The 288,358-nt window shown below is 40.7% G+C and overlaps 2 protein-coding genes and 1 pseudogene across 10 annotated transcripts; 1 reads left to right on the top strand and 2 right to left on the bottom strand.

Moving 5' to 3' along the window:
• Positions 1-59,408: 59,408 nt before the first annotated feature.
• IGF2BP2 (insulin like growth factor 2 mRNA binding protein 2) lies at positions 59,409-230,350 on the top strand. Of its 7 annotated transcripts, none has more exons than XM_059063727.2 (16): positions 59,409-59,682; positions 61,263-61,323; positions 184,436-184,484; positions 185,472-185,523; positions 189,437-189,500; positions 191,496-191,768; positions 193,800-193,934; positions 200,678-200,800; positions 201,147-201,282; positions 204,064-204,192; positions 214,263-214,331; positions 215,203-215,319; positions 219,331-219,405; positions 224,130-224,261; positions 224,631-224,744; positions 226,135-230,350. In XM_059063727.2, exons 1-16 carry the CDS (start codon positions 59,505-59,507, stop codon positions 226,225-226,227), a joined length of 1,800 nt encoding a protein of 599 aa, XP_058919710.1. In that variant the 5' UTR covers positions 59,409-59,504; the 3' UTR covers positions 226,228-230,350. The 7 variants fall into 7 exon arrangements, with proteins under 7 accessions (XP_058919710.1, XP_058919711.1, XP_066890269.1 ...); XM_067034166.1 differs by lacking the exon at positions 59,409-59,682 and adding an exon at positions 61,084-61,138; XM_067034167.1 differs by lacking the exon at positions 59,409-59,682 and adding an exon at positions 61,160-61,189.
• An 11,082-nt stretch (positions 230,351-241,432) lies between these two features.
• On the bottom strand, positions 241,433-275,643 carry SENP2 (SUMO specific peptidase 2). Of its 3 annotated transcripts, none has more exons than XM_059063724.2 (17): positions 275,344-275,634; positions 273,083-273,138; positions 269,637-269,770; positions 268,918-268,984; positions 266,937-267,027; positions 263,525-263,693; positions 261,310-261,413; positions 259,288-259,382; positions 258,656-258,707; positions 257,909-257,972; positions 256,176-256,352; positions 254,503-254,634; positions 252,517-252,720; positions 251,413-251,492; positions 249,239-249,323; positions 246,901-246,996; positions 241,433-245,399 (listed from the first exon to the last, which is right to left on the bottom strand). In XM_059063724.2, exons 1-17 carry the CDS (start codon positions 275,442-275,444, stop codon positions 245,337-245,339), a joined length of 1,770 nt encoding a protein of 589 aa, XP_058919707.1. In that variant the 5' UTR covers positions 275,445-275,634; the 3' UTR covers positions 241,433-245,336. The 3 variants fall into 3 exon arrangements, with proteins under 3 accessions (XP_058919707.1, XP_066890266.1, XP_066890265.1); XM_067034165.1 differs by having other exon boundaries at positions 244,439-245,399; positions 275,447-275,643; XM_067034164.1 differs by having other exon boundaries at positions 244,439-245,399; positions 275,213-275,542.
• Positions 275,644-281,886: 6,243 nt separating this feature from the next.
• Positions 281,887-282,060, bottom strand: LOC131756710 (DNA-directed RNA polymerases I, II, and III subunit RPABC4 pseudogene; annotated as a pseudogene).
• Between the last annotated feature and the right edge of the window lie 6,298 nt (positions 282,061-288,358).

The raw sequence follows: 288,358 nt of genomic DNA, 5'->3' as shown, positions 1-288,358 counted from the left end.
AACAATGGAAATATCCAATAACAGAGGAATGAGTTAAACAAATTCTAGGACATTCATGATGGATGATTATGCAGCCATTCAAAAGGAATTTTTTTTTTTTTTTGGGTCCTGTTACTCGGGCCTCACCCTGTTGTGGCCTCTCCCGTTGCGGAGCACAGGCTCGGGACACGCAGGCTCAGCGGCCATGGCTCACGGGCCCAGCCGCTCCGCGGCATGTGGGATCTTCCCAGACCGGGGCACGAACCCGCGTCCCCTGCATCGGCAGGCGGACTCTCAACCACTGCGCCACCAGGGAAGCCCCAAAAGGAATTTTTTGAAGAATGTTAGAAATGTTTATAATATAATGTTAAGTGAAAAATTCAGGATATCAAGTCATAAATAGAATATGCCTGAGGTTTCTGCAACTGATTGTGGTTTTGCCAAAATTTTACAGTCCTGACCACCTAGAACCAACTTCCAAGAGGAGAGATATCGGGACTTCCCTGGTAGTCCAGTGGTTAGGACTCCACGCTCCCACTGCAGGGGCAAGGGTTCAATCCCTGGTCTGGGAACTAAAATCCCACATGCTGTGTGGTGCAGACAAAAAATTAAAAAAATAAACAAGAGGAATGATATCTAAGATTCATTACAGTGTTTTAGGAACTAAAACAAACAAAATCAATTCACTTCCACGTGGATCTTTGGCCACGAAAGCCCAAACAAGCTTCCTTAAGATAAACTGATACTTTCAACACTGATGTTTATCTTGAATAAAAGGGTCCCAGCCCAGGCACCTCACTCATGTGTTTCTTCTCAGGTGTAGCTGAAGTCAACTTGCCGCAAGAGGACTTACTATCAAGGCAGCCTCACAGATGTGGAAAGACAATATTAGGGAGCCCAGTACTGTCTGGCCTGGACAGTGGATATTGTTGTCCAGAGCAGATGGGATAAACTTGGAGGTTTCGGCTTGACAGCCTAAGTGGGCCCTCTTTTTTAAGACGTTTGCTTCCACACCCTCCACACATCAGTCAGCAAATATCCTTAGTACTGCCATCTTCAGAGATCTATGTATGTTAGGGTGCTGGGCAGCAAATCCTGCTCAGGAATTTTATAGCCATCTTTCTTCAGCTGTGGCCTTCAGGACAACCAAGAAAGTGCAACCAGCAGACATGTAGATGGAGGTACATCTGCTAAAGTCCAGAGCTGCCTGGTGTCTGCTCCTAAGGTGCCAAAAGCAGGTAGCCTGTTCCAGTGGAACAGTTGCTTGTGGTCTTCTCAGGTAAGCTCACCCTGATGCTGGGTTCTGCAATGGCATTACTCAAGTAGACACTTCAGACCTTCCAAATCCTAATTGTGGACATGGTGACATACGTTGGACACACATTCAACACTACACTTTCAAAAAAAACAAGAATCGCAGCACTCGCCAGCACCTGAAAGTTCACTCACTCTACCTGCTCCACCCCCCACACACCTTCCTAATACAAAATCATGATAGACTCCATCAGTTCTGTCTTCTTCCCATTGCCACAGCTCAACTTAGTCTAGAATGGCACTTCTAATAGTATTTTCTGCCTAGAATGTTTTACTGTTATAGATTTCTTTAAATTTTTAAAAACTGGGGTATAAAATACTACCTACAGTAGTGTACAAGTACACTTATCTTTAGTGTGTACACTTCAGTGAATTTGTGCCTATCTATACACTCATGTGACTTCCACCCAGATCAACATGGAACATTTATAGCACTCCAGAAGACTCTTCTATACTCTCCAGTCAACACAGATGTTACTGCTCCTCTGACTCTCATCACTATAGTCTTCCTGTTTTGTATGCCAGATTTGGCTTCTGCTGCTCCATTTATTGATGAGATTCAGCTATGTTGCTGCATGTACAGTAGTTCATTCTTTTTTGTTACTGTGTAGTATTCCATTTTGTGTATATACTACAATTTATTTGCCCATTCATCTTTTGATGAATATGTGGGCTGTTACCAGTTTGAAGCTACTATGAATGGGAATGCTATGAAGATTCTTGAATACGAATATACTTGCTTGGTGAACATTTGTGCTTATTTCACTTGGAGCAAAATTACTGGGTTATAAGATATACATGTACTTAGCTTTAGTGGATCTTGCGAAACAGTTTTCCAAAGTAGCTGAATCAATGTAAACTCTTACTAGCAATATATGAGTTCCAGTTGCTCCATATATTTGGTATTATGATGGGTGTATGGTGGTACACCATTGTGGTTTTAGTTTGTATTTCCCCTAATGCTGATTGGTCATTTGGATATCTTATGAGAGTGCCTATTTCAGTGTTTCATTATTATTATTTTTTTGTGTGTGTGTGGTACGCGGGCCTCTCACTGTTGTGGCCTCTCCCGTTGCGGAGCACAGGCTCCGGACGCGCAGGCTCAGTGGCCATGGCTCACGGGCCCAGACGCTCCACAGCACGTGGGATCTTCCCGGACCGGGGCACGAACCCGTGTCCCCTGCATCGGCAGGCGGATTCTCAACCACTGCGCCACCAGGGAAGCCCCTCATTAATTTTTAAACTGTGTTGTATTGCAGTTTTCTTATTGATTTTTTTGGAGTCCTTTATATATTCAGACTATGAATCTATGTTAGATTGTGCTATTGTCAAGTTGGTTAAACTAGGAACTATGATTCTTAGAATCCTCTTCCCTGTATGGTTCCAAGTTAGAACTGTCCCATAGAAGAAACTCCACAATATTTGGAAGATGGAGATGAATCAGCAGCCACTTATCAGTGATGAGACACAGGGATTAGGGACAAAGAAGGACATATGCAGGGGTCCTTGAAGGTGCCTGTTTGTCCTCACTCTTCTTTGTTCCATGAACAACTCGTCTTCCCAAACGCTGCCCTGCTGACCAACAATGGCCCCAGACCTATCACTGGATACTTAGCTGCAGACCCACAGATGCAGTAGCAACAATAGGTATTCACAGAACTCTCACCTCCAAGGTCCCATTTCAATGGCTGGACATGCTTGGCTTCTTGGATTTCCTGACAAGCTCCAACTTGTCCACTTGAGCAAGTGTTTTAGGAAGATCAATCAGTGACTATTTCTCTGATCTTCCAACAGAGTTAGACCTCTTCCTACAAAGGAATTCTTGTTTCAGCTACAAAGATAAGTTTATCTCCACAGCATTATATTTTTTTTCCAAAACTGCATATACGTGTTAAAGAAAAAAATTTAAATTTAGAGAAGCAAAGGGAGAAAATAAAGAATCATTCTTAATCCCACCACTCAGAGTCACCCATAATCAATATTTTGGTATATTTTCTCCTAGTCGCTTTACTGTGTATTTTGCATGCATTTACATATACTGTGCATATTTTTTCCCTTTAAAAAATAAAACATGGGATCTACATATTTAGTAAACTCAGATACATTGAGTATTGATACTGCTAATTGTTTGTGCACATATATTTCCTTAGAATAAGTTTTTTGACTCGGAATTCCAGAACTAAAAGATAAGTACATTGTTAAGGCTTTTAATACTGACCTCCAAAAAAGACTATATCAATACACATGTCCAGGGCTTCCCTGGTGGCGCAGTGGTTAAGAATCCCCCAGCCAATGCAGGGGACACGGGTTCGAGCCCTGGTCTGGAAAGATCCCACATGCCACAGAGCAACTAAGCCCGTGCGCCACAACTACTGAGCCTGTACTCTAGAGCCCGCGAGCCATAATTACTGAAGCCCGCGTGCCACAACTACTGAAGCCCGTGCACCTAGAGCCCGTGCTCTGCAACAAGAGAAGCCACTGCAATGAGAAGCCCGCGCACCTCAACGAAGAGTAACCCCTGCTCGCCGCAACTGGAGAAAGCCCGTGTGCAGCAACGAACACCCAGTGCAGCCAAAAATAAAATAAATAAAATAAAAATAAATTTAAAAATATATATACATGTTCACCAGTGTCTGCTTTCCTTAATCCTCACCAAAGACTTTTAAAATCTTTACTAATTGGTTAGGGGACAAATGATAGCTCTTTTGTATTTTAAATTGCATTTTTTATTACTAGTGCTCTTATACATTTTTCATCTATACTTGTTAGCCATAGGACCAGCAAGTTTTGATAGGAAGAGTACAAGACAATATCCCAGCTCTAAAAAAGAGGACAGGTTTGAGTGGAGGCCATGGCTACTTGACCTTGGGCATGTCATTTAAACTCTCTGAGTCTGTTAAAACACGTAAGTGTTGGGATTAAATGAGACCATGTATGTAAAGAACATTGCCTCACACCCAGCAGATAGTAAGCCACCAAGAAGTGGGAGGATTACCTCACAGTTATATAGTGGTTGGGTCAGGATTCAAACTGAGGACTGCCCTACTTCAAAGTATGGAGTATGGGAAGTGGGGCAAGGCTGAGCATGCAAGTAGGGGCTGATTTGTTGAAAGCTGTGAGGTAGGTAAGATGGAGATGGGGAACTAGAGTAACTGTGTCCTTTATAGGAGAAAGGAAACTCTAAAAGAGGCCACAGGCTATGGGCCAAGGTCAGAAGTTGGGCAGGAAAAGATCTGTTACCAAAGCCAGGATTATGGAGTAACACAGCCAGGCAGGACTGGCAAGAACAATTTAACACTCAGCAATTCTATTCTTAGGTATATATCCAAAAGAATTTAAAATATGCATCATCATAAAATCTTATACACTTAAGTTTGTAACAGCGTTATTCTTTTTTTTTTTTTTTTTTTTTGTGGTACGCAGGCCTCTCACTGTTGTGGCCTCTCGCGTTGCGGAGCACAGGCTCCGGACGCGCAGGCTCAGCGGCCATGGCTCACAGGCCCAGGCGCTCCACGGCACGTGGGATCCTCCCAGACCGAGGCACGAACCCGTGTCCCCTGCATCGGCAGGCAGACTCTCAACCACTGCGCCACCAGGGAAGCCCTCAGCGTTATTCTTAATAGCTCCCCAAATCGAAACAATCCTGTCCATCAACTGAGGAATGGATAAATAAAATGTGATATATCCATATGATGGAATATTGTTTATCAATAAAAAGGAATGAAGGGGCTTCCCTGGTGGCGCAGTGGTTGAGAGTCCGCCTGCCGACGCAGGGGACACGGGTTCGTGCCTCGGTCTGGGAGGATCCCACGTGCCGTGGAGTGCCTGGGCCTGTGAGTCATGGCCGCTGAGTCTGCGCGTCCGGAGCCTGTGCTCCGCAACGCGAGAGGCCACAACAGTGAGAGGCCCGTGTACCCCCCCCCCCCAAAAAAAAAAAAAAAGGGAATGAAGTACTGATGCGTTATAATACATGGATGAGCCTTGAAAACATTATTCTAGGTGAAAGAAGTTGGACAAAAATCACCATACATTATATGGTTCCAAATGTATAAAATAACCAAATCTGTCAAGACAGAAAGATTTGCAGTTGCTTAGGGATGGAGGAGAATGGAAGAATTAGGAGTTAAGGATAAAAGGGGTGGGATTGGGACTTCCCTGGTGGCACAGTGGCTAAGAATCCGCCTGCCAATGCAGGAGACATGGGTTCAAGCCCTGGTCCAGGGAGATCCCACATGCCGCGGAGCAACTAAGCCCGTGCACCACTACTGAGCCTGTGCTCTAAAGCTTGTGAGCCACAACTACTGAAGCCCACACACCTACAGCCCGTGCTTCGCAACGAGAAGCCCTTGCAATGAGAAGCCTGCGCACCGTGTGCAGCAACGAAGCCCCAGTGCAGCCAAAAATAAATAAATAAATAAATCCACCATATTAAAAAAAAAAAAAGGTGTGGTCTTTCTTTCTGGGATGATGGAAATATTCTCAAATTGACTGTGATTGGTTAATACTCTAGTTGCAACTAACCAAAACCCAACTCCAGTTACCTTAACCAAGTGTATAGGAGTTTATTATAACTCTATAGGGACATCTCACATAACCCAGGGACATTTAGAAATAAGCCACCGTTTTGATCATTTATGGAAGTCTTATTCTGAATTTTCTCTTAAATTATTCTCAAAGAGGTTATTTTTTACCTTTTTAAAGAATTTTTATTGGAGTATAGCTGATTTACAATGTTGTGTTAGTTTCAGGTGTTATTTTTCATCTTTTGAGTTAGATTTGAACTTTGGAAATGACCAAAACTAGAGAGTCCAGTCTGAGCCAAGGTGAATGAATGGTGTAGGAGTTAACTTTCTGTTTAAAACAAGATAAAGGAATGACACTGGAGTTGATTTCTGGAGAGGCATGAAGAAGAGAATCCTCTCAGCCATGATGTACTGGGAGTGAAGGTGTTGTCCTAACTTGGGTCTGGCCCATTTACAGTGGAACAGGAAAGACTAGAAAAGACAGGGCACACTTGATTGCCTGAAGGATTTCTTTTTTTTTTTCTTTCAGTTATATATATTCAAAGCAATACAGCATGGTAGTCTCTACTTCTTTAAAAGGCAAAATGAATCATCTTGTAACAACAATCCTTCGCACACTTTTCCAAAAAAATTGAACTGGGGGAACACTTCCAAACTTATCAGGCCAGAATTATCCTGATACCAAAGCCAGAGAAAGACCCTGCAAGAAAAAAACTACAGACCAAAGACCCTATGAGAAAAAAACTACAGACCTTAGAGCATTAATGCAAAAACCCTCAACAAAGTACTACCAAACTGAATCCAGCAGCATAGTAAAAGGATTATACTTCACAACCAAGTGGTATTTATTCTTGGAATACAAGGATGGTTCAACATGTGAAATGGACCAATGTAATATACCACATTAATAGTGAAGGGAAAAACCATATGATCATCTTAATTGATGCAGAAAAAGCATTTGAGAAAATTCAACACAATGAATACTCAATGATAAAAACACTCAAGGAGCTATTACTAGAAGGAAATTACCTCAACATAATAAAAGCCATATATGAAAAATACAAAGCAGATGTCATACTCAATGGTGAAAAGCTGAAAACAAAATTATTGTTGGGGCTTCTCTGGTGGCACAGTGGTTGAGAGTCCGCCTGGTGATGCAGGGGACACGGGTTCGTGCCCTGGTCCGGGAAGATCCCACGTGCCGCGGAGCAGCTGGGCCCGTGAGCCACGGCCGCTGAGCCTGCACGTCCGGAGCCTGTGCTCCACAACAGGAGAGGCCACAACAGTGAGAGGTCCACGTACCGCAAAAAAAAAGTCATTGAATTACCCTTATAATGGTTGAACTCTACGGTTGTAAATTGTACTTCCACAAAGCTGTTTTTTATTTTTTATTTTATTTTATATTTTTTTTGTGGTATGTGGGCCTCTCCCTGTTGTGGCCTTTCCCGTTGCGGAGCACAGGCTCCAGACGCGCAGGCTCAGCGGCCATGGCTCACGGGCCCAGCCGCTCCGCAGCACGTGGGATCTTCCCGGACTGGGGCACGAACCCACGTCCCCTGCATCAGCAGGCGGATTCTCAACCACTGCGCCACCAGGGAAGCCCAAAGCTGTTTTTTAAAAACAAAAACAACAAAACACAGATACCTAATTATGTTAGGGTTTTAATCAAGAAAGGACGCTGAATTGTAATCAGTGCTAGCTAGCATGGCAGAAATCCCCATTTAGTCAGAGGATATGGCTTTTTAGAGAGAGAAGCAGTTGTCCCCAGAGTAATCTATTCAGGAAATTCTGAGCCACCTTGTTAAAAAGGAATGTTCGACTATATATCTTATTGATGCCAACTGTGTCTTTGGAAGCAATTCTGGCTGTTAACTCCATTTATCCATTCAGCAAAAGTCATAGAATGCTTACTTATTTGCCAAGTATTATTTGTCAAGCTGGAGGGGGATAATAAAAAATGAAAAGGCATGGCTTGGCCTTTAACCTGCCAGCATTTCAAAACTTGCGGCTCCGTTAGGCGTTTGGCCCTTCTTCCTTTTCTAGCTACTATCCTCTCTCTTTGACTTCAGAGCCAAGATCCTTACTGTTTCCCCTTTCTCATCTCCCTAATTCATTATTTTTTCTTTTTAGCAAAATTTCAAGCATAGAGAAAAGTATAATAAATATTCGTGTGCCTGGTTAGCGCTTAATCTTTCAGATTTTTAGGTTTTTTTCTCACTGTTGTGGCCTCTCCCGTTGCGGAGCACAGGCTCCGGATGCGCAGGCTCAGCGGCCATGGCTCACGGGCCCAGCCGCTCCGTGGCATGCAGGATTCTCCCGGACCAGGGCACGAACCCATATCCCCTGTATCAGCAGGCAGACTCCCAACCACTGCGCCACCAGGGAAGCCCCAGAATTTTAGGTTTTAATCTTAGGTCTTTAAACAAAATAAAATATTACAGATGCATTTGAAGCCCCTTGTGTTCACTTCTTTTTTCACAGAGGTAACTGGTATCCTGAAATTGGTATCCATCATTTCCACACATATCTATATACTATTATTTGATGTGTATATATATTCATAAACAATGCAATTTAAAAACTTTAAATAAATGTGATACTTTATATTTTCCTTACAATTTGTGTTCTTCATGCAACATGTTTTCTGAGGTTGATTCATATTTTAACTTCAATTTAGTGTTCCATTATATGAATAAAGCACAAATTATTTACCTGTTCTCCTACTGTTGGACATTTAGGTTGTTCCCATTTTTTTTTTCTCTATTGCAAACAGTGTTACAAAAACTCTCTTATACCTGTTTCCTTATGCAAATATCCAAGGTTTTATGGGCTCTACACGTAGAAGGGGAATTGCTAGACCATGGAGTACGTACTCATTTTCAGCTTTGGTATACATTTCCAAATTTCTCTTCAACAACTGTTCAAAGTCTACATCTTTGCCAACATATGGTTTTATCACATTCAATTTTGTCTATATGAAAGAATAGAATGGTATCTCACTGTGGTCTTAATTTGCTTGTTCTGATTATCAGGGAGGTGAACATGTTTTTATATGTTTGATGGTACTTTAAATTTCCTCCTCTGTAAGTTATCTGTTATTCTTTGACCATTTTCCTATTGGATTGTTTTTCTTTTTCTTATTGATTTGGGGTGTGTGTGTGTGTGTGTGTTTTGTTTTTTTGGCCGTGCCATGCAGCATGCAGGATCCTGGTTCCCCAACCAGGGATCAAACCCGTGTCCCCTGCATTGGGAGCACAGAGTCTAACCATTGGACCACCAGGGAAGTTCCCTTGTTGTGGCCCTTTAATCTTTGTCTATTACACGTGTTTAACATTTTTCAGTCTATTTTTTCCCTTCCTTGTGATGATCTTTGTTAAGCAGAATTTTTAAATCTTAAATGTTAAAAAACAAAAACTTGCTCTCTGTGATTTGTGCTTTTTTATATGTTAAGAAATCCTTCCTTAAATTATTTTTAATTTTGTTAGGTGTGCTAATAGTTTTATGTTAATTAGAAAAAGGTCCTTACCAAGTAGAATACTGGATTATTTACAAGTGAAACTAAATTATATCTAGAATTTTCTTTAAATTGGTTCATTAATAAATGGTGGAGAATTGCAGATGAAACAACATTGGCAAAATGTTGACAATTATTTAAGTTGTAATAGGTACACGGAGGTTCATTATTCTACTCTCACTTTATTATTGGTTTGTAATTTTCTATAATGGTAAATGTAGAAAGAGAGAGGGAGTGAAAAATTCCCTGCGAATTTTAAGGCATAAGGGTATTCTAAATCATTTGCTTTTTAACCTGCGGCAAACTGTCTTCTGTCCTCACTATTCCATTGAAACTGTTCTGAAAAAGCCACCACTGACACCAATGACCACAATGAATGGAATCTTCTTAGTTTACATCTTGAGTTCTCTGTGGAATTTTAGAATGTTGCAATTCCTTTTTCTTCTTTTAGCTTTTTATTTATGGGAAATTTTAAAAACTATATAAATGGAGACACAATAGTATGATGAACTCCCAAGAGTTCATTATTGTCTTTAACAATAATTAACTCATAGCCATGCTTATGTCATCTGTTCTTCCTGCTACTTAATCCTTTCCCATATTATTTTAAAGAAAATCCAAAATATTTTATTAATAACTATTTAGTATGCATTACTAAATTTTGAGGACTTAAAAAATTTTTAAACAATGCTATGTTTTTTCAAGTAAAAAGCAAAATGGCTAGGAATATGAACAATAATTCCTTAATTCTATCAAATATTCAATCAGTGTTCAGTTTGCAATCATCTCAAATGTTGTGTGTACGTGTATGCTTTACAATTTGCTTGAATCATGATTAAAAAAAGACCTCTACCTTGTGATTTGTTGATGTACTCAATTCTCTTTTACTCTAGGTGTTCTTCCTCTATCTCTCATTTCTCCTTGAAATTTATTTATTTAAGAAAATGGCTGGGGAATTCCTTGGTGGTCCAGTGGTTAGGATTCCCTGCTTCCACTGCAAGGGAAACAGGTTCGATCTCTGGTCGGGGAACTAAGATCCTGCATGCTGCATGGTGCAGCCAAAAATAAAGGGGCTCATTTGTCCACAATCTGTATTTTGCTGATGATATTCCCATGGTGCCATTTAACATGTTTCTCTATCCTCTGATTTTTTTTTTCCCCTGTAAATTAGTAATTGGATATAGAGGCCTGATCACGTTCAACTTAAATTTTTTGGGCAGGACAACTTCATGGGTGGTATTGTGATCTTCCATTAGGAAGTGCAAGATGTCTGGGTGTCTCCATTTGTGATGTTAGCAGCTTTTGAATATCAATAACTAGATCCATTAATTCATTAGGATTTCCAGTTGGTGACATTCAAAGTCTATCATGCCTTTTTCATTCATTAGCTGGACTACTTTTATAAAGAAACCCTCTCTTCTATATTATTTGGCTACCCAATGGTATAGTTCATAAAGGAAAAACAATAATAAATACTGTCTTTTGTTCTCAAAATAATAAATTGTGCACTTAAATCTTCCTGTGGTGACCAATCAGTTTTTAGTATTATCATGAACTGGGGCTGACAAACATATTGATGTGATGCACAAATTACCCCACCTTTGGCCAGTGGGAGGCCTGTTAAGTTGACTTCTAAGCTCTTCTGACAAGAACTTAGCGGTCTTTTTTATTTTTATTTTTTAATTTTATTGGAGCATAGTTGCTTTACAATGTTGTATTTGTTTCTTCTGTACAGCAAAGTGAATCAGCTATACATATACATATATCTCCTCTTTTTTGGATTTCCTTCCCATTTAGGTCACCACAGAACATTGAGTAGAGTTCCCTGTGCTATACAGTAGGTCTTAGTAGTCTTTGCTAACTCTTTTTCTACTTGGAAATAGTATTTTAAGATCACAATCTGGGTATCAGTGTGTTCACTTTTACTTCTTGGTCATTGTTTTTAGGCCTTTAAAATGGAAAGAACTAGAAGAATATTTTTTTTTCGGCTGCACCCCGAGGCTTGCTGGATCCTAGTTCTGTCACAGGGATCAAACCCGCACCCTCAGCAGTCAAAGCATGGAGCCCTAACCACTAGACTACTAGAGAATTCCCCAGAAAATAGTTTTTTCTAAGATAAATTCATCGTGAGTTTATGATATTTCCAATTCAGATTCAGGGTTTTTATCTAACTTCTATCTTAATCTGTATTTTCTTTTTCCCATGCTAAAAATCCTGGTTCTCAGTAACACTGGGAATGATAGTAGACTATCACATAATTACTTTTTTTCTTCACCCCATAATACACATCTAACAGTCTCAGAATAACAATACCAACACTACTACCAACAATATGACTTCCATAAACAGTTTAAAACTCTTGAAGCAGTTCTTTCTGTCCTAAGGGTATAACCCACTGGGATACGCAGTCAAATTACTATGTTTTAAACTCACTTGAAATAGGTCCCCTCTGTGTGTCATCCCCACTATTTGATTTACAGTTAAGTTCATTTGTTTTATTTTTCTTTCAATTTTTATTTTTTATTTTATTTATTTATTTTTTGTGCGGTATGCGGGCCTCTCACTGTTGCAGCCTCTCCCGTTGCGGAGCAGAGGCTCCGGACACGCAGGCTCAGCGGCCATGGCTCACGGACCCAGCTGCTCCGCGGCATGTGGGATCTTCCCGGACCGGGGCACGAACCCGTGTCCCCTGCATCGGCAGGCGGACCCTCAACCACTGCGCCACCAGGGAAGCCCTTCTTTCAATCTTTAAAAGAGATTGTTTTTAAATCTTAATTTTGTTTTATAATTATGTAAGATATTTACATAGTTGCTAAGTCAAATCTACAAACATTACCTTTCACTCCTCTCCTCTCCACTCTATTGCCCCCTCCTTCTACAGATAACCTTTCAAAAACGTTATGGCTTACCCTTCCATATTTAAAAAATATAAGCAGCTCTTTTACATAAATAGTTTTCACTCTGAGATCCATTTTATTTGCTCTCTCCCGTATTCCTCTCAGTGTTTTTATGGTATTCAGGAAAACCACATCCACAACCCACCTTGGATCCCCTTGCAAAGAATGAGGATCTAACTGGGAGAAGAATCAGGTGAAATTCTTGGGACCAATCAGGACCTCCTGCCAGAAAGGATGGGTTTGGGGTCAGCTGTCAGCACCCTGTGTATGGCTGGTGGAAGTGGAAAGGTAGCTAGAGATACTCTTCTTACAAATGGTCCATCTAGACCCCTGCCAGACAATTAACCGGAGGTTCCTCTAGACGGGTTGTGTGTTTTGTTTTGTTTTCCTCTGAAGGTTTGGCTATTTGTAGAAACATAAGATCAGATTTCTGGAGAAACGCAAGAAATCACGTTTTTGGTTTCTTGGTGGGTGGGCGATAAGGGACACTGGGTGTTCCCCTAACCCAACCCACTACTGCCCAGGAACTACTTTGGCTCCTACCTGTTTAATGGTTCCACCTGCCAAGTGGTAGTCTTGGGCGACTCCTCCAGCCTCCATTGTGTACGAGTGGGCCATGCTCGCTACACCCTGTGTTTTTGCTTCTTGCTGGGAGCTGGAGTGGAAAGAAACCTAACTGTGTGGTCTCAGTTCTTGGAGGACCTCAAGGACTACATTATAAATAGACCAGATACTCTAGACTGCCTGCAGGATTATAACCCTGGTTTCTAGCCCTTCACCCCCTGATGCAAAATCACATCAACTTTCAGATTCCTACTGACTCCTCCAGGCATGTCTGCTCCTACCTTGTTCCAGTTCCTGCTCTACCAGGCCCTAGAAGACACCACCTCCTCTCTATACCCAGAAACCAACTCCACTGACCCTAAACAATGGATCTAAGTATTATGCGAGTTAGACACTAGCTTCCTGGTGATGCCATTTCCAGCACGTTTGCTTGTGAGGCGCACAGGCTGGCAGACAGCCATGGGAACTGGACTACTGCCCCAAGCCCTTTGTTATCTCTAGGAACTGGCTAGCCCTGGAAGAAGCAGTCTCTCCAGGGTCAACAAGGCCCTAGATGTCAAAGCACCAGAAATACAGCAAATAAAAAGGCATGATCACTACACCTCACAGGCTAAGAACCAGATAGTTGGATGCAAAGTAACAGATGGTAAAAAGAGAGAGCAATGGTGGATGCTCTATCAGGATCCTCCTGCTCCCTTGTAAATGTGAGGCCCCTCAGGGTTCTGTCCCAGGCCACTTTTCCCTTCTCACTGTACACTCTTTCCTGACACAAGCTTGTGTGTGACCATAGCTCCCTTTGTCATAATAAGCAGATAACTCCCTTCTCTGAATCCTTAACTCCAGGTCCATGTACCCAGGTGGCCACAGGACTTATATTCCTGGATGTCTCCCTGGCATTTAAAACTCAGTGTGCTCAAACTGTATACCAATACAACTTTCTTCCCCAAACTGGCTCCTCCTCCCACATTCTATTTCAGTTTGTGTCAGCCTCATCCTCTCACATGTTTTACCTGGAAACCTGGAGGGCATCCTTCATTCCTGCTCTCCCTCACCTCCCTTTTCCTATCAATCATTTAGCTCTATGATTCCATCTTCTAAATATCCAGGGAATGGGTCTGTTTTACCATCTCCACTGCCAATCCCCTGTACAAACTGCCATCCCCTCTCACTTGGATACAAAGTAACAACCTCCTAATTGGTCTCACTGCCTTCAGCCTTCTTTGCAATACAGACATACTTTCATTTGGGTCATGGAATCTGGGCTTATTATAACCCAGATCAATCTTTAGATTTAAAAATATTAAAAATTTTAGTAGTTTTAGAATCCTAAATTAGCTCTAAATACAGAATAGGATATAGTTGGCTTTTTCTTTGTACACTTCCCTGTTTATTGACTTGTTTCAGTGAGCATATATTCTTATGGTAATTTGAATGGAAGCTCCAATAAGGTATATTACATGGGGGGCACATTTGTATTTAAGTGGCATGAAAAGAAGACTGAGAAAGAATTGCCTGAGAAAAGGAGAATGTTATTATGAAAGCCAAGAGAGAGGTTCAAAGAAGAGGGGTGGTTAACAATGCCAGGAGGTGCCCAAGATGCTGGAGTGGGAAGACCCTCCTCCCATGGGCACAGCAAAATTACAACTATTTACAGAGCAGCTATGGATGAGAAAAACCAGAAGACTAGCAGAAAAGATCTACAGCTAAAGATATAAAGAAGGAACAACAATGAGACGGGTAGGAGGGGTGGAGAATTGCAAAAGGAAAACATGAAAATTGCAAAAGGAAAAATCTCACTGGTTAAGGCAAATATACAGTAAAGGATGTAAATGAGCTAGGTATAAAGTTAGTAGGAAGGTTAGAAGACAAAAGTAGTAAAATCGGGGGGAGGAATAAGTTAGGAATTTGGGAGTAATATATACACACTACTACATATAAAATAGATATAACAACAAGGACCTACTATACAGAACAGGGAATTTTACTCAATATTTTATAATAAGCTGTATGAAAAAGAATCTGAAAAAATATATATATATACATGAATCACTTTGCTGAACACCTAAAACTAACAAAACATTGTAAATCAGCTATACTTCAATTTTTAAAAAAAGGTGAATAATAATCCAACAAGTAGATTGGTATGAATAAAAGCATGTATCTTTAAAAAAAAAGTAGTACAATCATTTATATCTTCAATAAGTAGTTAAGGGATACATAAAACAAAAAGATGTAAAATATGATGTCAAAAACAGTAAATGTGGGCAGGGAGTAATAATGAAAGGTTGTTAAAATTTGTTTGAACTTAAGAGATCAGCATCTTAAAAAAATAAAAGGAGATCAGTATCTTAAAATAATCATCCATACATATATAGCTATATATAGTATGGGGAATATAATCAATAACTATGTAATATCTTTGTATGGTGACATATCATAACTAGACTTACCAAGGTGATCATTTTGAAATGTATAGAAATACCAAATCACTGTGTTGTGTAACAGGAACTAACATAGTGGTGTAGGTCCATTATACTTCAAAAACAAACAAACTCAGAAAAAGAGATCAGATTTGTGGTTACCACAGGTGGTGAGTAGGGGAGAGGGAATTGAATGAAGGCAGTCAAAAAGTACAAATTTCCAATTATAAGTTAAATAAGTAATAGGGATGTAACGTACAGCATGAAAAATATAATTAACACTGCTGTATGTTATGTATGAAAACTGTTAACAGAGTAAATCCTAAGTGTTCTCATTATAAGGAAAAAAAATTTTCTTTTCTTTTTTCTGTGGTTTGGCTGGGAGTTGGCTGATCTAGTCTCGACTCACTTGGGTTTGGTTCCTACTTCAGGTTGAGTCCAGGTCTGCTCTACATGTCTCTCATTCTCCTTGTACCAGCAGGTAGGACCTGGAGCATGTTATCTGAAGCAAAAAGTACTGGAGTAACACGTCTCTGTGTATTTTTAAATTTTTGTTTCTATATGAGATGATGGATGTTCACTAAACTTACTGTGATAATCATTTCATGATGTATGTAAGTCAAATCATTATGCTGTATCCCTTAAACAGTGCTGTATGTCAATTATATCTCAAAAAAACTGGAACAAAAAACTTTTTAAAGATTTTAGGTAAAAATAAATAAATAAAAATTGAAAAATTAAAAACAAACAATGCCATGGACTTCCCTGGTGGCACAGTGGTTAAGAATCTTCCTGCCAATGCAGGGGATACGGGTTCGAGCCCTGGTCCAGGAAGATCCCACATGCCGTGGAGCAACTAAGCCCATGTACCACAACTACTGAGCCTGTGCTCTAGAGCCTGCAAGCCACAACTACCGAGCCCACGTGCCACAACTACTGAAGCCTGCACGCCTAGAGCCCATGCTCCACAACAAGAGAAGCCATCTCAATGAGAAGCCTGTGCACTGCAACAGAGAGTAGCCCCTGCTCGTCACAACTAGAGAAAGCCCGCATGCAACAACAAAAACACAATGCAGCCAAAAATAAAATAAATAAATAAAATTAAACTAAAACCCAAACCCTTTCTTTAAAAATGTAAAAAATACATTAAATGGTGGCAGAGAGAAGATGGCGGAAGAGTAAGACGCAGAGATCACCTTCCTCCCCACAAATACATCAGAAACACATCTACACGTGGAACTGCTCCTATAGAACACCCACCAAACGCTGGCAGAAGACCTCAGACCTCCCAAAAGGCAAGAAACTCCCCACGTACCCGGGTAGAGCAAAAGAAAAAAGAATAAACAAAGACAAAGAATAGGGACGGGACCTACACCAGTGGGAGAGAGCCGTGAAGGAGGAAAGATTCCCACACACTAGAAGCCCCTTCGCGGGCGGAGACTGCGGGTGGCGGAGGGGGAAACTGCGGATGGCGGAGGGGGAAGCTCCGGAGCCTCGGAGGAGAGCGCAGCCACAGGGTGCGGAGGGCAAAGCGGAGAGATTCACGCAGAGGATTGGTGCCGACCGGCACTCACCAGCCTGAGAGGCTTGTCTGCTCCCCCGCCGAAGCGGGCGGGGGTCGGGAGCTGAGGCTCGGGCTTCAGTCGGATCCCAGGGAAAGGTCTGGAGTTGGCAGAGTGAAAACAGCCTGAAGGGGTTAGTGCGCCAAGGCTGGCCGGGAGGGAGTCCGGTTGAAGTCTGGAGCTGCCGAAGAGGCAAGAGACATTTTCTTCCCTCTTTGCTTCCTGGGCGCGAGTAGAGGGGATTAAGCGCGCCGCTTAAAGGAGTCCCAGAAACGGGCGCAGAGCTGCCGAAGAGACAAGAGACTTTTTCTTGCCTCTTTGTTTCCTGGCGTGAGAGGAGAGGGGATTCAGCGCGCTGCGTAAAGGAGCTCCAGAAACGAGCGTGAGCCACGGCTATCAGCGCGGACCCCAGAGACGTGCATGGGACGCTAGGGCTGCTGCTCCCGCCTCCAAGAAGCCTGTGTGCGAGCACAGGTCACTCTCCACACCTCCTCTCTTGGGAGCCTGTGCAGCCCGCCACTGCCAGGGCCCCGGGATCCAGGGACAGCTTCCCCGGGAGAACGCGTGGCGCGCCTTGGGCCGGTTCAGCATCACACTGGCCTCTGCCGCCGCGGACTCGCCCCGCATCCATGCCCCTCCCTCGCCCCCCCACCCGGCCTGAGTGAGCCAGAGCCCCCGAATCAGCTGCTCCTTTAACCCCATTCTGTCTGAGCCAAGAGCAGACGCCCTCGGACGACCTACGTGAAGAGGCGGGGCCAAGTCCAAAGCTGAACACCAGGAGCTGTGCGAACGAAGAGGAGAGGGGAAGGTCTCTCCCAGCAGCCTCAGAAGCAGCAGATTAAAGCTCCACAATCAGCTTCAAGTGCCCTGCATCTGTGGAATACCTGAATAGACAGCAAATCATCCCAAGTTGAGGAGGTGGACTTTGGGAGCAAGATATATTATTATTTTCCCCTTTTTTCTTTTTGTGAGTGTGTATTTGGGTGCTGCTGTGTGAGATTTTGTCTGTATAGCTTTGCTTTCACCATTTGTTCTAGGGTTCTGACTGAAACGTTTTTTTATAAAATTTTTCTTCTTAATAATTATTTTTTACTTTAATAACTTTATTTTATCCTACTTTATTTTATCTTCTTTCTTCCTTTCTTCCTCTTCCTTCCTTCCTTTCGTGCTTTCTTCTTTGCTTCCTTCATTTCTTCCTTCCTTCCTTCCTTTCTTGCTTCCTTCCTTCCTTCCTCCCTTTCTTCCTCTCTTCCTTCCTTCCTTTCTTTCCTTTCTATTTTTTCTCCCTTTTTTTTCTGAGCTGTGTGGATTAAAGGCTCTCAGTGCTCCAGCCAGGCGTCATGGCTGTGTCTCTGAGGTGGGAGAACCAACTTCAGGACACTGGTCCACAAGAGACCTCCCAGCTCCATGTACTATCAAACAGCGAAAATCTCCCAGAGATCTCCATCTCAACACCAAGACCCAGCTTCACTCAACGACCAGCAACCTACAGTGCTGGACACCCTATGCCCAACAAATAGCAAGACAGGACTACAGCCCCATCCATTAGCAGAGAGGCTGCCTAAAATCATAATAAGGCTACCGACATCCTAAGACACACCACCAGACGTGGACCTGCCCACCAGAAAGACAAGATCCAGCCTCATCCACCAGAACATAGGCACTAGTCCCCTCAACCAGAAAACCTACTCAACCCACCGAACCAACCTTAACCACTGGGGACAGACACCAAAAACAACGGGAACTACTAACCTGCAGCCTGCAAAAAGGAGACCCCTAACACAGTAAGCAAAATGAAAAGACAGAAAAACACACAACAGATGAAGAAGCAAGGTAAAAACCCACCAGACCTAACAAATGAAGAGGAAATAGGCAGTCTACCTGAAAAAGAATTCAGAATAATGATAGTAAAGATGATCCAAAATCTTGGAAATAGAATAGACAAATTGCAAGAAACAGTTAACAGGGACCTAGAAGAAATAAAGAGGAAGCAAGCAACGATGAGCAACACAATAAATGAAATGAAAAATACTCTAGATAGGATCAATAGCAGAATAACTGAGGCAGAAGAAAGGATAAGTGACCTGGAAGATAAAATAGTTGAAATAACTACTGCAAAGCAGAATAAAGAAAAAAGAATGAAAAGAACTGAGGACAGTCTCAGAGACCTCTGGGACAACATTAAACTCACCAACATTCGAATTATAGGGGTCCCAGAAGAAGAGAAAAAGAAAGAGACTGAGAAAATATTTGAAGAGATTATAGTTGAAAACTTTCCTAATATGGGAAAGGAAATAGTCAATCAAGTCCGGGAAACACAGAGAGTCCCATACAGGATAAATCTAAGGAAAAACATGCCAAGACACATATTAATCAAACTATCAAAAATTAAATACAAAGAAAACATATTAAAAGCAGCAAGGGAAAAACAACAAATAACACACAAGGGAATCCCCATCAGGTTAACAGCTGATCTTTCAGTGGAAACTCTGCAAGCCAGAAGGGAGTGGCAGGACATATTTAAAGTGATGAAGGAGAAAAACCTACAACCAAGATTACTCTACCCAGCAAGGATCTCATTCAGATTTGATAGAGAAATTAAAACCTTTACAGACAAGCAAAAGCTGAGAGAGTTCAGCACCACCAAACCAGCTTTACAACAAATGCTAAAGGAACTTCTCTAGGCAAGAAACACAAGAGAAGGAAAAGACCTACAAGAACAACCCGAAACAATTAAGTAAATGGTAATAGGAATGCACATATCAATAATTACCTTAAATGTAAATGGATTAAAAGCTCCCACCAAAAGACAGGCTGGCTGAATGGATACAAAATCAAGACCCATATATATGCTGTCTACAAGAGACCCACTTCAGACCTAGGGACACTTACAGACTGAAAGTGAGGGGGTGGAAAAAGATATTCCATGCAAATGGAAATCAGAAGAAAGCTGGAGTAGCAATTCTCATATCAGACAAAATAGACTTTAAAATAAAAACTATTACAAGAGACAAAGACACTACATAATGATCAAGGGATCGATCCATGAAGAAGATATAACAATTGTAAATATTTATGCACCCAACATAGGAGCACCTCAATACATAAGGCAAATACTAACAGCCATAAAAGGGGAAATCAACAGTAACACAATCATAGGAGGGGACTTTAACACCCCACTTTCACCAATGGACAGATCATCCAAAATGAAAATAAATAAGGAAACACAAGCTTTACATGATACATTACAGAAGATGGACTTAATTGATATTTATAGGACATTTCATCCAAAACAACAGAATACACATTTTTCTCAAGTGCTCATGGAACATTCTCCAGGATAGATCATATCTTGGGTCACAAATCTAGTCTTGGTAAATTTAAGAAAATTGAAATCGTATCAAATATCTTTTCTGACCACAACGCTATAAGACTAGATATCAATTACAGGAAAAGATCTGTAAAAAATACAAACACATGGAGGCTAAACAATACACTACTTAATAACGAAGTGATCACTGAAGAAATCAAAGAGAAAATCAAAAAATACTTAGAAACAAATGACAATGGAGACACGATGACCCAAAACCTATGGGATGCAGCAAAAGCAGATCTAAGAGGGAAGTTTATAGCAATACAATCCTACCTTAAGAAACAGGAAACATCTCGAATAAACAACCTAACTTTGCACCTAAAGCAATTAGAAAAAGAAGAACAAAAAACCCCCAAATTTCACAGAAGGAAAGTAATAATAGAGATCAGATCAGAAATAAATGAAAAATAAGTGAAGGAAACAATAGCAAAGATCAATAAAAGTAAAAGCTGGTTCTTTGAGAAGATAAACAAAATTGATAAACCATTAGCCAGACTCATCAAGAGAAAAAGGGAGAAGACACAAATCAATGCAATTAGAAATGAAAAAGGAGACGTAACAACGGACACTGCAGAAATACAAAAGATTATTAGAGATTACTACAAGCAACTGTATGTCAATAAAATGGACAACCTGGAAGAAATGGACAAATTCTTAGAAATGCACAACCTGCTGAGACTGAACCAGGAAGAAGAACATTTTTAAGGGTAGGCGAAGTCAATGGTTTAATGAAGTGTTGTAACCAGAAAGAAAGGGGTGAGACTGTGGGGTCTTACCATCCCTTCAAAAGATTTTAAACCTTGTGGGACAGGGCCTTCCTCTACTTCATCAGCTACAGAGATGACAAGATGAAATGGATGACAAGAGTAGTGATGTCAAGAGGATGCAACAGCCAAGCTATCAGAGCCCAAGGTAGGGAGAAGTGCACGAGACTGGGAGGGCTGACATCAGCACACCCAGCCTGGAGCCAAAGCAGAGGAGAAGATCTCTTGCAGTGTGAAGGCTGGCATCTGTAGCTTCTGAAAAGCTGGGGCTGAGGAATTTTTTTAAAACCCTCAATTATCAGTACTAATATATAATCCATCCTCTTTTGATTACATACCTTTTTTGCCTGTGATTCACAGTAAGAAACACATTTTTATACTGTGATCTAATACAAATGTGTATAAGAAACAAAAATTGCATAAATTCTTGCTATGAATAATAAAGAAAGAGTATCAGTATAACAGTTTATATTAATTATTATTAATATTTAAATATAATATGGAGAAGTGCCAAATAAATAATATAAAATCAAAAATAGGGAAAGACTGGGACTTGAAAAATGTAAATCTTGTTTCTAGGTTCATATAACATGCTTAGTACTTTCCCTGATGACAACCAACAAACTTGGGTATGGGTAGTTCAAATATCTAAACAAAATACTTTTAAAGGTCAGTTATTTAATTCTTTATAATAACAAAAAACTAGAAATAACCCAGATATCCATTAAGAGGGAACTGGTGGAATTAATTAGCATATATACATACAATGGAACACCACGCAAATGTAAAAAGACATAAGGACTACATTTACATATGGCTATGCTGTAACACCCAGGACATATTAATAAACAAAAAAGCAACCAAAAAAAGTGTGCATGGTATTCTAGAGGGAAGGAAAGGAAGGAGGAAGCAGGGATAGAAGCTAAACCTTTCTGACTATATCTTGTTTGATAAATTGGACTATGAGATCATGTAAACATTTTACATAATTAGAAAATATGTAATTTAAAAAAGCAAATCCTAAAAACAAAAGCAAAATGAAATAAATAAACCTAACTGTATATTGAGTTGGTGGTACAACCACACAAATATGAATTGTTTCAAATGAGTTTAAGACGTTGTAATCTGAGTGTATATTCTTAGTGGGATATACCCTTAGGACAAAAAAGAAAAAGAAAAAAAAAACTTAAACTGCTTTCAGTAGTCATAATGTTTGTGTTACTGTCAGTACTGTTATTCTAAGATGGTTGTATGTGTGTTGTGGGATAAAGCAAAAGAGTGATTATGTTGGTTTTTCAGTGTGAGAAAAAGGAGAACTAGATTAAGGTAGACAAGGTTATATAAAAATCCTGTAGTCCTGAATTTGAATTGGAAGTATCACTATAAACTCACGATGTATTTTATCATTTAAAAAATTATCTCTGGGACTTCCCTGGTGGTGCAGTGGTTAACAATCTGCCTGCCAATGCAGGGGACACGGGTTCAAGCCCTGGTCCGGGAAGATCCCACATGCCGCGGAGCAACTAAGCCTGTGTGCCACAACTACTGAGCCTGTGCTCTAGAGCCCGCAAGCCACAACTACTGAAGCCCACCTTCCTAGAACCCGTGCTCCACAACAAGAGAAGCCACTGCAATGAGAAGCCTGCACACTGCAACCAAGAGTAGCCCCTGCTCACCACAACTAGAGAAAACCCGCGAGCAGCAACGAAGACCCACGCAGCCAAAAAAAAAAGTATCTCCTTGGGAATTCCCTGGCAGTGGTTAGGACTCCACGCTTTCACTGCCAAGGCCCAGGTTCAATCCCTGGGTGGGGAACTAAGATCCTGCAAGCCTTGCAGCAAGGCCAAAAAAAAAAAAAGTATCTCCTAGGTATATCCATTGGAAAGGCCTACCTAAAAACAGGCCCAATCAAGCATTAGGGAGCACCCTACCCAGACTGTGGTATCCAAAATCCATTTCATACTTAAAGAAACCAGAGCTCTTTGGAGAAATGATTGATTCCATATCTGGGGCAGGAAATATGTGAATTGAGCCTGAAACCTGTCAGGAAATAAGAAAGCCATCAAAGGCGCCACTGTCCCAAAATGGGACAGTTTCCCAATTGCCCAAATTGTCCATGAGAATAGTAAATGCAATTATTTGAAATACCCCCAATATGTTCATGAGTTCATAATAATCCTTAAAAAAACAAAACAAAACTTGTTGGTCACCTTTGGAAGATGCTAGGGAACCAATTCATTATTTTTAAATCTCGTAATTAAAAACGGAAAAAAGAGAAAGCATTTATCCCTTCTTTTCCTACACAAATTATACCTCAGTGTAAATAAACAGTCGATAAGTTTCTTTATAGATGTACTCCAGCTAATAAATAAAGAAGAATGATATAATATTTCCATTTTGCAAACAATGATATAATGGATCTTGGTATTGATCACCAATGACTGCTAACACCACATGAAGAAAAAAAAACAGCTATTATATACCTCCTGATAGAAATATACAACTGCTATTTACATCTTGCTCCTCCCCTTAAAAAAACTGAACTTTAATCTGATCAAGCCTCCAGACCTACCAATTTACGGGAAATAAAGGGGACAGAGAAACATGGTAAACAACACTACAGAAGGGCACAATCAACAAAATCCAAAATCCAAACGGAGGAAAACTCTGCAGAATAACAATTGCTAGGGAAAAAAAAGAAAAGAAACAGGGGAGGGATATCTGTTAGGGTTCAATCAGAAAATCAAAACCACTTTGTGTGATATAAGGGATTTATTATAGGACTTAGACTTGACATAACTGGAAGGGCTGGTTAAGCACTCTGTGTAAGTCAGTTGCCCCTTCATCTAGTGCTGGGCCTGACATCAGGGAGGCTGATGGTTAGGAAGAGCAAAACCAAGCTGGAACCTTTGTCTATGTCTCCAGGGAACCTGTGTTGGTCTCTCACCCACTCCAAGCCTCCAACTTTGATGATGTGGATGATCTACAGAAAAACTAGTGCAATTCTTAAGAGAGCTGCACATAATCTTGATCCATTGACCATTTTGTCCATCGGTTAAACTTGAATTTGCCTCTATATTTTTCAATTCATCATTTTTTACTATTAATCAATTTTAAAGCATTTTATACAAGTTCAATTAAAATGTTACAATTGTCACAAACTTGAAATATGTTGCATTGATAATGATGCCTTCTTCTGAAAGACACAATTTTTACCTAAAATTCACTAAAAAGTATCAACAATTTTGCCAACAGCAATAAAATTATACTAAACTTTGCTTCAACCATACCTGCAACTATATGTTAATCCTCCCATTATGATGATAGTCAAATTGGCCATTGTATACCATGCAACAAGAGAGCAAACGACCTGGTCCTAACCGGTTCATATATTCGTCACACCCCTCTCTCTATGCCCACTCATTGTAACTGGGCAGAAGACTGGTGCAACATGCACAGTTTTTGCTAAGTGCCCATAAGATGAACTCCGATGTTTTCTATTCCATTATATTCTAGTATATTCTATTTCATTTAAAAATAAAAAGCTGGTTGAGAGCCACTAACTTGATTTCATAACCTACTAATGGATTGTGGCCGGCAATTTGAAAAACACTGCCCTAGGCTGGGTTATATTTACATTATTAAAGTCCCCTCACCCTGCTTCTTAATGTTTAAATTCAGTTAACTCCTGAGTCTCTGTATCTTTGTCTTTATTCTCCATGTCTGTGGTTTTTGATTGCCATGGCCTTACAGTGATTTTTACAGTTCAGGGATAGGATGGAAATTCTGAGTGTGGGTGATTTTGTAGATCATGACACGGTTTTCTTCTTCCTTCAAAGAGAAAAGTCAACATGACTAGGCAATAACACAGTTCTGTTAGATTTCCTCTTATTCAGCATCTCAGGGACAGGTTTTTTTTTTTTTAAAGAATCAATTTTATTTATTTATTTATTTACTTTTGGCTGTGTTGGGTCTTCGTTACTCTGTGCAGGCTTTCCCTAGTTGCGTTGAGTGGGGGCTACTCTTCACTGAGCTACACGGGCTTCTCATTGCAGTGGCTTCTCTTGTTGCTGAGCATGGGCTCTAGGCATGTGAGCTTCAGTAGTTGTGGCACGCAGGCTCAGTAGTTGTTGAGCACGGGCTCTAGAGAGCAGGCTCAGTAGTTGTGACATACAGGCTTAGTTGCTCCGTGGAATGTGGGATCTTCCTAGACCAGGGATTGAACCCGTGTCCCCTGCATTGGCAGGCGGATTCTTAACCACTGCGCCACCAGGGAAGTCCTCAGGGACAGGTCTTAAAGTCATTCTTATCATTTGGTCTCTAAAAGTTATTTCTCCTTTTCTGCTTGCAACTCATAAAACCCTACCTTTTTTTTCCTTTAAACACCTGACAAAGAGATATCTTGAAAAGGTGTGGATGGATATTGTTCTGATTATTCAATTGCTGCATGAAACTGCGATCATTTTATTATGCTTATGGATTCTGTGGGTCAGTAATTCAGAGAGGGCCCAGCAGAGATGGCTTGTCTGCTTCACAATGTCTGGGGCCTCAGTGAGAGGAGACTCACATGGCTGGAAGATGGATCATCTGTGGGTTTCTGCATTCGTATGTCTGGTACCTGGCTGGGATGACTTGGAGCTAGGCTCAATGGGATCTGTCAGCTGGAGTGATAATACATGGCCTCTCCATATAGCATGGGTTCCTCACAGCATAATGACTGGGCTCTGAGAGGGAGCACTCAGAGAGTGAGCATTCTAGGATAACCTCTGTCAGTTTCATGACCAGGCCTTTAAAGTTGCACAGTGTCACTTCTGTCAGACTTTGTGATTGAAGAACTTACAAACCCTCCCCAGATTCAAGAGCATAAATGCTACCTCTTGGGGAAATATTTCAGAACCACCACAGGTGGCTGTCTCTGATGATTTTTGAATGGGATTTTATGTCTTCTCATTATTCATGCTCAGCTTTCTTTTATTCATTCAACAAACTACTGACTGAGCACCAACCTTACATCAAGCACTGTTTTAAGCACTGAAGATATGAGAAACAAGAGAGATACGATTCCTACCCTGATAAAGCTGATTAAAAGGGGAGAGAGAGATTAAACAAATACTCACACAAAGAATGCCACAATATTCATCTATTCAGCTACAATTTCTTACTTATTCCCTGATGATGATTTCTACATTGTTAGCCTTCTCTATTTCCTATAGACTCCATATTGTTTTTACTTAAACCTTTCTAACCTATGTTCTAGGTCTTTTAGTTTTTCTTGCATTGTTTTTGTGTTGTTTCTTTTTCCTTTTTTTTTTTTTTTTTTGCGGTACGAGGGCCTCTCACTGTTGTGGCCTCTCCCGTTGCAGAGCACAGGCTCTGGATGCGCAGGCTCAGCGGCCATGGCTCATGGGCCTAGCCACTCCGTGGCATGTGGGATCTTCCCAGACTGAGGCACGAACCCGTATCCCATGCATCGGCAGGCGGACTCTCAACCACTGCGCCACCAGGGAAGCCCTGTTTCCTTTTTTGGTTTTTTTTTTTTGTGTGTAAATGCACTGAGATAGAGGTTTCTGGGTTGGTCTTCCTTCTTTTTAAAAAAAAAAAAAATTAATTAATTAATTAATTAATTTTTGGCTGTGTTGGGTCTTCGTCGCAGCATGTGGGCGTTCTCTAGTTGTGGCAAATGGGGGCTACTCTTCGTTGCAGTGCATGGGCTTCTCATTGCGGCAGCTTCTCTTGCTGCAGAGCACGGGCCCTAGACATGTGGGCTTCAGTAATTGTGGCATGTGGGCTCAGTAGTTGTGGCTGGCAGGCTTAGTTGCTCCATGGCATGTGGGATCTTCCCAGACCAGGGATCGAACTTGTGTCCCCTGCATTGGCAGGCAGATTTTTAAAAATTAATTAATTACTTAATTATTTTTTGGCTGCCTTGGGTCTTTGTTGCAGCACATGGGCTTTCTCTAGTTGTGGCGAGCAGGGGCTACTCTTGGTTGCAGTGTGTGAGCTTCTCATTGCGGTGGCTTGTCTTGTTGCAGAGCACGGGCCCTAGGCATGCGGGCTTCAGTAATTGTGGCATGTGGGCTCAGTAGTTGTGGCTGGCAGGCTTAGTTGCTCCATGGTATGTGAGATCTTCCCAGACCAGGGATCAAACCTGTGTCCCCTGCATTGGCAGGCAGATTTTTTAAATTAATTAATTAATTAATTAATTATTTTTTGGCTGCCTTGGGTCTTTGTTGCAGCACATGGGCTTTCTCTAGTTGTGGTGAGCAGGGGCTACTCTTGGTTGCAGTGTGTGAGCTTCTCATTGCGGTGGGTTGTCTTGTTGCAGAGCACAGGCTCTAGGCACGCGGGCTTCAGTAGTCGTGGCACACGGGCTCAGCAGTTATGGCATGTGAGCTTAGTTGCTCTGCAGCATGTGGGATCTTCCCAGACCAGGTCTCAGACCTGTGTCCTTTGCATTGGCAGGTGGATTCTTAACCACTGCACCACCAGGGAAGTCCTGGTCTTCTTTCTTGATCACTTATTTGCTCAGTGATGTTTCCATTTGCATTTTTATTACTTTTCTTGATGTCTTTGGCTCATTTGTTCACCCCTTCCCCCCCAAATATGATAGGCCTACTGGTTTCAGGCACTGTTCTGAGCACATGGACATAGAACACAGACACATTTTGCCTCAGACAGGAAATGCACTTTAGTGAAGGAGCATAGGCTCTGCTGTCAGGCACATCACACCTAGAATTGTAGCTTTATCACTTACTAGTTGGAACCTTACTTGATAAATTATATAGCCCCTTGTCTTCTTTTTCCTCCTAAGGATGATAATACTACTCACATAACTAAGACAGTACCTGGAACTTGGTAGAGCCTCAACATGTATTTACTGCCTTTAAATACAGGACTCAGTGGAAAACTAACAGTTAAATCAACACTTTCAATGTAGTGTGAAAGGGTTAATACAAAGGGGGTATATATAAGATACTTTGTGAACAGAGAGGTGCCACCTAGCCTAGGCTGGCATCTTGAAAAATTTCCCATAGAATAGGAATTCCCATCTTGGGGTGGGTAGGAGGAAGGAGTACAGAAGCTGCTGAGGGGAATTTCTGAATTGAAGAGCAAAGTCTGAAAAAACATATTCAATATTATAAGGCTATTTTATATTTAGAAAAGTGAAAAAAACTATTGTTTTCATAATTCAAACTACAAGAAGTAAATATAAAATCACCACAGATGGTAGAGATATTCAGAAGATAGATTATATATTCTGCATATCAGCAACTCTCAAAGGGGAATCATCAGAGTGTCAGGGAAGGCTGGTATGGGATGTTTATAGGATGTTTATATATATCACATAGGGGTATTTTTTTTTTTTTTTTGGCTGCACTGGGTCTTTGTTGTTGAGTGCAGGCTTTCTCTGGTTGCAGCGAGCAGGGGCTACTCTTTGTTGCAGCACGTGGGCTTCTCATTACAGAGGCTTCTCTTGTTGTGGAGCACGGGCTCTAAGCACACAGGCGTGATTGCAGCACACAGGCCCTCAAGCATGCGGGCTTCAGTAGTTGTGGCATGCGGGCTCAGTAGTTGTGGTGCACAGGCTCAGTAGTTATGGTGCACAGACTTAGTTGACCCATGGCACGTGGGATCTTATCAGACCAGGGATTGAACCCATGTGCCCTACATAGGTAGGTGGATTATTAACCAATGGACCACCAGGGAAGTCCAGGGGTATGGTTTTTTAAAAGTTTGAGAAACTTTACTATAAGAGCTAGTGACTGAGCCTTAAATAATGAGTAGGAATTAGCCAGGTAGAAAAGAGAATTCTGGGCTGTAGGAACAGCCCTCATAAATGGTCAGGGTTGTGACAGAGCTGGGCTAGTTTGAGGACTACAAGTGGGTTTACATGGCTGTGAGTGAGCGGTAGAAGTGAGCACAGAGAACTCGGCAGGGCCAAATCTTAAAGCACTTGTATGCTCTAAAAATAAAAAAAAAATAGCACTGGAGAGTTTCCTGGTGGTTCAGTGGTTAGGGCTCCGTGCTCTTACTGCCGAGGGCATGCGTGGGAGACCTAGATCCCATAAGCTGCACAGTTGAGTCCAGGGGAAAAAATAATAATAATAATAATACTGAAGGCAATTGGGAATCACTGAAGGATTCTGAGAGAGGGAGTGACAAAAGCAGATTTGCTTTTCTAATAGCATCTATACATTTCCTTTCATAGTAATGATTTCTTCCTTAATCTCTCAGAAAGCAGTATGTGCAGACTTATTGACAGTGGCCTGAGTCTTAGCTAGTAACAGTGCTCCTACCATTGTAGATGCCCTCTGTCCCATGCTGACTTTCTCTTTCTCTTAGACATTTCAGTACTTACTGATTGCAGAACTGGATCCAGATAGTTGTGCTATTCTGAAGCTGATCTTAGTGAATGGTTACCTTTGAAGTGTCACTATTTTACATTTTTGGTGAGTTTATCTAGGAAGTTTCCAGTGCTGAGTTTACTGGGAGGTAGTGAGAGGATGTGAACAAAATCTTAGGCTTAGAGGTCCAGTACTTGATTCTGTACCTTGCCCTGTATGACTTTAAGCCACAACCTCTCTGATCTTCAGTTTCTTCACCTGAAACATGGAACTAATAATAATCCCCGTGTAAAATTGTTCTGTGGATTAGAGAAAATGTTCTCTAAGTGCCTGAATCATAGTAGGTACTTAATAATAGTCAAATTTGTAAATGTTGTTGTGCCCTACCCGTGTGTCTTCAGCACTCATTGTTCCCATGCAACCAACAGCTTCTCACTGCAAGCACCTGTGACTTTCTACCTGAGGGCTTTCTCTTGCCAACTCTTGCTTGGCTGGAAATGCCAAGAAGTTCATGCCCCCAGAAGCAGGCCTTTCAACCAACGATCAATGGGAGTTGATACATTAAAACTTCTTTCTTGTTCCCTAGGACAAACTGAAGCCTATTTTATATATTCTCCTAGAGGTCCCCCATGGACCGTGACTCAGTTGTTCTCAGTGGTACCTTCTTATTAAAGCACCCTGTACTGGTTTCTTTCCCTTCTTAGTCTCACTTCTCTATGCCCCTCCCAGTGATCACCTCCCATATAAACTACTTGGCACTCAAATCCTTGTCTCATGATCTGCTACTGGGGGACCAAAGTAAAGACAATGGTATAGCTATTATTCATTCATTCATTAGTTATTGAGTGCAATGTGTCAGGCACTGTTTCTTATTACTGCTCCATCCTCCTATAAACTGCTACACCTAGGATTCCTGGTTTTTTGAATTTTTAACAATTATATTATTAAAAAATTAAAGGAAAAATTTAAGGGAAATTATTTCCCATAAACTCACCAGCAGAGCACAAAAGCTCTTTTTATTTCTTCCTATTTGCTTACATTTTTAATATATGTGTACACATTTATTATAGTCGCAATTGTAGGTGCAATCTAGTATTCTGTGTTTCACTTTTTCATTTAGCTTCCTACCATATTCACTTTCTCTAGGCTTCAAAATTTACACTTTAATTGCTGCATTATATTCCACTACCCTATTGTAGGACACTGTGACAGTTAATTTTATGTGTCAACTTCACGGGGCCATAGAGTGCCCAGATACTTGCTCAAATATTATTTTGAGTGTTAATGTGCTTGGATGAGATCAACATTTCAACTGGTCAACGGACTAAAACAGACTGCCCTCTCTAATGTACGTGGGCCTCATCCAATCTGTTGAAGGCCTGAAAAGAACAAAAAGGCCGACCCTACCCTAAGTAAAAGAGTATTCCATCTGCCTGACTGCCTTCGAACTAGGACTTTGCCTTTTTCCTGCCTTCAGACTCAAACTGAAACTTCAGCTCTTCCTGGGTCTACAGCTTGCCAATTCGCTCTGCAGATTTTGGGACGTGTCAGCTTCCATAACTGCATGAGCCAATTCCTTATAATAAATCTCTTTACACACACACACACACACACACACACACACACACACACACACACACACACATTCTCTCTCTCTGTCTCTGCCTCTCCCTCCCCGCCCCCTTTCTCTCTCAGTTCTATTTCTCTGGAGAATTCCAATAGAGGCATGGAGATTCTTCTTTATTTTTTCCAAATGTGGTAGTACTACACATAAAGTCTTTATGCCATATCTATTTTTTGTTTTTGATTTTATGAGCAATACATGAACATTGTACAAACTGAAAAGATTTTCCTTCCTCCACAATGAAACTCACTGTTACAGACTTCTTGTACATTCTTTCAAGAAGTACACTATGCCTATATGACACAAATGACAGCATACTCCCCACATTATTCTGTGCTTTTTCCATTCAATAATACACCTTGGTCTTCTTTCATGCCAGCAAACGCTGCTTCAGTGCTTCTGACAGGCTTGTTCCCTCACCTACCCTTGCTGCAATTTTTCTGTGATAGCATCTCCCCAGCATAGGAACTCTCTCCCTCTCAGTATCTTCCTTCTCTACTCATTCATTCAGTCACTCTTTTAGCCACTTGTCAAATGTTTACTAAGCATTTACTCTGTGCTGGCACTGAGCCAGGCCATGGATAGAATGGTGAGCAAAACAGTCCATGTCCCTGCCCTCATGGAGCTCAGTCTAGGGTAACAGAAGTAATGGACCAAAAATTTCAGAGAAGTTAGGTGAGTGAATTAATGAAGGATGTTTGGGGTGCAAGGGACCACCACACAGGAGGCAGAACCTGGACCAGAAAGGCTTTCTGAAGGAAGTGTCACCTTGCTGAGACCTGAAGAATGAGAAGAAGTTAGCCTAGTGAAGGACTGTGGGAAAGGTATCCCTGGCAGATGACAGAGAGGGAGATGGCAGGAGAGGGAGCAAGAAGGGAAGAGGAGAAAGCTAAATATGGACAATGCTAGCAGGCTGGAGAAATAAGTCTAGCAAAGTTGGCAGGTCCAGACCATGGAGGTCTCATGGATTTTGTGCTGGGGCAAAGGGAAACCAAGGAAGGGTCTACTTTTTGTTAATTCCTTCAGTTTGATGTTTCTCTGTTCCTCCTTTTCTTTTAGATATTTGAATACTTTTAATCCATTGACTTTTTCACTATATTTTCTGCATTATTTATTAGTGCTTGTTCTGGGGATTACTGAAGGCATCCTTAAGTACAGAAGAAGACATAAATAAATGGAAAGATATTCCATTTTCATGAATTAGAGGAATTAATATTGTTAAAATGTTCACACTACCCAAAATAATCTATAGATTAAATGAAATCTCTATCAAAATTCCAATGGCATTTTTTACAGAAATAGAAGAAATAATCCTAATATTTGTATGGAACCACAAAAGACTCTGAACAGTCAAAGCAATCTTGAGAAAGAAGATCAAAGCTGGAGGCATCACAGTCCAGATTTCAAATTATATTACAAAGCTATAGTAATCAAAACAGTATGATGTTGGCATAAAAACAGATCCCACTGATCAATGGAACAGAATAGAGAGCCCAGAAATACATGGTAAATTAATACAACAAAAGAAGTAAAAATACACATTGGAGAAAGGGTAGTTCCTCAACAAATGGTGTTGGGAAAACCAGACAGTCACATGCCAAAGAATAAAACTGAACCCCTATCTTACACCACACCCCAAAATCATCTCAAAATGGATTTAAAAGGTTCTGTACAGTGAAGGAAACCATTAACAAAATGAAAAGGCAACCTATGGAATGGGAGAAAATTTTTGAAAATCATATATCTGATAAAGGGTTAATATCCAAAATACATAAAGAACTCATACAGCTCAATAGCAAAAAGACAATCTGATTTTAAAATGGGCAGAGGAGCTGAAAAGACATTTTTCCAAAGAAGATATACAAATTGCCAACAGGTACATGAAAAGGTGCTCAACATCACTAATCATCAGGAAATGCAAATCAAAACCACATAAGATATCATCTCAGACCTATTAGTATAGCTATTATCAAAAAGACAAGAAATAACAAGTGTTGGCAAGGATGTGAATAAAAGGGAACCCTTGTGCACTGTTGATAAGAATGTAAATTGGTGTAGCCACTATGTAAAACAGTATGCAGGACCCTCAAAATATTAAAAACATAACTGTCATATGATCCAATGAACTACCATATGTTCCAATTCTACTTCTGGGTATTTATCCAAAGGAAACTAAATCACTATCTTGAAAAGCTACCTGCACCCCATTTTCCTTGCAGCATTATTTATAATAGCCAAGACATGGAAACAACCTAAATATCCATTGATGGATGAATGGATAAAGAAAAAGTGGTGTGCATGTACACACACACACACACACACACACACACACACACACACACACACACTCACTCATTCACACACACAAAGAAGAATATTATTCAGCCATAAAAAGAATGCAATCTTGCCATTTGCAACAACATGGATAGACCTTGAGGGCATTATGCTAAATGAAATAGGTCAGACATATTTTTGTCTTTTAAAGATAAAATTTCCCCTTTATCTTTTTTCAGCAGTTTGACTACAATGTTTCTAAGCATGGTTTCCTTTATATCTACTCTATTTCATTTCACTGACTTTCTTTCATCTGTAAATGTATATCTTTCATATAATATAATATATTCCAAATATAAGAATATATTAATACATTAAAAGGATTATATGCAATGATTAATATAGGAATACATTAATACATTAAAAGGATCATACACCATGATCAAGTGGGATTTATCCCAGGGATGCAAGGATTTTTCAATACCTGCAAATCAATAAATGTGATATACCAGATAAACAAATTAAAGAAAAACTGTATGATCATCTCAATAGATGCAGAAAGAGCTTCTGATAAAATTCAACATCCACTTATGATAAAAACTCTCCAGAAAGCAGACATAGAGGGAACATACTTCAACATAAAAAAAGGCCATATATGACAAACCCACAGCTAACATTAGACTCAACGGTGAAAATCTGAAAGCATTTCTTCTAAGATCAGGTAGAAGACAAGGATGCCCACTGTCGCCACTTTTATTCAACATAGTTTTGGAAGTCCTAGCCACAGCAATCAGTGAGGAAAAAAGAAATAAAACGAATCCAAATTAGAAGGGAAGAAGTAAAACTGCCACTGATTGCAGATGACACAATACTATATATACATAGAAAATTTTTAAAATGTCACCAGAAAACTACTAAAGCTCATCAATGAATGTGGTAAAGTTGCAGGATACAAAATTAATATACAGAAACCTGTTGCATTTCTATACACTAAAAACGAAGTATCAGAAAGAGAAATTAAGGAAACAATCCCATTTACCAACACATCAAAAAGAATAAAATACCTAGGAGTAAACCTACCTAAGGAGGCAAAAGACCTGTACTCCAAAAACTATAAGACACTGGTGAAAGAAACTGAAGATGACACAAGCAGATGTAAAGATATATCATGTTCTTGGATTGGAAGAATAAATATTGTTAAGATGACCATACTGCACAAGACAATCTACAAATTGAATGTAATCCCTATCAAATTGCCAATGGCGTTTTTCACAGAACTAAAACAAAAATTTTTTAAATTTGTCTGGAAACACAAAAGACCCTGAATAGCCAAAACAATCTTGTACTTTTTTTTTTTTTTTTTTTTTGGCCATGCTGTATGGCTTGTGGGATCTTAGTTCCCTAACCAGGGATTGAACCTGGGCCCACGGCAGTGAAAGTGTCACGTCCTAACCACTGAACTACCAGGGAATTCCCAACAAAACAATCTTGAGAAAGAAGAACAGAGCTTGAGGGATCATGCTCCCTGATTTCAGACTATACTATAAAGCTACAATAATCAAAAGAGTATGGTACTGGCACAAAAACAGACACATAGATCAATGGAACTGGATAAAGAGCCCAGAATTAAATTGATACATTTATGATCAATTAATCTATGACAAAGGAGGAAAGAATATACAATGGAGCAAAAACAGTCTCTTCAGTAAGTGGTACTGGGAAAATCAGACAGCTACATGTAAAAGAATAAAATTAGAACATTCTCTAATACCATATACAAAAATAAACTCAAAATGGATTAAAGACCTAAATGTAAGGCTGGATACTATAAAACTCCTAGAGAAAAACATAGGTAGAACACTCTGACATAAATCAAAGCAATTTTTTTGGATCCATCTCCTAAAGCAAGAGAAATAAAAACAAAAAGAAACAAATGGGACCTAATTAAATTTAAAAGCTTTTACACAGGGCTTCCCTGGTGGCGCAGTGGTTGAGAGTCCTCCTGCCGATGCAGGGGACGCGGGTTCATGCCCCGGTCCGGGAAGATCCCACATGCAGCGGGGCTGCTGAGCCTGCGCGTCCGGAGCCTGTGCTCCGCAACGGGAGAGGCCACAGTAGTGAGAGGCCCATGTACCGCAAAAAAAAAAAAAAAAAAAAGCTTTTGCACAGCAAAGTAAACCATCAACAAAACAAAAAGTCAACCTATTGAATGGGAGAAAATATTTGCAAATGATATGACCAATAAGGGGTTAAAATCCAACACATATACAACTCATACAAATCAAAAAAACCCAAACAATCCAATTAACAAATGGGCAGAAGAATTGAATAGACTTAAAAAAATAAAATAAAATAAAATAATCAAAAAAAAAAAGAGTGCACTTGATTTTCCAATAAAAACTTGAAATCCTGTGGGGGGAAAAAAAAAAATTGAAGAGACATTTTTCCAAAGAGGAAATACAGATGGCCAACAGGCACGTGAAAAGATACTCAACATGGCTAATCATCAGAAAAATGCAAATCCAGACCACAATGAGGGAGGGACAATATTGCAGTAGCAGATCAAGAGGTACAAACTATTATGTATAAAATAAGCTACCAAAAAAAAAAAAAGACCACAATGGGGTATCACTTCACACCTGTCAGAATGGCATCATCTAAAAGAACACAAGTAACAAAGGTTGGCAACGTTGTGGAAAAAGGGAACCCTCAGACACTGTTGGTAGGAACGTGAGTTGGTGCAGCCACTGTGGAAAACAGTATGGCAGTCTCTCAAAAAACTAAAAATAGAACTACCATATGACCCAGCAATTCCACTTCTGTGTATATGTCCGAAAAAAACCAAAAACACTAATTCGAAAAGATACAGGTACCCCAATGTTAATGGCAGCATCATTCCAAGCATACTATTGCCACTATATGGAAGCAACCTGGGCCTATCCACAGATGAATGGATATAGAAGACATGATATAGGACTTCCCTGGTGGTCCAGTGGTTAAGACTCCGTGCTTCCAATGGAGGGGGCATGGGTTCAATCCCTGGTTGGGGAAGTTATGCATGCCGCATGGCATGGCCAAAAAAATTAAAAGATAAGAAGACGTTTTATATATATATACACACACACACACATACACACACACACACATGCACACACACACACACACACACACACAAAATGTAATACTACTCAGCCATTAAAAAAGAATGAAATTTTGCCATTTGCAGCAACAAGGATGGATTTGGAGGGCATTATGCTAAGTGAAATAAGTCAGACAGAGAAAGACAAACACTGTATGATATCACTATATGTGGAATCCAAAAAATACAACAAAGTAGTGAATAAAACAAAAAAGAAACAGACATACATAGACAACAAATTAGTGGTTAACAGTGGGGAGAGGGAAGGGGGAGGAGCAACATAAGCACAGGGGAGAAAACAAGAGTTATTATGGGAATATATAAAATCATGTGGGTGAAACTTTTGAATGGTAAAGCACTACAGAATTTAAAGAATCTTTCATTCAATAAAAATGAAATGGGCTTCCCTGGTGGTGCAGTGGTTAAGAATCCACCTGCCAATGCAGGGGACATGGTTTCAATCCCTGGTCCAGGAAGATCCCACATGCTATGGAGCACCTAGACCCATACGCCACAACTACTCAGCCTGCACTCTAGAGCCTGTGAGCCACAACTACTGAGCACACATGCCGCAACTACTGAAGCCCACGTGCCTAGAGCCCGTGCTCCGCAACAAGAAGCCACCACAATGAGAAGCCCACGCACATTGCAATGAAGAGTAGCCCCCACTTGCCACAACTAGAGAAAGACGACGCGCAGCAACGAAGACCCAACATAGCCATAAATAAATGAATAAATAATTTTAAAAAAATTATTTTCACTGGATATGGAAAAAATACGTTGTTTACTCATTCTCTCTTCCCTCTGATAACACACACATTGGACTTTTTATATTGTCCCATAAGTCCTTGAAGCTCTTAATTATTTATTTTTCAGTATTTTTTTCTCTTTGTTCTTCAGATTGGATATTCAAGCTCACTGGGTCTTTCCTGTTATCCAAAATTTACTGTCAAATCTACCCAGTGAATTTTTTATTTCAGATATTGTATGTTTCAGTTCTAGAATTTCCATTTAGTTCTTTTTTATAATCCTTATCTTTTTACTCATTGTGAGCATATTTTCTTTACTTCCTTGAACATGATTATAAAAGTTTTGAATCCCTGTATGCTAATTTCAACATTTGCGTCTTCTCACCATTGGTCTCTGTTGATTGTCTTTTCCCTTGAGAATGGATATTCAAACTGTATCCTGGACCTTGTAAATGCTATGTTGTAGAGATTCTGGATTTTGTTATATTTTGAGAGAGAGTGTGTGTGTTTTAATCAGCAACTAATTTGATTGAACTTGAACTGTAAACGCTATCTCTTGAATGGTTGCTCAAATGTCAATTCAATTCTTTTGTTCTTAGCTCAAGTCTGTCCGATGCATATGTATGTGGTTCAGGAGTTGACCAGAGATTTGGCCAGAGTTTGTACACAGAATTAAGAGTACTCCCTCTGTGACCTCTCCTTCCTGAGATGCCACTCTCCCCTCTATAGCACCTGGGGTTTCCTTCAACTTTATCCTGTGGTGCTTTACACCAGAAAGACAGCAAACATTCTCTCTGTTTTAGTTACTCCATGCAGTGCTGACTGAGGCTTCTCTTAATTCAGAAAGCTTTGAAAATGAATAACTTACCCTGATGTCCCTTTTTTTCTTGAGTGTTGACTCCTCTCCAAAATCTCTGTGCTTTTGTATTTTGTCCAGTTTATAGTAATCTGTGGGAAGATTGAGTCTGTTAGGAGTTACTCAACCAAATACCTATGGACTATTCTTATTTTGAATTATATGCTTAAGATAATTATCAGGATTGTGACTTATGAAAAAAAAGCGTAAAATTTTCATGCTTCATGTTTTTCTTGTTCATAAATATTTCTTATTAAATATTAATGAATATTTAGAGAGACTCCTTTAAATTTGTTTCTTTTTTCATTGCTTTGGCTGAAATAGTTTATCTAATATTTTATTTTCTTTGATTTTTCTCTCCTACAATTAATTTACTTTCTGGAAGTTTCATTTAGCATATGCTTGCTTTAAATAAAGATTCATATTAAAAAAAACCCATAGTGTTAACATTTATTTTAAATTGTGGAGGACAGAACATGGGAGAAGATATTTCTATCTGTCTGAATTCTCATCCTAAGTAAGCAGATGCCCTAGGATGCTGGGCCATAGAAAAGAACATTCTATACTTATTAAAAACTAAATTATAGAAGAATATTTAGTGATTTGGAGAACAGTTCATGGTATACTGCAAAATACAGCTGATAAAAAGAAGTATGATCTCATTTCTGTTAAAAAAAAAAAAAAGGTGGGGATGGTATAAATGTGGGATCAGTGGTTGGACTCCACGGGTACAGTCCACAGATTAAGTCATAGTTCCCTAAAGCTCACACAAGGTGCCCATGGTGACTTGGTCTCAGAGCCTTCCAGCTCCATCCTCAAAGGTTGTTGAGTCTAGAAACCTCTACCCTTTACATCCACACACTTGCTGTGGCCTCATGATGGGCAGAATGTGTTTCCATGTCCCCAAAGAAAAGAACTTCCTTCTAAATTCTGGAGACCAGAATTTCTTCTCTTTTCCTCCTTGTTCATCCCTTCTCTGGCTTGGCCCACATCAATTGTTTTTCCTAACCCTAGACTTGAGAGATTTGGGGTTTGTGTTCCTTATTTCCTCAGAATTCCATGCATTTCTATGTGAACTTCTCCCTCCTCATTTGAGACTAGCTCTCATACCAAGTGATGAGGCAGTTTGCATTAAATAAAAGGCCTTTTTATACCCTTTAACCAGGTGGTGAGAACCTGTAGACCCTACATTTGCATCACCAAATTTGGACTTATACTGACATATCAAGAGATTCAGTATTGTTACTTAATACAAACATCTCTGTTTCATATCAATCAGCCATAATAATTCTACATAAAATACAATCCACAATCCAATAACCTAAAACCATAATCATTTATTTTTCACTATGTATTTTCAGATTGGCTGAAATTTAAGCTTTAATCAGAAGGTCCTTGGACCAGAGCTTACTCAAAATATACTATTCACATGGCAAAAGGTAGCAGTACAAAGAGAAAAGGCCCAATTTTACCAGCCCATTTTAAGCCTTCCCTTTGATTATTTTTACCCTCAACCCACTGGCCAAAGCAAGTCATATGCCTAAGCCCAAAATCAAGGTGCTCGGAATACATTCTATCCATCATAAGGCCATAGCAAGAGGTGAATGTAAAATACTCCTACAGGACAGTGAATAATTGGGACCAATAATTCAATCTATCACACTCAGAGTACAATATTTGTGGGTTTTTTACACATGGTTTTCCAATTTAAATAAGAGTCACTAGTTATTAGAGCAGACTTTATGAGCAAATAGCCTTGGGTTTGGATCTTTACTCCAGCACTTTGCTGGCTATGAGAACCTGAGAAAATTACCTCATCTCTCTGAATCATGGTTCCCCATAAATCATCCACAGTTCCATCACCCAGATTTAAACCCTGTAAATATTTTGGTGTGTTAATTTTTTTCTAAGCATATATTAATTTTCCCCACAAATTTGGAATAATATAATGTTTAAAAAATTCTGCTTCAGGGGCTTCCCTGGTGGCGCAGTGGTTGAGAGTCCGCCTGCCGATGCAGGGGATACGGGTTCGTGCCCCGGTCCGGGAAGATCCCACATGCCGCGGAGCGGCTGGGCCCGTGAGCCATGGCCGCTGAGCCTGTGCGTCCGCAGCCTGTGCTCCGCAACGGGAGAGGGCACAACAGTGAGAGGCCCGCGTACCACAAAACAAAAACAAAAACAAAACAAAAAATTCTACTTCAAAATAGCGTTTTGCCAGATCATAAAAATTTTTTTAAAGAACAAATTTTTTCTACTCCCCTCCTCAATTCCTGTCAGAGTTCAGGTCCTGGTGGTGGTAGAGGAAGGGATGTCTCAGACTGTGCTCATGTCAGAACCACATGGAAACCTAGGTAAAAATATGGATTATAAAGTCCCCCAGGCTTGCAAAGACAGAAACCGTGGAGCTGGGCCTCTGGGGTAAGACCTTTCCCCATTCTGGGCTTATTTCCATAGGCAATGGCTGGGGTTAAATTCCTAAAGGGACCCAAGCCATTCTGGCTTTCCATCTTGGAAGTCATGGACACTCAGAATGATTATCCAAATGTTTTAAACTGACTGCCAGTTCAGGAAAAAGCATACTTTTTAAAATGCTGCATAATTTTTATCATATGGATGTCACAATTTATTTTCCTTTTGCTGGGCATTCAGGTTGTTTTCAATCTGTCACTATCTCAAATAAATAATGTTGTAATAAACATGCATAAATCTTTGACCACATTTATGATTATTTCCAGTGGAAAGATTCCTAGAAATGCGATCCCTGAAGCAAAGGGTAGAAACATTTTGAAGGCTCTTGACAACTACTATATTGCCAAATTTCTTGACAGACAGGTTATACTAATTTATTCTCACACTAGCATAATCTTTAGAAAGAGCTAATGCTTTTAAATGAAACTCCAAAGTGATTGTTTTCACTTAGAGTGAGAATGTGAAACTGTCACAGAAGAGAACAAATGTGGAACACTTAAATATAAATTTCTTTTAAAAAGTGAAGTTGGAGGAAGCAACAAAATTTTTGGATATGAAAGATGATCTAATTTTCTTTAAATATGCTAAAAATTGATGTCCTATAGAATAGCGCTCACAGAAAGCAAACCGCAAGGCTAAGGAAACCTTGCAAATAATTTTCAGAGATTTCCAGGTAAAGAAAAATCTGAATGACAAATGGAAGAGAAAACAGGAAATAAACCAGAATTTTTGTCAATTCACTTCTTAGAGCGAAAAAGAAACAAAAAGACAAAATTAGTTCAAGCTAGAAAATAACATAAGAACAATATAGAGGGGTTTAAAAAACATATTGAAGGGAGAAATATTAGGGGGAAATGCCTGTGTTCTAATCAAAATACTGGAGACACACAGAGGTGATCCTACAAGACTTTGAAATCACCCCTTAAACTGACACGGATGTAGAGGGTGAAAACACTGAAGATGAAGCTCGCAGTGGTGCTCAGAGGGCAGTCTATAGACCCCCGCCCCCACTCCCCCAATCAGCTAACCCAAATGTCATCTGGGCTCTGCTAGCCCTGTCATCTCTAGATCAGATGGGCTTAAGCTCCACCGTGCCCAGCCAAGGTCCATAGCTCTACCAAGCCTTCTGCTGTTTTATGAGGGTATATTGTTCAGAGGGCCTTTCTGCCTCCCAGCTCTGGCTGGCTTTTCTAAGACCATCTCTGTTCCCCAATGTGGCCATATGGTTCCTTATTCCTCTTCCAACAAACCTCCACTCATGCAGACCATTAGTGTGCTCAAGTTTTCTAAGACACGTGGGTCTTGGGGAAGTGTCACATTGCCCATTAAGCCACAAAGCACTTAAAATTACATTTTAGGCTTCCTGGTTCATATCCTTTTGATCATTCCTTACTGGAGGTTTCTCACTGGCTTTTACCCCATGCAGGGCCTTTACTCTGGCAATCTAGCCACCCCCCTCCTCTTCTCACTCCTCCACCCAATAAAGAGCACCTCCTCCCTAACCCAGCCCCCAAGAAAAATTAATTTCCTGCTTCTGCAAGTGCAGCCTTTTGGTTCTTCTTGGTTGCCTGAGCCCTAGCCAGCCCTTATGCCCTAGGGGCTTATGATGGTATTTCCTGAAACAAAGACAGCTACTTTCCCAAAAATAATTCTGCTAATAGATCTTACCACTGAAAGACACCCTTACAAGGTGATTAGAACCAGCATTCTGCCTTCAGCAGGTAATTGAGAGTCAGAGATTAAGTGAATTGCCCCAAATTCATTAAAGTGAAGTAGTAAGGAGGACTAGACTCCAGGTTTTCTATTTCTAAAGCTGTGCCTTTTCCACATCAAATTTACGTTAACCCCGCGATGGTGGCCATTCTTTTGTTTCTGATACGAGTTAATAACTTACTTCAGAAAGCCTGCTTTGGTCTCTTATCAAAAGCAGCATCTTTGTCACCGTTCTTTGTGCCTTTTGTTTTGGGCAACAGTTTTTAGGAGTAACTGAGTTGGACAATTCAAAATTCTTTACAGCTGGATTAAGAAAGTCAGAGAACTGTTAGAGTGAATAGTATCATTAACTGGTATATACAGTAACTACCCCCTCAACCATACCTCCTTCCTTTCTCTCAGAAAACACAGACCAGATGAAAAATATTAAATAGAACTGAGTATAATGCTAGTTTTAAAATTGAATCATATTTCCCACTGACTTCCATTATTAATTTGATCTTGTCTTATCACAGAAAAAAGTTTTGCCTGTATGACAAATAACATTTAACGGGCTTCCCTGGTGGCGCAGTGGTTGAGAATCCGCCTGCCGATGCAGGAGATACGGGTTCGTGCCCTGGTCCGGGAAGATCCCACATGCCGCGGAGCAACTAAGCCCGTGAGCCATGGCCGCTGAGCCTGTGCGTCCGGAGCCTGTGCTCCGCAATGGGAGAGGCCACAACAGTGAGAGGCCCGCATACCGCAAAAAAAAAAAAAAAAAAAAAAAAAAAAAAGACAAATAACATTTAAGACAGCAATAAGATTTCATAAACTAGTCTTTTAAAAAATAATTCAAGGGACTTCTCTGGTGGCACAGTGGTTAAGGATCTGCCTGCCAATGAAGGGGATACGGGTTCAAGTCCTGGTCCGGGAAGATCCCACATGCCTCAGAGCAACTAAGCCCTTGTGCCACAACTACTGAGCCTGTGCTCTAGAGCCCGTGAGCCACAACTACTGAGTCTGTGTGCTGCAACTACTGAAGCTCGCATGCCTAGAGCCTGTGCTCCGCAACGAGAACCACCGCAATGAGAAGCCCATGCACCGCAACGAAGAGTAGCAGCCCCGCTCACCGCAGCTAGAGAAAGCCTGTGTGCAGCAACGAAGACCCAATGCAGCCAAAAATAAATAATTAATTAATTAAAAAAATAATTAAACTAACCACAAAGTACAGTTACTTTACTGAACCAAAACCAAACTGGTACTTTACGAAGCTTCACAAACTCTTCCTCTTCAGACTGAAGCACAGTAAAAAAGATGCTCCCTGTCATCCTGCCTGTTCCATTCAGTCATCTGAGTCCAGAATGAGTCCAGGATAAATTCCCCTGGAGACTGTGGCAGGAGTTAGCTATTTATTTCATTGACCTGGTGGAGGCTGCTAATAGCTGTTATTTTTTTTTTAAACAGCAACAAAGATAAAAAAATTTTATAAGCAGCTGCATGTGTTATTTAAAACTGTCCATCTGAATAATGGCAAACTTCTGACAAAAACCACAATTTTTGTTTTGGCATCGTACTTATATAGCTGTTCTTTTTGACAGTAATCCGATAATCAGATCAGCTGCTTCTGAAGACCACTTCTGGTCTTGTGAAAAATGTCTTTCATGTAAAGGAGGGTGATTTTTTTAAAAAAAAAGATGATCCAGGAGGGTATATATCCAATTTGTCTAAAACAGGGAAAAGATTACATAGGTAAATGAAAAAATTAGAGGTGCCTGGGATATAAAAATAGATATCTCCCATTAAAACCAGAATTGAATGTGACCATTATAATATCAGTGGTCACTGGTTTTTTAAGATTTAGAAAAGAAAATCTCAAAAACCAATTACCAGATGTGGTAATGATCCTAAAACAAATTACTGCGGCAAATGGCATCTTGTTCAATATGGTGGTGACTATAGGAATTTCATAAAAACATATAACTTCTCTGGGGATTATTCAGTTGCACAATACAGTAATATTTTCAGCCATGCCTCCTTCCTCTTCTCAGCAATGCTGTAAGAACCAGAGGTAATTTCTCTGGCTTTGAACAAAAGGACTCACCAGTTTTATTTTACCTTGTACTAGGCAGTTATTTATTGTGCCTTCTCTATCAACATTACCAGAAAATACCAACAATGCTGGACTTCTAGAAATTCTGCTTAGGTTTATTTTAAAGTCATGTGATTATTTAATACTTTATTTGGGCAAAACTGCTAATTAACAACTCTGGTTTGGGGATAATAGGTCTATTTCTTCCTTTGACACTCTCCCCTATCTCCACTTCCCCCCTTGCTTTTTGTGTATTTGGTAGAGAAAAGGTTAAAATTAAATCTATATTGGTACAACCACTATGGAGAACAGTATGGAGGTTCCTTAAAAAACTAAAAATAGAAGTACCATATGATTCAGCTATCCAACTCCTGGGCATATACCCAGAGAAGACCATAATTCAAAAAGATTCATGCATCCCAATGTTCATTGCAGCACTATTTACAATAGCCAAGACATGGAAGCAACCTAAATGTCCACCAACAGAGGAATGGATAAAGAAGATGTGGTACATATATACAATGGGATACTACTCAGCCATAAAAAACACCAAAATAATGCCATTTGCAGCAACATGGATGGACCTAGAGATTATCATACCAAGTGAAGTCAAAGACAAATATCATATGATATCACTCATATGTAGAATCTAATTTTAAAATGGTATAAATGAACTGATTTACAAAATAGAAACAGACTCACAGATTTCAAAAACAAACTTATGGTTACCAAAGGGGAAACGTGGCGGGGAAGGATAAATTAGGAGCTTGGGGTTAACATACATACACTACTATATATAAAATAGATAACCAACAAGGACCTAGTGTATAGCACAGGGAACTCTACTCAATATTCTGTAATAACCTATATGGGATAAGAATCTGAAAAAAATGAATATATGTATAACTGAATCACCTTGCTGTACATCTGAAACTAACACATTGTAAATCAACTACACTCCAATAAAATAAAGAATATGAACTTATGTTCTTTGATATAGAAAGATGTCTACAAAATATTAAGAATGCTACAAAAGAAAAAGGATGTTATAAAATAACAGGCATGTATGTTGTACAAAATTGGCTTGTATAAAATTATGTGTGTGTTTCCGATACATTTATGACTTATGTATCCGGTTGGCCAAAAAGTGCCTTTGGCTTTTAAGTAAAAATAAAAGACATTTTTCATTTTCACCAAGAACTTTATCGAACAACGTATTCATCCTTTTGTTCCACTACCTTCTGCCATTTTTCAAGCAACTTCATAATTCAATCTTCCCGAAACATCTTATCTTTTTGAGCAAAGAACTGTTCCAGGTGCCTTTTACAGTCTTCCAGGGAATTGAAATTTTTTTCAATTAAGAGAATTTTGTAAAGACCTAAATAAATGGAAATCCGAAGGTGCAACATCTGGTGAATACGGCGGATGAATCATAACTTCCCAGCCAAGCTGTAACAGTTTTTGCCTGGTTATCAAAGAAACATGCAGGGGCTTCCCCGGTGGCGCAGTGGTTGAGAGTCCGCCTGCCGATGCAGGGGACGTGGGTTCGTGCCCGGTCTGGGAGGATCCCACATGCCGCGGAGCGGCTGGTCCCATGAGCCATGGCCGCTGAGCCTGCGCGTCCGGAGCCTGTGCTCTGCAACGGGAGAGGCCACAACAGTGAGAGGCCCGCGTACCACAAAAAAAAAAAAAAAAGAAAAAAAAAAAAAAAAAGAAACATGCAGTCTTGCATTATCCTGATGGAAGATTATGTGTTTTCTGTTGACTAATTCCGGATGCTTTTTGTCAAGTGCTGCTTTCAGTTGGTCTAACTGGGGGCAGTACTTGTTGGAATTAATCATTTGGTTTTCTGGAAGGAGCTCATAATAGAGGACTCCCTTCCAATCCTACCACATACACAACAACACCTTCTTTGGATAAAGACCAGCCCTTGGTGTGGCTGGTGGTTGTTAACTTCCCTTGCCCCACGACCTCTTCCATCCCACATTATCGTACAGTATCCACTTTTCATTGTCCGTCACAATTTGTTTTAAACACAGAATGTTTTCGTTACATTTAAGTAGAGAACTGCATGCAGAAATACGGTCAAGAAGGTTTTCTTCACTTACTTTATGTGGAACCAAAACATCAAAGCGATGAACATAACCAAGCTAGTGCAAATGATTTTCAGCACTTGACTTGGATATTTTGAGTATGTCAGCTATTTCTGCGTGGTATAACGTTGACTGTTCTCAGTTAATGTCTTGATTTGATCGCTATCAACTTCAACTGGTCTGACTGTGGAGCATCGTCCAGCGGGGAATCTCCAGCATGAAACTTCGCAAACCACTTTTGACATGTTCAATCAGTCACAGCACCTTCTCCATATACTGCACAAATCTTTGTGTGCTTCAGTTGCATTTTTACCTTTCTTGAAATAATAAAGCATAATATGCCAAAAACATTGCATTTTTCTTCCATCTTCAATATTAAAATGGCTACACAAAAAGTCACCCATTTTGATAATTCTTTTTTTTCTGTGGCACGCGGGCCTCTCACTGCTGTGGCCTCTCCCGTTGCGGAGCACAGGCTCTGGACGTGCAGACCCAGCGGCTATGGCTCACGGGCCCAGCTGCTCCGCGGCACATGGGATCCTCCTGGATCGGGGCACGAGCCCGTGTCCCCTGCATCGGCAGGCAGACTCTCAACCACTGCGCCACCGGGGAAGCCTGATAATTCTTTTTTTCAATGCACGCTGATAGGACAGTTGTCACAAAGACTCTTAACAAAATTGTTTTGAATGAAGTTAAAGACAACTAAGTGCTACTAGAGCCATCTTTTGGAAAAAAACAGAGTGAACCTTTTGGCCAACCCAATATACGTGTGTGTATGGATAAAGAGATGCCTAGAAGAATGTTAATCAATATATTTTTTTCTATCATAATGTTAAATAAGTCATTTCCTTCTGATAAAATAAAAAATAAATAAATCAATATTAATATTCCTAAGCACCTTCTTTGGAGCTGGCACAGATGTTTCAGAAGCACACAGGCAAATTTTAAGTGTCCAGTGAAGGGGGCCTAATAGAACTGAGCAACCACAACCAACCTCATTTCTCTAAATGATCTGCCGGTTTTGTCTAAGTCAAGTTCTTGGCCTTTCTAGGTCTAATGGCCATCCCTTGCCCGGGATCTGTCTCATTTCACTCTGCTAGTGAATCAGATTTAGTTCTGGGCAACACACACTTGCGTATGCAATGGTGAGTGGTAAAGGGGGGGGCCTGTTGAATGATTGTGGGAGAGGCTCTGAAAGAACCGGGAGGGCTGCTAGTTGATAACACTGAAGGGCAGGGGAGGAGACGGTTCTGTGTAGCTCCACAAAGCATTACCATGAAGAATAGCGTTGCCTTGCCTCCCTGAGCCTCAGATTCTTCATTCATAATATAAGTTGGTGCGCTTGAAGATTCTGAAGATTTCTTTTAGCTCTAGATTGTTTTGAGTCTCTAGTTAGTGGGGAAAGTGATTTCAGCTCAATTCAAGGAAAAGCTTTCTTCTAATCAACCAATCTTCTGATAACAGGCAGCTTCAGAACTCAATGGTGTTGAGCTCTCTGTTAATGTGGGTAGAGTCAGGGTGGTCATTCACCCTGTGGCAGAATCTCCTGCATTTGCTGGCAAGATAGACCAGATTACTAGTAAGGTCCTTTCCAACTCTGTCCAGAAACTTTTGTTTCAAGTAGCTGCCAGGTGAGCAACTCCCACTGGAGTAACTCTAAAGGGCTCAAAGTCAAGAAACCAGTGGGAAAAGGGAGAGCCTACAGTCTACAATAACATCCTAACCTGCTATCTACTGAGTGACAGGCCTCATGCCAGGTACTTGACATACAGCATCTTTAACTCTCACAGCAATTCCATGAGGTAGGTATTATTCTCATAGGTATTCTTCTTCTTTTGCAAAGTGGAATTGAGGCTCAGAGATGGTAAGTAACTTTATTAAGGTCACACAGCTAGTCAGTGAAAGTTAGGAAATTCAATTCTAGGTCTACTGACTTCCGTATAGCACTTCCCACAATGCTTTCCTGTCTCAGAGGAGCAGGGTGCAATTCAAGGAGGCAAAGAGCATGGAGAAGGGGTATAACATCAAGGAAGCCAAATGCAGTATAAATTAGAAACCATGAACTAAAGACTTCCATTGCCTCTGGGCAGGAAGGGAGTGTTCACTTACAGGATGAGTTTGAGAGGCCACTGTACCAACAGTGGATATTCAACTGTAAAACAAGAGGCTTATGGTGTTTCTGCTGACATGACCGTTTTGAATTGAATGTTTATGTCCCCCTCTAGAGAATCTTCCAGGATTTTTCTTTTTTTTTTTTAAATTTTATTTTTGGCTGCATTCGGTCTTTGTTGCTGTGTGCAGGCTTTCTCTAGTTGTGGTGAGCTGGGGCTACTCTTCATTGCAGTGCATGGGCTTCTCACTGTGGTGTGGCGGATCACAGGCTCTAGGCGTACAGCGCGCAGGCTCAGTAGTTGTGGCACACAGGCTCTAGGGCACGCAGGCTTCAGTAGCTGTGGTGCATGGGCTTAGTTGCTCCGTGGCATGTGGAATCTTCCCAGACCAGGAATCGAACCCGGGTCCCCTGAATTGGCAGGTGGATTCTTAACCACTGCACCATCAGGGAATCCCCTTCCAGGATTCCCTTACTGGGAATATTCTTGATCCCTCTTCAGGCATTTATCACTTTTCAGCCTTTATTATAATTATTTGAATCATGTTCCCTTAGACCATAGATTCATTGACTAATGTTTTTTTATTATTATTTTATTGTTTTATTACATGCCTTTGCCCTCTGCCTTCTGCTTTGGTTCAGCTATTAGAAGGCACTGGGAAGAGAAGGAGAAGAATAAGATGATAATTATTCCCTCCCTGTCATGCTCTCAACCTGTCATGCTGCAGTGAGCAGTAACTGTGTTCAACCCAAGCCCAAGGTTTCTATTGGGCTGTCCTCTCCTACAATTCTCTTGGTTCCTTTAAATTGTCCCTTCCTTCTGTCACACTTTAGGCCAAGCAGTGGTAATGGCTCCCTGTTGCTGCTAGTGGCAGGGTGCTGCACCAGGCCTTGTTTATGTCCTTTTACCTCACCCACACCTCTAAACAGCACTTTTACTAATATTCACAATCACTCTGATTGAGTGTGCCATCTGTTTCCTACCAGGACCCTGACTAATATATGTACTAAAAGCCTCCTTAAAAAAAAAAAAAAATCCTCTCACTCTTGTAGCTCTTTCCCTTGGCATTTATCTATGTATTTCTAACTAATCTGCCTGTACCATTCCTTGCCTTACCGATTTTAGCCCTTATCTATTGACTTCCCATTGAGGTCAATGACCTTTGGCTCTTCCCCATCTCCTCTCTCCAACACAGTTTAGAACCCAGTGGTTTTTAAAATTAAATTAGATTGGTGAGTGAAAAGATAGCCTTTGTTTTGTTCTTAGATAGGATGATTTAACATCATAAAGATGCCTGTTACCTCTAAGTTAATTTATAATGTAATGTGATCTGAATAAAATACCAACAACGTTTTATGGAGCTTGACAAGCTGATACCAAACTTCATTTGGAAAAACAAATAAGAATAGACAGGAAAACAGAAAAAATTTTTAAAAACTAAAAAAAAACAGAAAGAAAGGAAGAAAAAAGCTACAAGGGGGACTAGGCATACCGGACATGAAACATACTATAAAGCCTTTATAATTAAACAGTGGGGTATGGACACATGAATAGATACAGCAGTAGAAAAGAAAGTCCAGAAATAGAACCAAATACATATGAAACTTTAGTGTGTGATAAAGGTGGCGTATCAAAATACCTGGGCTGAAGGACTTTTAAATAAATACTACTGGAAAAACTAGTTAGCTCTTTAGGGGGAAAAAAGGTAAAATTAGACCCATACCTCATACCACACACAAGAATAAATTCCAAATGGATCAGGGATCTAAATTAAAAAATGAAACCACACAAGTCCTATTTAAAAAACAAAAAAAATGAGTGAATTCCTCTTTAACCTGGGTGTAGAGAAAAGCTTTCTAATTATAACTCAAAATCAAATGGAATGAAAGAAAATATTGATAAACTCGATTGCATAAAACTTTTCATGGGAAAAAACATCATAAACAAAGTCAAGACAATTAAAACCTGGGAGAAAATATTTATAACATGTTTCACAGATAAAGGGCTTATATCCCTAATATTTAAGTAACTCATAAAAATTAGGCAAAAAATAGACCGAAATCCAATAGAAGAATGGATAAAAGACATGAGCAGAAAATGTACCAAAAAAGGAAATAAAGATGATCCTTAAACATATGAAAAGAAGTTTCTTCTCATTCATAATAAGAGAAATACAAATTAAAACTACACTGATATATAATCTCTCACCAATCAGGTTGGAAAAAATTAAGAATATAATCACACATCTTGTTGGTAGGCTGTATACACTGCACTCTTATACACTGCTACTGGGAATGCAAATTGGTATAATCTTTATGGAGGAGAATTTCACAAAATATATTTAAAACATATATGTGTATGCACGCATACTCTTTTAACCTAGCAATTCCATTCCTAAGAATTTACCCTGAAGATAAACCTCCAACAGTACAAAAACACACACATAAAAGTTATTCACAGCATCATCGTTTACAAAATTTAAAAATATTGGAAGCCACTGACATGCATATATATGAAACATATGAGTAACATGGTGCTGTTAAAAGAAGAAAAAAAAGAATGAGAAAGATCTCTATGAACTGACATGATTTCCACAATATATTAAGTGAAGATATCAAAGTGCAAAAGAGTATCTGCAGTATGCTATTTTTTTTGTATGAAAAAGAGGGAATAAGAAAACATGTATATGTTCATTTGTGCAAAAGGAAACAAAGGAAAGATAAACTAGAGACTAAAAAGACTGGTTACCCTCAGGGGATGTGTGGGGATGGGTTGGATAGAATACAAGGAAGGGGGAGGGATGGAAAACATTTGACTATACCTTCTGTGTTTTGGAACCATGTTATTGTTTTATATATTCAACAACAACAAAAAGAAAAAGAAAATCAACAAAGATGGAGGGAAAAACTAAAATGTACAAAAACTAACTAACCAAATTTCAAATGAATAAGAGAACCAACACTGAAGTGGGAAATAAAACTCAAGTGACTTTTGAACACTGTATTTGGACTGGATACTCTCAGGCTAAACAGAAAAGAACTCTAAACTAATAATAGAAGCCTAGTTAATAGCCTTCTTTTTTTCTCAGAAGTGTGGGTTAGCAATTCTGTGTATTCTATGACTGATCAAATAAGTAACTACACTGTGGATAATGACAGCCAGATTTCTCACAGTTAAAGGAGAGCTACAAAAAAGAAAAGTGGGAAGGAGGAGAAATGAACCCTGCAGTGTTTCACTGGAATCAGAGGTGTCAGTGTGAACTTGTGATTTTTAATACACATAGTAATAGACAGGTAAAGATAGGTAAATATAGACTGGTATAGATCAGCTTGTGTGTGTATTTACATACATAATCTATTTCCTAGCTCTTTTGGCTGTCAGGGTCTAGAATCAACAATATTCGTGTAGCAATGAGCGCATCTGGCATGTAGATCTTGGTTTCTAAATACTGTTCTTTGCTAAAGGAGTACCAGGGCTCCTTGGTAAGTGGCTGATTACAGGACTGAGCTGATAGAGTACAAACATGGAACAATGTCAGAAGTTTCCATGAGCCAGCTCGAAGAGGCTCTCACTGGTCAAATCTGGGACAGTCTGAGCATCAAAACACTTAATGACAGTAACAGCTTATAACACTTTGAATAAAACAGGAATCCAGTAGTCTACACTGATATAATATATATGGGGAGAGGGGAGAGGAAAGCTCTTCCTTACGGAAGAAGGCCAACTAATAAATATAAAAGGAATCATGAAATTAGAATCACCATTTGGTAACCATAATAATAATCATTAATCTAGTCAAGAAACAATGATATAAAATTTTAAGTAACAGAGTATTTGTACAGTTTCAAGGTATTGTCCAAAGAGATATTAGTAACTTTGCAGCAGAGAAGCCTGGGTGAACATACACCACCTTCAGCAAATGAACAAAGTTAACATCACCAAAGTTAGTAATGGCACAAATCAGCATCATGCACATCTCGATACAATATACAATATCACTCCTGCTGTATTCCTGCAAGAAAACCTATAACTTGAACCTGATCAAGAGGAAACATCGGAAAAACTCAAATTGAGGGGCACCATACAAAATAAGTAGCCTCTTTCTCTACTCTCAATGACCCTCATTGTCATTGACATGACAATGTCAATGTCATGAAAAACAAGGAACAACTGAGGAACTGTTCAGATTAAAGGAGAGTAAAGAGACAAAACAGCCAAATGCAACAAATGATTTGGATTTTCTTTTGCTATAACAAACATCATTGACACAACTGGTGAAATCTGAATCAGGTTTGTAGATAACAGTATTGTTTATTTTTTATCACTACACTGGGGTTATAAACAGACTTTTTTAATTTTTAAAGTAGATATAAGCTGAAGTTATTTAGACACAAAGGGACATCCCATCTGCAGTTTACTCTCAAATAGTTCAGAGAAAGAGAAAAAGATAAAAGAAATATGGTAGAACATCAACATTTGAGGAATCTGCATAAATACTATCTAGAATTACTTTGTACTATTCTTGCAACCTTCCTATCAGTCCATTTTATATATATGTTATATATGTATCTACATATATTTGTATATATGTAGATACATATAAGTATATATATGTATACATATAAACCAGAAAAACTTTTAGTTTTAAAAAATGTAGATCCCTGGGCCCCAGCTTTGAAATTTTCATTCAGGAGTTCGAGGGATGGGTCTTGGGAATCTATATTTTAAAAGTTCTTCTGGTGATTACCATGCTTAATTTAGTTTGAGAATCATTCTGGGCCAGACAGCAACAAAAATTTTGTTACTGAAGAGGTAAAAAAAACCATCCATTTAACTAGCTTTAAAAACAAAAACCAGTTACAATGAAAATTCCATGTGTGCCCCTCCATCTCCTAGTCCCTTTTCTATCCTCCAAGAGGTAATTATTTTTCCAAGTTTGGAGCTTCCCCAGAGATCATCATTATGCCAAATTTGAAGTTTGTCATTCCCATGCATATTTTTATACATTTATACTATACAAATATATCCATATCAGCAATAGAATTGGCTTTGCATGTTTTCAAACTTTAGAAATGGTATCATAAATATTCAATACTTCCTTCTGTAATATAACTTTTCATTCAGCATGATATGAACTGGTTTTTAACTGAAACATGTAGCCTATTTCATTTATTTCATCCAGAAGAGAGGGAAAAACCAATGATTCCAGAGAAAACAAATAATATGCATACCCTTTGACCTGATGTGTAATATTCAATTTATGACTATACCCTGATTTATTTTTAAATCCACTTCCTTACTGGTGGACATTTGGGTTCCAGTTTTTCACTATCCCAGTGCTACTGTGAACCTTGTATGTTTCCTTGTGCATATGTAGCTCTTCTGAGGAGAAATTGCTAGGTCAGAGGATGTGCACATTTGTTCATTTTCTCTGGAGTCATCAGTTTTTCCCTCTTCTGGATCCTGCATAGTCAGTCATCCATAGTAACAGAAGAGAAGGCAGAATCTATGGGCACAGGTGCAGGTATGTGGGCAGACATAGTGGGGATTTGTTGGAGTGCTCTTCTGATTGCTTCTATTTTCTTGGTGAAATAGAAAGCAAGGTTACCTGCTGAGACTGAGACATAGAGTGGATGAAGAGCAACTGGAGAGTGTGAAGAGAGATGATACAAGAAAAGGCCATCTAGGAGAATGACTGCCAGGGAGTGCTAAGGGCCTGTATTTTCAGTTTTACTAGACACTGACATATTGTTATTCAGAGTAACTGTATCAACGTATACTCTTGCCAGCAGTGGATGGTTGTTTCTGATGCTCCTAACCTTCACCAATACCTTGCCTCATCATAATTTTACAACTTTTGTCAATTTGATATTTGTGAATAGTTTTAATTTCCCATTACTCATGAGTTGAGCTTACTGCCCATTTGAGTTTCTTCTGTGAATTAGCCCATTCTCTCCCATTTTCTTAATGGCTGTCTTTTTCTGATTGATTTGTAAGTTCTTTTGCAGTTTGGATAATACATCTGTTTAAATTATGACTGTACAAATATTTTCACTGTTGAGCCTATGACCATTGCTCCTTTCTAGTATGACCATGTGTTTTTCCTAGAGTTAATGATTTCGTTTTTCCATCTGTCTACTTTCCATACACCCGTGATTTTTTCCAAATGCTCCAACATGCCTGCCATTCTATCAGAAATAATTACTATGGACTCATACATGAGTTCCATTCTTTTGTTCCTTGAAGTCCTCACTTTCTAAGCCATATATTCTCTTGTTCCAGCCGGTGCTGATTGCTCTCTGAAACGCTGCATTGCTGGCATTCTGAATCTTCTATTCAGTCTCTTGGGCTGGATTCACTTCCCAAATCCCATCCATGTCTTCTTCTTTCATGGTGTTGCTGGCACTTGTCCTCCAGTAGCTTCCCCCCAAATGGAGGCATGTCTGAATCCTTGCAAGTATTTTTAAATTGATGGTCTAACTAGGTTTAGAATTCTACACTGGAAATCATTTCCATTTGGTTGTGAAGGCATTGCTCTACTGCCTCCTAGAGTCCTTTGTTTTAGAAATACATTTCCATTCTCTTTCCAAATCCTTTTTATGTGACCTCTTTTCTCCCAGATGCTGGGTTTGTTTGGGTCCTAAGTTTTACAGTGTGTTTTTGCTCTGGGTCTTTTGTGTTGAGCCTTCAGTACACCCCTTCAATCTGGAGATCCATGTCTTTAATTCTGGAAGGTTTTTGTTTTTGTTGTTGTTTTTGGCATTATTTTCTGTTCTCTTTTTCTCAATCTTATTCTAAATCCATATTTGGATTTAATTTTAGGTGTGGAGCAGATGCTTTTTTGTGTCTCTGTGCCTTTGCATATGTGATTCTTTCTACCTAGGACACATTTCCTCTCCCATTCCTTCTCCTATCCTAGAAAATCCCTACTTATCTTTCAAAGTACATTTCCAACTTCAGTTCTTCTATGGTGATCCCCTCTCTGATTTTAGGCTGAATAAGACATCCTCTCCTCCTGTATGCTCACAAAGTCTTTTCTGGCGCCTCTAATGCCAAACTATTATCTGTTTATACATCTGCCACCTCCATGATCATAAACTCCTTGAGCAGGATGATGTTTATCCATTTCTGGATCCTCAGTGCCTAAAACTGTGTAATGCCATGAATGAATGAACAAATTCAACAAGAGGTGAAAAATGAACATTTCTTCCTGCTGTATGTCAAGCACCATGCAAGGTACGTACCGTCTCATACATTTTCACTTAATCCTTAGAGCAAACCTCAGATAATAATGGTTTATGCAACAAATATTACCTGGGCTCCTAGTATGTGCCAGGTTTGATATTGGTGAAAGGATAAAAAAGCCAAGCCCTCAAAAAGACTTTTTTTCTCATACAGTTTTTTTAAATTGACATGTAATTCACATATCATAAAATCCATCTGTTCAAAATGTACACCTCAGGGGTATCACCACTAGACAAGATATTTATTTATCTGTATAAAGGAAATGCTGTGTGTATCCTGGGGCCAAGTCAGAAGATAAAAGTTTACCAGGGGAAGAAATGCATTCCAGGGAAAGGGAGCTGTATGTGTTAAGGAGTACAGCTCTGAGATGGCCCAATATTTGGAAAATATGAAAAGTGGAGGGAAGCTGAAGTTTATAGTGAGGAAGTAGGTTGGGCTATTTTACAAATGAGGAATCTGAAGTTCAGAGAGGTGAATTAACTCAACTAAGGTCAAACAATTTCTCTTCTGCCAACTTAGGAAAAAGTATCTAAACAGTTACCCCACCACCAATCATTCCCAACAAGCGGCAGGTGCTGACACCACCAAATACTGTAGTATCAAATACTGAATTGACTCCAAATCCTTCAGCCTTCTAGGAAATAAGCTTCATTTTCTCTCCCAACTCCTTGTATTACCTAGAACCACTGGCCACAATGACCACCATCATTAGTTGAACAAAAACATTTCCACTGTGGTTTTTTTGGACTCCAAAGGTTAAGGCCACCACAGTGATACATCAGAAGGTGCTCTGTCCATGGACAAAATATTTGTCATGAAAGTCAAGATGAAGCCTTAATACTTCATGAGCTCTTTGTTAGGCTAACATGTGTTTGCCAATCATATTTCAAGCCCTCTGTATGACCATGAAAGAAGTCTACTTTTCTGGGCTTGTTTTCCTACTTGCAAAGTGACATTAAGAAATCTTGTCCCAGTCACCTTACCACCATCCTGCCCAAAAGAACCATTGGAAAACCATGAGGATCTGTACTGTTTTGAAATTCCTGAGGAAAAGGTCAATATATGCTTTTAAAAGTAATATGCCTAATATAAGAATTTTCCCAAATTTCTGACCTCAGTACAACATTCATAAAATTTTTGCTTATTAACCTTAAATTCAGCCCGGATGAATCTCTATTTCATCTCTCTGGGAAGGGAGGAGGTATGGGAACTCAGGAGAAAACATGTAGAAAATAAAGTTTTGTCAAGCAGTGGCAATAACTTCTGGATTTCTGTTTTGCATTCGGAGGCTGTTCCATTCTCTGTCATGCGAAAGAGCAACTCTGCCTTCTAAGATAATGAACTGTGGGTGCTACAAATCAAGACCTGTTGTGGAAACACATCCCCCATCAGTTACCTATCAAGCTCTTCTCCAGCACTATGTTTACAAACCACCAGCAGGACACAAGACACAAATTACAGCAAAGACCAGTTATTTTTCAGAAAAAAAAATATGAAAGTGACCTGGTGAAGCAGGGTAGAAGACTTCACCAGAAGCCAACTCTGCCAAGAATCTTTAGATGCTTGTTACCCACTAGAGAATCCATGCTAAAGTGTTTGCAGGTTTGCAGTAGGACCAAGGAATTGACATGTCTGAAAATATTATACACAAAAGTTTTACTAACCTTTCAGAGACCAATTATCCCTGCCACTCTTGTTTCTCTTTTAGAATGTGCAGTTTTGAAATACTGGAAGTAAAATAAAGCAAATAGTATGAAGGTGATCATACCAATTATCTCTTTCCCCACAAGGAAATATTTTAAAGCTCATGAGTTCCTGGGGGAAAGAAAAGAAACAAGCATTACGTGTGTGTCCACTGTCTCAACACACTACTCAGTTATCCTTGTGTAGCCTTCACAACAGCCAAGAGTTGGTCACTTTATCCTCTATGAAGAAACTTAGGCTCAGAGATGCTGGAACACTACATGCCACAACGCTGAGGTCTGAATCCTAATCTGAAAGACCTTCCACCGGCCAGTGTTTCGTTGACAAGAATCACCGGAGAGTACTTAACATAAAATACAAAATCCAGGCTCACAGTCAGTCTTCAAAGGAAGGAGCTAGGGAACGTGTATTTTTTTTTTTTTTTAAAGAAGGTGTGCTCCCTCCACCCACTTAGTCAACAGGAGAGCTTGAGAAAGAGAGTACTTCACGACCCAACCAGGAGACCATCCCTACATTTGTGGCTTCTCCAGCAAGAGACCCTCAACGCCCTCAAAATACATAAATAAATAAATAACCAACCCACATTTCTCCCGTCAAACTATCACCTCTCCTAAGGCCCTCAGAAGTGCAGATCTTGGAATCTTCTTCTGCCCCTTTGCCTCTGAATCCTGCCCATTTTTTTCTTTCCTGTAGAACTTCATTTCCTGGCTGGGGCCAGGCTCTAACCATCAGACTTCCAGCCGAGCCCCAGAACTCACAACCGGTCTCCAGCCTGTCTGGCTCCTTCCCTAGCCCCTCGGCTCGGGCTGCTCTCATCCCAACCCTGCCTCTTCCGTCGGTCACGTTGTTTCCTCCGCTTGGAAGGACCTCTTTCCTCTCCGGGCCCTTCCCAATGCTCGGGGAACTCCTACACCGCCTGAGCGCCTCCACTTCCAGTCACCCTCTCCTCCCACCACCCCGGCGGGGGTACTGAACCCGGCCTCGAAGCCTAGCAGCAAGCGTCAGTCCTCCCGGCTGCAGTCCTTGCCCCCTCCTCGCTCGCCTCCCCACCCGCCACCTGGCTTCGCAGCGGTGGCTCGGGAAGCCCTAGGCACTTCCCAGAATAGAGAGCAGCTGCCAACGTCAGGCTGCCGCCGGCCGCGAGGTTCCGGGCGCACGCGGTGCGGGCGGAGGGGACGTTGCTCCGCTCTGGCCTTTCTTCTCCCCTCGCGGGCCGGGAAACTGAGGCCCCGGGCCGGAGCAACTTCCCCGGGGTGCAAGGTCCGTGAGGGCCCGGCCGGTCCTGGGCTCCAAGCGTCCCGACCCCCGTCCGCGCTCCCTCGACCACACGCGCCGCCCGGTTACCCGGGAGAGTGGGGCGGGGAGCGGGTCTCCGAGCGAGCGCTCCGCCCGGGAACGCGCAGGGAGCCGGACTCGGCCAACTCGCCGCGAAAGTTGTGGTCTCCCAGCCTGCCCTCGCTTCTCACCTCCGAGACACACCTTCCAGCCGGCCCTGCAGCCGCGCCCTCACATCCGGTCCACCTTGCGCACACCCCTTTCTACGCTCTCCCACAGCCCCTCGCCCTCCTACGCCTGCGGCTCCCAGCCGCTCCCCCTCGCGCATTCCCACCCGCGCCCGGGGCGCGCCTTCCCCTCCCCACGGCTCGCCCGGCCTCCGCGCCGCGCCTGCCCGGGGTTCGGGCTCCCGGGAGCCCCAACCCCAGGCCGCGACCCGCTTCCGCCCGCCCGGCGCGGGGCATAAGTCCTGGTAGCCGCTCGGAGCGCGGGGGGCGCGAGGCAAGGGGCGCAGCGGGGCGGGGAGGGGGCGCTCGCTCGCTCACTCTCGGCTGCGCACACGCCCGTACAAACTCTCACACAGACACACGCGGGGTGCGCTGCCGCCGCCCGCCGCTGCTCCTCCTCCCGCCACCGCCTTGAGAGGGAGAGAGGGAGGCAGAGAGAGCGCTTTGTCCGCGCGCCGCCGCCCGGCCCGGGACTCTGCCCCGAGGAGGCAGCCGCGCCGAGTCCCCGCCTCCGCCTCTGCCCCCGGGCGGGCCGGGCCGGCCGCGGTGGGGGGAGCCAGGCTGAGGGTGGGGGTGGGTGGCGGGCGGGCGGAGGGCGGGGAGGGGGGGCGGAGGAGGAGGAGGGGAGACGAGGGCAGCGGAGGAGGCGAGGAGCGCCGGGTACCGGGCCGGGGGAGCCGCGGGCTCTCGGGGAAGAGACGGATGATGAACAAGCTTTACATCGGGAACCTGAGCCCCGCCGTCACTGCCGACGACCTCCGGCAGCTCTTCGGGGACAGGAAGCTGCCCCTGGCGGGACAGGTCCTGCTCAAGTCCGGCTACGCCTTCGTGGACTACCCCGACCAGAACTGGGCCATCCGCGCCATCGAGACCCTCTCGGGTGAGCAGTCGGCGCTGTCCCCCTCCCCCCGCCTCGCCCAGCTCAGGCCGGGACGGCGCCCGGAGGGAGGCCGAGCCCTGCGGGCGGCGCCCGGCGGGGGCTTTAGCGCCCGCACGTTCACTTCCACGCACCAGACCTTCAACTCTCACCGCCGGCCCGCTCTTGGGACGGCCCGCTCCCCTCCCCCCACGGCTCCGGACTCACCCCTTGCCCTCCCAGCCGCAGCCCTGGGGCGACCCCCGAGCCTCCTCTAGGGTTCCTAAGGCTCTCTCGCTCTCCCGGGGCACCCCTTGTTCCTCCGGCTCCCCGAGTTGCTTTCCAGAGTTCCCCACCCCCATCCTTAGAGAGCCTCCGTCTCCCCTTCTTCCCTGACCTTCCCGTTACCCCTTTTGTCAGGGACCCCCACCCCCAAACCCTGAATGTCCTTCTCCCTTGACCGGACCTTACCCCTTCCCGTGCCTCGTGCCTAGGACCTCTCGCCCTCTGGCGTCCCCTGAGCCGCACTCTCCTTTCGAGCCCCCTCCCCAGCTCGCCCCGCGGTCCCCCACTTTTGGCACCCCCTCGGCGCCACCCTGACGATCCCCTCCGAGGTTTCGGGGCTCCCCCTACCCCGCCTTTGCACGACGGCACATCTCTCTCGGTCCTCTCCCGAACCTCAGTCCCTTCTCGCTTGTCTCTCAAGCGCTCCTATTTTTCTCTGAATTTTTTGTCCGATTTTATTGAGAAGAACTCGGGGCTGGGGGCTTTCCGCCGCCTGTCCCCCCGCCTCCCGCTCGGCCAGAAGCACCTTTTTACGAGGTGCCCTGTCTCAACTCGGTGGGGGCCCGGACTGAGAACCGAGAAAGAGGCGACCGGGGGGCCCGCGAGAGCGCTGGAGCCCAGACGGGAGACGGAGAGCGACACACACACACACTCGCGCGCGCGCGCACTCACCAACTCTCCCTCCCGCACACGCACCGCTCGGAGCCGCGCTCGCCCCCAGGCCACGAGCCTGCGCCCCCCGAACCTCGGCCCGGCCAGAGCCCCTTCCCCACCGGCGCGCGGGGTGGGGGCGGGGCGGCGGCGAGGCCAAGGTGACCAGAAGCAGGCGGGGACCCGGCTCTCGCGGAAGCGGCCCCCGGGGGGCTTCGGCGTGTCTCACCAGGGCCACCGGGAGGAGAGGGCAGGGAGGGGAGCGCAGCGGAGCCTTCGGAGCCCGGATTAGCGCAATGGAGAGGTGGGGGCCCAGAGAGGAGCGGGGCCGCGCCAGCCCTGCAGCTTGAGTTTCAAATGAGCTCATCCTTTCAAATTGGCGCCGCTCTTTATTAAATTTGTTTTTCCGGTAATGCCACCCACAGCTATACCTGGGGTAGGGATCCGGGCTCGCACCCCTGCCACCTCGCCCCGGGGAACGAGGCGACACGGGACGCCCACCTTTTTTCTCCACTGGGAACCAAGTTTGCCCAGCTCGAGCGGGGTAGGAGACCCCTTGAGGGCGCCCGAAGGCGGAGCCGGAGCGTGGAGTTCTGTGCGTGCCCCTCCTAGCCCCCCACCGGTTTGATCGCAGGAAGGTTCTGAGTGCTTTAATTTCTGTTTTAAAGGTAAAGTGGAATTGCATGGGAAAATCATGGAAGTTGATTACTCAGTCTCCAAAAAGCTCAGGTAAATATATTTTGCTTAGTTTTTTTGTGTGATTCGTCTTACGTCTAAATAAAAAAAAAAATACACTCAGTTTTTAAAAATGTGCTTGTATAGTTTTTTAAAAGGCGTTTGTTTGATTTTGTAGTGGAGTTAAAATAGTTTAGAAAGCTACATTTTTTACTTTCATTATATAAGGTGTTTACTGTACTTGGAAAATATCTGGTGCCTTATTGGGGGTGGGTGGCGAACACTAGCTGTGTTAAATTCGCTGGGACCGTTTAACTTGTTTATGAAAACTTGCCTCCCACCCGTCACACCCACCCCTGCCCCCCAGCACAATGGCAACAAATGCTTGTCAAGACTTCCTGTGAGATGTTAAGAGTAAATATTTACTGTGTCAGCTAAATTGCTTAACTAAACTTCGCGATTATTGCGATTAATTAGTTTTCTCTTTTAGATACCTTAGTGTTGAATTATAAAATAATTCAGCAAGGGGTCGATATTTTTGCATAGTGCTTTAAACAAGTAGGTTGTTTGGATTGGGTGGCAGTTAAAAGCCAGACTTTTTTAGTCACTGAGACTACTGAATATTGCTTCTGAGCGTTTTCTTGTTGTTGTTGCTTTTAAGATATGTTTGAGGCTAAACAGATATCACTGTGAAATCTATAATTATATTTAAGTGCACTGTTGTTAATGAAGGACTAAAAAGTTTTGTGGAGGTTGGATTTCTCCACAGTGATTTGCTTACATGAGAATGTGAGGAGAGAATGAGGGAGAACATCTTTGTTTAAAGTTTATTGTGGACTTTAAATTTGGGCCCTTTATTACTCATTCTAGATTTTTTTTCTATGTGTTGTAACTTAGTTTATATCCCATTCACATAAATTTCTTCACCATTAGTCATTAAGTAGCTGAATTGGAAACTAAGTGAAGTCTTTGACTTACCACCTTTACAGTTTGTGATTCTCAATAGTGTAACCATTTACTTGATTTTTGCCAGGATTGAATAGATTTTAAAACAAACTATCCCAATTGTTAAATACATAGATGTTTTGCTTAAAGGGTTTCTAAAAATGTGTGCGCATTTCCAGATATGTTTTAACTAAGCAACAGAATATCTTTTGTTTGCCAATGATTCCAGTGGCATATCAGAAAACTACTTAATAACTTTAAAAAAAAGAGGTAAAAGTTATGATTTGCAGTTTCATGTGTAATATTAAGCTAGTTCTCCCTAGGAAGAAATGTAATGTGCAACTGATTAATGTTTTAATTAAGTAGTTTAAGTTTATGCTTTTCTTACAAAGAATTTTTTTTGCTTGAGAAATCGAAGTTGAAGCTTTTTGATACATTAACTATTTAAGTTAAAATTACTCATCTTGAATATTGGATGAACATATTGAACAAGGTTTGAAAGAACCACCCAAAATATTTGATGGGTTATGTTTCTATAAATATCTAATTCTGTTGGCTGTATAATTGTTTTGAGGGGTTTTTTTTTGTTATAATTAGTAAAAATCGGTAGAATTTTAACTTTGGTTAGTTGGTGTCTCATTTCATGTTGCAAAGTATATTATTTAATGTTGCAATGTAAGTGAAATTCTAGTTTATCTAAAGTTATTAACGTCTCTTGAAACTTCTTACAAATATATTACGTTTTAACTTTTTTCTTTTAAAATACAGAGGTTATTTGCTGTTAGCTGGAGGGTTATTTAGATGATTTTGCTGTGTTTATATAAGAGTTCAGAATTAAAAGCTTGTCCCAAATTTTTAGTATTAATTAAATAAAGAGCAATCTAGGACTTATACAGCTCTATTGGTACATGATTTCTTTGAACACTGTGGGTAATATGAAATACCTAGGAGGTAGATTGAAATGCGCTGTGTATGATTCACTACTCTGAAGATGTCTGACATGCCAAATGTATGCATAAGCTGCTGCTGTAGAGGGCTGCTTCATTTCTGATTGGATAGCTTTGATCTTTCTTCCTTTTCCTTTATTAGTTTAAAATGTAGAAATTAGTTACTGGTACTGCAGGCTAAGGGAGAGAGAGCTGATGCCTGGTGTTGTGTACTGAGCTCAGACTCCTGGGAGGAGGCAGCTGTGTGTTCTCATGTACAGGGCTCCACCACGGAGGGGACTCTAAAAAACAGGGTACTGTGACATTTGAAACCAAAGCTTTTATGTTATATGGTGACTATTTTGGTGTTCTTTTATTGCACTTCCATGAAAACTAACAAGTTAAAAGTACATTTGTTGGCCTTCAGTCAGTTCTATATGTGGTTTTTGTGTTAGTAGAAGTGAAAATGTGAAGAAAACAATTCATCCTCATTGCTTGCTTACTTAAAAAACCATTCCACAAGTGAGTGCTCATTTTCTTTATATTGTTCTGATTTCTTTCTGTTCTCAAGAATCATTTTTAACATGTATATTCCAAGTAGATTTTTTTAACCTAATGATACTTGGGAGGAGATGTTTTTTATCTTAAGTTATGAAAATATTGGCATGCCATTTGCTTACCAATTGGATCTTTTGTTAAATATCATTCTAGCATTATTTTATATGTGCTGTTTTTGTAGACAGACCTAGATAGTATTATTTTCTCAGGGTCACTTAGAAGTAGAAAACTCTTTTTTCTTTTGCCACATGTGCTTCATTCTTATTAAATACAAATTATTGTAATGTAAACCATGTACAAACCATCTATTTTTCTTTCTAAGTTGGCTTCAGTCTCTGTTGAATAAAAATCTTTGATTCTTTTTTCTCTATTCGCATTTCTTGGTAGCATATATGAATCAAAGATTTCTTAAGGAATAAGAGACAAAGGGCTGTAAAAGTTCTGGAAACTTCCTTGATAGAAATTTCATTTTTGATGTTGATGAGAGTTTAGTTTTTAAAAAAATTATATACTATATGTATCTACACACATGCACACACACTGCATAAATTATTTTGAGCTAAGACATACGCTAACCTGAATGTGCTTTGTAACTAAAGTTGAATGATTCTGTGAGAAACAAAACTTTGAAAAATGCAATTTCTGCCCACTTCTAGGAAGTAACTAAGTGGTGCTAGACATGTTTTCACTGAGATGGTGAGAATACTATGAGGAGTGTAGGAAAAAGCTATGAATTTGTCTTTCATGAGTTAAAAATCAGTAATTGTGTTCTCTCCAATGCAAATGAATTTGGTCTCCTATAGGAATTTAAAGAAAACAGTATCTCAATTGTGTTTTGCTTGTATGTACTACATTGTGTATAGTTGAATTAAATACCAAAAAGAAAAAAAAAAAACCCAACCACCCAACCTCAAGCCCTCCCTGCAACAAAGGCTTTTGATGGATCAATTTTTAATTTTGTAGCAACAGAAAAGAATTTATTAGGTTAATATGGTACCCTATTTCAAGAATTTGTTGAATTAGAAATTAAGGCCTGGATTTAATTGTATAGATTCCATGTGTGGATATTTTATATATATATATATGTACACACACATACACACGCATATATATATTACTCTAAGGTTAGTTTTGATTTGTCTTTGAGTTGGACATTTAGTTTCCCATTTTTAAAAAAGGCTAGTAATTTTTTTATGGGGTTCTAGGTAATGCCATAGAAAATTACACATTTTCATGACCTTTAAGAGAGAAGAGTTGGGATTAAAATAGAAGCAATAAAGAAAAAAATTACTTGGTAATTCAGGTTTAAAATTCTAGTTTGTGTTTTTAAAAGACTGGTCATTTGATGTTTTTTACGTTATTTGGTTAAATATTAAAAGCCATTGAAATCTACAAATCAAAATAGATGTTATATGGGGCTTGATTTTCCAATTTGCCAAATTCATATCAATTTTAAATTATATTGTAGTGATTTATAAAAGTACTAGATGGCTGAACACATAAACGTTAATTCTGAAAGATGATTTGGTGATATGTAATACATTTGTCAAATTGTGTTTTTTTTAATAATAATGTTTCTTAGTAATTATGGCTGGGTATAAGATGACCAGTAAGGAATGGTCTCAGAGTTTTGTTTTTTATTATGTTAGCCTGAGATTATCATTTATATAGAGAAGATGAGAGAGGATTAATAATATTTGTAGAACACCTTTTATACATAATGATTTAAAGTACAGTATATTTTCTTTAAGAAGAAAAATTTTAAAGGACATTAGAAGATTTAGAACTAATACATATCAAAATCAACATTTCACTATTATTTTGAGTAAATGTTTCTTATTTTACAGAGGTTGTTCCAGTTTTTTAAATGGGGGGAATGTAAATGACATTGAAATGTGCATAAAATGGTAGTAACTTGGGCACATTTATTAAAAGTCAAAAAGTTATGAAAATCAGATTTCTATAAGAACTATTTATACATATTTGATACTTTCAACTTTCTAAATATTTGCTGTCTCCTGAATCACTCTTCCAAGTCTGCCAATGAAATCCTCAAAAGTAGATGAGCAATTGGTCAGTTGTTAGAGGACGTAATTTAAGCTTAAGTGTATCATCTCTGTGGTTCAGCGGGGTGTGTGCACATGGGTGGGTGTGTGTGCGTGCACGTGCGTGTCTGTGTGTGCACGTGTGTGTGTTTTATGGGAGACAGTAGTTTCAGACAGATGGTATCAAGAGGGAAGAGGAGGATATCTTTAAACAACAAATGTTCTGGATTTTAGTGCTGACAAGGCAAATGAAAATTGCTAGATGTTTGAACCTTGTAAATAAAGGGAGTCAAGTGCAATAATATGTGCCTTGAGTGATGCATAACTCTTGCAGGTGGTTAACCTTGTGGGAGCCAGGGCACAGACACCTGTAGTGGCTTCTTCAGTGAGCATGCTACTGGAAGGACCATTCTGTGGGAAATTTACTCTCCTTCACTTTTGCTTGGATGTCCCCTCTCAGTAAGAGAATTGGCAAGTGATTTTGTGTAGGCTTTGATTTTCTATAGAAGATTTAAGATTTGAATATGCATTTTCATTTAGAAATTCTGTACTGTGGAAGACATGTATTATTTTGCATAACAAAAGTACTCTGAGAGAATCAATTTCATTAGAAGAAGCATAGTATTGAGCTGGTTTCTTTGGAGGCTGTTAAAAAAGTTGAATAATAAATTTCAAAAATATTTTTTAAAAAATTATATTTAAATGCCACCAAAATGTCTTCAGTGTTCTTATTGGTGTTGAAGAAGAAAGTGGTGGGGTTTGGCTAAACCAATTTTTTAAACCAGCTTTCTAAAAATTTTAGTCAAAAGCATAATTTCCAAAGGTTATGATTAACTTCTTAATTTGAAGAATGGGAGAGTTCTGTTTAACAAAACTTGCCCAAGTAATTTGTTAGGCAAGGTTTGTCCTTTTTACACTCAAATTAAAGTTCAAATTAGTTTGGGTAGTCATTCAAAACACTATCACTGAAGAAAACATAATAGCAAGTAAACAACAAACACCTACCAGTAAAGATAACAGTCTTTCCTTTCATTTATCACCATTAAAATATTTTAAAAAATATTTTACTTTATAATTTGACTTCATGCTTACAAACTTGTAATTTTCATTTGGTGGCATGGACTGTATGGGTTCTATTTTGGGCAACAAAATTGCAGAGTGCTCAGAGCATTATTTTTAAGGTTTTTCTTTTCCTGTTTTGATCATGTACTTTAGTCTGGTCTTTCCATAAAATAGTGAAGAAAAATTATTTTCTTTTACAGAAAAATTCAGATTTTGTTACTTTGGCTTCCAGAGAGGAGGGAGAATATAATTACTGTTTCTTTAATTTGGTTTAGTGTTTGATGGCCTGTTGAGGTGTTGAATAAGTAGACCAGAGAAAATGGATACTTTTGCGTTAATAGCAGGCAATCAAGTCCAAAATGATGTTCATCATTTAATAGATATGTTTCTTCCCCAAGCCTCTGGATCTCACTAAATAATAAGCTTACATTTTGGAGATGTGTTTTGTTTATTCTTGGATTTCCTATTATCTGTTCTATACTTTATTTATTAAAATGTGAAGATTTAGTTAGAATATTCCCATTCTGTTTATTATCAAGAATATTTCATAAAATAGGTATTTCAGCAAGTCCATTAAATGACAATTAAGAGTTCTGATGCTTGTTTTAGACTTTCTTCTATCTGTCTATATAAATGTTGTACCTAATGACCAGGATAATCTGTATCTGTATGGGACGATAGCAATGAGAATGATATTTTCAGTTTCTCTTATTATCATACAATTAATGTGTACCACCATGTGAGGATTTGCCTTATGGGGGAAGCTTGGACTATTAATTTTTGTTTTAAATGTGATCAGAAAGGTAATTTCATGATTCCATGTGTTGACATGTAAATAATACTAGATAAATGTATATTTATGTGCCTGCATCTCATATTCACATAGTACTGATAATATCTCAGCCTCTTCAACACATTATTTCATTTATTCTAAATAATAATTATGTGAAGAAGAAAGGACAGTTAATATTATTCCTTTTTTTAGATGAGAAAACAGTCTCAGAGAAATTTAATAATTTACCTAAGGTCACATTACTATTAAATAGTAAAGCTAGGGTTAGAACTTCTGATTCTCAGTGCAGCGTACTTCACCTACATTTACTTTGTTTAATTAAAGAAGTTATCCAAAAGTGTTGTAAGGTTCAAAGTTTGCCATTCAAGAGTGATGAAAAGATATAAATATAGATTTGTTTGTGAATCATCCTTTGCAATGATCTTATTCTTAATCAATCCAAATGATCTGTACTTTGTTATAGTTTTTAGGAAAAATATTAGAAACCGAGGTCATTTTAAAATTACTGGCAGTATCACTATGCTTGCCCACAGACAGAAGTGGGGTGTGCCTAACCAAGCAGGTTGGATCTTGATGTTGTTGTTACATTGCTTTTTTCAGTGGTTGCATTCCTTGTGTTATGACATAGGACATTGCCGAGAAAGATGTTTCAACAGCTGAGCCACACAGATTACACAGGTAGCCCTGGTCAAGACCATGAGCCACATGGTAAAGGAAAATCAAGCTCAAGGAATCACTTGGGTGGGTTCGTCCCAGGTTTCAGCCAAGCCATTGCTAGAGGGCAGGACTGCTTTGGTTTAAGTGTTTGCCTGGTAGCTGCCAAGTCTTTCCTGAGATTTGGTGTCTCTCTCTCTGATTCACTTTATGTACAGAATATGGCCTTTGGCCTCTCCTGTGAGAGTGAAATGAATGTTAATAGGATAGCATCCCTAAAGTTCTCTGAGTTCCTCATTAATGATATAGTCACTCAGAAGCATATACTAAATAACTAAGCATGTGAAGAGCAGTCCATTTCCCCTCAATTGTGAAGTTTTCCAGCATTTATCCTCATTTCCTTTAACTTTTGTGTAGTATCATATTTATGGTGGTGGTGGAAGAGAGGAAGGATTATCAAGAAAAAGGTAAGTGAAAGAAGATTATTTCCATCTCCCTAGGCATTTCATTTCTTTAACTTAGTAGAGCCCAGAGTGGGGTATTGCATGTTCTGTGGCATTCTGACTCAGAAGTTGGGGAAAAGGAAGAAAGGTAACTAATACTTGCTGAGTAGTTAATGTGCTAGGCATTGGACTAGGCCTTCTCCATATTTTTTTGTATACAGCCGAGAGAGATCTGAATTTCATCCCTTTCACAGATAGGGCTGTAAAGCTTTGGACTCCAAAGCAACTCCTTCTTCTACCCGACCAAACCTGCTTCAGAGAAGCAGTGGGCGTCTTACCCTTGCTTACCATCTAATTTGTATACAGTAACAGCATCCTAGCAATAAAGTAGGAAGTTGTGATAATGTGTACATAGGTAATAGAATAACTTTGTATGTTTTTCCTAACTCAGAATTGGAGCTAAAGTTTACATGTATACAACAGATATGCTGAGGAAGATAAAGGACTGAAGTTTAGTATATTTTTAATTTAGTGTAACTGAAAAACAACTGAAAGTGTTAGTCATAATTTGAAGAAACTTTCTTGAAGTAGACCTATAGTAGAGGCATTAGTAATTACTTAAAGGTAAAAAGATTTTAAAAAAATCATTGTGGTTGAAAGTTAAGTATAAAAAACATATGTATGCAGTGGGGTGGGGCGGGTAGGGAGGGTCTGTATTTATGCCTTTGGCCCAGATACTTTTTTTAAATGCTGGAAAAAAACACCTCAGACTTTTTTGTGTAGGACCTAGAGTGTTGCACAAAGTGTGGCATGCTTTCATTTTTATCTGTATATTTTTAAAAGTGTCTATGATTTGGAGACGGAAATACAGGATTCTTGCAAATTATCTTCTATAGAGTGGTTCATCTTATTAACATTAGAAAATTTTAAACCTTTTAATTAATTAATTAATTTATGGCTGCGTTGGGTCTTCGTTGCTGTACGCGGGCTTCTCATTGTGGTGGCTTCTCTTGTGGAGCACAGGCTCTAGGCGTGTGGGCTTCGGTAGCTGTGGCTCGAAGGCTCTAGAGAACAGGCTCAATAGTTGTGACACACGGGCTTAGTTGCTTCGTGGCATGTGGGATCTTCCCAGACCAGGGCTCGAACCCATGTCCCCTGTACTGGCAGGTGGATTCTTAACCACTGTGCCACCAGGGAAGCCCTTAAACCTTTTTGACAATGAAAGATTCTGAAAGCACAGGGAGTAGAAAGATTTGTATATTCTTTTTGATATACTACTTAAGCATATTATGCATTCATGACTTTTTTTTTTTAGTAAATAGGACTTGAGATACAATTATACTACCAACGCAATGAGATATACAAGAATTTTGCTTTGTAGATATAGAGGTGGTGCTTTTTTTTTTTTTTTTTTTAATTTTATTTATTTATGGCTGTGTTGGGTCTTCGTTTCTGTGCGAGCGTTTTCTCTAGTTGTGGCAAGCAGGGGCCTCTCACTATCGCGGCCTCTCTTGTTGCAGAGCACAGGCTCCAGACGCGCAGGCTCAGTAATTGTGGCTCACGGGCCCAGTTGCTCCGCGGCATGTGGGATCTTCCCAGACCAGGGCTCGAACCCATGTCCCCTGCATTGGCAGGCGGATTCTCAACCACTGCGCCACCAGGGAAGCCCGAGGTGGTGCTTTTTTGATAAAAATGTAATTTTATGAAAAAAATTTATTATGAGATGAAAAATAATGGCTTTTCTCAGTCAAGAATATTATCAGAAAAGATTTTTATTACCACATTTATATCTTCTTTTTTACTCTTTCTCTTTGAAAGTAAAGCAAAAAAATATTTCATTGAATGGTGGTTCTGTGGACAGGTTAACCTCAGACCAACTCATGAAATAGAGGCTATTTCGAAAAAGCTCACGTGAGGACAGGCTATATAGTTTTTGTTATGTGGAGACCTTTTACTTTAGTCCCTCTTGATCTTTGTGATTTTAACAATGCATATTTGAAAAATGGATGTTTTGTCTCTTCATTGTGTAGATAAGGTTTTGGAGTAAAAGTGTTTGTGCATCTTTATGTGAGAGAGTTGGAGGTAGATGATGAAAGAGTATAACACTGAAAAACTGGAGTTTAACCTCCTCAATTATTAAGAAGGGAGGGAGGAGGGAAGCAAGAAAGGAGGAAGAAAGGAGGAAAGGAAGGAAGGAAAGAGGGATGGAGGAAGGGAGAAAGGATACAGGTAGCCGTAGAAGCATAGGTGACTGAACTTTGTCGTGCAGCTTGTACGGTCTGTAATTCCAGAGCATGTGAGAAAGACTGGTACTCACTGGTGGTGGGTAGGAGACAGTAAGTGATTCCATTGGTGGTAGCAGGACCAGGAGTCTCACACAAGTTGTTCTTTGACTTTAAAAAACCCTTAGAGTATGTGGTTGGCCTGCCCCACAAACGGTCTTATATTTCTTTCTTTGAGGCCCTACACTGGCCAGTTCCTCTCTCTTATTCTCCTTCCCCTTTGTACTTCCGCAGGGATGGCTGGGCAGGACTGGAAGGTGCCTGGTGTGTGGGGCCCGCCTCCAGCCTGGTGCCCCCTCGCTGGCGGAGTCTGGGGAAGTGGGGAGGCGTGTGTGTGCTTGCTCAGTGTGCTGGAATGTATGGGCTCTGTGGCTCACGCTTCCTCGGAATGTGCCACAGACACACTCCTCCATGGTCTCCACAGTCCTGGGGGTCAACCCTCATAAGCTTTTGTGAGTAGTTGAAAACTTGGGATGGAATTTCCCGGTGCTGAAAGTTTAGGCTACTTTTTTTCCCCCCTGAAGTGGATTTGTGTTTATTCTTTGTAAAGGAAAAAAATCTACTAACAACAACAACCATTGAAGAACAGAAAAAAAATTTGTGGGTGCGTAAATAACCTGGCCTTTCTCCTGGATCCAGCTATACTCTTTTTTTTCCCCTTCTCTTCAGACTGATAGTGATGTCTTCAAATCATGGACACTGAATTTGTAAAACTAAGCTTTTTAAAATTCCCCGAGTTGTGTTGCTGCTAAAGATGATGAAATCAAGGATCTTTATAAACTAGGTTTTGTGTTTTTTTAAAATAAATTTTATTTATTTATTTTTGGCTGCGTTGGGTCTTCCTTGCTGCGCGGGGGCTTTCTCTAGTTGTGGAGAGAGGGGGCTACTCTTCACTGCGGTGCGTCGGCCTCTCACTGCGGTGGCTTCTCTTGTTGTGGAGCACGGGCTCTAGGTGTGCGGGCTTCAGTAGTTGTGGCGCACGGGCTTAGTTGCTCCGCGGCATGTGTGATCTTCCCGGACCAGGGCTTGAACCTGTGTCCCCTGCATTAGCAGGCGGACTCTTAACCGCTGTGCCACCAAGGAAGCCCGAGAAACTAGGTTTTAGGCTCAGATTTTTTAAAATATAAGGTTTAATCTCCTTTCTAAGGAATAAAAAACAAACTGCTGGTTGGTTAATATTCTTTCAATTTTTTAGTTGCTTAATATTTTCTAAAAATTTAGATTTTATTTGTTTTTTTCTTCACAAAAGATTTGAAATGACAAAGGCGCTGGTGGCTCCATTATTTGAAATAAAGACAGGGATTTAGGTTTATGAAGTAGATAAGTTAAAAAGGAATTTTGTTGTAAGGGTTATAAAAGACTGAGAACAGGTGGCTGCTTCTAATGTAATTCTTTATACATCTTAAGAGGTTTGCCAGGGAAGAGTTAGCTCTTTGGTTCATTGATTTTTGTATTAATGGTTTGCCATATGTGTCTATTTCAATAGTGATTTCAAAACAATAATTCTGATATTGAAAATGATTTGTGGCTTTAGTTCACCTATAACAATCATGGTCAAGGTGTTAATACCTGCCTTAAAAATTTCCAGGCCAGAGTCACATGTTTTATTCCCCACAGCAGTGCTTTTAACAGAGTATTCCATGGAGCCTTAGGATTCTGAGGAGATGCCAAATTTATGGGAAGAGGGAGTGGACATATGTACCTGGGGGATCGTCTTCTCACCAACCTTTCAATTGGAAGACAGCTGCGATTTATATATTGGAGTTTGGTCTAGAATTTGGATTAGCAGAGGGGCTTGCTGCTTTGAAAAAACAGTTTGGAAGTATCTGTCCTGTAGTATGTAATTCTGGGCCTTGAGTCCATCCCTTTCTTGACCAGGTATTCTAGCAGATGCAAAGCTCTTTCCTGAGGAAAGTTTAGACCCTGCCTCCCTTACTTCTGAATCCTGTGGAATGGCCTTCCATCTTCTGTCACTTTCGCTTTAGTAACAACTGTTTGCTTTGCCAACTGCATGCCAGACTACTAAATCTATGGATTTTTCTACAATCAACAGCACAGATTGTTTGCCCTTCAGGAACTTTCCAGGGAGCTCCTTGGGCAATAATTGTACTCTAGCTCTGGGCAGAGCCATTAGAGTCAGCTGACTTTGTACAGTGATGGGTTTGGTGACATGGGACCCACTCATTCATCAAGAACAAGTTTTTGCTTTAGGAGGTGCAAGCAGGATGGCCTTCCTACCCCTTCTTCAAGCAGAGCAGCCCTACTTTTATCTGTTGTGTGTGTTGGGGTTCCATGAACACAGAGGTGATCTTCAAAATATTTTCACCTGGGTAGAGTGGATGCCCAACAAATCAGAAGGGACATGAGCCATTATACTCTAATGTGCACTTCTTCATTATCAGTCCTGCATGTATGATTCGTGTTCAAAAACAGGATATTACTTCCAAAAATATGTATTATTTTTTCGATGATTTCTTGACTTACGGCCAAAGACTCTTGGGGGAAGTCCTTATAGTCCTGAGGGAGAGGAAGACTGGGACACTGCCCTTTGAGCTCTCCTCCATGCCCCTATGCTTCACCACTCTAACTTCCTGCAGATTGGTCTTCAGAGATTGATGATTTCATAGTATGCGCTCAAGTTTTAATTTATAGTAAGACTGTTCTAATAGACCCCCATATATTTACAGGGGTCCACACTTAGATTCCTGCAGATGATATAAGCGGTGGCAAAGGTGGGGTGTTCTATGGAGTGTAGGAGGGGTAGCTATTAGCTCCAACCAGAAGTCAGAGTTCTTATTTTAAATATTTAAATTTTTCAACCATTGAAAAATTTTTGGAGACACTGAGAGTCAAAGAAGAGAGCAGGTTAATCTGGCTCATGGGTTGCCAGTTTGCAGTCTCAGCCGCATGAAAGTCTGCATCCTCTTCAAAATATTGTTGAAAACACTCTGTTATGTTTAGTATCTCTTACCTTTAAGGCTGTCAGTGAGTGAGAGGGGAAAGTCCTTCTCTTGATAAACTGGATAAACTAGTATGTCTCTTATCTAATGATGATAGCTGTTTGGAAGCTCAAAACTAAAATTAGGTCTCAGAGCAACCATCCTTCGTCTAGTTTTCTGGAATAATTATTTTCTCCATTAAAGAGTACCCTATAGTTTTATGTTTATGTAGAGATCTTATTTTGCTTCTGTTGTATTTACCCATCTAAAATCCTTTGGTAAATATAGAATGTACATATGCTGAATATGTGACACTCTTATAAGTTTATATAGTATTTCAGAATACATGTTCATGAGAAAAAAATAAGCCTCTATTTTCATATAATTGGAGGAACATGTTTCCATATCAGTCTGAATTCTTCTTCAATTAAACACTAGGCCAACTATAATGTTTTTAAACCATTTCCTAAGAAAATATGATTCTTGTATGTCCAGCAAACATTTTTAAAAATAAGAACTTGAGTTCTGCCTATAAATCAACATCTGATATAAAGGCAGGTAGTTTTAAAAGCATAGAGTGTACTTGGTAGGAAAATTTGGTGGTGAAAAAATATGCTTTTAAATATGTTTGAAAAATGTTTTGGTTACTGTTGCACTTTCTTGTATTTAAGTTGAGGAAATTGAAGGCCATATGGATTCTGCTTCTGGGCCCTGGGTAAATACTCATTAAGGCCAAACTAAATGAGAACTGCCAATTGCCTAAGGGACCTTTTTTAAAAAAAAGAAAAGAAAAGAAAAACAAAAAACTTCTCTGACAGTTGGAATTAGCATTTTTTAAATGTATCTTTTCGTTCTATAATTTACATACATAATGAAATAGCCCATTAGTGATCACCATAATGGTAAGGTAAAGCCCTTGTCTTGGAGAACATTAAGTTAGCAAGTCATCTATGGTAAGGCATAATAGAGTGGACAACTTAGTGATAGGTAAGTAGATTGAATTGCAAGGTGAGAGTGATGCCATGGTAAAAAGAGAACCTTGGGGAGAGAGTAGCTTTTAAGAAGGAAATAACATTTTGGATATGTTGAGTTTGATGTCATGTGAGATATCCAAATGGAGCTCTTCTGAAAGCGGCTACTTGATATAAGACTGAAAGTTAAGTTAGAAGTAATTACTAGAATTAAAGTACAGTTTTAATAGAATATTTTTTTTCTCAAAGGCAATTTTGTAGAAGCTCTTGATCTTAGAATTTTAGAATATACACCATGATTTACTGGAGCTTTGAACAGAACTCATCAAAGGGTAGAAAAGAACATGGACTTTGGAATCAAAATCAACTGAATTTGGACCCCAACCATGTTGCTTACTAGTGTTTCATCTTAGACCCTAAATTTCACCTGTCAAATTGGATTTTAATACTAAATAATTAATGGTACTATGTAGTTTATATAGCAATGTATTAACATGCATGACACATAGAAAAAACTTATAAATATTGATTCTCTCTCCATTTATTCACCTTCAGTTTGTACTAGAACTAAATGCCTCACTCGAAAAAAAAAGTTAGCAAGTCATTTATGGTAAGGCATAATAAAGTAGCATACAGGATCTGGGAATTCAGGATTTTATATGTCTCCCCTCATTTGTGATGGATCTAAATGGTCATAGGTTCCACAAAAATAGCTAACTCTATTTTGGGGGCTGGTTTTTTGAATTTTAAAAATTTGAAGTTCCATGCGATCTGGGTCTTATTTTTTATATCCACTATTGCATCTCGAATGCCTGGAAATAGCGACTCATTAAATATTTTTGAATAAATTAATTAAAATTAAAATCATAATAAGATATCACTAATAATTTACTTTTATTTCTTTCCCTCTTTTTCTCTTTTTTCCTTCTTTATTTTCAAACAGGGCAGGAGGGATAGCAGTTCAAAGATTTTGCTTTTTGTGAGTGGTTTCTTCAAACTTTTGACTTAATCTTTTGGCTTAAGTAGAATGAAACCTTCACGGACATTTTAGGTATGAAGTCTCTTTAAAACATGAGGTGAGCTGCAAAAGAGCAATTGCACAGGGCTGCAAAACGAGTATTAGAAAGCAAAAATTTAGATTTGTTGGAACCAGACTAGGTTTTACAAATCAGTTTTCTAAAAAAAAAATAAATAAAGATAGGTTAATCTTAGTACTATTAAATTCAGTATGATTACATGAAAATACAATTTTCCCTGTAGATATTTTTCTCTGTATAACCCAAATTGCATTAAACATCTGCTGAGAATCACAGAAGAAAAACCTGTTGGAAAAAAATGAAAGCAGCTGTCCTTCTATTGCAAGATAATAGGTGGATATAAGAATAAAACTTACGGTGTGTTTTTATATAGTAAATCAAACATGATCAGTTTAAGCAGACAGCCTCAAAAGTTATTATGGAAAAAACTGACAAGTACAAAAATGACAGTATTTACCAGTGGATAAGATAATTCATAAGCAAGGAAGAGACTGATCTTAAATTAAATGTTAATTGCAAAGCAAGATGCTGTCAAGTGCTGTGTATTAGTAATCTTTTGCTGCATACAAATTACCCCAAAATTTAGCAATTTAAAACAACCAACATTTATTATGGCACACATTTTCTTAGGATCAGGAACATGTAGCAGTTTAGCTGGGTTGTTCTAGCTCAGCGTCTTTCATGAAATTGCAGTCAAGTTGCCACCCGGGTCTGAAGTCATCCAAAGACTCCACTGGGCTGGAAGATCTGCTGCGAGGCTCACTCCTGGGGTTGTTGGCAGGCCTCCGTCTTTCTCTGCCTGTGGGCTGGAGGTCTCCGTTCCCCACAGTGTGGGCTTCTCCGTGAGTCTGTGCACAACATGACAGCAGGCTTCCCTGAGTGAGCAATCCAAGAAAGAGTGACACCACACAGCCTTTTATGGCCTAGTCACTGAGTTGCACGTTGTCACTTCTGCCTTATTTTGTTTGTTAGATACAAGACTCTAGTTCTGTCCACACTTGAAGGGAAGGGACTACTCAAAAGGTGAATACCAAGAGGTAGGGATCATTGGGGACCATCTAGGGTTGAATTAAGTCAATCAGGAAAAGTCAGCAAGTCAAAGAGAGATTTGGTTGATTTGGCACTTACACTGAGAAGAATAATCCCCTTGTATTAACATTTATAATTAGCTCCTTTTGGAGTGAAACTGGAATTCCTTATAAAACAACAGTAACAACAATTACAGTTTACTGAATCCTTTTATAATTCTTATTTAATTTTCACAGCACCTTGTAAGGTGAGGAAGGCAGATACTACCATCCTCATTTCATAGATGAGAGAACTGAGGCCCAGATTGTTCAAAGTACTTAGACAGGGTCATATATTCAGTATTTAACCTGAGTTGTTTTTCTTTTCTTTTCTATTTTGCCTCTTTCTCTTCCTTCCCCTGAAGAATGATTTCAGTTACTTCCATTTTATAAAACACAATTTAATTTTCCCCTTTCAGCCTTATCTAAAAGAGCTGATTTTTTTTAAAAAATGCCTAATTGAGAAGTTTAAAACACTGTTCTTGCAGTATCGATAAAGATGTCACTTTTCTGCCAGCAGCAAGAATCCTTTTTGCTATTTTTGTAACTGGGTGAGGTCTGATTTCTCCAAAATTGTGCCACACTGTGGTTAGCCGTGGTCTACGAGAGGAAAATATATTTACCCTTCTTTAAAATCATTGGTTTTCTAAGAAATATGCTATTTACTATACCAAATCTGAGTAAATCTTTCTCAGGCAAAAAGCAGTGGTCACTTTGATATCAGACAAGCCAGTTCTCTTCCCCACTAAAAATACAAAACATCAGGCCCTCAGATCTTTGGTGCCTACCTTTGTTACACATTTATTTCTTGAAGATATTTGCTAGTGTTTTTGAGTTGTTGTTAAAGCTAGATATATCCCTGTCAGTGTTGAATGATTCATTCTGTGTGAGGATTGTGCAAAACTCATGTAGACCTATCAACTTTGCCTATAGAATGTCCTAAATTACTTTGACTTCAGTAAAATATACTATTTTAATAGTGATGTCTTTAAATTTTTATTGATTCCCAGTGCTTACTTTACTTCCATATGCTTACTTTACTTACGTATACTTCCCATTACACAGTCAATCTTTTCTCTTAAAGGTCCAGATAACGTGATAGTTAATGTGAAATGAAACTTTAAGGATTTACTATATACAGGGAAATATATTCAATATCTTATAATAACCTATAATGGAAAATAATCTGAAAAAATATATATATACATAACTGAATCACTTTGCTGTACACCTGAAATCAATACAATATTTTAAATCAGTTATACTTGAATAAAAAAAATGTTTTAATTCTATTTTTATGGTATGCGGGCCTCTCACTGTTGCGTCCTCTCCCGTTGTGGAGCACAGGCTCTGGACGCGCAGGCTCAGCAGCCATGGCTTACAGGCCCAACTGGTCCGCGGCATGTGGGATCTTCCCGGACCGGGGCACGAACCTGTGTCCCCTGCATCGACAGGCAGACTCTCAATCACTGCGCCACCAGGGAAGCCCTCTATTTTTAAAAAGCAAAAAAGTTTATATTTAAATAACAGTGTCAAATCTCAAAACACCCAAAACTTTTATTTTCCCAAAACTTTTAATAAAATAAATTTGGAATTTAAAAAAAGTAATGTTAGTTGTTTCCTTTTGAACTTGTATAGACTGAGGCTCATAGAATGTTAGAGTCCTTTAGGAGTGTCTGCTTGTTAGAAAAGATAGATGCTTTCTCTACTGTTTAAAAAAAACCAATAGTGGTAAATATAATATTAAATTTTCTACACAGGTTATATATTCTAGTCCATCGAAGTTTATCTTTATCTTTTGCTTACCTTGCTCCCTTTTTATGCTCTGAGTGAATTGTTGACCTCTTCATAGTTAAGGATCTTGATGCATTTTTCTTCATAAAACAACCAAATGATTGTAGTATTAAATTTTTTTTTTTTATTTAGAGAGTTTAGAGAGAACATCCCAACTACCCTCAGTGGAGAGACTGAGTTTAAGATTTATTTCAGATTTTTATCACTTTCAAGTGTTAGGAGGTTAAAGGTGAGCATGAACAAGGAATTCTGTGAGCTCAGAGGACCAACTGTGATATGTAACTCTACACTGTTTCTTATTATTGTTGGTTTTCCTAATATTTTGACTGCCTGTGGATATGCACCCAAAGAAATGTATTTTTTCTTATTCTTCCTCAGTGACTTTTCCTCTTGTTGTAATCCCAGCATGGGGGAGAGGGAACAGGGAAAATCTGAAGCCATCAGCAGCCTGAAACACCCTCAGGTGACTTACTCAGGTCTCAGATAATCTCGGCTTTTCCTCCTTAACTTGCCCCACCAGTTGATTTGCTTTTCAAGTCAAGAAAAGCACCATCTGGGGAAGATTAGAACGTTTCCTGTTTGATGATCTGACAGAGCCCCTTTCCCAGGCCACCTCACAGAGCCACACAGGTGTCCCTGCCTACAGAATGGCTTACCACAGGAGCTATCCACAGAGTCCAGTTAGGACGCCACTCCTCTGAGTGGCCCTGGGTGTGTAGAGAGGCTCTTGAGTATAGCTCTATGGCCTTTGGAAACATACATGTTTCCTGGATTTTCAGAAATGCTCATGGACCAGTGCAGCTGGTGTTTGAACCTCAGACATTCATGGTTGTGTCTAACAGCCTGGAGCCACACAATGCAGAATGAGTGTGGTTGGGTGTTTTTCATCACCAAATGCATCAGATCCTCTTGTCTGAAAACACAAGCAGTATCAGTTTTTCTGAATTTGGTTGATGCTGTTCAATTCTTGACCTGAGGTTATGGTTAGAATTAAATACATTGAGACCTCATTGATTCAGACTAGTTGAGGTAAGGGAAAGATGAATGATAATTTGTAGAATGTCTGAATAGGCAGATTTTTTAAAATTATATTACTTTCAATTAAAAATTGTAACCTGAGTAAACTAACAAAATGTTGCTAAAGAACAGTCCTGCTAGACTTTCTTATTGAATAGAGAAAATGATTTATATTCCTGCTATCAGTTATATATAAATACTTCTGAAATGTGTTTAAACAGCTTATTCTCTTGAGTAGTTTAAATTTACCTCTTATGATTTTGTTTATATTGATTTCTTTGTTGAGTAAGCACTCCTGCCCTCTTCTTTAAAGAAAAGGTAAATTCTAGTTTTGTCCTATTACAATTAAAATTAATGGTAGTTCACTATTCAATGAGCTGTAGTCTTGATTCATTTTAGGTTTTCAATGCCCTTGAGATGCAGATAGTTAATATATGCTTACCATCCTATTCTGGAAGAATTTAGGATGATGCCTTCATAACTTTCACATAACAGAAGGTGGTTAAAAATCATCCATTCAAAAGAAAGAGTTCAATTTAAATCATGGCAAGCCAGTATTACTTAACTGATAGAAAATGAAGGCAGTTTTGATCAGAGTAATCACAGCTTAATAAAATGGAAGTACTTCTTTTTTTCAGTACTTTTATTTGGAAAATATTCACCAACAAGAATTTAGTAACCAATAGTACTTAACTGGGGGCTACTTTAACGTTTGATCATTTGCCATTTGACTCTGTACTACCCCTTAAAGGTAAAAAATGTAAATACATTTTAGTTAAAAAATATATATATAGTGGGTAACTTCTCATATTGAGCCTAGCAAACTGCATTTGTCAGAAATTGAATGATAACCTCCAATATCTGGCTGTTAAGTAGAAGAGGCTGCCTGGGAGCTGTGTTCTAGTGGGAGAGACAGAGCCTAGGTCTGTTAACCCCTACTACATTGGCACTCCAAAGGGTACTTTCAGCATTTAACTTCTACATTTATTTCAGTTCTTGTAACAACAAAACAGTGTTTGTGGGTGTTTTTATCTTGAGAAACGCTTTTATTTCTGGAGATTTTCTCCATCCAGGTCTTTAGTGACCTACACATCATTGATAGTGCTTGTGTAGTTGGTGGGTGTATAGGAGGGATTCTGTGCCTAGTTGGTGATGTTGAATTAGGGTTTTGAAATTAACTGCCTGTCAGCTCTCAATTACTCCAGCTGAATCAACTGCTGAACATCAAATAATGTCTGAATAATTTTAAAAATGTTTCTGAGACTCACTAGGAATTCAACAAGTTTTTTCATCTTGGAAGAGCTTCACTTGAACTAAATAAACTATGTGTTTAGCCAGAGTGCAGGGCATAGAGCATAGGATACAGAAGAAGCCAGCCCTCAGTCCCTGCATTAATGAGCTAGGCTCTGAGGAGTCTTCTCCTCTTATTCTTTCCAAATCTAGGGAAACAACCATGCTAATACCAGCTTAATGTGCTACAATATTTTTGGTTAGTCAGGAACACTTCTTAAATGCCTATGGTGTGTTAAGTCTGGAATGAGGGTGCTAATTAGAGGGCAAAAGACTGGTGGTCTGAACCTGACCTCCCCTCTGACCTGTATGCACCCCTGGGGGGCATTAGGTTTACTTTCCAGATTACATTTTTTCATCACCTACTCCCAGGTATTCAGCAGCCGCCTGTGTGTGAGGTGCTGGGCTAATTGTAAAAAAGTACAAAGGTAGATAAACCACAGAACTTGCCTTCAGATTGGAAGTAAAAGTAGCCTGCAGTTCCTGATCACTCCTATAATGCCTGGGAACAAAGTCCAGATGCTTCCTCATGGGGCAGGGAGTTCACTGCCCAGGTAATGTAAAATGTGTTGTGGGCAGTGGAAAACTGGCAGCTGGGTGGTCCCCTTGAAGATCCAGCTAAAAGGACCCCACCTGGGTAGAGCTCCCCCAAGTCCTTCTGTAACGCTCCCTGTCGGGGTCTCACTATCACCTCAGCTGTTACTGTGTGACTGTAGCTGTGTGCACAGCAGTCCTGTGTGATTGTCTGTTCACTGCTCTAGGAAGGAAGGAATGATTTACTCATGGTGTGTGCCCAGTCACCACATGGGAAGTGCTTACTCGTGAATGGAATTGGGTCTGATTTTATCCTGGTTTAACTTCAGTAACTGAAATTCTCAGGGAACAGTGCATTCTGATAACCTCAGTTACCTGTTTTTTTTTTTTGCGGGGGGGGGTGGGGTTGGCTGTGCCACGTGGCATGTAGGATCTTAGTTCTCCGACCAGGGATCAAACCTGCGCCCCCTGCATTGGCAATGCGGAGTGTTAACCACTGGACCGCCAGGGAAGTCCCAGTTACCTGTTTTATTTGATGGTTAAGCAGAAAATCTTTTTCTTTAGCTTGCACTGTTGAAAATCTTTCTAAAGTTTTAGACCATTTCTTACTAAGGAGTGGTCTGATATCTTTATAATAAAATTAATTTAGAATAACTATTAATATTGTTCAACTAGAGAAAGTATAGGGCAGTGATTCTTAGTGTGGCCCTTGGACCATCGTGTGGGGACTTGTTAGAAATGCAGATTTTCCATCCAACCCCAGACTTAGTGAATCAGAAATTCCCAGGTGGGGCCCAACAATCTGTGTTTTAATAAGGCCGTTAGGTGATTCTGATGCCCTTTCAAGTTTGAGAGCCACTGGTATAGGGCAACTGTTCTGAACCCTGGATACACATAACATTTTAAAAAATATAGTACCCTGAGCCCACCCCCAGAAATTAATTCTTCCCTTCCTTCCTTCCTTCCTTCCTTCCTTCCCTCCCTCCTTCCTTCCTTCCTTCCTTCCTTCCTTCCTTCCTTCCTTCCTTCCTTCCTTCCTTCCTTCCTTCCTTCCTTCCTTTCTTCCTTCATCTTTATTGGAGTATAATTGCTTAACAATGGTGTGTTAGTTTCTGCTTTATAACAAAGTGAATCAGCTATACATATACATATATCCCCATATCTCCTCCCTCTTGTGTCTCCCTCCCACCCTCCCTGTCCCACCCCTCTAGGTGTTCACAAAGCACCGAGCTGATCTCCCTGTGCTATGTGGCTGCTTCCCACTAGCTATCTATTTTACATTTGATAGTGTGTATATGTCCATGCCACTCTCTCACTTCATCCCAGCTTACCCTTCCCCCTCCCCATGTCCTCAAGTCCATTCTCTATGTCTGTGTCTTTATGCCTGTCCTGCCCCTAGGTTCTTCACAACAATGTTTTTTTTAAGATTCCATATATATGTGTTAGCATACGGTATTTGTTTTTCTTTTTCTGACTTACTTCACTCTGTATGACAGACTGTAGGTCCATCCACCTCACTACAGATAACTCAATTTCATTTCTTTTTATGGCTGAGTAATATTCCATTATATATATGTGCCACATCTTCTTTGTCCATTCATCTGTCAGTGGACACTTAGGTTGCTTCCGTGTTCTGGCTATTGTAAATAGAGCTGCAGTGAACATTGTGGTACATGACTCTTTTTGAATTATGGTTTTCTCAGGGTATATGCCCAGTAGTGGGATTGCTGGGTCGTATGGTAGTTCTATTTTTAGTTTTTTAAGGAACCTCCATACTATTCTCCATAGTGGCTATACCAATTTACATTCCCACCAACAGTGCAAGAGCACCTCTAGAAATTCTGATTCAGTTGGTCTGGTGTGAGGGCTAGCATAGTTATTTTTTAAGTGCCCCCATGTGATACTGATGTGCAGCCAGAATTGAGAACCATTGATGTAGGGGGTAGAACAGATATTTGGAATTAACTCCGTATTAGCCTCTGCAGCTCGCTTAAAAAATAAAACCAAAGTAATGCTTCTTTCTCCTAAAAGTTGGACAAAGGAAAACTTACAGTTATATTTTGCTTAATCAGGGTTTTACTGAGTAGGCAGTCCCCACTTTTCATGGCATGGCATTAATAAAAACTCATAAAAGCAGGTGTTCTAAAGCCAGTGGTGTTTTCCCATAGGAACAATGTCATATCTGGATGTTAACTTCCTGATCAAAGCCCTGGCATAAATAAATTATAGATGGGACCAATAACGTGTCATAAAATCAATGATACAATAATTATAAACCTCTGTGGTCATTTAAAGTAATAAAATTATGCTCCAAGTCCAGTAAAATCAGCATAAATGTAGTACACAAGCTAGAATCACCCCCAGAGGTCTTGGTACTACAGAAAAATGCATGTGGTCATAAGAAACAGTTTCTTGGATCTGTTATGTTATAAATATTAACACTATTTGTATGCACACTTAGAGTTTGGAGAGGAAAGATTTAGATAACTTGCCTCTAAAAATGTCCAAGGAAGCCTTGATGGATGCCTGTTCCCTCAACAGCCTTACCTGGAGTTAGCAGTGTGTGCTGCTGGTGGAGGTGGTGAGAATGTGGGTGTTTCTATCCCTGAAAAGCATTTTTTCATGAAAGGACTGATCCAGGATTTCTCCTCTTGACCTTAGTTCCCTCAAAGTTCTGCGTATTAGCAGAAATACAGGGAAGAGAATAAGTGATGTGATCAGTAGACTTCACATTTGATTTAAAAGCTGCAGATTAATTGTTAAATCATTAGGACCTGCTTTTTAAGAGAGGCACTTCAGATGTTCTCTTTGGGTTGGCCGGTTGGCACAGGCTTGTGAGAATCTGGGCAAACGGTTGGTGGAAAAATGTACTAAATTTGGTGCCAGAAGACCCAGTCCAACCTGGCTGGCTCCTTAGTGCCCCTGTGGCTCTCAACAGGATACTTCTCTGAGCTTCCATCTCCTTTCCTGCAGTGTGAGCATGAACACACCTAACTCACAGAATTGGAAGGACTGAATAGATTAATATAGATAATTGTACCCAGCATAAGAAGCTTTCTGTGAAAGTTATTTTAAGTAGCTGAAATATTGATTGGTGAAACAGACATGAGGAGTCCTGTCTGTATTTTGTCTTCTTGCCCCTGGAGTAGAAAGCCTGCTTCATGGTGAATACCCAAGCAGAGAGTTCTGGGAAGCCGGGGGAAGTGATGGGGAAGTATGTTTCTCACCCTGCAAATCCTTCCTGGGGAAAGAAAGTAATGTTTGAAGTCTGGGTCGTTAGGAAAGGCCCAAGAATGGATGGGGTTTGAAGTGTGTTGTCGGTGTCCTATCTGTAGCCAGGTGTGCATTTTGACTCAGAATGCATTGTCAGTTAGGGATCTTGGTAACAATAGGTTGCTCAGTAACTGAAGTGTTGTTTGGACCAAACCATTGTAGCAAACTTTTCTTGGCAGGTATGCCCTGTTGATACTGAACTCCGTGTGCATTGATAGTTTTATATCAACTATATAAAATAACCACAGGTTCACAGTGACTCAAATTACGCCGCAGTGACGCAGGTTATACAGGTACTATATTCTAGGAATTCTAAGGCAATTATCAAATAAATGTACTACTAGAGAAAATTATTGCCAATTATATTAAATTAGTCACAATTTTTTTTACTAGCTCGGGATTCTTCTTACTGCCCCTGGAACTCTTGTCTCAAGAATACACTAAGTTCTTTAACTAGAAACAGTTCTTTAAGCTCTAATATGCTTAGGAATTCAAAGCGAACTGAAGGAAAATAGAAAATGATTAAGGAACGTAGTGTAATCCTCTGAGTTTTTCCATGGATTCATAGAACCCACAGAATCCATAGACCTTAAGGATTATCTAGACCACTCTCTCCTCCCTGTGGAAATTCACGCTCAGAGAGGTAAAAAATGTTACATTGGACATTCATTCTCCTCACTATCATTACTGTGCTTTTTCTTCTACCTCACATAACCTCTAAAAGTTTTCTCATAAAATTTGTTTTTAAGTAAAGCTAAGTTCAGGAACAAAACATTCAGTAATTTTTCATTTTCTTAAAGAAATCTACCAACCAAGATGATTTAATCTCTTCTTGGTCTCCTTTGAGACACATTTCAAAATAGCACTGATGTACGGTATGATCCAGCATTTCACTACTGGGTATATACCTCAAATAATTGAAATCAGGGACTCGAACAGATATTTGTACACTGATGCTCATAGCAGCATTATTCACAAATGTCAAAAACTGGAAGCAACTCAGGTGTCCATTGACAGATGAATAGATAAAATGTGCATCTATATACACAGTGTATATCTATACAATGGAATATTATTCAGCCTTACAAAGGAAGGAAATTCTGACACATGTTGCAAAGTGGAGGAACCTGGAAGACATACAAAATGAAATAAGCCAGTCACAAAAGGACAAATATTGTATGATTTCGCTTATACGAGGCACCTAGAGTAGTCAGATTCATAGAGACGGAAAGTAGAATGGTAGTTGCCAGAGGCTGAGGAATTATTGTTTAATAGGTATAGAGTTTCAGTTTGGGAAAATGAAAAGTTCTGGAGATGGATGGTGGTGATGGATGTACAACAGTGTGACTGTACTTAATATTACTGAACTGTATACTTAAAAATGGTTAAAATGGTAAATTTTATGTTATGTATATTTTATCACAATAAAAAATGTGTTGGATTAAAAAGAAGGTGACTTCCAAATAAAGTCAAACCTTTGAAAAGCTTTTTTTAAAAAAACAAAACAAAAAAACACTGATAGGAAGGGAACTCTGGCTGTTCACTGATACCTGAATGAGATGAGTCTGGTGGAAGGAATGCTGACCTCGGCTTTGTCTAATTCTCTGTCTGTCGTTATCCAGCTCTGTGACCTACCCATCTGGCCATTGGTTTTCTCATCAGTAAAGTGAGGCTGTAGGCTGGTCCATCTCCAGCCCTCCTCCCTGCTCTGGAATTCTGTGAGTGTTCAGGTCCTTAGCAAAGAAATACTTGTTTAGGAACAACTGCCTGTGAAGATAAGGAGCCCGGCACACCTGTGATGTGAGGGCAGACCAGTTCTCTAGAACTTGTTCTGGCCAACGCTTGTCTCAGGCATGTTTGAAAATACAGTAAGCATTTTATCAGTCCATCTTGCCTCCCTGCTCTCTAGGCAGGACCAGAACTCCACAGAGTTGTCAGATTCCAGAGCTATATCTTGGGGTCCTGTACCTGGTTTGACACCAGCCCAGAGTTTGGGGCTGTTTCTCTCAGTGTTTTTGACTGAGCCCTGTGGCATCAGAAATCTGTTTCTTTATCCACTGCCTCAAAGATGGGGGCTGTTCCTCCCAATTTGTCTTTATTTTCAGTAATCCATGGGAAAGGTTCTCTCTAACCTGAATGTTCATCAGCGTATGAATGGATGAACAAAATGTGGTATATCCATACAATGAAATATTATTTAGCCTTAAGAAGGAAGGAGATTCTGAAACATGCTACAACATGGATTAACCTTAAAGACATTATATGAGTGAAATAAGCCAGTCACAAAAGGACAAATACTGTATGATTCCACTTATATGAGGCACCTAGAGTAGTCAGATTGATAGATATACAAAGTAGAATGGTAGTTGCTAGAGGCTGAGTTGTTTCTTTCAGGCTTTGGAGCATATAGTTTGATACCAAGTTAATCCTTCTCCTTAGGTTTCCCCATAGACTGGAGCTTTGCTTTTACTAAGCACACGGAGATTGATTGACAGGCTGAAACTTACCTTTAACACACTGAGTGCCATGCATGCACAGCTTGTGGGTGTGTTAGGTGAGAGGAGGTATAGACAGCCTAGCATATAAAATAGAAGCCATTGACTGGGCTAGTTGCTTATGTGGATTATTGTCCATCTCTTCACAGAGCTGTGGGGCAAGTGGTGGCAACTTCATTCCTCAGAAGAGGAGACTGGGCTTCGGGAAGATTGCCACTCTCCCAAGGCCACCCCAGCAAGAAACTTTAGATCTGAACTTACATCTGTCTGACTGCAAAGCCTATAGTCTTTCTGCTGTACCATGCTTCTTAATATAGGAGGGCATATAACCGTGCTATTCAATAATTTAGAACTGAAAGATTATCTCCAATTCAAGAAGGCAGTAGTAGAATCACTAGCTGGCCCTTTTTGTAATTTTCCTTGCTGTAATGCTGAGATCTGAACAATTTTGTGACTGTTGAGCCATGTTTGTGATAACCATAACAAAGAGTAGAACAATTCCTCAGTGGCTTTATGTGTTAGGACAGTAGAGTATCCTCGCTTGGGTAGAGGAGGAAGAGCGGTGGGCTGCTTATGAGAGGGTCTCGGGTGGTTCAGAAACTATTGTGAGAGTCTAATGCTAGCCTACTTCCTCATAGGCTGACTTATGGTTTTTTAGGAATGCTTATGGTGTGACCAGATACTCTTCTCATTTTGTTTGCACCTGTGTGTTTTTAAATAATTGTGGCTCTTAATCTATTTTTAACTTCTACTCTAATTTATTATGGGATATGACTTGGAGTTAAGCTTCCCCTTCCTATTCCACTTACTAGTCGTTCAGTTAGATTTTACAAGTCAATGTAAGAAATAGAAAGAATACTACTTGATATTACTAGTTGAGGGTATGTTGCCTTTGTGTGTCCCTCCCTTCTGCCCTGACCCCATATTTTTTCCTAAGGCTGATGTGGTAAATGACACATAATTGGTGTTCCATGGGTGAATGGATGGATAGATGAAAGGGCTTGCAGTTTTTAGAGAATCATTGTTTATAACTTTGGTAACATCTATGCTAAATGAATACAATACAGTCTTTTTTTAGTTTTGGTGTTGGGGAGAAAAGCAGATACTCAGTTGCAAAATTAGCTAGATATTCTGTACATCTGGTGTTTTGGGGGGTGTCATAGTTTGATGGTATCTGAAAGCAATAAAGTGAGGATTGCTTTTTATCAGGATTTGTTATAATTTGATGAGTGATTTGTCTATGTGATCATGCGTTCAAACAGAGGGCAATAATAGTAATGACTTTAGTAGGTGGAATTCAGTATGAGAAAGTACACCTGGGTGTGATGAGGTTCAAAATTAAAGGTGCAGCCACTCCCATCTCCAGGCACGTGAATGATCCATATCATATATCAATATAGGTATATAGGAATATCACACCCTCCCCTATCTTTCCTTCTCATATTTTCCCATTCTAGAAGAACTCCCATTGTCAAAGCTGCCCTTTATTCTTTCTCTTTCCCGGCACCTCTGCCTGAGCAGTGCTCTAGTGGGAGGAGAGAAGAGGAATTAGGAATGTGGAGGCTTGTTCCTGGAACTATACCATCCCTGTTAAAACGTATTTTTCTGTAGAAACAATGTTAGGGAATAGGTTGTATGATACTGTAAGCTTTTAGTGGCTTACATTGTAATGGTTAGTTAGGATACTGAAGTGCATTTAAAAACCTCATTAGTTTCCCATGGTAGTCTCTCCCTTCCCACCTTGACAGTCCTACTAAAGGTGAACCTACTGCTGGACTATAGGTCCTATGAAAGTTGGGCCTCTAGATGATGTCAGCTCACTCTGATGTGCACTGGCTTAGTCATCTTTATCTGTGTGTCAGCAGCTGCTACTCCAGTGCCTGGCACATAGGACATGTCCCCCAGTACTTGATGAATTAGGTTGAATTTAAGAGAGAAGCTTTTACTTTCTCTATTTTCATCCTTGTCAGTTTCTTAAGAACTTTCTTTTTTAAAAAAATTTATTTATTTTAATTAATTTATTTTTGACTGCGTTGGGTCTTCATTGCTGCACGCAGCCTTTCTCTAGTTGCGGTGAGCTGGGGCTACTCTCCGTTGTGGTGCGCGGGCTCCCTGTTGCGGTGGCTTCTCTTGTTGCAGAGCACGGGCTCTAGGCACACGGGCTTTAGGCACGCGGACTCAGTAATTGTGGCGCACGGGCTTAGTTGCTCCGCGGCATGTGGGATCTTCCCGGACCAGGGCTCAAACCTGTGTCCCCTGCATTGGCAGGCAGATTCTTTACCACTGTGCCACCAGGGAAGCCCTCAAGAACTTTCTTAGTTGAGCTCTTTATTAGTGCTGGAATTAGGATTTATTTATTGATCCCTTTATTTACTTACTCACCAAACATTTGTTAATCACCTACTATTTGCCAGGTGCTACCAGGCACTTAAAGCATAGCAGTGGACCAGTGCGATTACATGGCCTGCTCTCTTGGAGCTTATAATCTGACCATTGTCAGGAGGGCATTCACTGGGTCTGGGGTGGGATGGTTTTCTGTTAACTGCTATTTTAGAAATGTATATACTGACTTTGAAATACCCTGTGTGTCTGGACGTAAAATCTCTTTTCGTACCTTGAATAGCAGTGATGAAAAAGTGACTTTTACAGTTATTCAAGTGTCCTTAAAAATAAACTAATGAAAAACAAGATGTGGGCAGTTTGCTTTTACACAGTCTTTGATTAGAGAGTAATTCTTATTTACCTTCTTTTAAAATAAAGTTTTAAAATAGTAATCTGAGGTATTAAAAAAATTTTCCCAAATATTCTGCTAATAAATTATTAATTTCTGAGTTTTCTGTGCAAGCACACTTTTCCTTGTGCCTGGGACTAATTTAGTTGCATATTGTTTCTATTCATAGCTCCCTAGTCTTAGGTAAATCTGAGAGTATTTACTGGTGAATAGTTTCATCTAGTTTCATATGGGAAAAAAAAACCAAATCATGAGAAGGAAAGGTAAGAAAATGACAATACAACAAAATCAGCAAAATAAAGGGTGATTGGGCTGGTGGCTGGGTTGGAAGAAAATGAAAAATTTTCTTGATATTCTCTTTGTGGTGCAAGATTTCTTTCCATAGATTATATAATTTACATGAGCTATTTGAAGGGATTACGTTCTTAACAGTTCCCTTAAATCTCTTTATTATGTATAGCCCGAAGCCTTTCTTCACACTTGTTTCTGGATGCTCTAAAATGTAAAGGGGCTTTCAAGATAAAAATAATTCTATTTAAGGATTTTGGGGTTATTCATTTCTGTCTAAAAACAAAAATGCTTAAGCAGTACATTATGTCAGATCTGCCTGTTTAAGAGATTTGAGCACACCTGGTAGCAAAGAGGTTTAACCTAGTTTCTAAGATGAAAACTCGAGGTGGAGGAAGGATGAGGAACAGTCCAGGGTGAGTTGCAGAGCTGGTTACCTTTAGCCTACTTTCTCTGGGATGACGCACTTTATCCTTCCAGGTCAGGCAGACTCCTCGGCCCATGCATTAATATTCCTGGTTGCAGGTAACAGAAACTCACTTCATCCAGCTTAAGCAAAAGGGGGCTACTGTTTTGCCTACTTAACCACACTGCAGGATAAGCTGGATGAAGTGGGTTTTAAGGACGTTGAGAACCAGGGACTTGAACACAGCTGAGTATCTCTGGCTCCTCCATGCTTTCTCTCCACCTTTTGTCTCTTTTAGTGCTGGCTTCATTTTTCTCTTACTGCAGGTGGGCTGCCTCTACATGGAAGGTAGTACCATGGATCTGGGAGGAAACAGGATCCCTTTCCCCCAGGGAAGAATTCTGATTGGCCTGGCCTAGGTCACATGTCCAGGACAGTTCATACAGCCAAGGGGATGAGGTAGGCTTGTGTCACTTGTCCAGGGAGGTCACACAGACATTGCCTTGAGAGAATTGTGATAAACAGCCAAAGCCATTTTTTGCTTTTTTAGTCCATATGGGATCCTGTTCCAACAACTGGTTAAGATTCTTTCCCTAATTCGTGGAACATGTTTTAAAGTCTTTCTTCTGTTGTTTTTGTCCAGTTCTGGACTTTATGCACAACTGAACTTCAGGTTCCTCTTTCATTTTATTCTGCGTTTTCACAAGAACACAGGCTAGCACCCTGTGCTGTAGTGTGTTCTTGAGAATTATGGTTGACTGACTGAATGTCACTGGAATATGTATATTGAGGCATAGAATCATAAAACTTGAGCAGTGAAAGAGATCCTTGATCCCATCTGCCTTCAGTTGTTTCACATATATCATGGGGTCTCCTAAACACAAAGGACTCAGAGGTAAAGAAGGGTGAGCATTTCTTCGAATTTCTAAATATGGGCGCTGTTCTAGGAACTGAGGATGGTGGGGTGAAACAGAAGGAAAGTCCCCTCATGGACTTTACATTTACAATCTAAGGGAAAATCTTGACAGGCTAACTAGGATGCCAAATTTCTTTGAGTTTTGGATAAAATCATACCAGTTTAGAGCTTATCTTTTAAGAATGGACTGACGCATGAATGGATCTGAAGCTCTGATTGTCAGATATGTGTTTTGGGATAACAGTTTAAGAAGCAAAACAAATTATTAGTAAATGATGTTTGTTCAGCAGATAAAATCTTTTTTTTTTTTTTTTTTTTTTTTGCGGTACGCGGGCCTCTCACTGCTGTGGCCTCTCCTGTTGCGGAGCACAGGCTCCAGACGCGCAGGCTCAGCGGCCATGGCTCATGGGCCTAGCCACTCCGTGGCATGTGGGATCTTCCCGGACCGGGGCACAAACCTGTGTCCCCTGCATTGGCAGGCGGACTCTCAACCACTGTGCCACCAGGGAAGCCCCAGATAAAAATCTTTTGAAATACAGCATTTGTTGGAGAAAATAAATAAAAGGAGTACTTGATGGTGCGAATGACTAAGAGCTCAGTCTTTTAAACTGACAGACTAGGCTTCAGACCTCAGCATTCCACTTGCCAGCTTAGTAACTTGGGCAAGTGGTCAGAGCTCTTTTAGCCTCACATTCTTTAGCTATAAAATGAAGATATCTACTTATATGATTTTCGGTGAGTATTAAATGAAAATTAAATAGTTAACTTTTATAAAAATCACAATTTTTTATTGTAAAGTATACACAATATAAAAGTTACTTTTGTAACCATTTTTAAGTGTACAGTTCAGTGGTATTAAATACATTCATATTATCGTGCGACCATCACCACCATCCATCTTCAGAACTCTTTTCATCTTGCAGAACTGAAACTGTATACCCATTAAACAATAACTCTCCATTTTCCTCTCCTTCTAGCCCCTGGCAACCACCATACTACAAACAGTTATTTTTTTAATAAATGGTAGGATGTCAAAAAATGTTAGCTGTTATCCCTCTAGATCAGGAGTCAGCAAACTTCAGCCACAGGCTAAATTTGGCCAGTCGCCTGTTTTGCTAGGGTCCTTGAACTAAGAAAGGTTTTTATATTTCTAAAGGGTTGTAAAAACAAAACAAACAAAAACAAAATAAAGAAAAATATACCACAGAGACAGTATGTAGCCCACAAAAGCTAAAATACATATTTACTATCTGGTCCTTTACAGAACAAGTTTTCTGACCCCTGTTTTAGATCCCATATGCATTTTTTAAAAATTAATTAATTAATTATTTTTTGGCTGCATTGGGTCTTTGTTGCTGCATGTGTGCTTTCTCTAGTTGCGGTGAGCGGGGGCTACTCTTCGTTACGGTGTGCGGACTTCTCATTGCAGTGGCTTCTCTTGTCGCGGAGCACGGGCTCTAGGTGCGTGAGCTTCAGTAGTTGTGTCACATGGGCTCAGCAGTTGTGGCTCGTGGGCTTAGTTGCTCCTCGGCATGTGGGATCTTCCCAGACCAGGGCTCAAACCTGTGTCCCCTGCATTGGCAGGTGGATTTTCAACCACTGCACCACCAGGGAAGTCCCCCATGTGCATTTTTTAAAATCATGGGGTCCTTTAAGAATTTGAGTTTAAATGTGTGTGTGTGTGTGTGTGTGTGTGTGTGTGTGTGTGTGTGTGTACACGTACCCTTCCACATGTATATCTTATGGGAGTATATGACCATCTATTCTAGATCATGAATTCTGAATGGGGCCATGTTTCCCTTAATGGGGTGAAATTGGTTCTTGGGGGGTGAAAAATCTTAGATACTATATAATTTGCAGCCTTCCAAAGGGCCACAACGTATAAACAGATGTATAGTGTTATCTCTGGCATTAACATTTCTTGCAGGAGGGGAGGTGGGAGGGGAGGCGGGAGGGGAGGCGGGGAAGAGCAAATGTCTACATAATTAGACTCATTAGGGGAACAGGAATGAAAAAAGGTTTGAGAAACACTGCCCAAGACTAAATTCTGGAAGGCAGGGTGTGTGTCTTATTAGCCTCTGAATATTCCAGCATTTAGCACAGGATCTAGAACTTTTTCTTCAATCCGTTAAATTTGTTACAGCATAGTTGAATGAATGAAACCTCTGATGTAGTTCAGTGACCCATTCAATTCAGCAATTGCTTTCCCAGCAAACTCTACAGCACTGGAAATTAAAAAAAAAAAAAATTCTTTTTAACCTTTAAGAAGTTTGTCAAATGATTAATCTCTGTGATAGCAGACAGATGCTTCTTATTAGACTAGAATTCTTCTTACTATTTTTTCTTACATTTGTTATTGACACAATAAAGTGAGTGTAGGTGCTGAAGTGTAAAGACCTCTCACCCTGCATCTCCATGCAAGGCTCCTCACAGTCAAGTCAGCTCTAAATTGGAAAGAAAGCACAGGTGTATCACTATTTTACCTGAAAAAGTTGGATTTAGATTATATAAATTTTGAAAGAAGCCACTGAAGTGTCAAAGACTTGGGCCATCCTGATCTCACCTCACAGAGAAGGACTGTGTCTTATGTATCCCTGTATCCCCAGTGCCTAGCATGTGATGGGGTGGTTAGTGAATGTGTTTCTGTGCTGGCTGTACTGGTGCTATTTCTGCACATGCTTCATTGTACCCCAGAGTTCCTTCTATTAGCAGTTTTCTTTGCCCCAACTTTTTCTCACTCACAGACTCATTCCTGTAGATACAGTTACCCCTGTCTCACTTTGGTCCCAAGTACCAGTTGGTCTTTCTACCACTGTTTCAGGGTTTCATGATGATAAATAACAAGGGGCTATTCAGACAGCATTCAGTGTGCAGGGACAGTCTTCATGGCCTAACCAGTGCTGATGGAGTCGTGCCCAGCCCCGTGGTTGACTTAGAGCATGGTGTGGTGGAGGATAATGAAAGAGGCAGTGCCAAAGATTCATGCCTCCTGCTGGGGTGGTAGCTGGAAGTGGTGTCTGGGGAGAGGGACCTTCCATTCCAGCCTAGGCTCTGAGGGAACAGCGTAGAGATCCAGCAGGCCAGTGTTTCTTAAGTATCTCTACTACCCTTTTCCAGGAGAATCAGGAGATAGCCACCAAAGTCACCTCAGTGAACACAAAAGTTGTCTCCTCTTGTACTTTTTTTAACATTTCTGTTTCTGGCCATCTGACCCCACTATATATATGTTTGCTTTAGTATAAACATATCAAAAATATTTTAAAACTTTAACTGGAATTGACATTCCACAAGAATGAACTACGTTCATCCTATACCCTGAGCCCACCACTGTGATATGCTAGGAAGACTTACATCATAGATAGAGAAGCATAGTTGAGCTATTGGCTGGGAACAGACAGGCATTAGCCACTTTGGCCAATCAGATCTTAGAAACTGAGATATTTTCACATAAAGTGATGTAAACCAAGAACCAGGTGCAGAAGCAGTGGCCTGTGGTTAGAGTGACAAAGTGACAGCCCTGGTTTATGTCCCTGAGTTTGTAATCAACTGATGGCTTGGATGCTCTGAGTATCCTTTGTCCTGCCCTCAAGGATGAGAACTCCATTTGCTGACTGTGGCAATCTCAGTGGCCCTGGGGCTTCCCACCACTGTAAGCCCTTCACCACTACAGGGCTCTCTGCAGTCCTGGAGAGGCCCACCACGTTCTCCCTGCTGAGTGCTGGGGTGGAATTATTCCTTTCGTGGCCTTTTCAGGGCAGAAGCATCAGTCTATTTTCAGTAAGAATCCAAATGCTCAGAACCTATATATGTGAAGGACATACTTTTATTGCTCTTCATGGAGCAAGAGGGTTGACTCTTTGGTTTATAAGTATCTCAGGTGTCTCAAATCTGAATCAAATGTATGATAACCTTTAACTTGGTCATTATAGTTTCACCATGACATTTTAGGGAATTAAACTTGAAAATTATGTAATTAATTACAGCTTCTAATTGAGTCCAGTCTGCAACTTGATAACACAAGGCCCACAGCTGACAGGTGGTTAATCCCTACCGCATAACTTCTTCATATGTGTTCCTTAAGATAGGATTTAAAGCAATGATCACAACAACAAGACTTTTGGTAAAAATCTCAGGTGGGTGCTATTTGGTGACCAAGCTAGAAAGCCACCTCCACCTCCCAGCCCTCAGCCTGGGGTCCTGGTCTACCTTCCTGGAGGCTCCCCTCTACTGAATTTCTTCAACCCATGAGTCTTGTACTTTGACTTATTCTAGTTACTGTGTGGACACAGTCATGTAGCTATTTTCAGACAAGACCAGTGTAGCTGTGCCCATTGATTTACATTCTGAGCTTCTGGTGATGGAATAAAATTACCAGGAATAACCATTTTTTGATGACCACCTTGTAAGTGCTCTGGTGGACTAGAAAGCCCTTTCAAGGGTTTTTCCTCAAATGTAGTGGGTGGTAACTATATCAATGAATGTGACCTTTAAAAACATGGCACATTAGAGAAAGACATGATCAAAAGATTAATTCCAAGCAGAGCTGTGATGGTCAGTAAAACCTATTTCAAGATGTATGCAAATGTATGGTGCCACTGGCGTAGTTGAGTGTCAAGGTAGTAGAGAGAAGGGGTAGTCAAACAGACCAGGGTAGGAAATTAGTTGCGATCCCAAGCAGGTTTTAAATGTCTTCAACTGGTTTTTACTCATCCAGAAGAAAGGGGGGAGCGCTAATAATTCTCTACGTAATTAAAAAGTTCCTGGCATGTGAAGTCCCTGGCACACAGGCGGTATATATGTATGTATGTATGTATGTATGTCTATTTATGGCTGCGTTGGGTCTTTGTTGCTGTGCGCAGGCTTCCTCTAGTTGCAGCGAGTGGGGTCTACTCTTCATTGTGGTGCGGGGGTTTTCATTGCAGTGGCTTCTCTTGTTGCAGAGCACGGGCTCTAGGCATGCGGGCTTCAGTAGTTGTGGCACACATGGCGCATACGCTTAGTTGCTCCGCTGCATGTGGGATCTTCCCGGACCAGGGCTCGAACCCGTGTCCCCTGCATTTGGCAGGTGAATTCTTAACCACTGCACCACCAGGGAAGCCCTAGAGGGTGTTTTTAAAAGTCCTTTCTGCTGGGGCAATCTCTTCCACTCTTCCCCCAAAAGAAGAAGGACATGTCTTACTCTACTGAGTCAGGGTTTAAATTTAGCAAGTTCCCAGAATCAGTAAATACATGTTTTAAATGGTTATGGGAAATATGCCTACTATTTGAAATGAGCTGTACTTGATTCATATTTTTTAAGAATTTGTAAATTCTAAAAAAAAAAATAGATTTTTTTTTTAGGCAGCTAATTCATTTCTTAGTCATACTGTGAGCCCCCAGGACCTAATCCCACAAATGCGGCTCTGGTTAGAGCTCTCCATAGAGCCTTTACTGCTTTAAACCCACTAACCTCATTTTGCACATTTCCCCAAAATAAGCACACACATGTGTGCGCAAGCACACATATACAATTTATGACCCAACTTTTGGGAACAATATTAAGACAAACAAAAAAAAATTCTTAGAAAGCTGTGAGATACTTAAAATAGTTTGATTTTTAAATGGTCTAGGAGCTTTTCCCATAAGACTTGGTGCTCACTGCTATAAATAGAGGCAGGCATGTGTGTCCAGAGTAGCTTCTCTCTAGCCACAGTGCTTAAGAGGATCAAGAAGTCAGTTGCATTATCTTGATATCTAAGGTCCAGTGTGAGCTTTTAACCTTGTTAACTTCAAACTTTAAAAAAAAAATTAACTTCACAAAGCCTGTTAGTCAGATTGAGACTATTTCCCATGAAAAGCTTCCAGGTATGTGGTCACTTTCCTTTATTAAGGATAGACCACTAGATTCTCACTTTCCCCCCTACTCCTTCACACTATTTTATATTGTCTCTCGGATTTTTCTAATGCACTATGGTAATTGTTAGAGCTGGGAGATGGGTACATAGTATCTGTCTACTTTTATACTATTTTGTTTCCCATGTAAATTAGAACAAACGTTTTGTTTTTTTTTTTTTTCCCGGTACACCGGGCCTCTCACTGTTGTGGCCTCTCCCGTTGAGGAGTACAGGCTCCAGACACGCAGGCTCAGTGGCCATGGCTCACGGGCCCAGCCGCTCTGCGGCATGTGGGATCTTCCCGGACCGGGGCACGAACCCATGTCCCCTGCATTGGCAGGCAGGCTCTCAACCACTGCACCACCAGGGAAGCCCAGAACAGATGGTTTTTTTAAACTCAGAGTACTAGAATCCATCCTTTTTCTACTTTATGATGAGGATAAGATGGTAGTACTTTTTTCAGTCGTATCTCCTTTGGCATGTCAAGGCAAGGTATTGGAAAAGAAACTCTAAATAAGTAATTAGATATAAGATCCCCAAAGTGTACATATTATTTGAATTCTAGTATTTCTCATGAGAGTTTCCAAGCTGAAGCTATGTAAAAAACTGCCTAGAAGTGTAAGTAAGTATCATATTTAAGTATGGTGGCATGATAAATGTGGTATAATTGAAAGGACAGAGGACTTGGAATCATAGAGTGGGAGTCAAGTTCTGGCTTTGCCACCTACTAGCTAGAGGGTCCTTGGGCACATAGCCCAACCTTTCTTAGCCTATTTCTTCAGCTATAAAATCAGGACAATATGTGCTCTGCCTACTTCTTAGAGATTTTTTTTTTTTTTTAAACATCTTTATTGGAGTATAATTGTTTTACAATAGTGTGTTAGTTTTTCCTTTACAACAAAGTGAATCAGTTATACATATACATATGTTCCCATATCTCTTCCTTCTTGCATCACCCTCTCTCCCACCCTCCCTATCCCACCCCTCTAGGTGGTCACAAAGCACAGAGGTGATCTCCCTGTGCTATGTGGCAGCTTCCCACTAGCTATCTAATTTACATTTGATAGTGTATATATGTCCCTGCCACTCTCTCACTTCGTCACAGCCCACCCTTCCCCCTCCCCATATCCTCAAGTCCATGCTCTAGTAAGTCTGTGTTTTATTCCCGTCCTACCACTAATCTCTTCATGACATTTTTTTCCCTTAGAGTCCATATATATGTGTTAGCATATGGTATTTGTTTTTCTCCTTCTGACTTACTTCACTCTGTATGACAGACTCCAGGTCCATCCACCTCATTATAAATAACTCAGTTTCATTTCTTTTTATGGCTGAGTAATATTCCATTGTATATATGTGCCACATCTTCTTTATCCATTCATCTGTTGATGGACACTTAGGTTACTTCCATGTCCTGGCTATTGTAAATAGAGCTGCAATGAACATTTTGGTACATGAGTCTTTCTGAATTATGGTTTTCTCAGGGTATATGCCCAGTAGTGGGATTGCTGGGTCGTATGGTAGTTCTATTTGTAGTTTTTTAAGGAACCTCCATACTGTTCTCCATAGTGGCTGTATGAATTTACATTCCCACCAGCAGTGCAAGAGGGTTCCCTTTTCTCCACACCCTCTCCAGCATTTATTGTTTCTAGAGTTTTTGATGATGGCCAATCTGACCGGTGTGAGATGATATCTCATTGTAGTTTTGATTTGCATTTCTCTAATGATTAATGATGTTGAGCATTCTTTCATGTGTTTGTTAGCAATCTGTATATCTTCTTTGGAGAAATGTCTATTTAGTTCTACTGCCCATTTTTGGATTGGGTTGTTTGTTTTTTTGTTATTGAGCTGCATGAGTTGCTTATAAATTTTGGATATTAATCCTTTGTCAGTTGCTTCATTTGCAAATATTTTCTCCCATTCTGAGGGTTGTCTTTTGGTCTTGTTTATGGTATCCTTTGCTGTGCAAAAGCTTTTAAGTTTCATTAGGTCCCATTTGTTTATTTTTGTTTTTATTTCCATTTCTCTAGGAGATGGGTCAAAAAAGATCTTGCTGTGATTTATGTTGTATAGTGTTCTGCCTATGTTTTCCTCTAAGAGTTTGATAGTGTCTGGCCTTACATTTAGGTCTTTAACCCATTTTGAGTTTATTTTTGTGTGTGGTGTTAGGGATTGTTCTAATTTCATACTTTTACATGTAGCTGTCCAGTTTTCCCAGCACCACTTATTGAAGAGGCTGTCTTTTCTCCACTGTATATCCTTCCCTCCTTTATCAAAGATAAGGTGACCATATGTGTGTGGGTTTATCTCTGGGCTTTCTATCCTGTTCCACTGATCTATATTTCTGTTTTTGTGCCAGTACCATACTGTCTTGATTACTGTAGCCTTGTAGTAGAGTCTGAAGTCAGGGAGCCTAATTCCTCCAGCTCCATTTCTCGTTCTCAAGATTGCTTTGGCTATTCGGGGTCTTTTGTGTTTCCATACAAATTGTGAAATTTTTTGTTCTAGTTCTGTAAAAAATGCCAGTGGTAATTTGATAGGGATTGCATTGAATCAGTAGATTGCTTTGGGTAGTATAGTCATTTTCACAATGTTGATTCTTCCAATCCAAGAACATGGTATATTTCTCCACCTATTTGTATCATCTTTAATTTCTTTCATCAGTGTCTTATAGTTTTCTGCATACAAGTCTTTTGTCTCCTTAGGTAGGTTTATTCCTAGATATTTTATTCTTTTTGTTGCAATGGTAAATGGGAGTGTTTTCTTAATTTCCCTCTCAGATTTTTCATCATTAGTGTCTAAGAATGCCAGAGATTTCTGTGCATTAATTTTGTATCCTGCAACTTTACCAAATTCATTGATTAGCTCTAGTAGTTTTCTGGTAGCATCCTTGGGATTCTCTATGTATAGTATCATGTCATCTGCAAACAGTGACAGCTTTACTTCTTCTTTTCCTATTTGGATTCCTTTTATTTCTTTATTTTCTCTGATTGCTGTGGCTAGAACTTCCAAAACTATGTTGAATAAGAGTGGTGAGAGTGGGCAACATTGTCTTGTTCCTGATCTTAGTGGAAATGGTTTCAGTTTTTCACCATTGAGAACAATGCTGGCTGTGGGTTTGTCATATATGGCCTTTATTATGTTGAGGAAAGTTCCCTGTATGCCTGCTTTCTGCAAGGTTTTTATCATAAATGAGTGTTGAATTTTGTCAAAAGCTTTCTCTGCATCTGTTGAGATGATCATATGGTTTTTCTCCTTCAGTTTGTTGATATGGTGTATCACGTTGATTGATTTGCGTATATTGAAGAATCCTTGCATTCCTGGGATAAACCCCACTTGATCATGGTGTATGATCCTTTTAATGTGCTGTTGGATTCTGTTTGCTAATATTTTGTTGAGGATTTTTGCATCTATGTTCATCAGTGATATTGGCCTGTAGTTTTCTTTCTTTGTGACATCTTTGTCTGGTTTTGGTATCAGGGTGATGGTGGCCTCATAGAATGAGTTTGGGAGTGTTCCTCCCTCTGGTATCTTTTGGAAGAGTTTGAGAAGGATAGGTGTTAGCTCTTCTCTAAATGTTTGATAGAATTCGCCTGTGAAGCCATCTGGTCCTGGGCTTTTGTTTGCTGGAAGATTTTGAATCACAGTTTCAATTTCAGTGCTTGTGATTGGTCTGTTCATATTTTCTATTTCTTCCTGGTTCAGTCTCAGCAGGTTGTGCATTTCTAAGAATTTGTCCATTTCTTCCAGGTTGTCCATTTTATTGGCATACAGTTGCTTGTAGTAATCTCTAATAATCTTTTGTATTTCTGCAGTGTCAGTTGTTACATCTCCTTTTTCATTTCTAATGCTATTGATTTGAGTCTTCTCCCTTTTATTCTTGATGAGTCTGGCTAATGGTTTATCAATTTTATTTATCTTCTCAAAGAACCAGCTTTTACTTTTATTGATCTTTGCTATTGTTTCCTTCACTTATTTTTCATTTATTTCTGATCTGATCTTTATGATTTCTTTCCTTCTGCTAAATTTGGGGTTTTTTTGTTCTTCTTTCTCTAATTGCTTTAAGTGCAAAGTTAGATTGTTTATTCGAGATGTTTCCTGTTTCTTAAGGTATGATTGTATTGCTATAAACTTGCCTCTTAGAACTGCTTTTGCTGTATCCCATAGGTTTTGGGTCATTGTGTCTCCATTGTCATTTGTTTCTAAGTATTTTTTGATTTCCTCTTTGATTTCTTCAGTGATCACTTCGTTATTAAGTAGTGTATTGTTCAGCCTCCATGTGTTTGTATTTTTTACAGATCTTTTCCTGTAATTGATATCTAGTCTTATAGCGTTGTGGTCGGAAAAGACACTTGATACGATTTCAATTTTCTTAAATTTGCCAAGGCTAGATTTGTGACCCAATATATGATCAATCCTGGAGAATGTTCCATGAGCACTTGAGAAAAATGTGTATTCTGTTGTTTTTGGATGGAATGTCCTATAAATATCAATTAAGTCCATCTTGTGTAATGTATCATTTAAAGCTTGTGTTTCCTTATTTATTTTCATTTTGGATGATCTGTCCATTGGTGACAGTGGGGTGTTAAAGTCCCCTACTATGATTGTGTTACTGTCGATTTCCCCTTTTAAGGCTGTTAGTATTTGCCTTATGTATTGAGGTGCGCCTATGTTGGGTGCATAAATATTTACAATTGTTATATCTTCTTCATGGATCGATCCCTTGATCATTATGTAGTGTCCTTCTTTGTCTCTTGTAATAGTCTTTATTTTAAAGTCTATTTTGTCTGATATGAGAATTGCTACTCCAGCTTTCTTCTGATTTCCATTTGCATGGAATATCTTTTTCCATCCCCTTACTTTCAGTCTGTATGTGTCCCTAGGTTTGAAGTGGGTCTCTTGTAGACAGCATATATATGGGTCTTGTTTTTGTATCCATTCAGCCAGTCTGTGTCTTTTGGTGGGAGCATTTAATCCATTTAAATTTAAGGTAATTATCAATATGTATGTTCCTATTACCATTTACTTAATTGTTTCGGGTTGTTCTTGTAGGTCTTTTCCTTCTCTTGTGTTTCTTGCCTAGAGAAGTTCCTTTAGGATTTGTTGTAGAGCTGGTTTGCTGGTGCTGAACTCTCTCAGCTTTTGCTTGTCTGTAAAGGTTTTAATTTCTCCATCGAATCTGAATGAGATCCTTGCTGGGTAGAGTAATCTTGGTTGTAGGTTTTTTTCCTTCATCACTTTAAATATGTCCTGCCACTCCCTTCTGGCTTGTAGAGTTTCTGCTGAAAGATCAGATGTTAACCTTATGGGGATTCCCTTGTGTGTTATTTGTTGTTTTTCCCTTGCTGCTTTTAATATGTTTTCTTTGTATTTAATTTTTGATAGTTTGATTAATATGTGTCTTGGCATGTTTTTCCTTAGATTTATCCTGTATGGGACTCTCTGTGCTTCCTGGACTTGATTGACTATTTCCTTTCCTATATTAGGGAAGTTTTCAACTATAATCTCTTCAAGTATTTTCTCAGTCCCTTTCTTTTTCTCTTCTTCTTCTGGGACCCCTATAATTCGAATGTTGGTGCGTTTAATGTTGTCCCAGAGGTCTCTGAGACTGTCCTCAGTTCTTTTCATTCTTTTTTCTTTCTTCTGCTCTGCAGTAGTTATTTCCACTATTTTATCTTCCAGGTCCCTTATCCGTCCTTCTGCCTCAGTTATTCTGCTATTGATCCCATCTAGAGTATTTTTAATTTCATTTATTGTGTTGCTCATCGTTTCTTGCTTCCTCTTTATTTCTTCTAGGTCCCTGTTAACTGTTTCTTGCAAATTGTCTATTCTATTTCCAAGGTTTTGAATCATCTTTACTATCATTATTCTGAATTCTTTTTCAGGTAGACTGCCTATTTCCTCTTCATTTGTTAGGTCTGGTGTGTTTTTATCTTCCTCCTTCATCTGTTGTGTGTTTTTCTGTCTTCTCATTTCGCTTATCTTACTGTGTTTGGGGTCTCCTTTTTGCACGCTGCAGGTTCGTAGTTCCCGTTGTTTTTGGTGGCTGTCCCCAGTGGCTAAGGTTGGTTCAGTGGGTTGAGTAGATTCCCTGGTTGGGGGGACTAGTGCCTCTGTTCTGGTGGATGAGGCTGGATCTTGTCTTTCTGGTGGGCAGGTCCACGTCTGGTGGTGTGTTTGGGGATGTTGGTAACCTTATTATGATTTTAGGCAGCCTCTCTGCTGATGGATGGGGCTGTAGACCTGTCTTACTCTTTGTTGGGGATAGGGTGTCCAGCACTGTTCTTTGCTGGTCCTTGAGTGAAGCTGGGTCTTGGTGTTGAGATGGAGATATCTGGGAGATTTTCACCGTCTGATATTACGTGGAGCTGGGAGGTCTCTTGTGGACTAGTGTCTTGAGGTTGGTTCTCCCACCTCAGAGACACCGCCCTGGTGCCTGGCTGGGGCGCCAAGAACCTTTAATCCACACGGCTCAAAATAAAAGGTAGAAAAAATAGAAAGGAAAGAAAAGGAAGGAAGGAGGGAGGGAGGGAAGGAAGGAAGAAAGGAAGGAAGAAATCAACGAAGGAAGCAAGGAAGGTGCAGAGGAAGAAAGGGCGGAAGGAAGAGAGGAAGGGAGGAAAGAAGGGGGGAAGGAAGGAAGAAAGGGAAGAAAGGAAGGAAGAAAGGAAGAAAGAAAGAGAGAAGACAGAGTAGTATAAAGTATAGTTATTAAAATAAAAAATAATTATTAAGAAGAAAAATTTCCTTAAAAAAAAAAAACAGAAAAATGGGTCGGTCTAACCCTAGGACAAATGGTGAAAGCAAAGCTATACAGACAAAATCTCACACAGCAGCACACACATACACACTCACAAAAAGAAAAAAAAGGGGAAAATAATAGTATATCTTGCTCCCAAAGTCCACCTCCTGAACTTGGGATGATTCGTTGTCTATTCAGGTTTTCAACAGATGCAGGGCACTTCAAGTTGATTGTGGAGCTTTAATCCGCCGCTTCTGAGGCTGCTGGGAGAGACCTCCCCCTCTCCTCTCTGTTCCCACAGCTCCTGGGGTTCAGCTTTGGACTTGGTCCCGCCTCTGCGTGTAGGTCATCCGAGGGCGACTGCCCTTCACTCAGACAGGACGATGTTAAAGGAGCAGTTGATTCGGGGGCTCCAGCTCACTCAGGCTGGGGGGAGGGAGTGGCACGGGGGCGGGGCGAGTCCGCGGCGGCAGAGGCCGATGTGACGCTGCGCCGGCCCAAGGCGCGCCGTGCGTTCTCCCGGGGAAGCTGTCCCTGGATCCCGGGACCCCGGCAGTGGCGGGCTGCACGGGCTCCCGGGAGGGCCGGTGTGGAGAGTGACCTGTGCTCACACACAGGCCTCTTGGTGGTGGCAGCAGCAACCTTAGCGTCCGACACCCGTCTCTACTGTCCGTGCGGACAGCCGCGGCTCGCGCCCGTTTCTGGAGTTCCTCTACGCGGTGCTCTTAATCCCCTCACCTCATGCCCGAGGAAAAAGTCTCTTGTCTCTTCGGCAGCTCCACGCCCGCTTCTGGGGCTCCTTTAAGTGGCGCACTTAATCCCGTCTCCTCGCGCCCAGGCAGCAAAGAGGGAGCAAAAGGTCTCTTGCCTCTTCGGCAGCTCCAGACTTCTCCCAATCTCCCTCCCGGCCAGCTGTGGCGCACTAGCCCCCTTCAGGCTGTTTTCACTCTGCCAACTCCAGACCTTTCCCTGGGATCCGACTGAAGCCTGAGCCTCAGCTCCTGGCCCCGCCCGCCCCGGCGGGTGAGCAGACAAGCCTCTCGGGCTGGTGAGTGCCGGTCGGCACCGATCCTCTGCGGGAATCTCTCCGCTTTGCCCTCCGCACCCCTGTGGCTGAGCTGTCCTCCGCGGCTCCGGAGCTTCCCCCTCCGGCGCCCGCAGTCTCCGCCCGCGAAGGGGCTTCTAGTGTGTGGGAGTCTTTCCTCCTTCACGGCTCCCTCCCACTGGCGTTGGTCCCATCCCTATTCTTTTGTCCCTGTTTATTCTTTTTTTTTTTTGCCCTACCCAGATATGTGGGGAGTTTCTTGCCTTTTTGGAGGTCTGAGGTCTTCTGCCAGCGTTCAGTGGGTGTTCTATAGGAGAAGTTCCACGTGTAGATGTATTTCTGATGTCTCTGTGAGGAGGAAGGAGATCTCCGCGTCTTACTCTTCCGCCATCTTTAAGCCGTCTCCCTTAGAGATTTTTAAAAGCTATTATTATCCATAGGCTTGTAAGTTATTCATTTAGGTAGTGTGCATCATCTGTTGAACTAGGAACCTGGAATATGTAGCAATAGAAACGATCACATTTATAACTTCTTCTCAAATAGATCATGGACAAATGAAGGAAATACAAAAATACGCAGAAAAAATGAACATACTACTTTTTTGTTTGTTTTTGTTTGCTTTTTAAATTTTTTAATTTAATTTAATTTATTTTTATATACAGCAGGTTCTTATCAGTCATCAATTTTATACACATCAGTGTATACAGAACATACCACTTTTGAAGATATTTTTAAATAGTGCAAAATATGCCCAGTACCCGCTGTATGCATGTTTTGAGGAAAATAGAGAATGGTCCATGCAAACAAAACTCATTTCTAAAAATCTGCAGTTTGTCAAAGGTCTTTAGAGTTTCTAATCCTTCTTTCTGTACCCTTACCCTGACCATATTTTCTCTATGTAAACTCGTTTGGTGTGAGAAATCACGTAGCCACTTATAAAATATTTGTTCCACAAGTGATATATGAATGCATTCTCCTTTTAGTAAATAAGCAAATAGGTAAAACATTATAATCGCCCTTTAACTCACCACCCCTAATCCCAGACCCCCTTCATCTCTGCAAATGTAGGCACTGTTTCCTTTTGGTATCTGTCCTTCCAGACCTTTTCTCTTCCTTTACACATGCATATATATATCCAGAGAAAATACATAATGAAACATTTGTTCTTCTTTTGTTTTAAACAAATGTTGTTATACTAAGTGGAACATTCTGGAACTTGCTTTTTTCACTCAACAATATGTCCGGGAGAATTTTCCGTGATCTCGTTCATACATTTTAACCTCTGCTGACTATTCTGTACTGGCTTGTTTCACCATTCACCTATTGATGGGCAGTTGGTTGTTTCCAGTTCCCCAAAAAATGCTGTGATAGACATCTTTGTAATATCCTATTTAAGTACATGGGTGAATATTTCTCTAGCATAGGTACTGAGAAGTGGAATTGCTAGGTCATAAATTATATACCTTTAAATTTGAGTAGCTAATGGCCAGTTGCCCTCCCACGTGAAATGGACACTATTTTTCACACTTCAGTTTCTTGATGAGCTCCTCTGAAGTTACTAAGTTAAGAAAAACTTTGCAGAGGACAGTTATGGTGGTCTCGAGTAGACGAGTGCTTCTTAAACCATAATGTACAGACTACCTGGAGATTTTGTTAAAATGCAAATTATGACTCAGTAAATTTGAAATGGGGCCTGAGATTTTTCATTTCTAACAAACTCCCAGATGATACTGATGCTGCTTCTTTAGGGACCACACTTTTTTTAGCAAGGATCTAGAGAACAGATCTCGCTCTAGCTTGTTTCCGCATATTGTCTGGAAGTTGTTGTTTGTAATGGGTGTGTGTGTCCATGCATTAATGCATGGACATGAGTGTGTTTCGGAAGGAAGCTGTATTTTGCTATAAGAATGTGAATTCTAGTCCCAGATGGCTTGATCTTTATAAATTTATTTATTTATTTATTTATTTATGGCCGCGTTGGGTCTTCGTTGCTGTGCGTGGGCTTTTTTTTAGTCGTGGTGATGGAAGGTACTCTTTTTAAAAAATATACATTTATTTATTTATTTTTGGCTGTGTTGGGTTCTTGTTGCTGCACGCGGACTTTCTCTAGTTGCGGCGAGTGGGGGCTACTCTTCGTTGTGGTGCGCAGGCTTCTCATTGTGGTGGCTTCTCTTGTTGTGGAGCACGGGTTCTAGGCAGGCGGGCTTCAGTAGTTGTGGCTTGCAGGCTCAGTAGTTGTGGTGCACGGGCTTAGTTGCTCCGCGGCATATGGGATCTTCCCAGACCAGGGCTCGAACCCGTGTCCCCTGCATTGGCAGGCGGATTCTCAACCACTGTGCCACCAGGAAAGCCCTGGCTTCGCTTTTAAAGTTAAATTCTGTGGCAGAATGTTGATGGTTGTAGAAACTGAGTGGTGGTGCATACAGATTTGTTGTACTATTCTTTCTACTTTTGTGAAGACGATTTTGTAGAAATGCTCACAATACAGATTCTGAAATGGAACAAAAGAAAGATTCTTGGAAATTTGAATTGCTTCTAAAGATTTTCAGCTTGGTACATGCTGCTACGCCTTTCCTAGATTTCCTCTGGTGGATCATTTGGAAGTATTTATTTTAATCAGTGGTATATTTTGACTCATGTGAGTTTTAATTTTAATATATCAAAGTATTTTTAGAAGTTTAAAAATAACTCTGAAAAGAGTTTTGTTCCATATCTGCCTACCTTAGCAGCTGCAGTCAAACCCCCCTCGGCCTTTCCCATTCAGAGAGGATCCCACAAATTATGATAGAGATCATGCTCATTGCATGATAGTGTGTCTGATAGCATGATAGCATTGGAGGCACTTTAGAGTAGCACCGGCGTCACAATGCCCATGTTGATTCATTGGTGGTTACTTGGAACACTGTTGAGCAGGATTTTGAGGTCTTTTCAGGATTCAGCAGAAAAAAGATCTGTGATTAACTAGCGATGTCTGTCAAGGTGTGCTGGATTGGAGAATGATGGCACAAATGCTATGTATTGGTTGACCCTGGCTCAGTGAAAGCACCTATTTTATAGTTGAGAAAGTGAATTTAAATGATCTGCCTTGGGTTTGCAATTAGCAGAAGAGCTAATACTATAATAACTAGGTATCCTGATTCCTAGTCTAGTTCCCTTTCTATCACTCCACCCTGATAATGGGAATCTAACTATGCAGAAGAGTATTTGCATGTTGAAACAGCTTGGTAGAGTAAGAGCCATTTGTCTTTTAACTGGGCAATCTTGGGCAAATCAGGTAACCCTGAGGGAAGGGTATAGTTTCTTTTTATGGAGGTAACTATTTCTTTTCTTACTTTGGCCACTAGGAAGCTCAGAGCCAAACTTGCAACTTTACTGTAAAAACTCTGTAGTCCCCTTTGGCCTGCATAATTGTATTCTAATCCCATTTTCTCCCTCAATCTCCCTCTGTATGATCTTCTAATCTAATACTATATTTTCTTCATATTTCTTCTAATGCCATATTTGTTTCATTTTTATTTCACTATTTTATTGTATGTCTTTACCATAAGCTGCCTCAAATATTTGTGAAACAGATGGTATATAAATAAAGAACATTGGAATGTTTGAAAAAGTTGTAATTGACATGACTAATGAGGACGAAAATAGTGTGGCAGTTCTGAGAAAATGTTGGTGATGTGTTGTGGCACTTGATTGGATGCTTTTTGAAGGTCTGGATTGCACCTTTTGAGTCTGTATCTGCTCTTTCTTTCTCCCTGGTCCTCTTATCTCCCTGGCCCATCCATCTTGGTCTCCTCCACCTCTCTCTCTTTCTGTGTGGCTTTGGCAGCACCCTGAGCAGTGATGGCTCATCTCTACGTACAACCTCCTCACCCAGTTTCACAGATGCACACCTGTGTTTCTGACTTCCTTCTTACCACATGGCACCACCTGAAGGTCCCACAGGTACCTTAACTCAACATCTTCAAAACTAAGCTCAGAATAATTTCCCCCAAACCCTCTCTGCCTGGATCCCAGTTGCACTACCACCCCTTTACTCCAATCAGTAACCTTTTACTCGCTCATTTTTTACTCTTTTCACTCTCAAGTCCTCTACATCTAATCAGTAACTAAGACCAGTCACTTTAACTGCTAAATATTTGGGGATTTATTCTCTCTGCTCCATCCTTTCTGTAAGATGCTTTGAGGTTTTTAATCTATCCTTGCTCACTTTGGGGGTTTTATTACTGTAGTAATTGCCACTCAGTCTCCTCCCCCTTTTGTTTCACCCATTCCAGCTGATCCTTTGTCCTAAAGTTAAGGATCTACATTTATCTTGAGTCTAAGGTTCAAGTTACTTAAGCCTTTGTACACTTGCCTTTCCTAAGCTTATTAGTCTTTTGTTTTGCCGTTGCCCAGAATGACCTTCCCTCTCCTCTTCCTTTGGTGCCCTCCAGTCTGCTTTTTAAGGCTTGGCTCCTTCTCCCTTTCTTGGACCTCTCCAGGCTTCTTGCTTCTGTGCAGATCCTGTACAGATCCCTGTTACAACCACTCTGTGATATATTGTTGCATTTGATTGGATGCTGTTTGAAGGGCTGGATTGCACCTTTTGAGTCTGTATCTCCAGTGTTTAGCACCATATGCATGGCACACGTGGTAAGTTCTCATTAAAATATTTGCTGAATGAAGGCATTGCAATTCTTGCCATTCTTTTAGAAAACAAAACTAGTGATAGTAATCACATCAACAGCTGTTGCTGCCATCTTTTACGTGAGCTCTTAGGTGCCAGGTACTGTTCTGAATGCTTTACATGTTTATATTATGTAACATCTGCATAATCCTATGCAGTCAGTACCTTTATTATCCTTATTTTACAATTGAAGAAACTGAGGCACAGAGCTTAAGTAACTTGCTAGAGTTTACTGATAAGTGGGGGAGCCAATACTTAAACCCAGGCTCTCTCTTCATCATCACATATACTGCCCGTGAGACTTACTTGTTTATCTGTGGGAAGGCAGAGCTTTGCCCAGTAGTTATTTCTTGAAGTCACTTTTACTTTCTTAGTCTATAATTTTACATCAGTGAGGGAAAACAAGAGGACATTTGAAACCTGGTGAATGTCAGTGATATCGTGTAAGCTCCATATCACAGGCTCCCTGCTTCCCTCCCTTCTGCTCTGAACCCTCCACACTCTCCCAGCTGTGAGAACTAGAATAAAGATGCTGCCACAGTTCTTTACTCTTCTAGAAAACACACATTCTGGAGCTCTTCCAGAAAACTGTGTTTAGCACTGTATTAAGGAGTGGTAGAGAGTGGCAGGCAGCTCTCACCCCAGCCCATCAAAAGAGATTTGTTTCTCCCCTTAATCAGCAAAGTCAGGACTTCCTGGAGGGGAGGGCCAGAGTGAGAAGAGTTCTGAGCTGGTGAATGAGAGCTGAAAAAGTGTTTGCCTTTGTCAGATCACTTACACGAGTGTGTTCAACACGTTAAAAGTGTGACACAAGGGCTTTTAGGGCACTTGTTTTTAGAGTACTCAGATGCAAGAAAGTAAGATTAAGCTAATGAGTTCCATAATATGAAAGAAAAAAAAGTTTAAGTATTTAAGCCTAAGGAGTTACATTGAGGAATTAAAACAAGAAAGATAAGTTGGCATGAGAAGATGAGGCGATAAAATGAATTGTAAGAAACCATAGGGATAAAGCCAGTTGCTTATTTATCTACTAGTGATGATATTTCTTTCTACCATATAAATAAGCTTCTTCTTGGTTTTCCCTAACTTGATTTTTATGTTGGGAATTTAAATTTATTTAATGTCTTTTTTTGTTGTTTTTCTTTTAAACTAAGTGATTTTAGACATAAACACTGAATCTTACTGCCATATATTTGGGGAAATGTTCTACTTTAAAAAAATCATCTAGGGACTTCCCTGGTGGCACAGTGGTTGAGAGTCCGTCCGCCTGCCGATGCAGGGGACACGGGTTCGTGCCCCGGTCCAGGAAGATCCCACATGCCGTGGAGTGGCTGGGCCCGTGAGCCATGGCCTCTGAGCCTGCGCGTCCGGAGGCTGTGCTCCGCAACGGGAAAGGCCACAACAGTGAGAGGCCTGCGTACCGCAAAAAAAAAAAAATAAAAAAAAAATCATCTATTTCTTGATTATGTCTCCATTTAAATGTATAATCTGGACTTGAATTTTATATAGGAATAATTGATATTTATTTAGCATTTCTGCTTTAAAATCACTTAGAAGTCTAATAGATCATTTTATCTTAGCCAGAAACTCAAGCTCTGTAGTCTAGGTGTTACAGTAGTGATTGTTCTCCCTTAAGAATATAGAGAATAGGACTGATCTATTTTACTAATCACCACACAGAGCAGTTAAATGGCTCAGTTACAAGAGCTGGAACAGTATCTAGGAGGTATAAAGATTTGGCCAGCTGTCTTTTTCAGTTTTTATGCTACATTGGTCTTTGCTTTTTAATTTCCGTAAGGGGATTTGGAGGTGTATGACATTGTTTGGCCTCCTGGGTAGCAGTCACATGTTTTGCCTCTCTTGGGAACGTGATTGGTCCATAATGGAGTCATCAGGCCTCCCTGAGCACCTCTTTATTCCCTTGCTGACATCATTTAAATCCTACAGCTGGTGAACCAGGAGCGAGGTCTTCTGCCCATTCCTTAATAGACGGCCTGGCCAGTGACATTATCGAGAGCAGACATTTGGAAGGATAAAAGAGAAGGGAAGAAAGAGAAATAAAGGGATTATCCCATTATGATGATAGTAATGCAGTGCACTCTATACAACAGATATAGTACTGAAGTGCTAATGTATAAAGGGAAGATGAGACTTCAGTGACAGAAGCAGGAGGAATAGATATTTAGGAAAGGATGAATTTGGAAACCTTTCAAATACTGTGTGGAAGTGTGGTGAAGACCAAACTGCAGGACTGAGTCTTCTCTCTTAAGCAAATAGAGTGTGTACACTGAATAAAACTTAGAATGGGGAAAACTAAGAAAGGCTCACAATATGCATTATTCAGCAAACATTTTGAGTATCTACTATGGGCTAAGCTTTATTTTAGGCACTTAGGATATAATAAACACAAAACACAAAAATCTCTGCCCTCGTAAAACAAACAATTCAACATAGGGGAGCTGAAAATAAATACATGAAATGTGTGATTTAGAACCATTTGGTTCCAAGTAATAGAAGCAGAATCAAGCTAGCTTAAGCAAAAGGAATTGCTCTGAGGACGTTTCTGATTGGCTCTGTTTGGGACTGACATCTACTCCTAATCAATCGGATATGGTCACAGGGACAGGGTTCCAGGGTATAAACATGGCTTCCAAGAGCCCACCCCTGGGATGAAGAAGCAGTTCCTGAGGGTGTAGGGTGCAGTATGAGCTGCTGAGAGTCTCAAAAACTATTATAGGCTATTATGTGTCTATTAAAAGTTCTCTGCCTTTTCAGTTCCATTGTTTTCTTTAATTACCAAGAAGGAGTTTTACGATGCAAATAAGCTCATAAAATTTGAAATGTACCATCTTAAAAACTCCAAATATAAGACTACTTCAAACTGTAAGTAAGTAGAAGGAAAAATGAGAGCACAGGAAGAAGAGAAAAAGGTTGACTAACTGATTGAGATTATTGAGAGGAAACTTTAGCCAGAACCTTGGTTATCTCGAAGGTTTTTGGAAAGTGGAAAGTTTGCCTCAAGGGAATGTTTTAGCAGTTTTGGGTAGCTTTCTAAAATGGATTTCTCACTTTCCTGCTTCTTGCACAGAGTATAAGGAATGTATTTTAATTTTAATATAGTGGTTAACTAAGGCTCTTCTCCAGTTGTGGAGGCCTATTTGTCCCTATTCTAAATGGTCTCAGACTTCTTAGCTTTTTTTATTTTTTCTTTGGTACACGGGCCTCTGACTGTTGTGGCCTCTCCTGCTGAGGAGCACAGGCTCCAGTCGCGCAGGCTCAGCGGCCATGGCTCATGGGCCTAGACGCTCCGTGGCATGTGGGATCTTCCCGGACCAGGGCACGAACCCATGTCCCTTGCATCGGCAGGCGGACTCTCAACCACTGCACCACCAGGGAAGCCTTTCTTTGCTTTTTAATTTCTGTGACTGTGTCTTGGACCTTGAAAACGTTTCTACAATGTCATCTGTTACCAGTCTCTCTCTCCTGCTTGGTGACTACCTATAGGAGTTCCCCTCCTCTCACAGTTTATATTTGCTGCTAATTAAGCCATCTCCCACTTGGATGTGACAGGTACTGTGGGAAACAGTAGACCTCAGGGTGAGTCTTGAGTCTGCTAACTTGCCAGGTTATACAAGCAAGCCACTCAGCTTCTCAGAATCTTCTCTTCTTAATCTCTAACCTTGGAATAAATGGGACTTTCTCTACAGGGATATAACTAAAGGAGCAAATGAAATATTTGTGAAAATACTTTGCAATACATAAAACACTCTGTAAATGTAAACCACTACCACTGCTCACACCAGCATGATGGTCTCTGTTCCCTGGTTTTGCCTGTATTACCACATCCCGCTTTCCCTGAGAGAACTAGAGAGTTTCCTATAAATCACCAGATATGTCCCTGGGGTTGGCTGGCCCTACTTTGCCAGTCCTGACTCCTAACTCTGTGGTTGTACTCCTGAAGAACAAAGATACAGGCTTCTTTTTTGATATCAATTATATACCCACCACCACATCCCCTCCTTTGAGACATAGATTCTCTTGGCATTTGAGCCTAAGCAGGAAACAGTCTCCCTGTTGTACTTACTGAAGGATGTGGAGAAAGGGGTCATTTTCCTTCTGGGTGTAGCTGGACCTTAAGCAGTTTGTGTAGGCCTCTAGTCCACAGAGGCTGAATTTGGAAAGAAAAATGTAGTGGCTGCCACTATAGGTGTTGGCACTTTGTTAGAGATAAAATATGGAAAGATGGTTCATTCATCCTTCGTTTGTGGGTTTTGCCTAATAGGCAGTAAGCATGGCAGAGACATAGCGCTCTTGGTTCTTGTGGTTTTGTGACTGAGACAAAGATCATTCCTAACCTTTTGAGGCCATGGTTTCTCTATCAGTAAAATGAACTTGAGAGCAAATCAAGGAATGGCCTTAAAACTGAATATACCCTTGTTTGGTCATGGCATTCACCAATTAGGAGTTACTGGTTCTTAGAAATGTTTGCTGTCTCCTCATGACTTTATTTTTGTGGATTTGACCTTTTAAAGATGCTTATTGATCTGTCAAAAGCCTCAAAGTGAAAGTGTGATGCTCCACCACTAGGGGGCATTGCTGCCTTAGTCACATGATCTAAACCTACAAATTGCTGAATTTGAGGCTCCCTTCAATCCTCCACTTAAAATTTCTAGTACTGTATTTCTTTATATATGCTAAATATATACAATAATACAAAATACAAGTAATAACTATATTTAAGTAATATTAAATAATCTTTTAAAAAGTATCTAAATTAACTTAAAAAATAAATATTTAACCTACAGTTCTTCATCATCATTTTCTTGATCTTTACCAAGTTAACCTGAATCCTGGAGTAAAAAATCTGTCCCAGCCGCATAGCACAGGGAGATCAGCTTGGTGCTTTGTGACTACCTAAAGGGGTAGGATGGGGAGGATTGGGAGGGAGACACAAGAGGGAGGGTATATGGGGATATATGTGTGTATATATATATATATATATATATATATATATATATATAGCTGATTCACTTTGTTATAAAGCAGAAACTAACACACCATTGTAAAGCAATTATACTCCAATAAAGATGTTAAAAAAAAAATCTGTCCCGAAGGTTTGTGGTTTGTCATCAACCTTAAGGTTAGCTCAGCATCATAGCTCCTCTTAACAACATATCAGTGTCACCCAGGTTTCTTCTCCCTGCTTCATTTATGGAGATGCTGTGCATCTGGCCTAGGATGTTTTAACAATAGAGATATTCTTGGGAAAGTTTTAAACTTTCAACTTCTTCCTATTTTTTTTTTCAACGTCTTCCTTTTTTTGCAGAAGGTTGAGAGCTAAATAAATGTTTATATAGTGTCATAATGCCACTAAGAATATAAGAGCACTTTTGTCTCTTTTCCCTCAGTTATAAGGAGCAAGTCCTTTTTCTGTCACCTGAGTAGAAAGATGAAACAGCCCCTCTTTGTGTTTTCCTCAAATCAGAGCATACTGTTTTTCTTTTTCATAAAGTATCAGAGGCATACATAAGAACTGAGGATCTGACATTCATCCAAATTTCAGATTATTTTTTTAGGATAAATTCCTAGAAGTGGAATTACTGAGTCAAAGAGTATAAATATTGGGGCCTTTGCTAGTTGTTATAAAATTGCTCTCAAAAAACGTACAATATATACCACCCCCCAGCAGTATATGAAAATATTTTTTCACTGTAACACACTCCAGAATTGGATTTCTCATTTCAACAGTCTTTTTTTAAATATTTTAGAACTATAAACAATTTTTTTTCTAGATAGAGGATATCAATTGACCAGTATTTCCCAACACTTATTACTATCTGGGTGAGGTATTATATTTAAAAATGATTCAGTGGTCCAATAAATTTTCAAATGTTGCATACATGTCCCTTTCTTGGAGATTTATGAAGCATATATGTGTATTAAGGCTCTGATAAGTCCTGCAATAAAGAAATCTGCTTAACTTGGTATTATCCAATTTTATTTATTTAATTACAGAATCCTTTTCTAAGAGTTACATTTGAATATCTCATGGAAACAGGATTGTACTTTGGAAGATGGTGATGATGATGAAGATGGAAGTTGTTCCAGAAGTTTTTAGGACTCACTATAGTATTATAAGGATTTCTTCTGATTTAAGTTGTTATGGTTCATGATCCTAGTTCTGGAAAATAGAACCCACAGGAGCTTGATTAAGCTTAAAAGAATGTACTGAGGTGTGTAAATAGACACAGAACTGTTGGGCAAGTTGAAGAAAACAGACTCCAGGTTGAGCTTCCAGGAATTCCACTGAACTGGTCTGCCAAAGGGGCTGCTGCCTCTGCCACCATCGGTATGCTTCTGTCAGAGCTGCCTCTGCCAAGATGGGAAACCTCTGAGTCCACGTTCATGTGTCTCTACCCTAGCAGGAAGTGGTGCTAGGAAGTGTAGTGTTTGGGATCGTATTTTAGGAAGGAAGGATTTTACACTAGGGTGAACTATCAAATATGGAGAGAATGTTTAAAAGACTTTGGTTAGCCACAGTTGGCTGACATCCAAGAGAACACAGTTGTATAATGTGAGCACCTCTGGACATGGGTCAGAAAATTGGAGTCTAGTCCTGGCCTAGCCACTTAGCAGCAACATGACCTTGGGTAAATTTATTTTCAAACTGTGTTCCCATCTCTAGAGAGGCGATAATAATTCCTGCTTATGCAGCTCAAAGGCTTGGAGTAAAGATAAAAGTTCTGAGTGTGAATGTACCTGGAAAAACTATAAAGTGTGAAATAAGTGAAAGGTATTTCCACACCCCAGATATGTCTCTAGACCAGTGGTTGGCAAACTTTTTATGGAAAGGGCAAGATAGTAAATATTTTTGGCTTGTAGGCCAAAAGTCTCTTTCATACCTGCCTAACTGCAAAAGCAGCCACAGACAGTATGTAAGTGAATGAACATGGTTGTGTTCCAACAAAACATTATTTATGGACTGAAATTTGAATTTCATATAATTTTCACGTCATAGAGTAGTATTCTCCTTTTGATTTTTTTCCACCATTTAAAAATGAAAAACATTCTTAGCTTACAGGCTGTACAAAAACAGGTGGCAGGCTGGATTTGGCCTATGGACCATAATTTGCTAACTCCTGTTCTAGGACATTATACTTAAAATAAATAAATATATATATATGTATATATATGTGTGTGTGTGTGTGTGTGTGTGTATTTATACACACACACACACACACATATATATATATATAAATATATATATATATATTTTTTGCCACACCATGTGGCATGCAGGGTCTTAGTTCCCTGACCAGGGATCAACCCGGTGCCCCCTGCAGTGGAAGTGTGGAGTCCTAACTACTGGACCGCCAGGGAATTCCCTTAAAATATTTTAAAGTGTATAGTTGTGGGAGGTTTTTCCTTAATGTAGTAGCAAATAAATATGGACGTTCGCTGATGATATTGTCTAGAGAGTGTACTGTCTTTATTGCTTTTCAGGTTGGGCTTGATAGGTGAGAACGTTGTGAAGGGTGAGTTTTCTACTCAGCCATTAAGTTCTTAGAACCTGTGCATTTCTCCTCTCTTGTCCTGTGCCTTTGGTTTGGGGATAGGCAAGTGGGGGGGGGGGCAATCAGATACTTCTTTTATGGGGAAAACTAAAGTTTGCATTGGGTGGCATTCCCTGTCCATGCTGCAATCCATGCTCCTCAAACCCATCCCGTTCCCTCCTACGGAGTGTTCTGTATTTAGGTTTATAGATTCGCTGCCTTGTGGATGGGAAGTTACCCCCCAAAATCTTACTGTCACTGTAGGCTCCTTATTGTCATTGTAGGCTCATTATTTGTATTGGAAAACCAGAAACAGAGTGTTTCCCTTGTTCTCAAGTCCCATAGAATTTCCTTCTGTCAACAAAAGTCTGAGATCATTTTTAAGTAAATCAACTGAGGTGACAGTATATACTGTACAGCAGTTTCAGCAGTGTGCCTCTGAACCAGCTTGGTTTAGAAGTCCTTGGTCATCCAAGTACTTCTCCATGCTTCCTTTCATTTAAATTTACCCTTCTCAACTTTTCTCCTAGATGCGGGCAGAGAGTAGTGGGTTGTGTAGATATGTTGATATCTAGAAATGGAGAGCAGTGAGATGGGTGTGGCAATGAGGTGTGCGGGGGAGATGTGGGGGTAGGAAAGGAAGAGGGTGGTTGGAGGTGGTGTGTTTACCTTTCTGGGTGCACCTGCCACTTGGTGAATCGGGCGAGGCTGTGGTCACCTTTGGAGGACGGTGCATGTCATGAGTATACGTGTGTTTCACTTTCTTAGCTGCTGCCATATAGACTAACTCTGGGGTTTACTGATTCAAAGAAACTATATTTAATTTTGCTTTGCCTGTATTCCTTTTATTTGGGCTTTACTAAATATAGCTGGATGGGAGGGAGGGAGAGAGTGAGGGAGGGAGAAAACAGTGTGTAGAGCAGAAGTTAAAACACCCAGAACTTTGGCAGCTTTGGGACAGAAAAATAAAACTTTAAACCTGCTTTCTATTTTGAGGCCATCACAAGATGTTTTGTGCTTACGTTCATTCCTAAGTCATAAACGGGTAGGAAGGACTGGGAATTAAATAAGTTACCGCTTGAAAAATATTAATTTGAAATTGAGTTAAAATTAGCAAAGGGAAGAAAGGTGAGGAATAAAACATTGGACCCGGCCTCTTTGGAAGCAAAATAATAAGCACCTCGTGGGGGTAGAAGAGGCATGCAAATTTCCTTCCAGTTTTTGGCTTCTGCTCCTGCACAGAGCCCCGTTGTCTCCGAGTATGGGGCAAAGCTGAGAGCTGTGAGAACTGACTTGGCAAGTAAAGCCTGTCAGTGAATTTTGACACAGGTCAACCTCTTCTTGAGGCTGTGATCTCAGAGTTGACATGAATTCTGACTAATAGGCAGTAGCTGTCATACCATGAACTGTTTTATTGTAATATGATTATCACATACTAGATGTGGTAATTGCCTATTTTTAGGCATTTCCCTATTGGGAATCGTGCACGATGAGGATGGTCTCTAGGAAAGCTTTCTGCATTCTCCCTGAGATAAGACCTTCCTTCCTGCAGACCTGCTGGTGCTTTGCAGAACATTCTCTCCACCCCCAGTGAGGTCTTTTCGGCTTGACTGACCACTGTTAGGGATACTCACTCCTAGGCTTTCGCCTTGGGCTTCCCTCTCAGGTGCCACTTGCCCCATAGGACATGTTTGTGGGTCTGCCCTAAATAGCCAGACTGTCCTCTGACTTGTGTGGGTACAGACATATAAGCAGGAGCAGCTGTGAATGTGTGCAAGGAAACCTCAGCTGGTCACTTGCATTTCCAGAAAGTACACTTTGTACTTAGCCCACCTTGTAACCCAGCCTTCCTAAAGCATAGCCCTGATGATGTCACATTCATGCTCAAAAATCTTCCAGAGCTATATACATAGTGAAGAGATTGAAAGGAAATGTGCCAGAATATTAACAATGGTTTTCTCCTGGTGACAAGCTTCTTCCTGGTGCTTTTTATTTACTTTGGGGTTTTTAGTCTTTGCCAGTTATTTTTACAATAAAGGTATAATACTGTTTTTTTGAGAAAATGTTGTTTTTATAATGATAAAAAAGTACCATTTAAACACCTCCCAGTTGCTGATTATAAAACCCCTTACCCTGACATTCAAGGCTTTTGCAATATTGCTCCAATCTCTCCCACCTTACCTCCATTTTCTGCCCTACACTCCAAGTTATAGCAAACAGAGACGCTCATGTTACCAAGTGCTCCTGGCACTTGTCTTTCTTATGCCCCTCTCTGCCTATCGATTTTCCATTCTTCAAACTGATTTCACCTTCTTTAGAGAGTATTTTTCATCACGTGCTCTTTTAAAATTTAATTTAATTTTTTTTTTTGCGGTACGCGGGCCTCTCACTGTTGTGGCCTCTCCCATTGCAGAGCACAGGCTCTGGTTGTGCAGGCTCAGCAGCCATGGCTCACGGGCCCAATGTGGGATCTTCCCGGACCGGGGCACGAATCCGTGTCCCCTTCATCGGCAGGCGGACTCTCAACCACTGTGCCACCAGGGAAGCCCCGTCACGTGCTCTTGTAAAAGACTTGGGAAAACAGAAAAACACAAGCAACAAAATCCTAAATGCCACTTCCTAGAGATAACTTCTGTTAACATTTTGATATACGTCTTTCAGAAATATTTTTGAGTTCTGCAGCTGAGAGTGATGTAGCACATATTGAATGTGCCAACCCTAACCCCTAACCTTAACCCTAACCCCTATTCAAATACTATCAAAAACATGCTTACTCTCAGATAAGGTGTCTCCCACACTCATGTCTCATTTGTCTTCATGCAGGCTATTCTAAAACCACAAATCAAGGTGGAATCCCTACTGCAGTTTATCACATGGAAGAGGAAGTCCCAGTCCCTTGCTCTAGCTGTCAAGTAGCTGTGTACCCTAGAATAACACACTTTCCACTCTGTGCCCCCTTGGATTTAATACAGGAAATGTTACTTTGACAAGTTGTACTTTCATGTTCTGAAACATGCTTGCATGTTGTCCTACAGCGGTGTTTAAACCAAAGTGTTTTTGTTGCAATGGAAATATTTCAATTAATGTTTATGGTTGGAACATATAAACAAGACTTGGGTCGAAATTAGTTGATTAATCATTGCATTCCTGGGTGCAGGAACAGTTTTGTTGAACTCTATCAAGAGAAGGATTAATGTCTTCTGCCTGTGAGGTCCTTCCAGGCAACTTTTCCTTGGGAAAGCCTGGATTTTAATGTTACTTGGTACGGAAAAATATTCTGAGCAAAACAGTCAATACCACCAAGTAAAATGTGCTGAATAGCCAGCACTTGGAATGGGGATGACTACATCACATTTCTAGCAGTAAAGCTTCAGTTTTTGGTCTCTTTAAGTTCACACAGACAGACAGACAGACACACACACACACACGCACACACACATGCACACACCCTCTTAGTAAATGCTGTAATCCCAGGATCCCAGAGTGTGATACCTGCCATGTCTCTCTTCTTCTTTCTGTTTATTTCCCCTGACCATTAACTCTGTTAGGTTTAGTTCTATAAACCACTCAATCACCAACTTTTTCTTTACAGAATCTGCCCCCACACTTACACCTCTTTTTTGTATGTACAGGAATAAGCTTTCCTCACTCATGTCACCTTTTATGCATTCATATACTTTATGAGGAGTCCTAGGACAGTATTTTTTAAAATACCAGCCTAAGCATCCATCATCAAAAGAAAATAATCATAGCCAAATGGGAAGGATTTTCCTAGGCTTTTAATATATGATAGAGGGCTTCCCTGGTGGCACAGTGGTTGAGAGTCCGCCTGCCGATACAGGGGACACGGGTTTGTGCCCCGGTCCGGGAAGATCCCACATGCCGCGGAGCGGCTGGGCCCCTGAGCCATGGCCACTGAGTGTGCGCATCTGGAGCCTGTGCTCTGCAATGGGAGAGGCCACAACAGTGAGAGGGTCTGCATACCGCCAAAAAAAAAAAAAAAAAAAAAAAAAGATATGATAGAATATTACCAGAATGTCTGAAAGGAAATGTTACACATTTAAATCTTTCCTTGTTCCAAAGAAGTATTTGAATAAAGTACAAAAATTCTTGAAATATAAGCAAAAATAAATGAACAAAAGGAAAATTCAGGTCAGAGGGAAAGTTTGGTCAGAGAAATGTATATGATAATATGCTACACAGTTATAAAAGTTGGGCCACAAATTCAACTCTGGGCTTCCTGACAGCTAAAGCAAAAAGAAGCAGCTGATCCTCTGCTTCCAAATTAGGGGAAAGAGGGAGAAACCCCTGCTAAGTAATCTTGTTCCCATGAGTGTCAGGTACCCCTAGTACCTTCTGAGACAGTTTCTGCCTTGGTTGGGGAGCAAGCAGAGCCCCAAGCAATTTTAAAAGAGCATCGTGTACAGTAAGACTGTCCAGAAAAGGCAAAATCCATAGACACAGAAAGCAGACGGGTGGTTTCCAGGGACTGGAGAAGGGGAGATGGGGCGTGACTGCTAATGGGCATGAGGTTTCTTTTCAGAGTGGTGAAAATGTTCTAAAGTTAGATAGTGGTAATGCTTGCATAACCCTGCGAATATACTAAAAACCATTGAACTGTATACTTTAAATGGGTGAATTTTATGGTATGTGAATTATATCTCAACAGAGCTATTATTCTTAAATTTTTTTAATTGCAATTATAAAAGATGGTTAAATAGCATACTGAAAAAAATCAGCTCATGAGTCTAAGATTCATGTCTTCCACGAGATGTGCACATCTCAGGGGCAGTGTCACAGCTGAGGAACTGCTTTAAGGGGGATTGGGTCAAATTGGGTAGAAATTGTACTCTGCAATTTCTAAGTTTCTTTCCATTGTGAACATTCAATTTTTGACCACCTGTAAAAAGATGATGAGGTTATGGGATAACTTGGGATGTATTTGAACATATTTGATAGTATAAAAGAATTACTTTTCATTGTTAATGTATGATAACGGCATTGTGGTGATTTTTTTAAAAGTCTTTCTCTTTTAGAGATACATACTGAAGTATTTCTAAATAAAGTGCTATGATTTCTGGATAGCCTTGAAAATAATCCAGTAGATAGGGTTTAGATGAAACAAGATTGGCCATATGTTGATAACTGTTAAAGCTGGGTTCAGTACACTATCTCTTTACTTTTGTGTAAGTTTGAAATTTTTCATGATAAAATGTTAAAACAGTTTTTACCATTCTCTGTTAACTACAAAAAAAAAATCTAGCAACATAGCTAGGGTACTTGCTCATGAGAAATTATGCTATTTGCAGCACTTGTCTCATTTGCTGATTTATGGGTGACTTCTGAGAGATTGGAAGCCTGGGTACTGGCTCTAAGTCACACGTATAAGTAAGCATGAAATTCTAGTAAGGTCATCCACAGCTTTTTCAGCCTTCCCTGTGCTTCTCAGATACTGCATCATGGGGTTGTGAAAGAAATAGCTGCCACTCTTCAGAAAGGCAGAGGAGAACTCTTATCTCTTCTCTCTTAAGGGTTTTTGCCCTTTACATTTCTTTGTCTCCTAATTTGGGATTTGAGTGCTAAAGTACTTAAATGTAATATCTTCTCAGGTGGGGAGCTAAATTTTTTTAGCAAGATGCTAAAGAATAGCATTTATCCTTGACTTCTTGTGAGCTTGAAACCCATGGAATGAAACCATGTACACACATACCCCTAAGACTGAAAGTGGGTGTGGAAAGGGGTAAGGTTGACAGTGACATATGTTTGTGAATAAACACCAGCTTCTCTTTTAGTACTTTTTTTCAGGTACTCTTTGTTCTCAAGGGAGATTGAAACTGGGCATTTGTATTTCCTTCTCTGATTCTCAAGATTGGAATTGTTTATAGAAACATTTATTACATTGTATCTCAGTTGTTAACATTACGCTAGAGGTACAGGTTCATTGTAACTGAAACTCATTCTTGTGTTCAGCACTCATTTGTGTGTCTGCTCTATATGGTAGGTATGTCCTCTTTGCAGTGGCCTGCCGGGAAGCTGAATTCTTACGCTAGTTTTGGATTCCTGGCATTATCTTCCCTAAAGAACCAACTTTGATTTTTGGAACAACAATGGCTTTCTAGGAGTTTACAAGCCATTTAGCTCAAGGTAAAATAGGTGAAAGAACTTTAAAGTGCAGTATATGTTCTACCACTGACCTATAATCCCCCAAAACAATTTGAATTATTGAAAGCACCTACCACATTGACTACCATGTGACAGTAGTTGGAGATGTGTTTCACTTCATAAGTACTTTGGCATAATGTTACTTGTAATATCCATGAAATTTCAATGTTACTTAAGACTTCAAAGACAGACACTGAGTTCCGAGGCCTAAGATAGCTTTATATTCATCTTATTTCTGTCTTTAAGTCAGTGTCTCTCTTGAGCTTGTCTTGTTTAATATGCAGCAGTGCTAATTAAGCACAAAGCCCAGCACTTTGAATACAACTACTGCTCTATTCTTCTACTTTGACCATAGCAACAACTTTCCACCTATGAACCTATCTGTGCCAAGTACTTTGCATGCATTATCTCATTTAATCCTCAAAGCAACCCTGTGAGGTAGGTGGCTCTACCCTTGTTTTACAGAGAAGGAAATCAAAGCTGAGCAAGGTCAGATGTCTTTCCACACGACTAGCTGTAAAACTAGGAATCAAAACCAGGTTTTCTTAGTTCCAAAGCCCATGCTTTTTCCTGTAAAGTGTGTTGCCTCTTGTTGTTTGGTAAATATTGGCTGAATTGATGCATATTTTGGATGCGTGACAGATCTTTTGCATATCTCCTAAATTTATATGAGATGAAATGGTTATGAGTTTGTAAGGACTATCAAAGGCATTATATGAATGGGAATCTTTGACTAAACCTGTGTTTTGTTATCTAGGCATACGAAGGCAGAGGCCACCTGTACGACTCCTGTTCCATTCAGAAGTGTGCTTTTTGCTGTTGCATCAGGGTTTTACAGAGTGCACTCAGTGCCTAAAGCAAACTGCTCACGTTCTCAATGGGAAAGAAAATTATTATTATTATTATTATTTTGTGTGTGTGTGTTATGCGGGCCTCTCACTGTTGTGGCCTCTCCCATTGCGGAGCACAGGCTCTGGACGCCTAGGCTCAGCGGCCATGGCTCACGGGCCCAGCCACTCCACGGCATGTGGGATCTTCCTGGACCGGGGCACGAACCCGTGTCCCCTGCATCGGCAGGCAGACTCTCAACCACTGCGCCACCAGGGAAGCCCAAAGAAAATTATTGTTTTTAGTCAACTGCCCAGTTAGCCCTGTTGGTTTTAGAGCATAGCTGTTAATGAAGGTTAGCCTCTCCAGGTATGAGCCTGTTAAGCTTGGATGCATAAACAGCTGCTGTCACAGGCAGGTCAGGGTGTGTGTGTGGAGATAGATTGGATCTATAAGTACTAATCAAAAATCAGTCAGCAAAGATTTACTGAGTATTTGTGGCATGGCTGACACTATGCTAGGAGTACTGAAGGATTAAAAAAAATAAGGACGTGTGAGATACAGCCTCTCAAAGGTTTACATCTAATTGGTGCAGGTATGACTTACGGAGGGACAGAAAGAAGTTGAATTTGAGCTGGACACTCAAGTATGAATAAAATTCAAGGAAAGGGAGAAGAGTGGAAAAGCGGGAAGGACATTCCAAATGCAGGAAAAAGGTGTCAAGTATTTGGAAATACAAGAGTGCATATGTAAATGTGCCCCTGGAATAGAGTAGACCAGTTCTGCTAGGCCAGAGATATGGCTGGAATCATACAGTATTTTGAGTTCTGACAAAGACATTCAGATTCTATTCTGTAGCTACCTGAGCATCTGATCGGCAAAGAGGTATATGATCAAAACAGGTGCCTGTGGGTGGGTTGGCCTGCCAGATGGGGAGGCCAGTTAAGAGGCTACGGATTTGTTTAGGTGTTTGGATAATAAATCCTGAACTAGGGTATTGGCGGAGGAACCTGAAAGAAAGAGGCAGATGGAAGACATTGCGAAGAGAGAAGAAACAGAACTTGCTGAGTTAGTGACTGGATGTGCAAGTCTAGTGAAGGTAAGGAAGAGGAGTCCTCAAAGATGGCCCAGTGATCCTGAACCAGGGATCTTAAGAGAAGAGCAGTGCTGTTTTATTAAATGTAATATGGAAGTCAGAAGAGGGAGGTAGGTTTGAGGAGATAAAGTTTTAAATTTGAGGCACTGGTACATCAACAGGAAATGTCTGCTTAGCAATGGGAGAGGATGGCTGTGCCCTGCTGTCTCTTCTGATTGGGCAGTTGCCTTATCAGCATATGATACCGTGGCAGACCCTCAGGTGCCCCCAGGCATGACTTGTTATGGGAAGTGATAAATAATTTAATTTTTATAAGGGATATATGAGTTGATTCTTTCTAGATAATATGTGTGTGTATGTGTGTGTGTGTGTATGTGTACGATCTTTTATCCATCTTTCCTAGTAACATTGGTCCTCCCCAAATGGGAGGGACGACATAGTCTTTGAAGGAATCAGTGAGAAATGAGAAGCAGGAGGCACAGACTTGGTGTGGGGCTGGTAGTGGGGCAGCAGAGTGCACCACTGCAGGTACTTGACAGTCTTCGGGAGTGACATCAGTACTGGATATCCACGAAAGCCACGACTGTAGGTGCTTCCTGAGGTGATTGCTGTGTGAGCCCTACACTCACAATCATCAGTTTTGCAGGATCCCTTTGAGAGGCACAGTGTAAACAGAGTTGGACTTTCCCTCACAGGATCTTTGATTCTTTAACAGCGTTAACTAATTAGAATATACTGTGTAAAACTTAAATTTACCTCCCCCAACCACTCTCAGCCCCCTGCATTCTCCCTGTAGTCAATACAGAATTGAAGCATAGTAAATAGGTTATATGTCTTGATTTTCCCTCTTTTTATTAAAAAAAAGAAAATTTAACTGCTCAGACCCTGGGGAATATATGTAAAGTATATTTTGATTTAATTTAATTTCATTGACAAAATTAAATTTCTCATTAAAACAAAAATGGGGGAAAATGTTTTGGCTACATTGGAGTACAAAAGGGTAGGAATTAGTGGACCACCTGCTGTCCAGTATTAGAATGTGTAGAAGTATTTTTAATTTATTTAAATGTTTTTCTTTGATTAAGTCAGTCTGCAAGTTTATTAGCTAATAATTCCTTCAGCTTTATCAGTCCAACAGTTCTGTCCTTTGCACAAGGCCCGGTGATGGGGAGCAGCAGTTGTAAATATGCGTATTCACTCTGCTGGGTCCTCAGCAAACACAGCACGTGTGAGAGAAAAGGCTCCAAGGGGTTAAGTAAGTTATTGCCCAGCCGTGTCATGAATCCCTTTGTAGCTGTTAACATTAATGTTATAGAAGAATATTTAAAAACTTGTACAAAACAGAAACAGATTCACAGACATAGAAAACGAACTTATGGTTACCGAAGGGGAGAGGATGGGGGTGAAGAGGGATAAATTAGGAGTTTGGGATTAACAAACTCCTGTATATAAAATAGATGAGCAACAGGGTCCTACTGTATAGCACAGGGAACTATACTCAATATCTTGTAATAATCTATAATGGAAAAGAATCTGAAAGAGAAAAAATAAATATTTCTGCTGTGCACCAGAAACTAACACAACATTGTAAATCAACTATACTTCAATAAAAAATGAAAAATGTATAATTTAAGAACTTGTACAATATACTGAGAAAGATTGCAGAACAATAACAAATAGTATGATACCATTTTCATATATACATATAGAACTGAAATAACATGCATCAGATTATTAACAGTGGTTATCTTAAAATAGACTCACTAGTGGTCTTAATTTTCTAATTTCTATATTTATTATTTTTATAATAAAAATGTTTAAAAAATGAAACAAATTTTTTGAAAGATCATGTGCACTGAATTACATAAATTTTAAAGGACATGCATACATTCAGGTGCTATGGTGGTTTGCTTATCTTTGGATGGCTGAATTAATGATGGCCCACACCTTTCCTCCCTTTATTCAAAAAGACTTTTTTGAAGAGTAGTGAAAGAATTTAGGGCACCTGGAGGACTTCAGGTGAAAGTACTCCAGGTAGACTTCTTACACCGGCATTTATGGAGGGTCCGGATTGGAGCAGAGATACCAGATTGGCAGGAGGACCAAGGGATCCAAGAGGACTGTGAATGATGTTTTCTTGGGAGAAAGCTCTCTCTCCTGTCTTGGATATCTTGTTGAAAAGTCTGGGTAGGTGGGAGTTGTCAGTAGAGGAAGAGTTCCTGGATTACAAGTGATCTGGGTAGAGAATTCTAGACATCCTCAGTAAAAACTGGGCATCATAACACTGACACTGAGTTTTCTCTGAGTTAGACTTTGGGCTAAGAGATTTAGATACCTTTTTATTTCATCGAATTCTTCCATCCACTCTACGAGTTGTAGATGTTGTTATGATTCCCATTTTATAGATGAGGAGCAATGGCTCAAAGATTAAGTAACTTGCCCGAGGGCTCACACTTTAATAAGTGAAAGAGCCAAGATTTGAACCCAGGTGCATCTTATTCTGGAATTTGTATTTTTAGGGGATGGGATACACATCATCCCAGGTGAGATTGTTCCTAGGCTTCGGGAGTTGCTCTCCTTTGCTTTGGAAGCTCTCGAAGTCCAGAGAGGTTTGTAACACATAGGTTAAAGATCAACAGATAATAAATTCCCAGTGTCAAAGGCGAAGTGTGGGCTTATGTGGGCATTTCCTGAAGGATCCTTTCACAATGCAGCTCTCCAGCGCTCTTGAGGGCATGTTCCCCACCGAAAGGTAAGCATCCTCTCACCTTTGTACACCCCATGTAATATATAAGCCAGGACATGCTTCTCAAAGTATAGCCCCCTTAGCATCAACTGGGAACTTTGTTGGAAATGCAAATTCTCAGGCTCACCCCAGATCTATTGTGTCAGAAACTCTGGAGGTGCGTCCTGTGTTAACAAGTCCTCCTGGGGATTCTGATGCAGGAATTGAGCTGAGATGTAGTCCCATCTTTTGAAGAGTTTAGAGTCACCTATTAAATCAGCAAGAGGGATAAAAGCTAAGATGCCATTGTGGTTTTGGTGTACTTTTAATTTTTGTTAAAGATGTGTGCTTGCCTGATTTATCTCAGGAAAAGGCTCTTTTCTCTCTCAGCCAAGCTAATTCATGTTCTTGGCTTGATGTCAGGGACCTTTTTAACACAGTGCAATTTTGCTAATTGTAATAGTGCTTTTGCCTTTCAATGAGAGATCATATCCTGGCTAATTCCATGTCCGGTTGTAAGTCCAATTTTTTTTTCATGCTGGTTAGTGAAACATCTTGAAGTTTTTTCTTGAAGTTACCCAGAGGAAGAAGTGATGGTCCTAACAGATAAATCTGCATTCAGAGTGTTACTAGTTTTCAGAGCTTTTCAATATGCACCTGGGAGGAAGTGGCCCAGGAATTACCCATAGAGATTCTAGGATAGACTGTCACAGAGTCAGTGTGAGGAATAGAGGCCAGTCTCCATTCAGAAAAGTAATTAGACCGTTCATTAATTGTTTATACTTCTTATATCAACCCTAATTGCTTGTTTGAACTTTGGACTGCAGCATACATTATTGTCATTAGTGTCTAATCAGTAATTATGTGTATTAATTTCTCTGTGTTGAATCAAGTGTTGACCCCAATTTCTTGTTTTTTTCCCTCCTGACATTTATTTTTAAAGCCAAGAGTCTAATAAATAAACAAATAGGTAATTATCCTTTACAACACAGCCTTGACATGTACGTGTTTAGGTTAAATACCATTCTCAGTATAGTCAAGCAGGAAAAGGGGGAAGTTCTTGAATTTCTATGCATATTTTAAAATAATTTTCATGGCTGAAGAGAGGTAAGAGGACCTTACGGAATTTCTGAGGTTATCAGTGACATTGGAGTTCTTTGTGTCAAGAACGTGGGGGATGGGCTTCCCTGGTGGCGCAGTGGTTGAGAATTCGCCCGCCGATACAGTGGATGTGAGTTCGTGCCCTGGTCTGGGAAGATCCCACATGCCGCGGAGCGGCTGGGCCCGTGAGCCATGGCTGCTGAGCCTGCGCTCCGCAACAGGAGAGGCCACAACAGTGAGAGGCCTGCGTACCGAAAAAAAAAAAAAAAAGAACGTGGGGGACAGGTTTCACCAGATGGAACTTAGGCTGAATTTTGAAGTGGGGACAACCAGCCCTTTTGGAACCGGGCTGTCACAGTGCAGGCGATGTGGTGAGGTTGGGGCAGGGTGATGGTTATATACTCTAAATCAAGAGTTAGGGAATTCAGCCTCAATGATTGTTACCTATTATGCCTTACCGGTTCCTACTGTTGGGAATTTTTAGAAATAAAACAAATTCTATAACCTGGAAGAGAGCTTCTATATAACCCATTATTGGAGCAGGGAGAAAACTGATATTTGACAAGTTTGACTTCCCACAATAGTAACAGCAACAGGCTTCGGGTAGACTTTCCTGTTTGCCAGTTGCTGCTCTGGTGTTAAAGCACAGTAGTTGTAGTTGACTGACACACTGAGACAGGCAGGTAGTACATCATATATCTAACGGTCTGTCCATTACGCCAACCCACTAGTCCTTCCTCTGCCATTTTTGCTGCTGCTGAGAGCAGTCTGAGTAGGACTCCCTAAAACAGTGACAGGAAGGGAACTTTTATGATTACATTTGGGACAGTCCCAACCTGTTAAAGAAACTAATGTCATCCATAGATTTTTTTTTTTTTAATCTGAAAGAACAGAGCACCTTGACCATAAATACCAAAGATCTCCAAACCCAAGGATGATGACTGTACCAAAACATAAATGTTAGCATCTTAAAATCTAAATTTCTTCAAAGCAGAAAAAAGTACCTATTTATAAATTATAAGTTAGAAGCTACAAATAAGCAGATAATTATTTTGGAAGCATGAGAATCTTAGAAAGTTAAAACATAGTAATTCCATTGATACATAGCTGGGTAATTATCCTTAACTCCTAGTGATTTGGAAATTATTAATGTTGGCATTTTCTATGTCTCTGACTTATTTCAGTGTTTTACCTGGTTTTTGCTTTTGTTTATTTTTAATTTTGCTTTTTGCCCAATCATACTTTGAAAAGAAGGCAGGCCAGTAATGAAAAAGAGCCCACACTCAAATTCAGCATGGCCACATTTGGATTCCTGGATCTTTACAGACCTAACTTTTCAACTTAAAAGCATCAAAGAGATCCTTTTCTGGTCCTGCTTCCAAACATTAGAGTATTTTCTCTTCTTCCATAAAATTTTTCAGGTAATTTCTACAGGAGTCCCTAGCTTGAGAATGTATCATTTATTTAAATGAAAATCTAAATAAAAGTTAATAATAAATAGGTATCTTGCTTGCATAATATGATATATGCTTCCTGCTGGCTTTATCCTCACTTCTACTCCACTCCCATATACAGTCTTCCTCATAGAGGCCCACAAAGCTTATAAATCAAATTATATCTCATACCCATGTTTGTGAGAGCTGGCTTTTTTTGATCCAGAAGGGAGAGACATTCAGTTTGAGCTAGGGTTCCAGTGCTAAAAAGACTAATCCTTCTGAATTGTGATACTCTAGCTGAACTCCCCAGTACTGCTCAGGACAGTCAATCTCTGCTGCTCCTGGGAGGACATGGAGTTGCTCACGTGACAAGCAGCTCCACGACAGAGCAGCGCCTGCCACTGGCAGCACCTGCCTTTGAGATCACTGATGTTTGGAGCCAGCAGGTTTTATATCTGTGGTTGTTGTGAGCAGTCAGGTGCACTTCAGCTTCGGCAGCTCTGGAAGGTGGCTTCCTATCCCTTTGAAGGCCCCCACTGACTCTGGATGTCCCCAAGCAAAATTTGTCATGCCACATAGACTGTATTTTAAGTTATATGAAAAATGGGCTTTTTTTTTTTTTTTTTTTTTTTTTTTTTTAGAATGAGGGATTAGATTAAAATTGACTGGGGATGGGAGGTGGATTTCCTAGTAAACCGTAGCTAAACACTTTTGCATTTTCAAGTAGGTTTTGGAACCACTGTCTCTGGAGTCCCTAGATGATAGGATAGATTTGTCTTAAGTCTAGAGTGGTTTAGTTGTGGTTCTTCCTGAAGGAAGGTCATCTTACTAAAAGTAGGTTCTTGGCTACTTCAGTTAGCAAGGATTGTAAAGGAATTGACGTGGCCTTGCCAAAAAGAAAACTTTCAGACCACCCACCAAACCAGAGGTAGGCTAGGACTTTTTTTCTAGGTACAGCCTCCCACAGCTCACTTTTATTGCCACCCAGTGACATTTGCAGTATTGAATGGTGCCAGTGATATTTCAACCTGTTGGGAAACAGCTAAACTGTGTACTGCGACCAGAGCTATTTGTTTGGTCAGCTCCTCCAGGCTCTCATTTTTGTGACCAGTGTTTTGTTTATGAGTATCTTCTCCTCTATGGTTTCCGGTTTCAGTGACTAGGGGTGGGAGTTGCGGAGGCTCGGGGGAGAGGGCAGACAGAAGATGGTTGGACTCACTTCATTTCCTGAATCATGTTCAGCATTCTTTTGTGTCTTGGTTCCATCTTGGCCAGGCAGCACTTCCCACTAGTTTGTCAGACCAACTTTCCCAGCCGCCTCTGGGGGCAGGAAGGAAAACCACACCTTGCTCTGTGTCACCAGTTAACAGACAGAGTTTTGTTCAGTAAATATTTATAGAAACTCCCTGCTAACCTTGAACCCTGCAACCTTGTACCTTTGAAAAATTTATTCTCCCTGCCTGGTCTCCCAAGGAACTGTTTGGGCCTAGGCAGTACACCTCAGGGGGACAGCGATGGGGCCCTTCATCTCAGACCAGACACCGCAGAAACACATCCCTCTTGATCTCAGCCCTGAACTTGGTGGACTGTGCCCCATTTTAGGGGGCGAGAGTTCATGGGAAAGGGTCAGGGATGCGTTGTCTTTCACTATTATCCCCTTTAATTTGTCAGGTTAAACCTTTGTGATCAGAGGAAGTGTAGAGCAGCATATGGAGGGGAACAAGCCTCCGACCCAGTATCTCCTGGCTCTGCACACAGCAGTGGTAAGGTTGTCAACCTCCATGAGCTGTTCTTTTTCTCTGCAAGAGAGATAAATGCCCTCTGGTAATTTTGGAAATAAGTTAGATACACCCTGAATATCCAACAGTAGGGAATTGGTTAAATACACTAGGGTTTATCTTTGCTAAGAAATACTATGTTGAATTTTTAATACTGTATAAAAATATGGTATGTTGAAGAAAAAGAGACATCACAGAAAACAGGATTCCAATTTTATAACAACAAAGAAAGGAAAGCATCAAGTTGTTAATAGTTTCCTTTGATGGGATTATGGGAGATTTATAGCTTTCTTTTCTAATTCCTACATTGAACATTTATTACCTTTTGTTTTTTTGTTGCAGACTCTATCTATCATACCCAAAAGTACATAAAACACATATATGAAGTTTAAAGAATGAGTCTAAAGTGAATACCCATGTCACCACTACCCAGGTCCGGAACATTAAAAGCAACATTACTTTTATCTTTGGAATTCTGACAATAAAAATGTTATTAGGGCTTCCCTGGTGGCGCAGTGGTTGGGAGTCCACCTGCCGATGCGGGGGACGCGGGTTCGTGCCCTGGTCTGGGAAGATCCCACATGCCGCGGAGCGGCTGGGCCCATGAGCCATGGCCGCTGAGCCTGCGCGTCTGGAGCCTGCGCTCCGCAACGGGGGAGGCCGCGACAGTGAGAGGCCCATATACCGGGGGAAAAAAAAAAAAGTTATTAAAATCTGCTTTTCCTGAGCGCCTCACATGGCTATGGTAGGAATAAAATAAGACTGTATGTGAAAGTGCTTGTGCTTATTAAATCTTTTTTTAATCATTTTTTTGACATCTTTATTGTAGTATAATTGCTTTACAATGTTGTTTTAGTTTCTGCTGTATCACAAAGTGAATCAACTGTATACATATATCCCCATATCCCCTCCCTCTTGCATCTCCCTCCCACCCTCCCTATTCCACCCCTCTAGGTGATTTATTACATCTTAAAATGTCCATCGAGCATAAGGAGTTATCTCTCTCCTCTAAGGTGCCAAATATGACAAGTGCACATGAGCAATAAGTCATTGCTGAAGTCTGAGGCTGCTTGTGTCATACAGAGATTTGCAATGCAAATGGATCATTTATGCCACTTGTCCTATCTGCATGTTCATCCCTCACAGAAAAGCCCTGAGGCACAGTCTTGGGCACTGGGAGAAGTATTGGTGACTGACTTGATTTGAAAACCTCTTTCCTCCATTTCAGGGTGAATACCTGGGTTGCTGCACATGGTGGAAGGAGGTTGTGTGTATGTGTTGATGGGTTGGTTTCACCACACTCAGAATTCCAAGCAGTAATACTTTCTTTTTTTTTTTTTTTTTTTTTTGCTTTATTGTTGAATTATCTAGTCTTTCATTGTTTGAAGTTCGATTGGAAGCAGGCAGTGAATTAATCATAATTTAATTTTTTCACCTGTTACTGTTGTCAAGGCTGCTATATAATTTGTGGGGTAAAATACAGAATGAAAATGTGGGGTCTCCTGATCAAAAAAAAAAAAACAGGAAAAAGTATCATTAAAAGTACTAAAATATAAAGCTTTTTCCTTTCTTCCATGTTCTCTATCTTGACTTGTCATGATGTATTTTATTTGCTATTTAATGTCACTCTAAGTGAAGTAATATTAAAGATTTTCATTATTATTATGAATTTTACTGTTGACTTTTATATCTTGCAGTGCCAGTTTAAAATATAAATATGTGGATTTAACTCATATGTGAAATCACCAGAATTATGCAATTGTATTTTGTAGCTCATACATTGTTCTTACTAGAACAGTGGAAATACTGCACCAAACTAACTCAGCTGTTTTTATTTCACTTACTGTGTGCACATTCTACCAATACTCTACATGTGGCTTACTGATAGTAAGGATTAATGGAAAAGGGACTATGGATTGCCCTATCTTTTCCTTTCCTTTTACCATCATCCTTTCAGTGTAAGTGCTTGGCTTGCATGAGAAAGTAATGTGTGTAAGAAAGGATACTTGTAGTCCTTCACTGGTCATTCATGTTTCTTAGAATGCCTTTGCCTTCTCTCTATGTTCCAAGCGAGTTCTGGTTCCAGTGGAAAAAGTGACGTATTGGGGCTTTACCTCCACTTACTGTGATGTGAAGACATCACATGCTTGCCTTGTACTTGCTCTGAGTCTTGCTGAACTCGCACATGTGGTGGGCCCACCAGAAATCTCTGCTTAAAGGGCATCACAAGTGCTCTATGCAAAGAGGGGGACAAAGAGTGGCAACACGCACATTACATATGTCTCCTGCTCACTCACGCTCTGTCATTCCTTTGGACTTTACTTACAAACCACAAATTCAAAGACAAAATATTAAGAATTTCTGCGTGGTGACAGGAGAGCATTAAACCAAGTGTTGGGGGCCCTTCTGAGCACAGGACCTGTGTGACTGCACAGGTCACATGCCCATAAAGCCAGACCTAAGTATTGTTATTTTTGTAATCCTTATGATTGGATCTTGAAAACCTTCCCATGGCTTTCTATTCTGGGTTATGAGTCCTCCTTATCTGGAATCTCATGGGGCCCAGAATTCTATCCAGTGTGAATTCCAGGTTTTCTTGACAATGACAAATAGCAGTTATTCATGGTACAAAGTACGCTTGCTATTGATACCAATTCATTCTTTCATTATGTGTTTACCAGTCAGACACATTAGCCCATGGATCCTGAAAAGGAAAGAAATGAAGTTGAGTCTAAAAGTCCAGGATCTTGGAACCAAGTCATTTTGCTGTACAGCAGAGGTGGGCACAACATTGTAAATCAACTCTACTTCAATTTTTAAAAAAGCAGAAAAAAAAGTCCAGGATCTTGGGATTTAAGAAGTTTAATAAACAAAATTTATAATCAGCACCTTCACAATTGTACTTCTGTTGGCATATGTTACTGTTGGGTTTATACACTCATTCATGGGCTGGTAAGATGTTTGCAAACCAATAGTTTTCTTGAATTTTATTTATTTATTTTTTATACAGCAGGTCCTTATTAGTTATCTGTTTTATACATATTAGTGTATACATGTCAACCCCAATCTCCCAATTCATCCCACCACCACCACACCCCCTTCCCCACCACTTTCCCCCCTTGGTGTCCATACATTTGTTCTCTACATCTGTGTCGCTATTTCTGCCTTGCAAACCGGTTCATCTGTACCATTTTTCTAGATTCCACATACATGCGTTAATATACGATATTTGTTTTTCTCTTTCTGACTTACTTCACTCTGTGTGATAGTCTCTAGATCCATTCACATCTCTACAAATGACCCAATTTCATTGCGTTTTACGGCTGAGTAATATTCCATTGTATTCATGTACCACATATTCTTTATCCATTCGTCTGTCAGTGGACACTTAGGTTGCTTCCATGACCTGGCTATTGTAAATAGTGCTGCACTGAACACTGGGATGCATGTGTCTCTCTGAATTATGCTTTTCTCTGGGTATATGCCCAGTAGTGGGATTGCTGAGTCATATGGTAATTCTATTTTTAGTTTTTTAAGGAACCTCCATACTGTTCTCCATAGTGGCTATATCAATTTACATTCCCACCAACAGTGCAAGAGGGGTCCCTTCTCTTCACACCCTCTCCAGCATTTGTTGTTTGTAGATTTTCTGATGATGCCCATTCTAAGCGGTGTGAGGTAATATCTCATTGTAGTTTTGATTTGCATTTCTCTAATAATTAGTGACGTTGAGCAGCTTTTCATGTGCTTCTTGGCCATCTGTATGTCTTCTTTGGAGAGATGTCTATTTAGGTCTTCTACCCATTTTTGGATTGGGTTGTTTGTTTTTTTTAATACTGAGCTGCATGAGCTGTTTGTATATTTTGGAGATTAATCCTTTGTCCGTTGATTCATTTGCAAATATTTTCTCCCATTCTGAGGGTTGTCTTTTAGTCTTGTTTGTAGTTTCCTTTGCTTTGCAAAAGCTCTTAAGTTTCATTAGGTCCCATTGGTTTATTTTTGTTTTTATTTCCATTACTCTAGGAAGTGGATCAAAAAAGATCTTGCTGTGATTTATGTCAAGAGAGTGTTCTTCCTATGTTTTCCTCTAAGAGTTTTATAGTGTCTGGTCTTACATTTAGGTCTTTAATCCATTTTGAGTTTATTTTTGTGTATGGTGTTAAGAAGTGTTCTAATTTCATTCTTTTACATGTAGCTGTCCAGTTTTCCTAGCACCTTATTGAAGAGACTGTCTTTTCTCCATTGTATATCCCTGCCTCCTTTGTCATAGATTAGTTGACTGTAGGTGCGTGGGTTTATCTCTGGGCTTTCTGTCTTGTTCCATTGATCTATATTTCTGTTTTTGTGTCAGTACCATATTGTCTTGATTACTATAGCTTTGTAGTATAGTCTGAAGTCAGGGAGGCTGATTTCTCCAGCTCTTTTTTTTTTTTTCCCCTGAAGACTGCTTTGGCTATTAGGGGTCTTTTGTGTCTCCATACAAATTTTAAGATTTTTTGCTCTAGTTCTGTAAAAAAATGCCACTGCTAATTTGATAGGGATGCATTGAATCTGTAGATTGCTTTGGGTAGTATAGTCATTTTCACCATATTGATTCTTCCAATCCAAGAACATGGTATATCTCTCCATCTGTTTGTGTCATCTTTGATTTCTTTCATCAGTGTCTTATAGTTTTCTGAGTACAGGTCTTTTACCTCCTTAGGCAGGTTTATTCCTAGGTATTTTATTCTTTTTGTTGCAGTGGTGAATGGGATTGTTACCTTAATTTCTCTTTCTGACCTTGCATCGTTCGTGTGTAAGAATGCAAGAGATTTCTGTGCATTAATTTTGTATCCTGCCACTTTACCAAATTCATTGATTAGCTCTAGTAGTTTTATGGTGGCATCTTTCGGATTCTCTATGTATAGTATCATGTCATCTGCAAACAGTGACAGTTTCACTTCTTCTTTTGCAATTTGTATTCCTTTTATTTCTTTTTCTTCTCTGATGGCTGTGGTGAGGACTTCCAAAACTATGTTGAATAATAGTGGTGAGAGTGAACATCCTTTTCTTGTTCCTGATCTCAGAGGAAGTGCTTTTGGTTTTCCACCATTGAGAATAATGGTTGCTGTGGGTTTGTTGTATATGGCCTTTATTATGTTGAGGTAGCTTCCCTCTATGCCCACTTTCTGGAGAGTTTTTTATCATATATGGGTGTTGAATTTTGTCAAAAGCTTTTTTGCGTCTATTGAGATGATCATATGATTTTTATTCTTCAGTTTGTTACTATGGTGTATCACACTGATTGATTTGCATATATTGAAGAATCCTTCCATCCCTGGGATAAATCCCACTTGATCACAGTGTATGATCCTTTTAATGTGTTGTTGGATTCTGTTTGTTAGTATTTTGTTGAGTATTTTTGCATCAATATTCATCAGTGATATTGGTCTGTAATTTTCTTTTTTTGTAGTATCTCTGTCTGGTTTTGGTATCAGGGTGATGGTGGCCTCATGGAATGAGTTTGGGAGTGTTCCTTCCTCTGTAGTTTTTTGGAAGAGTTTGAGAAGGATGGGTGTTAGCTCTTCCTAAATGTTTGATAGAATTCACCTGTGAAACCCTCCAGTCCTGGACTTTTGTTTGTTGGAAGATTTTTAATCACAGTTTCAATTTCAATTTTATTTTTAATCACAGTTTCAACTTTGATTGGTCTGTTCATATTTTCTGTTTCTTCCTGGTTCAGTTTTGGAAGGTTGTAACTTTGTAAGAATTTGTCCATTTCTTCCAGGTTGTCCACTTTATTGGCATAGAGTTGCTTGTAGTAGTCTCTTAGGATGCTTTGTATTTCTGTGGTGTCTGTTGTAACATCTCCTTTTTCATTTCTAATTTTATTGGTTTGAGTCCTCTCCCTTTTCTTGATGAGTCTGGCTAAAGGTTTATCAATTTTATTTATCTTCTCAGAGAACCAGCCTTTAGTTTTATTGATCTTTGCTATTATTTTCTTTGTTTCTATTTCATTTATGTCTGCTCTGATTTTATGAGTTCTTTCCTTTTACTAACTTTGGGTTCTGTTTGTTCTTCTTTCTCTAGTTCCTTTGGATATAAGTTTAGATTGTTTATTTGAGATTTTTCTTTTTTCTTGAGGTAGGATTGCATTGCTATAAACTTCTCTCTTAGAACTGCTTTTTCTGTATCCCGTAGGTTTTGGATCATCGTGTTTTTGGTGTCATTTGTCTTTAGGTATTTTTTGATTTCCTCTTTGAGTTCTTCAGTGATCTCTTGGTTATTTAGTAACGTATTGTTTAGCCTCCATGTGTTTTTTATGTTTTTTTCCCCTTAATTTATTTCTAATTTTGTAATGTTGTGGTCAGAAAAGATGCTTGTTATGATTTCAATTTTCTTAAATTTACCAAGGCTTGAATTGTGGTCCAAGATGTGATCTATCCTGGAGAATGTTTCATGTGCACTGGAGAAGAAAGTGTAATCTGCTGTTTTTGGATGGAATGTTCTATAAATGTCAATTAAATTTATCTAGTCTATTGTGTCATTTAAAGCTTGTGTTTCATTATTAATTTTCTGTCTGGATGATCTATCCATTGGTGTAAGTGAGGTGTTAAGTCCCCCACTATTATTGTGTTACTGTTGATTTCCTCTTTTATAGCTGTTAGCAGTTGCTTTATGTATTGAGGTGTTCCTATGTTGGGTGCATATATATTTATAATTGTTATATCTTCTTCTTGGATTGATCCCTTGATCATTATGTAGTGTCCCTCCTTGTCTCTTGTAACATTCTCTAAAGTCTATTTTATCTGATATGAGAATTGCTACTCCAGCTTTCTTTTGATTTCCATTAGCATGGAATATCTTTTTCCTTCCCTTCATGAAAAGTCTGTATGTGTTCCTAGGTCTGAAGTGGGTCTCTTGTAGACAGCGTATATATGGGTCTTGTTTTTGTATCCATTCAGCCAGCCTGTGTCTTTGGTTGGAGCATTTAATCCATTCACATTTAAGGTAGTTATCAGTATGTATGTTCCTATTACCGTTTTCTTAATTGTTTTGGGTTTGTTTTTGTAGGTCCTTTTCTTCTCTTGTGTCTCCCACTTAGAGAAGTTCCTTTAGCATTTGTTGTAGAGCTGGTTTGATGGTGCTAAATTCTCTTAGTTTTTGCTTGTCTGTAAAGCTTTTGATTTCTCTGTCGAATCTGAATGAGATCCTTGCTGGGTAGAGTAACCTTGGTTGTAGGTTCTTCCCTTTCATCACTTTAAATATATCATGCCACTCCCTTCTGGCTTGTAGAGTTTCTGCTGAGAAATCAGCTCTTAACCTTATGGAAGTTCCCTTGTATGTTATTTGTCATTTTTCCCTTGTTGCTTTCAATAATTTTTCTTTGTCTTTAATTTTGTCAGTTTGATTACTGTGTGTCTTGGCGTGTTTCTTCTTGGGTTTATCCTGCCTGGGACTCTCTGCACTCCCTGGACTTGGGTGGCTATTTCCTTTCCCATGTTAGGGAAGTTTTTGACTATAATCTCTTCAGATATTTTCTTGGGTCCTTTCTCTCTCTCTTCTCCTTCTGGGACCCCTATAATGGGAATGTTGTTGCATTTAATGTTGTCGCAGAGGTCTTTTAGGCTGTCTTCATTTCTTTTCATTCTTTTTTCTTTATTCTGTTCCGCAGCAGTGAATTCCACCATTCTGTCTTCCAGGTCATTTATCTGTTCTTCTGCCTCAGTTATTCTGCTATTGATTCCTTCTAGTGTATTTTTCATTTCAGTTATTGTATTGTTTGTCTCTGTTTGTTTGTTATTTAATAATTCTAGGTCTTTGTTAAACGTTTCTTGCATCTTCTCGATCTTTGCCTCCATTCTCTTTCCGAGATCCTGGATCATCTTCACTATCACTATTCTGAATTCTTTTTCTAGAAGGTTGCCTATCTCTGCTTCATTTAGTTGTTTTTCTGGGGGTTTATCTCGTTCCTTCATCTGGTACATAGTACTCTGCCTTTTCATTTTGTCTGTCTTTTTGTGAATGTGGTTTTCGTTCCACAGGCTGTAGAATTGTAGTTCTTCTTGCTTCTTCTGTGTGCCGTCTGGTGGATGAGGCTCACCAATAGTTTTCTGAACTTATCTCTAAGAGGCTATTGTAGTATTTTGCCCATGTGCCTATGATAGAACAGTTCCTCAGAAAATATCCCCAAATTCTTTCCATTTGTAACTAATCTTGCCAGACCCCTGAGTAAGTGGAGGCCACAAAATTTGTAGTTAAGAGCCTAAGCTCTGATTGGGCAGACCTGAGTTTGTATCCTGGCTCTACCTCTTACTAGGCATAAGACTAGGCAAGTCATCTATGGCTCTGAGCTTGGTTTCCTCACCTGTAAAGAGGCAGTGATAAGAATAGCTAGCTCAAAGGATTGTGCTTGATGATATACAGAAAATGGGTTAGTTTGATGTTTGATACAGACTAGGCATTCAATTTTAGCTATTATGCTTATTAGTATAAAACTGAAAAAAAGAGTTCAAATGATGATGCTTGTAACTAGAAGCTAAAGAAATCGGATAATAAATATATTATCAGATTAATATAATAATTAATCTAGTCTCGTTCTATTGGTAACCCAACAGATAGAAATTAAATACAAAGAAGAAAATGGTGCTGGTCTGTACCAGACTCTGAGCGTTTTGAGATGGAAAACATGTCTTTCATTTCTGTATCCTTAGCACATAGTAGGTGCTTGTTGATTAAACTGTGAACTTTTATTTTTCACCTTATGTGACATTTATCCTTCTAAATTTACAAACAAACCAAGCGATCTGTTTTTCAAGTCAGTAGAAATTGTGTGGGCTTAATGTGGGATTTTTGTGTGTGAGGATCCCATTTGCTTTTAGACGATTGGAAAAAAGAAAAAAGGTAGGAAAAAACCAAACAGACAAATTTGAGTGATATATTTACTTTTTAAAAAAAATTTATTTATTTTTATTTTTGGCTGCATTGGGTCTTCGTTACTGCCCGCGGGCTTTCTCTAGTCGTGGTGAGCGGGGGCCGCTCGTCATTGCAGTGTGCGGGCTTCACCTGTTGTGGAGCACAGGCTCCAGGCTCATGGGCTTAGTAATTGTGGCTCACGTGCTCTATAGTGCAGGCTCAGTAGTTGTGGCACACGGGCCCAGCCACTCTGTGGCATGTAGTATCTTCCCAGACCAGGGTTTAAACCCATGTCCCCTGCATTAGCAGACGGGTTCTTAATCACTGCGCCACCAGGGAAGCCCCAGTATCTTTACTTTAATAAAGATTGGACAACTGGTAATTTTCCATACCTGAACACAGGCTTGACTTGTGAATCCTGGGCTCAGTAGCAGATGGCCTGGAGCCTTAGCTGCGATTTGGGCTGCATCGTGGGGCTGGACAGAAACCGAAGCTCTGTGTGGTGGCTTACCTGGACTCACGGGTTAGAGCGTTCCCCTATAGCTCCCTGGCTGGAGAAGCTGTGCCCATCACAGGCGCAGCATCAGAGATAAGCCTCTGCTCCTGGCCAAGCTCAGGTGCATTCCAGCAGGTGGTGGAGAAAGCCAGGCTGTCATTTAGATTCAGGGGAAGATCTGTTTGCCTTTGATAACAAAGCATTTAGGAAGATATTTGAGCCGTAGGCACAATTTGAAAAGCTTAAATTTAAAAGAAAATAATAAAGTAATTCATAAGCCATTTTCTAATAATTGATAAGGGACCAGAGGCCCCTTTGTATGTGATTTTCTGCCAATTCTATTTAAATCCTCTGTAATGTAAACACTGGAGGATTAGTGACCTAGAGAGGTGTTTTGGGCTTTGAAAATTCTGGGATAAGTTAGAGGCTTTTAACTAGTACAGTTTCAGTTGCCCCCGCCCTTAAGTGTGCTGCTAAAATCCATATTCTGCAAAAGTCTGTTTTTCAGAACAGTTAAATTCCAGATGTGGGTATTTATATCTGCTACTAATGACATGTGAAAACACGTAAAAGGGCAGCTTTTAGGTGTGATTTTATTATTTGGAAATTATCTGATGCCATTGATAAATTCTTATGCTTTTTTATACTATTTTTAAGTTGGATTTTGTGTAGATCCAGTTGATTTATTTTTGTAGGAATGGAAAGTTATTTATCTCATTTGTATACCTTCCCATCTTACTTGAGAAACTATTTAAGGACCTTTAAGGATTAAATATCCTCTTAAAGCTTAAATTTAATTTTTTAAATTGTAGTATAGCTGATATATAACATTATATTAGTTACAGGTACAACGTAGTAATTCGATATTTGTATATATTGTGAAATGATCACCACAATAAGTCTAGTTAACATCCAGCACCATATGTAATTACAAGATTTCTTTATCTTGTGATGAGAACTTTTAAGATTTACTTTCTGGGCAGCTTTCAAATATGTAATACAATATTATGAATTATAGTCAGCATACTATATATTACATCCTCATGACTTACTTATTTTATAAGTGGAAGTTCATACCTTTTGATCCCCTTTACCCATTTTGCTCACCTCCCACCTTTGGCAACCACCAATCTGTTCTCTGTATCTCTGATCTTGGTTTTTTACTTATATGTTTGTCACATACATGGTTTTTCACTTATATGTTTGCCACATATAAGTGAAGTCATATGATATTTGTCTTTTTTACTTAGTATGATGCCCTCGATCCATCCATATTGTCGCAAATGGCAAGATTTCATTCTTTTTTTTATGGCTGAGCAATATTCCATTGAGTGTTTATGTGTAAACACACACACACACACACGCACACACACACACACGCACACACACCGTATTGTCTTTATCCATTCATCTGTTGGTGCACCCTTAGGTTGTTTGCATTTCTTGACTATGCTACAGTGAACATGGGGGTGCAGATAGCTTTGGATAAATACCCAGAAATGGAATTGCCAGATCATAGGTACTTCTATTTTTAAGTTTTTGAGGAACCTCCATGCAGTTTTCCAGAGTGGCTGCACCAGTTTGCATTCCCGCCAACAGTGCACGAGGGTTCCCTTTTCCAACACTTATTTCTTGTCTTTTTGATAATAGCCATTCAGACAGTTATGAGGTGATATGTCTTTGTGGTTTTGGTTTGTATTTCCCTAATGATAATGATGTTGAATATCTTTTTATGTACCTGTTTGTCATCTGTATGTCTTCTTTGGAAAAATGTCTGTTCTGATCCTCTGCCATTTTTTAATAGAATTGTTTGGGGTTTTTTTGTTTTGTTTTGTGTTTTGTTTTGTTTTGCGGTACACGGGCCTCTTACTGTTGTGGCCTCTCCTGTTGCGGAGCACAGGCTCCGGACACGCAGGCTCAGCGGCCATGGCTCACGGGCCTAGCTGCTCCACGGCACGTGGCCTCTTCCCAGACCAGGGCACAAACCCATGTCCCCTGCATCGGCAGGCGGACTCTCAACCACTGTGCTACCAGGGAAGTCCCTGTTATTGTTTTTATTGAGTTGCATGAGTTCTTTATATATTTTGCACATTAACCACTCTTCACATATATGATTTGCATATATTTTCTCCCATTCATTTAGTTGCCTTTTCCTTTTGTTGATGGATTCCTTTGCTGTGCAGAAGATTTTTAGTTTGATATAGTCCCACTTGTAAATTTTTGCTTTTGTTCTTTTTGCTTTTGGTGTGAGATCTAAAAATCATCAACAAGACTGATGTCAAGGAATGTACTGCCTATGTTTTCTTCTAGGAGCTTTATGGTTTCAGTCTTACATTCAAGTTAATATATTTTGAGTTAATTTTTGTGTATGGTGTAAGATATGTCCAGTTTCAACCTTTTGCATTTGATTGTACAGTTTCCCCAGCACGATTTATTGAAGAGATTGTCCTTTCCCTATTGTGTATTCTTGGCTCCTTTGTTGTAAATTATTTGACCATATATGTGTGAGTTTATTTCTGGGCTCTCGATTCTGTTCCATTGATCTATGTGTCTGTTTTTTTTTAAAGTACATGCACAGACTCTAGACAATGCTATACTTTTTAAAAAAACATTTTTATTTATTTATTTTTATTTTTGGCTGTGTTGGGTCTTTGTTTCTGTGCAAGGGCTTTCTCTAGTTGCGGCAAGCGGGGGCCACTCTTCATCACAATACGTGGGCCTTTCACTGTCGTGGCCTCTCGTTGTGGGGCACAGGCTCCAGACGCGCAGGCTCAGTAGTTGTGGCTCACAGTCCTAGTTGCTCCGCGGCATGTGGGATCCTACCAGACCAGGGCTCGAACCTGTGTCCCCTGCACTGGCAGGCAGATTCTCAACCACTGTGCCACCAGGGAAGCCCTATGTGTCTGTTTTTATGCTAACCCCATACTGTTTTGATTATTATAGCTTTGTAATATAATTTGAGATCAGGAATGTGATGCCTCCAGCTTTGTTCTTCTTTCTCAAGATACCTTTGGCTATTCAGGGTCTTTTGTGGTTCCATACAAATTTCAGGGTTGTTTGTTTTATTTCTGTGAAAAGTGTGTTTGGAATTTTGATAGAGATTGCATTGAATCTGTATATTGCTTCGGGTAGTATAGACATTTTAACAATATTAAGTGTTCCAATCCAAGAACATGGAATATCTTTCCATTTATTTGTGTCGTCTTCAGTTTCTTTCATTAATGTCTTATAGTTGACAATCTAATTTTTAAAGTTTGTATTCAACAAAATGGCTTCCTACCCATTTTTGTAAAAACAAAGTATTCTGTGAAGAAAGCGGGAGTAATCATGCACCTTCTATTGTTGGATGAAGTAGCAGGAAGATTGCTGATTGCTTTTTCCGTGGACAGAAATACAACTGCAAATGATAGAGATGAAAAAAAAAAAAAAGCTACCCATGAGGCTTAAACCTGGATTGCAAAAACTCTATACAATAAAATATTTTCTGGGAGAAGATGATACTGGCTGTAAAAACACAACAGAATCCTCTGCCTAGGTGATTCTCCTTCATTCTCCCTTCTCTGGTCCAGAGCCCCTCATCCTTCAAAACCCAACTGAGATGTCACCACTTCCTTGAAGCCTCCCTGACTCCTCTCTGCTGCTCCTGGCTTCCTCTTCTGTGTTGCTTTTGTACTTTACACATGCTTCACAAGGAAGGTGCACTTCTCACAGTGTCTGTAATTGTTGGTGTTTATCTTTTTCACTGGATTATGAGCCTTTAAGGGCAGGGTCCACGTCTATTTCACCTTTATCTAACCCGCAGTATATTGCCTGGAAAGTAATAAGCACTCAGAGATTCTCCTGAACACTTAACAACCATAAGGCGACACCAAAATAGGTGCAAGGTGCAAGGGGAGATATTTTGTGTTGGTAGAAATGAATTTTAGATTTTCTCATGCTTCTGTTTATGATTTATAAAAGCAGTCCATTAGATGGGGAAAAAAGGTAACACCAATGTAGGCAGTGGGGTGCTGATGAGAGTATAAATTGACACACCTTTTCTGGCACACTGTTTGGAAATTTGAAGCTTAAATATGGGCACACGCTTTGACCTAGTAATTCTGTTTCTTATAATGTATTCTAAAGAAATAATGAAGAATTCATCCCGTTATGACATTGAGCATAATAAAAATTACAGCAATTCTATGGCAAATATACTTTTTTTAAAAAAAGGGTATAACAGCAACAGCTTTCTGATTTTATGTGATCCAAACCAAATTCCTAAGAACTTGGGATGATAATGATAACTTCTTAATGTCCTTGTCCTTGTTTTATGTTCTCCCATATCATCCAGGCGGTTGTCTTGCATATAGTAGATGTTCAGAAAATACTGAGTGAATAAATAAGTTCCTTAAATTGAAACAAAAAGCACCAAATACATTGAATAATGTAACCTTACTCTTTGCCACCACCAGATTTAACAACTCTTATTTGACACACTTGTCTCCAAGCTTATTTTTCTTTGTTTGTGCTTTTTAAATTATGCAAGTAATATGTGTACAACAGATTGTTTGTGCATAGTACTTTAAAATCTGCAAAGCGATTTTAATATTTTGTGTTCTCTTGATCTAATCAGAAGAGGTCTCACTCTCATTTATTTGATGGAAGGGACAACTGAGCCTGGGAGGAGAGTCAGGATTAGAACTACCACTACTTACTCCTGCTCCCAATATTCTTTGTATTATAGGAGGTTTTGGAGAACTCTTAGGAAACAAGGAGTACCTAGAATGTTTATTTAGGGAGAGTGTGCATCAATTCCAGAAAGATGTTGACAGATGAGAAAGAATTTAAAGAGGAGCCAACACTGCGGAAGGAAGGACATAGGAGAGATGAAAGGAGCTAAATATGTATAGCTTGGCCAAAGGATGATTAAAGGGGATATGATGACAGTCCCTAAGAATGTGAAGGATGTAAACATCATGGAAAGAGAAAATGTATTTAGAACTGATCAAAGCAGTATATACAAAGAAATAAAAATTAATGCTAAACATCACGAAAAGCTGTTTTCATGGAGAGACTTGTTAGCTTCTAAATTAGAATCCCAAGAGAAGTATCCACAGCCCTATATATAGGCGGCATTTATGACTGAGCTCTCCTGCCTACATTTGGAGAGGGCTTTTCCAGTTCTAATTTTGATGGCTGAGATCATGGCCCTTCCTCATATGGATTTGTCACCCAGTTCTGATTGCACAGTTTTGCATATAGGGGTCAAAAGAAAGAGTTACAGTCTCATAGAAGCCAAACTCAGGCACGTCCCCAACGTCATGCAGTCCAACCTTGCAGAGACTGTCCCTGCAACCTAAATTAAAACCCTAAGAGTTTAGCTGATTAACTCCGCTCTCAGAAGGTGACAGATTCCTCCTTTCATGGTGCCCCCTGCTGGAAATTTCAGGTTGTGAGCAAGATACAGAGGTGCCTGCTTACTGTAAAATTTAACAGCCACATTGGGTTAAGCAAGTGAGAACATTCCTGAGGGAGCCTAGGAGGCAATGTAGTCTTTTGTCCTTCACATGCACTAAGACAGTGCCATTACACGGATGGGGAATGATCTTGCATGTATTATGTGTGTGTGAAGTTGTGTTCCCAGAAGGGGTGCCAGAGCCCATGGGATGTCAAATAAAATCTCAGGTCAAAGCTGTAAAAGGTATTCACCTATCATTGGGATGTAGCCACGGAATTATCTCTGCCCACAGGAGTCAGGCAAGAGAGGTGTCCAAACTAAACAGGAACTTAGAGGTCAGTCTTAAAAGGAGGAGTGTGATGTTTGGAATGGGAGGGGATCAGAGGTCTGTGGGGGCCCTTGAAAGGAGCTTGAAAGAGTGGGCTACCCCACCTCCAAGCCCACATGATCTCTAGCAAAGCTGGGCCCAATGCCTTCTTAGGCCTAGAAGTGGCAAAGTGACTTCAACCAGGTGTAGGAGCAGCCAGCCTTACTGCTCTGGTGAATTTGATCTGGCAAACTGAACAGGACTGGAAAAGGTGGTCTGGGGTCCCTGAGCGTCCTGTGACACTGCCACGGAGAAAAACCTTCTGAGAGGGAGGAGAGATTCTAAATGACCACCCTTGCTGGAGTAGCCCAGCGTCCTATCATGTCAGCTGAGCTAGGACTTGCGTTAACGAAGTGGAGGTATGTAGTCTGTAAACTTATCTCCCCCCTCCCTGCCCCCGCTTTTGCAGTCTTTTCCTTTTGTGTCACTCTTCCCAGCCCCATTTATTCACTCATTTAACTAACTTGTTGACCTCCTCCTGTGGCCAGTTAGAAGCCCATGATGGTAGGGGGTGAATTATTTTGGTAGTAGGAACGAAGAGGAAATGGTGGATTTTTGGAGATATTTAGGAGCTATGGATGTAGGCTTAGGGGGATGCTGATTAGTAGCAGAGCTGTGACTACAACCTGGGTCTTCAGGTTTCTAGGGCAGGAATCTTTCCCCTCTGCTGTGTAAAGATGTTCGTCTCCTCCCAAAGGAACTCTGTAATTTACCTTTTCTTTCCTGTCCATGGACTTGGCATTGGATTAACCATAGATACACAATGTCATAAAAGCAGAGGTAGGACAACTATATACTCCTTAGCAACTTATATTTATGCTCTAAATTCTTTTAGATACAATTCACTGTGCATATAGATTATTAAGGGATTTAAAGTATTTTCAAGTGTACATATTGTCATAAAATGCAATGTGACATAAAGCACATAAAATTCATGTTTTCTTTTAATAACTACTGTAATTAATAATTTTTTCAGTCCTTTTGAAACAAGGACTGCCTTTTGTAGCTTGAGAGCTTACTACGTTATGTGTTTTTCTGTGTGGTGGCTGTACCTTCATTATTACACCATGAAGTGGGTGCTGCTCTCCACAGAACAGAGAGGAGACTGACACACACCAGGTTTGAATAATTGGCCAAGGTCACAGGGTTAGTGGTAGGACTTGGATTTGAACTCACACAGTCTGGCTGCCAAGCCCAAATGCTTGACCACTGTGCTACACTGTTTCTTATGAGAGAGAGCTTTTAGAATTATTTAGCCTGAATCTCATAAGATATGGCCAAAGACGTATGAGATTATAGTTAATTTCCCTGTTGTAAGCAACACTTAGAATTATTCTAGTCCGTGTTAATGCTGGCTGGAATACTGTGGACCAGTGTCAGTGCACTTCTCACCTCATTGGAAACCCATAAAAGTAATTGCCAGGTGTTAACATACAATTTTTTTTTAAAAATAAATTTTTATTTATTTAATTTTTGGCTGTGTTGGGTCTTCGTTTCTGCACAAGGGCTTTCTCTAGTTGCGGCGAGCCGGGGGGCCACTCTTCATCGCCATGTGCTGGCCTCTCTTGTTGCGGAGTACAAGCTCCAGACGCGCAGGCTCAGTAGTTGTGGCTCACGGGCTTAGTTGCTCCACGGCATGTGGGATCTTCCCAGACCAGGGCCTGAACCCATGTCCCCTGCATTGGCAGGCAGATTCTCAACCACTGTGCCAACCAGGGAAGCCCTAACATACACTTTAAAAAAAAGAGCTTTAATACTGCAGAAATGAGCAAGGCCTCCTGATCTGCCCAGTGTATGATTCCTTGCTCAGAAAAAGTAGAATGGATTGATAGAGGCACTGTATGATTGAGATATGGGTTTTGATTATGCTCTTATAGGGAAATCAGGGAAATGTATATAGGATTTGGGAATTAATATTTGGGATATTAATTGGAGTTGGGCTCTGACATTTTTATCCCTCTGCCCGTGGCGAAGTCACTTTGCCTGAGTGTGTTTACTCATCTTTAAAATGGGGTTGGTACTTTTTACCTTTCCCGCCCTGACAGAGATAGTGTTAGAATTGTATGAGATAATGTGGGTGAAAACGGTTTAACCGACATCAGTCTGTGCAGATGCTCGGTACCCCTGAGGGTCAGGAGTGGGGAAGAGATACCCGAGCAGAGGTGGGCAGCTGCCTGGAGGAACTTGAGGGTTTCCCTTGATTACTGTATTAATAAGGAATTGTGCACCCTCTTGTGGTGAAGTGAGGGGGTTAAGGGAGTTTTCTGAAAAGTAATTGAATATTGTTATTGTGGGGTTTTTTAAATTGTCACCAGAAATGCTTTCCAAGTAGTGAATGTATGCAGTCTTTCCCAACAAATCCTTAAATTGCAGTGTGAATAAATTGCTTAGTCTTTACTGTTTTCCTTGCACTGAAAGATGATACATTTTAATCTACGATCTAAATATATATGTTATGTTTTTTCTCCATTTCTTTCTTGTTCCATTCATAGAGAGCCTTGCTAGGTTTTCTGTTTTCCTACTGTATTTATTTTGTTTTCCTTTGTGCTGTTTGCATTTACTTTTTGCCCTCTGATTTAATATCTGTTAAAATTTTAATACACGGTTAGGGCTTTCTCTGTTGCCTTTGCTAAGGGGCCTCTGGCACCCAGCACAGAGTAAATGCTCAATAAATGGTGTTGAATGGATGCTGACAGTCTTCTTAACCGTGCCTCAGTTTCTTTCCTCCTTTTATCCATGGGCACCCCCTTTTCCTTGACATCAGTTTTCCTGAAACACATAGAAATAAATTGAGAAAGTATGGCATTTCAGTTCTTTAACATTAATTGAGGAAGTATGGCATTTCAGTCCTTTAACATTATTTTTCTGTTTCCTCAAGTAAAATGAGGGAGTGAGAACAGGTGATTTCCAAGGTTCTGACTCTGTAGGGATAAGGAAATAAGGAGATCATCTAATTTGGCAGAGCTTAAGGAGGCTGTGAAATGTCTTATCTCTGTCAGCTGTATATCCTCAGTTCCTAGGTGAATAGAGGGAGAAGCAGTAGAACTAGGTAGAGCAAAAGGAAAAGGCAGAAGGAAGGGAAGAGGCAGGATGAACAACAGGATAAGAGAACATCGTATGTTGACGGCAGGGAGGTGAGGGGGGTTAACAGGACAGTAGCAGCATTCCAGAAAGAAGCTGTAACATCCTGAGCTATGTGAAAAATTTTCATAACTTCTACACATTGTGTTGTGTGTCATGCTCACAGGGGATTATCTGATTCAACATCCTTTATTCCCACACATTGCTTACATTAAATTTTTGGGGAAAATCTTTTTCTCTAATTGAGTTATGAAGTCCCTGATCATATAGCAGTTCAGGCTACAGCAATGATTTTCTACCTGGCTTTTTGTGTTCTTCAATCTACTAAAAATTTCTTCTTCAAACCTGGCTGCTTAAAAACATTTTGTTCGTTTTAGAGAGCTTGTGTCAGTTGTATCACAGAGGGAGGCCAGCGTCTGCAAAGAAAGGGCCCTTTGGTATGGGGAGGATGCAGAGGGAGCTTGCCTTGGATTTCCGTCTTAGTTTACACTTCACACTGATGTAACTAACAGGAGATGTGATAGTGAGTCAGAATGTCAGTTGAATAACATACTGAGAAGCACTCAAAAAACCTGCACTGTTCCTCTTTGCTAGCCAGCAGCAGCCTACCCCTGGGGAAGTCAGGTTGCCTTTGGAAGATTGCTTGGTGCATGGTGGGGAGTTCGTTGGTTTCATGAATTGAACAGATCTTTTTTGAGTTTCACTCTGTGTGCCAAGTACTGAGCAAAGTGCTGGAATTAAGTCAAAAGTCTAGCTTTCAAGGCCCCAGACTCCCAACCTAAGAGTCACATAAGGAAATATCGGAATGACAAGCTTGGTGCTTTAGAAGAGGGCATATAGGGTACTTGGAGGCAGAGAGCAGAGGAGAGTACCTACCTCCTGCATACGGCTCCTTCAAGGGGAGTAGGCGTTCCCAGGGCAGGAGAGAGAGCAAGTATTCGCTGGGAACTGCAAGGAATTGAGAATGATCTTTAATGCTCGTTAAGCCATAACGCCTGATGAGGAATTGGATCCTTGAAACTTGCTTGCTGAGAAGTCCATGAAATTCGTGGTGGCTAGTCATGATGCCCTCTCGCCTGGAAAGTGATGCAGCTGCACGGTCTATTCTTTTGGCTTCTCTTCTTCTAGATTTTGTGCTGTACAACAGTGATTTTCAAACTTTTGGTCTCTGGACCCCTTTGTGCTCTTACAAATTATTGAGGACTCTGAAGAGCTTTTGATATTTACCATATCTGAAGTTACAACTAAGAAAGTTTGAAAGTATTTATTAGTTCACTTTAAAATAACAATAATAGGGCTTCCCTGGTGGCGCAGTGGTTGAGAGTCCGCCTGCCGATGCAGGGGATACGGGTTCATGCCCTGGTCCGGGAGGATCCCACATGCCGCGGAGCGGCTGGGCCCGTGAGCCATGGCCGCTGGGCCTGCGCGTTTGGAGCCTGTGCTCCGCAGCGGGAGAGGCCACAGCAGTGAGAGGCCCGCGTACAGCACAAAATAAATAAATAAATAAAATAAAATAAAATAACAATAATAAAATAATCGCATGTTAACATAAATAACATTTTATGTAAAATAACTATACAGTTGACCCTCGATAACGCAGGTCTTAGGGGCACTGAGTCCCTGCACAGTTGAAAATCCTCATATAACTTATAGTCGGCCCTCTATATATGCCTTTTGGTTCCTCCATAACTGCAGTTCTGCATTTGCAGATTCAACCAACTGCGGATCGTTTAGTACTGTAGTGTTCACCACTGAAAAAAATTCACATGTAAGTGGACCCATGCACTTCAAAGCCGTGTTGTTCAAGGGTCAGCTGCATTTTATAAAGCCAAAAACTTTAGTGAGAGTCATGGTGTTTTTTACCTTTATGTTTTTGCACATCTCTTTAATATCTTGCTTAAGAGAAGGCATTTAGATTTGCATATCTGCTTCTGCATTCAATATGATGTAATATATTATTTTGTTGAAGTATATGAAGAAAATCTGGGCTCACCCAGATACATAGTTGGAAAAAAGAGGGATATTTCAATAGGCCTTTCAGATAATTATAGATATTCTTTTTTGATACTGCACCAAAACTTGACAAGTAGTCGTTTCTTAAAGGTTAGTTGCCGTATGGTACCTGAAACCATATGGATGAAATTTAATATTCTGTTACATGAGAATCTCTTACTAATGCAGGGTTTTGTAACATTATACATTAGTTATTTGGAAAATATTGGTTCACTGGATTATTCAGATCTTCCAAATGCCAACGTGTTGTATTATACAGTATCAGAAAATCACAATCATTACTACCTTGTCCAGTCTTATCTCTAAAAATCTTTAAATATTGGGAAGCTGAAAACTAATAATGGTAAATACAAGTTTCCCCAAATTCTTATTTTTGCTTGAGAGGTCACATTTCATCATTAGCAACAAATACTGTCAGTTGTTTTCCTTGAAGTGACAGGCTCACCTCATTCATTTTCAAGAATATGTCAGATACCCAGTTCTGAATAGCCATAGCTGTCAGTGGTTCTTTCAAGTAAAAATGGCATTCTATGAAGAAGGCCGCTATTTCAGCCCAAAACTCAAACAATGACACAAATGCCTTGCCTTGAGACAACATCTTACTTCAGTATGCAAATGCCTTGCCTTGAGACAACATCTTACTTCAGTATGCATAAGTGCTTTATGTGTAGTTTCCATTTTGTCATACAGAATATTTTAAAAGATCAGTACTCCAGGGTCAAGATTATTAAAATTAATAATTTTTACTGCTTATCAAGGACCCCTTTACTGAGAGTACATAGCAATGAGAATACAATGAGTATTAGTACAGTTTTGTGCCATTACCTTGATTCTTGTTAAGGTTCCAGCAGTTTTACCCACCATTGCTTTTGCACCATCTGTGCAAATATTAACACAGTGAAAAGGCAAATGACTTCTTGCTATTATTAGGAAAACAGTTTTAGCCCTGTGGAACCCCTGAAAGAGTGTTGGGGATCCTAAGGATCTGCAGATCACACTTTGAGAACTATGTGGGTTAGTGGAGAAGAGCATGACGCAGGGTGTAGATTGCCTTTGTTCAAATCCTCCTTCTGTTGCTGATGAGTTGTGTGAGTTTGGGAGGATATTGAGCTGCTCTGTGACTGTTTCCTCTCTGTAAAATGGGTGTAATAATGATACCTGCCTGATTAAATGAGTTAATCTGCCTAATAGTTAACCCATTGATGGGTATTGGTGAAATTAATACCTAGTTGATTGGTTGATTATCTGAAGAAATAAAGGCAAGGTTTGCCCAGAATCTGTCTCCTCTGTCTGTATTCTAGGATGCCTGAGATGGCCACCATGATCATTCCTTCTTTTTACCCTTATGGTGGTAAAGTAACTGAATGAAAACCTGTATGGTAAAAGGGGTAATGTATTAGCTAACAGTTTAGCAGAGATTGGCACCTCTTGCCAACTGAGTCAAGGCTCTGATGGAATGGAGAAGGATAGTTAGTGCTTGATGAAGTGACAATGGTGGGGGAGGTCCAAGAGCAGTGAGGGGTCCCTCAGACAGCTGGAATGTAGCCAGAGAGTACTGAGCAAGGGCTCTTTGGGGAGGGGAGGAATGACACAAACTCTCGTACACTGGAATTGGTCCTGGTCTCTTCTTTCTTTTGTGAATTGCAAGAGTAGTTCAGGCATATGTTAATGTAAGTGCCCCTCCCTACACATTCTCCAGTTCTGAGGTGCAGCCATCTCTGGGGCGGTACAATAAATCTCATTAGTTCAGACCTGACTAATTTTGAACTTGTAACTGTTTCGAGGTAGACAGTGCAATGCACAGAAAAGAGCATGAGCTCTGTAAGGAGGCATGTCAGGTCTCAAATCCTGGCTCTGTCATAGCCCAGCTCTGTGGCCTTGGGCAAAGGATTGAACGTTTCTAAGCCTCTGTTTTGTCTGTAAAATGGAGCTGCCAGTACCTCTTTTGGAGGCATGAATATTAAATGAGGTAGCTGATGGTAGGCACTCAATAAATATGTTACTTTCCCCATGCTGGCTTCAGTTATCTGAACTCCATCACTGTTAATTTATAATAAGGGCCTAACTGCTATTCAAACCATGTTATCGTTGCTTTTTTATTTTTATTAAGAAACTTGAGTTTTTAGAAAAAGTTAGATGTGGTATTGGAAGAGCTGCGATGCTACTTCTTCTCCAGGGATTTCAAGTAACAATTCACAAAACCGTAACCCCTCCTCTGCTGTTTCTTTGGACCTCTGAGGTGCTCTGATCCAGAACCCCTCTGCTCCATAGTACTGCCCGTTTGTTCAACAACTCAGCCTGTGAGTCACCCAGGTGCTCTGTCTTTGAGTCTCAGTCCAACCCAGCCACTTTCATGCTACGTCTGCCCAAGTGAAGAGGCAGAAGGAAGATGTGTGAGGAAGAGCTGGCACACGGCCACCCCTCCAAGGTCCTTCCCCAAACGCCTGTTTCCTCCTGGTTACTACCCAGACTGACTTCCTCAGTGCCCTGATCGCCCTCAATGTTCTTAGAATCCCCATTGGCCTTGGAATTTCTTTTATTGTTTCTAGAATCTGGGTGGCTGCACCTTTTTTTCCCCATATCCCCCTCTGGAGTTTTAGAGAACCTTATGGTTGTTAATGAATCTATTTTCACAGCCTCCCCAGAAACAAGCCTCTTCTGTGTTACAGATCAAAGAACCTATTACTGACACAAAAGGAATCCAGCCAACTGGCCTTCCCTGCACGGAAGGCAGGTCCTGTTCTAATCTTGCCTCGGCTTTTGACTTGCTGTGTGGCCTTTGTTTCCTCATCCAACGATAATATCTACCTCGCAGGAATGTTGTGGAGTTCAGCAAATGCTAAGAACAGTTCCTCTGAAAGGCTGTAAGATAGGTGTCAGATCTACTGCAACGCCAGGGAACTCAAAGTGTGTTATGATAATTTACTCTGTGCTTTATCTTTGTGAGGTTGGTAAGTGGAGATGCTCCTGTACCCACTTTATACCCTTAAAATGTGCATTTTACCATCTCATTTTAACAATTCCCATCCATTTCCCTTCCAGACTTGTAGGAAATTGTCTCTCTGGTGTGCTAAGAGTCATTTCACTCTTCACGCTTGTGTGCGTCTGATTCTACTTTTGGTTAGGGCAGAGATGCCCTCCTCTGACCCTGGGTCCCTTCCTTATCTCCTTTTTGGTTCCTGCTTTTTTTCCTCAATAATTTGTCCCTTTGACCTCTCTGCATTTGGCATTAATCATGATCATACCTTTCCAACACTTAATTGTGATGTTCTACTCCTAGGACCCTGCCTCTGTGACTGACGAGACCTGGTCCCACTCATCTCTTACACCCCTAAATAGAGGTTGAGGTTAAGATCTTTTCTCAGCATAATCTCAGAAGTAATCTCATCCGTTGTCAAGGTTTTAACCAAAACCAGTGTTCAACTTCTGGTCCTAAATTACTAACTTCATGCCTGATACTTCCTCTTAGATTATCCTAACATCATGCAGATTCAGTATATTTTAAATGGAATTTATTTTCTCTCCTCTTACCCTCCTGCCCACCAGGAAAAAAATTAGTCCCTTTTCTGGATGAACCTAATTATGTTAGGGGTTCCACCATTAGTTCAAACCTTGGGCGGGCCTCTCACTGTTGTGGCCTCTCCCGTTGCGGAGCACAGGCTCCGGACGCACAGGCTCAGCGGCCATGGCTCACGGGCCTAGCTGCTCTGCGGCATGTGGGATCCTCCCGGACCAGGGCACGAACCCGTATCCCCTGCATCGGCAGGTGGACTCTCAACCACTGCGCCACCAGGGAAGCCCTGAACTCTCTTTTCTTGAATCCCCACATTTAATCTGTTCCCAGTAAACACTCCCCCTGCCCCAGTATTCAGGTTTGCATCATATAGAGCCTGCTATATGGTATCAGTGGTTTCTTACAAGGGCTCCCTGCCACCAGTCTCAACCCACTACAGTCAGGTTAATCTTCTAGAAACCTTCGTCTTGCCTTTTCACCACTCTCAAATTCTTCCATGGCCCTCTGTTGCCTTCAAACAATCATAGTGATTATCTGTTGCTGCTGTGTAACAAGCCCAAACTAAGTGGCATAAAAAAACCACCACTGTTTTAGGTTCATAGATTCTCCGGGTCAGAAGTTTGGAAAGGGCACAGTGGGTTGGCTTTGCCTCTGCTGTGTGATGTATGGGACCTCTGCTGGGAGGATTCAAAGGCTGGAGTGACTTGACATCAGAGGGCTCACTTGCTCACATCTTCAGTGATTTGATGCTGGCTATTGGATGGGACCTCAACTGGAGCTGTCAGCTGAAACAGTGGTCTCTTCATGTGGCTGCTTGTGCGTCCTCCCAGTATGGTGGCTGGTTCCAAGAGCAGGCGTTCCTAAGAGAGGCAGGATGTGATCTGTCTTCGGGAGCCAAACAGTATCACTTTCACTGTGGCCACGAGTCTGTCTGGATTCAAGGGAAGGGAACGTAGAACCCCGTCTCTTGTGGGAAGAATGTCAAAGTCACATCATAAGAAGTCTAGCCTGATGTGGGAGTTCCCTTAAAATATGGCCCAGCTTTTTTTTTGTAATTGAAGTATACTTGATGTGCAACATTATGTTAATTTCACGTGTATAGCAGTGATTCAATTAATTTTTTCAGATTATATTCCATTATAGGTTATTACAAGATATTGAATATAATTCCCTGTACTATATAGTAAATCCCTGTTGCTTACCTATTTTATGTATAGTATATAGTAACCAGCTGACCTTTTTTTTTTTTTTTTTTTTTTGCGGTACGCGGGCCTCTCACTGTTGTGGCCTCTCCTGTTGTGGAGCACAGGCTCCGGACACGGAGGCTCAGCGGCCATGGCTCACGGGCCCAGCCCCTCAGCAGCATGTGGGATCTTCTCGGACCAGGGCACGAACCCGTGTCCCCTGCATCGGCAGGCAGACTCTCAACCACTGCGCCACCAGGGAAGCCCCAGCTGACCTTTTAAATAGAATATGAGAGCACCTGCCATTCACAGAACACTTCTTATGTGGCAGGCACTGTGTCGAAAGACTTCCTGTGCATTCTCATCTAACAATTCTGAGAGTTTAGATGAGGGAACTGAATCAGGAAGCTTAACACAGCTTTGTCAAGGGTCACCTGGTTAGTAAATAGCTAAGTGAGGTTTGACTCCAGTTGTAACCTACAGGCTATCCTGTCTCCACTTTTGTCAGGGCGTGCAGATGCGGGGAGAGAGAGAAAAGAGGATAGCAGTTATAAAAACTTACCAGGAATCAGGTTTAGTTTAGGCTCTGACCTCCCCACTTGGCCAGTTGCAGTCCTGGAGAGCTCACAACTCAAGGAAGCAAGACTCTCGTTGGCTGATGGCTCAGGCTAGCTTGGTGCTCGCACCACACGTGGTCCCAGTGGACAGGAAGGGCTAGGGGGTGATCTCGTGACTATCTCTATGTCTCCCTCCACAGGCCTGGCCTGGGCTCTCTGGGAGGCTCTCTTCCTCTTCTGTTCTCTCCTGTGGGTTCCTGTCTGGTCCTAGTGCCCACTTAGGACTCCTTGGCTCCAGCACCTGTTTGCTTTGACCTCATGCTCACTGAAGCCCCATTTAGAGTTAACAGATATTTGTCTATGCATAGTTTGGCTTCTCTCTAGATTTGGCTCAACTGGATTCCATGGGGTTGCCTAGCCTGAACCTGCTTACCTGGGCTGCCTCCCACCCTCACTTATGCTGTTTTCTCTGCAGGATGAATGTTCTTTGTCCCCCTTCTCTACCTGATGGTGCTGACTCTCTTTTCAAGACTCAGCTCAGGTTCCTACCCAGCTTCCTCAAGGCTGGTTATGGTCCCTCCTCTGAGCTCCCACAGTTTCTTGTACATTCTTCTAGAATGGCTTTTGTCCCATTCTGTACTTGTCTGCTGTTTAGTTCCATGTGACCCTCACTAGTCTGGGAGCTCCAGCAGGGAAGAAACTGCGTCATTCATCTTGGAGCCCTCGGTGCCTGTTAAGAGCTGGGCATATCAAAGATCCTCAGATCCTCCTGAGGAGGCTGGTGTGGTGCCTGGAACATCAGTGCTTTTTATGTCTGTTAATGGGTTGACGGGGGTGGATGCTGCCAACAGAGACATGGGGGTGGGAAGAAGATTCAGGGATCTGGAGACTCAGAAGATGTGGCTTCTCATCTAAAAAACTTTGGACAAATCACTTCTCTGGAATGCAGTGTCGTTTATTTATGAGATGAAAGGATTTCCTTAAGGACCTTCCCAGTCCTAATACCCTGTGAAGATAATTTTAAATGATATACTTTTGACTGTAGACTGCCATGGAGCTAAGCAGTGAGTTCTGTCTATTGAAAATATGACCCAATGTTATCATTTCCAAAGGATAGAAATTTGGTTATTTGTGCAGTTTTGACTGTGCCCTGGTGGTGGGCTGAGGCTGACTAGATTTGATGGAATCATAAACATGGCCGCAGTCCATGAAGCCTTTCTCCTTCCCACATAAACCTCAGTGGATCCTAATTCTCAAAGTCTCCACTGGATTTTATTGTTTGCTCTCCAGTTTAACCAACAAGAAACATTTCAACAATTTTCAACTCTTAATTAGCAAAAGCAAGACAGAATGACATATCCCTTTGGGGACAAGACAAAACTATTTTTATGGCTAACAGTTTTCCCTTGTAATGAAGTCTGGTCTTGAAAACACCCTAATATAGTAGGTTCTTGTAACTTGATTATAATTACATAATTATGTACAATAATGTGTATATGTTTTATGTATATGTATTATGTATACATGTGTATATGTGTTTTTATATCTGTGGGTGTATTTACATAATTAAACAGCATCAGGCCTGAGTTCTCTACCCGCCAGACCCGATGTAAAGAGGCCATTCTGTAGTTCTCCAGTGAGCTGTGAGCGCAGCCGAGGGTCATTTCCTGGAGTCTCTCTGCAGCCTCCACCAGACTGATTATTCTTAGTTTGATTATCTTAGCCTGGATCATACAAGCCTCTCCCTTTACTTCCCTGTCTCCACCCTCCCGCCATATCACCTATATCCAAGCTCACTATACCTCCTACAGAAAGCACAAAATGACACAAATTTGAAAAGTAAACCTGCCAGCATTGTCCCTCAGTAGAAGTTCACTTCACAGCTGGCTGGTGAAGGAGGTGTGAAGAAAGTGGTGAAGGCAGTGCTGTCTTAAGGTGTGATTCAGTTCTTGTTGCAATCACTTTAGTTTTTATCTATTATTTATTTATTTAATTATTTATTTTGCGGAACGCAGGCCTCTCACTGTTGTGGCCTCTCCCATTGTGGAGCACAGACTCTGGACGCACAGGCTAAGTGGCCATGGCTCAAGGGCACAGCCACTCCGCGGCATGTGGGATCTTCCTGGACCAGGGCACGAACCCGTGTCCCCTGCATCAGCAGGCGGATTCTCAACCACTTTAGTTTTTAAAACTAATAAATGGAAGCTCTTACCTTGTATCTTGCTCCTGTAATGTATCCTAACAGTGTCTTCTTGTGCCTCAATTTCACCCCCTACAAAATGGGGGTAAACAAACATTGCCACCGGAGGTTTCCAAGGGCTGCCAAGGAGGCAGCGTGAACGGTTGGTGAATAGAAGACATTATCTGCCACCCAGAAGAAAAGCACCTCCCAGACAAACCACAGGGCTGTCCTGCCTTGCCAAAGGAGGCTTCTCTGTAAGCAAAGAGGAGTAACATGGGTGAATTTCCCCAGGCTCTGTTGGTCCTGATGACAGAGGGAACTTGCTAGGTGGGTGTTCATGTCTTTTCAGATGAACGTGAGGAGGTGGGGGACAGAAAGGAGGAAGACAGGTGCACAAAAGACTTGCTTGAGGTTTCAGTTGATAAACAGTGTTTTATTAGTCTGGAGGAAGCCAGCACGAAAGTTCAGTTTTTAGAGAAGGAATTGATTTCCAGTAAAATTTGCTAGGATGAGCACATAGCAAAATTAAAAGTTTTAATGATAAAAATAAAATTCAGGGGAATTCCCTGACGGTTCAGTGGTTAAAACTCCGCACTTTCACTGCTGAGGGCGCTGGTTCAATCCCTGGTCGGGGAAGTAAGATCCTTCAAGCTGCGTGGTGCAGCCAAAAAGGTATATATATATAATTTGTGTGTGTGTGTGTGTGTGTGTGTGTGTGTGTGTGTGTGTGTGTGTGTGTATAAAATTCAGGGAGAGAATAAACCTCAGTTGGAAGGAGAAAAGAGTATGAATGTTCCCTTTCATGTGTGACATTAACTGGCTAAAATTCACACATTAATTTTTGGTAATTTCAAGATGCCTAGGGCATCTCGTTCTATTGACAGTACACAGGAAGTGGCAATTGGTAGTGCTTTGTGACATCTAGTTGTTCACGTGCACATGTGTGCATGGTCGTGTACACACACACACACACACACACACACACACACACACAGCTTCGAGGCTTTCCTGGTGACCTTTCTTCTCTCTTCTTTGCCCAGAGTACCCTTGGAGTAATTTGCCAGCCCTGTACCAGCTGCACTTTGATGTGGCTTGACCGTTTGTGGACTACCTCTTCACCTCTTCACTCTACAGTTACACCCTGTTTGGTTTCAGAACTTGTTTCTGTTCATACAAAGCATAATCCCAGCCCTGCAATGTAGCCCAAGGTGAGCAGTTTTAAAGCTCTGAGCCTCAGTTTCCTTATCTGCAGAATGAAGTTGTTCTGAAATCTGAAACTGAGGTTCTTCCACAACCTTTTGAGGATGTCAGCTGTAAGGTCTCATTCCCTCCATAACTGGGTGGGAGGAGTAGCTTCAGCAGCATGACATCTGAGGGACCTGTCAGCGTCCTCTCAAATCATCCAGGTAAGAGCTGCTGGGAGCAACATGCTTAGATTCCCAGTGGTTTGCTGGAGGAGCCAACTGTGTGCATCTTTTTGCAGCTTTTGTTTGGTGACATCAGGTTAGTGGCTTTAAATTAGCTATGGTGAGAGTATTTACATTATGGAAATTTTAAAAAGCTACACATTGCCTTCCCCTCACCACTTAGTTTAAGTATATACCAGTGCTTCTCTCATTTGAGTTTCTCTTTATCAAGCTCACTTCTTTGAACTCTAGCCTTCACCCCCGAGTCAGCACTCTTGGTTGCTTCAAGGTCATTGCTGCCTTCTTTCTGCTTAACCTGTAGAAGCATCCGTGCAGATGAGGCGAAGCACATGAAAGGAGAGCTGTCATAGGTATTGTTGAGCCTGTAGCTGCAGCAAATTTTCACACAACTAGTGATAGCCACTTTTTTAATACCTCTATTCTAGTAAACCCAATCTACTTTGTCTTTTATACTATTGTTAGTCAGAGATAGGTAATATCTTACAGTTTTGTAGAGCTCTGTCACACCCCACTATCTCTGCCTCATGGATAAGTGGAATTATGAATGACTGCCCTGCTCAAATGCCGGCAGTGGTCTCCCTTAGCCTGCTATATTAGCACAAACCCCTCACCCTATTAAATAAGCCCTGTGCAGTTGTCCTGACTTAGTAGTCATCTGTCTCCCCAGTAGATGTACCCTGTTTTCCCTTGTCCAAACACAGTCTGTTATTTCCTCTTTCCACCCAAGCTCATCTCTGACCATCACAATCCTATCATGGTCTACGTTGATACCACCTGCAAGGCATGACTGGGGCCGCCGGTTTCCCAAGGACATGGCTCCCTTAAGCTGCGAAGGCCAGCAACTTTCAAAGGACTGGGAAGCCCAGAATAGCACCCCATAGGGGTGGTTCTTGACTTCAAAAGATGCAAGACCGTTATCTCTGGTGTTACCCTCCCCCTTGTTCATCTCTGCTTCTCCAGTTTTGATCATGGCTTTGCTCTTCCCTTCTTCCTGCTTCAATTTTCCACTCAGATTTCTTCCTACCCATCTGCCAGTTCCAGGAGGGAGTTTCTGACTTAATTTCTGGCAGAGTTATTGCTCTGGCCCTTGAACTATGCTCACACCCACTCTTGGCCCTGATCTTCTCAGTTTCAATGTCTGGCCTCCTGAGTCCAGGGCCTTTTTTTTTTTTTTTTTTTTTTTTCTTTTTTTGGTAAAGAGCAAGATAGTAAATACATTAGGCTTCTTGGCCCATATAGTCTCTGTCACACCTTCTCAACTCTGCCATTCTAGTGGGAAAGTAGCTATAGACAATATATAACCAAACAGGAGGTTCAATAAAACTTTACTTACAAAAACAGTCTTTGGACTGGATGTAGCCCACCAGCCATAGTTTGCTGACCCCTGCCTTAGTCAAGCACCTGTTAATATCTACTCCTGACACTTGTTCATAAAACTGTGTGCCAGTCTGAATGCATGATGTTCATTAGCGTAGCATGTGCAAGAGACCCTGTCTGGGACATGCCCAGCTGGGAATACTGCAGCCTCAGAGTTAAGGGTTCCAGAGAACATAATTGTCCTGTTTGCTCGACCCACAAAGGAGCGGTGATACAAAATGGGCAGAAGCACTTGTGTTATGAGGGCCAGTATGACATAGAGCAGCATTTCCCAAATTTCCCAAATTTCTGTGTACTGCTTTTAGGTTTTCTGCCGTTATCTCTACACCTGCCCTGTTAACTACTTAATGTTGTCTTTTAAAGTGGTCCCCCTTTAAAAAACTTAACCTAAGTTTACTTTTAAAAGAAACTTTATATTATTTATATAATTGAAAAACCAGGACCATTTGCAGTAAATAGAAAGTAACCAAAAAATGAAATATACTGAAAACAATGTGTTGTTATTAAATTCTAGCTACCATTGCTTGTTAAGGTTCTGAGCCTAACATTTTTTTTTTTTAGAGGGAGGAGGAATAGTATTGGAGAGATGTTAAAGGCTTCCAGCCTCAGGCTGAGAGTTTTTCCTTGATATAAAAAGAAATATTAGAAAATAAATGCAATGTGATGCATTGTTTTTATTGCTGTATTTGCTCACCTCCTGCAGACATTGCATGGAGCTCTGTGTCTCATGTGACACCTAAAAACCCCTAGAATGACAGGATTAGTGACTTGGGCATCAAACAGACCTGTGTACCTGGCTTCACCTTAGATTCCCCAGCTGCAAAGTAGGAACAATACTTATCCCAGCTTCATTCATAGAGCAAGTAGAAGTCAGGTATTGGCTTTCTGGGCCCTGCTGGGCACCAGTGTGGGGCGTTTTTTAGGCACTGGAGTTGGTGTTGGTAAAGCACCCAGCACAATGCCTGTCCCTCGCATGGGCACTATTGTCCCTGGAACCCCTGTGAATTCAGAATCTCTCTTACAGTTCTTACAGTAGTATCTATGAGATTTCTTTAATTGGTCCTATTGCATTACAGCTGAGAGACCTTGGGCAAGTTACTTAAATTCCCTTCTGGCCCACTGACCAGTGTGAGAATTAGGTGAGATGATGTGTGTAAAATTGCTTTGTAATGGTGAAGTCTGCACCAGGTTTGTCATTGGCAGTACCTTGGGTGGTGGGTTTTGTTGACCTGTCTTCCTCGCCTTTTGGACTGAGTTCCCTGGAGGGCAGAGACCGTGGTGGTGAGCCTCTGTCTACATCTCCCCCATTTGCATTTGCAGCTTGTGCAAAACTGTCCATGAAGGGAATGGAAAATGTCATTCCTGTTCATTCTCATTTCCTTCTCTCCTCTCCCTCCCAAGAATGGAATTTTTGGCTTTATAAACTTAAGGAATCTCAGTGGTACCTGCTTCCCATCTGGAAAATACTAGTATGGTAGGCTAGGCTGTCCCCACCAGCACAGGCCTGGGATGAAAATGTGTCTACTTGTCCTCTGTTGACTCCAGGTGCTGCTTGGATTCCTGTGTGTCACCTCCTGCAGTGGCATTCTGCACCATTTGCCCTTTAGCTGGTTAGTTCTCTGCCATTTCAAAGCTCACTCTCCACCTCCTGTGATCCTGCTGATTCATAGTCTTTCCCTTAGAACTCTTGTTTGTTATAGATGTTTTTACAAGTTCTTAGCCATGGGGTTCTTTTCTTCTAGCCTTTACAAACCATTTTTCTTGGCTCACAGATTAAAGTCTGTCTATCCATCTGTGTCATTGAGTGAAGATTTCTAAGACTTCTCTTGAGTCCTATTCTCACAGTAAACCACTCACAGCACAGAAATTCTTCCTTTAAAGATTTTTTTGCCTGGACAACTTAGTTCTTGTACACATTTCTATGGGAGGAAGAGGCATCTTTACTGTCCTTGAGGGAAGAGGGCAGGCAGGGCTGGAGAACTCTCGACACTAAGGAGGATTGTAGAAAGAGACCATCTGGCCCCAGAGAAATTAAATAACCTGCCACAAATAGCCCAGTCACATATCTGGGTGGTGGCCCCGTGCCCAGCAGTCCTGATGCCTAGTCTGACTTTCTGCCCACGACCTCCCAGAAGACTGGGGTCTCAAGCACTCAGGGAATGAGCTCCCTTTTAGAGCTCCATGGCCATCAAAGGGCTGCAAGGATCTTGGTCAGAGACAGAGGGGCCCTTTTACATTCAGATGACCTGGGCTGACCAAAGTGAATTGAAGTGAGAGGCCTGATTACATGAGCTTAAAGGGCAACCACGCCTGCAGTCTCTTCACTTGTGTATAATCATCCCTTGGAAAAAAAAGTGCTGGATGGTGGGATGAACAAATCACAGTTGTGGGGCAGAGTCTGGCTGGGCTGCAGAATTGTAAATAGTGGGTTGTGATAAATTCTATGAAGAAGACACTAGCCAAGGGCCACAGGGGCACTGACCTTGCCCGCCTGGGCAGCTGCCCTTCAGTTAAGGTGAAATATTGACCCTGGCACCTGATCTTAACCAGACGTGACCTAGAAATGAAGAATGTCCCCTTGTCCGCATTCTGATGATCAGCCAGCACTGATGGGGTTGGCTTCCTCATGCACCACCATGACCGTGAGTAAATACCTTCTCCTTAACCAGATCAGGGAGCTTGAGCAGGCAGGGGTGATATTCTCCCTGCACTTACCCTCTCCACCAGCACCCCAAAAGGAACATGGGAGGTGAACCCCTTATGAGGATGGGTTGGTAACGAAGGTGTATGGTGGCCATCCCAGCAGTCCTGGCATTCAAACTAAGGCATCCTACTCCCCAGAGAGCTGCGCTCTTTGCTGTTAGAAGAGGCAGAGGAGAGGCCTCTGAGTTTTGTTTCCTGTTAAATATAGAAAGAGGAAAAGGAAGAAAAAGAGGGAGATTATTACTCAACACAGCATATTTGTAAGATTGCACTACAGACCAAAGGCAAATCAGTTAAATCAATGTTTCTTGGATAGATGCTGTAGAAAATATTAATTAAAAAATTCAAAAAATATATTGGGCAGAGGAATCATTATTAGAATAAGTAAATACTCTTCTAAGGGCATAACTTTGATGGAGGCATTATTCATGTGGATTAAAAATAGTTCTAGTGCATTCATTTAAAAAAATCGGTGGTATTTAATCATACCTTCCACTAACCGTAAGCACGCTTAATTTTTTTTTAATACATTTATTTATTTGGGGCTTCATTGGGTCTGTTGCTGCACGCAGGCTTTCTCTCGTTGCAGCGAGCAGAGGCTACTACTCTTTGTTGTGTTGTGCGGGCTTCTCATTGCAGTGGCTTCTCCTGTTGCAGAGCACGGGCTCTAGGCACACAGGCGTCAGTAGTTGTCACTCGCGGGCTCTAGAGCACAGGCTCAGTAGTTGCGGCGCACGGGCTTAGTTGCTCCACAGCACATGAGATCTTCCCAGACCAGGGCTCGAACCTGTGTCGCCTGCATTGGCAGGTGGATTCTTAACCACTGCACCACCAGGGAGGTCCCTTAATATTTTTAATGGATTTGTTTGTTACACTCTCAAGAGGTGTGGTAAATACCTGCTGGGAACAGAAGAGTATTATCATGGTAGTTGGCAAGATGCTTTTATTTTCATCTAGAGGCACTTAATTTGTTGGTTAAGTATACCTGGCAGCCCCATATCAAAGGGAAGTGAGGAATTATCAGTAGACTGCCCCAGTAGTGAGGTGCACATAGCTACAGGAAAGGATAAAATTATACTTGCACCTAAATTCTCAGGGCCACAAGGCTGTCTTCTCTGAGGAAGGGAGTCAGTTAAGAAGAAAACAGCTTCTGAAAAGACAGTTAATGCTGATGACTGTGTTTACGTTGTCTCCCAGTTTCTGAGTCCTGGTGAAAGGTTTATCACCTTTGTGGTCCCTGAAAGCGTGCTCTGCTCCTCTCAAACCAAGTGCCCTTGGCCCTGCCTTTGTACACCTCATTCCCTTGATTTGAAAGGCCCTCTGGACCCCTCTGCACTCCCTCCCTCACCTTTGCTCTCCTGGCTCACTCTGCCTCGGACTGCTCAGACTCAGCTGAGGCATCACCTTCCCTGGGGGCCTCGCCAGGTTCTCCTCCTGTCTGCTCAGCCACTCGGCACCCTCCAGGCACCCTCCAGCGTGGTGCAGGCCTGTCTCATAGCAACACTGCATGCGGGGTGCACTGGCTGTCTTCCTGCCAGACTGTGAGCTCCTCATGGTGAGGAACAGGCTTTTCACCTGTCTCTCTGGTGTCCAACAATACTCAGTGAGGGTTTGTTGAATAAATTAAGTGAATGAAGTTAATCAGATCAGGAGTCATCTGCCAGAATACCAAAGAAGAGCAGGGAAGAATTCTGTGGAGTGTCCCGGAGTGGGTGAGGTGGGTAGGTTCTTTAGGAAAAACAGTCAGCTTCATTCATAGTTAAAATGCAAAAAAAGATAGTATTTTTCACCTATGAATGTGCAGAAATCAAAAATTGGATAGCTGCATTTTAATGTGTGGAGAAACAGTGTTGCATTTGTATGTTGACATAACAAGTGCACAGCCCTCTGACTCAGTGATACCACTTCTAGGAGCTTGTCTTCCAAGATACACTCACATGTGTAAAATTAGGCAGATAGACAAGTTATTTGCTACAACATTTTTGGTTTTTTGGAAATAGCAAAAAGTTAGAAACGTATGTCCATCAATAGGAGACCAGTTAAATAAATTATGGTCTATTCATAAAGTTGAATGTTATACAGAGAATAATACAGCTCTGTGTATGGATATGACACAATCGCCAAGTGAAAAAAGCATATACAGAGCACTAACATTTGTTTTTGAGGGGGGGTGGGAAGAACACACAGTTGACCCTTGACTTGAACAGGATGGGTTTGAACTGCATGGGTCCACCTATATGTGGATTTTTTTCAATAAACATATTGGAAATTTTTTGGAGATTTAGGACAATTTGAAAAAAAAAACCTCACAGATGAACCGTGTAGCCTAGAAATACCAAAAAGATTAAGAAAAAGTTAGGTATGTCATGAATGCATAAAATATATGTAGATATACATATAACATACAAAATATGTGTTTATGTTATTAGTAAGGCTTCTGGTCAATGGTAGGCTATATATAGCAAACTTCGGAGGGGGGGGAATCAAAAGTTATAAGCAGATTTTCAGCTGCACAGGGGGTGTGGGTAAGTACCCTTAACCCCATGCTGTTCAAGGGTAAACGATATACATATATGCTTTTGTACAGAATACTCTGGAATGATTTTTAAAAACTGGTATCAGGACTGGAGTCCTGAAGAAGGATAGATACAGAGGGCAAATTTTTCTACTATGTTTTTTCTGCTTTGGTACCTTTTGAACTTTGTGCAAAGAATATGTAGTACTTATTTCTAAAAAGTTAATTTGTTTTAAAGAAACCAGTTGAGTGATAGATACGGGTCCAATTTTGCTGAGATCTGCAGAATCACTATATAAAATTCACTAGGAAGAGCTCCATGTAATATAAACTCTTTTCATCCTGATGTCTCACCACAGTCCCACCCTGCCTGTCCCCCTTGCCTTTTTTTTTTTAACATCTTTATTGGAGTATAACTGTTTTACAATGGTGTGTTAGTTTCTGCTTTATAACAAAGTGAATCAGTTATATATGTTCCCATATCTCTTCCCTCTGGCATCTCCCTCCCTCCCACCCTCCCTATCTCACCCCTCTAGGTGGTCACAAAGCACCGAGCTGATCTCCCTGTGTTATGCGGCTGCTTCCCACTAGCTATCTATTTTATATTCGGTAGTGTCTATATGTCCATGCCACTCTCTCACTTCGTCACAGCTTACCCTTCCCCCTCCCCATATCCTCAAGTCCATGCTCTGGTAGGTCTGTGTTTTATTCCTGTCCTACCACTAATCTCTTTATGACTTTTTTTTTTTCTTAGATTCCATATATATGTGTTAGCATACAGTATTTGTTTTTCTCCTTCTGACTTACTTCACTCTGTATGACAGACTCCAGGTCTATCCACCTCACTACAAATAACCCAGTTTCATTTCTTTTTATGGCTGAGTAATATTCCATTGTATATATGTGCCACATCTTCTTTATCCATTCATCTGTTGATCGACACTTAGGTTGCTTCCATGTCCTGGCTCTTGTAAATAGAGCTGCAGTGAACATTGTGGTACATGACTCTTTTTGAATTATGGTTTTCTCAGGGTATATGCCCAGTAGTGGGATTGTGGGGTCATATGGTAGTTTTATTTGTAGTTTTTTAAGGAACCTCCATACTGTTCTCCATAGTGGCTGTATCAATTTACATTCCCACCAGCAGTGCAAGAGTGTTCCCTTTTCTCCACACCCTCTCCAGCATTTATTGTTTCTAGAGTTTTTGATGATGGCCATTCTGACCGGTGTGAGATGATATCTCATTGTACCCTCTTACCTTTGAAGTCTCTTACTCACCTGTTGCCTAGACCATTGGAGTTGGAAAGGGCCTTGGACAGTTATCTAGTGGTGTATGCATTTAATCAAGCTAACGCTGCTGCTTTTCCAATAAATGTATCATGTCTTTTATATATATATATATAAATTTATTTTATTTATTTATTTTTGGCTGCATTGTGTGTTCGTTGCTGCACGCAGCTTTCTCTAGTTGCGGTGATCGGAGGCTACTCTTCGTTGCAGTGCGTGGGCTTCTCATTGCAGTGGCTTCTCTTATTGCGGAGCATGGGCTCTAGGCACGCGCGGGCTTCAGTAGTTGTGGCTCACGGGCTCTAGAGTGCAGGCTCAGTAGTTGCGGTGCACAGGCTTTGTTACTCTGCGGCATGTGGGATCTTCCTAGACCGGGGCTCGAACCATATCCCCTGCATTGGCAGGCGGATTCTTAACCACTGTGCCACCAGGGAAGCCCTGTATCACGTCTTAAGTTTCTCTTACCTTCTGCTAAAGCATGTTACTTTAAAAATAAAAAATATGAATGTAGGCTTTATAGAGTTGTATAGATCAAAGTTGCAATAACAAGTAGAGTATCAGTACAGTACTAATTAACCAGCATCTGAATTATGGGCCAGAACTTTGTTTCTCTGTAGTGGAAACCTAAGCTTTGATACAGTGGTTTATGACATCAGTGGAATTCCTGGGAGGCAGTTATAGTCTCCTTATTCACAGTCCCATGCCAAGACCTATATACACCTGTAGGAAATGGACAAGTTCCTGCTTAGCTGTGCCTATACTCCATTCATAATAAATTTCAGGAAATAACATTATACCTTCAAAATCCAGACACCAGAGATTGTACAAGAGTAACCCTGGCACTAGTGAAAATGTAAGCATAAGGCTTTCTGCAATTAAGTAGAAGAGGGAAGAAATGGGATAAATTGTGGCTGGTAGGGATGGGTTGTGATACAGGTAGAGTCACAGATCCACTTTTTTGGGATTGTAAGCCATTCAGTTATAAAATAATATGGACTCTGTCAGCTAACTTATCTAGTGGGTTGTTAAAAACTGTGACCCAAACAAAATGCAAGATTTGTTGGGATGATTTTTTTTTTTTTAATTCAGTCTCTGTAGCTTAAGGTCCATGGAGAGAGACACCTTTCTACTCCTTACCTTTTCTTTGTGACAGTTTTGTTTTGCTGCCAAAATGGAGTGAATCTTGGGTTTGGAAAGAAGCTTGTCTAACTGGCTGTCATCTTATCTCAAGTGCCTCATGTTTGAGGCATTAAGCAGGGAGGTTAAGTGACTGGCCCAGTATCTATCCAACAGCTTTGCCTGAAGTGGAGCCAGCATTCAAACCGTGGTCTCTGGCTCCCTGCTTAGCACATCTCCCACTCTGCTTCTTGTGGTGCTGAAATAGTGGTGGCCTTTGGTAACGATAAAATGTTTTATTAGGGGTGGGGAGAATTATAAGGTTAGAAAATCCAGGGACTATATTTAAATTTATATTTTTTCTTAAATCATTGTTGTCTTCTAAGAAATCAAGGCCTTATGGACATCAGTAAATAAAAGTGTTTGCATTTCCACAAGTATCTTTGCTTCACTATTACAAATTTTGTATTTCCCACCAAGGAACAAGAGTACTCTCACTTGAGCACAATAATCAAGGTGCTCTTAAATGAAGGAGAAGAATAGTCTATCCGTTTGCCAACTGTACATTTTAGCTTGTGAAATTATCCTGAAATGGGTCCTTTTAAGCCTGAATCCACAGGTGATTCTTTATCACTTCAGTAGCTTTTCTTCTAGTTCAATGCTGCCTCCATGCAGTGCCTTCTAATTGATTATCTGATTGTGACTCATCAGGTGAAGTCAAATCCATTCACATTTCATAGGAAAACCAGGCACCAGCTCTCCTGGGCATATCAGGACCAACGCTGGGAAAAGGAGTTTGAGGGTGCTTCTGTCAAAATAACCCTAATGCCTACCTGTGTAGGGTGCACTACAGTTTATGGAACACTTTCTCATAATCCCCTGGGGTTTGGTGAGGGACAAATGAGAGGAGAGTGCAGGAGCTTATCACAATGCTAAGGAGACTGGGACTCTGAACAGCTAAGGGGAGGCCACCAACTGAACTCTCTTCCCTCCCTCATTCATGCTGCTGAGGACCTAGCTTCCAACAAAGAAAGGAAAGAGGGTCCTGGTAGTAGAGGGCAACCGTGCACTGCTTCCAGGGAAGGGAGAAGAGAGAGGAAAAGGAATTTGAATCTGTGGTAGCAGGACTTCCCTTGGCCACCTGCTGAGCCAGGTAGGTTGTTCACCTTTATTCATGTCGGGTGTTGACTCCTATATAGGATACTTCCCAGTGTTGGGTCCTGCTGGGGCCCACCCAGCTAATAGTGCTGGTTTGAGAGGAAGTGATGAAAAGTCAGGAATCAACTGAGACAGATGCTCTGTTTACTGTCTTTGTAAGACAGGGAACTCAAAAGAGAGTGTGAACCAGCAGCTGGGAGGAATTCTACTTTTAAATTCTAAATTTTAAATTCTACTTTTAAATTCCAGAGATCTATCTGTACCCATGATGTACCCTATCATGTACATTCATTCATTCCTCAGATTTCCTGAGTGACTGCTGTGTCCATGTCACCAGGTTAGAGCTGTTGAGCTGCAGGGGTAGGGATAAGATGTGCATAGTTTGAGAAGGATACAACTCAAGAATCTTGCATTTCGATCAGCACCACCACTGGAAAAATTTCTCTAGGCAAAAGTCTAGGGCTTCCCTGGTGGCTCAGTGGTTGAGAGTCCGCCTGCCAATGCAGGGAACGCGGGTTCGTGCCCCGGTCCAGGAGGATCCCATATGCTGTGGAGCGGCTGGCCACTGAGCCTGCACGCCTGGAGCCTGTGCTCCCCAACGGGAGAGGCCACAGCAGTGAGAGGACCGTGTACCGCTAAATAAATAAATGAATGAATGAATAAATGAAAGAAAGAAATAAAGGAAGGAATTCCCTTGCCGTCCAGTGGTTAGGACTCTGCACTTTCACTGCTGAGGGCTCGGGTTCAATCCCTGGTCTGGGAACTAAGATCCCACAAGCTGCGGGGCATGGCTCAAAAAAAAAAAGTTGGCAATTCTAGGTTTTAAAAAGTCTCATTGTATTCAAATCATGTAACATTAGCTCTAAGAGCTAATGATTTTCCTTTCTTTTTACATCAGCATTTTGAGATATCGAAGACATTCACTTATTTGTGTTTCTCTGCATGCTGTGATTTTATTTTTTTATTGGTGTTGTGTGAGAAGTTTTTTCTGACTCCTCTCCCAATTTTGAGAAATAACTTTTCCTCTGGTCCTCTTATTATCTCCAGAGCTCCCCTTTGTGTAGCAGAGGAAATCTCAGGGGGTTAAGTGCTAAGGAACAGACTCGGGTGGGAAGGAAAGCTTCCCCTTTGTGGCAGTACAGGTGTTCCACTTCTGTTATACACAGAAATGCCTGCCTCAGCTTTAACTTCCCCACGGTGATTGGAAACAAGGACTTGTGTGATGCTCTTTACTACCTGCAATTACAGTTTAAGGATACTGTGCAGAAACAGGTGTTAAAGGACATTGGGTTCATGTCTAGCTGAAACCTAAAAATATGACTAAGAAAATGCAGGAATAGCCTTTTTCCTTGAGGATATAATTGATTCAAGGGACCAACTCTAAAGTACATTCTTTTTTGAAATGTACATGTTGTATTAAACATGTAAAGTACATGTTTTATTGAAATTAATTAGAGAGTTCTAGGGTTTCTGAGGTCAATGTTGTCTTTTCTGTTTGTTCACTCCTTAGAATATAAGCAGCATGAGGACATTTTTGTTTTGTTCACTGCTATACCTCAGAACCTAAAACAAGTGCATGGCTAGTAACAGGTTCTTAGTGAACATCTGTTAAATGAATTTGGAAAAGCTTTTGGTTTAATCTTAGAAATCATCTTATTTCCCCAAATGAGATAAAATGTCCAGTGTTTAACCTCCAGTCAGAACATTTGGGTATGGGTAGTTCGGATTGTTCATAGTACCTAACCTTCAGTGTGGGTGAGATGTTCCTTTTGTGAGAGATGGTGAATGCTATTTGATTTACACAGCATGGGGAAGGAGTCCCTTTACAAGGGAGGACCCTCTCCTCCCTTTCTCTGCTTACTTGGGATTTAGAGCTATATTAGAGATGAACTTAATTTTTCTTAATCATCCTGACTATAATGAATAAGATCAAAGTCTTTTTCTTTTCTTTTTTTTTTGTGGTACGCGGGCTTCTCACTGTTGTGGCCTCTCCCGTTGCAGAGCACAGGCTCCGGACGTGCAGGCTCAGAGGCCATAGCTCACGGGCCCAGCCGCTCCGCGGCATGTGGGATCCTCCCAGACCGGAGCACGAACCCGTATCCCCTGCATCGGCAGGCGGACTCTCAACCACTGCGCCACTAGGGAAGCCCAGATCAAAGTCTTTTATAACTACTGGGAGTAGTTCCTTCTTTTCAGAAGTAAAATGGCTATTGGTTTATCACTCATTCCCAGACATTGAGGACTCATAGCTTCTGGCTTGAATTTCTGTTAATTGTGAAACTGTTTCTTCAGTATGTCAAGGCATGCCATTGTACTTGTCTTCAGGGAAGAAACACCACCTCCACATGAGTCATTACATCCAATCACGGGAAGAGTTTGCGGTGGTTACTGTGTCGGGAAATGTCTTCCCCTGCATTTTCCAGTCAACAGCTTGTTGCCTTGAGCTGACAAGCATAGACTGGAGTAAAAGAAATTGGCTTGGTTGAAGACCAGTCAGTGTCTTCACTAATCACGTGTTCTTCTTATATTTGGAACACAGAATATGGGGTGGAGTGTGCCAGGAAAAAGAAGCCAGCTGTCAGCAACACATGCTCCTGGTGAATTTGCTGATTGCTGAGCACCTGCTCTGTTCCAGATGCTACTTGAGCTGAGGAGGGAAAAAATGAAAAAGGCACAAGTTAAAAAAAAAGGAAAAGGACAGAGTTGAGTGCTGTTTGGAGAACTCAAGAAAACAATTATTTGAAAATGAATTGGAGAGATGCTGAAAGGATGGCACAGTTGTTGGTGACTAGGCATGTGGCTTCATTTTCCTTTATAAAGATGGTTTTGTATTTACCCTGCACCACACAAGTAAAACATTTATATACTCAAATTGTAACTTGTGTTGCATCAAGTTTATATATGTTTTTATCAGGGCTCAAAATATGATGTGTAAATATTTGTTTTTACCCTGGTTAGTCTTAATTACAGATAATGAATTGAGGCCCTTATAAGGGTAACTAATCACTTCATTAGAAACACAGTTTGCGGCTTCCCTGGTGGCGCAATGGTTAAGAATCCACCTGCCAATGCAGGGGACGTGGGTTTGAGCCCTGGTCTGGGAAGATCCCACATGCCGCAGAGCAGCTAAGCCCATGTGCCACAACTGCTGAGCCTGCGCTCTAGAGCCCGCTAGCCACAACTACTGAGCCCGAGTACCACAACTACTGAAGCCCGTGCGCCTAGAGCCCATGCTCTGCAACAAGAGAAGCCACCGCAATGAGAAGCCTGCGCACCACAATGAAGAGTAGCCCCCACTCATTGCAACTAGAGAAAGCCTGCACGCAGCAACGAAGCCCTAACGCAGCCAAAAATAAATTAATTTTTAAAAAAAGAAGAGAGGGGCTTCCCTGGGGGCGCAGTGGTTGAGAATCCGCCTGCCGATGCAGGGGACACGGGTTCGTGCCCCGGTCCGGGAAGATCCTACATGCCATGGAGTGGCTGGGCCCGTGAGCCATGGCCACTGAGCCTGTGCATCTGGAGTCTGTGCTCCATAACGGGAGAGGCCACAACAGTGAGAGGCCTGTGTACCACCAAAAAAAAAAAAAAAAAAAAAAGAGAGAGAGAGAAACACAGTTTGCTTTTGTTAACTAGCATCTTCATCACAGCACAATAAAATGCTTTCAGTTCTTACATGGTTCAGATCTTGAAAAGCTGAAAGCTGGCTTTGAGATCTTTCACTCACAAAGACTCAGCCTTACCTCTCAAGATCCCACCCTCCTGAATCCAAATGCCTGTTTATACTCAGGCACACTTGAATGTCCTTTCCTTCTGAGAACCTTTGTCTCCTGTCTGGGATTCACCCCACCCTTCTCCGTTCAGCAATCCATATTTCGGGGCGGGTTCTCAAACTCTATCCTGCCCCATGAGATTGAGCACAGTGCTGACTGGGGCCAGTGATGATGAGCAAAGGCTTATTAGGCTTGCAGGCAGGCACAGCTCCCAGTCCTGGGCCAGGAGAGCTATCAACCAGGAGTCAGCTGACCCTGTGAAGGAGTTCACTAATTAATACCTTTATTGACCTCTCTGAAGGGCATTTATATTAAATAAATCTTCTGAGGAGCAAAGGATGAACCACTATAGTGAAATTTCCAAAATAACCCTTTCTGGGAGAGATGTTTTTGGTCAGAGTCTACAATGAGGTTGACAGTGAGAGGGAAAACCTGGAAATCTATTCCTAGGAGTCATTTCCGTAGCATTTGCCTGAGGTGGTACATCTTGTCCAATATTCATTGAACTGAAGTATATACATGAAATGTAAATTTTGTCGTTGGTGACTTGACAGTTTGAGTGACTTTTTTTTTTTTTTTTTTTTTTTTTTGTGGTACGCGGGCCTCTCACTGTTGTGGCCTCTCCCGTTGCGGAGCACAGGCTCCGGACGCGCAGGCTCAGTGGCCATGGCTCACGGGCCCAGTCGCTCCGAGGCATGTGGGATCTTCCTGGACCGGGGCACGAACCCGTGTCCCCTGCATCGGCAGGCGGACTCTCAACCACTGCGCCACCAGGGAAGCCCCCGAGTGACATTTTAAGGGCAAAGATTTAAAATTGTAGACCGCTGTCAAAAATATTGCTCCCAGCTGTGAGTTTGGACAGGGGATTCATCAGTACCTCAGTTTACTTATCTGAAAGTGAGGATAACGATCTGTACTTCATAGGGGAGTGTAAGATTTAAATGGGATACTTAGCACCCATTAATGTAAATAATTGTGGTGGTTTGGGGAAAGCTTCCTGCTATAAACAGTGTGACGAACGTGTTGGGTGTCTCTCTGAAACATTAATAAACTCATCAGATAAAATAACTTGAAGGATGAGAAAGAAATAGTGTTCAGTGAAGCCCATGGAGAAATTCTGGTAAAGCTAGAGCTAAAACCGTATTTCATTGTCTATTGTCACAAAATGAGTTAACGAGTAGTATGGTAGATGGGAAATGGTGTTATCTATAGGAAATTGTACACAGACCTTGCTGGTAAGACTGGTCATGGTTTTTCTATGTCAGGTTTTTTGTTGTTGTTGTTGTTGTTTTACTTTATTTAAAAATACTGAAAATGTGTTTGACAAAGAAAAATATTTTCCCTGAATAATTATTTAGATTTTTTAGTGTTCCTTCAGTTCAAATATTTCTATTTACCACTACTTCAGTAAAAGGAGCCCCCTTCACTAAAAACTGAATACGAATCAAAAAAGAGAAATTTTAGATATTGACTTCCTTTTTAAAGAGCTAAAATATTGAATATCTGAGGAATGTGATTATCTACTTCACTAGAACAATGTATGGTGGTTTCAACCTACAGTCAAGCATACTGATTCCTTTTAACAGGAGATGATTTTAACCTTTCTAAAGGGTTTGTAGAATCCTGCAGTTGGAATGAAACTCAATGGTCATTTAATGCAAATTGTACTCATTGTACCTGACCCACTAGGGAAACTCCTTCACCATCTTGCCCAGGTGGAGCAGCCTGACCTGTCTTCCCATGAACATCTCATCATTATCTAATTACTTTTCTCCTTCTACCTCTTTCAAGAACAATTAAGAATTCCTGATGTTTTCCTCAAGAGGGAAGTCTGGAATTGTGTTGGCAACCTCTTAAAAAGTCAAGGCCTCTTTGAGAGGGGCTCGGAGGTAAATGAGTAAGTTACAAAGTCTCAGACTATTGCTTTATCATATTCACTGATTTCTTTTCTGTGATATTCAAGCAGTAGACTTTCAAGAGGTCCTGTCTCTGAATTCTCATGAAGCATGAGTGTGTTCAGGCCACTGGGGGTTTATGGTTTTGTGGACCTGAGTTTATAGAGCAAAGGGAATTTACTGGGTTCATAACTGCAGTTCTCCTGGCTCAAACCCTTTGCAACAGGGCACCACAGTAATATCTGATTTAATCCTTATATGATTTGGCCCATAACACTGCTAATATTCACAAGGACTTTACTCTGATTACATGTTTTTTCTCCCTAAGAAAACCCCCAAAACCTCTTTTTCACTTTTTAACAGTTTTTATGTGGAAAGCATTTGGTTTTCTTATAACTGTTATAATACATTTATTTTAGATTCCATAGCGGCAGATGCAGTTGTTCTTAATAATTTTGTAAGAAAGTGACAACAGTTAGTTTCATTGATTTTTTTTTTTTTTTTTTTTTAAAGTCATGCCCTGTGCCCTCTGTGTGTGTGAGAGAGAGAAAGGAGAGCAAGAATGAGAGGCGGGTGGGGGAGGGGATTACTGCAAAAGGCAGCTGAGTGCTGAATACTAGATTGGCCGAGGCTATCACCGGTGATTCATTTGCTTCCCTGATTCATTGCTAGCCCTAGGTCCTAGTTCAATTTAGTACAGGATGTCCCTTGTACAGAATGTCCAGAAGTTTTAAGGGGAACTTTTAGAATTAATGAGGAATGGGAAGGAGAGAAATGTCTCAGACACTTACTAATGAGGACATGGGATGCAGGGGAATCTGATTATAGCACTAGAGGAGGGGGTGTGGCCAAGAGCTCTGGTGGTTTCAGCCTTGGCTCTGCCACTGCCCTTGGAGTCGGTTAGCACACCTGCCTCTAGATAATGCACATTCCATGGTGCTTTGATTTCTTTGCAAGATTAAAACCACAGTGTCATCATCTGATGGAGCTCAGAATTGCTGTGGAAACAGATGGGACCTAGTTGGGTAGGATCTCTCATTGAACCCCAAAGGACTCTCTTATAGGATCCTTTTGTTTCCTCTGTTGCTTCTCTTGCCCACAGTTTTCCCGGAGATCTTCTGATCCTTAGCTTGCCTAATTTTCAAATGGAATCTGAGATCCTATGAGCTGGGTGTCCACAATATATGTAAAGTCTTCCCTACTCAGGCCCCCAGCATGGTCAGTGCCTGGGCTAGAGTTCCCAAGGAGGTTGATCAGATTTGTGGTTAATTGATGGTATGCCTAAAAACTATGGCATTTTCCACCTCACAAGCAAACAGGCGTTTCACACACACACACACACACACACACACACACACACACACACACAGAGATGTGGGGTGGTTCTTCAAAATCACAGAGATTCCTTGACAATATGATTTTACTTCCCCAGCTGATTTCCCAGGTTGTTTTTGTTTGTTTGTTTGTTTGTTTTACGGTACGCGGGCCTCCCACTGCCATGGCCTCTCCCATTGCAGAGCACAGGCTCCGACGCGCAGGCCCAGCGGCCATGGCTCACGGGCCTAGCCGCTCCGCGGCACGTGGGATCCTCCTGGACCGGGGCACGAACCCGCGTCCCCTGCATTGGCAGGTGGACTCCCAAGCACTGCGCCACCAGGGAAGCCCTGCCCAGATATTTTAAGCAGCAGATTCTACCATACAAAATAACTTCTGCCAGGTCCTTGAAATTCATAACAGTGGACATCTAGTTTTATCTGAAATTCACTCAGAGCTTTCCACTTCCTCTGGGCATCTACAGTACAAAGATAATAACATATTCATGAAAAGTACCCTGAAGCACTTACACATTGAAGAGCCTTAGATGAGCTGTGGTTAAGTTTTTTTTGTTTGTAGTTAAGATTTGATAGTCTACATGTGTATACTGTTGTCACCAATTAACCAGAATATAGAATCCATCAAAGTGCCCAGTTCCTCAGCCAAGCAGAATAGCTGTTGGGCTATATTATTCTTTTCCTGGATGTGTAAAGACTGAGCTACTTGCTCTTTTCCACTGAACACACTTACTTGAATATGAAAGTGGGAAATTCTGAGTTCCTGAATCCCAGAGCCTTGGGGAGAGAGCCTATGTGTCTATATTAATAGCTTGACTGCAGGTCTTACTCTGTTTTCAGTTAAAAATTTTTTTTAAAAAAATCAAAATCATGTTCCTTACTGCCTTTGTTTACTCTTGTTTTTAAGGTGGACTGAGCATGTTGAAGGCTCAGACCTGGCACGCATATAAACTACAGGTGTGACAAATTATTTTGGATGGAAGGGTAAGAGCCCAAAGTTGAGAGCAGTTGCTGGGGCAAGAGGGTTAAAGGTAAAGAGATGGGGAACGGGACAGTAACAGGGTCATGAATGGGAATTTGGATGTGGTGACAGGGAGTCATTCAAAGAGGGAAGAAGTCACCAGTCATATTCGTATTTTAGAAAGTCACTAAGTGTGGGAAGGATGGGAGAGGAGGGGAAAGTAAGACAGACGGCAGGCCAGCTAGGAGCTGGCTGTAATGGTTCTGGGTGGTGAGGATGAGAAATGTCAATTATGTATTTTTAGAGAAGCTTGATTTCCTTTCTAAACTAAAGGAAGGGTGAGGTTATTCTTTTTTTTTTTTTTTTTTTTTTAAGGAACAAAGGACTATTTTCTTAAAACCAATCACTTTCCTAAGTTATTGTGTAAATTGGGCTTGTTTGCAAGCAGGGCACACTTTTATGGATTTCAAAGGGAGAAAGATCCACATCTGTTATTCGAGACTGAGCTGAGCACTGGGTTTCTTCTCTAAAGGAAAGAGGGAAAAGAAGCCTTCCCTCTCCCCTTTACTACCTGGCAAAGGAGAAAAGGACAGCCTGTGCCTTCCCAAGTAGGGTCCAGAAGGTCTGCATCATAAACAGACAACAGCCAGCAATAGCAGTGCTTTTCCCAGACCCCAGAGTTCCATGTTCTCCTTTTCTGCTATGCGCTTGGCCTCTTGCTGGACAGGAGACTAGTAAACAAGAAGCGTGTCATTGAGGAAATTTCCAATCCAGTGAGGAGAGGACCAGCGCCAGCAGATAAGTAATTATAGCAAAGAGGGAGCTGTTACAAAAACTTAGGAGTGCATAGAAACAACTCTTTTTTGGAGATGCCCTGGAATTGTCTGCAGGTATGAGCTGGGTTTTGAAGAGCACACAGACATCCCTCCCAGGGAAAAAGGGGTTGGGCATCCTGGGTGCCCTGACAGCAGGCACAGTGTCCAGATGATGCCATGGAAGTTAGCAGATCCCAAAGATCCTGGTCACTCCTGATACTGAAAGACAGTCTCTCAGGATGTTCTCCCAGATGACCTGACTGAACTCCAGTTGAATGGGTTCTCCTGCAGTGATCTCCATTTCCCCTTTTCGTTTCTGGGTTCTTTTTCTTCCTTTCCATCCTGGTCTAAAATTAGAGATGCGACACACTAGCTTTTTAGAGAACCCTGCTTAACGAACGTTCCAGTTACTCAACTGATTGCCTGATGTGCAGTCCTCACACCAGATATTACAGGGAAGCATCATTGTTTTAGACCCATTCAGTTAGGATTTGGGATCATCTGGACTTCTCAGAGTTTGATTATTTACACAGTGTGTACAAAGGGGTTTGCCAAATAAATTAATACTTTGTTAAATAAGATTTCAAGAAGGATACCTAACCTGTTGATAATTATGGAGAAAATAAGAGGGTTTTTCTCTTTTTTTAAAAAGCAGGTTCCAGGATACTTTAAAGAAATGAATCTTTTCGATTCATGAAAGCAGCCCTAGTAGGAGTTTTAAGTGTTAATTTTTTAAAGTAAGTAAGACATGAACATGTCATTTTTTTAAAAAGCAAGCAAGACAGAAGCAGCTAAAATAAAAAGTACATGTCCCGTTTTACCAACCAAATAAATGTTTGTAGCTACCTTTTTCTGTGCATTTATATATATACACACTTAATGACATATAGTTTGGTTTTGTGCTCTTAAAAAACAGATCAAACCTAATCTGTAATTAGCACTCATCTTATAACATTATGCCTTTGAAGAGTGGACTGTGACCCTGGATACATGTCTACTTCCTTCTTTTTAACAGCTGTATAATGTTCAGTATTATGGCTCTACTATGATTTACTTATTCATCTCCCTGCTTGTGGATATTTAGATTATTTGCATTCTTTGTCGTAACAGTGCAACAGTATCTTTCTTTATTCAAATCGTAGTGTCTATGCAGAAGTTTCTTCCCATAGGAATTCTATCAATATTTCTTGCTTAGCAATTGTAGTCAATGTTTATTTATACTTGGAGATAACAAAAATATTTTTCTTTAGAAATACTCAGTTTTCTTGTAAATTATGATGCCTTTTCTATAAATAGTTAGGCTTGTGACATCCTTTGTGGAGCATTCCATGTAGCCACTGTATGGGATGGTGTCAGCAGTTTTATTATGAACTCTTGCCAAAGGCAGTGTCAGGAATGAGCCTTCGTAGCACAGAAGCAGAAATTAGTTCCTGGTTCTTTTTTCTCCTTCCTATCCTGACACAAGATTAGAGGTTCTGCAGAATGGCTTGTATAGTCATTTAGGCAGCTCTGGTAAAGCATGAATGTGTTCTCATTTTTAAAAGATAAAACAGAAGTAGTATATGGGATCTAGAGCAGAGGGATGGTCCCCCTTAATTTAAAAAAAAAAAAATCAGAGGAAACAGGAGCCCCTCAGTTCCTTTATTATTTGTTTGTTGTTTCCCCTGTCTGTATACTTCTCTCTCTGTCTCTCCCTCTGTCTCTCTCCTTTTTCCTCTCTGCATGAATTGTAACATTTCTTTCTGTGGCTGTTGCCCAGATTAAAGCCATGGAGAAATGCGTGGCTACATATAGCAACTATTTGGTACCTCTTACACAAGAAGGAAAGGAAAAGTAATGGAGCTGCACTTTGGCCACCATGTCTCTTCTCTTGCAACCCCCAAAGGCGATATTTATGGGATTTCAGTGCCAAGCCCTTCCATTGAATGACCTCTTCTAATATTTAAATGCTGATTTGTGTTTTCTTTCTGGGATCTAACATGTTCTCCAAAGATAGAAAAATTCATATCTTCATATTTCTATTCTTCTTTCTATCTAATTTTAACGCTTAAGTAAAAACAAGAAATGATCTAAATCACTCAGATTTATCAGATATCTTGGAAAAAGAGAAAAATCTTCTGAATAAAAAGGCAGGAGAAGGCCCAAATATCCATCAATAAGGGATGGATATTTGGTACATCCAAGTAGTGTAAAATAGAATGAGGATGTTCTCTATCTACCAATATAGAAAGATCTTCAGGACATTACTGTTAGGTGAAAAAAACAAGATTCAGTGAGTGTGCAGAATATGCAAATATTTCTGTAAGAAAAGGTGAAAATAGGATTGTATATCTGTATTTACTAGTATTTGCATAAAGGAAATGAAGGTTACACAAGCAATGAGTAAGACTTTTCATGGAATACCTCTTTAAAGTGTCCTGATTTTTGAATTAGGACTGTATTACCTATTAGAAATAAAAATTTTTTTAAAGGAATTTCTGCATTGTTAGGTAAGATCCTCTTTAAGCCTGCTGTGTATGTATTCCACCTCTCATGTTTGAGCCTAGGTACCTTTTGGGGTAGGGTCACTTGCAGGACTATGTATTTTGAGGAGGAATGGAATAATTCTATAATTAGAACATGTGTGGCAATTTAAATTCTATTTTGGTAGGAAATTGAAAAGGCAAATTTGCATCTAACTGAACTGTTTCTTTAGCTTGTTCAGACTTCTTGGGTTTGTTCTTTATTTTTTTCCTCAAAGTAATTGAAAGTTTTATTTATTTTTTTAAAACAGCTGTGTTTTATTTTATTTATTTATTATTATTATTTGGCTGCATTGGGTCTTCATTGCTGCGCACGGGCTTTCTCTAGTTGCGGCGAGCAGGGGCTACTCTTCATTATGGTGCACAGGCTTCTCATTGCATTGGCTTCTCTTGTTGCGGAGCAAGGGCTCTAGGCCGAGCACGAGCTTCAGTAGTTGCAGCACAGAGGCTCAGTAGTTACAGCTCGTGGGCTCAGTAGTTGTCGCACACAGGCTCAGTAGTTGTGGTTCATGGACTTAGTTGCTCCGCAGCATGTGGGATCTTCCCGGACCAGGGATCGAACCCGTGTCCCCTACATTGGTGGATTCTTAACCACTATGCCACCAGGGAAGTCCCTAATTGAAAGTTTTAAAACAAGCTGCTCTTTTTTTTTCTTCTTCTAATTTTTTAATTGAAGTATAATTGATTTACAATATTACATTAGTTTCAGGTGTACAGCATAGTCATTCAGTTTTTGTGTGTGTGTTTTTTTTTTTTTTTTTTTTGCAGATTGTATTCCATTATAGCTTATTACAAGATGTTGGGTGTAATTCTCTGTGCTATACAGTAGGGCATTATATAATGGTAAAGGGATCAATACAAGAAGAGGATATTGCACTCATTAACATTTAGGCTCCCAGTATAGAAGCACCTAAATATATAAAGCAAATACTAACAGACATAAAGGGAGAAATTGATGAATGGCTTAAAACAAGATGTTCTTGATTCACAATCAAAATCCCTTGCTGATGTCTTGGTGAACATAGTGAGAAAGTAAACTCAAACTGGTCTTAAGCCTGTTTGTTGTGTCTGTACTTTTATCTTTTACAGGAGCAGGAAAATTCAGATTCGAAACATCCCTCCTCACCTGCAGTGGGAGGTAGGCCAATGTCATTTCTATATTTATTATCTTCCTGCTCTCTTTCCTCATTTTAGTTTTTAATGGGTTAATAAGGGATTTTCTCCCTTTTTTATAGTCCCCTTTCACATTTAGGAATTAGAGGTCCTCAGACTTTCTCTTCTTCAGTGCCCCTAATATGCATGATCTGCCCTGAATTTGGGGTCAGATTTGTCCCTTTCGTCGTGCAGGATGTGCACTTTGATCTCTTATGTTCTGTTCTGTCTTCTGAGAAACCAAGCATCAACAGACAAACTGAAACAAAATACATACCTTGCTTGTGATTTTTATCCCATGATTTTATCAAAGATTTTTACCTTTCTAAATTACGATTTGGGGAAAAATAAAATAAATGGAAAACCCATAAGAATAGAAGGTTCTTTGTTAGTTTGAGCAAGTTTTTTATTTTGAATTAGTTGCTATGAATAACAGTTAAGCCATATTTTCGGAGTTGTAAAACTTCTTACAAGATTGTTACCTTGAAATAAAATAAGATAGAATATGAGGAGTGGCTTTCCTGCATTATTGAAAAACATACTGCTACATGTTCCCCAACCCAAACAAAATCAGAATAGCCTTAAAGGAAACAGAATGTTTTGTCTAATGTTTTTATTCCTTTAAGAAAAAAAATTTTCATTGTGGAAAATTTTGGACATATGCATATCTCATTACTTTGTAAAATAAAGAGATCCCTAAAGGAAAACTGAAGGAAGAAGGTTAAATCTTCCAGGAAGGAGAAGTGATCTTTGTACATTATTCTGCTTCTCATTTCAAAAGCAGCAAGTGGGTTCCAACCATCATGATGAATGTGATTGTTAACAAAATACTAAGACTCTGAAGCTCTGCTGTGTTTCCTCAGTGAACAGATTACTTGAGAGCCAATAAGCAAATGAAAGTCCTGTACATTTATTCAGTTCTAGCTGCTTTTATGGAAGACCTGAAATTCTGACAGCAAAGCTTCTTTTTCAGGTGTTGGATGGACTTTTGGCTCAGTATGGGACAGTGGAAAATGTCGAACAAGGTAATAAGTGACAAAATTAGCCTATTGAATTTTGAGAGGGATATTACCTGTTATTTCTTATAGGTCGGGTCAAATCCAAGGACAAATAAGTTCAAATTCCTTTGAAGCAAGCTTCCTAGAGTGTGTGTTTGTATATATGTGAGAGATGTCTACATCCATCTGTCTATATCGATTTTTTCGAAGTATGGTTTTCAGGCTGTTTTTCTTATACTCCGTAATGTACTCAAGCACTGGACAAATGCTGTCAGGGTGGGGGAAGCTTAATTCACTTGGAAATAACTGGATTTACACTATTACAGCTTTCCTCTTCCTGGTTAAGAACAACATATCCCTAATATCTTGGACTGAGTGTTTCTCAAGGTGTAGGACTCACCCCAGAATCGCCTGGAGTGCTTGGGAAAATGCAGATTCCTAGGGCTCACCATAGACAGACCTACAAATTAAAACTCTATTGGGGAAGAAGTCATGAATCTGTATGTTCAACAAGCACCCCCAAGTGATTTTTGTGTGTACTCATTTGAGAGCCTCTGTCTTAGGAACAATGCTGTAAATCCCCAGAAAACACATATTCTTTTTCCTGCCGCCCTTATTTTTGTCTTCTAAAACATGAAGTGCTATGATTTTTAAAGAAAAAAAAAGGGTACCTGAGCCCTGAGCTGATACCTTTTTTTTTTTTTTTTTGTGATACGCGGGCCTCTTACTGTCGTGGCCTCTCCCGTTGCGGAGCACAGGCTCCGGACGCGCAGGCTCAGCGGCCATGGCTCACGGGCCCAGCCACTACGCGGCATGTGGGATCTTCCCGGACCAGGGCACAAAGCCATGTCCCCTGCATCGGCAGGCGGACTCCCAACCACTGCGCCACCAGGGAAGCCCTGAGCTGATATCTTATGCAGCTATTTAAGAGTCCCTGAAAAGTAGATTCCAAGCTCCTGATAGGACAGGCAGTAACATGTGATAAAGATTATTTTTGCATTGACCTAGAAAGCAGACTATGAATTCAGTCACTTACTGACTTTGAGCCCTTGTAAAAGTCACTTAACCTTACTGGCTCAGTTTCCACATGTGTATAATGGGGAGAATAAATTTACCCTTCCTATATCACTGAATAGTTGGGGCACCCAGAGAGAACCTGAATAAATATTTACAGACAGTGGAGTCATACATAATTGTTAAAGTTCACTTAGGAAAAATCACAGAGAATCCATTTTCTCATATGCAGTCTGTTCTATCTGCCAGGATAATTAATATAATAGTTTTAAAGCAGTAGTTATTCAGATCTGCTCTCCACTCCTGAATATTAAAAACATTATTAGTCAATTTCATAATGCTGACTGCCCATGCCCAAAGGTGAAGGGAAAGAGCTCAGAAGGAAGACATGATTTACAAGGATTCTGTTTTCTCAGTTCTTGTTATTTCCCTCAAATGGAAAAGAAGACATTCTAATAAGGAATGGATTTAGTAGGCAGGATGACCTTCCAGACATGAACCTGTAAAAGTTACTAACTAAGACCATGTTATAAACTTAGGACAATGCTATGCAAGGAAGAAATACTCCAGGTCCCTGGGGGCAGTTCACAGCTCCAATGGCACCTGTGCCCTTAGAGCACCCAGTTTCTAGCTGCCTCACAACTACGGGATAAGAAGTGCTGGGCTGTTGTTTTGTTGTGTTTCATAGGTGATTCCTGATTCAGCAGGAAAAAATTTTCAGTAGGATTTTAAAGAGAGCTTTCATGTCCAATGAAATAAAGTATTTGAATAGAGCTCAGTTTTTCCCAGAATCACAGGTCTGATTTCCTAAAGACAGACGTCTTTCAAGAACAAAGAATATGACTAAGGAGTAGAACAAAATCAGAGAATCTGAGACTTCTAGTGGATAGCTTTATTCAGGAAGTTCAAAGCCAGCCTTTCTCCCGTTTTGGAGTCTTCAGCCTCATCTGTGGCAGTAAAAGGTGCAAGATATGAGGCCTCGTAGCATTCAGTGTGTCAGTACTGAAAGAGGATGGTTGTGGGCTGCACATTCCTATTTTGCACTATGAGGACCTCTCTGTGTATTAGAGGGCAAAACGAACACCCCCAGGCCAAGGCAAGGGCTGGGCTCAGCACTGGTGACACATAAATCTCAGTGGCAGTTCCTTCCTGAGGATTATGCCTCCCCTCCCTGTAAGGGCTGCAGCTACTTTGAAGTTACTGGGTAACAGTGATCTTTAACCTTTTTGAGAATCATATGGAAATTATAAGCCAGAAAAATCCACTTACCCACAAATTTGAATATTTGCAGGGAAGTGGGGAGGGTGAGTAAAGAATTCCTGAAACTCTAACATGGATTCAAGATTAAGAATCCTAGGACTTCTCTGGTGGTCCAGTGGATAAGACTCCAGGCTTCCAAGGCAGGGGGCCTGAGTTTGATCCGTGGTCAGGGAACTAGGTCCCCCATGCCTTAACGAAGATCCTGCATGCCGTGACTAAGACCCAGCACAGCCAAATAAATAAATAAATGTTTTGTTTTGTTTTTTTTTAAAGATTAAGGATCCCTGCAATATAGGGTTTTATTATTATTTTGAAAAGCACCTCTATTGTGGTTTTCTTGAATTATCCTCATGTTAATTGTTGTTAATTCCAAGTCTCGCAATAGCTTAAATGTTTTAATGGGGGAGGATTTGATTTATTTATGTTTACTGGTTTTGGGTAAACCAGTATTTTTGGTTTAAGTTTACTGACTTAGATTGAGAAAGTTTTGTCTTGCTTTTGAATTCATTTTTAATGTCTGACTTTGGAAGAAGAGGCAAGCAATTGTGAATCAAGATAAACCATCTCACAAGAGGGATCCCTTATTTATTTATTTATTTATTTATTTATACATACATACATACATACATACATACATACATACATACATACACGGGGCCTCTCACTGTTGCGGCCTCTTCCGTTGCAGAGCACAGGCTCCGGACGCACAGGCTCAGCAGCCATGGCTCACGGGCCTAGCCGCTCCGCAGCATGTGGCATCTTCCCGGACCCGGGCATGAACCCATGTCCCCTGCATCGGCAGGCAGACTCTCAACCACTGTGCCACCAGGGAAACCCCCAGGAGTGATCCCTTATTAACCACTCTTAGAGTTTATGTGTTCTCTTCAGTCAAGTGGGTTGGAATTGTCAACTTTCTTTATTCATTGTACACAGTTACTAGATTTAACTCACACAGTCAAGGAGGTCTATCAAAGGGGAACAAAAACAGTAATAGTTCAACCTTATCCATGAATGAAGAATTAAAATTAAAATACTTTATTATTTTATACATATATCCAGTTATTTTAAAATAAATGCAAATTATAACAATTAAAACTCATAGTGGTACAATAAATTGATACAAACTTTTAGGAGAATAATCTGAAAACAATCATTAAAAAGCATTATGTTATTTTACCAATTATTTTCTTTCTAAATTACCCTAAAAAAAATAATTGAGAAGAACACAAATCAAGTGATATTTGCAACAGTGGTGATTTTTATCAACACTATTCAGAATAGCAAATACTGAGAATAACCCATTTGTCAACAATTAAGGAATGGTTAGGCAAAAATCATGGCACATTTACTTGCTGCAATTTTATGTAGGCATTAAAAATGAAAAATCCAAAGAAAATGTGCATATACATATACACATGCAAAAGTGTTGATAAAATAAGTGAAAATGTGGTTTTGAGTTGTATATACAATTGATTACAAATGTGTATATACAGTTGATTACAAATTACTGTGAATGTACATGAATAAAGATAGAGATTCAAGTAACTCTAAGAGATAAGGCAGTGAGGTTTTTTGTGCATTTTTCTCTAAATAAGTTTATTTACGTTAGCCAGAGGGTGGCAGTTTTTTTTTTTCTATGACAATGTAGTTTTTGCTTCTTTCCTAGTCAACACAGACACAGAAACTGCCGTTGTCAACGTCACATATGCAACAAGAGAAGAAGCAAAAACGTAAGTGGATTTGGACTTATTTCCCTTCAGATTTGGGCGTGGGGGAGGGGAGTGGAGCTTGTCTTTGAATTCTATTGAGTCCTGTGTTTATAAACCTTTTCTGAAAAGATGCAGATCTTTGACACATCAGTGGAGCCCCAGGGCATTTATACCAGAGTGTCTGTTTGTTGATTGTACAGAGATTTTTATCTTGAAAAATGTTGAGCCTTGGCATCAAAACCGAGGTGGGAGCTGTATCTTGATGTAGTCAGGAATAGAGGGCACCACGTCTGTGACATTATGTCCACTAAAGAGTCTGCTTTGACAACCACTAGGAGCCACTTTCACATGGAGCTTCCTCCATGCACCATGAGGAAGAAGCCCAAGCCTGTTTCTGTCCAACTCATTGAATGGATGCTGAAATCTCATTTTCCCTCTATGAATATTAAAAGAGGGATCTACCTTAGTGACATCAGCCCAAGAGCATTGTCATCTAGGAGTGGTTCATCAAAGAGCACCTGGCTCAGGTTCTTTTTCCTACTCAACATTCACCTCCTAATCCCACTCATGGCTACATTGCTTCAGTGATGGTTAATTGTGAGCTTGGCTATTAACACACATGGGACTGAATTTTTTTAAAAAACAACAACAAAAGCAAGTTCCTTTTTGTAGAGGGTCCATGAAGTGCCTGTCGGGTCATTGTAACTAGAGTTATGGTCACATGTGGCATAACATCCGTATTGGTTATATGTCCCAGGATTATACTTTTATTTCTTTCTCAAGGTTTCCACACCCATGGATACATGGTTAACCCATTCTCATACCACTAGTTTTCAAAATGTTAATGTTGCATTGAAAAAGGCAGTAGTCATTTGCTGTTGACTTTTGCACACATATGTAAGCAGGAGACATATACCAACAACTGAACCTTAACAGTTCTTGTCCATCTGCTACTTAGGTAGGCCCTCTGTACATGATATTACTTTGTTGCTTTTATTGAATTCAAAAAGTTCTGCTTTGTAATAAATTTGTAAACCCTAAACAATAACCTTGTAGAAGAGGGTTAATTTTTTCACATGCTGCCAAAAACATGTGAAAAAATGGTTGCACTTCATGTATAGTTTTTAAGATGCAGTAGTGGGATTTATCAAACTGATAAGTCTTTTAAAATCATAATACTTTGTACTTCTGAGGATTCAAGGAAACAAAGGCTCTCCTAACTGCTATGGGATAGTACGTGTTGAAACCTTTCCAGAAGGACACTGAGCAATAATGGCTTAAGATGTTAGAATTCTGCCCACTCTCTGACCCAGCAAGTCCATTAGGAATTTGTCCTGTTTGCAAAGTAGTAGTTGCAGAGATGCCCATGGCAACACTGCATGCAGTAGTAAAAGATTAGAAACATATATATATAAAACAATAGAGAATCAGTTGCAAAAATGATGGCAAATCTATAGAATGTTAAACAGCCAGTAAGAACTAAATTGCAGGATATTTAATCACTTGGAAAACTGTTTAGAGTATTTACTATTTTTAAAGGTTATAAAGTAGTATGTATGGTATTAATCCATTTGTATACATAATAACATTTATATTTAAGAAGGATATAGGATGGGCTAAGATGTTTTTCTTATTTGTGCTTATCTACTTCTGAATTTTCAGTAATAACTGTATTACAATTAAAATTTTTTTAAAGGGACAATTTTATGTCAGTATTTACAAAGAGTTTTTGATGATGGGGATACAGCCTTGAGTGGTGACAAAAAGCAGACTGGCACATTGTATGTCAAGTCTGACCAGGCCTACACATTGTAATTACTTGTTTAATTTGTTAACCACAAGCTCTGAGGGAGCAGAGATGGCATGTGTCTTGCTCACCGCTGCATCCTCAGTGCCGAGGACAGCTCTCACGTAGGCAACTAGTAAAGGAGAGTGAATGAACTGGTCCATTGACCCTGGGGGGTCTTCTCCAACACTGTTCTCTAACAAAGCTCACTTGCCCCTGCTGCATTTCAGAGCCATCGAGAAGCTAAGCGGGCATCAGTTTGAGAACTACTCCTTCAAGATTTCCTACATCCCGGATGAAGAGGTGAGCTCCCCTTCGCCCCCTCAGCGAGCCCAGCGTGGGGACCACTCTTCCCGGGAGCAAGGCCATGCCCCTGGGGGCTCTTCTCAGGCCAGACAGATTGATTTCCCGCTGCGGATCCTGGTCCCCACCCAGTTTGTTGGTGCCATCATCGGAAAGGAGGGCTTGACCATAAAGAACATCACTAAGCAGACCCAGTCCCGGTACGTGCCTCCGGGGCTTCCTTTGCTTCCTTCTGAGGGGTCCCCTGAGTGCTGGTGGGTCCCGGCCATTCCCAGGTTGCTATTGCTTGCATCAGCAGCGGGGGGCTGTGCTCTATGGGACTATGGCTTCTTTAAACGGAACTACTAACAGACTAACACAAAGCCCAGGGGCTTTAATGAGCTTTCATGCCAATGACCTAAAGGTCATACCCCAAAGCACTAATAGTTCATAAACAAGGTACTAATGACTTCACAGTCAAGAATCATTCTCATAAGCTATCTGATACCTGTGAATACATCTACATGTTTTTAAAACAACAGAGGTATGGGGCTGAACTTTACGGGACCCTAGAACCCGCGTATCTTAGCTCTTGCCTCCTCTCCTGCATCAGAGCCCTGGGTGGTAGTCATTCTTTGAGACCACCTAGGGAGTCTCACAAATAGCTACATAAAGGAAATGGGTGAGTCACTGTTACATTGAGCAATAATAAAGTACATTAGTCTTATGTTTAGTTTTCTGTTTAAGGAGATTGAATTGGTAGTAGGAGTTGTAGTGGATAAAGTGACTTGTGAGGTTGTTGAGTTTTGTGTGTTCATAAGACCACAGCATGATGTAATGAACAAAGCACAGGTCTTGAAACCAAAGACCCTTGTTCAAGTTTTACCACTTAATAGCTATAGGACCTTAGAAAAAATGTTAAGGTCTCTGAGCACCAACTGCTTCTTCTGTAAGCCAGGAGTATTGTGAGAATTAGGACAGTCAGATTGAATGAAATAATTACTGTGAAAGCACTTAAATTACAAAGCACCAAATTAATTACAAATATTTGTTATTTACATGCCTAGTGCATTTTATTCAAGATATTGAGTGTCTTATAACCTGAAAGAGAAAACACTGTTTTCTGCAAAGTGACTGAGTTTCTTCCAAATAATGGACACTTACATGAGCCCCAGAGTTTAAAACCATAGGAGTGAAATGATGAGATAGTACAGGGAGCAAGTACTGTGTGATGTTTCCTTTATTTTAAAATCAGTCCCCTTTTTTCCCCTCTACGTTTTCTTCACTGAGAAAGTGATTTTTATTTGTATGTCTTTTTGTTCCAAAGATTATTTAAAGTGGCTTTAAAAATGCAGCAAGGTTAGGGACTTCCCTGGTGGTCCAGTGGTTAAGACTCCACGCTTCCATTGCAGGGGGCGCTGGTTTCAATCCCTGGTAGGGGAACTGAGATCCCGCATGCCGCACAGTGTGTCCAAAAAATAAAATAAAAATGTAACTTTAAAAAAATCATTTAAAAAAATGCAGCAAGTTTAAATACAAGTGAGTTAGTTCTCAAAGTGTGTGCCCATTTTTTTAGAAATAGGCCAGAGACTTGGATTTGGGCTTTCTGACAGCCAAAGTAAAAAAGGATACAATCAATTATGTGCTTTTGAAAGTTAAAAACAAATAGAGCCACAGCTACCCAAAGAAGTCTGATAAAGTCATCAAGCTTTCAAGCCATTAGTTTTTAAGATCCTGGAAGAAAGCAGGCTGCCGGTGGGAAGGAAACCAAAAAATTAGGCAGAGAAAGGGCATGCCTCTGTTTTCTGTCCATACTCAGATACATAAAGCTTGCTTGAATTTGGTGTTTAGAGTTGGATTAACATATGGTTTTTAAAAGCTGCCATCAGTTCAGAGCTCGGCACTGTGCCAGCTCACTTTACTCTTCGCTTCTAAGATCATTGGAAAGACTACACAAAATACTTCATTTACCAAACTGGCTTCATTACCACGTTGCCTTGGTGCCTTTGCCCAGTGGCACTCCTGTAAGAAATATTCCCTTCTCAGTGGAGCTGCCGAGAATTTGGGTTTGGCACAAGACCCCCTGAACTGCTTGCCGCCTTCTTGGAGAATGGCATTGGTTGCAAACGTGCTCATGACACTTCCTGGTCTGTCTGTGTCCTTGCTGTACATTGGCCGATGCGACGCATTCTTGGGACTAGGATCCAGTCCCAGATGACGCTGTGCTATGGCTCCTGATTCTTTTCCTGCAGGATAGACATCCATAGAAAGGAGAACTCCGGGGCTGCAGAGAAGCCTGTCACCATCCATGCCACCCCAGAGGGAACCTCTGAAGCATGCCGCATGATTCTCGAAATCATGCAGAAAGAGGCTGATGAGACCAAACTGTAAGTTTGCATGCAATGCACAGACCACTCAGCAGAAAAAAAGATTAGGTTCTCATTCATTTAACCCAGGAAAGTTTTAAAAAGTTGTATATCTGGGCTTCCCTGGTGGCGCAGTGGTTGAGAGTCTGCCTGCCGATGCAGGGGACATGGGTTCGTGCCCTGGTCTGGGAAGATCCCACATGCTGCGGAGCAGCTGGGCCCGTGAGCCATGGCCGCTGAGCCTGTGCGTCCGGAGCCTGTGCTCCGCAATGGGAGAGGCCACAACAGTGAGAGGCCCGCGTATCACAAAAAAAAAAAAAAAAAGTTGTAAATCTATTTCTCAGTAAAGAGAACAGGGGAAAGATTATTTTTCAGAAATTTGTTCCTAAAGAGAATACGGTGGGAAATAGATCTTTTATGTTTATAACATGGCTGTTTCTCTCCTTGTATGTTTCTCTTGGTGATCCTAATGTTTCCATCACTCACTGGAAATAATTATTGGTAGGAACATATAGACCCGTGCTGTCCAGGGCCATGCAGTGATGGAAATGTTCTGTATCTGCACTGTTCAATACGATAGCCACTAGCCACGTGTTCCTGTTGAGTGGTTGAAATGTGACTAGTGCAATGGAGGAACTGAGTATTTTATTCTAATCCATTCAGACTTAAATAATCGCATGTATGGCTAATGGCTATCATATTGGACTGGGCAGATATAGAAAGTACATTGTCGTCAAAACCATCATTTACTATGCTGGAAAAGGGTTTTGTCACCATGCTCCTAAGCCACTTGCACTCTTAAAATTGGATTATGTTTCCTTAAATAGTAAAAACTGGTGTCTGAGTGGCTACTTCATTCTTTTTTGTTTTTCTCTCTCCCCCGTCCATTTCTTTTACAAAATATTTCTTAGGATTCCTGAGTGATGTACCAGTTTGAATGACAAATACAGTTCTTAGTAACTTGTATAATTTAGTGATACAAATTTAATTTGTATTGTAAACAAATTAATGGTAACGGAATAGGTAATGTAATAAAAAAGGCTCTCTATGTTTGTTTGGCGAAATCCGCTTACAGGCATGTGTGGCAGTTTTATAAAGAAGCAGTGAGGGATGAATTGAATATAAAACTAATTTAGCAACAATGTCAAATAATAGCGTTCCAAAACCAAGAAGATGAAAGTAGTTCCTAAAAGAAAAACATTGCAAATCTATTCTTAGATTTCATAAGGGACTCTAACCTTTCACCTAACTAATTATTTACTATCTGGGGCTTTTGAAAAACCCCCAGATGCTGTGGCTTAATTTGAAGAAGCCCCTCCCTCATCTAAGTTATTGAGAATTTTATAAATGTTACCCTCCTTGGTCCTTTGACCTAGGTGTAAGCATCTTACAATATTCTAAAGAACCAAAAAGACTGATGTATAAATTGGATTCTTAAAGTATTCGTGTAGAGCCAAGATAGAATTTGACTGTCTTTGAAATACTCTTTTTTTGAGTGCGGCACCTTGCTGAGCACTGTGCTGGGTTGAGGCTACAGCCCTGAACAAGATCCAGTTCCTTTTTTTATCCAGTGGGAGAGACATCTGCTAAACAAATAATTACACCAGTAAGTAATTAAGCACAGCTATGAGAGGTGCTACAGTGGAAAACAACTGCAGGTAACTGGAGGCCCTAATCAAGGTTTTAGGGGGACAAGAAGAGATTTGAGGATTTCAGAGAAGGCCTCCCTGTGTTAGTGACATTTAAGCTGAGCCCTGAGGAAGATGAGGAGGTGGAGGATGGAGAATAAGGATTCTAAACTTTCTTTCTATTCACTTACCAAATATTTATTGAGTACATGCTATCTGCCAGGCACTGTTCTATGTGCCAGTGGACAAAGCTGACAAAAAACCCCTGCCCTCTGTAAGTCACATTCTAGTGGAGCTTCTTCAAACATCCATGTATTTTGAGGCAGTAGTAATACATCTGTTCGAGGCTTTTGGTCTCAAGTAACAGAAAACATAACAAGTGGCTTAAGCAATAAGAAACAATTATGATGTCACATAATTAGAAGTCCTTATTATGTGAGAGTGACTGAAAGGTCAGGTGAATCATAGACTAAAAGGCCCATGACTTTTCTTTCTGCTTTACCTTCTTCAGGGTGTCTGATACTCCCCTGATGATGACAAGATGACTGAAGTGATTTCAGACCTTGGATCCCCAGAGAAAACTATTTAAAAGTTGAAAGAGAAGGCATCCTCTCCTTGTTCCCCCCCACTTTTTTTGAACTTTTTTATTGTAAAAAAAACAAAAAACACCTATCATAAAATTTATCATCTTAACCATTTTTAAGGGTACAGTTCAGTAGTGTTACGTGTATTCACATTATTGTGAAACAGATCTCCAGAACTTTTTCATCTTACAAAACTGAAACTCTGTGCCTGTTAAACAACAACTCCCCTTTTCCCTCTCCCTCCAGCCTCTGGTAGCTACCATTCTACTTTCTGGTTCTGTGAATTTGACTATTTTAGAGAACTCAGATAAGTGAAATCATACAGTATTTGTCTTTTTGTGACTGGCTTATTTCACTTAACATAATGACCTCAAAATGTATCCATGTTGTAGGATTTCCTTCTTTTTTAAGGCTGAATAATATTCCATCGTGTGTGTATACCACATTTTGTTTATTCATTTATCCATTGATGGAGATTTGGGTTGCTTCTACGTCTTGGCTATATGAATAGTGCTGTTTTGCATATGGGTGTGCAAATATCTCTTTGAGACCATGCTTTCAGTTCTTTTGGATATATACCAAGAAGTGAGATTGCTGGATCATACAGTAGTTCTATTTCCAATTTTTTGAGGAACATGTTTTCCATAGCAGTTGCACCATTTTACAGTCCCACCAGCCTTTCACAAGAGTTCAGATTTCTCCACATCCTCATCAGATATATGATTTGCAGATACTTACTTCCATTTCATAGTTTGTCTTTTCATTTTGTTGAGTGTGTTCTTTGATGCACAAAAGTTTTTAGGTTTGGTGTAGTCCCATTTGTTAATTTTGCTTTTGTCAACTGTGCTTTGGTGTCATATCCAAGAAACAGTAGCCAAGTTCACCATCGTGAAGTTTTGCTCCTTTATTTTCTTCTAGGAAAATTGTACTTTCAGGTTTTACATTTAGGTCTTTAATCTCTTTTGAGTTAATTTTGTATATGAAATAAGGGTCCAGCTGCATTCTTTTGCAAGTTTTCCTAAGACCATTTTCGAAGACACTGTCCTTTTCGCATGATGTAGCCCTGGCACCTTTGTCGAAGATCATTTGACCATATATGCAAGGATTTATTTCCGGGATCTCTGTTCTTTCCTGTTGGTTTATTTTTCTGTCTTGACACCAGTACCACACTGTTTTGATTACCATAGCTATGCAATATGTTTTGAAATCAGGAAATGTGAGTTCTTTTTCAAACTTGTTTTGATTATTCAGTGTCCCTTGAGATTCCATATGAATTTTTAAAAATAAATTTATTTATTTTGTTTATTTATTTTTGGCTGCGTTGGGTCTTCGTTGCCACATGTGGGCTTTCTCTAGTTGCGGTGAGTAGGGGCTACTCTTTGTCGCGGTGCGTGGGCTTCTCATTGCAGTGGCTTCTCTTGTTGCAGAGCACAGGCTCTAGGCACGCGGGCTTCAGTAGTTGCAGCTTATGGGCTCAGTAGTTGTGGCTCACCGGCTCCCGCACCACCAGGGAAGCCCCTCCATATGAATTTTATAATCAATTTTTTCTGTTTCTGCTAAAGTTGCCATTGGGATTTTGATAGGGATTACATCAAATCTGTAGATTGTTTTGGGTGGTGTGGACATCTAAACAACTTTAGGTCTTCCAGTCCATGCATCTGGGATGTCTTTCCATTGATTTCTGTCTTTAATTTCTTTCAGCATTGTTTTATAGTTTTCAGTGTATAAATCTTTTACTTCTTTAATTAGGCTTATTCCTCAATACTTTATTCTTTATGATGCTATTATAAATGGAATTATTTTCTTAATTTCCTTTTCATATTGTTTTTCATTGTTAGTATATAGAAACACAACTGTTCTTTGTGTGTTGATTTTATATCCTACAGTGTTGCTGAATTAGTTTATTAGTTCTAACAGTTTTTTTGTGGAATCTTTGTTTTCTACATATAAGATCATATCATCTGTGAACAGAGATAATTTTACCTCTTCCTCTCCAACTTAGATGTCTTTTATTTTTTTTCCTTAGCTAATTGCTCTGGATAGGACTTCTAATAGTATGTTACATAAAATACTGAGGGCATCTTTGTTTTGTTCCTGATCTTAGAGGAAAACCTTTCAGTTTTTCACCATTAAATATGACGTTCACTGTGGGCTTTTCACAAGTGGCCTTTATTATGTTGAGGTAGTTTCCTTCTGTTCCTAAATTGTTGGGTGTTATTAATCATGAAAAGTTGTTAAATTATATCAAATGCTTTTCCTGTATCAATTGAGATGATCATGTGGGTTTTGTCCTTCATTCAGTTAATGTGGTATCTTTTATTGATTAATTTTCATATGTTGCATCCTCTGGCTTTTTATTTCAGCTTTAAAGGACTCCCTTTAGCATTTCTTGTAGAGCTGATCTGATAGTAACGAACTCCTTCAGCTTTTGTTTATCTGGAAAAGTCTTAATTTCCCCATCATTTTCAAAGACAGTTTGCTAGATACAGTATTCTTGGTTGATAGTTTTTTCTTTCAGTGCTTTGAATATGTCATCGCATTCACTTCTGGCCTGCAAAATTTCTGCTGAGAAATCCATCCATAATCTTCTGGAGATTTCCTCATATGTTACTAATCACTTTTCTCTTGCTGCTTTCAAGATTTTCTCTTTGACTTTAGACCCTTGGGTTATAATGTATCTCAATGGAATTCTCTTTTGGTTTATCCCAGTTGGATGTTCTTGGAGCTTCTTGAATCTGTATGTCCATTTCTTTTCTCAGATTTAGAAAGTTTTCTGCCTGTTTTCTTTGAATAAGCTCTCTGCACCATCTCTCTTTTCTCCTTCTGGGATTCCAGTGACATGTATTTTGATCCACTTGATAATGTTCCATAAGTCCCTTAGCCTTTCTCCACTTTTTTTTTTTTTTTTTTTTTTTTTTTTTGGCTGCGTTGGGTCTTCCTTGCAGCGTGCAGGCTTTCTCTAGTTGTGGTGGGGGGGGCTATTCTTCATTGCGGTGCATGGGCTCTAGGCCTGCGGGCTTCAGTAGTTGTGGCACAAGGGATCTAGGGCACACGGGCTTCAGTAGTTGTGCTCACGGGCTCTAGAGCGCAGGCTCAGTAGTTGTGGTGCACAGGCTTAGTTGCTCCGCAGCATGTGGGATCTTCTGGACCAGGGATCAAACCTGTGTCCCCTGCATTGGCAGGCGGATTCTTAACCACTGTGCCACCAGGGAAGTCCCTTTCTTCACTTTTTAAAAATTCTCTTTTCTTTTTTCTTCTCTCATTTGATGATTTCACATGACTTATCTTCAAGTTTGCTGATTCTGTCTTCTGCCTGATCATGTGTGCTGTTGAACCCTTTTAATGAATATTTCAGTTCAGTTATTGTATTTTTCAGTTCTGTTATTTCTGTTAGGTTGTTTTTTTAACAGTTTCTTTTTCTTTGTTGATATTCTTACTTCGTTCATGCATCATCTTCCTGATTTCATTTAGTTGTCTGTGTTCTCTTTTAGGTTATTGAGTATCTTTATGATCATTATTTTAAAGTCTTTGTCAGGTAGCTCATAGATCTGCATTTCTTTAGGGTCAGTTTCTAGAGTTTTATATTGATCCTTTGATTAGGCCATGTTTCCATTTCTTTATATGCTTTATAATTTTTTGCTGTGATTTGGGCATTTGAAAAAAAACACCTCTCACAGTCTTTGCATACTGGCTTTGTTCAGGAGAAGATCATCACTAATCAGTCTGGCTGGAGGTTCTAGGACCTCTCAAACCATTTCTGATCTCTTTCACCCTCTGGCTTCTGACTATGGAACTGCAGCTCTAACAGTTCACCTCTGTTTTGAGCAGCTTCCAGACTCTGGCACCAGGCTTGTCAACTCTAAGTCAGGCGAGACAGAAAGCAATCACTCGGGAAGCCCCCAGGCAAGCCAGAACGTGGGAATCATGGTCCAGTCTTTTGTTTCTGTCCCAGGGGAGGATCCCTGGTATGGAGGATTTCCTCCCAGTTTCCCCTTGCTATACTGTGTAGGGGAAGGAGCATGAAAGGAATGCCAAATGCCACAAAATTTCCTACCCCTTTTATTGAATCCGTTTTTGGTTTTATAAAAGCCTGGGTGCTATAGCTTCTCACCTGATCTCTAGAGTTCTCAGAGAGATAGTCTAGCCTATCTTTTGTTGTCAACTTGGCGTCTCTGTGGGAATAGGAGGGCCTGTAGCTTCCTAGTCTACCATCTGACTGATGCCATTATCCATTGTGCCTTTTTTAAGAGCAAGGAAAACCTTCCTGAAATCACCCAACAGACTTATTCTCATACCTAGTTGGCCAGATCTCTCTCATGGACCCATTTCCAACCAGTCGCAACAAGGGAGTATAATTACCATGATTTGGCTTGTGTTAATCAGAATTCACACACCAGAGTTAGTGAAGGGACCCAGCATCTCATAAAGCCCATGGCCACTTGGTACCTGAACAAAAATGGCTTATATTTGTAAGAAAAAAGGAGGGTAATAGCTCTTGGGAGGCAACCGTTGTGTTCACCTTAAATGTTAAAATGTTGCTTGTGTCTTTTAGAGCTGAAGAGATTCCTCTGAAGATCTTGGCCCACAATGGCTTGGTTGGAAGATTGATTGGAAAAGAAGGCAGAAATTTGAAGAAAATTGAACATGAGACAGGGACCAAGATAACAATCTCATCGTAAGCCACTTGTTCAGATTAATTGTGCCCAATAATGGAGAATTTGAGCATTTTGATATATCCAACTCATTCATCTGCTTTTCCTTAAAGTGGGAATGTAATCATAAGTGATATGATTATGTTCAACACCATCAAAAGAAATACATAAATAGTTACCAGTCAAACATTTTCTACTATGGATTTGATCTAAGTCACACAAAGATTTGAGATAAGATGGCAGATATTCTGTGCCACAGCGTGTGGTGTCTTCTCCCTGTCTCCTCCACCAAGACTTGTTTGTGATCCTTCTGGGATTTTATTTTTCCTTTTGAAAAAAGGAAATTTCTCTCTTTTTCCTGGTGGCCAGCTTGCAGGATTTGAGCATATACAACCCTGAAAGAACCATCACTGTGAAGGGCACAGTTGAGGCCTGTGCCAATGCTGAAATAGAGATTATGAAGAAGCTGCGTGAGGCCTTTGAAAATGATATGCTGGCTGTTAATGTAAGTGCCTACTGCTTTCTTCTCCACTGGTTTTCACATGTATTTTCAGGCAGGACCCAAGCCTCTCTAAGAATAATTGCCATTCAGAAAGTGAAGAAGCACTTTAGAATAGGTATGCAGAGTTATTCATGTCTTCTTGGGGCAAGGGCATTAGAATAATCAGGAAACAAACTAGTAAATTTTGGTAAGTGCACTGGACAAAATAATATGAAGTCAATAAAATCACAACTTGGAAGATTTTTAAATGAGGAATTGCTTATGATGTTTTGTTAATTAAGAAAAGAATATATAAAAGTATATATAACTAGGGTTATAATTATGTAAAATAATATGGGTGAAAATGCCTGGAAGGCTGTATATAAAAATCAAAATAGCTGGTATGTTAGAAGAGTGGGATTTTTTTTCCTGCTTTCCAATTTTAAAAATAACTTCTGATTTTCATCTCTCACTGATCTATTCTTTTTTTTTTAATTAATTAATTTTTAAATTTTATTTATTTTTGGCTGCATTGGGTCTTCGTTGCTACGTGCGGGCTTTCTCTAGTTGTGACGAGCGGGGGCTACTCTTCGTTGTGGTGCGTGGGCTTCTCATTGTGGTGGCTTCTCTTGTTGTGGAGCATGGGCTCTAGGCGCACAGGCTTCAGTAGTTGCGGCACATGGGCTCAGTAGTTGCGGCACTCAGGCCCTAGGGCGCGCGGGCTTCCGTAGTTGCGGCACGCGGGCTCAGTAGTTGTGGCTCACAGGCTCTAGAGCTCAGGCTCATTAGTTGTGGCACACGGGCTTAGTTGCTCCGTGGCATGTGGGATCTTCCCGGACCAGGGATCAAACCCATGTCCCCTGCATTGGCAGGTGGATTCTTAACCACTGAGCCACCAAGGAAGTCCCTGATGTATTGCCCAGTAAATGTCGTCATCCACCTCAGCTCTAATACTTCTGGCAGACTGATTTGGATTTGTCCTTCCTGTTATTACTACTAGTTCCAACTTTTTAATGGGGAGACACCATTCTAAAGTTCATTCAGAAATCTTAAAAATATTTGTCCATCAATCAAAGCATAAACTCAGCTCAGAGGAGTAAATTTTTTCATTTTTTATGATAATGATTTTTTTTTACATATACAGAACAGGAAAGGATACTATGATAAGCTCTCATATGCCCATAATCCAGCTTCAACAGTTATCAACTCATGGCCTGTTTTGTTTCATCTGAACCTTTATCCATATCCCCACCCGCTTTGGATGACTTTGAAGAAAGTCCCAGACTTTGTATGTAACATTTCACCGAAGAATAAATGTTGACGAAGGACTAGGTAGGTTAAACGCAGCCCCCGTTTCCTCACTGCAGCACTTCCCACAGGACCATCTTACTCAGGTCAGCACTCCCTCTCCCACCTCACCCCATATCCCACCTTAGTAGCCCATATCACATCATAATTATGAGGCACAACGAGGAGAAGACTTCAGTGTGAACTTCTCCCCCGTTTGTGTGTATTTGTCTGTGAAAGTATCATCCACTGATCTCATTTTCTTCTTTGGGGATCTTGATATCTTTATGAGAAGCAGCTCTTCCCATGAACACCTGGAAAAATGCTACAAAGGGTCTGGGTGCTCCAGACATCTTCCCCTGAGCATATATATCACTTAGGTTCATTCATGTCTGTGCTAAAGTCATGCATTGATAGGTGAATAACAAAGCTACTAGATCTTATACATGAATGGGATCAAGGTTAAGGATCCTAGCTCTCCTAGTCCAGACATTCTAAAAGAAGGCAACTTACTGGGTGACCCTAGAGCCACAGATAAGAGAAAATGTGAGAGATATGCTTAGCGTTCGGGGGGCAACGGTGGGACAGGTTGGATACAGGCCAGGGTGGGCGCTGCATCATCCCTCAGCCTCTGAAGGGGCAGCCTGTGTGAGCATCCCCGTGTTTAAATGTGAAATAAGTGAGATGATCATGAAGCCGGCAACTAAATGGTAAAGAAGCCAAGGTTGTGAACCATTCTGAATATGGATAATGGAGTTTATGTAAGTGGTATCTTAGTGAAGGGTCTGATCTTTCCCTGGATAGAGTTAGGAAGAACTATTAATCTAATACGTTTTAAACATATTCATTCAGCAAATATTTATTGAGTACTTACTATGTACCAGGCACTGAGCTCACAGCACTAAATAGGACAGTCTCTGTCTATAAGGAAATTGTGGTCTAAAAAGGGGAGAGGCGGCTACACAGGCCATTCAGATACCATGTGATGCGTGCTGTTGTAAGGAAACGTGGGCATGTTAGGAGAGCACAGAAAGGGCAGTTGGGCTGAGGCCTTTGGGGTGAGAGAAGGCTTCCTCGAAGAGGGGACACCTAAGCTCAGGTGAAACCCACATGACGAGTAGGATGTAGCCAGGTGAGGGAGAGAAGCACATTTCTTGCAAGGTAGACAGTGTGTGGGGGTCCAGAGGAGAGAGAGGAACAGGACTGGGCAGAGTACAGGTAAAGGGTTAGCAGGAGAGATGCTGGTGAGGTGGGCTGGGTCCCCAGGAAGAGCCCTGCTTGCTGTGTTAAGATGTGTAGACACTGTCAAGGCAGCAGAGAACCTTTGAAGGAATGCCACAGTCAGGTTGAGGTTTGGAGAGCTCACCCCTGCAACAGGGTGAGGAAGAGGTCCACAGGGCCTGGGCGGAGCTGATTAGGAGACCCTGGTGCCATCCAGACAAAAGATGGAGGTTGACCCAGGCAAGCTGGACCTCTCAGGTCTCCTCCCCTCAACTTTTTCTCCATTTTTATTCCCAGCAACAAGCCAATCTGATCCCGGGGTTGAACCTCAGCGCACTTGGCATCTTTTCAACAGGACTGTCCATGCTGCCTCCGCCAGCAGGGCCCCGAGGAGCTCCCCCCGCTCCCCCCTACCACCCTTTCACTGTAAGTAGCTCAGCTTTCAGGGGTTTGCTCATGCCCCTCCAGGCAGCAGCATTTCTCTGCCATGTTGAATCAGAGCCAAGGCCTTCATTTGGAGGCTGTGCTCATCAGGGATTGTAGAATGAATTCAGCAGTTCTTAGGACTTCTTCCTAATGGACAGATTAATGTTGCTAAACCATCTTCTAAGTATGTGCTCTTAAACATATAGTATATGTCATATGTGGGAAAGAAAGAGACTACTAGCAAATTCATTAGCTAGAAGCCTATTCATTGTAAAAAAGGATTTGTTAGCTCAAATAAGAACCTTCATGAGTGTTGTTCACCTACTAAAATATTAGGGTACCTGGATGATTCATGTATAAAATTCCCACCTGTGTCTATGACTCAAATTCATTATATTCTATTAATAGGCAGTTTTTAAAAGAAAATAACACACAGTGTTTAGATTTCTAAACACTTAGCACAATGCCTGGCATTTAGTAGATTCTCAGTAAGTATTTATTGTTTGAATCATAACTAATAGTGGCAGAAGAAATGTGAACTTTATGTGTTTTCTGCTTGTTCCCATTCTCAAGCATCATTCAGGATCAACAAATTACCAGATTAGGGGCTCAGGATACTTGACAGCTTTTTTTTTTTTTTTTATTCCTAATTCTTCTCCACACATACTACTTAATTTTTAAGCAAACTAATTTTCTCCCAATGTCTATACTGTTTAAATGGGAAGAATCAGGTTGGAGAACATTAGCTTAACCACTTCTTTCTTTTGAGAGGTGGTCTCTGGTGTAGTAGGCGTCGCAGTGTCCAAATTCGTAGTAACTCTTTGGGTCTCTGTAGAGAGGTAGGATGAACTCACTGTGCTGTTTTGTCAACAAAATACATACCTGAACTTGCACCCACGTCCTTAGTCACAAAAACATACACATTCTGTCATCTTGTTTATATACAGCTCTTCTGAGTCATTTTTAAATCTCCAAACCATTTCTTTAGAGTTATATACATTTTCCCTTAAAGGATAGGGCCCAATATTGAGCCGTGTGTATGTGTGTGTGTGTGTGTGTTTGTGTGTGTTAGAGGGAGCTGGGAATATGGCAGGAGGGAAATGGCAGCTGTTATAGTCATGTAGCTGCTCTAAGGAGGGAGAACAGCTATGAGAGGTGCATGTCCCCATATCTTTGCTGAGATTTGAGAATGACTTAGCCCAGTACAATGAACTGGCATTTAGACACATCTCATTTTTTGGGAGAAAGACTGTACATACTGCTCCACAGAAGATTACTTCAAAAGTCTCTCAACCTAAGTAATGTAAATGGTGAGAGAAAAAAGATATAATACAATAGACGACTTCTAAAATTGATAATCTAAAAGAGAGGTCAGCAAACGACAGCCTGAGGCAGCCCACCACTTATTTTTGTAAATAAATACATCTGTGAATGTTTATTTATGTGCTGTCTGTTTGCTTTCCTCCTGTGATAGCAGAGTTGAGTAGATGCAGTAGAGACCCTGAGGTATGCAAAGCCTAAAATATTTATTTGGCTCTTTACAGAAAATTTTGCAGACCCTCTGAACTAAAACAAAAAGAGAACTTTTCATATGATAGCAGAATATTTTCTAAACTTGAAAATAGGTTTTGCCATTTTGAAAGCTTCCTTCACATCTGAGATTTTTTACTAAAATAGTAGAATAATTTTACTAAAATGGTAATGATTTTACTAAAATAGTTTCTGTTCTTTATAAAATAGATTTTAAATAAAATTTCTTCTTTAAGCTAAAAGCCATGTAGTTCTGATCTTGAGCCCATAGGTCAAGATTAGATTCTAATCCAAAGCACACAGTTGCCCCAAATCTGCAACAATACAGCTCCTGCAGACCTCTCTCTCTGACAGCTGCAGGACACAGGGCAGGCATGGAGGAGGTGGCCATCGCCACCCACCTGTGCAGAATCTAGAGCCTGTACTGCAGGATTGAGGGCTTCCCTAGTGGGCCCAGGCCTCCTGAGAAGGACAGGGTAGGATGGGGTGGTGGGGATACTTCAAATACTATTGCTTTCTTGTCACAGAGGCATTCAGATTTCAAGGAACTAAGTTATTTCCTGGTTGCTTTTGTGCATCTCAAAACTCTAGTGCTTTTGCTCTTAACATCCAAAGGTCAGGAAGTCTGTGCACCTCTTTGCAGCTGGCTCACACATGCACAAATTGGTCTCTCAACTCTGGAAGCTTTTAATATATGTGTATGTATGAAAATTACCATTATCATTTTCTGGTTATAAAAGTAATATGTGCAAAATATTTAAGAAGCAAATAATACAAGTGCAAGTTTTTTCTTAATCTAGAAATAATTAATGTTTCTATGTATATGTGTGTGGGTATATATATAATTCATATATACATGTATAATGTGTTAAATATATAGGTGATGTGTGTGTGTGTTGTGTGTGTGTGTCTGTGTATTCCAAATTTTCACTCTGCAGTGGAAATCTTTGTATATATATCCTGGTTCTTTCATCCAGCTATTTTCTCAATAAATTCCTGATAATAGAATTGTGGAGCCAAAGAATGTATAAATTTTATATATAACTATAAAAAATATAAATATTGATACATGATAAATTTTGATACATAAAGAATGTACTACTTTTCCTTCCTATCTGGTATGTGACAGAGAGGTGGTTTTTTTCTCCTATACTCACTACCAATGTAATTATTCCTTGCAGTCTGATACTTTAAAGGGTGCTATTATGAGATTATAACACTTTGGGGCTTATTGGCCATTTTTTTCACTTTCTAATGAATTGTCTTTTTGTATCCCTCACCCATCAGTCTATTAAGAGGCAGTATAGATTCTGGAGTCAGGCTGCCTGTGTTTGAATCTCTGCACTATATCACTTGTTATTTTTAACAAACTTGGGCAAGTGACTTAACCTCTTTGTGTCTCCATGTCCCTGTCTATAAGATGGGTGTAATAATAGTACACATATCATGGGGTTGTTAAGTAAGTAAAAATCTGCACACAGTAATTGCTATGTAAATCTGAGCTGCTATTGTCATTTACCACCATCTTTTTCTTAATGATATGTAACAGCTAATTACATATTAAAGCTGTTAACCGTTTGTCATGTAAATATCTTCCACCAGCTTGTCATTTCTCTTTGCTTTATTTGTGGTGTTTTATGCCATAGTAAATTCTTTTTTTTGGCTTCTTTAATTTTTTTACTTTTTTTCTTTTTTAAATTAATTTTTATTAGAGTATAGTTGCTTTACAATGTTATGTGAGTTTCTGCTATGCAGCAAAGTGAATCAGTTATACATATACATATATCCACTCTTTTTTAGATTTCCTTCCCATTTAGGTCACCACAGAGCATTGAGTAGAGTTCCCTGTGCTATACAGTAGGTTCTCATTAGTTATCTATTTTATGCATAGTAGTGTTTATATGTCAGTCCCAATCTCCCTATTCCTCCCACTTCCCCTTCCCCCTTTGGTAACCATAAGTTTGTTCTTTACATCTGTGACTCTATTTCTGCTTCGCAGATAAGTTCACCTGTACCATTTTTCTGTATTCCACATATAAGCGATAATTTGATTTTCTCTTTCTGACTTACTTCACTCTGTATGACAATCTCTAGGTCCATCCACATCTCTGCAAATTGTGCCATAGTAATTTAAAATAGATATTTTTTGAACAATCAAACTATGCTGTGTGAAGTAAATAGTAAATGTTTCCCTTCAGCCTTCCTTCTCTTACCCAGATTTCACCCAGCAACCACTCCCCAGAAGTATAGCACTATTATGTTTTAAAATGTTTTATGAGCATATATAATCCTATAATCATATTATTCCAAAACATAAATGGAATCATGCCACACACAGTGAATTACTGTGTTTTTTGTTTGTTTCCATTTTTTACTTATTATGGGCATCTTTCCATATTTAGAACTAATTCTCTTTGATGGCTACATAGTATTCCATTGTATGAAATTTACTATAATTTTTCTACTGAGCATACTATTTTTCTACATTTGGGTTATCTCTAGGCTTTCTCTGCTACAAATAGTGTCAAAATGAATATCCTTATACATAAGTGTGTGAGTATATCTAGAAGTACGTTCTAAGACTGCAATTATTGCATCAAAGGGGAGTGTATTTTAAATTTTCACATTTCCTTTCAGCAGAATTTATGCAGAAATTTTAAGAATTAAGATAGTTAAATCAGTGATGTTTTCCTTTATGGACTTCTGGCCTTTGATATTATGCTAAGAAAAAGCCTTCTGCCATCTAAGACTATAAAATATTCTCCCAAGTTTTCTTACAGTAATTTTTAGTTGTTGCTTTTGGGGGATCATAGTTTATAATTCACAGGGAATTTATCTTAACCTTGTACTTTGAGATAGGGATCTAACGTTATTTTTTTTCCAAATAGATAGCCAGTTTTCTGAAAGTCACTTATTGAGAAATGCACCATTTCATCACTCAATTGGAAATGGCAGCTTTGTTGTTCACTTAATTCCCACTGAGTCATATTCCTGGGCTCTGTTCTGTTCCATTCGTCTTTTTGTCTACACCGCAGTTACTATAGTTTTAGAGCGTCTTTGACAGTTTCAACAATCTTTTTTTTTTCCTCAAAGGTTGAATTGGAAAGATGGTCAACTTATACTAGGGAAAATTAATATGTAGGAATTTTCTGTTCCTTGAAGATTTGATACAATCCATCCATAAAAATTCTGGGACTAGTACCTTTTGTTTGGAGAAAGATCGATCATTTATAACCTTTTCAATTTCTTATATTTTCCTATGAAAGTATTCATCTCTCTTTTCATACTTAGTGACACAAAGCTGTGCAAAAGCAAACTATTGCCTTTTAAAGCTGCGAACTTGTGAATATCTCTCTCTTTTAATTCCTAACATCATATATTTCTGTTCTCTTCTTTATCTTAATCAAATTTACTAGGGATTTTTCTTTTAATTTTTAAGTAGTTAAGGGTTTCTTTTTTGTTATCCTATAATTGTTTCCTGTACATTTTGTACTCAAAGGATGTTATTGGAACATCTCTGATTTTTGTGGTCTTGCTCATGCATGATCAAATTTTGGAAATCATGGGCACTTGGAAAGATGTACCTTCTCTGATAGACTCAAAAGTTGTGTTTATGGCTGTAAAATCAAGCTTTTAATTGGTGGCTTGTATCCTCTATATAATTATTTTTATCTCTATGACTTACTACATTTTGAGAGCAGTTTACTGTTCTCCCACTATGATTATGATTTTTCAAATTCTTTATTTCTAACAGATTTTTGTTTAATGTATTTTTATTATATTACTCTATAAATAACCTGGAATTTTAGTACAAAATTAAATTTTCTTTCTTAGTCAATACACAATCTCATATTTCACAGTTATTTAGAATTAACTGAACTTTTCTTACTGGTTTCTTTGCTCACTACAGATGGTTTCTTGTATTCCATATCCTTTTATTTTTTGAGTTATTTGTTTTTGTTTCTTCGTTTTTCTGGAGTAGTTCCTCAAACAACTTTTTTTTCAGGAATAATTATGTAAGTAGTATAATTTCTAAGCTTTTCTATACCTGAAAATGCCTCCCCCCGCCACCACTTCACATGTGAATGAAAGTTCAACTAGGTATCTAAAAATTCTAGGGTCTTAGTTCCTTTAGAACTCTGAAAACATTGTTGCTACCAGTCTGATTCTCTTTCTTTAGTAGGTAACTTTTTTTTTCTTTTGTCTGTAAGTTTTCTGCCTGTTGTAGTATTTTACTGACACCCTTGGAAATCAGAAATCTGACTCTGAGCCCTTTAATCTGAACATTCAAGTTTTTCATTGGTTCAGGAAAACCTTCTGCGTCTGTAATTAATTTTAGCATTGCTTCTCTTCCCTCCACTCCATTTCCTCCTGGAGTTTCCACTTCATGGAGAGAGAGTAGCTCTTCCCACTCTACTCATCATGTCTGAGTCCTTTGTTTTGTTTTGTGTGAGTTAATCTTCTTGTGCACTGATTGGCTGCTATTTGTATGACTTCTGTTGAGTTTTTACTCCACAAGTCATGTTTTTAATTTCTAAGATCGATCTAGTTCTCTGATTGGCTTCCCTCATAGCAGTCTACTCCCATATTAAAGCACTGCCCTCTTGAATCTCACTGAGAAATCAAAGCAGACTTTTAAAAAAAGCTCTCCCTCTTTCCTGAATTAATTCACTGAGGTCATTTTCTTGCCTTGCTCAGCTTTGTTCCCCTCTTTCATGCTGCTGATTCACTGTATATGTCCAGTGAGTTTTAATTGTCCATTCATGTACTTAAACTCAGCAGAGGGCATATTAGAATGCTTAGGGGAGCCTTATCATAACTACACCATGGGCCCCACCTGAACTAATAAATTTGGAATGTTCCAGGGGAGGGCAGTGTTGGGTTAAGATGTTGGGATGCAGAGTCAGACACAGAGATCCGTGATCAAATCTTGGCTCCACCTCTTGCTAGCTTACCAATTCCTGGTCCCCCTCAGCTTCTGAGGTGGTCCTCTGAGAGCTCACAGGGGTGATAGGCAGGGGCTGGAAGGAGGCACTGGACAAGCTGGGATAGAATGGTGCACCTTCTGAATCTTGAATAGCTCTGCCCATGACTCTGACCAAGTCCACTCCCTTCCTCCCATGTCGGTATCCCTGGTTCCCAGGGAGAGCACCTGCCATCTTTATAACATCACTCTGTCATCACACTAAAGCTATTTATATTTTTGAACATAATTTGTATGCCTGACCCTTGCCCTCTTTACTACCCCTTCAACACCCCTCTCTCTTCCTGCTCCCTGATTTCTTCATGATTCAGAATATCACCTAAATGATACTCAAATGGTCATACACAACAGCTAGGAACTGTGGACCCTGCAGTTCTTCCAGGAAAAGCAGGCCCAACTTAAAATTGAATTCCATTCTGAATGTTCATGAGTATGTTTAATATATACGCCTCTACTACCCCCAGCATAGTCAAGCACAGAGGAAATGCAGACACTAGTTGCCCTCAAACAGAATTTGAAATGAACCAGTGGATAATAGTGACCCCCTGCACCCTTGCTGCCTCTCTTTTTGGGGGAGCATAGCTGGCAGGGGCACCTTCACCATAACCTCTTCTCCCCCCCATACCCCAAATCATAATTCTTTTAAAACACTCTAAAGTAGCTTCTCCCTCATAAAATAGCTGGGGACCCTCAAACTGAGACAGTAAAAGCCCAATTGCCATTTTAGGGTTGTGGTTCCATACCGCCCACTCCACTCTGGAGCCCCAGTTTGTCAGCTGGCTACACCCTGCTTTCCCATTAAAGAGAACGTTTATTTAAGTCATCAACAGGTTACTTTTTGATCATTATGACTAAGCTCCTCTTCCAATTGAGGTTGTGGACTCCATGTAAGCATGGGGGTGGGGGGAATGGAAAGTGTGCTCTGATAAGTGATAAATAAGTACTCATTTAACACTTAGTAGTTCAAGCCATACAGTGCTTGATGATGGATTCTCCATTCCTGTGACCTCATTGAATGCTACGTAACGTCCTTCAGGGGCATCCAGGCTGTTCTCTCAGTTGCTTTCACCATACTGGCCTCTTTTCTGTTTTCCAAACAGATCAACCCCTTTCCTAGCTCTGCACCTCTCAGAACCCTGCTTAGAATGTCTCTTCCTTAGTGCCTTGCATAGGGCTCTGTCTCCTCCATGGGTCCCAACTCAGAGGTCACCTCCTCCAAGAGGCTTCCCAGACCCCTCCAGCTGAAGTTGCCATCCCACTCCTCATCTCAGCAGCTACTCTTTCTCATATCCTCCTGTTCGTTTCTTTCACATGCTTGTCTGCCTCTCCAGTAGAACCTAAGTTCTTTGGTGGCAGTGACCTTTTCTGTCTCAGTAGCTGTGTCCCCAGCACCTAGAACAGTGCTTTGCTCAAATATCTTTTGGATGAATGAGTAAACAATTGAATGAACTCCCACAACAGTATTGTAAGCTCTGGATATTATTTTAATCCATTTGTGGATGAGGTTCAGAAAAGCTGAATAAATTATTCCAAGTTGTATAGAACTAGTGATTCAGACTTAAATCTTCTGGGTCTTCTGACTCCAAAAACCAACTTATATACACAAAGGCTAATGACAGAGCCTCAGCTAGAAACAAGTTCCTGATTGCCGAGTTTGGGGGTTCTTTCTCCACAACAGTTTTCCAGCTGTAACTCATGAATAAAAAGAGGACTGGGGAATTATTTCTTTTTATCCTTTTATAGTTCATTCCCTCCCCTCACCCAAGTGGTAGATCTAAATTTGATACAGTGTTTATATTGGGAGTATTTGAACCCAGAATGAAGCTACACTTGTGGTTTGTCTATTTTGAGGCCAAATCGCAATTCAAAAGAATTATTTCTGCTGAGAGCTGAAGGAAAAAGCTCTCCAGGTGAGAGGAGGGCAGAAGCATCCTTTCCCCAAGGTAGAGCTTTGTCTGAGAAGAAAAGCTGCAGGAATTCTCCCTGACCCGCCGTGGCCCAGGAAAGGGACCTGCACTGAGAAGGGTCTGGAGCTGATGCTCTTCAAGAAAGAGGCAGGAAAAAAAAAAAAGAAAGAAAGAAAGAGGCAGGCCCAAGTGAGCCAAAAGTCTTCACTCAGCTTCCTTTCGAAAGTGGACGTCTGCCAGAACACTGGTCTCATAGCCCCCTCTTGTGGCCCTGAGGTGTCACTGCAGCCCCTTTCCAAGTTGTGAGAGCAGAGGCTTGCATTACAGGATCGTTCCCTTCCTTTGGCAAAGCTCTGTCCCCTGCAGGTGCTGTGGACACTCAGAGCACCCTTGGAGGAAGTTCCCCACCGTTTTCACATCTCTTTTCCCCTGAAGTCCACTATCCAAACTCAAAAAGAGGAATAGTTTCATTTTTGTCCCTAATGAGTCCGAAGGCAAAGTTGTACTCTGGAACTCAGAATCCAACTGGACATTCAGGAGACAGAGGATACCAGAAGATTTGCTCAAGGACCCTCAAATGAAAGCTAGGTCCCCTAACTCCAAGCCTCCAACTGGTCAGTGTCTGACCACTGCTAAACGGCCCCTCAGGGATTGGTTCCATGGTGCCCAGAGCTGTCCACCTCCCTTCGTGTAATAGGCATGTCGGCATTTACTTGGCCTTACGTGTAAAGCACAGTGAACTAGACATTGCTGACTCTACTTAATATCCTGCCCACAAAATATATAAATGCAGATGTATTCCTGTCTTGCAGGACTATTGTGAGGATTAAGAGCGTTTATGGGTAATTCCCTGGTGGGAATTCCTGGTGGTCCAGTGGTTAGGACTCCACGCTTTCACTATAGGGGACATGGGTTCGATCCCTGGTCGGGGAACTAAGGATCCTTCACTCTGCATGGCACAGCCAAAAATAAAATAAAATATTTTTTTAAGAATAGTTCATGCATAAAGTATCTACCACAATGCCTAGGACACAGTAGCTATTCAATAAAAAGCAGCTACTTTAAAAATTAACGCTACTTTCCTAAAAGCTCTGTTTTCTTCTACCACATCTGCCTTCCTGTCCCCTGCTTCCCCTTCCCCCTCCACAATATGTATTTATTCATTCATTTTCTCTCCTCAGTTTCATTTTCAGTTTCTCTACTCTCAGTCTCTCCATTCCTTCTGAGATTCTCTGGGTGTTCACTGATCTGACTTCCCAGGAACACTTTGCTTGTTTAGAATAACTCCTGGATTTGTCCTGGCACTCTCTGTTCCTTTCATCTGTGGTTCATAATTCTTCAGAAAATGGAAACCACTGGCGCTTCCTCTCTGCCTGAGGGCAGGTTAAAAGTGCGTGTTCCCTCCTCTGGTGGGTTCCTGGGAAGCCTAGACCATGACTCAGCTTGGAAATGATGAATACCCAGCCCAGCCAGTGCTCCGTGAGGGAAGGGAGCAGAGATCTGAGCTGCAGAGGCACAGGTGTGCCTTTAGGACAGCGCGGCCCAGTGGTGCTGCTGGGAGCCTTTGTTGTGTGTGGGAATCTTGCCTCCCTGAGTTTGGTGAGCGGCCCTATGGGCCCTGCTGACTGACCGTTTCTCTCCTGCTGCAGACCCACTCCGGATACTTCTCCAGCTTGTACCCCCCTCACCAGTTCGGCCCGTTCCCGCATCATCACTCAGTAAGTGCCCACAGTTCAGCCCCATCTGCCACTTGTCCCTGTCCTGTGGCCGGTGCCGCTCAGTCCTTGGCAGACTGACCAGTGCATGCTCACGGTGTGCGTGCCGGGTCCCCTGGTTCCAGGCTGTCCTCGGAGTGACACATCGCAGGGCATCGGCACAGCAGACCACCCGGCACTCAAGTGCACTAAGAGGCCCTTTAGCATCCTGATGGTGCTCACAGATCCCACAGGTGGCTGGAAACTGGTGCAGAGGAGCAATCAGCAGGGCAGATTAGGAGGTGGTGTTGGGCTAAAGAACAGTCTCCAAAGTTCTTTAACAAAGTCTAGCAAGTGGGCTGTGTCATTCCCACAGACCCCTACGGACAAGAACAGCAAGGGCCCCTGGCGGGCTTGCCGGTGTCTCTCTGGGCCGTCCCCTTGCGGCCTGTTCAGGGCAGGTTTAATTACAGTCTCATTTTGAACCCAGTCCCCCTCCAGTGAAAATGCCGCTCCTGCCCACTAGGTGGGAGGGCATCTTTCCCTTCCTGCTAACACAGTGCCTCAGGCCAGGTGTGCTTAATAGCTACTGATTCCTTGGATGACGACACAGGAGAAATGCACATCACATTTGAACTTGACAGAAGGCCTGTGGACAGACAGCTTGCTGTGTCTAGCAAATTTAGAGCTGCTCAGGAGGAGTTTGCGCACTAGTGGTTGTGTAGTTAGTGTGGACCCTGTTCAAGTTCATCCCTCCAGCTTCCCTTCTGCGGCGCCCCAGGCCCCAGAAGAATTTCATGCAGCATCCGGCCATTGCCCCGTTACTGCTGAGTGCCTGAAGGAGCAGCCCCAGTAGGAGTGATGTCGTCTGTCTTGTCTTGTCCTGTCCTTCCAGTATCCAGAGCAGGAGATTGTGAATCTCTTCATCCCAACCCAGGCTGTGGGTGCCATCATCGGGAAGAAAGGGGCGCACATTAAACAGCTGGCCAGATTCGCCGGGGCCTCCATCAAGGTAAAGCCACTCTTGACAGCTGCCCCTATCCCACCCTCTTCCACCCCCATCTCCACCCCATGTCCCTTGTTCCTTCTGTCTGTCCCGGGCAATTCTCACACTGTCCATAAAGTCCTACAGGACCTGGAAAGCCTGCCTTCAGGACTATTCCCATGTGCACTCATCTTTACCTCTCTCACTCCTTTTTTGTTCAACCAACAAATGAATTAGGAAAAAACACTAGTAATACATAAGCCAACCTGGTCCTCTTTGGGCTACCATTGTCCTCAAGATAAAACAAAGGCTGAGGGTTCCCCCAAGTGAAGGGAGTGAGCCTAAGGAGAGCGATAATTTATACTCAGCAGTTGTCAGTGCTTTGATGCTTTAGTTAGTCTCCATTTCAGAAACCTTTGAACTTTGAAACAAATAGTTTGAATGGAAAGCTCTTTGAAAAGCAGTGATGAAACCACAGATAAACAAAAGCCGGTGACATAACCTGAGCCACCGCCTGGGGGTTGAGGAGAGGGGTTGAGGAGAGAGGTCAGGAAGGAGGGCCCCTGATTCATGCACTGGCCGAGTGCAGACACAGCTGCAGTTGCAGTCTCACCGCCTGTCTCCTGGAGCACAATGGGAAGAGTCGGCAGAGAAGCTGAAAGGGGAGGATTATTCGACCCTGGTCCTGCTCCAGGCCCAGCTATCAGCACGGACTCACGGGCAGAATGCTGAGCACGTCCCAGGCCTCGTGAAACTCTGTTGGAAACAAGAGTTCCCGTTGTTACGTAAAATAATTTGCTGCCATGGGACAACCCGGAATTCCGAACAAGAAGTCTCATGACTTGGAGAGAAAGAATGCTTACACTTTCTCCCTAAGAAGAGCTGGAATTTCTCCCACAGCAAGTGTGCTGGAGAAAAAACAAAACATTCTGAGTAGTGCAGAACAAGGATTGCAGTGAGACCATGAAAGAACTTTATGTAGGTAAATCATTTCCCCTCTCGGTGGTCGTTTATCTCACCTGCAAAGCGTGCAGATTGGAGGAGAGCCCGAGGTGGAGGCAGACGGTGGTGGAGCACCTGGGGCCTTGGCACCTGGCAGGCTTGTTGCAGGTGAGGCCCCAGCCCAGGTACTGACGGGCTGTGCTGGGCCCACCCTCTGTGTGGGACAGGTAAGGTATGGACGACCACTGGGCTGGCTGCACCCTGAGGGCCATTCTCGGTGTCCGGTCGTGTGGTCTGAGGTGGGATGCAGCGCAAGGGACAGAATGAGACAATTTCAACTAGAAGGGACTTGAGGGATCGTCTCATCAAATCCTCTCTTTTTCCCCTGAGAAAAGGGAGACAGAGGGAACGGGAGATGGCCAAGGCACGCAGGTGGCGGGACTGGCTCTTAGATTGCAGTTCTGCCAACCTGTAGGCTACAGGGCACTTCCCAGGACTAATCGCAGCAATAACTCTCCACTTACCATTGCCCGTAAGGAACTAGGGCCCAGTGTTTCATTGACATGTTAGTGGCCACAAAGCTAAAGAATGTGAGAGCTGAGGTTGGACCGGGCTATCCTATTTTTGGTCAAATGTTTTTTCAACCTGAGCAACCTGAGTGCTAGCGCTATACCAGAGTCATTCCAGCAAGACTTTGGGAAAGTAGAGAAAGATCAAACCCTTGGCCTTCCCCCACAGCATCCCCGTGGTCCCTCTCTGTCCCAGCAGAGTTGAGTGGTGGCGTGACTTCTGTGATGGGCAAAGACAGCAGGGGACAGAATGGGCTCTGGCTCTCTCCAGAGCAGTAGAGAAGAGAGGAAGCCAGGGAAGCTAAACATTTGCAAGAGACATTTCCTGCTTTTTAAAATCAATCTGGCTTTTTGCTAGATTTCCTTTATCTTGACAGGTCTCTGACAGCATCTGTCTCTAAAGATGATGATCTCACTAATTCCAGAGAACCACCCCCCAATCCTGCGCTGCCAGTCTTCAGGGGCCACAACTAGAGGCACATTTGATGCTGCTGGGGCGGGGGGGAGAGCTTTACACTAACACGTGGGAGCAGAGTGCTGGAGGGGATGGACTGAGTTGGGATCGGGCGGTGTATGCAAGAGATGCTTCAGTTACGGGCAAGCGCTGAGCCCCCGTCACCTGCCTTTCCTGCACATCATCTGGCCGACAGGTTTCAGAATGCCACACAAAATTCCTGATCTTGTTTCAGCCCTGCTCACCCGTGGTCTTGGTGGTCACCTCATCTTTCTGCTTCCCATTTGCTTCAGTCGTCATAAAGTGGAGTCCTCATTCCAGGTCCTCTCAGGGAGTTTGCCTGGGGAGTGCCATTCCAGAACTGCAGGAGCACATATGCAGCTCTCAAGAGTTCTGGGCTGGGCTGTGAATACCAGGTAGTGGAGAGATAGGGGGCTTTCTTTCAAGATCGGAGCAGGGCAACTGTGAGAACTGATTGGGTCAACATGAATTATGAATTAGCCTTTCAGCCCTTCTTGATTTGGGTGGATAAGAGCTGGGAACCACCGTGTCCATGCTCCTGTTACTCTCATTTACTCTTGGAAATAAAGAGCAGATTTAATGCCACCTGTGGATGTAGAAGTAGAGATGAGGGTTCCCGCCAGGGATCTTATGGGCCAGTCTGTATGCGGCCTGCTGGAGGGTCTCAGTCCCCTGGACACATCTGTTTTTTGGCTGAGGCTGCTGCCTTGCAGTTGAAGGCTGGCAGGTGGTCTGCCCGCAGCAAAGGGAAGACCCCCAAGAAGCTCACTGGTCGGTGACCTGTGTCTCACGTTCATCCTCGTGCCACTAAGTAGTCGGGGCCAGATCTTCTTTGAAGGTCTCATAGAAGAGTCTCTCAGAGTGGGCAAGGTCAGCGCAGGCCTTGGGTCTGTCTTCACGGTAAAAGCTGGGACAGTGACACATCACCCTGAGGCCTGCAGGTGCAGCCTGGCTTAGGACGTGTACTGAGAGAAAACTAAAACCCTGTGGAGGTGGAGGTCTTTTTGCGGGAGCCAAGACTGAGACACAGTGGTTCAGAGATGATAACTTCAGACATGCCCCGTCAGTGGTGAATCATGTTCATGCTGAATAGCTCAGTCTCGGGAATGGGGGCTCTGGGTGGTGTGTAGGACTTTACGAGGTACATTTGTGTACTAACCTCACTCCTGGCTCATTCCTAAGTGCCTGGTGTACTTTTAGCTCATTTAAAAGTAACTTTATGGGAATTCCCTGGTGGTCCAGTGGTTAGGACTCCACACTTCCATTGCAGGGGGCACAAGTTCCCTGATTAGGGAACTAAGATCCCATAAGCCATGTGGTGTGGCCAAAAAAAATAAATAAATTTAACTTTATGCTACATTGTATTTATTTTTAAAGCTACCTTAAAGGTTTTTGAAATAAGGCAGGGTATGCAGGGAAAAAAATATGTAGAGGATCTAACAAAAAAATGTTCGGTTGTTCCATCTTGAGTTCTGTTACAAAAGACGTCAGAGTCACAGACTGATAGAGCTAGGAGGTTTTGAGCTTGCCAGGTTCAACTGCCATGTTTCACCTGTGGGGAGAGGAGGGGTTTGTAGAGCACGCACTGGAACCAAGGTGTCCTCATTCTTGCTCTGGTGCCATCAGTTGATTCGTGCGCTAGAGGAGCTGGTCCTAGTCACACCTGTCACTAACAGCCCTTTCTGCAGGCTGACTCCAACTTAACTCCTCTGTGGACCAGCCCTTCCTCGCCTCTGGGCCCTGGGTGGGCTAGTGGAGCTCCTTGGTGAAAGGAGGCTGGTTACACTGCTGGTGTGGGCAGGGACAGGCAGTAAGTACTAACTTGTTTCCAACTATTCCTGGTGGCCAGAGACCCAAATTTGATACTGGGCACTACGGTCATAATCTCCTAAGACCCAGAGTGGAAGCAGCAGGGTCAGACAAAGCACCAGGTACAAAGGCGCGAGTCTTATAATCTCTTGCTAGTGGGTGTGTCATCCTCTTAGACAAGAAGGAGGAGCTCGGGGGACGGAGCCAAGCAGTAGCATCTCCCTCTTGCTTTGTGAACTGCAGATTGCCCCAGCAGAAGGCCCAGACGTCAGTGAAAGGATGGTCATCATTACCGGCCCACCTGAAGCCCAGTTCAAGGTCAGTGCCAAGAACCCCCTCAGCCCTGCAGCCCTGGATACAAGGCAGCCTGTTAGGGAAGGCTGAGGGCCTTTAGCAGGTGCAGCTGCCCCAGAGCCAGGTTCAGGCTCTTCTTTGGAGGCCCAACCTCCATTTCCCTTCCTTCTATAGTCTCCCACTCACCCTATCTTCCCCACCTCCAGGCTGCTCCCTCTTTGTGGAGCCCTCCTTCCCTTCTTTCCCATGGAAAAGTGGACTGTCAGTGCCAGTTCAGATGGCATCTCTGATCCCCTTGGTTGTGGTTTTGAAGATGGGGCATAAACATGGGTGTGAGGGGAAATAGCACAGTTTGTTGGAAGTGTTTGGGGGGGTGGGGTGCATTGTTTTAATTTTTATTTTATATTGGAGTATAGTTCACTTACAATGTTGTGTCAGTTTTAGGTGTACAGCAAAGTGATTCAGTTATACATATATATATATATCCATTCTTTTTCAGATCCTTTTCCCATATAGGTTAGTACACAATATTGGGTACAGTTCCTTGTGCTATACAATAGGTCCTTGTTGACTATTTTATATATAGTCATGTGTATATGTTAATCCCAAATTCCTAATTTATCCCTTCCCCCACGTTTCCCCTTTGGTAACCGTAAGTTTGTTTTCGAAGTCTGTCTGTTTCTGTTTTGTAAATAAGTTCATTTGTATCATTGTTTTAGATTCCACATATAAGTGATATCATGTGATATTCACCTTTTTCTGTCTGACTTCAGTTAGTATGATAATCTCTAGGTGCATCCATGTTGCTGCAGTGGTATTATTTCATTCTTTATATGGATGAGTAATATTCCATTGTGTGTGTTTGTGTGTATATGTGTGTGTGTGTGTGTATATATATATATCTTTTGGTTGGAGCATTTAATCCATTTACGTTTAAGGTAATTATCAATATGTATGTTCTTATTGCCATTTTGTTAATTGTTTTGTATTTGTTTTTGTAGGTCTTTTTTCTTCCCTTCCTCTTTTTTTTCTTCTCTTGTGATTTGATGATTATCTTTAGTGTTGTGTTTGGATTGCTCTTTCTTTTGTGTGTGCGTGTTCCTGTTGTAGATTTTTGGTTTGTGGTTACCACAAGGTTTTGATGTAGCAGTCTGTGTGTGTGTGTGTGTGTGTGTGTGTGTGTGTATGATTGTTTGAAGTTGCTGGTCTCTTCATTTCAAATGCATTTCCAATATCCTGCATTTGTAGGCTCCTCATGATTGCTGGTTTTGATATCATATTTGTGTGTGGATGATTTCCTACCTTTACTGTATGTTTGCCTTTACCAGTGAGCTTTCCCATTCGTAATTTTCCGTTTCTAGTTGTGGGCTTTTCTTTTCCACCTAGAGAAGTTCCTTTAGCATTTACTGTAAAGCTGGTTTGGTGGTGCTGAATTCTCTTAGCTTGTGCTTGTCTGTAAAGCTTTTGATTTCTCCATTGAATTTGAACAACAGCCTTGGTGGGTAGAGTATTCTTGGTTGTAGTTTTTTCCCCTTTTATCACTTTAAATATGATGCCACTCCCTTCTGGCCTGCAGAGCTTCTGCTGAAAAATCAGCTGATAACCTTCTGGGGATTCCCTTGTATGTTATTTGTTGCTTTTCTCTTGTTGCTTTTCATATTTTCCCTTTGTCTTTAATTTCTGTCAGTTTGATTAATATGTGTCTCAGCATGTTCCTCCTTGCGTTTATCCTGTATGGGATTCTCTGTGCTTCCTGGACTTGAGTGAGTGTTTCCTTTCCCATGTTAGGGAAGTTTTTGGCTATTATCTTCTTAAATATTTTCTAGGGCCATTTCTCTCTTCTCCTTCTGGAACCCCTGTAATGCAAATGTTGGTGCATTTAATGTTGCCCCAGAGGACTCTTAAATTGCCCTCATTTCTTTTTTTTTTTTTTTTTTTTGCGGTACGCGGGCCTCTCACTATTGTGGCCTCTCCCGTTGCGGAGCACAGGCTCCGGACGCGCAGGCTCAGCGGCCATGGCTCACGGGCTTAGTTGCTCCGCGGCATGTGGGATCTTCCCGGACCAGGGCACGAACCCGTGTCTCCTGCATCGGCAGGCGGACTCTCAACCACTGCGCCACCAGGGAAGCCCTGCCCTCATTTCTTTTCATTCTTTTTTCTTTATTCTGTTCTGTGGCAGTGATTTCCACCAGTCTGTCTCCAGCTCACTTATTTATTCTTCTGCCTCATCTATTCTGCCTTTGATTTCTTCTAGTGTATTTTCCATTTCAGTTATTGTATTGTTCACCTGTTTGTTCTTTAAACCTTCTAGCTCTTTTTTTTTTTTTTTTTTTTTGCCGTATGCGGGCCTCTCACTGCTGCAGCCTCTCCTGTTGCGGAGCACAGGCTCCGGATGCACAGGCTCAGTGGCCATGGCTCACGGGCCCAGCCGCTCCACGGCATGTGGGATCCTCCAGCACCAGGGCACGAACCCGTGTCCCCTGCATCGGCAGGCGGACTCTCAACAACTGCGCCACCAGGGAAGCCCCCTTCTAGCTCTTTGTGAAACATTTCTTGTATCTTCTTGGTCTGTGCCTCCATTCTTTTTCCAAGATCTTGGATTATCTTTACTGTCATTATTCTGAATTCTTTTTTCAGGGAGATTGCCTATCTCTATTTCACTTAGTAGTTCTTCTGGGGTTTTATCTTTTTCCTTCCTGCGGAACATATTTCTCTGCTGTGCTGTGATGGACTTGTGCCTGCCCGTGGGAGGGTGGAGCTGGGTCTTGTCCCTCTGGTGGGCAGGGCCGTGTCAAGGGGTGTGTCTAGAGGTGGCCGTGGGCTCAGGATGACTTTAGGCAGCTGTCAGTGGGTGGGGCTGTATTCCCACCTTGTTGGTTGTTTGGCCTGAGGCGTCCAAGCGCTGGAGCCTGCAGGCTGTTGGGTGGGGCCAGGTCTCAGTAGCAAGATGGCGACCTCAGGGAGGAGGCATACTCACTCTGAGAAGCATTCCCTGGGGCCTTCGCCACCAGTGTCCTTGCCACTGCAGTGGGCCACAGCCAACCCCTGCCTCTGCAGGAGACCCTCCAAGACCCATAGGTAGGTCTGGCCCAGGCTCCTGTGGAGTCACTGCTTTGCCCTGGGTCCCAGTTCACATGAAACCTTGTGTGTGCCCTCCAAGAATGGAGTCTCTGTTTCCTCTAGTCTTGCGGAGCTCTTGCACTCAAGCCCCACTGGCCTTCAAAGCCAAATGCTCTGGAGGCTCCTCCTCCGGATGCCAGACCCCCAGGCTGAGGAGCCTGGCATGGGCCTCAGAACTCTCACTCCTATGGGAGAACCTCTACGATATAGTTAGTTTCCAGTTTGTGGGTCACCCACCTGGTGGGTATAGGATTTGATTATATCGTGAAAGCACCCCTCCTGCCATCTCATTGTGGCTTCATCTTTGTCTTTGGATGTAGAATATCTTTTTTGATAGGTTCCAGGTTTTTTTGTCAATGGTTGTTCAGCAGTTAGTTGTGATTTTGGTGTTTTCGTGAGAGGTGGTGAGCTCAAGTCCTTCTATTCCACCATCTTGTCTCCATTCCCCTGCATTGTTTTGTTATTGCCTTTTCACTCCTAGGAAAATTATAACTTGAGTTTTCTAAAGGTCAGAAACATTTATTTGTAAAAGTATAATTCGTATTTAAAATGTGTCTGAGAAAAAAAATTAACACGTGTAAATGTTCAAGAACAATAATCCTTCAACTCATGAACGGGTAAACAAAATGTGGTATATCCACATAATAGGATATCATTCAGCCATGGAAAGACTGAAATTCTGATGCATGCTATATCATGGATGAACCTAGAAAACATTACACCAAGTGAAAGAAGGCAGACACAGTAGACCACATATTATGTATTCCATTTGTGTGAAACATCCAGAAAAGGCAAATCCAGAGACAGAAGGGTAGTTTAGTGGTTGCCAGGGACATGGGGAAGGGAGGACTTGGGACTGTCTGCTAATAGGTATGGGTTTTTATTTGGGGGAATGGGATGGAAATGTTCTGGATAGCAGTGGTAGTTGCACAACCTAGTGAATATACTAAAAACCACTGGAGTGTACACTTTAAAATGCTGAATTTTAGGTTATGTAAGTTATATCTCAGTTTTTTTTAAAGTTCTTTTAGGGACTTCCCTGCGGTCCAGTTGTTAAGACTCTGCACTTCCACTGCAGGGGGCACGGGTTTGATCCCTGATTGGGGAGCTAAGATCCCACATGCCATGTGGTGCAGCCAATAAATAAATAAATAATTTTTCTTTAAAAAAGTTCTTTTAAAGAGAACAAAAAGCTTTTGGCTACACTGGCTCTGGAGTTAGACATCAAAGAGCAAATCCCATCACCACCACCCTTGCCTCCATCCTTTAATAACCAGAGGCCTGAACATATCGTGGTGGGAGGAAGTTAAGAATTCCCTGAACAAATACATTCAACCAAACATTTATAGGTGCTCAGGATACAGAAATAAGACATGTAGCTCCACCCTGACCCTATACACAGAAAGCTTCCTGTGTGATCCATGTGCAAACCTGGAGACACTGGAGTGTCTGTGCATGTCTGCAAGGTGCACTCCTTGGGTGTGGCAGGCATGCACCCACTGGGTCTGAGTGAGTTGAGCAGACCCCAGGGAGCACATGGGGCTGGGGCTGGGGCTGTAACATTGCCTGGACTCACTGGTTTCTGTAGCAGTGCTGCTAAAGCAGGTTGACATGTTTTGCTCTCTCAGGCCCAGGGGCGGATCTTTGGGAAACTGAAAGAAGAAAACTTCTTTAACCCCAAAGAGGAGGTGAAGCTGGAAGCCCACATCCGAGTGCCCTCCTCTACAGCCGGCCGTGTGATCGGCAAGGGTGGCAAAACCGTAAGTGTGCTCTGAGCTGGCTTCGTCTCCTGGCCTGACTTCCCTCAGACCCCCACTGACTCTTCAAGGACAAAAATGTAATTAGCATCATCTAGAGCTGAGGGCCCCAAATCCACAGTGCTGAGCCAGACACCGAAACACCAGGGTCCTGGGTCCAGGAACACTGCATCTAGGCTATGTGCTGGGAAATGAAGACAGGGAGGCTGCCTTCTTCCCCTGTAAACCCACACACATAGCAGCAGGAAGATGATAAGGAGCAGAGTCCCACCCAGAGTATACAGACATACCTTGCAGATATTCTGGGTTCTGGTTCCTGACCACTGCAGTGAAGCAAGTCACAGGAATTTTTTTTGGTTTCTCCCTTCACAGGTGAATGAACTGCAGAACTTAACCAGTGCAGAAGTCATTGTGCCTCGTGACCAAACGCCAGATGAAAATGAGGAAGTGATTGTCCGAATTATCGGGCATTTCTTTGCCAGCCAGGTACCTGTGCTGTGAGGGTCCAGTCTTTCCTGCTAATCTCTTTGCAAGTCTCTAAGTTCTTGGTGACCTGTCCGGTAGCCCCAGGCCATGCACACACACACACACACACACACACACACACACACACACACACGCCGACTCCATGCACAGATGGAACAGGGCAGGGGCGACTGTTCCTTGGCTCACCACTGCTCTCCCAGGCCTGCTGGAGAAACCTGAGGAAGGGTATAGAGCTTTGGAGTCAAGCCAGCACAGTTCAAGCCTCTGAAATGCTGAACTGCGGGCTCTCCTGTTCCCTCGTCCTCCTGCTCAGGCCTTAGTCACAGCCTTCCCCTGCTGGGAGCCATATACCAGGCAAGGGCCACCCTTGGGCCCTGAGGACCAGCCTAGGTGCCAGAATTCCACTATTATGGGTTAAACGCTCATGTCAGGAGACCCTTGTTTCTGTTTCCTCTCCTCTACTTCACTGTGACAACCCCCATTAGGACTCAGGGCTCCACACAGCTGCTTCTCTTCCAGTCAGAAGGGCTAGTGACTCAGAATCACGTGACCTGGTTCTTTTTGATGCTTTGTTGTTGTTGTTGGGGGGGAGGGGCTTGGGTTTGGGGATAGAGCAGTCCAGTCCCTGTCCCAAAGGAGCAGAGGCAGTCTAAGCCAACACTGCAGGTTTGTCTGAGCGTCAGCCTGCGCTCTCAGTGCCGTGCCTTTGCCAAGACCTGCCACGCTGCTGTGACCTGCACCCCACCAGCACCCTTTGAGACCCCTGTAGTCAGAGCCCAACCACACCACCCCTGGGGCTCTCCCATCCCAGCTCTTCCAGCGTCCCGGGCGTGGGTCTCAATGGCCGGGCCCCTGTAGTTCAGTCTGCAGGGTTCTCCCTGCCGTGGGAGCAGCAGGGTGGGTGAAGGGACAGGTTTGGGTTCATGTGTTTTCTCCACTTGTTCAGGGTAGAGTGTCGGGCCAGTTTCTCACTTTTCCCCATCCCATTGACTGTCCATCTTCCCTTGCCATACACCACTGTCTTTGCAGTAACTCTAGGAAGGCAGGGAGGAGGCGAAGCGTTGGACATTGGAGTGTGTGTTAGCTGGGAGGGAGGATGCCGACTGACCTCTGCAGCTTCCCTAGTCACTAATGCCCTGGTTCTGCTTCCTGGGGTCCCACCCTCTTACCCTCCACCCAGCAGCCTCGGCGGGGTGGGGGTGGGGAACTCTGCCACTTTACTTCCAGGCAGAAAAGGCCTGGAGTCAGGGCCTCAGTAGGTAGATGACACTTTTCTGAGTTTAACGCCTCCTTCCCCCAAGTCCCAGACCCCCACTTCCCCACAACCCACTGCTTGTCCTCAGAACTGGGTTCCTTTTCTCCCCTGTCCCCCTCCTCTCCCTTGCTGCAGACTGCACAGCGCAAGATCAGGGAAATTGTACAACAGGTGAAGCAGCAGGAGCAGAAATATCCTCAGGGAGTTGCCTCACAGCGCAGCAAGTGAGGCTCCCACAGGCACCAGCAAACAACGGATGAATGTAGCCCTTCCAACACCTGACAGAATGAGACCAAACACAGCCAGCCAGATCGGGAGCAAACCAAAGACCATCCTGAGGAATGAGAAGTCTGCGGAGGCGCCAGGGGCTCTGCAGAGGCCCTGAGAATCCGGGGGGCCAGGGAGGAGGCGGGAGGGCAGCCGTGCCGGGGCCCAGCCTCCCAGCTCCCCCAGGGCCTCTGCAGGCTTCCCAGCCATCCACTTCACCATCCACTCGGGTCTCTCCTAACCCCACCACGCTATCCCTTCTAGTTGAACTAACATAGGTGAACGCGTTCAAATCAAAGCAAAATTCACACCCTTTTCTTTTTGCGGAAAATTGTCTCTGTACATGTATGTACATATTAGAAGGGAAAGATGTTAAGATATGTGGCCTGTGGGTTACACAGGGTGCCTGCGGCGTTAATATATTTTAGAAATAATATATCAGATAACTCAACTAACTCCAATTTTTAATCAGTTATTCTTTTTTCTTTTTAAAGAGAAAGCAGGCTTTTCTAGACTTTAAAGAATAAAGTCGTGCTTTGGGAGGTCTAACAGTTTAGTAAGGAGCTTCAAGGCCACCCACACAAAATTCACCCGGAGGGAAATTCTCGTGGAAAGGACACTCACAGCAGTTCTGGATCACCTGTGTATGTCAACAGAAGGGATACCGTCTCTCTGAAGAGGAAACTCTGTCTCTCTTCATCCCTATCTAGCTCACACACCCATTTCTCTTTGCTTCACAGGTTTTAAACTGGTTTTTGCATACTGCTATATAATTCTCTGTCTCTCTCTGTTTCTCTCTCCCCTACCCCCTCTCTCCCTACCCATCCTCTCCATCCCCATTCTTGTTAATTCCCTCATCCCCCTGTCTCAATTCCCATATCTACGCACCCCCCAGGCAAAGCAGTGCTCTGAGTATCACATCACACAAAGGAACAAAAACGAAACACACAAACCAGCCTCAACTTACACTTGGTTACTCAAAAGAACAAGAGTCAATGGTACTTGTCCTAGCATTTTGGAAGAGGAAAAACAGTAACCCATCAAACCAACCAACCAAACAAAGAAAAATTCCACAAAGAAAGAATGTATTTTGTCTTTTTACATTTTGGTGTATAAGCCATCAATATTCAACAAAATGATTTCTTTCTTTTAAAAAAAAATATGGAGGAGAATAGCAATTTTACAGAGGTCGTTGGCCCAGGGCGTTAAATTTACAGATTTTTTTAACGAGAAAAACACACAAAAAAAAGCTACCTCAGGTGTTTTTTACCTCAGCACCTTGCTCTTGTGTTTCCCTTAGAGATTTTGTAAAACTGATAGTTGGAGCATTTTTTTATTTTTTTAATAAAAATGAGTTGGAAAAAAATAAGATATCAGCTGCCAGCCTGGAGAAGGTAACAGTCCAAGTGTGCAACAACTGTTCTGAATTGTCTTCCGCTAGCCAAGAACCTATATGGCCTTCTTTTGGACAAACCTTGAAAATGTTTATTTAAAAAAAAAAGTGACAAAGAAAAACAGAGAGAGAGAATATTGGAGATGTCCTGAATTTCAATAGGGTACGCGCCATTAGGGCTTTTTGCGCTAAAGGATGAACATGTACTGGTTTATGTGAACAAGCCATTTTACCACCAGACTGCAATGCCAGTTTCCTCTACTGCAAACAGTGTTCTGTGACAAAAACAAACAAACAAAAAGAAATATATCCAGCTAACAAGATCCTGGTGTCTTGGTCTCTTATTTTACTAAGTATCGCCCATCCCAAAATGTCAGCTGGATTCCATCTCTGAGGGGACTTCAGGGAAATGGGTGGCATATACCGTCAGGATTGGGAAGCTACCCTGAGGAGGCTGGCTTCTCCAGGCAGGTCTTTGGGAGAAGCTAAACTAGGTCAGTGGTGCTCAGACTGCTCCTCAGACCAGCAGCACCAGTATCACCTGGGAACATGTTAGAAATGGAGGTTCTCAGGGTCCACCTTGGGACAGAAATTCTAAGGGTGGAGGGTGGGCCCGAGCAGTCTCTGTCAGTGAGCCCTCTGGGTGATTCCGATGTACGCTGAGGTTTGAGAACCACAAAACTAGAGGGCTGGATACTGACTGCACAGTAACGAGGTAAGGCCATCCCCTATCTTAAAAGAAACTTTAAGCCTGGCCAGGGAAAGAGCTTATTTTTATGTGGGGGGAAGGAAGAGGATAATATACCTGACAATTTAAGGGAAGAGGTACTTCCTTCACCCCTCCCCAGAAGCCCAATTGTAAGTATGTCAGGAGATGTGGTGAGTAGGCCTAGACATCCCTTCTATTCTGGTTAGTTTCCCTCCAACTTTGCCTCAAGACAATCTCGTTTTCTCCAACATGGAACTATGGAAAGGAAGAGGTTGTTTGCAAATTGGAGGAGGATTCCAGCATAGAGGGAGAATTTAAAAACATGAGAAAAAGGATCGATAGAAATTTGGAGGGGTTTCAACAAAAGAGGAAATGATGAGCCCTAGACAGAAGGCATCTTGACAGGTAGCAAGGGTAGAAGAAAACACTGGACTTCTAAGGGAAGCAGGAGAAAACTGATAACCTGGCATCAGCTAGGATGTGAATGACTTGGTGACTGAGTAGACAGAGATGGAATAAGGACTTATGGAGTATGAAAGCATTTGGCCTAGTCTTATTCCTGCATCCCTGGGGAAGGACATGGGCAACAGAGGCATCCCTATGTGAACGATGATACGAGAAGTCCACAACTGTAGAAATTCAGAGACCAGCCTAAATTGTACATGCATCCAAATCTTTCACTGTCTTAAAGCTTAAAGGAGATATCTTTGACCTGCTACCGCTAATGTCTAATACCACTGCTAGCAAATCCCCTGATGTTTACTGTCAATTGTTGCCGCCTTTTATTTCTTCTCTACATTCCCCTTAAGATGCTGGTGAATTAAAATTTGAGACCCCATATGCATGTTAATTTTCTACTTCTAGCTCATACCAGCCACATAAGTCACTGTCTCTCTAGAAGCCATGAGTGCTCTTAATAGCTCTTGCTCTCACAGAAACAGCCAACATGAGGAGAAACCTCATGGAACAACTATATTCTAACTTGACCTCGATCCTCCTGTGTTCTCTTGTAAAAGTATGGATCCAAGGTACTTGGTTTGTTCCCATTTTAAGATCTAATCTCAGATGTGGCTGACAATAAACAGTGAAGAATATTCCTTTTTGCCTCCAGTAACCTCTAGTGATCAGGGCAAACTGAATGAAAAACCAAACTCAAACGGATCCCTGTATCAGTTTATCTGTAACTGCAACAATTCCTAATATGAAAGATTCCCCTGACTCCTGTGACTCCTGAATGTCCCTGATTCTCGATAGCTACAAAACTGCTTCCAGTCATCCTCACTGAACCTGGCAAACTCTTTTCTCAACTCTAAATTCACAGAACAGCAGTACTGGGAAAGGATTTTCGAGGTCATTTGCTCCACTTTCCTAATACGGAATAATGTCCTCTAAACTCTCTCCAAAGTCTGGCCACTCCCCCGCGAGGGGAAACGCAGCTCCTAAGGCAGACAGTTCTGTCTTCGCAGTCCAGCCTCGTAGATCTTCCTTCCACTGATCTGAAATCTGCTCACCCCACAACCACTACACACTGAATCTGCTACATGTTACTTAGGACAACTCCCCTAATGTTTGAAGACAATGTCTAGTTCTCCCTTTACTCAGTTCCTCCAGTCATCCCTCATCGCTGGGACTTGCTTTCCCTCGGTTCTGAAAAATTGTGAAGGAATACAGTCCCACCTGCATCCTGCACCTTCTAGAGCCCCAGTAACTGGCGGTCAGCATGGGAGGCCTTGCTCAGCAAACAGCTGTGAAGGGAACTTAACCAGGGCATAGCTCAGCTTTACCCTAGGGCAGGCCTGAAGGCAGGGATGGGTGCCTCTTTCCCTGTACCAGATCTCTACCAGTCTTAACTTTCTCATCAAGAGAATAAGAAAGCCCAGACCCAAACGTTTTCTCCCTGGTTGCCTGTACACTAGCTAAATAACCTTGTGCATATCACAGCCTCTTGGAAGCCTGTCTCCTCATCTGTAAAATAAAAGTTTGAACACAACAAAGTGTTTGATTCTAACTGATGTATAAGAAGGGACTTTCAAGGCAAAAATGGCTTCTGGTTAGCAGCCTTCAACGTTCCTCTTACAACTTCTCATTAAACATCAAGAAAGAGGACCTACTGGTGGCGCAGTGGTTAAAAATCTGCCTGCCAATGCAGGGGACACGGGTTCGAGCCCTGGTCTGGGAAGATCCCACATGCCGCTGAGTAACTAAGCCCATGCGCCACAACTACTGAGGCCGTGCTCTGGAGCCCGCGAGCCACAACTGCTGAATCCCACGCACCTAGAGCCCGTGCTCCACAACAAGAGAAGCCACCGCAATGAGAAGCCTGCGCACTGCAACTAGAGAAAGCCCACACAGCAATGAAGACCCAACGCAGCCAAAACCAAATAAATTTATATATTAAAAAGAAAAAATCATAGGGCCGGACCAAGAAGGAGTAGGAAGACCGTGAGCTCACCTCCTCTTATGGGCACAGCAAAATTACAATCATTTACAGAGCAACTATCAGAAAACCCAGAAGACTAGCAGAAAAGATCTACAACTAAAGATACAAGGAACCACAACAAGATGGGTAGGAAGGGTGGAGTTGCAATATTGTCAAGACCCACACCCCTGGGGGAGTAACCCACAAATGGGAAGATGATTACAATTGCAGAGGTTCTCCCCAAGGAGCAAGTGGTCTGAGCCGCACATGAGGCTCCCCAACACAGGGGTACACTATGAAGATGAGCCCCCAGAACATTTGGCTTTGAAGGCTAGTGGGGCTTACTTTGGGGAGATCCAGAGAGATACTACTCTTAAAAGGTGCACACAGAATCTCACATGCTCCGGGACGACCCCATGCGGAAGCAGTAATTTGAAAGGAGCCTGGGTCAGACCTACCTGCTGAACTTGGAAAGTCTCCTGGAGAGGCAGGGAGCAACTAGAGCTCACCCTGGGGACAAAGACACTGACAGCAGCCATTTTTGAGAGTTCCTTCCACCATGGGGACACTGGTGCTGGCAGGTGCCATTTTGGAATCCTCCCTCTAGCTTGTTAGCCTCGGGACCCGGCCCTACTCCCTCCTACCAGCCTGTAGGCCCAAGTACTGGGTCCCCTCAGGCCAAGTAACTAGCCATGTGGGGACACAGTCCCACCCATGAGCAGCCAGGCTGCCTTAAGACCCCCGTAGCCCAGAGCCATCCCTGAAAACAGCTCTGTCCACCAGAGGACCCAGGACCTGGACCCAGACACTTAGTACACAGGCACTGCACTCAGAACTTCCAAGACCCTGCAGCCAGAGACCCTGGGAGCCAGCTCTGCCCACCAGTGGGCCAACACCCCAGGACCTCCTGGGCACTTACCCCACCCACCAGTGGGTAGACAGCAGGAACAGAACCACCATGCCCCATAGCCTGCCTTGTCAGGACTCAGACAATACACCAGTAGGACAGCACCACCCTCAGGAGCCCCAAGCTCCAGCCCTTTCCATCAGCAGGCAAACATCTCCTTTGGGCACCTCAGCCAGAAGCCTTTGGATCCAGCCCCACCCACCAGTGAGCTGGCAATAGCTCTGGGAGCCCCTGGGCTCTGGCCCCACGCATCAGCAGGCCAATACCACCTCTGAGATACCATGCACTATTCAACCAGCCAACCCGGGATCCAGCCCCACAGACCAGTGGGCCAGCACCGGCTCTGAGACAACCTGGAACCTACAGTGAGCCATTTCAGGAACTGGCCCCAACCACCAGCAAGCCAACACTATATCCAAGAATGCTGGCTCTGCAACCACCCACCCCAGAACCCAGTTCTGCCCAAGAGTGAGCCACCACTAGCCCCGGACCCTCCAGGCTTCTGTAACCAGCCACATGACCTGGCCCTGCCAAACAGTGGCTGGCAGCCTCCACACAAGGCAGACCCTGGCAACCAACCAGACCAGGGGTCAGCCACTCCTACCAGACAGCCCACAATAACCAGCCCTCTATAATAAAAAGACCCACACAGCCCACATAGGTTAGGAGCACATCTAGAGCATATAGTACTGGTGACCAGAGGAGAGTACACTTCTGGGATGCATAGGATGTCTTCTACAAAAGGCCATTTCTCCAAGGTCAGGAAATGTAACCAACCTACCAGACACACAGAAATAAAAACAACAAATTCAGAAAAATTAGGTGACAGAGAACATGTTATAAAAGAAGGAACAGGATAAAACCCCAAGAAGAACTAAATGAAGTGGAGGTAGGCAATCTATCAGATAAAGAGTTAAATTTTTACAATCAAAGATGATCAAAGAACTCAGGAGAAGAATAGATGAACAGAGTGAGAAGTTAGAAATTGCTGGGAATTCCCTGGTGGTCCAGTAGTTAGGCCCTGGTTCAATCCCTGGTCAGGGAACTAAGATCCTGCAAGCTATGTGGCATGGCCAGAAAAAAAAATTAGAAGTTTTAAACAAAGACTTAGAAAATATAAAGAAGAACCAATCAGAGATGGAGAATACAATAACTGAAATGTCTGAAATGAAAAATACACTAGAAGGAATCAACAGATTAAATGATACAGAGAAATGGATCAGTAAGCTGGAAGGCAGAGTAGTGGAAATCACTGATGCTGAACAGAAAATAGAGAAAAGAATAAAAGGAAATGAAGTCAGCTTACAAGAGCTCTGAGACAATATCAAAACGTTATAGGTGGCACCTCCCTGGTGGCACAGTGGTTAAGAATCCACCTGCCAATGCAAGGGACATGGGTTCGAGCCCTGGTCCAGGAAGATCCCACATACCATGGAGCAACTAAGCCCATGTGCCACAACTACTGAGCCTGCGCTCTAGAGCCCACAAGCCACAACTACTGAGCCCACGTGTGACAACTACCGAGACTGTGTGCGACAACTACCGAAGTCCACACTCCTAGAGCCCGTGCTCCACGATAAGAGAAGCCACCGCGATGAGAAGAAGCCCGTGCACCGCAACGAAGAGTAGCCCCTGCTTGCTGCAACTAGAGAAAGCCCAAGCACAGCAACAAAGTCCCAACACAGGCAAAAAATTTTTAAATAAATAAAAGAAATTGATTTAAAAAAAAAAAAGTTATAGGTGCCCCAAAAGGAGAAGAGAGAAAGGGGCAGAAAACATATTTGATGACATAATAGCAGAAAACTCCCCAAACCTGGGAAAGGAAACAGACATCCATGTCCAGGAAGTACAGAGTCCCAAACAGGATCAACCCAAAGATGACCACACCAAGACACACTGTAATTAAAATGCCAAAAATTAAAGATAAAGAGAGAATATTAAAAGCAGCAAGTGAAAAGCAATGAGTTACATGCAAGGGAACTCCCATATGGCTGACTTTTCAGAAGAAACTCTGTAGGCCAGAAGGGAGTGTCATGATATATTTAAAGTAATGAAAGAGAAAAACCTACAACCAAAAATACCCAGCAAGGCTTTCATTCAGATTTGATGGAGAGATCAAAAGTTTCACAGACAAGCAAAAGCTAAAAGAGTTCAGCACCACCAGATCAACTTTACAAGAAATGTGAAAGGGACTCTCTACATGAAAAAGAAAAGACCACAACTGGAAACTTGAAAATTATGAAAGGAAGAAAAGCACACTAGTAAAGAAAAATATACAGTAATGGTAGTAAACCAACCATGTAAAAAGCTAGTAGAAGGGTAAAAAGACAAAAGTAATAAAATCATCTGTATCCACAATAAGAAAGTAAGGGATACACAAAACAAAAAAATGTAAAATATGATGCCAAAAACAGTAATCACTAGGTGAGGGGAGTAAACATGCAGGGTTGTTAAAATGCATTTGAAGTTAAGAGATCAGCAACTTAAAATAATCACACATATATAGATGGTTATATATAAATCTCATGGTAACTACAAATGAAAAATCTATAATAGGTACACAAACACAAAAGAGAAAGAAATCCAAATATAATACTAAAGGTAGGGGTTTCCCTGGCAAAGTTAAGCCTCCATGCTTCCACTGCAGGGGACACGGGTTCAATCCCTGGTCAGAGAACTAAGATCCCACATGCTGTGCAGTGTGGCAAAAAACAAACAAAAAAACCCTCCAAAAAACTAAAGATAGTCATCACATCACAAGGGGGGAAGAGAGCAAAAGAAGAAGAAAGGAACAAAAATGAACTACAAAAACAACCCCAAAACAATTAACAAAATGGCAATAAGTATATACCTATCGATAATCACCTTAAAGGTAAATGGACTAAATGCTCCAACCAAAAGACACAGTGTGGCTGAACAGATACAAAAATAAGACCCATATATATGTTGCCTATAAGAGACTCACTTCAGATCTAGAGGCACATACAGACTGTAAGTAAGGGGATTAAAAAAAAGGTATTCCATGCAAATGGAAATCAAAAGAAAGCCAGGGTAGCAGTACTTATACCAGACAAAATAGACTTTAAAACAAAGACTGTAACAATAGACAAAGAAGGACATTACATAATGATCAAGGGATCAATCTAAGAAGAAGATATAACAATTGTAAATATATGTACCCAACACAGGAGGAGTTAAATACGTAAAGCAAATATTAACAGGTACAAAGGGAGAAACTGACAGTAACATAACAGTAGGAGACTTTAACACCCCATTTACATCAATGGACAGATCATCAAAATCTGGTCTTAAATGACATGTTAGACCAAATGGACTTAATAGATATATATAGAACATTCTATCCAAAAGCAGCAGAATACACATTCTTTTAAAGTGCAACATGGAACATTCCTCATGACAGATCACATGCTAGGCCACAAAACAAGCCTCAGTAACCATATCAGGCATTTTTTCCAACACAACATTAAGAAACTAGAAATTAAATACAAGGAAAAAACTGCAAAAAAAACCACAACACATGGAGACTAAACAATACACTACTAAACAACCAACAGATCACTGAAGAAATCTAAGAAATAAAAAAATACCTGGAGACAAATTAAAATGAAAACACAACACTCCAAAATCGATAGGACATAGCAAGAGCAGTTCTCAGAAAGAAGTTTATAGTGATACAAACCTACCTAAGGAAACAAGAAAACTCAAATAAACAACCTAACCTTATACCTAAACAGAACCAGAAAAAGAACAAAGAAAACACAAAGTTAACAGAAGGAAAGAAATCATAAAGATCAGAGCAGAAATAAATGAAAAAGACCAAAAAAAACACCAACAAAACACAAAAAAACAATTTAGGGCTTCCCTGGTGGCACAGTGGTTGAGAGTCCGCCTGCCGATGCAGGGGACATGGGTTCATGCCCTGGTCTGGGAAGATCCCACATGCCGCGGAGCAGCTGGGCCCATGAGCCATGGTCACTGAGCCTGCGCATCCGGAGCCTGTGCTCTGCAATGGGAGAGGCCATAACAGTGAGAGGCCCATGTACCGCAAAAAAAAAAAAAAAAATCAGTGAAATTAAGAGCTGGTTCTCTGAAAAGGTAAAATTGACAAGCCTTAGCCAGACATATCAAGAAAAAAGAGGGCCCAAATCAATAAAATCAGAAATAAAAAAGAAGTTACAACTAACACCACAGAAATACAAAGTACTGCAAACAACTATATGCCAATAAAACAGAAAACCTAGAAGAAATGGATAAATTCCTAGAAATGTACACTCCCAAGACTGAACCAGGAAGAAGTAGAAAATATGAACAAAGCCATTACCAGTACTGAAGTTGAACCAGTAATTTTAAAGCCCCCAACAAACAAAACTACAGGACCAGAGGGCTTCACAGGTGAATTCTACCAAACACTTAAAGAAGCATTAACATCTATCCTTCTGAAACTATTCCAAAAAACTACACAGGAAAGAATGCTTCCAAATTCATTCTACAAGCCCAGCATCACCATGATACCAAAACCAGGCAAAGATATCACAAAAAAGAGAAAATTACAGGCAGATATCACTGATGAACATAGATGCAATAATCCTCAACAAAATATTAGCAAACTAATCCAACAATTCATTAAAAGGGTCATATAACATGATTAAGTGGGATTTATCCCAGGGATGCAGGAATAGTTCAATATCTGCAAATCAATCAAAATGTGATACACTATATTAACAAACTGAAGAATAAAAGTCATATGATCTAAAAATAGAACTGCCATATGACCCAGGAACTCCACTCTGGAATAAATGAGAACACTAATTCAAAGATACATACACCACAATGTTCACGGCACTATTTACAAAAGCCAAGACATGGAAGCAACCTAAGTCCATCAACAGATAAAGGATAAAGAAGATGTGATAAACACACACACACACACACACACACACACACACTCACACAAAGAGAAGAATATTACTCAACCATTTAAAAAAAGAATGAAATTTTGCCGTTTGCAACAACATGGATGGACCTGGAGGGTGTTATGCTTAGTGAAATAAGTCAGAGAAAGACAAATACTCCATGTTATCACTCATATGTGGAATCTAAATAATAAAACAAATGAATATAACAGATACAGACATATAGAGAACAAACCAGTAGGGAGAGGGAAGGGGGGGAGAGGGACAAGATTGGGGTAGGGGATTAAGACTTACAAATTACTATGTATAAAATAAGCTACAAGGATATATTGTACAGCACAGGGAATAGCCAATATTTTATATAATAATTTTAAATGGAGTATAATCTATAAAAATTATAAATCACTGTTATATACTTGAAACTAATATTGTAAATCAACTATATTTCAATAAAATAAATTTTTTAAAGTCATATTTTTTCCTAGTTGCAGTGCATTTCAGGGTAACCAAATTAGTTGATAAGAAGTTTTTCTTTTATAGAAGAATTCAAGGTAATTAACATAGAGAAATGATAAAATTAGAAAAAACAGAAATATAGATCAATGGAACAGGATAGAAAGCCCAGAGATAAACCCACACACATACGGTCACCTTATCTTTGATAAAGGAGGGAAGGATATACAGTGGAGAAAAGACAGCCTCTTCAATAAGTGGTGCTAGGAAAACTGGACAGCTACATGTAAAAGTATGAAATTAGAACACTCCCTAACACCACACACAAAAATAAACTCAAAATGGCTTAAAGACCTAAATGTAAGGCCAGACACTATCAAACTCTTAGAGAAAAACATAGGCAGAACACTCTATGACATAAATCACAGCAAGATCCTTTTTGACCCATCTCCTAGAGAAATAGAAATAAAAACAAAAATAAACAAATGGGACCTAATGAAACTTAAAAGCTTTTGCACAGCAAAGGATACCATAAACAAGACCAAAAGACAACCCTCAGAATGGGAGAAAATATTGGCAAATGAAGCAACTGACAAAGGATTAATCTCCAAAGTTTATAAGCAACTCATGCAGCTCAATAACAAAAAAACAAAAACCCAATCCAAAAATGGGCAGAAGAACTAAACAGACATTTCTCCAAAGAAGATATACAGATTGCTAACAAACACATGAAAGAATGCTCAACATCATTAATCATTAGAGAAATGCAAATCAAAACTACAATGAGATATCATCTCACACCGGTCAGATTGGCCATCATCAAAAACTCTAGAAACAATAAATGCTGGAGAGGGTGTGGAGAAAAGGGAACCCTCTTGCACTGCTGGTGGGAATGTAAATTGATACAGCCACTATGGAGAACAGTATGGAGGTTCCTTAAAAAACTAAAAATAAAATTACCATACGACCCAGCAATCCCACTACTGGGCATATACCCTGAGAAAACCATAATTCAAAAAGAGTCATGTACCAAAATGTTCATTGCAGCTCTATTTACGATAGCCAGGACATGGAAGCAACCTAAGTGTCCATCGACAGATGAATGGATAAAGAAGATGTGGCACATATATACAATGGAATATTACTCAGCCATGAAAAAGAAATGAGACTGAGTTATTTGTAGTGAGGTGGATAGACCTGGAGTCTGTCATACAGAGTGAAGTAAGTCAGAAGCAGAAAAACAAATACCGTATGCTAACACATATATATGGACTCTAAGAAAAAAAAGATGTCATGAAGAGATTAGTGGTAGGACGGGAATAAAACACAGACTTACTAGAGCACGGACTTGAGGATATGGGGAGGAGGAAGGGTAAGCTGTGACGAAGTGAGAGAGTGGCAGGGACATATATACACTATCAAATGTAAATTAGATAGCTAGTGGGAAGCTGCCGCATAGCACAGGGAGATCACCTCTGTGCTTTGTGACCACCTAGAGGGGTGGGATAGGGAGGGTGGGAGAGAGGGTGGCGCAAGAGGGAAGAGATATGGGAACATATGTATAACTGATTCACTTTGTTGTAAAGGAGAAACTAACACCCTATTGTAAAACAGTTATACTCCAATAAAGATGTTTAAAAAAAAAGTTTTTCTTTTATAGAAGAATTCAAGGTAATTAACATAGAGAAATGATAGAATTAGAAAATCACCATTTTGTACCTCTTAATAATGGATCATCAATTAAATTTAAAACCAAGAAGAGAAAGATAAATAGGAACTCTGACAGCCTGAATTACAGATCAATCTTAGCACCAGTAAGTAGAACAAGTAGACATTATGCATCATGTGATACAATACAGTATGACCACTAATGAAGTATCCTTGCCTAATAAATTCAACCTGAATCTGATCAAGCCTCTAGATCAAGCTTACCAGTTTACATGAAATATAAGGGATAGAGGAAGTAGTTAAAAACCACCAAGGAGTTATAAACCAAATCTAGAAGTGGGATTTTCTGCAGGAACACCCGGTTTCTCTAATAAATAATAGTACAAGGAAGGAGACTATTGTTGAATAAAAGAGACTCAAGAGATATAATAACCAACGGCAACATGTACCTTTTACTGGATCCCATATTACTGTTCTGAGACTGCTGTAACTACCACAGATTTGAATGGACTTAAACAGCAGAAATTTATTCTCTCACAGTTTTGGAGCCAGAAGCCTGAATCAAGGTGTCATCGGGGCCAGATTCCCTCTGAAGGCTCTTCCAGCTCTGGTGGCTCCAGGCTTCCTTGGCTTGTGGTAGCATCACTCCACTCTTGCTTCTGCAGTCTCATTGCCTCTTCCTTTTTTTAAGTTTTAACTCCAAACACAAGTTTATAAATTAAAAAGCAACAGAGCCTGTCCAGCCAATCATTAACACTTGGGTGTCTTTATCCAGATTTTGTTTATACCGAAAAATGGGTATAAAAATAAACACTGCCTAGGCCCATTTCAACGCCTCCACCATATCCATCTAAAAACTGTCTGCTTCTTTCTTATATGGCATGTGATTGCATTTACGGCACACCCAGACAATCCAGGATAAATTCCTTTTCTCAAGATCTTTAATCACATCTTTTGCCAAAGAAAGCAATACAGGTTCCAAGGATAAGGATGTGGACATATGTTTTGGGGGGCCACCATTCAACCCACTATATATCCTGATTAGAAGAATGTAACAAAACGTTTTAATCATCAGGGAAACTGAATATGGACTATTAGATGGTACTGGCAAATTCTTACTAATTTTGTCACGTGTAAAAATGACAAAGCCTTTTTCTTTAAGTTATTATACGTTGGGGAGACATTCTTAAGTATTTAGGTAGAAAGACATGTCTGGGTTTTGCTTTAATATACTCCAGACTCTCCCCCTCCCATGAAAAAAAGGTGAATCAAGATTAGCCACATTTTAGTAACTGCTGAAAGGTGGTGATGATTGTTTATATCTTAAAATTTCCATAATAAAAAGTTTTTTGTAAAGTAGTTGAATAAAGATAAAATTGTCCCCTAAAATGAGACATTAAATCCTTCAGAATGAACTTATCCAGAAGACCTACATATGAAAAATACTATAAAACTTAAATCAACGGAGGTACAAGTCATCAGCCTGTACCAGAAGAAAAATCAAAATACTAATGGGTGATTTTTATCTCTGATTTTTAAAAAAATACATGTAACTTAAAATTTTTTTTTTTAATTTTTTTACGGTATGCGGGCCTCTCCCGTTGCGGAGCACAGGCTCCAGACGCGCAGGCTCAGCGGCCACGGCTCACGGGCCCAGCCGCTCCGCGGCATGTGGGATCCTCCGGACCGGGTCACGAACCCGTGTCCCCTGCATCGGCAGGCGGACTCTCAACCACTGCGCCACCAGGGAAGCCCAAAAAAATACATGTAACTTTAATTTAGAAATTTTGATTCTAATTAACTTCTCCTAAGAGAATAACTGTGTCTAACAATACTGATTAAATAACGTTATAACCATATGCTGGAACACTACACAGCAATTAAGATGTCAATATTGACATGAAAATATGTTCAACATAAATTAAGTGGAAAGGGGGTTATATAACTACATAGTGTGATTCCATATTTGTTAATAACAAAAATATATATATACTTGCACAAGCGTGCACAACACACACACTTATTAATACACACGTGACAGAGTATATACCAAAGGCCAGGATCTATACCAGAATGTTAATGTTAAGAGCTATTAACTCTTGGTGGTGAGTTTACAGAACTCTTATTCTTTAACTTTTAACAGTATTTTATTTTTCTACTATGAACACCTATTACTGATAAAATTAAAGAAAAATATAAGTGGCACCACAGACTATGATCACCACATGCCCTTAAGAAGGCAGTGTGGGGCTTCCCTGGTGGCGCAGTGGTTGAGAATCCGCCTGCCGATGCAGGGGTCACGGGTTCGTGCCCTGGTCCGGGAAGATCCCACATGCCGCGGAGCAACTAAGCCCGTGAGCCATGGCCGCTAGGCTTGCGCGTCCGGAGCCTGTGCTCCGCAACGGGAGAGGCCACAGCAGTGAGAGGCCCGCATACCACAAAAAAAAAAAAAAAAAAAAAAAAAAAAAAAAAAAAAAAAAAAAAAAAAAAAAAAAGAAGGCAGTGTGTATGCTTGGTGGGGGGGCCTGAGATGGGGAGAGGGGATACTTCCCCAATGTATATTTGAAGCATATGCTTCCAAGAACTCTACATTGCTTCTCCTGGCACATGCTAAACTGTATTTCACAAAACAGTTCCACGGGTGTCAACACAGAGGGCTCAACATCCAAGTTTTTAGACACACTAGGTTAAGACGTTAATTTATTACATTTGCCATGCATCCCCAGGAGGAAAAGACATGGTACACACATTCACTGGGCCATAGAACCCTTTGTTTTACATCCTACATAGAAGTAATAGGACTTCTACTGAACATATTTCACGAAATTACAATGTAAAAACCTGAAGAACAAGGATTGTTTAACCACATTTCCATTGAGGATCTGAAAACTTCTGGCCCATTTTCCTAGATTTAGATTGATTCATTTCAAAACAACCCCACATTTGTTGTATTTTTGTGGTCTAAAGCATTATAGTTTTGAACATAATTTGCATTTTGCTGTCAGTTCATTTAGAGCAGTGTTTTTCAAACTGGATTTCTATCCATTAGCGGGTTGAGAAATCAATGTGGTGGTCACAACTCACCTTTAAAAAATTTTTGTTTAAAGAAGACTATCAGTGTAGTAAGGATAAGTAATATTTTTTGTAAAACTTTTGTGTCCATATATAATCACATAATATATGCATATGTGTATTGGTCACAATATAAAATACATTTATTACTATGAGTTGCAATCAAAAATATTTGAAAGCCACTGAATTAAAGAGATGAATTTATTGATAGATAAAATCAACACCTATTTCAAACACCCAAACTCTTCCTTGTATATATTAGATAAATTTTTTTAAAAATCACCAAAGAATACAGACACCTAGATTCCCAACTTACAAACAATTACCAAAAATTTGTTCGAATATTGGGTACCTAAAGCTTTTCTTAAAGAAACTATCATAAAGAGATTAGGTTCCCAATTAGTTCACAAAAGCCAATTTAAAAAAAAAAAATTTTTATTTATTGTTTTGGCTGCACTGTTCGGCTTGTGGGATCTTAGTTCCCCAACCAGGGATTGAACCCACACCCTCAGCAGTGAAAGCGCAGAGTCCTAACCACTGGACCTCCAGGGAATTCCCTCACAAAAGCCAATTTAAACTGTGTAGCTTAACTATAGTACTAAGGTTGTTACAAACTTAAATTTCTCTACCATATTTATTTATTTATATCTAAAGTTCAATATATCTTCAAGGACACGTTCTCCCTGCACCCACACCTTGGTCCCAGCACCAAGCAACTCCTCACAGTGCAGGCAAACATCCGCCATTCAACATGGCATTCCCCAAGCTGTGCTTAGGAGGAAAAGATCAGAAGTTTTAATAGCCTTAGGTAGCTGAGGTAGAATAAGGGGCTCTCCAGACATCTTCCATATGCCCCAAGTCTGTTTCCCTCCCACCCTCCTCATGGCTCAAAGGTCGAAAATGAGAAAGACATTTGCTCACCAACAGTTGTGGGGTTTTTTTTTTTCTTCTTCATCAATCTTTAGGAGAGACTGCCTACTAAAAAAAGAACAATGGTTCACTCCACGTTTTTTTCAGACCCCCAAACTACTGCAATAAAATATATAGAGAAATATAGATATCTTTCTTACTGGCTTTAATGTTAATAATTTGCTACTGATAATTAGCAAATTATCAGTAGCTGGCTGCTTTTCTCATAAACTGTTAAGGTATTAAAATTCTGTTACCAACAAGTATCTGTACAGAGAAATGTCAGTGCCTAGAGAAGCATGGCTGTGTTATCTCCTATTAAATTCAGAAACTCAGGGTTAAGTAGAATGGCATTCTCCAACTTGACTCTCTGTTCTCATCACTTCATTATGTCCTAGAAGATTATTAAGAGCTATCCTGAAGAATCACATTAGTGGAAAGCTCAGTGAATGCTGCTCTAAGAAGCCCCTCCAAATACTTGTAATACAAATACATTAACCCCCAGCATCACTCATTTGGGCTGCCATTCCTAAAAGGATTTACGCCACATGGAACAAATCTTAACCAAGGTTCAAAATTCTCAGGTGAAACCTACTAGTGCCAAGTGGGAACCAGGCATTCAGTGCATTGCTGACCCAGTAAATCTCTGGCCTTTCTTGGCTGTGCCCGCTGCCTGAACCCAATACTCACTGGCACAGCTCCAGAAGCCTCAAGAAAGGAACGGAGGCTGCAGGCAGGGTTCTCTGTACAGCCTAAGCTTGAGGGAGACTCAGCCCAACTGGCTCACTCTTTAATCATCACCTAAGCACACGTCCTCTGGTTTGACCGTCAAGTAGGCACAGCAGTTTCAATCCTCACCACAGGCCCCAGGTCTTATACCAAGACTTTTACACATCTCAGGGAAAACTGCCTGCAAGAGTATGCCTCTGTAGGGCTTCCCTGGTGGCGCAGTGGTTAAGAATCCGCCTACCAATGCAGGGGACACGGGTTTGAGCCCTGGCCCAGGAAGATCCCACATGCCGCGGAGCAACTAAGCCCGTGCACCACAACTAAGCCCGTGCGCCACAACTACTGAGCCTGCGCTCTAGAGCCTGCGAGCCACAACTACTAAGCCCATGTGCCACAATTACTGAAGCCTGCGTGCCTAGAGCTGACACACCGCAACAAAGCCCATACACAGCAATGAAACCCAATGCAGCCAAAATTAAATAAATTAATTTTTTTTAAAAAAGAGTATGCCTCTGCGACCAGAAGCCAGGGCCTCCAGATGGCAGATATGTTGATTCATAGCTAACAGATGCCTAGTTTTTCTGGTTTGACCTCTTACTTTTGTGAACGAGGAGAAGTGTGGGAGGTTTAAGTAGGGAAAGGGTTAGAAATCAGCGTATACTTTTCAGGTTCTGCCAGACAACCTTTTATTACATCAGAAAAGCAACACTAGGCACTAAATCTTGCAAAATATGTTCTGACCGACTCTAAACTTTCTGAAATTAAATATGCATAACCACTGTAAGGTTTTTAATGAACAAAACAGTTAAATACAAACTTTCATAGGCAAAATAGACTACTGTATAACTGGCAACCTCAGAGCCAAGTACTAAATTTTCTTGCACAGATTTCAGTGGCGGTGGAATGGGGGGATGTAAATACTAATGAGTACAAAACTTAATTTTGGCTTTATATATAGAAAAAAAAACTTTGAGGAAAATAGCTTTAAACTGAATAGTATCTTTTGAAATAAATGGCTCAGGCCAGCCCTATGAGGCTTATACTCAACCAGATCTGGGATGAAAATGAAAATTTAGGGTTTACAGTGACTTCAAATCCAGTTTCAAGAGTAGCCAAGTCACCTTATTTCCAGAAAGGGAAGTCTCTTTAGGATGACCACGACACTCTTCTGAAGACACTTGGATAGCCAGAGTTCCTTGGCCACAGTTCCACTTTTCCACGACACCGTGCCAATGCTGTAGTGTGGAACTTCCTCTGAAAGGCAACCAGAGCCCTACACCACAGTGCTTCTCCTGGCATTTTCAAGCCTCAAAAGAAAGAAGACCTCCTGCTTCAAGTCAGCAGTTACTGCTCCAGCTAGAGAAGTTAATTAACCCTTCCTCCCCCCACTGATTTCCCTCCTGATCTTCAGCAGGGAGTGGCAGCTTAACATTCCTTTCAGAAATAAATAGTTCAAATGAGAAATTTAGAGTTAACTTTAAAAGAGCAGCAGAAAACAGCCACTGCCCATTATGTTTGCAAATGAGTGAGTGAATGAATACACGTGAACAAACACACAGAAAAATCATAGAATAAATCCTGCATTTCCCACATTCATAGGGAAAAAAAAAAGTATTAATTAGCGTTTGTTCTTGTGTGGGTTGATAGTCCAGGGCTCTGAGCAGGCATGGCCTTATAAACAAGGTTGCAAGCAGCTCTCCACACACCAAGTCAGGACTAGGGTGCAGAGAGGGGCCTTCATGCACTTCTAAAAGCTCAGTACCTGTGAGAGAACAGAGGTGATGCAGGAACTTTTTAACCCACAATGCATGAGGTATATGGAAACGTCCATCTGTGAAAGAACCACCAGCAGCGGGAGGGACTGCAGCAGGGCGTTCTCACAGCAACTGCTGATGAAGGATTTCCCACACCATCTTCTTCCGGAACAGAGGCATCTGGTGCTGCAGAGAATCCACAAGTAACACATACATCACACATGAAAGTGCCCAGCATCAACAACCTTTAGTTGTAGCATGTAAATAAAGTAGGATGTCAATGTCCTTTGTGTAAGCCTTGACTTGTCCGCATCATGGTACAGTCTTACAAAGCCATAAAAAAAGGAGGTTATTTTTATTATTTTATGTATCATAAGCATTTTTACATGTTAAGGACAATCAAAGCAGGATGCAGAATTATACAATAGAGTCCAACAACAACTTCATAACAAAAACGTGTACCAAAAAGGGAAATAGCTAAGTAGTGGCACAAAAAGTAACTTTTCTACTTACCTGTATTTCAAAACATTCTAAAATGAACATATTCTGCTTTCTTATGAGAAGAACATGAAGTCTATTTAAATAAAGAAAAAAACAAACCTGCAAATTACTCTGTGCTATACCAAATGTTGTCCATGGCCAATTCTGTTCAAATAGCAACTTCCCCCCTTCAAATCTCATGTCATTAGGTTCAGAGAATAAATAAGTCCTTCTTTAGAAGCATCTAAGAATTAGATGCTTTTCTTAATATATTATTCTGCTTTAACTGATAATCACTACATGGTCCAATTTTTAAAGCAACAACATGCAAGACAAATCCAAAATCACCTGTATTTGATGAAATCAGATACCCTTGAGGTACTCCTGGAGCTTCCTTATACATAGTTGGATATACCATTTTACTACAAACTAGTGTGAAGAGGCCTAAAAAATCTTAACACATGGATTCATAAATTATTTTAAATAGCTCAAAACATGTAGTAAAAAATTACATATTTATTCTTAGTAAAACTGCCAAAGCTAACCAATTGTATTAATTCAGCATGGGAGCCCTAGTTAGTTCATGTTGTTCAAAAGCTTAGAATGGGGTTATTAGTCGTCCTACTATTCAATATGTACAATTTGGTAGCTATCAAAATGAGGTCTGTTAAAGCAAACTATTTTTTAAAGGAGGTTGTCCTTGGTTGTAAAAAGACTGAGAATCCACTATTACAAACTTGAGTATTATAAATACTCAAGAGTTCCCAACATATTTGAATTTCCACTCAAATGCAGAGCTATGGAGAACCAAAAATAATCAGAACAGAAGGGAAAATCAGCATTCATAGTTACATCTTAGACCTGCAGCTTAAGTTCTCAAAAGGCCTGATTTCCCCATGCTGTTACATATTCTGATGTGCCTCCTTCTTTGGCTAAAAATATTAGTAATACTCAAGAACCAGTGAACACTGGAGTTCAGAGATATGCAAATTGCCCCACTGGTCACCAAAGACTAGGATAAACGTGAGAGCAGATACAGTGACAAACCCTGATACTAGCAAGAGCAGGGCTATGGCCAAGGTTTACAGCAATAATAGTAACACAGCTACCATTATTAACAGCTTAATGTGTGCCAGGCACTGGTAACATGCTCTGAGTTTATCTTGTTTAGTAACAAGTAAATGGATGAGGAGGGGTCTCCACTCACCTGAGTAAATGTGATAGGTTTGTCCCTAGAGATATAATCTGCATATTTACAAGTAAACATTCCACAATCACTCCCATTCAACTGTTGAGGAATCTCCTAAAATTACAAAAAAAGAAGAGAGGAAGGGGTGAAATTTCATCAAATACAAACTCCTTTGACTTTTTCTAAATATTACTATGGATAAACAATATTATAAAGGTAAATGTTAAATCTGGTATTACACAAAACACACACACATAGACACAATTAGTCTTTATGTGGCATAAAAACCCAACCCATGACATGAAGTATGTGAGCTTCATGGAAAATGTTTTTTAGAAGGAAAGAGAAAAGCAAAGTGAGAGTTCCATCTCTCAACTCTCATATAAACCAAACTGAACGAAGGTTTATTACCAGGAACAGGAATTCTAGTCAGAATTGTTTCAGAGGCATTAAAAAATTTTGAAAATGGCTAAGTGTGTGGTTCAATCAGAGATATGCTTACAGTACAACTAACCTATTTCCATACTGCAGAGTCTGACTTGTCTTCCCTAGCCGGAAAACTATGACTACTGCTTTGGAACCCCACAGTTGCAAGCAGGAGAAAGAAAAAAGCCTCTTTATAGGGTTTAACCAGTTAGGAAATCTTGCCATGATGTTCAGTTCTGTCCTGAAAAAAAAACATTACTGCTTGCAAGCAGCACTTAAAGGCACCATAAACCAAAGGTGGTGGATTCCAAGCCCAGGTGAAGTAAACTCACACATTCCCCAAGCCCATGTCGCACTAATCTTGGCCAGCCCCTTATATACTTTGGCTGTCAGTTATAAGGGGAATAAGAGTATAAGAGAGTCTAATTCCACTGCTGGAAAACATACTAGATGACAACAACTCAATTTTTATTCAAAAAAATACACATGATTATTGTAAAAAGGAAAAGACTGAAAATGCACACCATCCATACATATGGTAGGTACCTCAAACTTCTCTCCTGAGCCCAGCCATCTCTCACAGAGTGGAGAGAACTATAGACTCCACCACACAAATGAAGAGAATTTGTCTTCTTTATTACATTTCCCATTCCAGAACACAGTTACTCAACCTAACAAACTCTTCTTTTATCTGTGCTTTCCTCAGGAAATTTCAACACTTACTCTTCTACTTATTCAACTTAGAAATGAAAATGCTTTTGGATAAAGATAGTCAAGCCATTATATAGAGGTTAGGGCTAAAATTGAACTCATGTAGCTTACTTTAAAAAGGAGCCATCAGGGGACTTCCTCAGCGGTCCAGTGGCAAAGATTCCATGCTCCCAATGCAGGGGGCATGGGTTCAAACCCTGGTCCGGGAACTAGATCCCACATGCCAAAACTAAGAGTTCACATGCTGCAACAAAAGATCCCACTTGCTGCAACTAAAGATCCAGCACGTGGCAATAAAGATCCCACGTGCCACAACTAAGACTCGACACTGACCAATAAATAAATAAATAAATATTTTTTTTTTTAAAAAAAAGAAAAGGGGCCATTAGGGTTAAAAGACGTATGCATTTTTAAATTAATTAATTAATTAATTTTTGGCTGGGTTTTGTTTCTGCAAGCAGGCTTTCTTTAGTTGCAACGAGCGGGGGCTACTCTTCGTTGCAGTGCACAGCCTTCTCATTGTGGTACCTTCTCTTGTTGTGGAGCACAGGCTCTAGGGGCTCGGGCTTCAGTAGTTGTGGCACACGAGCTCAGTAGTTGTGGTTCGCAGACTCTAGAGTGCAGGCTCGGTAGTTGTGGTGCACACGCTTAGTTGCTCTGTGGCATGTGGGATCTTCCCAGACCAGGGCTCGAACCCGTGTTCCCTGCATTGGCAGGCGGATTCTTAACCACTGCACCACTAGGGAAGTCCCAGATGTATGCATTTTTAATCCCTGAATGAGATTCAAATCTGGCAAGATCCAAAGCACATTCACAAATAGCACACCTGACTGTTGAGGACTCACAGCATCGGACCCTTAAGATCTAAATATACAAATATCTCAGATAAGTTTTGAACAGGAGCTTTAAAATTTCCATTAATGCCAACCAAGAAAAGTAGCTGCCTTGAATTTATTGTGTTGTGTTTTTTTCTCAATTTTTTGAGACATGCAGATATTTAACATTTATAGTTTAAAAAACAAGATAAAGGCTTAAAAGCCAACAACTTGGTTAAATGAATTTCTGATGATTTAGAAGTGATCATTCTGAAGATGTACACCTCAGGAGAATGCATGCCTAAGGATGAGTGAGTAAGGGGAGGAAGGAAGCCAAGTCTAAATAATATGGTACTGACAGGAAATGCAACAAAGTATTTGAAATACAGATGATCACCACTTACATGTGGCTTCATGCTGTAGTGGGTCCACTCTAAAACATTCAGGTCAATATTTCTTTTGGTCTTACTTTCATCCTGTAAATACTGACTGAAAAAACAGCAAAGAAGGAATATATTGATGAATCCCTGTGGAGACTTAGCATTATGACTACAAAGACATTGTGATGTTTAATAGACCTGCCATTCTCAAAGCCATCTCTGTTAGATTTTTAAAAATATGATTGTTTTTGGCTTTTTACCTTTTATTTTGTGTTTTTTCTGATTACAAAAATTATATATGGTTATATTTTTAAAATTAAATCAATATGTAAAATGCAAAAGACCATAATAACCACTCTGGAAATATTTACTATTAATGGTTTGCTGTTTGGTCTTCTAGTTCTCTACTCCACCCCATTTTAAAATACACATTTTATTCTATTTTTAAAAAGTACTTCATTCTATAACTTGCTTTTTCTCACTTAAAAATAGATATAAAACAAGACATCTGAAAAAAAAAAAAAGACATCTGGCCTGGAGTCTTAAAAAAAAAAAAGGCACTGCCAGGGAAAACAACAACAAAAAAATGTAGGAGACTATTCTAAGCTAAAGGAGACTAAAGAGACATTACTTACATGCATGAACCCTGACTGACTTCCTGGATTAGGGAAAAAAAGCTATAAAAGATACCTGACGATATCAGAACATGAATCATATATTACACATTAGTGGTTGTCAATTTTCTTAAGTGTGATAATGGCATTGTGGTTATGTAAGAGAATTTCCTCATTCCTAGGTGATATATACTTAAGTATTGAGAGTGATTTAATTTTATCTAAATCTCCAGAGGGTTATCAAATTTAACACAGGCATCTCAGTTCTCACCCTAACCTGCATAAAAGGGAAACCAGTGCTATGTTAGGGCATGCGCTCACAACGGGAGCAGCAATATCACCCGCAGAGAGGTGAAAACTGGTTCTTAGAAGGCAAAAATCTTAGATATTTCAATGGTTTGTAGCCCTCTAAAGCTCAACCCAACAAACAAAAAAAGTCTCTTCCTTAATACTATTTTCTCTTGTCATGGAGAAATTATATTTTTAAAAAATTTGGAGTGGGGAGGTGATAATGAAAAAAGTTGAGAAAAGTTGGACCAGGGGCATCAGGAAAGGGAGGGGGCCTCAGATACCCAAAGAAGCTGAACTCTTCATATATTAAAAAAGAGAGAGGGAAAAAAAAGTATGAATGTTATAAAAGTATGGTTGTTTTGTATCCTATTATAAGCAACAGACAAAATTTTGCTGTGATTCCAATGAAAACATACATAAGTATGTGATTGTACATATGTGTATGTGCACACGTATGTATGTATGCACATTTTACAGACATCTTAAGCAGAAAAGACTAGAGGAAATAACTGCTTTATAAACAATTTGGTATATCTTATGATTTTAAAAAATTTTTTCTCTATATTATTTATTCAAGATAAACACCCATAAATAAAAAGGATCTTTTACACTAAAACATCAAAAAAGAAAGAACTGAATTATTGTTAACTTTTCTTCACATCATTCAACTAGAGTTCCTTACTAAAGTATCCTTATTAAAATTATCCAAGTATCCTTAATAAAATTAAAAACTGGAACCTGCATTTGCTTCCAGTGAGCATAAGGGTTTCAAAATAGACTTGTTACACTGATTTGCTTCCTCTCTGTGAAATTCTTGTCATCACTGTACATAGCTAATAGATGGCTATGCTTTAAAGGCAGGTTTCTAGCAATTGCTATTAAAACAGTTACCTACAAACCATGTTTTAACTTAAAAATTACCTCCAGGTTCTATGAGATGAACCGAACCATCATGGAAAGCACAGAGACATCAGTGAGTGGGCTTAAGAATTGAGAGAACTAATGTATCAATCCCAGAGAAATCTAATTCAAATCACGGGATTCTGATCAAATATATTTTACATTATGACATATGACAAACTTGTTTTCAATGATGCTATTAAATAAGATTTCTCAGTTAAGATCAGATTTTGGGGTTTAGACAAAAAGATGGATTCAGGTCAAGTTGTGAACAACTAGGAAGATAGCTCTCACTACACATTAGACTACCAACCACCAGAGGATGGAAAGAAGAAAGACCACTTAACAAAGGGCACACTGAGGCAACACTGAAGTTTTTAAGCCTTTACTTACAGGAGAATCTCACAGATCCTGTGGCCCTTTTGTCCCATAGAATCCAGATATTTAAGACACTTTTTTCTTAGGTCTATCACCTATAATGGAAAAATGCAACATCCAGAAACAACCATCACAAAAATGAGAATTTTATTTCTAAAAAGATAAGCATTTAAAAAAAATATATGTACCAACATGAATGGATTTCTAAGACACATTTTTCATAAAACATCACAGATGATATGAGCTCCATGTCTATAAAATTATATTTTTCTATTCCTAGAGAAAGGCATAGAAACTTATTCCTTAAAACATTAGTGGTCCTCTCAGAGTGATGAGACTTTTTTTTGCCTTTTTCTTTATACCTTTACTACAATGAACCCGTTATCATCTTGTAAACAAAATAAAATAATCCAAATGTATTAAAATTCTTTCCTATTAAAAATCAAAGCTCCTCCACTACACAGACTGCCTTGTAGCTTTCTAAGTTGTTCAACTCAAGAACTAAGAAGGGACTCTGCAGTGTATGCCTTTAACATATACTATGGGACTCTCACTAGACAGAAGAGTTGCCTTCGTCACCAGCACACTTCACTTTATTATGCTTTGCAGACACTGCATTTTTCACAAATTGAAGGTCTGTGGCAACCCTGCATTAAGCAAGTCTATCAGCGTCATCTTTCTAACAGTGTTTGCTCACTTCATGTCTGTGTGTCATATCTTGGTAATTCTTCACAACATTTCAAACTTTTTCATTATTAATATACTTGTTATGGTGATCTGTGATCAGTGACCGCTGATGCTACTATTGTGAAAAGATTACAACTCACTGAAGGCTCAGATGATGGTTAGCATAAAAAGTATTTAGCAATAAAGTATTTTTAAATTAAGGTATGTACATTGTTTTTTAGATATAGTGTTATTGCAGACTTAATAGACTACAGTGTAGTGTAAACATAACTTTTATATGCACTGGGAAACTAAGAAATTGATGTCACTCTTTATTGCGATATTTGCTTTACAGCGGTGGTCTGTAACTGAACCTGCAATATCTCTGAGATATGCCTGCATTTAACAAAACAGTCATTATGCAAACTCCAACAATTAAACCTCTCGACTTACCACCAGGCTCCAATGTACCTTCCGATGAATAGGCACCAGAATAAGTTCCTGTTCAAAGAGATTGACCCCTTTGGTCCATCTTTTCACTGCTTGGTAACCCCCAGACTTTAATTTCGGATAGAAGAAAGTACTGAATGCATAAAGTGCTGGATACCCTTGTTTTCTATTTCTTTCCACCAGGAGATTCATGTAAAAATTAATGACCTGTAATACCAAGAGAGTAAATGTTGGAATATGGCAAGTATATTATCAAAACTAGATTTATACCTAACTGAATTAGGATGAATTAGAAAATAAGTTGAGGGAAGGGAAGGTACTAAGGAAGGGAATAAAAGGGCTGTCTATGACAGAAGATGGAAAACAAAAAATGATCAGTGCAGGGACTTCCCTGCTGGCGCAGTGGTTAAGAATCCGCCTGCCAATGCAGGGGACACAGTTTGATCCCCGGTCCGGGAAGATCCCATATGCCGCGGAGCAAATAAGCCTGTGTGCCACAACTACTGAGCCTGCATGCCACAACTACTGAAGTCCACGCACCTAGAGCCCATGCTCTGCAACAAGAGAAGCCACTGCAATGAGAAGCCAGCACACCACAATGAAGAGTGGCCCCCGCTCACTGCAACTAGAGAAAGCCCGTGCGCAGCAACAAAGACCCAAAGCAGCCAAAAATAAAATAAATAAAATAAAATAAATTTAATTTTAAAAAACTGATCAGTGCAAAATGGGAGGGATTAAGAAGGAATGAGGGACCTCCCTGGTGGCGCAGTGGTTAAGAATCTGCCTGCCAATGCAGGGGACACAGGTTTGAGCCCTGGCCCAGGAAGATCCCACATGGCACGGAGCAACTAAGCCCGTGCGCCACAGCTACTGAGCCTGTACTCTAAAGCCTGTGAGCCACAACTACTGAAGCCCGCGTGCCTAGAGCCCCTGATCCGCAACAAGAGAAGCCACCACAATGAGAAGCCCGCTCGCCACAACTAGAGAAAGCCCGCGTGCAGCAACGAAGACCCAATGCAGCCAAAAATAAACAAATAAATAAAATTTTTTTTAAAAAAGAGCAAAAAAAAGAAGGAATGAGACTGTACTTTTGAGGCATATGAGTAAGAGAGACAAGAGAAAGAACTCAAGGAGAAAGTCTGCAACAATGAAAATGTATATGTAACTATATCACACAGAAAATATGCAAAAATATTAACTGGAAGTGAATTTTACTATATATAAATTACACCTCAATTTAAAAAAATTAAATGGAAGGAAATACACCAAAACATTAGTATTTTGTTTATTTTTGAGTTGTGCCACTTTCAAACGATAATGTTTTTCCTTCACTTTTACTGTATTTTCCAAATTTTCTATAATAAACATATTACATTTATGTGAAACAGAAACATTCTAATTTTACAAGAATGTGTTTATATGTCACTAGTTATAGCGGGGAGGAAGGAAGGCAAAGGGAGAAAATGCAGGGGCTGAGCAGGTGGGTAAAGAACCAACTGGGAAATTGGCAAGAACCAAGAGCTAGCTTTAGCTAAATACATAAGAATACAAGATGACAATTAGGCAAATTTTACAGTTATCACTCAAATGAAATAAAGAAAAAAATCACATAGTGTACATACACTGATCAATATATTCCTTTATTATTGAAAAAGTAAAATGGCTCCTATAAGAATTCATCTAAAATAAAGTATCACTTGCTTGCTTTCCTTCCATTTATCACTTGTACCCAGGATTTATAAAAATCTCACTGAAGACTAGTAGATGCAGTGGTGGATGAAACAAAGCACAAATGCACAAGAGGGAAACATTGATAATTAAAGGCAGCAAACAATCAGAATTAATGATGTTTTTAAGGTTTAAGATGTTTTTGTTTTAGATAAACTAAAGCTGCTTTACCAGCCCCTTTTAATTGTGTAGAAACCACTACGGTTACAGACAGAAAATGGTTAAGCATGATAGTCAAAGGGGGAAAAAAAGACAACTTACTTCATCATTGAGCCAGTGATAGTTCTTCAAGGTCTGGATATCTCCTCGAGTGATTCGTAATTTGAAAGCACTACTTAGGATCTCATCCTGTGGGCCATGGCCTAGAGCATTACTGATTTCCTTTTCCATGTCCTGAATTATAAAGTCCAGAGGTTGCTACTTTAATATGGAACCACTATCAGATACTGAAAGTCTGAGATTGAAAAAAGCTTTTCATTTCTGTAATACCTGACCCTTAAGAAAAATATACCATCAAGGACCTACTAAATTGAAGTAGGAAAGGATTTCAATTTAGGAGCACAAAGCAATCTTACTACTAATGGTTATTAAAAATGATAGTTCAATTATTAGCTTCTGAAGACAATAATTTGGTACTAATATTTAAAGTATACTCTCAATTATCCTACTACCATGTGGGATACATGAGCCAAACATGTACCAGATGCTTGAAGCACACCATTAATCCCTGCTTGTTGGGAAAGTATTATCACCATTTTATAGAAGAGGTAAAGCTCAGAGAATTTTGGTTACATGCTCAAAGTCATATAATGATTAAAAGGCAGAGCAGAGCCAAGATTTGAACCCAGGAGTGTCTAACTCCTTAGCCTTTGCTCCTTTCACAATACTATAAAAGCATTTTCATACTTTCCTTATCTACCTCCTGAACTTTTATTTTAAAACATCAAAGTAATAAAATTAGAACATCAAAGAGATCATTCTATCCACTTTTGACATGAAGAGAGTAAGCAGAAACTAGAAAACTAGGCAGCAGTCTAGCAACTGAGTCCTTATTGAATAGATGGCATCATTCTAAAGAATTACAAAGAGAAATGCATATTTAAGCTATAAGCCAGAATCTATAAACCAAATAGAAATTATCTCATCCAAGTATTTTCAATACTGATCCCCCCCACTAAACACAATTTTACAATTTTATGGATCTCTCTCTCTACACCTGCATGCCCAACATATAGTGAGTGCTCAATAAATATTCACTGAATAGGACTGACTACCACAACAATGGAGGAGTCAAGATGTGGGCTCACCTTTAAAATGAGAATTTTTAACTACCTTCATTTCCTTGTTTTCTGTAAGTTTTTACTTATAGAAACGTTTCAAATACAGTAATCATTGAAAGGGACATTTTAGTGAACCATAATCGCTTAACAAAAACCTCAATGAAGGGGAGTTCCCTGGCAGTCCAGTGGCTGGGACTTGGCGCTTTCACTGCCTGGGCCTGGGTTCGATTCCTGGTTGGGGAACTGGGATCCCACAGGCTGTGCATCTCGGCCAAAAATAAACAAATAAAATAAAATGTTTAAAAAAAAAAAAACAACTGCAATGAACTCCTTCCTAATGTCAAACCCATACAGTGTAACTCAAAATATTTTAAGTTTAGAAAAAGAATCTACAAAGAACCCATTATATTCCAATATATGTGACAATTCTGTCTACTCACATTTGCTGAAATTAATCTAATCCCTTAGGCCACTTTCACAGATCACTAATGATCAGTGTAGCCAGTGACTGACCAGCCCTTGGGCCTGATTTCCTTCATACATACATTCCCTAGCCTGGAGAAACTCTTCAAAACAAAACATTCACTCAAGTCTTAAATAACTGAGGTTATTTAAAAACATGCCCCTTATTCTGATCAACACAAGAAACAATACCTCTGTAAGTTCAAGAAGATCATCTGTCCTTTTATCCCTCTCTTTGCTTGAGCAATTTTTTTCTTTTGTCTCAAGTATTGACATCTTTCTCCTGAGTAAGCCATTGCTTCCACTGCCCAGGCGGAGTCGGGCTGACACTTCTTCAGATAAGTCAGGTTCCAGCTGGAGTCCCCTCCTCTGATTAAAAAAGTTCCCATATTCTACTGACATGTTTGATACTTGCACATATAAACATACGTAACACATGAAATATAAAACAGCACCATTATCTTGAAAGAAAAGAGAATTAGTAAATCCCCAAATGAGTAAAGTAGATTAAGCATATCTGCCTGTCCCTGGAAGAGGGAACAAAAATTGTTCAAGACCTAAGGCTCACAACAGGACACCTCAATTATAAACCATGAAGCAGAACATTCGTTTTCCCTGGAGGTAGCAATAAAAGTATTTTCAGTTTTCTTATTTCAATTAAAAATAATATAGTTAAAAGACATTTTGAAAAGCTTTAAAAAAGCAAAAAAATATGACCCATAATCCCACCACTCAAAATAAACCACTTCTATCCTTATACCAAGTAAACTCGTTCTACTTCATCCTTTTTTAAAAATAATTATATATTATAGAAAAATGCACAAAACACTAATGTGCCACTTAATGTTTGTAATATTAACACCTATGTAACCACCATTCAGGTCAATAAACAGAATTTTGCCAGTATCCCAGAAACTCTGATAAGAATCTTTCCTTATCATGACCCTACGTAACTGTTAATACTGAACTTAAGTCAACTGGTAGGTAAACTTATCTAAAATTAGGAAATTTATTTAGAAATAGAGCATTGGGCTAGAACTACACTCTCAACACACGTAGCCAGTGCTCTTTACTCTAGCTAACTGACAGGTATACTGGTCCTACGAAACCAGTAGCTGCTGGCCCTTTCACATGGTCCCAGATCACAATGCCTTCAGGTTCAGCAAGGATAGAAGCAGGATGTAGTCTTTAATCAGGTAACAAATACATTAGAGAAGGGAACAATCTAAGACTTAGGACTTAGGATCATGACTTAAGACTATGACTTAGCCTTAAGACTAGTTCTCATGAAGATATCAAATGGGAAAAGAGAATCTTGATCAGACTGATTCTTAACACAAAGCAGTTCCCTAAATTTTGGTATTTCTATTACCTAAAATATGAAATAATCTAAAACTTCAAGTCTGCATTTAGTTTAGGAATATAATTCTTTTGGATATGGAGTGCTTAGTAAAACACTTTGCCACTATTATTTAAAATGTTGGTATTGCTATGGAGATCATTGGGACACTTCTTATTCTGATACTTATATAGAAAATTTAAAATCCAGTTAAGCAGAAGATTGGTAATATTTTCAAGTAAATATGAAATCTTGAATCTGAAAAGTCCTGAACAACTATTTTCCCTAAAGATGTATGGTTTCAAAAATTCTCCAAAAGAAGCCAGGCAACACAGATAAGGTTTGGGATGGAGGCAAGTTAGTCTCTCTTACAAAGGTGGATACAGCACAGAGATAAAAATCTTGCAACTCAGAAGAAAACCAAAGGTGTGTATCCTCAATGCCTGCTGCTTCTTCAAAGAAAACAACGGAATTAGAAATCAAAGTAACATATATCATCTTTCTTATTTTTCATGGGCACCAAAATTTTAACATAAGTCAGGTGATAGAGTAAAAGATATAAAATTTAACTAGGGTTTCTACTTACACCTTCATTTTCTAGTCTGATTCCAACTGTCTTCTCTGTATCAGAAAGTTTCCCCTTTGAACACCTGAGGAAAAAAAGTGAGAGATTACAGACTGGATGACTGAAATCTGATACATATTAAACTAGTTTCAGAAAGAAGATTTAATAATTGTAAACAAATATTGCCTTGAATTTATATAGTCCTCTAAACCAAAGGTTAGCAAAATTTTTCTAAAAAGGATCAGATAGTAAATATCTTAGCTTTGCAGGTCTTATGGTTTTAGTCACATCTTCTCAACTTTCATTGTAGTTTAAAAGCAGCCATAAGTAGTATGTAAATGAATGAGCATGACTGTGTCCAATAAAACTTTACTTACAAAAACAGGCAGGTGGACCAGATTTGGTCCATGGGCCATAGTTTACCAAACTCTACTATAAAAGAACCAGCAACCAAAATCCTAAGGCACACAGAACTGCCTTCACTGTTCATATACTAGAGATGCTGATCACCAGAGATGCCCACCACACCCATGCTCTTGTCTAAGCAGTACCTATGCCTCCCAACCTCTAATGCCTAGGGGAGAAGGGCACCCTCCCAAGCTAGGGTGGACATCTGATACAAGAGCTACCTATGTACCCACATATGCTGACCAGCTACCAGAGCTGAGAAGAGTTCACAGTTCCTCAGACATGGTTACTCATAAATATAGTTTATAAAGTAAGAAAATAATATGTCAAAGAAAACTTAGAATAAACTGAACCATGTACCTCTTTTCACTTCTCACTGAACATAGAGGTCCCCTTGTTTCAACAACTCTATCTGTGAGGATGATTAAAAAAAAAGAAAAAAAAAAAGCGTTTCCTTTATTAATCAATCATATAGCTGGAATTTCAATTTATGGTTTCCAAAGTATCAAGATATTAATTTACACTGAAATGCTAAAATGGGTTCCAAAGACATTAGCCTCCATACAAATTAAGTTGCTTAAAAACGTATAAATCTTTCTCCTTTAAATATAATCTTTAGTGTAAACTGACTAATATCTGCTTATCTGGTAAGCTATCATTTAGTGTCATTCAATGAACAGCAAGTGGAGAAATACAAGGAAATTAATATAAGGAATACAAAGAAATTAATTTTAGGCTCACAAAATATACACTACGATATAGAAACTAGGAATAATAATCAAGATGTACTTTCTAAATTGGCTTTATTTTGAAATAGCTTTTTTACTAAACTACTGGTACTGGTAGGCCCACATCAATGCTCTGGGGTCTGATAATGTTTTAAAGTTTGGTACACCATCTTTTACTAATATGTCATTTTTCAATTTTATATGCACTTGAACTAAGTTCAGTATATTAAGACTATTAAGATACAGCTAAATCTGGGAACTCACATTGTTTTGGAACAAACTGAGTTGTTCTGACTCCATGACTTTGCTCTTGCCCCCAGCCTTTGGTCTTTAATGTGTCCATCTGACTTCTTTGAGAACTTAGAAACACAAAAAGTGAAGAAGATCAGATACAAAAGGAAAATCTATTATAAGTATTCATTATCTCTTTCTGGTAAGCTTCTCCAAACAGGAGTTATTGATAACCCAGAAATTACAAATTACAAGAGAAAGGACGCAACATAGCATCATCTGGGACTAGGATAAAAGGAGTCTAATCCTGATTCTAATATTCCAGCCAAGTTACCTAACCTCCAGTTTCTCCATAATAAAAGTGGATGTTCTCAATCCTCAGCACCACCTTGACTGAAAAATCTCAGCTTGATAACACCCAAGTTAAAAGACGAAAAATTTTAAACGATGTACTGAAATGGATCCCAAAACAACACATTAAAAGAACATAAGAAAAAGAACAACAACAACAACAAAAACATAATAAGCAAAATAGTTTGAGGATTTTGCTGACATGACAAAACCAATAGTTCACGAAGCATACTGCTGCTTCCAACAGTGGCTAGCATTCTGTAGCTTCCAACAGTGGCTAGTCAAAATGGAAAAAAATATGAACATTCTGATGGACTAAACTGAATTTCTTTTCTTTTTTTTTTTTTGCGGTCCACGGGCCTCTCATGTTGTGGCCTCTCCCGTTGCGGAGCACAGGCTCCGGACACGCAGGCCCAGGGGCCACGGCTCACGGGCCCAGCCGCTCCGCGGCATGTGGGATCTTCCCAGACCGGGGCACGAACCCGTGTCCCCTGAATTGGCAGGCGGACTCTCAACCACTGCGCCACCAGAGAAGCCCCTGAATTTCTTTTTAAATAAATTTCTTTATTTTTTGGCTGTGTTTGGTTTTCGTTGCTGGGCGTGGGCTTTCTCTAGTTGCGGTGAGCAGGGGCTACTCTTCAATGTGGTGAGCAGGCTTTTCATTGCGGTGGCTTCTCTTGTTGCGGAGCATGGGCTCTAGGTGCGCGGGCTTCAGTAGTTGTGGTACACGGGCTCAGTAGTTGTGGCTCACGGGCTCTAGAGTGCAGGCTCAGTAGTTGTGGCGCACGGGCTTAGTTGCTCCGCAGCATGTGGGATCTTCCTGGACCAGGGCTTGAACCCGTGTCCCCTGCATTGGCAGGCAGATTCTTAACCACTAAGCCACCAGGGAAGTCCCTGAATTTCTTTTTAAAGTTCACAACCAAAGTTAAAATTCCCAAAGTTAAAATTCTTGTTATTTCTGCATGCAACAAGCTAGACAGTCTTGTGACTTCTTCACCTTCAACTTACTGTTACATAATTTCTGGGACTCCCCTCTGTGTATTCTCACATTGCTTGTTAGAATTATCAAGTAGACCTCAAACCTGAGCTCACATATTTTTTTGTCCCCTTGTTTACAGGGAAATAAAAGGCCAGACATCAATTCCTTCTGCCATTCTCATCTATTTGGTCAACTCAGCACAGTTAATTAACAAGCAGTCTTGTAAGGAAAACTCCTTATGACCTGGGATGATTTTAATCTTGTCTCTAGAGTGGAAGATTTCCGACTGTGCAAAGATGCATCCAGTAGGATGCCTCAGAGACTATGTGTACATGGCGGGGGGTGTGGGGGGCAAGAGATAAAGGGAGGGAAGAGCGGGGAAGAAGAGGGGGAAAAGAGGGGAAGACAGAGGTCATAAGAAACGTGTGTGGGGGAGGTTGAAAAAACTCTCTGCTCCCTGGGAACCTGACTTCAACCAGTGATTCCACTTTTCTGTATCAGAGTTTTATGTAAGAGTTCACTTGAACAAAGGATGCTTAAAGCTAACAGAAAATTCTATTTTGTAAAACCACTGTTCTATATAATCCATCAGTAGAGACAACTTACAGGGCTCACTCTCTCAATATTAATCTCTTTTTTCAACAAAGCCATTCCCACCAATCCCTTCTCCAAAAATAAGGAAAAAGATGTCTGGTAAAGCATTTATCTTGTTAACGCATCTTTACCTATGATGAGTTGAAGTTACAGGAGGAACAGAGTTTCCATGACCACCTTCTTTAAGTCGCTCCAATAACCTTCGGTATTTCTCTCTTTCCTCTTTTTGAACACCCTAAATAAAAGAAAGCATTTAGATAACTACCAGCACATCAAACCTGTAATTAAATCATAAACAAAGACTAAGAGGTCAAATGCAGCTCACAGATGTGTTTCATTCGCCAGCACAGTGTTTTTGTAATTTTAGTGTTCTTTTAATTCCTTCAATTTTAATTACTAACTTTATAAATTAAAAAGAAAAATCCAATAACATCTGGTCTCTTTTGAAACACTGTATCAACAATCTGGAGCTATGTAAGACTATTTATTCCCTTTGGTCACCTATTCACTCCAGCCCATTTCACTCATTTACATTATCTGCTACACCTTGATAGCATCTGAGTTTTTGACAGTGAAACTGGGTTAACCACAAAAAACTTAGCAGAAATAATCCACTTGCATGTGCAGAACATTCAGCTTCCAAAACAGAACTGGTCTCACCAAAGTCACTAATGACCCTCTATGGTCAGATCCAATGGACACATTTTCAGCTCTTCTGTCACTTGACCTTTCTCTCCAGCACCTTACCCTGCTAACCTCGCCTTGCCTTCCTGGACAATACACTCTCCTGATTTCTTTTTTTTTTTTTTTTTTTTTTAATATTTATTTATTTTCTTTATTTTTTTAGAGGCGTCGGGTCTTAGTTGTGGCACGTGGGATCTTTGATGAGGCACGTGGGATCTTTTGTTGCGGCACGCAGGCTTCTCTCTAGCTGTGGCGTGTGGGCTCCAGGGCGTGTGGGCTCTGTAGTTTGTAGCACACAGGTGCTCCCATTGAGGTGCACAAGCTCAGTAGTTGTGGTGCATGGGCTTAGTTGCCCTGCAGGATGTGGGTTCTTAGTTTCCCAACCAGGGATCGAACCTGCATCCCCTGCATTGGAAGGTGGATTCTTTACTACTGGACCACCAGGGAAGACCCTCTCCTAATTTCTTCTTATCTTCTCAGTCTCCACTGAAGATTATTTCTTCTGCCTCCCTGTAAATGTCGATGGTTCGGCCCATTATCTCTTCTCACACTATATACTCTCCCTGAATAATCTCTTCAGCTCCCTTGATTTATCTAACACCAATATGCAGAAGATTCAGCAATGTGTCCCTAACCCTGCCTTCTTCTCAAAACTCCCATATATCCAAAAGTCTACGGGACAGGTCTTCTTGCATGTTTCACAGGCACTTTAAACAATGTCCATAACTGAAGTCATCATGTTCCCCTAAACACATAGGGTATCCTGGTCAGTGACACATATTTATCCAAGAATGAAATCTGGGACTCAGGCTCTTCCATCTAACCCTATATCACACTTAACCAGTAAGTACGTCCTTGCTAATACTACCTTCTAATGCTTCTAGAATATGGCCTGTGTATACCCCATACATATTTGCTCAGTCCCATCCCTTGTTTCTCATCTAGGAGGTACTGAAGCCTACTTTAATACCTCTCCTTAAAATCCCCTCCAGGGCTGCAGTCCATTCCTTTCTCTGCTACTTGCTTGCTGATTACAACAATTAATGTATAAGCTCCTAGAGAACAGGGACCTGAATTGCTGAAAACTGGCACAGCACCTGGGACCCAAATAAACATTTCTTTGATGAACTAAGCTAAGTGGCTCAGAAAACCATCTAGCAAATTGCAATAGGTGATGGTCCGGGGGAAATGCCAGAGACAGGAATAGTTCTAAATTCTCCTGGAATAAGTGAAGACTTCAAGAGGGAAGGGAAGATTGTTGATGAAGACATCATGCTAGGTGCCCTAAAAATGGAAGGAAAAAGCAGACATGTACACCATTTACTTCCCTTACTTAGTCACAGTTATTACAGCTTATATAAGAAACATGTTAGAATAATTCAGGCACCCAAAAAGAAAGAATCTATAATCGTACCTTTTCCTAACATGATTCCTTTTTCTTTCCTTTACCTGAAAATTGACTACTTATATACAGAAGAATACATATAAGCATTGGAGTCAAATAGGGGCCAGATATAGAAGGGAGACTGGGAAATTTACAGTCCCTGTACACCCATTTATACCTTTTGTATTTTGTACCACAGAACATATACTATTTATCCCCCCACACCCAAATTCCTAAAATTGCTTTTAAAAGAGATCAGGCTAAAAGGGCTTACTTACCTCCTCCACAGTACAATGGGGACGCCTCAGACCCTTGCCACCCTCTTCAGAAATCATCTCTGTTACAACCTGTTCCTGAGGCTTCCACGTTAAGGAACTCTCCAGATTGCCTTTGCTATGGCGACGGCCACCTGGTCTTCTATTATAGGCTTCTGAACTCAAAGTAAAACTGAGAGGAAAAAAAAAAAAAGAAAAAGTTTTTCCCAAATGGCTTAAATTGCTGGAATTTAAGCTCCAGACAATCCTGTGATTAAGCTGTCTCAGGTTAAGCTTGCTCCTGGCAAATCAGACAACCATCATTCACAAAATTTAGATCTCTAGAGCAGAGGGCACCCCAGAATTCTGCTATGGAATGTCTATTCCCAGTCACCAGGGCTTCCACATGAAAGCCTTTGCCTTCTTCCTCATGCCCAATTTTCCAACTCCAACTCTGGCTTAGCTCGCTATTACACAACATACTCTCCCCTCTGGTACTACACTTTTCCTTTAGTCATTTGGTACCATTGAAATTAATTATTGGTGTGATTGATTAATTATTGGCGTCACTGTGGGACTGCATCTCACACTAAACTTTAAAGTCCATGAAGACAGAGATTTCATCCTTCCACCACCATATCCTGGTACATGATCTAAGCCAAAAGGCACTCAATCAGTATCTGCTGAATACTAAATTAATGAATACTAAATTAATAAATGCTAAAGAATGGGAAGCTGTGAAGCCCTCACCTAGTTAGTCATTGTTGCTGGTTGATAGAGCCTGCCTCTCTTGCCATTACCGATAATGGAACAAACTGACATCATACCTCTCTGATGTGAGGTTTAAGAAAGGACACATCACATATGCAGTATTTTTACCAAAAAATTTGCATAATCTAAAATAAATCATGAGTAAACAGACAAAACTAAGGGATTCTACAAAAGCAATGCTTTGTACTCTTTAAAAATATTCATGCTATTACAGACAAAGAGGCTGAGGCATTGTTCCAGATTAAAGGAGATCAAAGAGACATGAAAATTAAATATAATACATGATCCCGCCCTGAATTGTGGGCCAGAAAAAAATAATCTCTATAATAGAGAAATTTAAATAAGATTATATAATAGTACTATATCAATGTTACATTTTCTGATTTTGGTAATCTGTGATTATGTAAGTGAATGTCCTCATTCTGAGAAATAAACACACTCAAGAACTTATGATTAAAGGGACATTGAGTCTAAGACTTACTCTCAAATGATTCAGAAAAAAATATTATGTACATATAACAGAGAATGATAAAGCAAACTGGAAAAATGATAACAACTGGTGAATCTAGGTCAAATTATTCACCTACAGAGTTTCAAAATACTGTACATGAAGCAAAAACTGACATAACTGGATGAGAGAAACAGTCAAGTCCACAATTACAGTAGGAAACATCAACATTCTATACTCATCCATCAATAAAAAAGTAGACAGAAAATCAGTAAGATCTGTAAAATATTATCAGCAAACTATTAATAACTGACATTTACAGAATACTCCACCCAACAATAGCAGAATATACATTCTTTTCAATGAACATGGAATATCCAGACTGAATATATTCTAGGACATAAACAATGTTAATAAATTTAAAAGGACTGAAATCATACTAAGTATATTCTCTGACCATAATGAAATTAAACTAGAAATCAGTAACAGAAAGATATCTGGAAAGCCCCAAGTATCTGGAAATTAAACAATATAATTCTACCCTCCTAAATAATCACAGGTTAAAGAGGAGGACTATGAATGAAGAGTAAAATGAAGAGTATAAGCCGGATTGTAGAATTAACCTTAGTTTCAGCTTAACCAATTTTCTCATAATTATATTCAGATTATTGATCTTTTCAGGAATACTACATTAGGTGATGATGTCCTGCTCAGTGCAATGTATCTGGAGGCCAGGACGTGAGTTTGCCCACTGTGGGTGATTTAAACTTTGATCCTTTGGTTAAGGTGGCATCAGGCAGGTTTCTCCACTCTGAAGTTCCTTTTTCCCTTTATAATTAGTAAGTAATTTGTGGGGAAAAATTCTGAGTTTATGTAAATATTCCATACTTCATCAAACTTTTACTTACTAGTTTTAGCTCAACTGACAATTCCTGTATATATCAGTTATTACTGTGATAGTTAAAAAATGGTGATGTTCTAATTCCATCATTCCTTCTACATTTACTAGTTGGCATTCTACTATAAAGACCTTTTCCTCCCACACTATGTATTTATTTATTAACATGTGTATTCTTGTCTTTATTCATTTGATGCTTAAATTGTCCCCAACTGGCCAGTGAAATCCCTTCAAGTTTCCTCCTGTGTCATGTTGATAATGTCCCCAGGTTTTTAGGGCTCCTTTAATTGCTGGCACAGGACGTTTCACAATCATTTTTTACTTTATCTCTCCTAAGCCTACAATCAGCTGTTTATCCACCTCCAAGGAGCCTTACTTTTTAGAGTTAGTGTCTCATTTTTAAACATGAGTGGACAGCCAAGGATTACCAGGTATCTGAATAAGAACTCAAAAGAAAGATAAAACCAAAATAAACCAAAGGGGGAGGAGTAACTCAAAGGAAGCAGACAAAGCAAGGAGGAGAAGAAATTTTAAAATAATTAACAGCTTTAGAGAAATAAGATAAGATATTGCATCTCTACAGTAAGAATTCAATGGTTGGAGAAAGAAAAAGCCATGGGGAATAGGGAGTGGGAGGATGCTTACAACTTAAAAACTATGAAGCAAAAAAAAACAAAAAAACCAGAAGTATACATATATGTTTATCTCTGTGGTAGAAGATTTTTTTTGTTTTAAAAGAGTAAGGACAAAAACAAAAGAGAATATATATGAAAATTAAATTAGACCCATAAGGTCCAATATCCAAGCAACAGAAGTTCTAGAAAGTGAGAACACAGAGAAGAAAATTACTAATAAAATAATAACAGTTCATTGTATACATGATTTCTGCACTGTTCTGAATGCATATTATACTTCAAAAAAAAGTTTAGAAGTGAGTGACAATTCTTTTTTAAAAGGTTTTAAAAGGCATTCCTGGCAGTCCAGTGCTTTCACTGTTGAGGGCCTGGGTTCAACCCCTGGATCTTAGGTGAACTAAGATCCCACAAGCCACATAGTGAGGCGAAAAAATAAAAATTAAAAATAATTTTAAAAATTAAAGGTTTTCAAAATCAGATTATATAGGCATATGATATGGTAGAAAAAGTAACACACACTTGAGTACGTCTCTCACCAGCTGTATGATATTTGGCAAGTTACTAACCTCAGAGTACTTACTTAACAAGATTACATAATAGAATAAAAGTGAGAATGCCTAGCAAGAGTGAGCACCTAAAAATTACTAAGTTTCCATTTACAGAAAGACAGAATTTAACACTTACCCAAAGGAAGGCAGGACTCTGCGTGGCTGATCTCGAGTTACTGTCACTCTGATCTTTGGATAGTCACTTATTCCATTAGGAGATTTATTACCTATTTTTAAAAACCATTTGTAATTGTAAAAGAAAAACAAAAAACACACACAAAAAAACCTGTGAAAGGTCTGCATTAGAAAAGAAAATCTGGACTTCCCTGGTGGCACAGTGGTTAAGAATCCACCTGCCAATGCAGACGACACAGGTTGGAGCCCTGGTCCGGGAAGATCCCACATGCTGTGGAGCAGCTAAGCCCATGTGCCACAACTACAGCGCCTATGCTCTAGAGCCCATAAGCCACAACTACTGAGCCCTCATGCCACAACTACTGAAGCCCACACACCTAGAGCCCGTGCTCTGCAACAAGAGCAGCCACCGAAATGAGAAGCCCACATAGCACAACAAAGAATAGCCCCCACTCGCCGAAACTAGAGAAAGCCTGCTTGCAGCAATGAAGACCCAACACAGCCAAAAATAAATAAATTAATTTAAAAAAAAAAAAAAGAAAAGAAAATCTGTGAGCAGTCTATACTGTAGAACTAAATATCTTATTTTTTCAAATTCTATTACTTTCTAGCACACATTTTGTAAAAGTTAAAGGAAAAGCAATAGTGCTTAGTCTGTCTTTGCTCTCAGGTAGGTAGTAACAATTCATAAGAAAGCTTTACTAGTTTTGCTTGCTGGGGCCAACAAAGGGCATGAAGAACTCAATGATTATAAACTCTGTAATCTAATCAGATTGAGTAAATTTTTCAAATTGTTTCTTCTTCTCAAGAAAACAGAAGCATTTTTAAATGAAAATCTACTTTGTTACTACATTTCCCTGGAAGCTTCTAATACTTGTGAGATGGTTACTATACCTCAAAATAGGGTAGAAAAATTTTTGTCAGCCACATTATCTGCTGGAGCTACTTCAGGGGTTTGGAGTCTCCAAGGACTCCAAAATGCAAAGAGGTCTAAAGCTCAAAGTTTTTTCTTAAGTCAGTAGCAGCAAAACATGAACTGACCTGCATTCATTTGTTTGTAAAACCTGACTTGAATCAATGTTCAATCCTGTTGGGGTTTTTTAAATAATATTCAATAAACTGAAAAATGTGGAATTCCCAAACATATCTCTAAGCGTTTCTGATTTGAGATTGTGGATTTCTTTATGTAAGAAATCTGCCTTAGGAATACCCATGCTTCTCTGACTAGGCTACACAAACCCACAGAAATATAATGCTGGTACTTCAGGCTCAAGATAAATCTACCATCCTCTCTATATGTCAATTTTCTGAACCCACAACTTCTCTAAAAGCTCTTTTTCCCCCTTCCTCTCAAGCTTTACAAGCCTATCTGTGTGGCAGAGATCACAATCATTTTCAGGACTCTGGCTTCTTCCTATTTTTCCCCACCAGAGCATTTTATATAGTATATATAATAATTACAATTCAATTTCCGGGTCTAAGGATGATATGGAGGTTCCTAATCCACAAAACCACGAGAACTGGGAACCTAAGGTTGATCCCCCATCAGATGATGTCCCTCAAAGGCAGGGTTTTATTATTTTATTATGTTGTTATTTGTTTTGCTATTTTGTTATTAAAGGTTTTATTATTCTATTATTTTGTTTGTTATTTTGCTACTAAATGTTTTATTATTTTGTTATTCCTGATAACTTAGCACAGTGTCTAACAGAGTAAGCTCTCAGGTAACACTATTTTTTTTCTTTTTAATAAATAAGCCCTGATCTAAGTCACTTTAAAGACACTGATAAAGCAAACAGGAAACATAACAGTAAATTCAAAGACAATACTAAAGGAAAGCTATTTGCTTTTTAGAATGGTAAGGAGAATATATCTGTGTTCTCATCCAAAGCCCAATCAGTGTTTTCCTTTCACATTCCCAAAGCTCAGAGAACAGAGGCAGAAGGAGGTAGGGGAAGCAAAAATGTTCTTGACCACCTCACCCAGTTTCAGCATGTTGTTCCAGGATCCGGAATCTGTCAGTTCAGAAGATGAAGAGTTCGAAAATACCTTAAAATCAAAAAGAATCATCTCTGTCTTCACTCTTAGAATTTAAATAAGTCTTAATATGAAAAAAAGTCACTCTATTGGTGATGATTTAGTTACCTCACAGAAGAAATTTCATCAATAAGACCAAAGGTTTAATTTGTGAAGACTCACAAAATGATGTAAAAAGTAACAATTCCAGATTCTTCACACATACTTAAACAAGAAAACCAGATGTAGAGTTGACTCTTGAACAACAAGGGTCTGAACTCCTTGGATGCAATTAAATGTGGATTTTTTTCAACAGTAAATACTAGTGTACTACATGATTACTGGTTGGGACTCCACGGATGCAGAACCTCAGATATGGCAGAACCAATGATCTGGAAGGCCAACTATATGAGTTTTCGACTGTGTGGAGAGTTGGGGCCCATAACCCAAGCATTGTTCAGAGGTCAACTGTATTAGTAATTAGGCTCCTTATAAATATTTTTTAACTGTGCCATTTCTTAATCTTTCAATTTTTGGTCTCTATATCAAAGCTAATTAAGACATGAACATTTAGGAAAGAAGTCATTCTACATATTAACTCCTAAAAAGAGAATATTTCTAAAATTTAACTTTAATGATTAAGTACAAAGACCAGTAGCCCCAGTGAAGCCTTATCCCCACTGACCTCTCCTGAAGGGACCACATTCCGTGTTCCATTACAAGCAGAAGTCACCATGGGCTTTGTGGTCAGCTGGAATGGGAATCCAAATAAGCTGGCAGCATTGCAGAGACTGTTTTTCACTTGGTGAATAAAGCAACCTAGAAAGTGTAATATAGATTACATATACATATATAGAGTACTTAAACTTTTAGCAAAAAAAAAAAAAGAAAAAAAAAGATTATATCTTAGAAAAGGCCTCTCTCAATTTTTATTAGAAGTCCTATCTTCAACCATTGAGAGAAAAAGGTACCTGTAAAAATAATTTTTCTCGTATCTGAATAACTGTAATTCCAGCATTAACATTTTGGGGTTTTTTTAGTAAAATATCTAGGAGGTTACAAAAGCATGAAACCATCCTTTTAGCAAATCATGTACTGATTCACAAAAAAAAGTCCTGAAATGACAGCTTTTAAGCAATGAGTTCCCCAGAATATATACTGTAAAATAAATCTTTTCCAGAGACATAAGGGCATAACTTAGACAACCTGGAGCATATAGTTACTAGGTATGGCAGAATTCTAGGAAGCATTACCATTTACTCACTGGTTTGTCCTTACTTCTCAGGCAGGTTAACAATATAGTTATCCTAAACAACTACTTACTACCTTGGCTATATCCAGGATGGAAATTAGTGAAGTATAAGATATGTGGCTCCTAAATGTCTAGGATGAAACAAAGCTATTCCTCTACTGGAGATGTGTTGGAAGATCTCAGACTCACCCCTCCCTGCCATCAAAAATAAAGATTACAAAATAAGTAAGTAAATAATTAAGGGGGAGGGGTAGATTTCAATGCTTTCCCCACTTCCTCCTTCTATCACACTACCCCCTTCTCACTTCCTACACTGCTGACTTGTTTTCTACAATTTCCTTTCTATTTCCTAATTAAGGTTTTCTAAAGCACTAGTTTGAGATAAAGGGGTCATCATCTTAACCATATTCTGCTTTAGAGAATAATACCCTGAAAGTGAAATGGTGGCTTTTAAACATCAAGCACTCCAGAACATGTAAGATATAAAATACTTTCCAGGAAGATAGGGGAATAACTTAAACAACAAGAAAGATGTGCTAGATGGGTAAAGCAGAATCCAATTTGAAGTAATCTGTCACTATAAAACAGTTAGAAGTACCAAAATTTGCAAATGCCTTTATAACCTGGAGAGAATTCCAGGTTATCCCTCTAATAATGTTGAGGGATATCACTTACATTCTACTGTGCCGTAAGTGGGAGAAAAAGAACTTTAGGGATTGGTGCTTATCATCCAGATTGTCATCCAGACTCCAAACGGCAGGAATTACTCATAATAACATAAATGCGTAATAGCGTAAGTGCACACAAAAAGTATTGTGATATTTATTTTCCCGTAAGTTTTGTCGAAATCTGAGTATGTCCCAAAATTATGTCAAAAGATCTCATTGGTTTTAAAAAAAAGCAGGCAGGAAGGCCCATATCATCTGTAAAATGAAGATAAGACCATCTTATTTTGCTGAGACTAGATTAAGTAGATCGCTTCAGATCTCTTTCATCTGTAAGATCATGAGTCTGCAATTCTAAGCTGCTTCTTCTTTTCACTCTTCCTTTTTTTCTCTCCAAAGCAGCCAACAGACTCATACTGTCCAATATAGGAGCCACTATCCACAGGTAGTTATCTAGTTTAAATTTAATTAAAATTAAATTCAGTTCCTCAGTTGCACAGCCCCACTTCAGGTGCTCAATAGCCATCATCTCACAGAGTTCTATTGGCCAGCACTGCTAGAGACCTCTACAAACTCTACCAGGAAGTATTATCTCTGCTACCCACTGCTTCCCCCTTGGCTTAGGCTCCCTGCTATAGTTTCTAGTCAGAAAATCTTAATATATATTTCATGGAAATCATGGACAGAGAGAACCTTAACATACCAGAATTATTTCAGGAACCTCCTCTAATACCACCATCAAAGTTTTTTGCTTTTTGTTTTTAACCACATACAGCTGTTTATTTATATTTTTCTATAAAATTGACTCACTTTTTTTTTGCTAAACAAATCTATTTGTGAAAGGTAACTTTATATTACTACTGTTGATGTAAAGCAACCTTATTTGCCTTATGAAGAAATGAAAACAATATTAAGTTCTAGCTGGGCTTGTTAAAAAAAAGGGAAGATTAGCATGTATTAGACAAGTTTTAAACACATACTAGCATTAAATCAACGTTTTCTGCTTAAAATAATCAGAAATTTAAAATAACTGAAAAGGATACAACATTTTTATTTTATAACATAATTCAGATGATACTTAATGCTATGAATGTTGTATCTCCTAAAATCATTTATTTCTTGAATTGGTATCTATCCTGTGCTTTGGGAAATACTGTCCTAATGAATTTAGTATAAACTCCTGGCATTCAAAGTCCCTCTGTATTTTGAACTCTCTTAGGTCAACTTTTTCCCTAAGTTCTATTTGCTATTTCCTGAATTACACAATTTCCCATACTGTTCCCTCTGCCTAGAATGCTTTTCCTTCTTATTGCTCTCTGTCGATACCCTATCTATCCTTCAAGACTCATTTCACATATTAGATCCTTCATCAAATATTTACTGAGACTCTTAACCAGAAGAAAACTGGACAGTATTTTGTTACTACCTTTCTTATATCACTTATCATATCCTCATAGACATTAGTATTATTTATGTCTTAAATAATACTATAAATATTTATAGTAAATATAGTAAATATTTATATAAATATTTATGTCTTAAAACCCCCCACTATATAATCATACATCCCCTACAATTTTAAGGTCCTTAAAAATAGAGACCCTGTCATACTCATTTTTGTATTTCCTGTGGAACCTAACACATTGCTCAACAGTAAGACAGGCTCAGTAAGCACTCATTGGATTTAAATGGAGTCTTAACACAGACATGTCCACTCTTTACCTCATCCGGAGGCAGATTCAAATTCACATGCATTTCTGAGAAAGAGGAAAATATTACTATAGTATTCCACTGCGCCTTTTCCCTTTACTCTAATCTAGTTTTATTCTCTTCTACCAAGCAATGTCTAGCCCTTCAGATATAGGGAAGTAAACAATTTGAGGCAGCAGATTACACTGGTTCACTCACCTATCCGAACTAGATGACTCAGTTTAAAGTAGTTTTTACAGTGTTTTCTCCCCAAATTTAAAAAGCACCTTTTCTTTATAGGAAGATTCAGAAATGTGAAATGCACTTTCAACATACAGGCTTATTTATCTGGAAAGATACTTACGGCTCTGCTAATACTGGTTACCTCTAGAGAAGACAACTGAGTAGAAGAGGGACAGGAAAGAGACTTACTTTTCACCATATGTACTTTTTATCTTTTGAATTTTGTCCACACATAAACTTTTCTTATTTAAAAAACTAACTTTAAAAATTAATATTTAATACCTAATCTCGGTCTTTTGGCTGGTATTTCATCAGTGTCCACTGTAGAAAGCAGAGTGCTGAAAAAAGAGAAAAAAGATATACATATATTCATATGAACACATATGCACTCCTATAAGTAAGCTTACTATTCATGCAACACACCCCCTTCCATTCACTTTGTCATAAAATGAGATCCAACTAACGTCTATGCTATAGTAGGGCTTTATCATTTGAAGATGTAACACTATGGTTTCAACTATATGAGATCCAAAACTCCCTATTACATAATAATCTGTAGCCTGGCTAAAGTACAAACATGAAACTGGTCGGAAATCACTTAACTAGTAAATGAATATAGGTAAAAGCTTAGGACTATGCTATTCCTTTTCTCTCCAGAAATGATTTAAGAACAAATAATATCCTTTTGAAAGATGACACCCTCCCCAAAGAAAGTCACTTTCTACTTCAGATAGAAGTAGACAATACAAGAAGCCTCAAAAGATAGTTCTCAGCCAGAAAAAGGTGTTATATTTAACTGCATTTTTATCATGGAAACTATGTTACAGTGATAACAAAGAATTTGGAACTCAGGAAACTTTTTGGACTTATACCTCAAGAATGTTAAAGGGTCATGGTATAATCATCCTTCTAAAGATGATTATGAATGATCATATTTACCAAAAAAATGAACAGAATAAATCCCAGGAGAATACCATTCAGTTCATAACTTTGAACATCCCAACAAGACTTCCTATCTTCACCTGGACTGAAAAATAGCTTACATTTAAAAGAGTTGTTTTAGATAAAGGATGTGGTAAAGACCAGGAGTTTGACCTACAAGCCACTATTTCCCTGACCAGCAGAGATTCGCAGTAAAAATAAAGGACAGGGGAGAGGAAATTAATATTTCCTTATTCAATAAATATGTACCAAGTGCCTATCACGCACCAGCCTCTGCACAAGGCCCTTGGGTCAGAATATACAAACACTACCTTTATATACCCTAAGCATCATTCTAGGTACTTTACAACTTGTTGTCAAATTATCCTGATATCAACCCTACAGAAAGGTAGAAAGAATACGTTAAAAACTTGCCCTCTCTGGAACACATGACAGAATTTGGCTCACAGCCAATTCATCAATGATCTGAATTCTTAGACTCATAGATTAAGTAATCATCTTGTTTTCTCAAGCTCCAACAAACCATCCTCCAATGATCTTGAGGCTTAATTTTTAAAATGAAATTAACACTTGATCATTAAAAGATGGGAGGTTATGTATAGAATTGGTATGGTACTTTATTCTCTAGATTAATTCTTAGGGAAGGGGGTAGACACTATGAAATGGGACAAGCCAACAGGTAAATGCTGAGAACAACTTTTAGTTTCCCAAAAATTTTAACTGAATTTTAGAGTACAGACTAGTGATTTTTTTTTTTTTTTTTTTGCGGTACGCGGGCCTCTCACTGTCGTGGCCTCTCCTGTTGCGGAGCACACGCTCTGGACGCGCAGGCACAGCGGCCAGGGCTCACGGGCCTAGCCGCTCCGTGGCATGTGGGATCTTCCCGGACCGGGGCACAAACCCGTGTCCCCTGCATTGGCAGGTGGACTCTCAACCACTGTGCTACCAGGGAAGCCCCAGACTAGTGATCTTTTTAAAGGAATGAAGTACCTTTTTTTATCATACACTAATTCTAAAGCACAGAATCACTCTCCCTCCCCAGCAAAACACACACACACACACACACACACACACACACACACACACACACACACACACACACAGTTTGACAGCTGTTTCAGAACAAGACAACTGCTGTCTCTTGATGCTAAGAGAACAGTAAGTGTAGTCGAAAGGGCTTTGGGCAAGCTGTGAGTCTCACTTCCCTTAACTGCACTTATTGCACACAAATGACACTTGGGAGTGTGCTATGTAAACAGGAGCCACACAAAGACAGTATTCCTTCAATTTTCAGTTTTCAACCTAAGAGCAGCAAAATATAATACAGCCCCATTTGTTGACAGCAACCAGCTTGGACTCTGACAAGAAAGATCTTAACCGTCACCGACCACTAGCTCCTTCCATCATCAGGATTCGCATCTGCACAGCGCGGAGGAACGACTATGTCACCAGGGCATCCGCGACACGCACCTCTAACGCCTCCGCCCAGCTACCTGTTTCTGCCGAGCGGGGCCCGCCTGGCTGGATCAGCGTTATGCCGGCCGAGACCGGGGTGGGGGAGGGGAACAGCCAGGCCGGCGCTCGGCCCCCTCTCCTCTCACCTGTTCGAGCGCCGCCTCTTCAGGAGGGCCCGGGCAGAGGGCACTGGCCGACCACAGAAACGGAAAATGGTGCCGAGAATCCTAACCAGCCATTTGTACATACCAGGCCCAAGCAGCAGCGGCGGCCGACACACCCCGAGACACAAACCCCAGAGCTGTCGCCGCCGCTGCCGCCTTCGCTGCCTCGGCCACCGACGCCAAAGCTCAGTCGCCGGCTTGTGACGCACTCCTACGGCCCACAGATATAACGTCACCCGGGCTACAGGACGCCCCCGCTTGCCACCGCTTCTGACGTCACCTCCTCCCACCCGACCGGAAAGCATCTTCGCCCTCAACCTGCGCAGCCGCAACCTAGGTCCCCACCTCCTGAGCCTAGCAACTAGAATGCCTGCGGGATGGTCCCGGCCCAATCGCTAACGAGATCGCAAGGGCTGTGGGCAGGGTTTTCTCTAAGGCGGAGCCAGTCCTGAGACTGCCCGCGGGACAAGGCCCACGGGCCGCACGTGAGGGTTCTCCACCCGGGAGGGGGCGCTCCCAGCGCGGAAAAACCGTAGGTGATCAGTAAATGTTTGAGTGCACCAATAAAGGTTAGTCAGGTTAATTAACAAACATTTACCCTGCTAGGCGCCCTTTACTTTTCACATACTTTAAGGAGCCCTTTACTTTTCACCTTCATTTCTCCCAGCAACCGCAGGCTATGCGGAGCCTTGTGCCCATTTTTAATAAGGAAATACAGGCATAGAGCGATTAAGTAATTGCCTAAAGTCAAAAAGCTAGCTAGTGGCACAGCTGGAATTTGAACCGCAGTCTGTGTAACAGCGCCACAGTCCCTCGCCCTTGAAGTCCGTCTACTGGCAGAAACATGATTACAAATTACAAGATAATTGGCTGTAAGTAAACTATACTTCAATTAAATTTTTAAAAAGATAATTGGCTTCTGTGATAAAGGTGGGTAGAAAGTGCAGTAGGAGCCAGAGAAAGGAAAGCCGTCGGCTAGGGAAGTTAAGGAAAGGGCACAACTAAAGGAAGGCTTCACAGAAACTTAAGGATGAAAAGCTACCTGTGGCCTACTAGTAGCTACTAGTTCCCCATCCCCCCACCCCGAGCTGGCAGGGAGTGCTGCTAATTACTCTCCCTCTCTTATCTAGAGGTCCTACTTCAGGTTAATTATCAACAGAAAAGGACCCACTCTCTTACTAAAGGAAAATCCAGTCCCCTGACCCAACACTCCTGGGAATCCTCAAATGTTTTCATGCCCCACGAATCCATCCCTGAATGCACTTGATCCTTAATCTGTGATTCAGTTAAGGTCAGACTTCCAGATTTGCTTGAACTGCAACACAGGCGCTCCCCAGTAAGCCTCATCATTTGCTCAATAGGCATTCTTCCTAGATTCTTTCTGCAGCAAGCCACCCACTAGAGCCCCAGAAGCAACAGCTACCCACCTGTGGCTACCACCACACTGGCCTGGGGGATGGGGGCAGGTCCTAAAGGGTAGAAACAAATCCTAAGTGTGAACATGGGCTCCTCCCTCAATTCCCTAAAATATAGCTAACACCTGGCTGTTACAGATAGTTTGCGAATTATAGAATTATTAATATAAAGCTTAGAAGATTCAGAAGTGGCTATTACAAGTACAGCATCTATATAGCCCATTGCCTCCCAAAGGGATTCTGGGCCCCTCAAGATCATCTCTCCACTCTTCTCAACAACTTCTACGTGTCACCAACAGAAGATAATTTCCCTTCCACATTTGCGTCTACCCATTTCAGGCTGGACTCGCAAGTTAACTTAAAAGGAGATTACCATTGGCATTATTATGCAGGGCAGTTCAGCTGTGTCCCAACTGCCCATTCCACTATAGAAGTAAGTCTTTGCTTTTGCCAAACCAAGAAGACCACTCAAGTATTGGGAAGGAATTCTCCAAAACAAAAGAGTGGTCTTCATTAAAACATAAATCAGATGCTTTAGTTAGAAGAGCAGCTTTTCCCAGGTTCTGGCCACCAAGATTTAAGAAACTTTGGCATCAAGTCTCAGAGCAGACTACTACGACACCACAACACAATTTTTTTTTCTTTCCCGGCCTCATTAAGAGCACCCTCACATACCCAATACTGAAACATAAGTCACCCACCATGAAAAGTGGGAGGGCTTTGGGATTAACAAACCTCAGTCCGAATCTCTGGACCTCATCAACATACAATAACTCTGCCAGCCCCTCTGCACACATACACCACCTTTGTGTCCTCCTAGTTCTCTAGTCACCCTCTGAAATGGAGAAAAAAAGGGGATTCAGCCTTACAGTCGCTTCTGCCTGGGTCTCGTCTGCCAGTTGGTGCCTTCGATGTCCTGTCGTCCACAGTAGAGGCGTGGACCACTGCCCATCCACTGACCAAGGAGTGGGATTATCCTTAACCCCAAATCCACTACTGCCGGAGCCGTTCCCAGACTCAGGAACTCTTCACTGGAGGCCCAGAGGAGAATCCCAAAATCACATGGAGTAACAAGGATGCTGAGATTTCTTCCCTTGGTTTGGATAACTTGCACCCATGTACCGCCAGAGGAGCACAACCTCATTGCTTCAGTTTTCATAGGGTATCCTAACCGGTTACCCTAATTTTCCAAAAAGACCTCCTCCTCCTCCTCCTGCGGAGATCCTCTCCTTCAAGCCTTTCCGTGGCCCCTCCCCCATCTTCCTCAAAACCTACCTCCCCTCCACAGAACAGTGAAGACCCAGCCCTCCAATCCATTCTTTAGTCTTGCAAATTTTCCCTTTGCCAGCATTCTCGAAGTGTTAAAAGATTTCCTACCAACTTCGTTTTTTTGCTGACCCCTGTCAGAAGAGAGATCTGGGCCATTTGACTGAAGTGGGGTATGAGCCCATAGATGAGGTGTTGTTGGTTTGGGCCTAATGTGCCTAAAATCTAACATAATTCACCACCGTGAAAATTGATTTTCTTCTGGGGACCAACTCCTCTGGTCCTCAAGAAAAGCAAGCCCTTCTAAGAATGTGACTTTCATCTTATTCAGTCTGTCCAATAACTTTGGCCATATTATGCCAAAAGCAAGTACAGCTTTCCATGTCCTAGATTTTATTACAAAATTTGCTCACGTCAACAACAAATGGCTTGGCCTGCCTCACGTAGAGAAATAATAACATCAGGCCCTACCTAAGCCTATTTCCTCATCTGCAGAACAGAGTTCACCAAACCCGTCTCTCAGATCTGTGGGCACATTAAATGTGTTGATGTATACGAAGGGACTACTTCAATGCCCAGCATAGCTAAGTGCTTAATGTTTCTCTTCCCTCTCTTTCCTTCTCATATCTAATAAGTCATTTAACTTGACAGTTCTGCATCCTATGTTTTCTACAGATCTGCCCATTTCCCTCTCCAAATGTTACCAAGACTGTTAGCCTTGAGCTCTGATCCTCCCCCTTCAGCTGCAGGAAGGTGTTATCCTAGTCTTACAGGAAACTACCAGAAGAGAAAAACAAGAGCCCACCAAACCATTTAGAACCAACTACGTCCAAGGTGGTAGAAAACCTGACCTTCAGTAGACCCTCATTATATGCTCACTGTAATACATTTGCATGGTAAATAACACACCTGATAGTTGACAATTGCCACGGGAAGAGCCAGAAGAGCCCATAGAAGGACTGAAAACGGGTGTTGTAAAACGAGTGTTGTCCCGGTTCCTAGCATACCACACCTCTGTTCTCAGATAAGTCATAAATATTCCTCCCTCTCTTCTTTTTTTTTTTTTTTCTGAGCTGCTCGGCATGCGGGATCTTAGTTCCCTGAACAGGGATTGAACACATGTCCCCTGCAGTGGAAGCCTGGAGTCTTAAGCACTGGACCTCCAGAGAAGTCCTCCTCCCTCACTTTACTCAGTTCCCTCCTTTTACCTCAATCCTCCTGTATATGTGGTGTCTCAAGCAGGTTGAGAAGTTGATTTGCTTTTATTTTTTTTAAATAAACATTTTATTTTGGAGTAATTTTAGATTTACAGAAAAGTTACAGAGGATACAGACAACCCTTATACTCTTCACCCATTTGCTCCTAATACATAACTGTGGTACATTTATCAAAGTAAGACAGTAACACTAGCACATTACTATTTTTTTAAATTTAATTTTATTTATTTTTTTATAGAGCAGGTTCTCATTACTCATCCATTTTATACACATCAGTGTATACATGTCAATCCCAATCACCCAATACATCACAACACCACCCCCACCCCCCACCGATTTCCCAGCTTGGTCTCCATAAGTTTGTTCTCTACATCTGTGTCTCAGTTTCTGCCCTGCAAACTGGTTCATCTGTACCATTTTCCTAGTTTCCACATATATGTGTTAATATATGATATTAGTTTTTCTCTTTCTGACATACTTCACTCTGTATGACAGTCCCTAGATCCATCCACGTCTCTACAAATGACCCAATTTCATTCTTTTTTATGGCTGAGTAATATTCCGTTGAATATATGTACCACTTCTTCTTAATCCATTTGTCTGTCGATGGGCATTTAGGTTGCTTCCATGACCTGGTTATTGTAAATACCGCTGCAATGAACATTGGGGTGCATGTGTCTATCTGAATTATGGTTTTCTCTGGGTATATGCCCAGTAGTGGGATTGCTGGGTCATATGGTAATTCTATTTTTAGTTTTTTAAGGAACCTCCATACTGTTCTTCATAGTGGCTGTATCAATTTACATTCCCACAAACAGGGCAAGACGGTTCCCTTTTCTCCACACCCTCTCCAGCATTGTTGTTTGTAGATTTTCTGATGATGCCCATTCTAACTGGTGTGAGGTGATACCTCATTGTAGTTTTTTTTTTTTTTTTTTTTTTTTTTTGCGGCACATGGGCCTCTCGCTGTTGTGGCCTCTCTTGTTGCGGAGTATAGGCTCTGGACGCGCAGGCTCAGCGACCATGGCTCACGGGACCAGCTGCTCAGCGGCATGTGGGATCTTCCCAGACCGGGGCACAAATCCGTGTTCCCTGCATCGGCAGGTGGACTCTCAACCACTGCGCCACCAGGGAAGCCCTCTCATTGTAGTTTTGATTTGCATTTCTCTAATAATTAGTGATGTTGAGCAGCTTTTCATGTGTCTCTTGGCCATCTGTATCTCTTTTGGGGAAATGTCTATTTAGGTCTTCTGCCCATTTTTGGATTGGGTTGTTTGTTTTTTAAATATTGAGCTGAATGAGCTGTTTATATATTTTGGAGATTAATCCTTTGTCTGTTGATTTGTTGCAAATATTTTCTCCCATTCTGAGGGTTGTCTTTTCATCTTGTTTACTGTTTCCTTTGCTGTGCAAAAGCTTTTAAGTTTCATTAGGTCCCATTGGTTTATTTTTGTTTTTTATTTCCCTTACTCTAGAAGATGGGTCAAAAAAGATCTTGCTGTGATTTATGTCAAAGAATGTTCTTCCTATGTTTTCCTCTAAGAGTTTTGTTGTTGTTGTGGTTGTGGTTGTAAAGAGATATTTACTGGGACTCTTTTGTATAGAAAGGACAAGCTCAAGAAGGAACATGGCAGAATTACAAGATTATGAAAGCCACGGTTCAGGAAAACCTGGACCAAGGAAGCACTCTTTAAAAATCTTGAGTATGGTAGTACTTTGTATAGCACATAATAAATTTATAGAACTTACTATTTGAGGATGGTAGTAGAAATACCTCTTTTTTTAAAAATGGTGCAGTTAATACTTTGAATGTGAGAGACATACAAAGCTATTAACAAAGTTGAAATATATCTAATCGAATCCTGGAACAGATGGAGTATCTGAGCATCCATATACCTAAGATCAAGGCAAAAGCTTTAAACAGTCATCCAACAATTCAGTGTAAACCAACTCATTTTTTTAATATCCTGAAAGCAGAGTTTTTTACCTTAATGAATGATTACACCTGGGAAATTGCACCTGCCTTAATAGTCTGCTTCATCCACTTTACTTCGGGTTGACTTTGCCTTACAGAAAGCAACCATTAAAGTTTCTTTTCCCTTGCCAAAGATTTTAAAAATAGTCGAGCATTATATACAAATACAGAAAGGCCTATGCCAAGTTAACAAATGAAAATTATAACTCAAAATGAGATATGCACACTGACAGTAAGTGCGTTGGTATACTCTATACAAAATGATGCTGGAGAGTATACAAACAATTGGTGATGTAAAACAGTGGTTTCCTAAGAACTTACTTAATCAGACCTTTAGAGGGCCCTAGCAAACTTCATTTTTAGCAAGGGTCCCAGATGATTCTAGATTTTGATTAAAGTGTAGTTTGGGGAAGCACTTTTAACCTTCATTGTGTGTCAGATTATATATACGATAAAATTAAATTACAAACCATGTAACTGAACAAAAAATATCATTATATAAACTATTAGTAGATACCTAAATACAATATGGCTTTTAAAATGAAAACATGTGTGTATAGTTGTATTCATAAAGTATACTAATCAAAAGCTATACTACATTAACAGCAAATCCAAATACAAATGAAGATATTCCTCTGAATTTCATGTTTCATTAAGCATCAAAAACCAACAATCTTTTAGTCCTTTTCTTGTACATTATTCTGTATCCACATTCTATGTATCGGATTGGATCCCTTGATTTTACTTCATTTTCTGTGTGACATTCTCCACAGATATATATCACTGGCTGCTGCTTTGGGAGTTGAACGTCCTTCTGGGTGTCCATTGTTGTACCCACGTAACATGGAGAAACTTCTCTGTGCTTGCAAACAGATTCCGACTCACCGCTGTGTCCCCTCTAAGAGTTTTATGGTGTCCAGTCTTACACTTAGGTCCTTCATCCATGTGGAGTTTATTTTTGTGTATGGTGTTAGGGAGTGTTCTAATTTCATTCTTTTACATGTAGCTGTCCAGTTTTCCCAGCACCACTTATTGAAGAGACTGTCTTTTCTACATTGTATATCCTTGCCTACTTTGTCATAGATTAGTCGACCATAGGTGCATGGGTTTCTCTCTGGGTTTTCTATCCTATTCCATTGATCTATATTTCAGTTTTTGTGCCAGTACATTGTCTTGATTACTGTAGCTTTGTAGTATAGTATGAAGTCAGGGAGTCTGATTCCTCCAGCTCCATTTTTTTTCCCTCAAGATTGCTTTGGCGGGGCTTCCCTGGTGGCACAGTGGTTAAGAATCTGCCTGCCCATACAGGGGACATGGGTTCGCACCCTGGACCAGGAAGATCACACATGCCGTGGAGCGAGTAAGCCCGTGCAACACAGCTACTGAGCCTGTGCTCTAGAGTTCACGTGACACAACTAGTGAGCCTACATGCCACAACTACTGAGGCCCGTGTGCCTAGAGCCTGTCCTCTGCAACAAGAGAGGCCACTACAATGAGAAGCCCGCACACTGCAACAAAGAGTAGCTCCCACTCGCCACAACCAGAGAAAGCACGCGCACAGCAACGAAGACCCAATGCAGCCAAAAATTTAAAAAAATAAAATATTGCTTTGGCTATTCAGGGTCTTTTGTGTCTCCATATAAATTTTAAGACTTTTTGTTCTAGTTCTGCAGAAAATGCCATTGGTAATTTGATAGGGATTGCATTGAATCTGTAGATTGCATTGGATAGTATAGTCATTTTCACAATATTGATTCTTCCAATCCAAGAACATGGTATATCTCTTGATTTGTTGGTATCATCTTTAATTTCTTTCATCAGTGTCTTATAGTTTTCTGCATACAGGTCTTTTGTCTCCCTAGGTAGGTTTATTCCTAGGTATTTTATTCGTTTTGTTGCAATGGTAAATGGGAGTATTTACTTAATTTCTCTTTCAGATTTTTCATCATTAGTGTATAGGAATGCAAGAGATTTCTGTGCATTAATTTTGTATCCTGCTACTTTACCAAATTCATTGATTAGCTCTAGTAGTTTTCTGGTGGCATCTTTAGGATTCTCTATGTATAGTATCATGTCATCCGCAAACAGTGACAGTTTCACTTCTTCTTTTCCAACCTGTATGCCTTTTATTTCTTTTTCTTCTCTGATTGCCATGGCGAGGACTTCCAAAATTATGTTGAATAATAGTGGCGAGAGTGAACATCCTTATCCTGTTCCTGACCTTAGAGGAAATGCTTTCAGTTTTTCACCATTGAGAATGATGGTTGCTGTGGGTTTGTTGTATATGGCTTTTATTATGTTGAGGTAGGTTCTCTCTATGCCCACTTTCTGGAGAGTTTTTTGTCATATATGGGTGTTGAATTTTGTCAAAAGCTTTTTCTGCATCTATTGAGATGATCATATATGGTTTTTATTCTTCAATTTGTTACTATGGTGTATCACATTGATTGATTTGCATATATTGAAGAATCCTTCCGTCCCTGGGATAAATCCTACTTGATCATGTTGTATGATCCCTTTTTGTGTGTTGTTGGATTCTGTATGCTAGTATTTTGTAGAGGATTTTTGCATCTATATTCATCAGTGATATTGGTCTATAATTTTCTTTTTTTGTAGTATCTTTGTCTGGTTTTGGTATCAGGGTGATGGTGGCCTCATAGAATGAGTTTGGGAGTGTTCCTTCCTCTGCAATTTTTTGGAAGAGTTTGAGAAGGATGGGTATTAGCTCTTCTCTAAATGTCTGATAGAATTCACCTGTGACGCCATCTGGTCCTGGATTTTTGTTTGTTGGAAGATTTTAAATCACAGTTTCAATTTCATTACTTGTGATTTGTCTGTTCATATTTTCCATTTCTTCCTGGTTCAGTCTTGGAAATTTATACCTTTCTAAGAATTTGTCCATTTCTTCCAGGTTGTCCATTTCATTGGCATAGAGTTGCTTGTAGTAGTCTCTTAGGATGCTTTGTATTTCTGCGGTGTCCATTGTAACTTCTCCTTTTTCACTTCTAATTTTATTGATTTGAGTCCTCTCCCTCTTTTTCTTGATGAGTCTGGCTAAAGGTTTATCAATTTTGTTTATCTTCTCAAAGAACCAGCTTTCAGTTTTATTGATCTTTGCTATTGTTTTTGTTGTTTCTATTTCATTTATTTCTGCTCTGATCTTTATGATTTCCTTCCTTCTACTAATTTTGGTTTTTGTTTGTTCTCCTTTCCCTAGTTCCTTTAGGTGTAACATTAGATTGTTTATTTGAGATTTTTCTTGTTTCTTGACGTAGGCCTGTATAGCTATAAACTTCCCTCTTAGAACTGCTTTTGCTACATCCCATAGGTTTTGGATCATCATGTTTTCATTGTCATTTGTCTCTAGGTATTTTTTGATTTCCTCTTTGATTTCTTCAGTGATCTCTTGGTTATTTAGTAACGTATTGTTTAGCCACAATGTGTTTGTGTTTTTACATTTTTTTCCCTGTAATTGATTTCTAATGTCATAGCATTGTGGTCAGAAAAGATGCCGGATATGATTTCAATTTTCTTAAATTTACTGAGGCTTGATTTGTGACCCAAGATGTGATCTGTCCTGGAGAACGGTCCATGTGTACTTCAAAGCAAGTGTAATCTGCTGTTTGGGGATGGAATGTCCTATAAATATCAATTAAATCTATCTGGTCTATTGTGTCATTTAAAGCTTGTGTTTCCTTATTAATTTTCTGTCTGGATGATCTGTCCATTGGTGTAAGTGAGGTGTTAAAGTTCCCCACTATTATTGTGTTACTATCGATTTCCTCTTTCAGAGCTGTTAGCAGTTGCCTTATGTATTGCGGTGCTCCTGTGTTGGGTGCATATATATTTATAATTGTTATATCTTCTTGGATTGATCCCTTGATCATTATGTAATGTCCTTCCTTGTCGCTTATAACATTCTTTATGTTAAAGTCTATTTTATCTGATATGAGTATTGCTATTCCAGTTTTCTTTTTATTTACATTTGCGTGGAATATCTTTTTCCATCCTCTCACTTTCAGTCTGTATGTGTCTGTAGGTCTGAGGTGGGTCTCTTGTAGACAGCATATATATGGGTCTTGTTTTTGTATCCATTCAGTGAACCTGTATCTTTTGGTTGGAGCATTTAATCCATTCACATTTAAGGTAATTATCAATATGTATGTTGTTTTATCGATATCGATATGTATGTCGATATATAACATGTTCCTATTATCATTTTCTTAATTGTTTTGGGTTTGTTTGTGTAAGTCCTTTTCTTCTTTTGTGTTTCCCACTTAGAAAAGTTCCTTTAGCATTTGTTGTAGAGCTGAATTTTCTTAGCTTTTGCTTGAATGTAAAGCTTTTGATTTCTCTGTCAAATCTGAATGAGATCCTTGCTGCGTAGCGTAATCTTGGCTGTAGGTTCTTCACGTTCATTACTTTAAATATATCATGTCACTCCCTTCTGGCTGGTAGAGTTTCTGCTGAGAAATCAGCTGTTAACATTATGGGAGTTCCCTTGTATGTTATTTGTCGATTTTCCCTCCCTTGTTGCTTTTGGTAATTTTTCTTTGTCTTTAATTTTTGTCAATTTGATTAATATGTGTCTCAGTGTGTTTCTCCTTGGGTTTATCCTGCCTGGAACTGTCCGTGCTTCCTGGACTTGGGTGGCTATTTCCTTTCCCATGTTAGGGAAGTTTTTGACTATAATCTCTTCAAATATTTTCTTGGGTCCTTTCTCTCTCTCTTCTTCTTCTTGGACCCCTATAATGCGAATGTTGCTGCGTTTAATGTTGTCCCAGAGGTCTCTCAGGCTGTCTTCATTTCTTTCTTTCTTTTTTTTTTTTTTAAAGATTCTGTACTTTAATTTATTTTTTATTTATTTATTTTTGGCTGCATTGGGTCTTCGTTGCTGCACACGAGCTTTCTCTAGTTGGGGCGAGCGGGGGCTACTCTTTGTTGCGGTGCATGGGCTTCTCATTGTGGTGGCTTCTCTTGTTGCAGAACATGGGCTCTGGGTGCATGGGCTTCAGTAGTTGTGGGACGCAGGCTCAGTAGTTGTGGCTCGCAGGCTCTAGAGTGCAGGCTCAGTAGTTGTGGCACATGGGCTTAGTTGCTCCACGGCATGTGGGATCTTCCCAGACCAGAGCTCAAACCCATGTCCCCTGCATTGGCAGGAGGATTCTTAACCCCTAAGCCACCAGGGAAGCCCTGTCTTCATTTCTTTTCATTGTTTTTTCTTTATTCTTTTCCATGGCAGTGAATTCCACCATTCTGTCTTCCAGGTCACTTATCTGTTCTTCTGCCTCAGTTATTCTGCTATTGATTCCTTCTAGTGTATTTTTCATTTCAGTTATTGTATTGTTCATCTCTGTTTGTTTATTCTTTAATTCTTCTAGGTGTTTTTTATTTAATTCTTCCAAGACTTTGTTAAACATCTCTTGCATCTTCTTGATCTTTGCCTCCATTCTTTTTCCAAGGTCCTGTATCACCTTCACTATCACTATTCTCAATTCTTTTTCTAGAAGGCTACCTATCTCCACTTCATTTAATTGTTTTTCTGTGGTTTTATCTTGTTCTTTCACCTGGTACATAGCCCTCTGCCTTTTCATTTTGTCTCTCTTTCTGTGATTGTGGTTTTCCTTCACAGGCTGCAGGATTGTCATTCTTCCTGCTTCTGCTGACTGACCTCTGGTGGATGGGGCTATCTAAGAGGCTTGTGCAAGCTTCCTGATAGGAGGGACTGGTGGTGGGTAGAGCTGGATGTTGCTCTGGTTGGCAGAGCTCAGTAACACTTTAATCCACTTGTCTGCTGATGGGTGGGGCTGAGTTCCCTCCCTTTGGTTGTATGGGCTGAGGCAACTCAGCACTGGAGGCTACAGGCTCCTTGGTGGGGCTATATGGCGGACTCCAGGAGGGCTCACGCCAATGAGTACTTCCAGAACTTCTGCTGCCAGTGTCCTTGTCCTCATGGTGAGACACAGCCAACCCCCACCTCTGCAGGAGACCCTCTAACACTAGCACGTAAGTCTAGTTCAGTCTCCTATTGGGTCACTGCTACTTCCTCTGGGTCCTGATGTGCACATTACTTTGTGTATGCCCTCCAAGAGTGGAGACTCCAGTTTCCCCTAGTCCTGTCAAAGTCATGCAATCAAATCCTGCTAGCCTTCAAAATCTGATTCACTGGGAAATCCTTCTCCCATTGCCAGATCCCCAGGTTGGGAAGCCTAACGTGGAGCTCAGAACCTTCACTCCAGTGGGTGGACTTCTGTGGTATAATCGTTCTCCAGTTTGTGAGTCACCATCCAGTGGTTATGGGATTTGATTTTATTGTGATTGCACCCCTCCTCCCGTCTCATTGAGGTTTCTCCTTTGTCTTTGGGTGTGAGGTATCTTTCTTGGTGAGTTCCAGTGTCTTCCTGTTGATGATTGTTCAGCAGTTAGTTGTAATTCTGGTGCTCTCGCAAGAGGGAGTGAACACACGTCCTTCTACTCTGCCATCTTGAACCAATTTATGCGTGTGCAATTTTTTGCTAAGATGGATCCCACCACAGAGGTCTGTGGGTGTATGTCCACACTTATCATGGGGTGGCACCTCCTTCCTTTCTGACCCCCAAGGAGCCTTCCTGCACATGTGCAAACAGGGAAATTTTCTTTGACCTCAGCAGTGGTCATCTTATCTCTTTACTTCAGCAGAGCTCAGCTTCTGCCACTATCTTTGTCCTTGGAGTGTCTGGGTGAGAACAAAGCTTTAATTTTACTCCACTTGACAAACACAGCTGTTTGGCCCAGGGGCCCATCTATCTTCTACCTCACCCCGACTTGGGCCCTAGCCCAGCCAAAGCCCCCTGCCTTAGCAGGGAGGGTTCTTTTTCCATTCGGATTTACACAGCCAATAACAAAATGGATGCTAAGACTGAAATAGCACAGGCTTTAATCAATGGCCAGAGAATGGAGAAGTAGGAACTTAGTTTGAAAATCAACTTCTCCTTGCAAGACCACCGGAATCACAACTAACTGCTGAACAACCATCGACAGGAAAACACTGGAACTAAGCAAAAATGATTCCCCACATCCAAGGACAAAGGAGAAGCCAGAATGAGACAGTAGGAGGGGCGCAATTACAATAAAATCAAGTCCCA

Source organism: Kogia breviceps, chromosome 5 (genome assembly GCF_026419965.1).
Source record: "Kogia breviceps isolate mKogBre1 chromosome 5, mKogBre1 haplotype 1, whole genome shotgun sequence".
NCBI classification, from domain to species: domain Eukaryota; kingdom Metazoa; phylum Chordata; class Mammalia; order Artiodactyla; family Physeteridae; genus Kogia; species Kogia breviceps.
The sequence above is the reverse complement of the archived record's forward strand: the minus strand, read 5'-3'. Positions and strand labels throughout refer to the sequence as shown.

Excerpts from the sequence above, each read along its gene's own strand:
- IGF2BP2 (XM_059063727.2), top strand. The coding sequence starts at position 59,505 with ATGATGAACAAGCTTTACATCGGGAACCTGAGCCCCGCCGTCACTGCC. Across the intron at positions 185,524-189,436 it reads AGTGGAAAATGTCGAACAAG|TCAACACAGACACAGAAACT; the intron begins GTAATAAGTGAC and ends CTTCTTTCCTAG. Across the intron at positions 214,332-215,202 it reads CGTTCCCGCATCATCACTCA|TATCCAGAGCAGGAGATTGT; the intron begins GTAAGTGCCCAC and ends CTGTCCTTCCAG.
- SENP2 (XM_059063724.2), bottom strand. The coding sequence starts at position 275,444 with ATGTACAAATGGCTGGTTAGGATTCTCGGCACCATTTTCCGTTTCTGT. Across the intron at positions 269,771-273,082 it reads AGCCAAAAGACCGAGATTAG|GTTGCTTTATTCACCAAGTG; the intron begins GTATTAAATATT and ends TACACTTTCTAG. Across the intron at positions 268,985-269,636 it reads ATGTGGTCCCTTCAGGAGAG|GTATTTTCGAACTCTTCATC; the intron begins GTCAGTGGGGAT and ends TTTGATTTTAAG.